The 283,022-nt window shown below is 50.4% G+C and overlaps 7 protein-coding genes across 17 annotated transcripts in view; 2 read left to right on the plus strand and 5 right to left on the minus strand.

Annotated features, from left to right (window-relative positions):
* Positions 1-10,426: 10,426 nt before the first annotated feature.
* On the plus strand, positions 10,427-20,779 carry NFE2L1 (nuclear factor, erythroid 2 like 1). 6 transcript variants are annotated; one of them, XM_037410930.1, is made up of 7 exons: positions 10,427-10,477; positions 11,204-11,428; positions 11,875-12,386; positions 16,437-16,652; positions 17,275-17,364; positions 17,748-17,909; positions 18,267-20,779. In XM_037410930.1, exons 3-7 carry the CDS (start codon positions 11,877-11,879, stop codon positions 19,596-19,598), a joined length of 2,310 nt encoding a protein of 769 aa, XP_037266827.1. In that variant the 5' UTR covers positions 10,427-10,477; positions 11,204-11,428; positions 11,875-11,876; the 3' UTR covers positions 19,599-20,779. The 6 variants fall into 6 exon arrangements, with proteins under 6 accessions (XP_037266827.1, XP_037266830.1, XP_037266826.1 ...); XM_037410929.1 differs by lacking the exon at positions 10,427-10,477 and adding an exon at positions 11,642-11,777 and having other exon boundaries at positions 10,712-11,428; XM_037410931.1 differs by lacking the exon at positions 10,427-10,477 and adding an exon at positions 10,713-11,011.
* A 691-nt stretch (positions 20,780-21,470) lies between these two features.
* Positions 21,471-37,482, minus strand: CBX1 (chromobox 1). 3 transcript variants are annotated; one of them, XR_005107950.1, is made up of 7 exons: positions 37,324-37,482; positions 29,065-29,240; positions 28,358-28,535; positions 27,521-27,615; positions 25,280-26,845; positions 24,720-25,085; positions 21,471-21,643 (listed from the first exon to the last, which is right to left on the minus strand). XR_005107950.1 is itself a non-coding variant. In XM_037410940.1 (5 exons), the coding sequence occupies exons 2-5, from the start codon at positions 29,202-29,204 to the stop codon at positions 26,701-26,703; spliced, it is 558 nt and encodes a 185-aa protein (XP_037266837.1). In that variant the 5' UTR covers positions 29,205-29,237; positions 37,324-37,482; the 3' UTR covers positions 25,119-26,700. The 3 variants fall into 3 exon arrangements, 2 of the variants coding, with proteins under 2 accessions (XP_037266837.1, XP_037266836.1); XM_037410940.1 differs by lacking the exons at positions 21,471-21,643; positions 24,720-25,085 and having other exon boundaries at positions 25,119-26,845; positions 29,065-29,237; XM_037410939.1 differs by lacking the exons at positions 21,471-21,643; positions 24,720-25,085 and having other exon boundaries at positions 25,119-26,845.
* A 274-nt stretch (positions 37,483-37,756) lies between these two features.
* Positions 37,757-45,756, plus strand: SNX11 (sorting nexin 11). Of its 3 annotated transcripts, XM_037410937.1 has the most exons (8): positions 37,769-37,864; positions 39,591-40,114; positions 41,664-41,712; positions 42,009-42,095; positions 42,450-42,550; positions 42,801-42,899; positions 43,080-43,292; positions 44,676-45,756. In XM_037410937.1, exons 3-8 carry the CDS (start codon positions 41,692-41,694, stop codon positions 44,824-44,826), a joined length of 672 nt encoding a protein of 223 aa, XP_037266834.1. In that variant the 5' UTR covers positions 37,769-37,864; positions 39,591-40,114; positions 41,664-41,691; the 3' UTR covers positions 44,827-45,756. The 3 variants fall into 3 exon arrangements, with proteins under 3 accessions (XP_037266833.1, XP_037266835.1, XP_037266834.1); XM_037410936.1 differs by lacking the exon at positions 39,591-40,114 and having other exon boundaries at positions 37,757-37,864; XM_037410938.1 differs by lacking the exons at positions 39,591-40,114; positions 42,009-42,095 and having other exon boundaries at positions 37,757-37,864.
* A 2,534-nt stretch (positions 45,757-48,290) lies between these two features.
* Positions 48,291-204,113, minus strand: SKAP1 (src kinase associated phosphoprotein 1). Its single transcript, XM_037410935.1, has 13 exons — positions 204,027-204,113; positions 197,828-197,933; positions 186,956-186,981; positions 172,804-172,920; positions 77,736-77,816; positions 76,771-76,854; positions 75,142-75,266; positions 74,343-74,406; positions 73,404-73,568; positions 67,968-68,030; positions 62,064-62,176; positions 49,139-49,256; positions 48,291-48,500 (listed from the first exon to the last, which is right to left on the minus strand). The coding sequence occupies exons 1-12, from the start codon at positions 204,058-204,060 to the stop codon at positions 49,158-49,160; spliced, it is 1,077 nt and encodes a 358-aa protein (XP_037266832.1). The 5' UTR covers positions 204,061-204,113; the 3' UTR covers positions 48,291-48,500; positions 49,139-49,157.
* Positions 204,114-257,524: 53,411 nt separating this feature from the next.
* On the minus strand, positions 257,525-259,169 carry HOXB1 (homeobox B1). The gene is made up of 2 exons (XM_037411273.1): positions 258,563-259,169; positions 257,525-257,850 (listed from the first exon to the last, which is right to left on the minus strand). The coding sequence occupies exons 1-2, from the start codon at positions 259,167-259,169 to the stop codon at positions 257,525-257,527; spliced, it is 933 nt and encodes a 310-aa protein (XP_037267170.1).
* Positions 259,170-267,949: 8,780 nt separating this feature from the next.
* Positions 267,950-270,878, minus strand: HOXB2 (homeobox B2). Its single transcript, XM_037411597.1, has 2 exons — positions 270,304-270,878; positions 267,950-269,115 (listed from the first exon to the last, which is right to left on the minus strand). Exons 1-2 carry the CDS (start codon positions 270,695-270,697, stop codon positions 268,496-268,498), a joined length of 1,014 nt encoding a protein of 337 aa, XP_037267494.1. The 5' UTR covers positions 270,698-270,878; the 3' UTR covers positions 267,950-268,495.
* A 3,361-nt stretch (positions 270,879-274,239) lies between these two features.
* Positions 274,240-283,022, minus strand: part of HOXB3 (homeobox B3) — a 12,438-nt gene continuing 3,655 nt past the window's right edge. Inside the window, exons 2-3 of one of the 2 annotated variants that reach the window (XM_037411408.1) lie at positions 277,660-278,213; positions 274,240-276,611 (exon numbers count right to left, since the gene is read on the minus strand). In XM_037411408.1, the coding sequence (XP_037267305.1) occupies positions 275,848-276,611; positions 277,660-278,095 (1,200 nt within the window). In that variant the 5' untranslated portion in view covers positions 278,096-278,213 and the 3' untranslated portion in view covers positions 274,240-275,847. Of the gene's footprint in view, positions 276,615-277,659; positions 278,214-283,022 lie in introns of both variants that reach the window. The other variant, XM_037411407.1, reaches the window with a different exon arrangement.

Genomic DNA, 283,022 nt, shown 5'->3' on the forward strand with positions numbered 1-283,022 from the left:
GGGGGGATCCCATTCCCCATGGGACCAGGATCCTGGACCAGCCAGCGCCTGAGCGAGGCGTGGGGCTGTGCGGGATCCTGTCCCCATCCCCATCGTCCCCATCCCTGTCATCCCCATCCCCGTCATCCCCGTCCCCCCCGGCCATGGGGCCCTGGGCTGTTGGGGGGCAGACCCCCCAAGCTGCGTGGTGGGGATGTCCCAGCCCGGCTCCAGCTCTTGCCCCGCCAGCCCCCTGGCACAGCGTGCGGCCGCTGCTGTGCCACCGCCGCGGTGGTGACGCGGGTGAAGGTCGCTGAGAGCCAGCCTGGCTTCGGGGAGCCCCTCATTACCCCGCTAACAGTGATTAACGGGCAAATTAAACGGTGTCTGTAACTCCTTAATGCCTGGGAACGGAGCCAGCAACCATGGATGGGCCCCCCCAAGGCTGGCGGGTGCTGGGGGGCCAGGGTGGTCCCCATCCTGCTAGGGCAGAGGGAGCTCAGCACCAGGTCTGGGGAGGGGGGAACCAGTGCAGCCATGGGGTCACCATTGCCATCGTCTCCATAGCGAGCGGTGGCGAAAGCATCTGGCACACGGGGGTCTCGGCCATAAAGCCCCCTTTATCTGCCCGCCCCACTGGAACTAACGCCCCCCCGCCGCGGGTCCCCAGCCCCTGACCCCTCCAGCCCCCTGGCCCTGCGGGTCACGGTGGCCTGGCTGGGGGCACTGCCCCTGCCGGGGGTCATGGCTGGCGGGGGGGCAATGGCACCGTGGGGGCTTTAATGAGGAATTAAATGAGTCGGCAGCAGGGGGGAGGCCAGCGGTGCCCCCACCCCCACCCCTCTGCCGGGGTGCACCCACGGCCCCCCATGTGAGGGGCTTCGTTAGGGCAGCGGTGCAGGGTCTTAATTAATATGGCTGTCTTGGGGCCCTGTCCCCCCCCATCCCATCGTGCATGAAATATTGGCCAGCGCCGCCGATCGCTGTTCCCATTATCCCTGACATTACTGGGAGATAATGACGGAAAGATAAAACACCCCCTCCCAGCTGGCGGGGGGCAGCGCTGGGGGTGGGGGGACCAGCAGCAGCAGGCACTCAGGGGGGGTTCCAGCCCCCCCCATCCCTGCCTGCATCCCGCTGCCCGCAGGGTCTGCGTCCTGTGGGGATGGGGGGCCTGGGGGACATGCGGATGGCAGGGACCAGGGTAGGAGCCCCCCCAGAATACTGGGGTCCCCTGTGGGTCCCTGCCTGGCGCCCCCCCGAAGACTGGGTGACTGTCACCGGCTGGTGGGCTGCAGGAGGGGGGACCCCGGCCCGGGGGGGCGCGGGGCTGGGTGTGCTTCCGCAACCAGCAGACAAAGGGACGAGGCGGGGATGGGGACAGGGACCCCCAGCCCCGTGGCTGTGTCACCCCCCTCCTTGGCTCTGGTGGGGATGGGGACCGGCTCTGCCTCCCCCGCGGTGGCTGGGGGGGGGGCCGGGCTGCTGCTCCATCTCACCTGCCAGGGAGGAATTTAATTACCAATTAAGGGGCCTTCCATCTGTTTGAGGCCTGCCTGAGCACTCGCGCTCCCCTTTAATTACATCGCTGACAGCCATTTCACTCAATTAGCTGCGAAGCCAGCAGAGAGCTGTGCAGGGGCACCAGCTGGGGGGCCAGCCTGCGCCCCCCTCCCCGGCCCCAGCCATCCCAGTGGCTGTCCCCGTGCCATCCGGACCCCGTGCCCCTGCCTGTCCCGTGCATCCATCCTTCTGGCTCTCCATCTATCCCTGCATCCTTTCCTGCATCCATCCCTCCATCTCTGCAACCCTCCGTCCCTCCCTGCATCCTTTCCTGCATCCCTCCCTGCATCCCTCTGTCCCTCCATCTATCCTTGCGTCCTTTCATGCATCCCTCCATCCCTGCATCCATCCCTCTGTCCCTCCCTCCACCCCTGCATCCTTTCCTGCATCCCTTTGTGCCTCCATCTCTCCCTGCATCCTTCTCCCCCCACCCCACCCCATGCAGGATGCTCTGCCCCCCCCTCCTCACCCCCTCCATCCCCTCCCAGCCAGTTTTTAGGGAGAAGACACCCACCCCAGGGTCTCGGGGTGGGGGGAGGCAGAGGGGCTGAGGCTGGCATCTACCCCCGCCCCCCTCCGAGCCCCCCTGCCTGTGCTCTCCTACAGGCAGACACTGCAGCTGCTTAACGGGCTCTAAATTTCCTCGTTAAAACAATCCCTAACGGGGCGACAGATGCCCCAGCGCAGCGGGGACGGATGGATCACCCGGGGGCTGGGGGCGACAGCTTCGTGCGGGGGGGGGGGAGGGCAGCGCTGGCCTGTAGCCCACCCGGAGCTGGTGGGGGGGTCCTGGGTGTATGGGGGCTCCTCCAGAGCCTTGGCAGGGGCTGGAAATGGAGAGAAGGGAAGAGCTGAGGTGCCGGAGAGGGGAAAATCCTCGTGGTTTCTTTTTGGGAAGCAATCTGGGCTGGGGGGGGGGCGTCCAAGTACAGCCACCCCACTGTCCAGCAGCACCTGCGATGAGCTGGGGGGGCTCAGCCAGGGGGTTTGGGGGATTCATCGTGCAGCCGAGCCCCCTAGCATGGCTTAGGGTGGGGGAGCTGCCCCCCCTGCCAGGGTCTGCAGCCCCCGGCCAGTCTCTGGGGGCTGCTTGGGCCCCCCAGCCCCAGAGAAGGGGGGTTCCCAGCCCCGCAGCTCCCTCGGTGAGGATGCTGTGGTGAGGCGGGTGCCCCTGGCCAGGTCATCCATCACCGCGACAGCCGGGGGAAAGGCGAGGAGGGGCCCCCTCCCTCAGCACCCCAACGCCTGCTGCCCCCCCGCCCCGGGGGCTGTTTTCCCTCCTCTTTCCTTTTCTCTTCCCTTCCTCCCCCCCGGCCGGGAGACAAAACCCGGCTGACAAGATGGAGGCCAGGCCATCAATCAAGGCGGCCGCTGGAACCACCTCTCCCCCCGTTAATGAATCCCCTTCCCGGCCGCCACCGCCGCAGCACCCCAGCACCCCAGCACGGTCACCCCGGCATGGTCACCCCCCCCCCACAGTCACCCTGGCACGGTCACCCCAGCATGGTCACCCCCCACCATGGTCCCCCTGGCATGGTCACCCCCCAGAACGGTCACCCTGGCATGGTCACCCCAGCACGGTCACCCCGGCATGGTCACCCCCCACCACGGTCCCCCTGGCATGGTTACCCCCCGCCATGGTCACCCCAGCACAGCCACCCCCCAGAACGGTCACCCTGGCATGGTCACCCCGGCATGGTCACCCCCCAGCACGGTCACCCCAGCACCGTGACCCCCGGCACAGCCACCCCCCAGCCCCTGCACCCCCAGACGTCACCATCATCTCCCCCATGGACGCAGGGTCCCCACTGGGGCAGGGATGGGACAATGGGGACAGAGTGACCCAAGTACAGGGTGACAGGGGCTGGGGGTGATGAGAGTTTGGGGGTCCCTGGGTTTGGGGGTTGCTGGGCTGGGGGGGTCACCGATGTTTGGGGGTCCCTGGGTTTGGGAGTTGCTGGGTTGGGGGGTGGCAGGGGTTTTGGGGTCCCTGAGTTTGAGGGTCACTGGGGTGGGGGTGGCAGTGGTTTGGGGGTCCCTGTGTTTGGGGGTCACTGGGTCAGGGGGTGCTGTGGGTCCAGGCTGGCAGGGACTGGGGGTGCAGCGTGGGGCTGGGGGGCTCTCAGCGGGGGTGGGGTGCGCAAGGTACTGTGGGCCAGGCCAGTGGGGTTGCGGGGCCGCAGCCCCCAGCCCCCCCCCCCCCCCCCCAAGAAACCCCCGGTCCGCTCAGCCCCCTGCACGGAGTGGCGGCCGGACCCCCCCGCCCCGCAGCCCCCGGGGGTGCAGCCCCTTTGTCCCCCGGCCTGCAGCCCCGCGGCGCCTTTGTCCCCGTGTCACCTGGGGGGCACCAGCTGTCAGGGACCGGGGCTGGGGGCCTTCGCGTCCCCCTCCCCCCCCCCCCCTCCCCCCTCCTCCTCCCCCCCTCCCCTTTGTTCTCTGCTCCTGCGCTGGGGGCTGCCGGGACGGGGAGGGAGGGGGCACTGGGGGTCTCCCCCCCTCCAAGGGGCAGCTGGGGGCACACAGCCTCCCATGATGGGCAGCCCCCCATGATGGGGCACCTCCCCCAGCACCCCGCAGGGTGGGCTTTGTCCTCCACCCCACGGTCCCTGCCCGGGGTCCCCGGGCTGGGGGTGCCTCTGGTTTTGAAAGGGGGTGTCCCCTGGGGCTGGGGGGTTCCCAGGGTGGGGGAAGCCTCCCCCTGCTCAGCCCCTGTGCTCCCCCGACACCCCCTTCCCCATCAAAGGCAGTTTTTTGGGGAGGGTCCCACTGGCCTTTGCTGCCTATTGTGGGGGGCAGATCTGGGGGTGGGGGCTGAGAGCTACTTGGGGGGGGGGGGGGGGCTTGGGTGTCCCTTGGGGGGGCTTGGGATGTAAGAGGTGCTCGCAGCCCAGGGGAGTGGAGGGGCTTTGGGGACCGGGGGGGAGTGGCACAGAAAGGTGCTGGGGGGGTCCCAGCTGCGGGGACATCTGTCTGGGCCCCCCCGGGGGTCGCAGGCAGCTCTGCCAGCTGCTCTCCCTGCCCGGCCCTCCGGGGGGGACCATGCCGAGGGGAGCCCATCCATCAACGTCTGCCCGGGGGGGCCGCCCCCCCCCCTCAGCCCCGGGCCTGGGGGAGTCCCTGCAGCTGGGCTGGGTATGGAGGGGTCGTGGGGTAGGGGGGGGTTGGGATGCCACTCGAGTTTTGGGGGGACACACACATTTGGGGTCCACCGGGTTGCAAGGTGTGGAGTAACCTCGGGGTGAGGGGGTCTGGGGCAGGTGGGAGCAAGTTTTTTTTTTGGGGGGGGGGGGTGTCAGCTGAGAGGGGTGTGGGGAAAAGGGTGCACTGGGGGGGCGATCAGGCCAGGTTGGGCTGCCCTGCGGGGGACTCAGGTTTGGGGGGGGAACCAACGGGGGTCTGTGTGTGTCACAAGGTTGAGGGGGTGTCGCACTGCAGGGGCGTCTCAGGGATGAGGGTCCCTGGGGGGGGGCGCTAGAACTGTGGGGGGTCCCAAAAGAGAAGATCCCCAGGATTTGGGGGACCCAAGGCGGGGGCGCCTATGACGGGGAGTGCCCGGGGGTGCCCGGACTGGGGAGGTCCCGGGGAGGAGGGGGCGTCCGGGGCGGTCCTCAGGGGGGTCTCACACGCTCCCCCCACCCCCCCGTGGCCGCCGGCAGGTGGCGCTGCAGGATCGCGAATGCGCAGTCCGGGCGTGGGCGGGGCGCGGGGCGAGGCAAAGGCGACTGGGGGCGGGGATTACGCCATATAAGGGACGCGAATGGTGCGGGGTGGGGCTATGCAAAAGAGGCCGCGGTCTCGCCAGGGAGCGGCGTGCAAGAGCCGCGCTGCGGCCGCGGCGTTAGGGAGCGTCGCGCAAGAGGCGGTGCAAGTCCTACGGTGGGTGGGTGGACGGTCCCCTAGGCTGGGTGTCCCAGTATGGGAGGGTCTGTAGGGTGGGAGGTTCCCAGGAAGGGGGCGATCCCAAGGTGGAAGGGTCCCCCAGCTGGCGCAGTGCGACCGTGGCAGAGCAGACCATGCCTACCTGTGGGTGCAAGCACCACAGCTGCCCCACGCATGGGTGGGCTGCGTTTGGGTGCCCAGCTGCACGCGCCCATCTCCCACCCTGGGCATGGCCAGGGAGAGGGTGGGGGGTCCTCTCGTCTCTATGAAGACCCACACTGCAACTGCAGGATGCCACAGCCTCTGCCAGCCCCAGGCCACCCTGTGCCAGACCCTGATCTGCACTGGCTTGAAATTATGAACCCATAGAGACTGGGATTTCACAGAAAAACCCATAAATGTTGTTTTTGCCTCCAAAGGAAATGCACTGAATAGTGAAAGACCCTCCGGGGCCTGGCCTCAATGGGTGACATACCCATGGGGACCCACCACCCAACATGGCTGATAGAAAGAGGACACCCAACTGGGGAGGAAAATTTTATTTGTGGCCGGTTCCAGGTGGGAGTGGGAACCGTGGATCAATTCTCCTTCGTTAGTGCTTAATTTCCCCCTCGATATTATTAATGCCGGGGGCAGATAGGAGACCTGGCAAGGGGCTTCTGGAGGCAGCCTGGGGATCCTGGGGCTGCAGCAGGGTGATGCCGGGAGGGTCTGTGTGTCCTGCTGCCCGGCATCCCTCGGCACTGGGGTCCCGCCTTTCCAACCAGCCCCTCCAAGGGGAGACCCTGGAGTCATCACGTTGGCAGAGATGGCTTGGTGTGCTCCTTGGTGGGCTGCAGGACCTGGTATGAGACCCCAGGGCTGAGCCTGGGCCCAGCTTGACCTTGGTGTGCCCTTCCCAGCCGGATGCTGGTTTACCCTTTGCTGGAGAGGGGGGGCACACCTTGTGCTGAGCTATTAGGGGTCTGTGGAAGCCCGTGCTGGGGTGACAACATGAGTGGGACCCAGGGTGTACGTCTTTCTGCTGGGTAAAGCTGGGCAAGCCACCTCCTCGTTAGTGAGGCTAACGAGGGGCTTACTGGGACACGCTCTGCTTGGACGGAGGGTTGCCATCAACCTGGGGGGGCGAAGGGGACCCACTGGGGGCCCCAATGTGGGGAGCATCCTCCTTGCACCCATCCTGCTCAGTGCCCTCACCCACAAGGCTGCCGCCGTTGGGAGCTTTCTGGCAGCGGCCAGACCCCCAACCCCAATTCCTACCTATCCCCCCTGGCCCCGGGAAGGGTTTGCATCTTGTCACTGCTGCCTACTGGCAGTGGCCGGTGTCCCCTGCGTCCCTCCGCTCCAAGCTGCCCGCCAGGTAGTCAAAGGCTGCAGGGCCTGGGGGCATGAGAGGGTGAAGACGGTGGGAGATGCAGAGGAAGGTGGAGGAAGGCCATTGCATGGGATGGCGATGCTCACCTGCAGGCTCAGCCGCTGGATCACTTGCTGAGGGTTGCTCTCTGGGATCACCCCGCAGAGCAGCACTGTTATCCCACCAGGATCCCCCTGGCATGGCTCTGAGCCAATCCCAGCTGCGCCCCGCTGGGCACCACTGCCCTGTGCCTCAGTTTCCCTCCCTGTGCAGAGCCCTGGGCTGCCCTGACGAAGGATGGGGGTGCCCAGCTCCCCCCGACACCCTGAGACAGGCCCAGCTCCCTCCCAGCCCCCCAGGGGACCAGTGGAGATGGGTGGGGGGTCCAGCAGCGGGTGCAAGCACAGCCCTGGTGCAGGATGTGGCCTCTGCTGGAGGGTCCGTACCCCCTCCATGTGCCATCACAGGTGACCCCAGCCATGGGGTGCAGCCCCCCAGTGCCCCTGCTCCCAGCCCTGACCTCTCCCTGCGGCGTTTGCTGGTGACTCACTGGTTGCACCAAAACCACCCTCGTTTGCTTTAACCTCCTGGGGGGCTGCACCCATGGGGGGGCCTGGGCCACGGCCTCATAGTGAGGGGCAGCAGGACATGCCATGCCCACAGCAACTCCCCACTGTATCTGGCTGCTGGCCCCAGACTGTCCCTAACTGTCCCCACCGGCCACCAAAGTGGCAACTTCCCCGTGGGAGCCTTGGGGAAGGGGCTCCGTGCCCCCCACCTCGCCAGCACGAGGCACTGAAAGGCTTTTGCCTGCCCAAGCTGGAGGGCTGGGAGCTGGGAAGGGTGCAGGGACGGGGCCGCCTGCCAACCCTCCAAATAGTCCTTGGAGAGGGGGGGGACACACTAAAAATAACCCCAGGAGGGGCAGCCCGGCTCGGGTTGCTGGCGGGAGGCTGACCGCAGCCCTGGGGACAGGCGACAGGAGGGTTTCAGGGTGTTCCCCTACACCCGTTTTCCCTATGGGGTGCAGGGGGGGGACAGGGAGACGGTGCCTGACTGAAGCTCACCAGTGGGGCAGCCCTACTGCAAACCCTCGGTGGCCGTTGGGGTGGGCAGCCCCCCCCCCCCCGCCCCGATTTCCCACCTGGTGTGCCACGTGCTGAGCGGTGGCTCATGGTATCGAGGGGGAACCGCTCTGGCAATGGGGCCGTGCCGGTCTGCCCGCCGGGGCTGCTGCCGTTGCCTCAGCAAATTGCCGGTTGTGGCATGATGTGGGCCGCGGCCGCACCCCAGCTTTCGTGGGTGTTTCGTGGCTTGTTTTCCAGGAGGAGATCAGCGAGATAGAGCAGCTGGGGCAGAGCAAGCCCATGACCCAAAACCGCTTGGATCCCGGTGCTTCCAGGCTCTCACCAACTGCCCCTGGCTGCTCCAGTTGCTTTCCCTGCAGTGCCTGCCCCCCTGGGTGCTCCATAGCATCCCTGCTCTTAGCCTTGGGGCTATACAGGTTTGGGGCGGTGCACAGCGTGTCCCCCATCTCTCAGCCGTTCTGGCAATCTTGGTCTTTGCTGTTAAGAAGGGGTCTCTGCTCGCACCACTGCCCTGGGAAGATACCCCCAGCTGGGAAACCTCAGCCCGCTGCAAGGCGTTGGAGCTCACGCTCATTTTCCACGTTTTTTTTGGATGAACTATTGTCTCTGGCATCCTGTTTGTCCCAGTGAGTTTCTGGGGCAGGGAAGAGGGTGTCTGGTTTTGGCAGCTGTGGCTGCTATGGGCAGCTGTAGCGTTGCAGGAATAGCAGGCAGGGGTGGTGCTGCCCGGCTGCCCTTCCCTTCTACCTGCCTGCCTCTGCTGCCAGGTCTGGCAGCAGCTGCCCATTGCTCTGTGGGCACCAGCATTGATTTGGGCAGGAAGCCCGCGCCGATCAATGCGGGAAGGTATAAATAACCTGCGCAGAGCTCACTGGTTTTAACACTGACCCCGCTCTGTGCTTATTTATTTAAGTAGTTTATGGAGTTCCCGTCGGTGATCTGGTGGTTGGTCACCCTGGGGAGGAGAGGACGGGATGGGGGCCTGATGCTGGCCCTGCTCTCGTGGCCATTCACAGCACCTTTCCGCCTCCACTCCTGCAGCTTTGCTGGGAGATCTTGACACGTTTTGTCAGGTAGCTTCAGAGCCACCAGCTGCATGGCACAGGTCCTCAGGCACTGGTGAGGTGTCTGGGATGAGTTGCAGCCTTTCCATCACCTCTGCTGGGGTAGTTACTGTCTCAAAAGGCATCAAATGTTGAGACCTCTGTTGCTTGGTCAAGCTCAGACTGGCTGGTGGGTACCCCCATGATTAGCTGTGGCGCTTGCGGGATGACCCACAGACAGCGTGGCTGCTTCAGGCTGACAAGCGACAGCCAGCCACAGGGCCCGTCCACAGCACGCCAGCTGCAGGCGGCTGCGAGCAGCTCAAGGGTGGCAGCTCTGTATCATGGGGAGCCCCATCCTGCTCCGAGCACCAGCACCCCAGGGGCACGGAGCCCCCGCTCTGGGCTCTCCCCCTCCCCATGGCTCTCGGCCGGCTGAGGTCGGGGGTGGGGGTTACCTCTCTCTGACACAGCCATTTGCACCTCCAGCAGCTCCCACTGCCATGGGCGAGGTGCAGCTGACCAGGAAAGCTTGCTGTTTTCAACCCGAAAACAGACCTGGGCGTAATGAGCAGGGCTATGCCAACTGGGCCGCTGCCGGAGCGTGAAATTAAAGACTTTTAATTAGCGAAGGGCTGGAGCAATGAAGAAAGTAAAGCATGGGGTTAGCAGGCGATGCCCTGGCTGCGCTCCCAGCCCTGCCACTGACTCACTGCAGGGCCTGAGGCGAAGCTCTGGGTTCGGCGTTGGCTCGGGCCTGTCTGCAAGGGGCTCTGGCGGCTTCATGGGGCCGGGGGCCTGCGCGGGGCAGGGTCTGGCTCAGCGTGATCATCCCGCGGGACAGAGGCCACGCAGGGCAGGCCCCGGGCAAGCAGGGCGAGGAGCCATGGCGCCGCTGCAGGCCCTGCTGCGCTGTGGCACCGGGGGGAGGCCCGAGGCCCTCGCTGCCCCTGGGTGGTGACACTCTGGGGACACGCGGGGCAGTGGCGGGGCCTGTGGGGCAATGGAGGCTCTGCCATGGCGGCCCAGGCCTCGCCCTGCGCTGGGGGCCCGGGGCGCCCGCTGCCATGGCAACAGCTGCAGGGCGAAGGGGCGGTACTTCTGCTTGGCGGGGATTGGTGTGCGCCGCTGCCAGTTAAGCACCCCGGACGGGCGGCTGGTCTCTGCGCGTTGTCTTATTGGCAGCTGCCGCTGTCGCTCGAAAGAGGTTCGGCGTTCCATTGGGTGGGCGCCTTGTCACTCAATCGCTGAGAGGGGCGGGTCGCGTTCCCCGGCTTCTCCTCTCCCATTGGCGTAGCGCGCGGCCGCTGGGCCAAGCACGGGGGCCAGCCGCGCTGTCTTCGCGCCGATTGGCCGGTCGGCCTGCCTATCCAGACGGCAACATAGGCGGGAGTAACGCCTTGCCGCCGCCTTCCATTGGGCCGCAGCTTTATCCCGCCTCCCCTTTCCCGGTGCTGATTGGCGGCGACGCCGCGCGAGGCGGGAGGGGGGGGGTGGTTGGCCAGGGCGGGGAGCGGGAGCGGGGCCGGCGGCGGCGGCGGGGCCGGCAGCGAGCGGCGGCGGCCGAGCGGGTAGCGGCGGGCGGGGGGGCCGGGACCGGGACCGCAACCGCGACCCGGGGTCTGGGGGGTGGGCAGGGGCCAGGCCGCGGGGCGGGGGGGGCCGGGCCGAGGGCCGCGGGGTGGGCGGCGCTGAGGGGCCGGCGCTGAGGGGCCGGCGAGGCCGCGCGGGGGGGCGGGTCACGAGGCGCGGGGGGGTCTTAAAGCGCCCGGGGTGGGGGCGGGAGGGGAGCACATGGCTGCGAGGGGACCCCCACGGAGGGGGGCGCGGGCAGCGCCGGGGCCTGGAGGCTCCTCCCGGGAGCCGCCCCGTTGGGCTGGGGCCGGTGCCCCGGGAAGGCCGGGGCGGGTGTGATCCGGGGAGCGCCCGACTGGGGGCTGTTCTGCTGCCGGTGGGGAAGCCCCTGCGGGATTTTGTAGAGCCGCTGGAGCCGGGCTGAGGAGGAGAGGGAGTCGGAGCTGGATTCCTTCAGAGAGAGGGGAAGTTGACGCACCAGCCTAAGAATAGCTCAGGGAGGGGAAGTACGGACAATATTGTCCCCAAAGGTAACCCCCACCGGGGGGGTGCTGTGCCCCCCATGTGTCAGGAACTTTGGAGCAACACCCACTCGGCTCCCCGCGCCCGGGGAAACCGCCGTGTCCCGGGGTAGCAGGTCCCGGGGTACAGGGCCATGTGCAATCCTTAGGGTGGTGCCTCGGCGGCGTGTTATCGCGTTTGCTCTCTTGCTTATATTTCAGCTGCTGATGAAATTAGAGCCAGAAGCGGAGGAGTCTTTGGACCTTCCCATGATTGGGACCTTTGACTCGTAAAAGCCGCCTTCAAGAAGCTTCACAGACCAGGAGAGGGGAAGAAGCAGCAGCCGGCTGTTGGAGGGAGCAGACCCCGTCCCAGAGCGTGGGGAACTGAAGGGGGGGGGGGGGGGGGCTGCGAGAGGAAGCCGCTGTATGTGGAGTTTGTGGACAGTAAGTCCCACGGATTTTTATGTAGCTGCATGGTCTGTGTTATAAAACTACTCTGAAGAAAAGGAAAGGGCAGGAGAGGGTGGAGGCTGTCTTCTGGGGAGAGAGTTTGTTGCTTCTCAAGATGTAAATCTTTAGTTACACTCTGCTGTTCGACCACTGAGCTCCAGAATTTTAAAAGGAGAACAAAGTAATCCTGAGGCCTGACTCTTGCAGGTTCTTTAAACTTTCATCCTGCTGTTTGGTGATAACCTGAACGTCGAAGTTGTTGCTTTATTTTGTTTGTTTGAAAGTGGGGCAGAGGAAAGACAAACCCAACCAACCTGTTGTGTGGAGAATTCACCTGACGCTGGTGTGTGGTGGTTTGTGGTTGTGTGTTTTTGTTGTGTTTTTTTTTTTTTTTTTTAGATTCCCAAACCCTCCACCTGTTTTCTTTTCTCCTCTGCCAGAAATGCTTTCTCTGAAGAAATACTTCACCGAAGGCCTCATCCAGTTCACCATTCTGCTCAGCTTGATCGGCGTTCGAGTGGACGTGGACACCTACCTGAACTCGCAGCTCCCCCCTCTCCGGGAGATCATTCTTGGCCAGAGCTCCGCTTACACACAGACCCAGTTTCATAACCTGCGTAACACCTTGGATGGATATGGCATCCACCCAAAAAGTGTAGACCTGGACTATTACTTCACTGCTCGTAGGCTGCTCAACCAGGTGAGGGCCCTGGACAGGTTTCAGGTGCCCACCACCGAAGTCAATGCCTGGTTGGTGCACAGAGACCCTGAAGGCTCCGTGTCCAGTAGCCAGCCCAGCACCGGCATCGCCCTAGAGAACGGCAGCGGTCTGCAGGATGGCAGCAGTCCTGACAATGGGGTGAGAGAGAGCGGAGCTGAGCAGGGTTTTGGGGAAGAACTGGAAGATTTGGGAGCGGTGGCTGCCCCGGTGAATGGAGACCTGACCAAAGAGGTAGGCAGGATTTTTCTTTTGCCTGTGGTGGGGGGGAAAGGGAGCCCTTGGGGAGGCCTCCCGCCCTCTGGTACCCATCCGAGTGAGCGGTACACTGTGTGTTGTGTGTGTTTAGCACTTGGGGAAAAGTGGATCCCTACTTGGGAATGGTGTAACATTGAGTTATGGTTCAGTTAGAGGGCTCCCATCATTATGTGCGGGTTTTTTTTTCCCCTTGTTTGTTTTATTCTTGGTCTGAAAGTAATAGCGAAAGGAGGGGGAAAGGGTTGAGGGGCAGCATTTCATCTCGTGCTTACAGCTTTGTGTTGTGAAACCGATAAAACGAGGCTGGGAAATAAACAGGGGCATTGGGTAACAGCCTCATCCCAGGTGTCGAGCGGGTGGTTGGGTTACTTGGCCCTGGAGTCCATCCAGTGGCAATGTTTATTGCTGGGTTTTCATCACAGGCGGGTGGGGAGAGGTGAACTGGAAAGTGGTTTATTTTTTTTTCTGTTTGAGCACAACCTTTCGGAGGCTGTGATGCAATGCCAGTCCCCGGGAGCTGCTGCTCTCTTTCCTTTTTGGCACCGCTGGCTTTGTCACGGCACGTTCAGCATCTCCCTGGCCAAGGTGCTGGGGGTTGTTGGTGCTGATTTGTGGTGTCGGGTCCTTCCAGCCTTGTTCTCGTGTCTCTTAAATTGTGTCTCGGGCGAGCTGCTGGGGCGTCTGGGCACGAGGAGAGCTGGGTTCGGCTTCTGACACCCCTGTCCCCTGTGGCGAGGGGTGGGCAGCTTTGCAGGCAGCTGTCGCGGATGCCTGGGGCTTTTGTCATGTGGCTTCGGCGCAGCAGCAGGCAGGGAATCGAGTGAGGAAAGGCGGTTGAGGAAAGGCGGTGTGAATGCGTGCACGCTGGAGAGACAAAGGTGACGATTGTTTTGGGTCTAGTACTGATGGATGAGCAGCAGGATGCTGCCGTAGGAAGCGTGGATGGTGCTGTGGCTGTGCCTGTGGGCAGCTTTTCCCTGTCCGTGGGGATCTCCTGGCTCCAGAGGCATTGGGGCTACGGGACTGAGGGTGAAAACCTTGTTTTGAGTTTGGAGCCGGCGACCTTGGAGGTGTCAACGAGCAGAACACAAGGTGGAATGTTCACACATGTAGTTTCCTCCCTGATAACTGAGAGAGGTAATTCCCCGTCTTGGGAACGGGGAAGAATTTGATGAAATGCCTCGTACAAGGTCACGCGCAGCCCAGGGAAGGCTTTGCTGTCCTTCCCCAAGCCTGATGCCCTTGGCTGAGGGTGTTGGGTCTGGGGAGCCTTTGGAGTGCAGTGTGGAGAAAGTGGGATCCCATTTTAGGGAGGAGTGCTGCAGGTTCGGGTGGCAAGAGGCCGGTAACACTGCTGTTACCCGGAGGCCTATTTTATTTCTGTCTTTAAAATACAGTCCTGCGTTAGATGCCACTGCTGTGAGCCGCCCCTGTGCAGCTGCAAACGCGTCCGGCTGGGATGGATCTCCCGGCCAGCCTGGGCGATGCCGGCTGGGAAGCATGCCGCTCCACGCTGCGGCTTCACTCCGGTCGCTCCTTCAGGGAAGGGTGGGGAGGTCTGGGTCTGCACCTTCCCTCATCCCGGGTGTTGAGGCATCCATGCACTTCCTCAGGTCTCCATTTTCCATCTTTTTTTTTTTTTTTTTTTTTTTTTTTTGGAAGGGAGGGGAGGGTGCTGGTGCACCTGCAAGGTGCACCGCGCTGCCGGGGGCATGGCACCCGGGCACCCAACGCCAGGAAATCCCGTCTGCCTCGCTGCCTCGCACACCCACATCACGTCACATCACATCGTCACATCACCTCTTCCCCCAGGGCCAGCAGGACTGCGCTTGCTGCTGGCCTGACGCTTCAAAGCACCGAGTTCTGTTTCAAAGCATTACCCCAGTGGGGTGGTTTTTGGTGGGGTTTTTTTTGGGGGGGACACACGCGGGTGTTGGTGTCTTTGTCTGGAACCTTGACTCCCTGGTAAGTGCTGAGCAGCCGCCCAGCCTTCCCAACTGGAATATGGGGTGAGCTCTGCAGCTCCCAGCAGCTGCTACCTCTGGAAGGCACCTGCAGGGCTCCATCCCCACCCCCCCACCCCCCTTCCCTTCGTTAGGTGGACGATGATGATATGCAGATGGCTATTGGGCTGGCGTTTAAAATTTTTCCATGATTTTTTTTTTTTTTTTTTCCCCCCCCTGGCACTTAAAATATTGCGACTCCCTGCGGGAGACCTTGTTTGGGCTGTTCATAATAATTTTAGGAGCTGGAGCTTGGGTGCGGCGCGGGGCTCTCGGGCTTTGCAGTGCCGGGGGGGGTTGGGGATCAGCCAAAAGGGGAAACTAAATTTTTTTTTTTTTAATTGTCATTATTTTAAAAAATATTTTAGAAAAGAGATTTGGTTTTTTTTGTATGGTGGGGGTGCCAACTCCTGGTTAGCCTGGAGCCAAAGCGGGTTTAACGTCCCTCTGCAGCATTGGGGGTGGGGAGGGCGGGAGGCACCGCTGCCCTGGGCCGTTTCCACAACAGGGGGATAAAAATACGCGGCCGTGGGACATGTGATGAGCTGCTGGTGCTCAGCGCCGGCCCCGCCTGGCCGAGCCCCCCCCGCCCCAGCCCCCCCGCAGCCGGGCGGGGATCTCCTTGCACTTGGCCTCGCCTCTCCAGCGGCCGCCGTTACCGTTGGGCCCCGGGGGGGCCGGGCCCCGTTGTGCGGGGGTGAGGAGCTGGGGAGGGGGTCTTTGCCTCCCCGGGTTGAGCCGCGGTGTGTGTGTGTGTGTGTGTGTCGCAGCTGCGGGCTGGGGTCTCCCGGGGCAGGGAGCCAAGGTGACCGGGGTGCCGCCGCCCGGTCAGCCCCCCCGCCTCCCCCTCACGGCGCAGGCGGCCGCCCCCCCGCCCCGGTGCGGACCCCGCGCGGTGCAGGGCGAGGCCGGGCCCGTGGTGGGTGGGGGTGGGGGGGGTGGGGAGGTGGCTCCCCTGCGCCAGGGCGGGGGAGCCCCGTGGCCGCTCATTGGTTCAACCCGCGGCCCCCGGTAGCAGCGATTGGTCAGGGCGGCGGCCCCCCAGTGGTGTGGATTGGTGTCGTCCGCCGCGCGGGGGCGGGAGCGAGGCAGCCGATTGGCGGCGGGCGGAGGCGGGCGTGGCCTGGCGGCGCCGCAGCCGGGAGGGGCGGGGCTTGGCGGCCGCCGCAGCCACGGTAACGGCGGGGGAGGGGCGGGCGGGGCGCGCCGCAGCCCGGCCCGGGCAGGGCGGCGGGAGCCGAGCCCAGGCGAGCCCGGCCCAGCCGCCCGGGGGGGGGGGGAACCGCAGCCGCCGCACGGGGGGGCGGGGGCGGCTCCTGGCCGCCGCAGCGGGGCCGCGGGCACCTGTGGCCGGTGGGGCGGAGCGGAGCGCGGCTCCCCCAGCCGCCCCGGCCGGCGATGCGTGCGCGGCGCCGCGCCCCGGCCAGCCCCCCCCCACGCCGCCACCGCCGCTCCTGCTGCTGCCGCCGCCGCCTCCCCCCCCAGCTGCCCCGGGGACCATGATCGGCGTGCGCCGCGGCCCGGGAGGCAGCTGGGGACATGAGAAAGGTACCGGGGCCGCTCCGGTGGCGGGAACGCTGCGGGCTGAGGGGGTACCGGGGGCGAGGGAGGGCTGCGGGAGCCCGGTAACGGCGGGGCCGGCGGCTCAAGTTGCATCAGGTGGGTGGAAATGCGGGGATTTTCCTGCCGGCGCACCCCACCCCTTATGCAAATGGCCGGGATGGCACCACGGGCTGATGCAAGGCGGCCGCGGCGCAGCCACCGCCGCGACGGGGGCCCGGGCGGCCCCAGCCGCCTCTCCCGGCGGCGGCCGGGCGGCCATGGGCGGCGGGGGGCGCAGGACCGGCCTCGCCCGCCATGCAGAGCGCGCAGGACCGCCGCCGGGGGCCCCGGGGGGCAGGATGGCCCCCGGGGGAGCGGACCGCGCAGAGGGGTGCCCAGCGGGTGGGCTGCGGGGGCCTTGGGAGGGGCCGGTGGGTGGGGACCCAGCCCGGGGCTGAAGGAAATCTGGTCTGTCTTTCAGGACATCGATTTGATTGACATCCTGTGGAGACAGGATATTGATCTCGGCGCTGGGCGAGAGATTTTTGACTACAGCCACCGTCAGAAAGAGAGCGAAGTGGACAAAGAGCTGAGCGATGGGAGGGAGCGCGGGGACAGCTGGAGGAGCGGAGGGAATGAGGTCTTGGATAGAAACCTACTAGTTGATGGAGAGACCGGGGAGAGTTTCCCTGCGCAGGTAACACCCCTGGGCCGACCGGGCTGGGGTCTGTGCCTGCAGTGATGCAGCGTGCCAGGGGGTCTGCGCTCCTGCCCAGGCGGAGGGGAGGTGAGGGGCCCTTGGGCTGGCCCGGTGGGGCGAGCGGCATCACGTGTGACTTTCAGCGGGCATCGGCTGAGCCGCAGGATAAGGCTTTGCCCAGGTGGACGAGAGGATTTGAGGCTGGGAAAAGCGCAGGCTGCCTGCCGGGCCGGGGAGCTGCAGCGAGGCGGGCAGGGTGATGGCCGTGTCACCGTCGGCAGGGCGCTAGGACGAGGGCGGCTGGTTCTTGCTGTGCCTTTAGGTTGTCTGGCAGAGGTGGTGGCGCGGGTAGGCGCAGAGTCCCCTCCAGCCTGTAGCCGAGTCCTTGCGCTGGCAGTAGGTGAGGCTCGCCAGGAGCAGAGGCAGCACGTTTTCTTTCCTCACTGCGCTTGGGGGCCGCTCTGATGCTCTCCGGAGCAGGAGGATGGAGTCTGCGAAGCACTGGGTGGGGCCTCTGGCTCTTTTTGGATGCGCTGTAATGAAGCCCTGCTGTAAGGAGCTTGTTTCTCATCACCACCTCCCTAATCCTGGGGCTACGATTGCTTGTGTTTTACATCAGGTGCCTGGTGCGGAGGATCAGACAGCCCTGTCCCTGGAGGAGTGCCTTAGGCTGCTGGAGGCCACCTTCCCTTTCGGGGAGAATTCGGAGGTGAGCAGAGAGGGCGAAGGTTTCTGCCTCTGGGTGGATCCAGAGGCGGCGGCTCTCCTTAGCTCGCTCGCTGGGGTTTCGGTCCCTCTTGTACCCCTAACCCAGACTGCAGAACCAGCAGTAAATTGGGTTAGCCTGCTTAAGGAGGCTCCAGGCATCGTGCCTGTGAAACTAGGAAGGGGGGTGGGGTGGTCACAATTAATTAAAGACTTCTGGCTTTGCTTCTGATTAGTTCATAGTGAACTGTGGAGGAATAACTGCAACCAGTTCGCTTTGAACAAAGGAGAGGCGATTGCCCAGGCGGAGGTGGAAGGGCATTCGGGATTGCTGCCTCCCTGGCCGCGGCTGATCAGCCGGGGACTGACTCTGCCTCACGTGGTTAGTTTCCAGCTGCGGATGTCTCCACCCTGAGCGAAGCCGTGCCCGGTGAGAGCAGGTCTGCGGGCATCCAGACCAGCCTGCTGTCTCCTCTCCTCACCGAGACCGAGTCGCCCTTCGATCTGGAGCAGCAGTGGCAGGACCTCATGTCTATCATGGAAATGCAGGTCAGCTTGAGGGGGGGTTGCGGCAAGGCGTTGGCCCCTCCAGGCGCGCGGTGCCACTCTGTTGAATTGAGGTTCCATGACTGTCCCAGGCACCCAGTTCCTGGGCGACCGTGGGTTGGGGTTGGTGGCAGCTGCTTTGGTTTTGTCCCAGCCTGCGCGGTGGCACCGTGCCGCCTCCGTGGCAGTCGCTGCTGCTGTCTTAACCCTCCCGCAGCCGGCGGGTGATGCCGGGCTGCCAGAGAGAGCTTCTTCCGTGGGATCTGGAAGCATTGCTCCGTCTCCTTTTGGCACACACCAGGAGTGAAGGCAAGGGCTCGAGCGCGGCTCGTTTACCGGGCTGTTTCGCGTCTCTTCCAGGCTATGGAAGTGAACAACACAACCGCTGAAACCCTCTATAACGGCACAAGCGGAGACCTGCTGACTTCTAACTACAGCCTCGCTCCGAACACTCCCATCAATCAGAATGTCAGCCTGCATCAGGCCTCTCTGGGTAGCTGCTCACAGGACTTCTCCCTCTTCAGCTCTGAAATTGAAAGCCCCTCCATGGCCGGCAGCTCAGCCCTGCTCCAGCTGGCGCCGGACAACTCCACCGGCCTCAACACCACCTTCGGCTCCACCAACCTGAGCGGCATCTTCTTCCCTCCGCAGCTGAACAGCACCGTCAACGAGACGGCTGGCCCCGAGCTGCCGGACCCGCTGGGAGGTCTGCTGGACGAAGCCATGCTCGATGAGATCAGCCTGATGGACTTGGCGATTGAAGAAGGTTTCAACCCAGTGCAGGCCTCGCAGCTGGAAGAGGAGTTTGATTCAGACTCGGGTCTTTCTCTGGATTCTGGCCACAGTCCGGCTTCTCTGAGCAGCTCAGAAGCCTCGTCCTCCTCCTCCTCCTCTTCTTCCTCCTCGTCGTCCTCCTCCTCCTCGTTTTCTGAGGAAGGAGCTGTCGGCTACAGCTCCGACTCCGAAAACGTGGACTTTGAAGAAGCGGAAGGGGCGGTTGGATACCAGCCAGAGTACAGCAAGTTCTGCCGCATGAGCTACCAGGACCCGTCGCAGCTCCATTACTTGCCTTACCTGGAGCACGTTGGCCACAACCACACCTACAACATGGCACCGGGGGCCCTGGATCCCGAGGAACCCAAACTGCCCAGCGCGGGGAAGAAGAGCAGCAAGGAGAAGCCCTCCGAGTTCCTGGATAAGCAGATGAGCAGGGACGAGCATCGAGCCAGAGCCATGAAGATCCCCTTCACCAACGACAAGATCATCAACCTGCCTGTGGAGGAGTTCAACGAGCTCCTGTCCAAGTACCAGCTCAGCGAGGCGCAGCTGAGCCTGATCCGCGACATCAGGAGGCGAGGCAAGAACAAGATGGCTGCCCAGAACTGCCGCAAGAGGAAGCTGGACACCATCCTCAACTTGGAACGGGACGTCGAGGACTTGCAACGGGACAAGTCCAAACTGCTCAGGGAGAAGGTGGAATTCCTCAAATCCATCCGCCAGATGAAGCAAAAGGTGCAGAACCTCTACCAGGAAGTGTTCGGCCGCCTGCGGGACGAGAACGGGCAGCCCTACTCCCCCAGCCAGTACGCCCTGCAGTACGCCAGCGACGGCAGCGTCATTTTGATACCTCGCGCTGTGGCTGACCAGCAGGCCCGGCGGCAGGAGCGCAAACAGAAGGACCGGAGGAAGTGACGGGACGGCGACGCGGGAGGAGTGGGACACTCGCTCAAGTGAGAACTGGAGAAGGGCTGAGCCTGGAAGTACTTAGAGGAACTTTCATGCCTTCTTATCCGATATATCTTCTCAAAAAAACGTGACTGCTGCCGGTCAGTGTGCGGGAGAGACTGCAGGACCTGCAGGCTGTGTTGAGGGCTCCCTGCGGGGAGGGACGGACCCGGCACTGGCGAGCCCGGCGCCTTCCACAACCTGGAATCCTTTTGAGCGCAGGAAACGAGCTGGCATCACTGGTGGTGAGATTGGCAGAGGTGGAAAAACTACTGTTAGGAACTGGCTTTAAATAAGAAAAGAGATTTAAGCAAACGAACTTAAAACAAGTTATAGGAGAGACATTTTTCTGAACTTCCAAAGTTCTGTGATTTCAGGTAGTTGGTTTTTTTTTCTTTTTTGTTTTTTTTTTTTTTTCTTTTTTGTTTGTTTTTTTTTCCCCCCACATCGGTGTGTGTGATTCAATCTGACTTAATTCCAGATTAACCAACATCCCTTCCTAGATCAGACCAGTGCACACATGGAAACACAAGTGGTGTGACTTCCATTAACCCTTTCCAGTCTGAGGAAGCTCAGAAGGGGCTCACGGGAGAACCGTTACTGTCCGTGTGGAGCTGTGACGCCTCGGTGGAGGGGCACGTGGAGCTTTAGGATTTTGGGGAGGGGGTGGGTGGGTGGAACTGGAGAGGGTTAACAGAACCAGTGCGATATGCGGCCCCCGCCACACTCAAGAGCATGTCACTGCCGCCGAGCCAGCGCCGTGCTGGGCCGCTGAGCCGGCACACGCAGCAGCCTGCATGCAAACGCTGTCTTCTCCCACTGACTGGCTGGGGAACTGCTTGGGGGAGGAAGGCGGGGAGGGTCGCTGGGGCCCCCCCCCGGTCAGCGCACAGCACAAGGGGAGCAGAGGGTTCCCACCCCAGGCCATGGGCTTGTCACTTATAGAAATTAGACAGCTGTTAGGATTCCTGTTTCTTAACCGCGCTTTGATTTTTAGGGCTTCAGCCCTGTTTTTCCCTATAGGGTCTAGAGTGCTTGTGTTGAGTAAAAGGGAGAAGCCCAAATGTTCAAAGCTGCTAAATGTTCTCTTTGCCATAAAGATTCAGTGTAACCGTGTGATCACATTATAGGATTCTCTTCTGTCCCTAGGTGTTGGTCTGACTTCCTTTGTTTTCAGGAGGGGGGTGGGGGTAGTGCCTTGATCACTGTCGGTCTCCGCCACGGAGACGATCCTAGAAGCTGTATTTACAATATAGCACAGCTGGGAGTGTACTGACTTTACCAGCAACTGAAAAAGCTTAAAAATGGCTTTTCCTAGCCAGTCCTGTGCATGTGATACGGGGTGAGGGTGGTGCGGTGGGAGGGAAGACTCGGGGTGGTAACTCGAGGGAAGGAAACCTGGTGATGCAAGAGGGAGGCCTAGAGCGGCGCTGCCCGGAGGGAAGGTGTTTGGCTGCGGGCGCGTTTTCCAGGTGATGGGGAAAGTGGTTGGATCTTGGAGCACGTGGCGGGGTGTTCGGTGCGTTCGCTGTGGCCCCAGACGGTGTGAGATGGACTCACCGAGACCCTGGCAGGCTCGCCCATCCCGGACTCCTGAGATTCAACGGCTTTACTTACGCATGAGACGAAGCACAAGTGGTGGAGATGTGGGTGTGGGGAGGTTGGAAGGGAGCCCTGCGTGTATGTTTTAAATTATTTTCCTCTTAGAAACTTTATTTTAATGATCTGTGACCTGTCAGGGAAAGAAGAGAGATTGTGTGAGCACAGGACAAAAATAAAACGGCTTATTCACTGTACGAGCATTTGTTCCATGGATTTTTTTTTTTTATTATTATTTTAATTTTTAAAAGATGAAGCAGGGCGGGGAAATGAAACGGCCTCCTCTTGTGGGTCCTTCTCGCCCACAGTAGCTCCTGGCTCTGCTGCAGTGGTGAGCTTGGAGCAGCTCTGGTTTGCCTCCAGCAGTGGTCTGGGGACGGAGTCGCCGTCATCCCAGCTCGCAGGTACCGGCCCTGGAGGGGAGGAAAATGAAAAGGCTCCTCAGTTGTGGGAAACAGGCAGCTCTGGCTCGGCTGCTTTTTTCCTTACTTCACAACAGCATCTTACAAAAAAAAAAAAAAAAAAAAGCTGAGGAAAAGTGTGTTTCTGGTTAAATCCGCAGCTGTGTGGAACAAGTCACGGGTCCCTGGGCCAAAGCCACCAAAGCTGCTGCAGTTCAAAGGCCGGGGGCTGGCTGGGCGCAGCATGTGGCTGCCGCTCGGAGCTGCCTTGGCACAGCCCGATCCTGCTCCTGGAGCTGGTGCTGAGCGTCCTGCTTCCCTGTGGGGCGAGCAAACGGCGTCGGCACAGCTCGAACCCTCCCCTCCCTCGCGCAGCTCCAGCCGGCGCCGCTGCCATGACACACGCCCCACCTTCCCCGCAGGTTTCGGCCGTGGCGCTGGTGACGGAGCCAAAGTTTATTCAATCGCTGTGTATTTATATGGGGCTCTGCAGGCCGGCTCCTGCCCCATCCCCCTCCCTGCGGGACCGGGACCGGGCCCAGGCAGGAGCGAGGAGACCCAGGCCTTCATCCCTCTGCCGGGATGGATCAGCACTGGAGCACCTCGGGCCTGCGGCAGAGCCACCGGGGGGCACAGCTCGTGCCACGGCCATCCCCACCTCGCCGCCCGCTTCGGTGCCGGTGGGAAGCTCTGGCCGGGAGCCGGTGGGCAGCTGCCAGGCTGGTGCTGGCTCCAGCCGCTGCTCTGCAGCCCCGTTCCCCGGGCAGGGCTCAGCAGAGCGGGATTCGCATCCAGCTGCGCTCAAGGGCAGGCCCTGACTTTGCTGGGGCTGCGGGGAGGGGGACGCGCTGCTGCCGAGAGCCCCCGCCTCGGGCCGGACAGGAACACAGGCCGTGCAGAAAACACCACGCGTGGCTGGGATGAACCAGCCAGGGATGGAAAACCGCTCCTGGGAACGGGACGGAACAAGTGACCGGGCTGGTGCTGAATTGCTGCACTTAAAAGCAGCATTGTGGGTGCCTGCCCCGTGGCTCAGCACCCTACCACCGCTGCGCACCTCGCTTACGGACGCCGCTCTCGAAGGCTTCAACACCCCCTGCCCTAGGGCACTGCTGCTGAAGCCGGGCACCTGGGCCACATGCTTCTCTGGGGCCACCAAAGCCTCGTGTCCACCAGCCCTGGCCCCCTCCCTCGGCAAGACGCAAGCAGACGAGCCAGCAGAAAGCGTGCTGGCCCTGCTCCCCTCCCGGGGGTCGGCCACCGAGGTCCCCACAGGGTGAACGTCCTTTTCCTGGGGATGAAACCTCTCCTTACGCGAGTGGCAGGGCTCGTCTGCTCCTGCTGCCGGAGCTGAGCCCAGGCCAGCTCCACGCATGGCAACAGCTCAGCCAAGGGGAACACGAAGCATTAAAATACACACGCCGAGGTGCTTCCCTCGCTCTTCCTGGGCTCCGGGGTATTTATTTCAGATATTCCTTCGGGGGCTGTTTTAGAATCGAATGCTGGCTTGCAAAAAGCACCGCAAGGATATCCCCTGTCCCGGTGATGCCGGGGGAAGGTTAGAGCCCCCCCGCTGGGGTCACTGCCCCCTCCCTGACTGGAGAAGGGAAGCGGGATGCGGAGTGCGCAGCCATGGGACGGGAGGACACACCGCTCCGCTCGGGCTCCAGTTTCCCTTTGCTGCTTCCCCAGCGCCGCAGAACGGGACCTTTTACTCCGTGTCTCCGCTCCTACGCTCATCCGTGTCCTTGCTCGTGCACAAACCCACCAGCGAAGCCCCATCTCTGCCGGGAGGCTCCAGGTGAGCAAAGCGCAGCCCCCAGCCCCGGTCCGGCCGAGAGCCAGCCTGGCACAACCCGTGCCGGTCACAGCCCTGGCGGGCCAGGCAGCAGCTGAGGGGGGCAGGCGGGATTGGGAGCTCCTCACCTCCGCTGCTGTCACTGGCATGTCACGCCGTGCTGTCAGAGGCGCAGGCTGCCTGCCAGCCCATAATCAGGTGAAGTGCAGCCCTTTCATTTTCCGAGGCAGGAAGCACTCGGCCACCAGCGAGGCCTCGCGCCTCTGATCTCGGCCGGAGCCAGGGCTCAGCGGCAATTCCAGACGGTGTCCGGCTGCCGCCCGAGCCCTCAGCGCAGCCTCCCGCCGCTGTGCTCCCTGCCTGGGACGGTCCCTGGTTTCTGGGGGGACAGAGGAGCTGCCTCTGCCCTTCCCTGCCCCACTTCCAGCAGTCCAGGTCCAGCCTGGAGCACTAAACCAAAGGAAGCCCCCCACACTGTCGCCCACAGACCTCCGAGCGCATCATGAGGGTTGTGAGACTATTTCCCTGTGCCTCAGTTTCTCCAGGGGACGCATCCTGCCGACACAGTGTCACAGCCAGAGGCTGGTGCCTGCCTGCAGCTCAGCCAGGAGCCCCACGGACCCGGCGCAGCCACAGTCCCAGCCCCGGGATGCAGCAACGTGCATCTTCCAGCTCCCTGCTGCGATCGATCGCCCCAGAGCCTCCCCAGGGACCCGCAGCCTTCTTACGTTCAATTAAGTGGACGTTACCCCTTCCATCTCTAGTGATTAATAAAGGTTTAATTGCTGCTTCTGCTGGCTGCTGGGGCAGGGCAGACATTTCCCCGGCCCGCCGGGTACAGGCTGGGCTGTTGTGAATAACCTGCATTTCAACCGGCTGCACAGTTCTTCAGCTCCGAGCGCCAGTGAGGGGCTGGTGGAGCCCCTGCTCAGCCCTGAGCACCACCCAGATCCTCCCTGCCTCTCCCTGCTCCATCCTGCACCCTCCCAACACCAGAAACCAGAGCCTGGAACCACAAGCCTCCTCTCCCAGGAACGCTTCAGCCCACTGTGCTGCCTGTACCACTGCGTGGAGCGTCAGCAGGGCTGAGCAGAGGACGAGTCTACTCTTCTCCATGCACAGGAGCTTACGGCCTTCAGCAAGCCCATACTAAGAATAACGGGAGGCCATCTCCATCCTCGGCCAAACGCCCGGCAGAACCATTGCTGGAGCTCTAGAAACCCATCCACCACCACAAAGTGAAAAAGTCTGCTCGACATTCAGGTGAGAATTGAAGTAAAGGTCACTTACCCCACCGCTGGTGCTCGGTCCTGGCTGGGAACACATGCAGCGCACGCTCCCGGCTCAAGCAGCATCTTGCTACACCCAACGAGGTCCCAAATCACAGCTAGTCCTCTTGTCTCCACGGGCGAGACTCAACTTAGGCCTCTAGACACTAACCTCTACGACACTTCTCTTCTCCAGATGGAAGCCAACATAAATCAGAACCTGCCGTCAGCTGCTCCAAAGCTCCTGCCGCTGTCGACACCCAGAGCGGAGCCACCGGCCAACCTGGGCTGCACCAGAGCTACCCGTGCTCAGAGAGGGCCGCGAGCGCAGGCTAACTTCCCTCCGGGACCTGCTCTACACCTCGTCACTCATCCCATGCACAAAGAGCTGGAGGAAGGAGCAAGGTAGAGAAGAAAAAAATCAGGATTATAAATCTAAAATTTTATTGAGACAAAAAACTGACAGAGCTTGGTATGAAGTTAAAATCCAAACACGTACTTTACATTTAAACAACGTTTTCACAGAAACCTAAACACATGCTTTTAAAAAAAGGTTTGTACAATGCAAGTCTAGATACATACCACCCTACAAGGAGGTGCCAGGAGTCTGGTGGGGCTCATGACTCCAGACATTAAATAGTTCAGTATTTGTAATAAATCTGATTAAAAAAAAAACAACCACCAAACAACCAAAACCTCAGAAGATTCAGGGTGACACATCCGGCTCCAGCACCAACGTCTGGGCTCCTACAAATAATCACTTGTTATGGGAGAATCTGGAATTGATTTTATGTTTTCTTGTGCTGCTGTTGATTTCCTCCCCCTCCCACAACTAAAGGGTTCCCAATGCCGCTGGCTGGACAGTCAAATTAAGGTGAGAAAAGGAACGAGTAGTCAGAAGTCTCTCTCCCCCCCTGCCCCCAATTTTGAGAAATAGCACCTTGTAACGGAAAGAAGGGTAGAAAGGCTTTTAAAGGGTTAAACTCCATGCCCGCCCCACACCCCACCCTCCCACATACAATGCATGTGTCAGTAACTGGCAGTTCTGCTTCAGGACAATACGAATCACAAGTTTGCATTTTCACAAGTCTCCCCTCACCCCCCCTTACCCCCCCTGCCCGGTAAAAACTGCTCGCAGGGTTTTGAGGATCTTGGCTCCAGAGATTTGGACATTCACAGTTTCAGTCTCATGTCAGTGTCCCTGTCTCTCTAGTTCTGTCATCAATACTGGGCTCTTTCCCCACCCGCCTTTTTTTTTTTTTTTTTTTTTTTCTTCTTTTTTTTTCTTTTTTTTTTAACTTTTTTTTCCCTTTTCTGAATTCAGGTTCTAAAAAAGATCTGGAAATGATCTGGAACATTGTCACCAGACCTCATCTCCCTCCCTCCCCAATTAAACAAGAGACCAATTTCCCCACATCCCTCCCCCCAGATCCCCAAACCAATACACCAGTAAATAGCAAAAGAAAAAGAAAAAGGAAAAAAAAAAAACCAACAAAAAAACAACAACAAAAAACCTACACACATGCTACGCCATAAAAATGCAGAGTTAACACTATTGGGAAGAAGGCTGTGGGTTGCTGAGATGGTCTTTGAAGAATAAGCAGTATCCATCTGCACTCCCTTTCCCCAGCCCACCCATCACCAGTGATAGTCCTTCATGGAAGGGGCTTTGCTTCCTCTCCCACAAGCTGCAAAATCGACAGCCTTGAAACAAATATCCCCATTCCCTCCTCCCACCCCTCGCCGGTATCCCCCTGCCCTTCCCTCCACCCCCCCACCCCCTCCCCAAACTGAGCCGGGCTGGTTTGAATCTGTACACAGCATGAAGCTGCATAAAGCAGTTGAGCAGCTGCAGGGCACAGAAACCATACTGGTCTCTTCAAAGGGCATCTTCTCCAGCCATCTCTACGCTCCCAACCGAGCAGAGCTGCGTTCTCTCCCCTCTTGCTCAAACCCACAGTTCAGATCTTTATACAAAGGCTGGCCCGAGCGGGTGCCAGGGGTTAGTTCTTGTCCTCTTTCTTGTCATCGTCCTCTGAGGGGTAGGAATGCCATGTCAACCTCTCCTCATAGAACGAGATGACCACCTGCGGGCACTTGATGTTGGCTTCCTTGGCGGGGACCAGGTCGGCCTCGTCAGAGTTCTTCCTAGAGGCCAGAGCAGAGGTGCAAGTTAGGGTGCTGCGGAGGGGAGGCAGAAGAAGCGGAGACCGGAGAAAAAAACAAGGTGGCAGGTCAACGGAGTCCCTGAGGAGCTCAGGGGATCCAAGCGACCCCTTCCCGAGTGGCTCTGGAGCAGGGAGAAGCAGCACGGGAGCTCGGGAAGGGTTCAGGCGTGAGTTCAGCTCTGTGTTGTCGGGGACGGGGAGAGAAGCCGAACCACAGCTGCGGCCCTGTCCCCAGCCACTCCGCACTTCTGAGACGGTGCAAAAGCAAGTGGCTCCCACACCTGCGCCTGCCTGGTTTGGCTCCCACCTGTGCCAGCGACAAGCCCTGTGTCACTACAGCCGACGGGGACGCGGTCATCATCACGGCTCTCCTCTGGGCGCAGCCTTCCAGAACTGCAGCCCGTGCCGTGACACCGTGCCCCTCTCTCTCCCCAAGCTCGCGCCTGCTGTGGGGGGACATCTTAAGAGCCACACAATCCCGAGGGCCCTACCTGCTCGTTTCACATCCACGTTAGCCTCAGCGCAGAGGGTCACCTCAGGCAGCAGCGCCATCGCCAGAGATTTCATGCCAGGTAGCAGGGACTCCCCAGGTGCAGGTCCTTCCCTCTCTGGCACAGAATAAGTGAAGAAGTGACAGACACAAAGACACACTCACCACTTCATCAGGAACATGAGCTCCCCGCTGGAATCTGTGGCACCAATGATTCGCTCTGGCTCAAATCCTCGGGCAAAGCCTCGTGGTTTCTCCGACTGAAAAGAGACAAGTTTCCACTTGCAGCATCACCAGGGTAACAGCCACAGCTGTTTCTGGTCACCAGGACACGCTGGTGGCTGTTCAGAAAGGCTCTGCATACCAGATGCTCGGACTATAACGACTAAGGCCAGCGGGGAACTGAGAAGACTACTCAGGTGTGAACCCACCACACAGGTGACCTCCTGCCAGGCCCCAGGCAGTGTGGCCCAGCGTGCTGCTGCTGCTGTTGCAAACAGAGGATTTGATTTCCAAGGCCCTGCTGGTCAAACTCTTGTGCCGGCCAAGATTCAGCAGCTCCGGGGATGAAAAGAGCCTGCAGAGCCTTTTACTGTTCCTTTTCCCCAGCAGCTATGCACAGCCTGAGCAGGAGGCTCTCTGCTTCACCCTGTTCCCCTCTCCAAGGGGCAACAGGCAGCTCCTGCCGCCTGTTTCACCCCTTCTGCGGCTCTTCAGGAGAAGTTTGGGCTCTGCACCCTTCTGGTTCAAGAACTGGCCTTTCAGTTTAGTGCTAGGACTGGCTCCGGATTCAGAGGCCCAGCTCAGCCAACAGCTCATGCCTCCTTCCGAAAGCTACAGCTTTCCAAAAGCACTGCAGCTGCGTCTTGTAAGTTCAATAGTTTCCCCTCCGTGCAGGAGAACAGTTTGACTGAGGTTTTGCAGAGCAGCTGCTCTAGCTACGAGACACTGTGCCCAACGCAGGGGTAAGGAGGTGAGCACAGAACCCCCACTCTGCCTCACCTCCTCCTTCTTCTTCTTTGGTTTGCTCTCTTCCCCTTTATCCTCCGTGTCAGACTCCGCCTTGCGCTTGCTTCCCTCAGATTTCTCACTCTCATGTGCAGTTTTCTGGGACTGAAGGAACTCTGCAATGAGGTCTGGGCAGTCGAGGTTCTCCTCTGGCTCCCATGTGTTATCTTCACTGCAATCAAAGACAACAGCTTAGTTTTACAACGGGGCAGCTGGCTGCAGCTTTCCCTGCCAAGGAAAGAACTGGACACCAGGTCATGCGGAGATGCTGAGAGAAGCAGCAGCCTGGATGTGGGTGTCCTTGCCCCACAAGGCGGGACCCTGCCCCGATCCGGGCAGGGATGCAGTTACTTCCTTTCTCAGGGAGAAACACAATTCATTTTATCCAACTGCCTTTCCCACTAGGTTTAAGGCAGGGAAGCCCCACCAGGGCGCTACACAGCCTGTCCGTGAGACAGAAATGGGACTTTCTCACCCAGGCTGTGCTCTCCTCACCCTGACTACAGCTCAAGGCATTTAGCACTGCTGTTTTTATCATTATGGCTGCCCTTGGCCTGTTGGCTCCGTTTTACAGATAGGAGAGGAGCAGGGAGGCTGAGCCACCTGCCTGGAGGCTTCGGGAGCCAAAGGAAAAAGAGATGCTCGCGCCGGAGCGGCCCAGCACCCACCCTGTAGCAGCAGGCAGGGAGGGAGGCACTTACTCCGAGAAGCCTTTCCACTTCAGCAGGTACTCCACTTTGCCCTTTACCACTCGCCGATCCAGGACCTTCTCCACCACATACTCCTCCTCCTCTTCCTCTAAGACCTCTTCCACTTTCTTCTTGTTCTGTTTTTTTCCCATTGTGCTGGCCAGTTTTTCAGCTTACGGGCGACGCTGCTAAAAGAGGAGCGAGAACCACACGTTTGTGTCAAGGTCAGGTTTGCCTTTGCCAGGAAGCAAACACGCTGGATATACAGAGGCAAAGCAGCGCAGGAATGACGCTTTGGAGAAAACAGGCGCATACGAAGTAGGTAACACCAACAGATGGGCCAGGATGGTCCTCCCTGCCGAAAAGACAAACAGGAATCTCCAGCAGGAGCTGCTGCATTTACATGATGCCTTTTTGACACACAGCTTTGGCCTTTTTGTTTCCCCAGCACCTTCCTTTACCAATTCCATCAAGACCCTGCCCGATTCCACCCACACTTTGTTCCTGTTTTCAGCACGCCATGTTGTGACCCCGCTGCTCTTCTGTTGCTCACTGGCCTCCAGAAGCGAAGCAGCATCCTCCATCAGCGGCTCCACACCTTCTCCTTCCTCTGCCGAGTCCCATGTGTCCCCCCCAGCCTGTTCTCTCCCCTTTCCTCACCTTGCTCACCTGCCCTTCAACTCAGTTCAACCCTGCCCTGAGCTGCAGAAAGCATTTGCAGAGCTGTGCAGCAGCGTGAGGGAGACAGCGCACTGTCGATATTAACTACAAGTTAATAAATAGTTAATCCAAGTTAAATACAAGTCACAGTCCCAGACACCAAGCTCCCCACGTTCATTTCTTTGCCGGTTCACGGATGTGCACTCTGGGATATTTACCTAACTGACCAACCCAGACAAAGCTTTTTTTTCTCTCCTTATTTTCCAGAGATGTTTAAAGAGTCAAAAATTCCTACACACATACCCAGTGCTCGCTGGGAAGCAGCGCAGAGCTAGGGGAACTCTGTGGCCCGGCACAGCCCAAGGCTACCTGCCGCAGATGCCACAGCACACAGGTAGTGCGTGACCGGGTGGCCCTCGGCGCAGCTCTGTTTTCCACTCGCATGGAGGTGACTGCAGAGGAGGAGCAGCCCTGCCAACATGCCGGGCGCTTCCCCCAGGCTGAAACGAAACACCTCAGAGAGCCAAAAACCACAGAGAGGCCCCACTTCCCTGCCGAAACCCAGCTCGGACCAGTAAGAGCACCGCAGCTGGGCAGATCCTGGGTCACAGCCTCTCCCTGCTGCTGCCGGCACGGCTGTCCATCTTGCCCCTGCCCTGCGCCTCTGCGGTGGGGCAGGTGGCTCTGCTAAAAACGCCCCCTGTCCTTCCAAATGCCCTCCAGCCACTTCTTGGCTGGTACCAGTTACACCAACAGGTCCCAGCCCCGCAGCCCAGATCCCGAGCCATCACACGGCCCCGCGAGTGGAAGAGCCAAAGCATCTGCTTGTGCAAGAAGGAGGCGCAGGAAGGGTTTTTTCTTCAGGTTCAAGAAAAATACAGAGCCCTCCAGCACCCTGACTTCATCGCCAGCCTCTGCTCCGAAGAAGTCCGTGCAGCCAGCCGAGCATGCCGAACGAGTTGCGCTGATTTAGATCAACCGAAGGGTCAGGAGGTTCCGAGTCTCCTCATCCATTATCTCCGATAAGCAGCTGTGCCACCACAGAGCGCCATGGCAAAGCTGGCAGGGGGACCCACACCGCCTGACACCAACTCTGCACCTCGGCCTCCCAGCACCCCACCCTGCTGAACCGCTGCCCAGGGAGCTGTCACAGCCTCAGAGCTGAGCAACATGACTTCTTTTTCATTCCAGTAAAAAATACTTTCTTCTTCTTTTTTTTTTTTTTTTTTTTTTAAATTCCAGTAAAATACGTATTTTCTGCCAAGCAAAATGATTAGTGAGCAGGTCAAACATCACCTGCTCAGAAACCTTCATTTTGCCACTCAGCTTATCACGAATATTCCAAAACAAATTTCAGCTGGCAAAAATCCATGCAAATCGGGACGGGTTTACATGGCAAACCAAAAATCCTGCCGATTTACGCCGGCTGAAGGAGATGTCAGAGCTCAGCGACAGCCTCAGTTCTTGGGGTACAGCTGGATGAGCTCCCTTGTGCAGCTGCCGTAAGCATAGGCTTCAAAGGAGAAGGCTTAAAACCAGGTTCTGCAGAGCTCAAAAGGCCACCAGTTCAGACCAGCGGGAGCCACAGCAGAGGACAGGAGGGAGCTGGCACGCTCCAGACCACCCCACCTCTGCTGTTGTCTCAGACAGGGCTCGAGGGCAGCCGACGAGCTTGGAAGAGCGCAGAGGGAGAAAGCAGAGCTTCTCGGCTTGGCAGGTGCTGGACCAACGTGTTTATACTTTGGACCCTGCTGCTGCTTTCAGCCTGACCTTGGCGTACAAGCTGTGCCAGCACCCGGGCTCTGGCGACGCGACGCGACCAGCCCCTGGCCACACTTGGGCTGTAGAGACATCTTCCCTTTATCCCCCAAGCCCTGCACGCACCAGCTGCGAGGGGACCACAGCCTCTCCCCCCCCCAGCAATGTCAGGGTGGAAGGGGCAGCGAACACCTCACCCCTGCCACGGCACCCAGAGCTGGGGCTGCTCGGAGCCAGGCCAGAGAGGCTGCCAGCACCTCGGGGTGCTCGGTGGTCACGGAGCAAGCTGGGAGGGCCCAGGGCCCCACATCACAAGCCCTTTCCTTCTGCTCATGTTTAGCACTAGATCTCTCCATCTTTCTTTTGACTGGTGGTCTCAGAAGAGAAGTTGGCACCTGAAGAGGCTGCAGAGCAGGCAGGGAGAGGGGAAGAGCTTGTTCTGCTACTGCACGGGCTGCGCTGTGCTTCAGCGTCCACCAAAGGTGCAAACTCAATCCCCTCGAAGCATCAAATGAAGTGAGAAGTTCCCTGCCCTGTACAGACCAGCAGCTGGGGTGGTGGCAGGGATATTCCACAGACAGGCACTGCTTCCCTCATCAGTCCTTTATTCAATGCCAGAGGACACCCAGCCCCCCCCCCAGGGATAAAGTTTCATTGCCCTGTTCAATGTGGAGGTGGAACCAACCACCTGGAAACAGCCCACTAAAACGAAGCCACGCAAGATGCATCAGAGAGGCTTTTCCCTCCTGAACTCCTGGGCTGAAATACACTGACAGCATCTTTAATCAGCTGCCAGACGGAGGCCAACCCGAAGCAGCAAGGCTCCCGGTCGCCCGCAGGCTCCCGAGGCGGCGGCCAGGCTGCCTGGCACCACCTCAGCTGGTGTGCAACACAACAGTGCGAAGCCTCCGACCCACCGCCAGCATCTAATCCCCGAGCAGGAGCCAGCGCTGCAGCAGGAAGCCCAGAGATCGTGTTTCTTGGAATTCTTCAGACAGTTCCTTCCTCCCCTCCATCCTCCTCCTCTGGCACCATGTGGCTGCTGGAGAAGGGGGCCAGAGCCCAGCGCTGGCAGAGGAGATGCCCAAGAAGGTGCTGTTGCAGCTCTGGCTACTACCAGCAAATAAACCCCGAGACAGCCTGGAGGGGCAAGGTCTCGGGCTTCCCCTCTCTCAGCAGGGATTTCTGTTCAGCTGCAGCCAGAAGGACTTCACTCAAAAGCACTGTGGTTATTGCTTGGAGATGGACTTATTTTTAAGGCACCTAAGGATGCTCAGCTGGATCACGCAGCTGCTTGAGCGGCTTCCTAAGGAGGCAATTGGATCAAGAAGTCTAACGGTAAAGTCTGGCCAAGATGAGCTCGGAGAGGAGTCGCTAGAACCAGAGGTGGTGCGTAGGACGGGCAGGTGTGGAAAGGGGAACGGAGAGAGGCAATAGAGCAATGCAACACTGCAGATCCATGGCTTTATTGTGGTAAGCGCTGGGCCAAGACGACGCAAATCCAAGGCCAGGAGCACTTTGAGAAAAAGCTTGCCAAGGGAAGGATAAATATTATGCCCACTTATTATGCCACTGCAGTGCAAAGGGTTGCAGTGACCGTACCTTAAGCGTACGACAGGCAGCGACCCCTCCAAGGTCCCCAGACACTCGGGGCTTGTTCCTTGCAGCAGATGTTTCCCCCTTTCTGCTAGAGGCGTTGACACTGCAGAGTCCCAGTGTCACCCCCTGGCACGGACCTGCTCTGCCTCCGTGGGTTCGCAAGATGCCTGCGGCCACGCAGGCACGGGGCTGGCACCCAGCTGCCTGCTGACGAGCTGGCCCCTCGGCACCCACCACAGCTGGTTTCGCCTCCAGAGCCTGCATGCCGGGAAGGTGCTCTGGGCAGGTAAGGCCAAGCTGTAGTTCGCAGCATCTGCTGCTCGGCATGGTACAGTTTCTAGCGTTCAAGCCAGCAGCACAGAGACAAGCTGCTGCACAGGCCTCTCGCTGCACTGCAGTCAGAAACGCAGCCGAGTGCGAGAAAGGGACTCCAGCCCCCCCGGGGGTACAAAGTCAGTGCGTGGCTTTATCTGCGGAACATCTGACTGCTCCCCACACCCTCTTCCTTCGCGTCAGGAATGCCTCTGTGCAACAGAGCGCTCAACAAAGATTTCAGCCTTCTGTGACATCCAAACCCTCCAATTTTAGGTATTAAAAACAAACCACAGCCACCCAAAGCACTGGCTGGTTTCTAGTCTCTGGAGGAAAGGGGAGAGGTTGAACCATCCCCCTCTGTTTGGAAAGGCAGCGCAGGGAAGCCTTACCCCGCGCTCCGCTCCCGCAGCCTCCAGAGCTTTCAGATAAACCCATTTCACACACAGAGCTCCTACATGCAGAGGTGCAGAACGAAGCCATTTCATTTTGGGAAGGACAGACAACTCCTGTTACATTTGCACGAGCAGTCTCATGTCTACAGAATTTGGGCCTAGATGACTCCTGCCTGAGAGAGATCTAACCAGAAGCATGTTTCCTAAACTTCTGCTTCAATTTTCTGTACTTAATGCACGAAAAAGTCAGCATATACCAAAAAACACAATTTCAAGACAAATTCAGGATGGGCCTATGCCCAATCTTTCAATTTTCATTTGCTGCTTCTTACCCAACACTAAAGGCAAAGCTGAAACCCTTTGTGAGGAGGAAAGCAGAACAGAGCAGAACAGCTTCTTGGGTCAGCAGCTAAGAGGAAAGGACCCAGGGCACACCTAAGCCACTAGAAAAAGAATTCAAACTCCGGTAAAAGGCTGTGAAGGAGGAGGCCCAGCACGAAAGGAAAGTGTGTAGGAAAGACTGCGTTACTGGGGCAAGAGGAGCAGGCAGAGGAGCAAGAGCCAGCGCTAGCAGTGCATCGTCGCAGCAGATCAGAGCGAAGCACGTGCTGGTATCGAGAGATCTCCTGGAGAACAGCATCCAGGTGGGGAAACCAGAGAAATACCCACAACACCCAGCCCCGCTGGCTGGGACGCTTTCTTTGGAAGATCGTGAAGCTCTACCTCGTACCCTTCCGTGATGCCTGGCGCTAATCTTTCCAGTAGAAAGTTTAACAAAGAAAAGGAAGAAAAACGTGGAGACCCAGAGGTTTAATTTAAGTACAAACTAGTTCCATCAGCTGCATCTTAAAGGATTAACAGTTCAGCTCAGCTTTATTGAGTTTTAAACTTAAAACATTTCCTCCTTCTGCCTTTCTCAAACTTGGCTAGGATCACTCATCTCTTTAAAGACTTATGAGCATGCCAAGTTTATTCCACACGCGCCAGGGAAAGGCAGCAGGCATCTTTCTTTTGAAGTGGGAACAAGCATGTTAAGTCTTCCACTCTCCAGAACCTGAAAACAGCAGAAAACATTTCTGGAAAGTTTGAGTGAAAGCTCAAGCCTGTGAGCAGGGACCAAACTAAAGAAGAGCCACAACCTTCAAGCTCAGCCACATCATTTCCAGTTAAATTCACAATCCATGAGAGAATGCACCTCTGGATTTAAGAGACACACACATGCAACAGTAGGAATGTTACCTCCTTGCTGGAAAAAAAGAGAACCTGAGGTAAGAAATCCCGTCACGCAGACAGGAATTTCGTTATGTGGCAGCAGACACAACTTCTGAACTCCTCTAGATCAGAAAAACACTGACGGCATTAGAGCAGGGATTTACGTTCTTCTTCTCCTTTTTTGTATAAAGACGATAAAACATCGCCCCAGGTGCTGCAGGGTTCCCAGCTTCCCAGTGCCCCTGCCACTGCACCACCTCCCTCTCCACACGCAACCCCAGGCCCCTACAGCACCGTCCCCTGCCAGCCCTCATCCCTAGGGACACGGGGACCGCCCGTGGGGGCACTTCCCCAGCAGCCCCGTGCCCAGGAGCTGCCTGCCAGCGCTCACAGGCCCTTCACCTGCTTATTTCTGCGTTTCAGTGGCGCTGGGCAGTGGGGATAGAGCAACTACAGCTGTTCTCATCATTTTCACTACTAAGATCACGAGCACCGATAGGAAACCGCGCCTGGGTCACAAACCCAACAGGGACTGTTGACTACAAACATGCCCATTGCAAACACCTTCTCTCTCAAATGCACGAGGGATTTCTGAGTTTTATTTATATTTTTTTTAAGTTAATCAAATCTTTTACAGATAAAGCCTGTAATTATTCAGCCAGAAAGCCCTTTTATAGTTTGATCTCTGTTTTGTAGGGACAACGTAAATGCTCGCTGCTTCCAAACTGATCAACCCCAAAGCCAAGAGCACTGCCCCATCCCTGGGATCCTCACACTCAGCCCTCCATCCCTGATACTCCCCACTCAAACTCAGGCCACTTTTTGGTCCCTGCCACCTCCTCCATGTCACAAGGGAGCGAGTCAGCTTCACAGCACAGCCCCAAGCCAAACCCCGCTGCCGTCCACTCGCTGCCATCCACTTGGCAGCCCCGCATCTGCAAAGGTTCGCCACCTCCTTGTCCGGAGATACAAATCCCATATTGCCTCCATCATCTTCCCTTTCCAGAATTCCTCCTCTTCCCCCAAATGCTTCTTAATTGCCCTTCCGAGTGTGGCTTGACTCCCCCAACTCTCAAACCTCCTCCGCCGGCAAAGGGGCTGGAGAAAGCCAGTCCTGCCAGGGAGCTGCCCTGACACCCACCCCACGCTGCGGGTGAGCAGGGACTCGACCCAAACCCAGCTCCTGCTGCATCTCCCCCCTCATCTTCCCCAACACATTCCTGCTTCCAGCCCACCAGCCTCAACCTCCCTTTTCCACCTCCCGCCAGCCCCACGCCGAGGTCCCCACAGGAGAGCTCTCCCCCAGCCCCAAGGCCCCACATCCCCCCCAGCTCACTCCCCAGCAGCTCTCCTCCCCCTGCTCCCTGCCTTCCCGCAGCCTGTTGAGCGCCTTCCCGCTCATTCTCCCCGCCAAAAACTGACACTCGTCCCCTCCCCGCTCTCAGAGTGGCCAGAACCTGAATCCCCCTTTCCTCAGCCCCTCTTTCCCCCGAATCTCGCCCCCCCCCCCCCCCGCCCCCTGGCAGCATCGCCCTCCCCTTCTCCCCATCCCAGAGGCTTCATCAGTGCTTTTTTAAAGCACCGCATGTGAGTGCCCCTTCCCCCCCAGAGCAGGGGCTCTGCCCCAGCCTCTCCGCTCCCAAAGGGCATTTCCACCCCCCAGGCCAGCCCCCCTCATTCTCCCAGCCCCCTGCAGCAGCCCCTTATTCTCTCCTCATGCCCCAGCCCCCCAACACCCCCCTTTCCCCTCTGCCCAAAGGCACCCCCACACCTCTCCCCCCACCCCCAGCTCATCTCCTGCCCCAAGGCCCAGCTTCGCCCCCCGGCCAGCCCCTCCTCACCCGGCTCCCCGCCCCCCGCGGCCCCTGTGAGGCACGGCCCTACCAGCACATCCCTCTCTCCCAGCCCCCCCAACTCACCCCCCAATGCTTCTCCCAGTGCCCCAACCCCCCCCTTTCCACTAATCCCCCAGAAACTCAAACACTCCCTTTCCACTACCCGCCCCAGCATCCCCAGCCTCCTCCCTCTCCCAAAACACCCCTCCCAGCACCCCCACCCCACACTAACGCTTCTCTCAGCGCCCCAACCCCTCCTTTCCACTGACCCCCCCAGCCCCCAACCCCCTCCTCATTACCCCTCCCCAGCACCCCAAATACCCTTCCACTAACCGCCCCCCCATGCCCCCCAGCATCTCCCCCCATCCCCGAACGGCCATCTCGCCACCCCGAACACCACCTCCCGCAGCACGGACGCCCCCCCACCCCACCCCACCCCGGCCCCCCCCAGTAACGCCCAGTCCCTCCCAGCATCGCCCCCGCCCACGGCCCTCGCTCACCTTGCACAGCCCCGCCAACGGTTGCCGAGGGGAAGGGGCCTGCGGGGGCGGGCGGGCGGGGCGGGTCGGGTGGCGCCGCGGGCCTGGCCGCTCTCCGTCCGCCTCCCTCGAACAAAAGAGCCCGGCCAGCCCCAGTACCCGCCGCCCGCGCCGCGCCTGCGCCGCGACCTGCGCCCGCCGCCCGCCGCGGGGCACGCCGGGAGCCGTAGTGCGCCCCCGCGAGGCACGCCGGGAGCCGTAGTGCACCGCCGCGGGGCACGCCGGGAGTTGTAGTTCCTCCCCCCCGTGCCGGCTCCGCCGCAGCGCAGCTCCCCGCCCGCCTCGGCGGGGCCTTCCCGGTTAGGCCCAGGACATCCGCCCTGATGGGCGTCGCTCCGCGGCGTGGCGCGGCCGCCGGTGCCTGGAGGGCCCCGGCCTGTCCCTTTGCCTGAGGCGAACTACGGCTCCCAGCAGGCACCGCGCCGGAAGAGGAAGCACAGCCCTCGCTATAAGGCCGCCGCGCCGCTGAGCTGCTTAAAGGGGCCTCGGCCTGCGTGAGGAGGTGAGGGGGCTCTGGGGGGGCAGGCAGGCTGGTCGGCTCGGCGCCTCGTGGGGTCCCCTGGGCCCCACGGCAGGCAGCGGCCAGCCCACCATGGCGGGGGTCTTGGCCTGTGGCTGGCTGGAGCGGTGGGGCTGGGCCTGGGCCTGGCCCCCTGCTGCGGCCTCTCCCGGCGGGGCCGGGCCGCGGTGCCTGAAGCAGCCGCCCGGCAGCGGTGCCAAGCGCCGGGAGCGGGGTGCTGGACGCTGCGGAGTCGGCGCGGCTGGCCGGGGCGGGTTGGGGTCGGTGTGGCCGGGGGTCCGGCCCTGGTGCTGATGTGCTGTGGCGCTGGGGTGCCCGGGACGTCCCCTCCCGTGGGCAGCGGTGGACCGAGGGGGTCCTAATGCGGGGCGCCTGGCTGCATGGGGGGCCTGCGCCTTCCCGGGTGGGAAATCAGCCCCAGCAGATCCTCCCTGGTATCGGCTGCAGTCAGCTCTGTCCAGGGGTGACAAGCAGAAATAAACGGGACTTGTTCCCTTTTTTCCTGGCGTGGAGCATCTCTGTGAGGCTTTCCTCGAAACTCAGGGGCTCTCGTGTGGCTGGAAGTCACCTGGAGTCGGGCTGTGTCAGCGCTGAGGGACACAAAACCCCGGCTGCCCTGGGGCTGGGTACGGACTGGAGCTGTGGGAGGGAGCCCCGAGCTGGGCTAAACTGCCGCCGGGATGTGCTGGTTAGGAAAGCGTGTTCAGTGTGGGTCCTGCTGTTGCAGAGGGGTAGAGACAGCTGCTAAGGGTGTGCCCAAATCAGCAAGGAAGGTAAAAGATAGAAAGTAAGAGATTAAAAACTAACGCTTGCTCTGTCAGCAGTGTGAGTGCTGGGCTGGGAGAGGTCCAACTGGAGCAGGCACTCGTTAAACGCCTGGATTGCCCGATATCCGGCTGGGTGAAAGTCGTGAGGCTCCAGGAGCGCGGATGTGGGGTGTTCCTGTGTGGCTTCTACCTCTTGCGTCCTCCTGGCTAGAAGAGATGGAAAGTGTGAGCCCTTGAAACACTCGCATGCAAATTGGAGGACGATTAAACCAAACCCAAACCGTGTATCCCAGGGCCCCTTAAACTAAGGCATTAAGCAAAAGCCCTGAAAGAGGATTTGGTGTAACTGTTTAAAGCTAACTCAGAGCAGCCTTCTCCAGTGGGTTTAAGTTGATTTATCAAGTTAAGACCAATTAACTCTAAATAAAGCATAAATGAGATTATGCATTTCTCTGTACAACTCTGGATGGAAGCATAGGTAAAAAGATGTGAGTGCTCGGACTCGCCGGTCCGCCTCCTTGCTGACTGGAGAGCCATCTCCCTGCCCTGGGTCTCTGTTCTTTGCAGCACCCTTTCAGTAGCTGGGAAATTAAAATCCTCTTCCTGGCAGGCCTCTGCTGTTCCATTAGGCAATTTCTGAGTCTCTCTCTTCTCTCTCCTGCATTTTTAATCTAGGCAGGGCTGTTATGCAGAGCAAGTTGCTCTAAAAGCAATGGGATGGCGGCAGCATCCCCTGGGGAGGCTGGGGAACATAATGGTCAAGTTCTGCTGTTGAGCTGGTTCTAGCTGGGAGCCCCCAGCATGGGGGAGGATCAGAGCTTCCCCCATTACCGTGCTGAGAAAAGTGACTCATGTCACATTTGGCTCCTTGGCTCCCTTCCTTCCCCAGTGGAAGAATCATGTGTGCTGGAACGTGGGTTTTGGTTTTTTTTTTTTGGTAGGTTCCCCTCGCCCTCCCCCTTACAGCTCAAATTGGAGACAGCAGCAGCCTGACCCAACTCCAGCGAGAGTTCAATTACTTGGAGACATCCTGGAGTGAGCCTGGGTCTCTTGCTGTCTATCCCAAAACTCTTCTCTGCTGTTCTTAACACTTTCTGTGCTCTCCGAGTGGAATCGGATGGCTGAAGTCTTGCAGAAGCTACCTGCAAACCGGTGGAGCCAGATATTTTTTTTTTTAAAAGTGTGGCTTAACCCCTCCCCTTGTCCCAGCTAAAATTAGCTCCGTCCTCAGAAGAGCTTTGTTTCACATCTGAGCATATAAATAAGGGCTGGGTTTCCAGTGCTGCCTGACACTTGGCAGCTCTTGTGGCCTAAAAGGCAAGACTCCAGGAATGGGGAACAGGTGAAGGGCTGCTTTGCCTCTGCGGTCAGGCAGCCATGTCCCTCGGGAGCCTGGGCCGTGACAGGCAAAGTCCTGCGCTGCTGGTTCATCCCAGGGGCTCTTGCAAACAATCCTGCAGAGAAGGTAAAAACCAGGGCATGGGATGTGCTTGGTCTTCCAGCTCCCCCTGATGAGTATTCCTGGTCTGTGTGCACACAGTGATTCTGGGGGTGGGGTGGTGGGACGGGCTCTGGCTCTGAAGGGGTTTTGCTGGCTGGCCTACGCATTTACTGGGGGGGTGCGGGGGATATGTCACTCCCCTCCCCGCCTTCCTCCAAGCCCTGGCACTGTGTTCATGGTGGTGTTGCAGAACAGGAATTACTGCAGGATCGCGTAATGGTGGAGCAAATTAGCTGACACGGTCCAGCAGGATCTGGGAGTGCCGGAGGGATGTGGCAGGGGAAGCGGCTGGTGTGATGGGAGCGTGCGAGCAGCTCGCGGCGCAGCTGAGCCGGGAGAGCTGGGCAGCACGGAGGGTACCAGGCATCTATGCGGCTCCCCAAAAGGCTTCACCAATGCTCGTGGGGGCCCCGGTTCCCGCTGGGAAAAGGGGAAGGGGTGGGGGGTGGTTAGGGAGGGGTGTGAAGGGGAGCGGGTGCAATGCCTAGCCAGCTGCGGAAATCTGGTACTGACTTTGCTGCTCGTTCAGGTGGCTTGTGAAAGAGGAGGAGGGAAACGGCATCTCTGTGTCTGGTGCTGACGGGAGGCTTGCTGGGGAGGGGAAGGGGGCTGATCCAAGCAGGAGAGAAGCAGGTTTCCTCTGGTGAGGGGAGTGGGGCTCCTGGTGTGGGCTGGCTGCTTCCCCTGCTCACACCGCCCAGCTGAGCTTGTCTTGGGCAGGCAGTGAGGAGGGAACTCTGAAAATCAGCGTTTTCTCCTCCCCAGCCAAACCGGCTCCGCTGGCACTTCAGTGCAAACTTACCCATGTGGGGAGTGGGCTGGGCTCTTCCACGCCATCTCCCTCCTGCACTGCCAGTCCTGGCTCTGCAGGAGCGAACTGGGGACCTGGGGTCTTGGTGCAATGGAGGGGGCTGTTCCTGGCTAATGGGAGTTCCAGTGGGGGACAAGCTCTCCTGAGACTGTGTCTGGCTCTCCCAGAGACCCTGTTATCGGCCCAGGAGCAGGGACATGCTGTAGGAGAGGAGGGCAGGCAGCTCAGGAGGAGCAGACTGCTACCCCATCCCGTTCTTGGGTGGTTACAGCTCATCTGAGCAGGGAGCCCTGCTTGCCTCTCGTTGGCGATCTGGGGATTTTTGAGTGCTGTTCCAAAAGGCTGTGGGATCCCAGTCTCCCTTGGTGGGCAGACCTGAAGATGAGCCGTGGAGGAAAGAGGTGCTGCAGGCTCTGGCTCTGGTCACGGCACACGCTCCAGCACACCCCAGCAGGCCATGTTGCCTCCGGAGCACGTGAGAGATCAGTGCTGGATGCTCTCTCCCTTTGGGCTGCTGGATTTGGATGTATCTTTATTTTGTGGTGACTAAGGGGAGAGGACCAGGGAGGGCAGCTGAGGGGGGGCTGGAAGGATGCTGGGTGGCTGGGACAGAGGTGTGAGGTGCCTGAGGGGGGTGTAGAGTACATGGGAGACCCTCACGTATGGATCTTGTCTTACTAAATCCTTCTTTAATCTCTACAGATGTTTCCCGCTGGGCTCTGGCTCTAGGATGTTGGAGAACCGAGAGGAGGTAAGACCCTGTCTGACGTGGGTTTTGTCTGTTCCTCGCTGGGGTTTGGCAGTGCTGGAGTGGGTGGTCTTGGCTGAGGGGTGAGAGGTGCTGAATGCTGGGCTGGGTCTGTGGGGCAGAGCTGAGGGGCAGCTGGTGACAGGGATGGGGGAAGGCTGTAGGTGTCTGTGCTGCTCTGGAGCAGGATGGCCGGGCAAGCCAGTGTGGTCGTGGGTACCTGGGACCCCCCTGGGGGTGGTGCTGGCACGGGGCGGTGAGCACTGCCTCCCCGCGCTCAGGCAGCGTTTGTGCCGTAGGAGCTGACCACGGTGCGCGTTCAGGACCCCCGGGTGCAGAACGAAGGCTCCTGGAACTCCTATGTGGATTATAAAATCTTCCTCCATGTGAGTTGCAGCTGAGGGTTGAGCTGCAAGAGCTCGGTCGTGCTGTACGTGAGGCTCATGAGCAGCTGTCGGGCTGTGCTGAGCAGGGATGGAAGAAGCCACGAAGGGGGAACCCTCAGCAGCCCACCCCTCCTCCTGCGCTGTCTCTGTGGGTCTGAGACCCAGCTTCTCCCCTGGAGCCTGCTTAGGTTTTCTAGGCACTTTCAGCTCCCCCAGTGCTCCCTAAAGCCCAGTGCTTTGAGGGGATCCCTTAGTCACTGAGCTCAGGGGTCTGCGCAGGTGAGATCCTGCCCTCCTCTGCCTTGCTGCCCCTCAATTATGTGGATTATTTCCGTGGTGGTTTTTTTTTTTCAGACCAACAGCAAGGCCTTTACTGCCAAGACCTCATGCGTGCGGCGCCGGTACCGTGAATTTGTGTGGCTGAGGCGGCAGCTCCAGAAGAATGCTGGCTTGGTGTAAGCATGCCTTGTTCTGCCTCCTTTCCCCCTCCTGTGTTCCCGGTGCTTTGGGAGACCCATGTGAACTCAGAACAGATGTGGACAGAAACCCCAGACCTGAACACGGGATACCTGAGCTCCTGGGATCCAGCCCTGCACAAAGCAGGGTCCTGGCTGCTGCTGCTGTGCTGCCTCTGTTGCTCTGTCTCGTTGCTCTGGCACTGGGGTGATCTGACCCTGCACCGCTCTCTCTGCTCTGTGCCTGCAGGCCTGTCCCAGAGCTGCCTGGGAAATCCACCTTCTTCGTGGGCAGCACGGATGAGTTCATCGAGAAGCGGAGACAGGGGCTGCAGCAGTTCCTAGAGAAGTGAGTAGAGCATTTGTGAGGGCTGGAGGGAGGGAGAGGACGTGCTGCTGCTCCTGTCTTGCTTGGAAGATGCTGGCTGTGAGGTGGCAGTAGAGCTGCTGATGGTCACCGTGGTGGTGTGGGGCGGGCCCAGCATGCTCCGTGCTCCTGCCTCGCTCACCCTCCTCTCTCTGTGCACAGGGTTGTGCAGAACGTGGTCCTCCTCTCCGACAGCCGGCTGCACCTCTTCCTGCAGAGCCAGCTCTCGGTACCCGAGATTGAGGCGTGCGTGCAAGGCCAGGGCGCGCAGACGGTGACAGAAGCCATCCTGCACTATGCCATGTCCAACTGCGGCTGGGTGCAGGAGGAAGAGAGCCGCCCTGCGCTGCTGCCGGGAGGGGACCTGCGGGGCAGGTAACGCGGCAGGGAAGGACCAGCAGGAGGGTGCTGCTGGGGGGGCACCCCCGGCTCCCCTGCTGCGCCTGGAGCTGCTCGGTGGAGCAGGGCTGGTGCTGGCAGCAGCTGCGGGTCTGGCTGCAGCCTGATTTGAAATGGTTGGTGCCTGTGCAAGGGACTTCCACCAGCAGCGAACAGCCTCTGCTGTGAAATAGGAGCTGCTGGGCTTTAGAGAACCCGGAATGTTTTTGAATTTCCCTGTCCTGTCCTTGCTGCTGTCATATGAGGGAATGAAGCTGAGCATGTGTTCCCCAGCCCTGCACCCCGAATGGGTGGGAGGATTCCTGGGAGTCCTGTGATTAAGCTGGGACAGTCTTGGGCTGTCACCAGCAGTCCCTGTACCGCCCTCCAGGGCAGTGACCTGTCTTGGCCGAGGCTTAGCAGAAAAGAGCTTGAATCTCTCAGAAGAACTTAAGCTGAGGTTTACAAAGGTCTTCGTCTGCTTTCCTCCCTTCATCCCTAGGGAGTGAGGAGCCTTTGGAGGCTTTCAAACCTCAGGCTCTGTTTATCTTGCCTTCACCCTCACAGTGTGAGTGGGTTCTCTGCAATTCCTCGTGCCCATCGGAGCTTCAGAGTGCTTGCTGCATGCTGCAGAATTAATCAGGCATCTCCCTGTGGGGTGGCTGCCCCCCCCTGCAGCCAGCTGAGGGTTTTCAGCACCTGGGGGGAGCAGCTGAGCTGGTGGGAGAGGAGGGCATCATCAGTCTGCCACTGCTGCAGCTCCCTGCAAAAGCTGAACAAGCACAGATGACACCTCTGCGTGCTTAGAGCCCTGCGGCAGGCACGGGGTCCCTGGCTGCGCTGGCTGGTGGCCTGATGTGCCTGGCAGAGCTGCTCTGTGTCCCCTCGCCCCACAGATGAAGGAATTTACCTGCTAAAGCAGGAGGCTGCGTCTGGCCGCCTGCACCACCCAGTGCCCCTGTTTCTTCATCTTGGTTTTCAAATAGCAGGAAGAAAGAGGTGTCTGGACCCCAGCGAGAGACTGTGTTTTAGATAGAGCCCTTCTGGTTTGAGGAGGGGGTTCTGAGTGAGTGCAGCAGCCCAGGCTGATGGGTAGGTAGTGGCCAGTGGTCCCTCCCGACTGCCAGTACTGGCTGCCTCTGGCTGGTGGGAGTCTCCCCCCTTTGCTGCTCCGAGCTTGTGCGCGTGGGTGAGCGGCTGCCTCCGGCTGAGCTGGCTGGAAGCTTCGGGCTGTGCTGGGGCTCTGTGGGGCGGCAGCAGCCGCTGCTGTGCAGAAGGTTGTGCCGAGGTGGCAGCAGCTGACTTGAGGACAGGCGAGCACCTCAGGCCCCGCACCTTCCCCGGGTCTCTTCTCAGCCCTGACCTGTTCTCTCTTTCCAGCTGCACCGGCCTGGGAAGCCTGCAGGGTCCGAGCTGCCTAGAGACCTGCCCGTACTGGAGCGACTTTGGCATGGATGACACCCACTCGGACAGTCCGGATGAGCCAGCTGAGCCCTTGGGCGACGGCGTGAGATGCAGTAAACGGCTCTAGCGAGCTCGCCTGCCTTCCCTGCGACCTGCAGCCCTCGCAGGAAGAGGGACTGCTGCTGAGCCAGAGCCGTGTCCGGGTTGGCGGGACTGGGGCGTCCTGGGAGCATGGCCTTGTCCCGAGATCTGCGGTGTCCGGGGCTCACGTGCTCTCTTTCTGCTGACTCTCGGCTGTCCTTGACGTCCCAGGCAGCGTGTTCGTATCACTCTCCTCTTTGGAGGAGAGATCTAGTGGTTAGTGAAACCTCTGTGTGTTGTTCCCATGGCCCTTGCGCTCGGACTGGAGCGGTAGCAGGGCTTAGTTAGGTGGCAGTGCCAGCGAGGCTCCGTGTTCTTGGCGTGGGGTTTGCTGGCTGACGTGCAGCACGATGGAGGAAGGTTTTCCTCGGTGGAGCCGTGGGCTGGGAGCAGGGGCTGGCCACTTCCCAGCGAGTCTCTTCAGTTTAGTCCCCTGTGTTCCCCCTCGGTGCCGGGGGGGGTCTGCGTTTCCCCGTAATAGCTGCGCTGGGCAGCTCCTGGGGAGGGTGATCTCGGCTGTGTGGGGCCGGAGCCCACCTGCCACAGCTCGCCCTGCAGGTTGCCCGCAGCTGGGATGAGCAGAGATGAGCTTCCCTGTGGGAGCGTGGGGCTGGGGAATGCGTGAGTGGAGAGCGGGATAAAGCAGTTTGCCTCCCCAGCCCTCTGGAGGGGATGCTCCTTCCTCAGGCATGGATTGCCATGCACAGCAGGGAACGGGGAGCCTCACAGCCGGGATCTAGTTTGCTGGAAAGAAGGAGCAGGTAGCTGCCCCAGAGCCGGCGTCCGGCAGCGCTTGGGCTCAGGATACTCTTGATGCCTCTCCCTGTGGTCTCCTGCACCTTTTCCTCCCACCCTCAGCACTGGCGAAGGTGGCACCGACGTGCTGTGACTTGAAATAAAAATGAAGTAGAAGAGACTTGCCGGCAGTACCTGTCCTGGCTGCGTGGGCGGCGGGAGCCCGGGCCCAGCTCACTGCGGATTGGCTTTGGGGAAAAGGGGGGGCTATTGCCCCCCTCGCCACGGGGCTGGAGCTGCCGAGACCCGTGGGGCTGACCCTGCCCCGGGCAGCAGAGAGGTTGCTGAGGCCACCCCAGAGTGGTGGCAGGGGACAGGCAGGGCCGAGGGGTCCCACCTTAGCCCCACAGGGAGGTTGGGGGGGGGGTCTCGGCCCCCCACAGGGGCTGGGATGTGCTGGGGAGGAGGAGGAAGGGTGGAAACCCGCCGAGGCACATCTGAAATGTCAGGAGAAGTTCAGTGCAAGGCTGGCAGCTGCTGGCGCGCCGGAGTGCTGCTGCCATTGGCTGCCCCCCCTCATGCATATTCATGCGTATTCATGAGTGTGTGGCTCCAAATGGCGCAGCTGTGAGGCCAGCTGTGCCCACAGCCCCGCTCCCTCGCCCACGCGTGGCCTTCGCCTGTGCGCAGCCTCACGCAGGGAACTCTCCCTGGGCTGGGGCCCTATCCTGCCCCTGGCTCCCTCTGGTCCCCAGCGCGGTTTGCTCCGTGAGCTGGGCCTGGCGCTGCTGTGCCCTTCGCTTGACGCCTTCCCGGGAGCCCGCTGGCCCCGGGGCTTCGCTCCGAGGGCGGATTTGGAACGGGCAGCCCATGGGGCTGCGGGAGCAAGGGCCCCCCCAGTGCCCATCCTTCCCCCTCAGGGCTGCAGCCGCGCGTCAGAGCCGGGCAGAAATTATTTTTAGTGGTGTTGATCAGCTTTGCAAAGCTGTTGGCAAAACAGTGACTCAGAGGCAGACCTGGCCGTGGCGGCAGTGGGAAGCAGCCGTGCCCCCGGGAGCCGAGCAGCGGTGCCCTGGGGTGGGGGTCCCACCTGGGTGGCACCAGGCAGGGCTGGTGGGCTGGGGGCAATAGCCCCGGGGACACACACCGTCCCCTCTGCCACGCGCGGGGCTGGGTCAGCCCCTCGCTGACCTGATGTCTGCAGGCAGCTGCCTTGGGGGGGTTACGGCAGGCGGTGAGTCAGCTCTGGGCATGGAGCTGCCACCCTGTCACCTGCGTGGGGTTGGGGACATGGTGGGCGCACAGAGCTGCTGAGGGTTACCTGCCCCCGCCCCCGCCCTCCGGAGCAGGCGAGGGTGGCTTGGCCCCCTCCCCGTGCCCTCGCAGCCTGGCACATCTCCCTCCTCCCTGCCGCCTGCCAGAAAAACAGCCTCGCTGCTTGGAAGCAGGCCAGGCTCTCCAGACAGCGCATCCTCCGCGCCCCCAGCGAGGCTGTCTCTCAAGTCTGTGCAAACAAACCGTGGGGCCTGCCCCCCCTCCCCGCCCCCCCCATGCAGCCCACAGTGCCGAGGGGTCCTGCTGTGACCTGGGGCTGCAGCAGCCTGCGCTGGGTCAGAGCATCCTGCTCCCAGCCCCTCCTCGAGCAGAGCACGAAGGTCTCTGCTCCAGGCTCCTGGGTGAGTCAGTGCACCTGGGGCAGGATCAGGCCTCCTGATGCCTGAGCATGGGGAGCGGGGTGCAAAGGGGCATTTCCTCCACGCCGGGCTGGGGCAGATGCAGCCGGTCAGGCCCAAGCCCTGGTCCTTTTTGCACCAGAGCATCCTGGGCAAGAGCATTGGTTCGTCCCTGCCAGGATCCCAAAGGGAATGATGCTGGAGGGATGGGTACTGGCCCTGCAGCTGCCCCCCAAAAGGAACTGCTCCTTGCAAGATGCTCATCGACGGGGAAACGGAGACGGGAGGGCTGAGCATCACGCCGAGGGGCAGAGTGGAGGGAGTGTTTCCCCACAGCTCCCCGCTGCCCTGGCACAGGCTCCCGTGGCTGCTCAGGGTCACCCACGCTGTGGAGATCCAGGGCTGGAAGAGCAGCTTGGCAGCACCGGAGGGATTTGAGCTGAGCTGGCGCCCTGCCAAGCTGAGCTCTGGGCATCCCAAACCCATCCTCCACAACAAAGACAAGCCCAGCAGGGAGGTGCCTTTGCCGGTGCGAGCGAGGCCACGTGTGGAACCCTGGCACCAGGACGGGTTCGGCCCCTGCAGCTCCCCCCCCCCCCCCCCATACCTCTGGTGTCCCCCCCCAGTTGTACCTGGCTTCCAAACATCTGCACAGCTGTGCTTCAGAGCGGTCATTCGGCCCGTGCCCAGGCTCACCCCACTGGCGATGCTCCTGCTTCTGCACCGACGTGCTCCAGCTGCTCCTGGCCAAGGGCTGGCAGGTGCCGGGGGGCTGCTCCGGCGCAGCCCAGGGGGTTTGGGCACCCTCCCCGGGAAGGCTGCAGTCAGCAGGTACTTACCACCATCTAGTGGCCCTTCAGCCAAGTGCGGGAGGAAGAAGAGGAGGAGGAGGGTGCGCTGTTTAATCCTCAGTTGTGACATAAAATGGGCTTGGACCAGAGGGCTCTGAGGGTGCTCAGAGCTGGGGCTGCAGGTGAGGAGCCGCTGCCTGCACCCAGCTCTGGCTCCAGACCCTCGATGAAGTCTGGAGCAGCCAAATACAGACATGAAAGTGGCTTTATTGTGGGCTGCCAGCCCCCCGCGCCGCACCCCCCCCCCCGGCATCACAGCAGGTACCACAGGGCAGAGCAGGGCTGCAGGGCGCCGTGTGCGGCTGGGTGACGGGACGTGGGTCTCTGTGCAGTGGGTGCCCATCGCAGGGGGAGGCTGGTGGGTCATTGGTAACTCAGTGTGGCCAAGGAGAGAGAGGCACCTGGATTTGGGGAGGGGGAGAGACACGGGTGATGGTGGGGAAGGGGACACCAAGATGCAGGCTGGGACCGACACAGCCTCGTGTGTTGATGGCTCACGGGCACAGAGGGGGATAGCAAGGGTGGGAGATCTCCAGCGGAGTGTGGGGGTCTTGCTGCCCCAGGCAGGTGTCAGGACTCTGCCTCTAGCTCAGCTGCAGACCCCCTCCATTTTCCCAGCCCTGACCCGTGCCTCAGTTTCCCCATCTGCCAAATGCCTCCATAACGGGGTTGGTTTGGGATGAAAACACGACACATGCAGCGCTGGGTGCCAGCGTTGGCGTTGGGGCTGGTGGCACACAGCTCTCCCTGTCCGATGGAGGTGGCTGCCATGGTTTTACCGTGTTTCTCCCATGGGGCTTGAAGGACTTGAAGTCCAGGGAGGGACAGAGGGCAGGGTGGCATTGTCCCTCAGCTGCAGCTGTAGCTCCTGGTCTCGCCTGCTCCCGTGTAAAACAGAGACCAGGAGATGGAGCTAAAGCCAGTCCTCAAGGCTCAGCACCCTGGAGATGCTGGGGCACCCCAGGAACCGAGCTGTCTCCCCAGCACCCACCTCCACACCCCATCCCCAGCAGCTGCACCCCAGAGTGCCACCTCTCACCTGGGGTGCTGTGTCCTCATCACTCCTCCAGGTCATAGGCAGCCACCAGGTAATCCCTGGGGACGATCCCGACCGCGTCGTTGAGCTCCCCGACCCACCAGCCGTACGTGTTGTACTCCTGGGGGGACACAGCCGGAGGGATGCGGGTTTAGTGCCGGGGCAGGGGACGTGGCCCAGGTCCCTTCCTTTGGCACCTGGATCTACAGAAAGCAGCCCCCAGACCCCCACCAGAAAATACCCCAGCCCCACTCTCCCCAGGGTAAATCCTTCCCACACTCCATCCTGCTCCGCTCTCCCTCTTCGCCCTGGGTCCTGCGGGCCATGGCTCGGGGCGCGCTTGGAAACGCAGCGTGCAGTTCACACCCTGACATTTTGGGGTGTTCTGTTTTCAGATGTTTGTCCTCAGGATGTCCCAGAGCCCAGCCTGGAGCTCTGTGAAGCCCCTCCAGCTGGATCGTGCCTGGGTAACACGGCCCCTTCCCAGATTTACATGTGATTTTCCTCTGGCAGCAGATACAGGAGGCAAATAATAACCGAGAAAACTTCCCCCCTGGTGCGTGCCAGAGGAGGAGTTAGCACGCACAGGCTTAGGAAGTTTGCCATCAAAAGAGGAGAATATTTTTTTTAAAAAGGAGGTGTTAAAAGTGATGTGCACAGCAGCACAGCCGTCCCGTGTCCCACGCGAGTTCTGACCCCCCGCCCCCCCGCTGACCTGGCTGGGGCATTTAACAGGTCCCCGAGCTCATCCCTGCTTCCCGACGGGGAAAGGGATTTGCTCAGGAGCGGGGCTGAGTCACCAGGGACAGATGCTGCTCCCCACACCTCCAGCTCTGCAGATGGTGCTGCCCTCGCTGGAGCTGGGAGGGGGTCCCAGGAGCCCTGACACCCCCCGGGCTGGGATCCTGATGCTCCCCAGGGACCCCAGCAACCAGCGCTGAGTCAAGCCCCTGTGATGCTGCTGGAAAAGGAGCGGAGAGGGATGGGGGCTACGTCCCCCTGCCCCACCGTCCTCATCAGCCACGGGGGAAAAATCCTGCTGCAAAACCAGAGGGTCCGAGAGGGACCCCAGGCGTGATGGGGAGCCCCCAGCCTCTGCTCGCCCACCCCCAGCTCTGCCATAGCCTGAATGCTATGAGGTATTTTAAAATAATTTCTGCTTTGATGAATTGCTGGGTAGTCCGCAATTGCTCATAATCCAAGGGAGGAAAATGCAAATGAGAGCCAGCCGAGAACTCGCGGCACCGAGCGTTTATTTCACTGCGCAGTGCCAAAAAGAATTAAAACAACATTAAACTCCCAGCAATAATGTTTAAGTCCTCGTTTCCAAGTGCCAAATTGCACCACTCTGGATCATACAGATGTTCGTTAATTATGCTAATTTTTATTAAACTATTAAAACGAGGAGTGCACTGGCACAGCAAGGCAGAGCCCAGTGCAGGGTGAACTCTGCTCTCGTCTGGAGGTGCTAATTTACATCTTGCTAACGTGCTGCTGCCTGGTACCGGGTTTTGGAGGGGGGGTGAGGAGAAGGAGGGAGTCTGAGGATGGTTTTGCAGGAATCTACCTAATTACACACTAATGGGGCCTCTGCGCTTGGTACCTGCCTGGACTGGGTTGGTGGGGGGGGGAAGCAATTTAGCTGAGACTTTACAGAAGGGACTGAAAACCCACTAATCGGGAAGATAATTGCTCCAGTGAGGTTGGTGGGCCCCAGGCGTGCTGGTACAGCGGCATCAGGAGAGGGGAGTGGGATGCTCTGCCCCCTCCGCCTGCTAAACCTCCATCGGGTGCTGCGTGGCAGGGGCTCGGCAGGGTGCTGGAGGCAGCACCCATGGGTGCTGATGCCATGCCAGGAGCCCCTGGGGGACCGTAGCATGCAGCACCAGGCACAAGGCAGGAGGCAGAGCAAAGCCATCACTCTGCTTCAGCACCAGAAATGCAGCAGGGCCAAGCAAACCAGAAATCCAGTGCCCTTTCCAGGCTGGCATGTAATACGGAGATGTGTTTGGGGGTCACCCCAACACCCCCGCAGCCATCCTCCCGGCCCAGCCATCCTCTGCACGGCCGCGGTGGCCTTGCTCTGCTCCCAAAATGCAGTGATTTTCTCCCAGAAGGAAGAAACCCCCTCACAGCACTTCTCCACGTTTCATTCCTGAGATCCCTGGTGCCAAGCGAACCCAAAGCAGACGCTCATTCAGATAATCGTCCGCAATCAGGGCTTTTATGGCGGGTTGGTGCACGGGGCCATAAAAAGCTTTATGCTGCTAATCTCTATCGAAAAGGGAGAAGGAAAAGGGGGGAAAAGAAACAACAAGACGACAACCACAACCTGGTTTCTCTCCCTGCCTTGCACCATGGCTCCTCCAGCATCACCCAGGAGAGACGATGCTCGTCCGAGGAAAGTGGGAGCCCCTGAATGACCCAGCCACAGATCCCCCCATCAAAGGGGACATCCCACAGCTCAAGCCCACAGTCACAAAGGTGGTGATGGGAATGTGGCCAAAGTGTCCCCTGCACGACCTCAGATGGCTGGTGAGACCCTAAACGCGCAGCTGCACCTCTCCAGCAGTGCTTCCCCTGCTCCACCAAACTCAAATTGTCCCGTCTAACATCCCTCCTGCCCCTCTCCAAGAAGCACAGGCTCCCTTCCTCTGCTGAGGGGATGATATTTACTCCCCGCTGGTGCTCCCGAGCCCTCCTTGCTACCGTGCTTCTTCACCAGCCCTCGTAAACAACCCCGTCGGGCTTGGGGAACGCCATTAATCAGCCCCCTTCACACAGAAGATCAATGACGCTTTGATGGATGCCAAAGGAAAAGCCAATCAGTCAGGGACTTATCGGTTTATGATTGCTTGGCCCCATTATTAGTGCTTGTGTGTCATACATTATTGTTAGGAAAATGGAGGAATCTAATTCATAGATGAGGTATGGCGGGCGTGCGAGGGGTCGGCTGACACCAGGGAGTTTTATACCAGGTCAGCTATACATCTATTTACCTTGGAACCAGCTTGGAGCTGCAGCAGGCTCTGAAATCCAGGGGCTACCTGTCCTCGGGGGATCTGGAGCCGGCAGCTGCTGAGGGATGCAGCTGGGGATGCCATTTCCTTGGCGCATCACCCAGCCTGGTACACAGAGGAGTTCATTTGGGTGATGCTCACCCTTTGCTTCATATCGTGGCCTGCCATTACGTGCCCCCTCACCACGCTGCTCTTTTGTGGGGTAAATTGCTACAAAAATAAATGATTCCCACTTCCTTCCAACGATTCAATTCCCAGCTGCTGTGAGGAGCTGAGGACACACAGCTGGGGCTTGTCCCACCTGCAGTGCCTGCTCCGGCACTGCCCAGGGTGGCTGCAGCATCCCACCCCACCGGGGTCCGCATGTCCCACCCACCCAGGTGCTCCATGTCCCAGCCCAGGGGGAAGAAGCTAACAGACAGAAGGGGCTCAGAGCAAGCAGTAGCAGCAGGGACGGAGGGAGAGGAAGGTGATGGTTCCCAGCTGGGGAAGGCCAGGCAGAAATGGCCACCTGGGCAGCTTTGTCAAGCACAACAGCACAGCTCCTCCCTGAGAGGGAGCTTTCTGTGGGGATACTGGCCTGATCGACAGTGATCAGGATTTAGCCCATTAGCCATTTCCCACTAAAAACAAGCAAGCAACCAACCAGGTGAGCAAGGCAGTGCCACGGACCAAGGTGGCCGAGGACAAACCCACCCTGACTGCACCACGGCAGCGGCATGACCTGGTTTCGGGATGCCGACGCAACTGGGGCGAGAGGGCTGCGCATCCCTTTGGGCACCCTGGGGCTGCTGGCTCCCCACCAGGGTGCCATAGCCAGGGGGTGGCACGGGGGGGGCACACACGGCCGGGCCCCCGTGCAGCACGGGAGCGGGCAGAAGGTGCAGCTGGAGCCCTGCCAGCCGCCGGGGCCGAGCTGGGAGACAATAGCAGCGGCGGCAGCATCCGATCCGCGGCACTGATGGGATTGGGAGCCCATGTGAAACTGCCGTATTAATATTTATTCCATAAAGCGCGCGGCTCCCAGCTTTGCGCGGCTCTGCCGCGCTCTGACCGCAGTACCAACCCTCAGGCACCGCAAACACAATTTGAAAACAATGTGACGGAAATGTTTAATCTGCTCAGCCCATCTGTGCTGCGTATTTCTCCAGATCTCCCTGAGAGAGGCGCCTTCGAATCTCCACATTGCCTTTAATATTCTCCTAAATCACCTCCCCACTGCACTTCAAGGGCCATTGCTACAATATCACAGGTTCATCGAGAGTGCACGGGAGAAGGGGGGTGCAGGGAGGGGAGGGTGAGGGATGGGGGTGTTGGCTGGGATATTTTTTATTTTAAAATATTTCCCAGGGATGGTGTTCCTGTGCCCCTCGGACAGGCGAGAGAGAGGAGAAAAAAAAAAGGGGGGGTGGGGGTTGGAAATCAGAGTGAAGTTATTGTGCTGTTGCTGGGAGGCGATTAGCGAGGCTGTTTAGAAGCAAACAGGCTGGAATGGAGCAAAAGTCATTTCCAAAGAATCGCTTTTATTAATCTCCTTCCTCGGCCGCTTGCTTTCACGTGTGGCTGCTGCTATTCCTCTCTCTGGAGGGCCCCATCCTGCTCTGAGCTTCAATGCAAAACAGGCGCGGATGCTCGGGTGAGGGGGGGGTGCCCCAAAGCAGCGGCAGCCCAGGGTGGGGGTGGCTGGGCCTGGCACTCCTGGGTTCCCCCACCCCAGCACAGCCGTAACCTAGAGCCAAGATGCTCCAGCTCAGGTGCATCCCCACTCCCTGCCCCAGTTTCCCCATCACACCAAGGCTGATACCCCCCATGCAGCTTTTTAATACTTAAAGGCAGCTTCACAGAAAGGTGGGGACAGACTTTTTAGTAGGGCCTGTAGCCATAGGACAAGGGGAGATGGTTTTAAACTAGAAGAGGGAAGGTTCAGACTAGGTGTAAGGAAGAAATTCTTTACGCTGAGGGTGGTGAGACCCTGGCACAGTTGCCCGGGGAGGTGGTTCATGCCCCATCCCTGGGCACAATCAAGGTCAGGTTCAACGGAGCTCTGAGCAACCTGGTCTGGCTGGAGATGTCCCTGCTCATGGCAGGGGGGCTGGACCAGATGGCCCTTAAATGCCTCTTCCCACTCAAACTATTCTATGATGATACCTCCACTGGGAAGGCCCCTGCTCCCTCCCCAGGTTGCTGGGTGCTGCCATCCCCAGATCACTCCACAGCTGTTTGTGGGGTCCAGTGGATGTGCGGGATGCATGGTGTCCAGGGGGGATGTGCAGGGTGCAGGGAATGTGCAGGGTTGGGGGGTGCATAGGGTCTGGGATGCTTGTGTGGGGTTCAAGGGGGATGGATGGTGTACAGGGAATGCATAGAATCTGGGGGCGCAGAGGGGATGCACGGGTTCTGGGGGTGTGCAAGGTGCAGGACGGGTGTGTGGGGTGCAGGAGATTCACGGGGTGCACTGGATGCCTAGGGTGCAGGGGGATGCGTGGGATGCTGGGGATGCTCGGGGTGCCAGGGGTGCGCAGGTCCAGGGGTGTGCTGGTCTGGGGGTGCGCAGGGGGGACGCTCGGGGTGCCGGGGGTGCGGAGGAGGGATGCTCGGGGTGCCGGGGGTGCGCAGGGGGGATGCTCGGGGTGCCGGGGGTGCGGAGGAGGGATGCTCGGGGTGCCGGGGGTGCGGAGGAGGGATGCTCGGGGTGCCGGGGGTGCGCGGGCCCAGGGGTGCGCGGTGGCAGCGGGCGGGCCGGTGGAGCATCCCCCGGCGTTGCCATGGCAGCCGCTCCCGGCTTCGCTTCCTGCATCCCCGGGGGCCGGCGCAGCCGGATCCACCTGCTCCTTCCCCGACCCTCCGCGGGGTCATAGTCAGGTCGGCAGAATAAATGAACGTGAGCACTAATGATGTGTTCGCTGGCTGTTTATGCTCTCTGTGTGTCAGGGGCACTCACATTTAGAGAGCTCATTATGGCTGCAATTAGACTGCACCATTGCTAGATATTTAACTCCTTTTTCTTTTAAATTAGCATTTTAATAACGTGCTTTGAGCAGGGGAAACAAAATGACCATTTTTCACGGACAAACTTCCTAGCTGTAGGTGCAACTTTAATGGCAAAGTTGCAAGGGAGGTAAAATAAGATCAGGCCGGTTCCCTTCCCACCTCTCCCTGCCCTCTCCCCCTCCTCCCCGCCACCGGGAAAGGGAAGGGGGGGGGAAAAACCAGGAGAGATTTGTATTTGCTTTATCGCACACTCCATTTCCTAAATTTGTTCTGCAGCCAATTATTTTCGCCTTTAAAGTCCTGAACGCTCACGCCTGATGAAAATTAGCAGCCATCTGAGTTAAACTCTGCCTGTGACCTGTGAAGAGGGCTCGGAATAATTGCGTACATGTGTGTGTGCACAAGCGTGTGTGCGAGGAGCCATCCATCCCTGCCTCCCCGAGCTGCGAGAGGGGAGCGGGGGGGTGCGGGGGGGAGCACCGAGTGCCGATTACGTGATGGGTATTATCAAAATATCTTTATACAGTAACCCCCAGGGCTGCGTCCCTCCAAAGGTCACTGCAATTATTTCCCCTTCATTCATAACTCTTTGGCTGGGCTTATAGGACCGGGGGAGGTGGGGGGGGGACATGAGGGGGGCAGCTGAGGGGCTGGTGGTGGCCACTGTGCCAGGAGGAGGGATGGGGACCGGTAGAGGGGACACTGGCAAAGCCAATGGCCCTGTGACTTTACTGGGAAGTTGCAATTCTCTGCACCCACTCCCCAAGCACAAAGCCCACCCTCAGCCAGCCCCAAAATCATGGCTTCACTCCTCCATTAGGATTTATGCTCCTAATTAATTGATGACCCTAAACCACCCATCTTTCCCTCCAGGATTGCTGTGGGGCCACGGGGAGGGGGTGAGGGACCCCAGGGGTGGGTGCACCTTCTGCTGCCGGGCTGGGAGAGGCACCTGTGCCAGGACGGGGGGGTCACTGGGAGCGGTGCCCCCCTCTCCCTGGACACCAGTCCCAGCCCCGGCCGGCTCCAGCCCCTTTCTGTAACGACCAGCAGCCCCCAGACAGCCCAGGTCAGGGCCAGGAGCCAGAGCAGGGACCCCCAGACCCCTCCCTGCAGACGAAATCGGGCTGAGGGTCCCGAATCGGTGGGGAACCACAGCAGGGAAGGGCGGGAGAGGAGGGAGAGAGACGCAGCCTTCGCGAGAATGATGCTTTAAACATTTCCTCTTTCGCATCCGCTCAGCTGTACCTTAGACGCCGCCGTTTCATAAATACAATCCGGGTAGCGCAGACTATAATTCGGTGATAGCTACCCCAGGACATATCTAGATACACTTCTGTTATTTTAATTAAATACTGCATTATGGTTTGTGACAACTTCATCGCTATAGCGTAAATGAATTTGGAATTAAAGTCTTACTTAGGCATTCCACTACTTCCCCCCCCTTCCCCTCCACCCCTCCGTGTTACAAAGCAAAAGGCTATAAAATCAAGATGTTTGTTCATTTACAGATGGAGCAGCTTGGAAAAGGGGGAAAAAAAAATAAAAGGAAAAAAGGCAAGAGTGCAGAAGCGAGTGCAAAACACCGGTGGCTTGCGAGCATCTTTGGGTGGAGGAGAGCACAAACGGGGATGCTGAGCCTTCATGGTGTGCGTTACCGTTCTCCGAACCCGGCTCCTCTGAGCACCCTTTCCCCCGGCCGAGGGGTTTCTGTGCTGTCCCTGACTGTCATTTTTAACTCTTGATTTGTGACTGCCGCAGAGAGGATGAAGCACTGGAAGTTTTAGACCTTTTGGGATTTGGTCCATGGGAAGGGCACAGCAGCAGCCGGAGAGACTGAGTTATGGCAAAGGGAAACTTTTTATTTTATGCCCAGGCCTGGGAGTTTCAATTCCATCCATCTATTAACTCGTCTCTAATGAAACTAGACCGTACGTGACATTTTGCAATATAACTGCTTTAAATGTTACCACATCAATTGGTTTAAATGTTACCCGCGCCTCATGAACCGGGAGATGGTTTTATAATTATCTCCGTCTCTCTCTAATGAACAAAGATTTCTACTGTCTGCTGGTATTTTACATTAGCAAAGGAAACAAGGATGCCTGCTTGAAGCACGGGTGCTCAACAGGCTCAGACAAATAAACCCCACAGCTCGTGAGGGTGGCAGAGGTGTTGCCTGTCACCTCTTGGTGAATCGGTGCCAGATTTAAACCCTTCCTGACCGGTGTTGCCGACGTGCGCTTGGGGTCTCATCCTCAGGTCTCCTCTTGTTCCCTCTATAGCTGACGAACCACCCCCCCCAATAAAAACAACTCGCATCCATCTACCCGCACGCGCACACATATATATGTATATAATATGTAGATCCATAAAACGACGGCAGCCTGGGAAAGTTATGGCCGGGGAGGGATGGGTTTAACGACGACGCTTCGCTTTAATATTTCCCCTCGTAGCAACCCCAAGTGAAATTTCCACTTCCATTTATGAAATAAGCTGGGAAATCGTCGGGCATTTGTTATGCTGGAAACAAAAACCTTTTTTTTTTTTTTTTTTTTTACCTTTTTTTTTTTTTTTTTCCACCCATTTTAAACAGGGCATTGCAGCAAATGTCACCCCCACCTCCCCGGCATATTAGCGAGGGGCTCGTTACTAAATCTCTGTCTAATAAAGGCAGAGTTGACTCTGGAGGAGATGCTGGTTATAACGCTGGCTTTGGAAAATGGAAGGATTGTCACACTTAAAGACACAAATTTCCTCTGTAATATATTCGAATGGAAACCTCTGAATCCAATACTACATGGGCATATCTAATAAATTCACAATATTTCAGCCTCAACAGCCTACGACGGTTAGTTTTAAAGATTTATGTGGTAAAAAATTACTCGGTGATGAATATAGTTTATTCTGTGCAGTATTGGAGGGTATAAGGAATTAAACTACTGTCTTTAACAGTGAATTTATTATTACCTCTGTCAAAGCCAAAGTCTTTAACAGCATTTATTATAAATTTCAGTGCAAAATAAATGGTCAGAGTACGCCTTAAACCCCCCCAGCAGAACCACGTGCCACCCCAGGAGAGGTTCACGGACCGGGGGATAGCAGCTCAGCAGCCCCCCGTGACCTCCAGGACTGGCGCTGGGGTACCACGGCTGCAGGGAAGGGGACACCACATGTCCCTGCCACGGCCACCACTGCCCCGTGGGGACCAGGGTCCCCCTGAGGAGGGCAGGCTGGCACGCTTGGAGCCGGCATGGTGGTCGGTGTGGGGTGAGAGCAGCGGGGTTGGGGCAAAATTTGGGATGGAGCATTGGGGAGCCCCCACAGATGGGGCAAAATCTGGGATGCGGCTTCGGGGATGCGCAGGCTCTGGGCATCATCAGCGCTGCCTCCCTGGCGCTCGGCCACCCTTTTGTCCTCGCCTGCAATGGGTGTCCCCTCATTTATAAAAATTACCTGGGAGGAATGAGGCTGCCAGGGGCTTGTTCTGGACGATTGGTTCCCGCCGGGGGGGCGAGGGGGCTGGCGGGGGAAGGATGGCCCTCGCTTGAATTTGACCGGTGGGTGACCGTTGCCTTCCAGCTGACCCCGCCGTCCCATCCCCATCCCTCCCAACTCAGGAGCCTCCCAGAGGGGTTGTTAACGGGAACCGAACGCTGCTGAGCCTCGGGGGCCCATCCCTGCAGCCCACCCCACCGGAGGCTGAGCCCACCGCCCCGGGATGCAGCTGCGCTGAGCCCCGACCTGGCTCATCACACGTTGGCTCCATCACCCTGAGGTTCAGCGTATCCTCGGGGGCCCGTGGCCACCCCCCGGCCTCTCCCCACCAGCGAGATGGTCCCAAACCCAGGCAAAATGCCACTAGATGTCACCACACACCTTTCGCTCGGGGTCCGGGGTACGGGAATATGCCCCCCCCCCCCCTTCCCCCCCTGCTTTCATTGAAAGCAATTGAGAGAATTAACTTATCCGGTTTTATGGCCTGCTTGTCACATCCAACTAAGCCCACTTAAAATAGGAAGTCTCGCTGCATTCAAATAATTATCATAACATACAAATCACTCAGCCAGGGGACAAGGGACTGGTGCCGGGGAAAGGGATGCGACGCTGGCGTTTTGCTGGGATTGCTGCTCTCCCCTCCCCAAATTCATTCCCACGTGTATCAGCCCAGCTGGGCTGCACTGAGCGGCATGGTAGCGTTTTGGGGTCCCTGTAAAGCAGAGGGATGAGACGGGGTACGGGCTTTGCTGCTTGGCCAGCTCTGGCTGTGACCCACCCTGTCCCCGTTATCGCGGCAGCACTGGGGCCCAACGAAGCACTGGTGGCACTGGGGTACAACAAGGAGCCTCCTGCCCGGGTCTGCAGGGGTGCTGAGCAAAGCCCTTGACAGTGGCACTCCCTTGACTCCCAGTCAAAGGCTCCCAGTGCTGGCACAGGTGCCCAGGTCGGGGGTCGGGGACATGGGGACACAGCACTGAAGGGACCGCTCCGAGGAGGGCTGTGGTGGGTGACGATGCTGCAGGCAGGACCGTGCATCCCATCTGCTGCAGCATCCCCCACCCTCCCCGCACTCGCAGCCCTGGGGCTGCCGGCTCCCCCCAGCTACTGATGTCCACTAACCCCCAAATCACTTTTTCCCGCTGCTGATGCTCGAAATGTCAGACAGGACCCAAGCAGCAGCCGGCGTGTGTTTCAAACACACCAGATGGATTTTTATATTAGCTACTATTTCATGTTCAGACAGAGCGACCGCACCGCTAAAACGGCAGCCTCGATGCTGCCGAGTTTGCTTCTGTGAGATTAATTCTGCGAAATTAATTGGGACAAGATTGAAAAGGAAATTAAAATGCAGCTGAGTGAACAGGCTTTTCAAACACCTTTCCCCCCCCTCCTCGCTGCCCCCCTCCTTTCCCCCCCTCCGGCCCCACGCCGCCTCCGTTCTGCGGCGGCCGCGAGCATCCGTTGCACAAAGTAATTTACGGGGGAAAAGCTCTCAGGACCGATCGGTTACGTGTGAGGAAGCCAGCACAAGAGTCACAATCTGGAGCCACTGAAGAGAGCGAAAACCCTGCCGTGACTCCAAGCTGTGTCCCCGAGCTGGCACGGGGGGGGGACACCTGACCCGCTTGGCCGTCGGTGGGATGGACCAAGGTGCTGACAGTGCACGAGCACCCTGGGCTGCGGGTGTCACCCCCCAGGGACAGCCGTGGGCTGCTCCTCGTGTCACCCCCTGGATAAATGAGGTGATGAGCCAGCGCTGTGGGTTCAGTGCCCGGAGCACATCAGCACCGTCCCGGGGGAAGCAAGTCGCTAAATGCTGCCATAAAGTGCTTTGAGATCCACAGATGGGGAATTCTCAACCTTCCAGAAAGGGGCGGCGAAGCCCAGACTTGAAGCTGCTCTCTGCTGCTGCCAGGGATGCAGCTGCCTCTGCGGGGATGCACAGGAGCTGGCCTCAAAAGCACCAGCTAAAAATGCCCGTGCCACACCAGCTGCGAGCTGGCGGGGAGGCGGGTGGGCAGCCCACACCGGTCTCAGGGGTGCCCAGTGCCAGCAGCGCCTGGCTCCGAGCCTGTGGGAGTGAAGGGCACCCGTGCTGGGGTCCAGCCTCAAGGGCTTGGATGGATGGACAGACCTCCAGGGAGAAGCCTGATGCTGCTGATGTTGCCGTCCTGTCCATCACTGTGGCATCCGATCACCTGTGTCCACCCTGGGGACATCCTGTGGCTGCCAAATGAACTCTGGACCTTTTTCTCAGCTCTAAATGTGGTTTTAAGAAGCCTGAGACTTGGAGGTGCTCTTCAAAGGACTGTACCTGCCACAGTTGAGCCATCGCTGCACCCACTGCCCTTAACCACTATGGTTGGGCTCGACCTTCCCTGGGTGGGTGCCCACCGAGGGCAAACGCAAAACCAGCAAAAACCAGTGTGCTGGCCATGCCCGGTGGCCTGGGGGATGCTGCTCAGAGCATGGGCAACGCTGTGCCCTGAGATGTGGCTGCTGAACCTCCCCAGAAAGGGGGATTGAGCCAGAGATGTGGTGTTGGCAGCCAAGGAACCGGCCGTCCCAGCACCTCGGCCAGGAGGATGCTGTGCACAGGGGGGATGGTGCTGTCCCCCCTCCTCACTGCCAGAGCTGCACCGAGCACCAAGTCAGGTTGCATCATACATTGCAAAACACCACCAGCAAAATGCAACCCCCTCCAAGCCACCGTCCCCATGCTGTATCAGGGTGCAAAAGCGCGTTGCAGAGCATCGCCCCCACCACGCAACACCCCCAGGTTCATCGCTGTCTCTTGGGGTACCAAGCACATTGCAAAATACCACCAGCAACGCGCAGCCCCCCAGGCTCATCGCTGATCCCCTGCCAGATCAGGGTGCAAAGTGCATCACAAAACATCACCCATGAAATGCAACCGCCCCAGTTCATTGCTGCCAGTCGAGGCCACCGTGGTCCAGCAGGGACCGGCTGGGAGCCAGGACAGAGCCCTGGGGGGACAGGCAGGGTAGGAGGGGGTCACACTGGTGGCTCTGCTCTTGCCCCTGCAGACCTGCTAAGGCAAACACTTAATTTATTCACCTGCGTGTGCTTGCCGAAGGGAGCCCTGGTCACACCCGGCTGAGCAACTCAATTACCCCTGTAATACCTGAGCAACAGCACGTACAGACTCCATTACCATGAAAAAAAAAAAATAAAATCTGGCTTTGGGGCATTAGAAATGTCACGTGTGAAGACAGGGGGTACTCACAGGAGTGGCATTGATGGGGCAGTCACGGAGGGGGAAAGCGGGATGCCGGGTCCGGTTGCTATTTAACTCTGCTCTGGAACTTGATTTTTAGCAATTTCATCAGCTCTTGACCTTGCAATTGAGCCCCAGCCCCGTGCTGATGAACGTGGGGCTGCCGGCGATGCTCTACCTTGCTTAGGATGTAGATGAGGTCCCCGCGGCGGAAGGAGAGCTCGTCGGGATGCTCGCTGATGCAGTCCCACATGCCTTGGTAGTAATTAGCGTAATCTCGCTGGGGACCTCCTGGGGAAAAACAGAGAGGTCAGGGTGACAGGGAATTATATGGGGAAACATTGGGGTGGTGGGGAGTGGGGGTGGGGGGGGAGAGGGGCTGGTATTCGTTGGGGAAAGGAAGGAAATGTTGGTGTTATTAATTTTACGCTTCAATTAACAGGCAGAGGCCGAAGAGGTACTGCAGGAAAAAGAGGCTGGTCAATAAATACACGCAGTATCTATCAGTAAATACACATAAACCTGCTGATAAATGTTTCCATTTTGGAAGACCCTGAATTAACGCTATTTACCACAAACCACAAAGGGACCCGAGGTTGCCTTCCCTCTTTCCCAAGCCCTTCATCTCCTCCTCAGGCTCAAATCAAGCTGTCCCTGGGGTGGTCATCCATAACCTGGTCAAGACGGGACACGTGGCACCAGTGCCAGCTCTGCTGAGCAGTGTCCCCACCACAGTGACAGCCATGCCAGGGGCCATGGACGAGCACTACGGTTACTTAACATGGGTATTTGCACGGGGCTTCTGGGAGGATGCTGCTGGGGGAAGGTGATAGTCGAGTTTATTTATTAATTAAAGCAGCTAAGCAGGGGATTGCAGGGCCCGCTCAGCAAGCAAACCGCACCGACTGCTTGACTGGGAGCGCCCAGAGCAGGAATGGCGATGGGAGGAGGGCAGGGAGCAACCACCTGCCTTCACCCCCTATTGCCAAGAGGTCAGAGAAGGTCCCAAACCTTCCATGCCATGATACAGCCCGATAGCTCAGATCTCCATCTTCCCACCGAGCTGTGAGTTTGGGAAGGCAGAGCCTCCGCTCGATGCCTGTGAGCACGGCCTGCTGCAGAAAGGGGAGAGAACGTCAGCCAGCAGACTCTTTTTTCCCTATTTTTTTGAGAAGCAAATGATCCGTTTGCTGAAAGCCGTGGGTTTGGGCTGATGAGGCTGTTGGCAAGCGGTGCCAAGGCTGGGGACCGCCCTGGGCTAAATGTGTGTGTGGGTTTTCTGGAAAACTTCACAGCAGCGTTTCCAGAATGAAACATTTCCATCTTTGCCAGCTCAGAACGGCATTTCCCACCCCAAAAACTGGCTTAGAGACCCCAGCCACCATGCAAGGTGGGTCGCTGCCATGGGGGCAGAAAGCATCCCACCCTGTGATGGAACCAGATGAGCCTGATGCCAAGCTCTTGCAGAGCCCCACGACCAAAGGAGATGCTGCTGTGCCCAGTTTGCAGGCTGGGGAAGCGACCTCTCCCAGCACATCTAAAAGATCCTTCACAGCATCAAAAAAACACTCCCAAAACCCGCAGAGTCCCAGTTTTCCAGCACACAAGACAGCCATTCAAACATGCTTCTGGACCAAAAACTTCAGGCAGGAGACTGCTCTGATGGCATGGCACCAAAGTGGGGGTGAATCCAGATGTCACGACATGGACATCTCCATGATGTGACCCTCATGGATAATTAAAGCCAGTAAAACCACGTTCTGCAGGGGTGTGGGGATTGAGCACTGGGGCTGTACCAGCGGTCTGTGCTGCTCTGCCACGCGGCTGAGCCAAGCCCAGAAAGCATAAATAGAAAATATTGAGCACATGTTGGAGGAAATGTTTCTAATATGGTATAAGGGACCGAGTGATAAGGGTGCATCTGGAGTGCTGTGCCCAGATTTGATCACCTAAATATGAAAAAGGACATTACAGAGATGGATAATGGCACAGCAGGGAGCAACTGGAATGACTCAGGGACTTGGGGAACTTAAATAGAAAGGCTGGGAAAAAAAAAAAGTAGGTCTGCATCCTTTGGAAAGTATTAAAGGGGGAGCACACAGTGGTGAGGAGAAGATTGTGGAGGGAATAGCAGGAGTAGGAGCTACTGAGTTATTTAAGCTTGTGCTAAGTGCAGGAACCAGAGGTTATGAACTGGAGGCAGAGGAAATATCAGGGCGTGCGGGCACCGAGCAGGAGGATGAGGCAAGCAGCAGCTTTGGTAGAGGCCAGCAAACTGTGTAATTAACAGAAAAGGTCGTTATGGGAGGAGGGTGTGAGGACAACATCGCAATGCAGGGAATAACCTGGTACGGGGAGAAGGTGCTTGGCACCAACCTGCTGGTGTGCAAGGGTGGGGAAAGGCTGCACCAGTGGCATAAAAAATACCGGTAATTCTGTGGAGCATCATCATTAACTTGCTGCTAAAGTGATTTAAATGTAGCGATGCCCCGCACCAGCCTCTGCTCCTCTTCAGAGTTCTGCTCTGTGTCACTGAGGTATCGGGAGAGGAAGAGGGTTTGGATTGAAACAGAAAATACATCTCCCTACAAGTCGTTTCCAGAGCCAAAAGCGCCCATTCCTGCCTGGAGCTCCCCCGGGACAGGGAGCCGTGGGGCTGCTCGCCCACACCGAAGATGCTGCCGGGAAGCTGGAGTCAGCCTTGTCCCAGTTGTCCCTCATTTAGCAGGAACACCTGGGAGATGCCTCCCTATCCCACATCTGCACTTTCCTGCTTATCAAAGGAACAAGAAGACCTTGGAGGCATCTTGCCATCGCATCAAAGAGCAGAGAAAGGAGAAGCTGCTGTGAGACAGAGGCTTCGCAGAAGCCCTGCGCAGGAGCCTGGACATGATACTCCGCAAATATCAAGGGAGGAACATTTCCAGCCCACAGGAATGTTCGTGCTCCCAGAAGTTTGTGTGTTTTTTCCAACTATGTCAGCTGGTCGGATGGAAGGTCTCACCCCTGCCTCCAACCCTGCCTTCAAAAGGTCAGAATTAATTGCATCGGATGAGGAAGATGCCTCACGATGAAAGCACGGCCGGGCTCTGCGCTTAATCCCCAGCCGCAGCTTCAAAAGCAACGGAGAAGTTTGTGCCAGCTGCTAAGAATATCTTCTGAAAATTAAGACTGTTTGCAGCAAAGGGATCCCGTCTCCCGTTTTAGCACTTCAGGACAAGGCCAGGCGTGGGAGGATTTCTCTCTGCAGCCTCCACAGGGGACAGTGGGTGTCCACGATCCTCCGAGGCTGGGTGGGACGTGGGTCAGGCCCAGACAACCCATCCCAGGGCTCCTGCCTTACCCTGCACGAATCCCTCTCACTTTTACAGCGAAGAGGTTATGTTTAAAAAGCCCCGGTGCCCCGTCTAGACATTTAAATCTGTGTTCAGGCAGAGCCGTGATTTCAGTGTGACTGATTTACACTGATGTAAGTGGGACGAGAGCCTGCTCCCGTGTTTATGGGCCTTGGGGTCATTAAGAAAACCAGCCAAATGTGACAACCGCATCATTTTCTTCTGCAGCCTGAGCAGCCCCCAGAAGAGGCTGTGGGAGAGGCACGAGCCGCCCCAGCCCCTTTGCTCCGGGCGTGTTGCTTCACAAGCTTGTTGATGCTGAAACCTAATGACAACCATCCCCAGCTCAGGGCTTTTCACGGCTGTGCTCATGCTAGGTGAAACCTCCCGCCGCGCTAGGCGCTGGGGACTGCGGTGCGAAGCAGGCTGCGAGGCTTTGTTGTTTTCCAAGTAGAGGAATTTTGCTCTGTTTGTATTCGGCTGGTAAGCTCGCACTGCAGCGGCAGCCCCGAAGCTCAGCTGGTGCAGAAGGCAAGGGATTAAGCAGCCTTGAGAGGAGCAAATGGGTGTCTTGGCAGGAGCAGCCTGAAGCCCTCAGCTGGATCTGCTGGGCTGCTCCAGCATTGTGGCATCCTTGTGGTTCTTAGAAATTAGAAACAATAGTATTCCATTAGCCAAATGCTCATCTGGCACTTTGGCCGTGTGACATAATTAAGAAATAGCCCCTTCCCTCCCTCCCTGCAGCCCAGCCCTCTGCTCAAGGGCTCCCATCATCTCTTTCTCACCGTTGGGCCAGTTGGCCAGAAGCACAAATTACCAAGGCAAAAGGCACCAGGGCTGGGGTTCCCGGCGCTGCCATAACCTTTCCCCTTGAAATGCAGCCCAGCTTTTCCGAGGCAAGAGTCTAATATATTATTTAGTGTAAAAACAGACACAGGACTTAAAGCAATCATGACAATGCTAATAACTAAACCAGTTATAACGATTAACAACAATTACAACTGCCAGGCAGATGCTAATGAGTATGAGCAGGGTGTTTAAATGGCTGGCAGGGCTGTGACAGGCGAGTGCCAAAATCCTTGGGGTGGCCTTGGGGTGCAGGTTTGTTACCACCCCCGGCACCGGCCTGCCATGAAGCCGTGCTCTGCTCCCCAGTGACCCTCACCCCGAGCTGCAAAACCCACGGGGGAGCTGCTTTCCCAAGCCTGCACCTTTGGATGTGTAAATGCTGGGGCAGTTGTGAAAGGCAAAGACCAACGTGCGTGCGCACACGTGTCCCATCACCTTCTGCTTCATACCCCGCGCCGAGGTGTCTCCACGGACAGATGTACAGCCCAGCTTTAGGACCACAGTTATAAAGATCGGGATGTTGTTTTTTCCGAGCTTTGGGTGCTGATACCAGCTGCAGCTGCCACATGCTCCAGTGGCCAAATAAGTCATCATGGGGGGGAGGCTGGGAAACAAGCTCTGCAAAACCATGTGGGGTGGAGAAAGGCTGGCTTGCTTTGGTCTCTGCAAGCAGCGGGGACTTGACCCTGCCTGTGCTACCAAGATTTCAGTAGCAACAGGTCTGAGCACTCTCCTGGGCTGGGGACAACTACCCAAGAAACATCCAAGGGGGTTTGATGTTGGCTGAAGGGAACTGTTGGGTCAGGTGTTCCAGAAACACCGGCAATGGAGGCTCTCGGGGTGCTGGGAAGGGTAAACCAGCCGGGCAGTGCCTGAGGTTCTCGCGCGTTCAAGGGAGCACGAGCGTGTGTGAAGCCGGTAAGCCACCCCCCACCCACAGCATCCAACACCGAACCTCCAGCCTCCAGCACCTGGCAAGTGGGATGCCTGCAGTCAGACCGTCCCCTCCAGACTCTGGAGCGGGAGGATGGTGCAGGAAGCTCTCCCGAGCGGGGCTTTGCCAGGAGGATGTGTTTTCCCGTCCGGCGAGGAGCGACAGGACGGCAGGAAGCCCCCAGCCAGTCCAGCCCCGGCTGCTCGGACACAAGCGCTGCTTTCCTGTGCCGGCGTGGAAGCGGCGATGGAAAGTGAAGCAGGTGGGACTGGGGAGGAAACAGATCTTCCGCTCCCATCCCATGGTGTGGGTCCTTAAGGAAAAAGCAGGGGTGGGGGCCCTAGTGACCATGGCAGGCTCTCAGGCTACTGGTTCCTGGGGTGGCGATGCACGTCCTTCCAGCGCCAAGATCCCTCCCTGCGGCAGCTTCCTCTGGACCATGACTCGCTTCCTGCTCTCTCTCCAGGGTCTTTCTGCCTCTCCCCAGCCCTTTGGGATGCAGCGGGAGGGCTGGCTCCCTCTCTGTGGTCCGGGATGGGATAAAGGACAGGGATGGGGGTGCCTCCATGGGAGATCCTTCAGCGCACAGATCTCACCAGGCAGGAGGGGGGATGGATGCTGGGGCTCCTCCATCGAAAGCTCACTAAAGCCACCCCTCATGGACTGTCTGGCCAAAAAGGAGGCGCGTCCCCCATGCCCACAGCATGGAGAAGACTGGTTTAGCCACTCCCCATCCACAGCATCCAACACCGAACCTCCAGCCTCCATCCTCCAATTCCCCAAGCCCAAATTATCTGAACTTCGCCAGCTGCAGAGTCTCCTCTGTCACCCATCAGTCTGCTCTGGGGCCTCCCCGTTCTCCGCACACCCTCCACCACCAGGATGCTTGAAGGTGGCTGGACTCGGACCCCTCAGCCATGACCTGCAGGTCTTGTGGGCTCGCCAGAGCAGCGTGGGCTCTTACCGCTTCTCTGTCTGCTCCTGGCATCCTCACTGTCCTCTGGGAATGGGGGCTCCGGCTCCTCATCTGGGGGGGGAACAGAGCAGAGAAGTCAAGGGAAGGGCTGTGAGCATTACTGCTACACCAAACCCCCAGGCAGGCAGAGGGCTGCGAGAGCATCTGACTGTCAGAATAATAAATTCCCGGCTTAATTGTGAAGAGTGGAAGGGAGGAAGTCACAGATAATATTTTAAAACGTGTTGCAGAAAAATATGAATTGTTGTTAGCACTGGTAAAAACAAATCACTTATTATAGCCTCATAAATTTAGGCAGCACTTTGCTGAGTGCCCTATAGGAAGAGAAGCTTCCCGTGCCGGACTCGCCACGCAGAGAAAACAAGACGCGGAGGAGAAATGCCAGGACGGCAAGCAAGGATGGCTGGGGGCAGGAGCAGGAGTGACGGAGGAGAAAGAGGACCTTGGGCAGCAGAGGAGAAGGCAGGCAGGCTGGCTGCGGAGGGTGGGGAGAGAGGATGCAAGAAAATAATGAGAAATGATACTGTGGAAAAGGTTATGGACAGGGGGGCTGGAAGTCGTGGGGAAGCCCTGCGGGATGGCTGGAGACTGACAGGAGCAAGGATCTACACGTAAGTAAGTTTAAATAAGATTGTTTAACACTGGGTGCTGGTGCAAGTCGGGTGCACAGCACCCACGTTGGCTGCCATCACAGCCCAGGCTTCCTTCTGCAACCATAAATACCAGAAGTGACCTAATAAAATAATACTAAAAAAAAAATGCAAATCTGAAGCCGTTCAGAAAGCCGACACAGGCAGGTGGCTCATCCGCACCTCGCACCGGGCAGCTGGGCAGCGTGGGGCGGGGGATGTCCCTGCTGCATCCCAGGGGACATGGCTTTGCTGTCACTTTTGGCAGACCCAGCAGAAACCAAGCCTGGGTCTCCTGATCCCACCCGAGCGTGAGGCAAGGGGAGCAGCCCCAGCCCCAGCGGCTCTCCCACCCCAGCTGATCGATGCAAACCAGGTCAGAGCCCCGCTGCCAATTACAAATTGCATCCCAAGTTGGGGGGTCACAGCAACGGCTCCCCCATTAGATGGGAAGCAGCACCAAAAATCTTTCCTAAATAAATCAGACTTTATTGTAAAACTCTGCCACTGACGAGACAGAATCTCATTAGCATTGATTTTAAAATAAATTATTGAAAGTGGCTTTTGCCTGCTCTTTGCATTTGTAAAAGAGAACGTAAATGTATCTGTAACAGCGCTCAGCCCCCATCATACCCACACACGCTCCAAACCCTCACATCTGGATTCCTTTATACTTTAACCAATGGCACTGACTTCTCCAGCCCCATTTTAGCATGAGATGGAGGAACCAGCTCCTGCGCACCATAAGAACACCAGTGCGGGCCAGTATCATTCCCCTACTGCTGTGGGTGACACCTGCACCCAGGGTCTCCCCAGGCCATCCCCTCCTCCCACCCATGCTGTGCACATCCCTCCACCTTGCATCTGTGCCTGCATCCTGCAGGCACCGCTTCCATCCCAGAGCCAGGTTGTCCTCAGGAAACCTCTTCCCAGAGCCCTTCTCACTCCCCCCGGCAAGCACACGCGCTCCTTGGGAAGCGTCAGCCCATGCTGGTGCAGGAAAACACGTGCCACGGAGGAAATGCTGCCACTGGATTTCCACGATGAGCAAAGCTGCGTGAATCCTGCACACGGGGGAAGGGGCTGGCGCTGCCAATGGTGCTGGGCAGCTGTGGGAGCCTCCGTGATCCTGGGGAGATGGATCTGTCCTGCTTCCTCCCCACTTTCTCGGGACCCTCCCCCCGCCCAGGTTGCAGAGCTGGTCCCCCTTGCTGGCACAGCTAATGGGGAGTCACAATTACAGCCCCTAACGAGCTCAGGCAGCTCTGTGGGTCCCCTCGCCCCACATAGAGCTGCTGCTCCTCCACGTCTCAGGCTCCAGGCAAGGCTGCCAGGCAGGGGCTGGGGAGGCTTCGCAGAGCAGCCCCCTCTCCCTCTCCTACCTTGGGCCATGCTCTAACCAGAAATCAAAGCCAGGGACCTCACCCCTGTTGGTGTCGCCCACCTGAGACGTCAGCTGGGCAGCTGACTGCTCCATGGCTTGGACAAGGTGGTCTGCTCTGTTTTGCTCCTCTGTGCCTCAGTTTCCCTTTCTTTTCAAATCCTCTGCCCTGCTGACTGCTCACTCTGGGCCTTTTGCAAAAGGTGCTGGGAGAAAAACCCCGGGCGCTGGCCGGTCCCCGCTCTGCCCGGGATGCTCGGCTGGCCATCCCGCGCGAGGTCTGCCAGGGGTGCGAGAGACGGAGCCTTGGCAGAAGGAAGGGAGGAAACTCACGTGGGATTCTTGTCAGGAAAACGTGGCCAGCTGGCTGGCGTGGCTTCCCCTTGGCTGACAGTAGCCAGCTCTGCTCGCCCCCCTGCAGCCCCCCTTCCCTGCAAGGCTGGAGCGGGACCAGCCGCAGCCCGTCTCTGCCTGCAGTGCGGGTGTCCTGGGGTGTCCTGGCGAAGGCACGAACCCTGGGGTGCTGCCAGCCCTGCCTGCACCGTGGCTCGTGCTGCAGCACACTGGCCCTGGGCACAGACACATTGACAAAAATTGTATATTTTGAGCTGTGAAATTAATGAATGCGGCTGTCAGGGGTGAGACAAGCTCCCCGCCACACCACAGACCTGCAGCCTGTTGCAACCAGGTGTTTTTCTGAGTTGCCTGGAAGCGATGCTCCATCTTCCCGGGTGTTTGGTCTCAACCAATATCTGGATTTTATAGTGATGAATCTGAGGGAAATACTGAAAAACTGCATCTCCTAGGGGCTGTGCTGCTTCTCCCTATGCCACCTCCCTGTGCACAGCATCACAACCCCAGCCACACCAGCCTCAGGAAAATGCCTTTACATCCCCGTGGGCAGCTCGGGTACCCACAGCCAGGGTCCAGAGCCCCACAGCAGCCCCCAGCCCCAGGCACGCCTGGGGAGCCGGCGGGCCATGCACCCCACCGCTGCGACGGAGCAGCCTGGGCATTGGGCAGATTCTCAGAGGAGCTGTGTTTTAATGTAGCAATTTGATTCAATTTTCCACTCTATAAAATTACCCATCACTGCTCGTTGCTTCCTAACAGACACCTTCACTCTTAATTTAACAATCCTATCGAATTCTGCCAGGGAAATTGGAAAAATTTATCACCTGTGAAATTTTATTTTTCCTTGGTTGTATCTGTTTTTGTAAAACTTCATTAACGACGATGACTTGCTGAGGAAATTATCTCTTCATCTCCCCACCCGCCCCTTCTTTTTTTCCCTCTCCCTCTTTCTCTCTGTTTTCACTTGGGACACAAGGGAGGCAGCCAGGCCCAGAGGAGACCCCAGTTTGGATGGGGACCTTCCCTGCACTTGCTGGGGGGGGTCACAGGGGTGCAAAGGGGCAGGGGGGATGAGCCTGGGGCAGAGCAGACCTCTCCTACCTGCCCCTGAGCCCTGCAGCTGGTTTCTCACCACTTGCACACCCCAGTGCTCTGCCTCTACAGCAACGTGCCACCACCAGCTCTTCCAGCTGGCAGGGAACTGGTGTCTGCGGGGGTCGAGGAACTGCCAGACGGGAGAGCTGTGGCTTTGCCTGAGGCTCCCTGCGTGTGGGTGCGATTCCAGCCACGTGGGCAGGACGCTGGCTGGGGGGCAGGGGCGATGCCCGCGCCCCAGCTCGGCACAGCCGTGATGCTTGGCTGAACCCCGGGACGGCAGCCCCTGCACGGCAGCAGCCCCCCCCAGGTGCCCGTGCACCGGGACTGAGGGGTACTGCAAACGCACTGCTAGAGCGAGGGGCTTCATCCCTGCCGCTGCGGGGCGTGGGCTGGCGAGCAGCCCGAGACACGACCCTCTGGGCAGCATTAGGAACCCCTCAGCAAGCTTTGAAGAAACTGGGATGGGCAGGACGGGGAGCCCAGTAAAAGTTCCTAATTAAAGGAAGGGTTTGGCTGGGATCTTCCCTCTTCCACCACGATGCTCCACAGCCCCAGCATCAGGGCATCGATCGGTGCATGGGGGCAACATCCATGAGGACCGAGGGTGAACCAGGCTGGCAGGGTCAGCTCCAGCTCTTTCGAGGCACTCAGTGTGCCGGAGCGGCGGCAGCGGTGGGCTCTGTCCTTAACTCGACACTCTGCCAGCTCCTAGCGGGGTCACCATGAGCCACGTGTGGAACAAGCCTCACATCTCCTGTCTGCTCTGTAGTCAGTGCTGGCAGCCCCAGGGCAGCGAGCGCTGGGCACAGCTGCCGAAGCAGCCGGGGATGCTGAAACCCTGACAGACCATCAGCACCTCACACCCACACCAGCCTGGGCACCACCGCGCCGGGGCTCCTGCTAGAGCTCAGGGATGGCTGTAGGTACACCCCGAGGAAGAAAAAGCTGCTGCCCAAAGAGCTGAGGATGTAAACAGAGGAAGGGAAGGTCAGGAAGGAAAGATGAGAGATGGAGAGAGGCTGAGGCTTCGCCCCGGGTTGTGCAGGCAGCCCCGCAGCCCCGCTCCGCTCCCGGCAGCTGTCTGGATGCCACTTGCAAACCGCTGAGCAGAGATTTCCTTTGGCAGCAATAACAAGACAAAGATCTCGGGCACCATAAAACTTTCTGGTGCATTTAATTATTATTTTTTCTTTTTTTAATCACTACAAATATAAAGTTCTGAAATAAATAAGAAGAAACAAGGACCTATTTTTCATCTCCGAAGGCAGACACCGAGGAACCCTGCTCTTAGGGATGGGGTGCAGAGCGCTGGGTGATCCCAACCTCAGTGCAGAGGCAGCCCACGGGTTTCAAAAAGGCTCAGGTGACCTGTTCACCAAGCCCTGGGGCATGTCACACCGTGATTTCTGCTGTAATGGTAAGAAACGTTGCAGACTCTGTCACCCTCACAGGCTATTTGGTTCTGTGCCAGGAAGATTGCTCCTGGCTCCTTTCACCGGTAGCCGCTGCCTTCCCACCTCCAGACCTCGTGCACTGTTAGTGAGCAAGTGCTAGCCTTTAATGCAGTTATTTTATCATCTCTTGGAAGGCCAGTAATTGTGTTACAGCCCTGACTGCATGCCCAGAAGGAACATTTTCATCATCTAAATTCTGATTTTCCAGGTAACACAGCCCAGAGATTCCACTCTTACCAAACTTAATATTACTTGAGTTGAATGGAGGACAACTTCTAAAAGCTGCCTCACCTGAATTGACAAACCTCCTGCCTCACCAGAACAGAAAGGGTCTGGTCCTGCAGTCCATCAACCAGTCTGAACAGAGAAATGGGGCCAAGCCTTGGAGTTATGGGTCCACCAAACTCAGAAGAGCCTGAGATGTTCATTCTCATCAACGGGTTTTGTGGCCAAGGTCTCCTCCCACGTTTGCAGTGCTAAGGCTAGGGGATGGCTCATGGTTGCTTACCTGGCAAAACCTCGTAGATGTCATCCTCTTCCATCTCAACATTCGGCTCATCCTGATTCAGGGTAGTATTGTGGGATGCTGTGTTCACAGAGTCAGAACTGTCCACGTCATTGTAGGTCTCCTCTTCATCCTCCTCATCATACGGGATAGTGAGGGAGCTCAGGTCTGGCAGGAGAGAGCAAAACCACGGTCAAAAAGAGCAAATCAAAGAACCAGCTGGATGCCGGTACTTTCAGTGAGCTGGAATCCAGTAGCAAAGCCTGTGCCGTGGCACTTTGTGCTCACGATGGACCTTGCAAGGAGCGAGCTGTCCCCGTGAGCACCTGGTGCACAGAAAATGGGATGGAAGCTGAGAATAGGCTAAACCAAAGGAAAAGCCCAAGAAAGGATGGAAAATGCCAGAGAACAAAGGCAAATTCAACAAGAGACTCAAGGAACTGAGCATGGGCAGCTGCCTATGGTTTTCAGCAGGTTTCCACAGGCAGGGCTGGAGTCTTGTCTCAGTATTTCTGGTCTCAAACTGGAGCAACTCCGGTGGATCCAGACCCCATCCTTCATCATCCAAGGACAGAACTGCTGATCTGCAGCCCCAGCAGTGAGGAGCGATTCCCATCCTCTTCTTGTCCTACTTGATGACACTTGCAGCCTTTGAGAGGACACACAACTCCATCCTCTAAAAGCAGCCAAAAGCTCTCGAGTTGGAAACCAGGTGCCTGGGGGTTCCAACCCACCACCTCTTTCTAACCACCAGCTTGAAAAAGCAAAGCCCCAGAACCTCTCTTTTGCTAAGAGGGGATGCTGGGACCCCAGCAAGGTCCTGGCCACAAGCACAAGCCCACAGGTTGCTGGAGGGAGCATCCCAAGCCAGGCGGGAAGATGCTGTCAGGAGCTGCCCAAGCAAACAGGGCACGCTGGCTCAGGGCAAGCTGCTGAACTCACCCTTCAGGAGGAACTGGATCTGATCCACCCAGTCTTCAGCCTCGGCTGGGCTTGGGGCTGTGAACTGGAGAGAGGTTCACCAGTTATTGGGCTGGTTCTCATATGTAGGAAGAGGGAAAAATTTGCAGCTAGAACAGGATGGAGATCCTGGATCTGCCATTCTCTACCCTGTGACTTCAGGAAAGCCATTTCACTTCTTTATCTCTATTCCAAACAGGGAAACAGAAGCGGAAAAAAGCTAGACTATCCCAGAGGAAGGCTGTCAAGCCTAATTCATTAAAAGAATTCAGATGAAAACCACAATCCCCACTGAATATACCATACCGACTCTGAACCAAGACTCTACATCCAAAGTCCCCCTGAAGCTCAGGAAGACTCTCGTGCACACTTTATGGATCAGGCCAGGTTCTCCATTACAGCAGCTTTTAGGCTGTCCCCTGCGTGCTCAGCAAATCGAAGGTTGAAGTTTAACCTGGCTCTGAATGGCTTATTTGAAAATGGGTTTTCCAAACCCAGTCCCCTGCTGCTTCTGCCCCATGTTCTCACTTAACCCTTGTGCCCCACAAGTGCAAAGAGAGCCCATGGTCACTCGCGTGCCAAGGGAAGGTCTGTGCTGAGATGACCTGCCAAGAAGGAGAAGCAACAGCACCTTCTGCAGCGCTCCTTGGTTTGTCTTACCAGGGGGTTTGGAGATTCCCAGCCTCCCTGACCCTGCAGCTCCAGCCTGCACCTCTGTCCCCAGAGCTGGGACCTCGTGGCCAGCCAGCACAGAGGGTCCCTTTCTTCCCCCAGTTCTTACCTCGTACACCCGTTTGCCAGGGCAGATTATCTCAAAACAGCATTTTTTTCGAGAGTCTTTGCGGAGATGGGGAGCCAGCTGGGCACTGTAGTGCTCCATGGAGAAGGTGCCTTTAGGTTGCTTGCCTGGAAGAAGAGAAATATGCTCAGTCTGGAGTTTGCATCTTTTTATCAAACTCGCAGTGATGCTGGGTGGTGCAGATGTCTTTGCCCACACAGGGAAACCGAGGTACACAGTGTGTTGGTGAGAAATGGCCACAACCCCCCGCTCCCCCCCCTCAGTCTGAGCATGTCCATCCCCTGGAAATCCAAAGGGAATATTACAAAATCTTCATAAAGACACAGTAAAGAGGATGCCCTTTTCAGCCTCGAGAGATTACGAACAGCCAGCAAAAGGTTGCCAGGGTCAGAAGGTTGCATGAGATGAGCTGGTTGTAATGAAGCAGAGACAAGGGTGTACTTGGGGAAATACGAGGCCGATGATTATTCTGCTGCTGAGGCATTAAGGGGCTGGCGTAGGGGAAGAAATATTTAGTGGGCCTTTGAGAACTGGCCTGCAGATCGTGCCGATGCACGGGTGAGGCTGGTGTCAGGCAGGGTGGGGAGAGGGAACTTCACTGCAGTCACCTGAGGCATCGTTATTTACCCTGGCTCGTTATTCCCTTATGAATGTCCTTGAGGAAATGTGGGAGTATGATTCAGGCAGTGGCTCCAAACCTTTTTTTTTTTGTTGTTTGTTTTTGGATATGCACATCACTAAAACAAAAACTTCCAGGGGTGAGGTCAAGCCCAATATGAGGATTTCAGCCCATTGAGAACAGGTTTGCTTTACTCTGTTGTCTTCTGGAGACCATTTGGGAGATGACAACCGCTTGTCCCCCTCCAGAAACAACCAAATATCAACCCCTCGCGCTTCCCCATCTACCTCTGCTAGCAGCTCCTACCCCTGCACATGCCCTGCCAGGATGAGAGGAGATGGGAAGCTCATTTGGAAACAAAAACCACTCGAGATTCTCAGGCAAAGGACATGGCAGAGGGACAAAGACCAGCTTCATCCCCACGACCCACTGGAGTTTAACCCTGTCCTAGCTGCAGCCTTGTCACTGTAAACCAAGGATGTACGTAGGTGTTCTGTAAGCCATCTTCACGCCGCGTGTCTGGATGGGTAGAACAGAGGAAGGCCGTATATCTAATCATGCCAAACTCTGCTGGAGATATTAGCTGTCTGTTTATATGTATCTGATGGAGCATGACTGCAAAATATTTATATACACTGACACATGAATTATATACAGTCACTTAGGGGGCTGAAGCCCAGCTGATGGCTAATGGAAAACTTGGTACATCGTTTTATTTACACCCAGCTCTGTTCCTGTGTCTCTCTTCTCTTGTTCCATACCTATAAAGGTGTTTGGGGGGGGGGAAACCCCAACAAGCAAACTGAGATCTAGCTTTCAAGAAGCTGCATGTTAAGGCTTGATGGGGAATTACAGCCTTCCCATGGTATATGCGTTTCTCCTGCCTGTCCTTCAGCAAGGGCTCTCCTCTTCTCTTCTCTTCTCCAGCCCTGTCTGTGCCCTCAGCCACCACCCACAGTCTGGGGACCGGAGGCAGATATCTCACCACTTACTTTTCTCATTGGCATAGTAATAAAAGGCTCTTCTGCTGAGGACGCACCACCGCTTCTGCCACTCCGACCCAAAAAAGCTGTGCTCTAGAAAGAAAAGGACAGCAGAAGGTATTGCATTATATGCTTCAGGTGTATATTTAGGGGAAAGAAGATTTTTTTCCAAACAAACCCCTGAAGATTTCTGGCACAAAATTCAGGTAAGCACATTTAGGTACAAAACCTCAACGACGCAAAGGAAAGCCAGCCTGCCCAGCCAGGCTGGAGCCCCTGCAAGCCGTCCCCAGCTTCCCAGGCAGGATGGGCTGGGCTGCTGTAACCCTGGGTCCTGCTAACTGGGAGGGAACACAGCTTTGGGTTAAACCTCCCTAATTGAGATTTAAGCAAATGTCTTTTACTCTGTAATTGGAGCAAGCTAAAACATGCACAGGGCCAGTTATACAGCTCAGCTGATGGCCATGAGGAAAAAGGGCTGTTCTTGCCTCATACCACCTGTCATACAGTAAATAAATCAAGATAAAATCTGAGTGATGAGGAAATAATTTGTAGCTTTCACAAGAGTCAGTAAAATCAAGATAAACCCCAGGCTGACTCACAGTCCTTATCTCAACTTGCTAATGTGTGTGATGCTACGAACTACCTTGTCTTCACCGGGATTTTATCCTCATTAGGTATTGCTCATTAGAAGGGCACATCTTGCCTTAGAGGACTGGGCTGTGGCTTAATTCAATTTCTGGGTTTTAATCTTTGTGCAGTTTGATGATCTGCAAAAGAGAACAAATAAAAGCTGTGCCCTCCCTGCGTGTAGGATGCCTAAGAAAAGCCTGAAAGATTCTGCAGGCGCCTACAGACAAATCTGCAGAGAAGATGTATTTTCCTGGTTGTTTTTCAACTGAAAACTTGCATTCTTGGTAGTTCTGAGGTGAGATGCCCAAACCTTATCTTATAATGTACTTGTCAGCCCTTACCTCGGGACCTCTTCTCCAGGTATCCTTGCTTCAGAATGGTCCCACTATCTTGAACAGGCTTCAGTGTTGTCTCCTCCAGTCCTACAGAGAGCAGAGCAAAGCCAAGCCTTGAGATTCCCTGTTCCCACACACCCCTCAGCACGTTTTTAACCCCTTTCCCTGCAGAAGCAGCCTGGGAAGGCAGAGCAGTGACTGGAGGTGAAAATCACTGTCTATCATGATCTCACCAGCTATTCCCAAGCCTGGCTGCAGACTCCCAGAAGTCCTCAAGGAAACCAGGACCGTGCTTCACACGGCTACACAGAGCCATCCTCCGTGGGCTGAGGCTGGTGCTGCTCTGGGGGTGGATGCTCAGCCCTTTGCCCCTCAGCCAAGGCTCGCTGGGTCCCTGGGAGCCTTTGGCAGCAGGCAAGATCTGGTCAGGTTTATGGACTTGGAAAACATGATCCCCCTGTCCCATGTCTGGTCTGAGACCACAGCACCTCGCCCCGGGCTGGGGGATGGACACTGGGCCGTGGGGGGACTCTGGCACTTGCTGCATGAGGTGATGGCTACGTCTCATCCCCAAAACCATCAGGGCAAGGATATTCCCAGGGCATGGCTTACTGCTGAGAAGGTCTCCCCCTCCTCTCCTACTCAGCTCCTGTCATCATAACTTGTGCTAAAACACAATAAAAAATGACTAAATGCCACTAATCACCTCCCCAGTGCCCGGCCTTGGCAGCCTTTTCGGTATGAATAACTTCCCAGAATCCCAGGTCCCAAGAGCTTCTCTTGTTTTCTTAGCGTGTCTCACTCACATCCAGCTCTCAGCCCAATCCACCCCCCCGGCACCCCCCTTGTTCACGGGCTATTTTCATCTTTGTGTTTTATAGTTTGCCAACTCCGGGCTCGCTATCAGTCCTCTGCAAATGGGTCTGGGGGCGAGCGGCAGGCACAGACACACAGAGGTTGGGTGGCTGGGAAGGCTCCCCTACGTCTGTCTCCTCTGTTGGCTGGAAACTGGATCCTTCAAAGACCAGATCCTTGGCTTGCACAAAGCTGTCCGAGGTGATCCAGGGTAGAGGAAGCCCGGGGTGCTGTGGGGTTGCCCCCCTGCAATGCCTGGAGGACATTGCCCCTTCCCACACGGGGAAATCACGTTTCTCTGCTGTACGAGTCAGGTTGAGCTCGTTTCTGACTCTGCTCTTGAGAAATGCAACAGGGCAGCTCCGGCGGGATGGAAAGGAGCAGGGTTTCACCTTCCCTGTGTGCAACTCAGTGCTCGAGTGGTCGAGGAGCTGAGAGGAAATCGAGACCTTCCTACAAATCGCACTGGATATCAGGGTGATTATCTTTCTTACAATGAAAATAAATGAAGATGCTGAAAAGGACCAGAATTCCCCTTCAGGGCTGAGGCTGACCAGTACCAGGAGATTTTTCCTGATGGGGGAAGGCGCTGACTAATGTCTGGAGGAGCTCCTGCACCCTCCTCAGATGCAGGTGGCCCTGGGCACCCTCAGAGGTGGGACCCTGCGCTGCCACTTCCCAGGGCACCAGCCTGGCATCCCTCCTCTGTGCACAGGTGAAAGGCACCTGCCTGGCACAAACGTGCTCAGGCTTTTCTCTACTGACACCGAGCATCTGCTTTGTAAAAAGACACATTGTCTCCTCAAATCCAAGCCCCAACCCCTCTTGCTAATGCAAATCTAAATGTCATTTTATGGGACATTTATAATTATGAAAATGGGACAGTGCTGCCGGATGCACAGAGAGACCCTGCAAGTATGAATATTACATTAATGTGCCCAACACCAGCTCACTGATCCCGCTGGCAGGAGCATAAAAAATGCTTGAGTGAAACTTTTATTTAGACGTTAAGAATCCAGGCCCCAGCGGGGTGACAGAGGCAGCCCCGGCGAGATCCCATCAGCGCGAGCGCTCGAATTGAATTACCCAGGGGGGAAGGCAGGAGCTGCGAGTGCTGCTTCGCTTATTTAATTTCATTTACTTTCAGTACATTATCAGCATGGGGCTTCCCTCTGCCCCTGTTCCCCCAAGAAAACCGGCTGCAGAAATCGCCAGCGTGCAAGATGCTGCTGTCGCTTGAGCCAAGGCAGGGATGTGGTCCAGCCAGCCTGGTCCTCCTCTGGATGTGCTTTCTGCTTGTCCCTCGGTTGTCAGGAGAGATTTAGGGAAGTGCAAGGACCTGTCAGACACTACAAAGAGCAACTGGAGCAGGGAAGCAGGACAGATGCGATGGGAGCCAGCAACAACCTCTTCCAGCCCCACATCTTCTCGCTTCGCCCATCATTTCTCAGCGCTCGCCTGTAAGCAGGCAGGACCCCTGGGACAGCTGCTGCCTTTTCAGTTGTGCTTTGCCCTCTTTGAGATCAATCTTCCACCTAAGTAGAGCCCATGGTTCAGGTTATTTGTGACCCTGAGTCCCAGGATCTGCTGGGCTGGCAGCCTTCTGGGGCCGGGGCACCTCTGCGGCATCACCTCTGAAACACCGTCAGGAGCCCAAATCTCTCCTGCTCTGCAAGAGACACCGTGCCTCACTTTCCCAGCAGGAAAATCAGAATGAAAGGAGACTCCCTTCTTCTTAAATACTCAGTGACTGCTCAGACAAACTAATGCAATTAAGGAGGGGTTGCAAGGGCTTGATTCAATTGCACGGGGCTCTGGAAATTTTAAGTTTTACAGAATGTGACACGAAGATGACAGCTGTAACCTGCGTGTTGCACGCAGCCTCTCTAATGCAGCCCTGCTGGCGCAGAGCTGAGAAGATTAAATCTGTGCAGGTGGGTGAGTGGGGGGGACGCGGCGCTCGGGGCTCTGCCTGCAGATGGGGCTGGGGCTACGTGGGGTGTCCCTGCCCCTCCCCACACCCCAGCCTGCTCCTAACAACAACCCAGATGGCTTTTGCCAGCAGCAAATAGCTAAATCTACCTACAAAGACAGTCCCTGGGTTTTTTTATTTCTTTAAACCATCCTAATGGACAGCCAGAAGACCCAGAGAGGCCAGGTGGGAGCCCAGCCCCAGAAAGCTCCTGGGTTTCCAAGGGCAGAGGGTTTATTTACCCAGGCAGCCTCTGCCAGACGCTTCTGCCCCAGGACCACACAGCTGGCAGGTAAACCACGGCTCACCACATCTTCTAGGACTCCAAGTGATGGAAAAGCCAGCCTGCCGCCTGATCGTCTGTTCCAACACTAACAGCCATTCACCATTTATAAAATAGAGAAAGAAAAAGCCTTAAATTCATCTGAGACACGCACATCTGTGCTCTCCCAGACACATGGTCTCCCTCTGGTCATTCCTGGCATGGCATGGCAGGGCTGTGGCTGTGTTTGGATGGTCTCAGTGGTCCCCTCCACCCCGGCATCTCTCCCAGCCCACCCTTTGCCCAGCAGGTGGCTGGTACTGGCAACGCTGCCCTGTGCTCTGTGGCTGAGCCTGACGAGCCCCTCACCCTCCCCAGACACCTCCCAGTGCCACCAGCACCTCAAAGCCCTCGTGGCCTCTCCTCCATCCTCTCAAGCCTGGCTCCTGAGGGAGCTGCTCACTCCCAGTTGAATTTCCCAATTCATGATCCACGCCGCTCCATCTGGAGCCTCCCGCAGAAGGGCCGCACGTTGGCGGCACCGGGAATAGCTCCGCGCTGTAATCCTGGAGACCACTTTTCTGCAGGGGATACAAAGCTGCAGCATTTCAGGAGCGGGAGAAAATGAGCCAGAGACCCACACCCAGGGATGCAGGAGCAGGCACCAGCTCTTTCCTTTCCCCTCTTTCTTGCACCCCAACTTTTACTGTGATGTGCATCCCTCAGGTGCTGCCGAAGGATGCTCTCAGCCTCAAAGGCTTCGCTCCTGCGTCAGCCTGAGCCCAGGTGACCATTGGAGCCACTGGTTTTGCTGACCAAAGCACATCCTTTGGGCAAAGACCCTAGGAGTTTGGCTGCCAAGCACCATGACTGTTCCACCCGGTCCCCACCATGTCCTCAAGGGCCTCTGGATTTCAGCTCTCACCCCTTTGCTTTCTGAGTCATGCACACCAGCTGCACAAAATGTCACAGTATCTGCAGCCAAACATGCCCGGGGGCCGCGTCGGTGCCCACGCTGTCACATCAACCGACTGTTCAAAGGGATGGAGCACGGAGGCACGACGGTTACAGCTAATTCCCCATCCTCCAGCTTATTCACCAAGCTCAAATGTGCCAAGAGCAGATTCTGCTCCCGGGGACTTCACAGGGAACACCCAAATATATTTCAAACCAGAGCACAATTGTGATTTCCCAAAGCCCTCCGTGGTGGCTGTGCTCTTTTTCCATTGAAGCTAATGAGGGAAAAAACAATCAGAAAGAGACAAACAACCCCTCCTGCTGCCTTCAAAGCGAGATGGGCTCGGGAAGGCTTTTGGAAATCCCACCCACCACCAAGGGCTGCCGTGGCAAACGGGTCCGGGCCGTGGCTGCTGGGGCTGGTGGCACTAAAGCTGCTGCCGAGCGGCGTTTTTGGGTTTATTCCAACACAAGTTTCATACATGCAGGAACAAGGAGCGGCTTGGGAGCCAGGCTGCTCTCGGGCTCTGATGGGAGGATAACGCTTCCTGTGTTTCAGCTGTTACCTTTCTCCAGCATCAAGGGGATCTTGAAAACATCTCTGCTTTCTCACACCGGCCAGATCTACCCCAAGGGCCAGTTCCCCGTGCGAGGACAGGAGTGAGCTCAGCCCTTGGCTCCAGGCTCCGGCTGATGGAGGTTGGACACATCGGGCACAGCTGGGCAGGGTCTTTTCGGTGCCATGCAGATGTTGCAGCCCAGCAAAGCAGCCAACAACGGGCATGGCCTGATGTCCTGACCAAATGGAGCAGGAGGAGAAAGGCCATCATGGGAAGCGAGCCACCGTCCTTCAGCGTGGTGCCCCTGGTCTCTGCCTCCTCATTCCCCAGCTCCAGGTCACAGAGCATCTCCTCGGTGGCTCCCAGGCCCTTGGTGCCCCCCGAGCACGCTTGCCTCCATGCCTCGGGAATGTCACTAAACCTTTCAGCGCCCTGGAAATGGCTGGGGATTATTTATAACGACGGGAACAAAATGAGCAACGGTTTCAAAGAAAATGGGGAACTGAACAATTGTCAACATGGATCAGATGAAATACATCTTGTGCCAGACTAATTCCAGTGCATTTTTTAGAGGAGGAAAATAAGAAAGTAGATGAAGAAAAGGCAAGGCACGGCAGAGAAGATTTATTTGGGCTTCAGCTTGACTTTTCAGAAGAGGCTAGTAAGCAAAATTCAGAGTGTAGGCATCCACCCCAGGATCACTACCTAGACTGAAAGCTAGTCAGCAGGCAGGAGGCAGTGAAAAATCAATGGCAGCAAATCATGGAGAGGAAATTATCAAGTGAAATATCCGTGTTCAGCTTGGGGATCGGTTGTCCTCAGGCTCAGGAGCACTTGGATGCTACACGGCACCCCGATCCAAAGAGGCCATCCAAAACCTGCAGCTAAACCCAGAGCTTCCCTCGGGACAGACGGGGAACTGCTAAATGCTCCCTTGTAGCAGCCAGTACAGACCAGTGCTGAGAGCGGGAGCCAAGATTAACTGGTCCCAGGCAATGGCGAAGGCTTTGACAAGTGCTGACTTGTCAGGAGTGAACACAAAATCCATGGAAGTCGCTGAAGAAAACCACAATTCTCACCTGGGGTTGAACGGCGCCTAATTAACTGTGTTGCCCCTAATGTCCTCGTTGGGCTGCAATTAATGACCGAACACAAACAAATAGGGGCTGTACAAATGGACTTTTGTTAGGTGCCGAGTTGGTGCTGGATTCAGGGATGTTTTGTCAGAGGAGCCCATGACTGTGGTTTTGATGATAAGCAAACAAGAGAAGAGACAGTCGATGGCAAAGAGCTGACTGTAGGCTGGGCTTGGATTTAGCCCAAGAGGGTGGAAAAAAGCCTCCAACTTTTATTGCTGGTTTTTTTTATTTATTCTGTCTGGAAAATTTAACAGCAAGTTTGAAGTTCAACCAACTTTGCCAAAGGAAAAAAAAAGAAAAAGGAAAGAAAACTCAAAGAGGAGGCAGAGCCTTTGGCCCAAAAGTTTCCTTCCAAATCACTAAGTCTATAATTGCAAAATAAAACCCACTAAATCTCAATATCTATTTGCACAGCTCATTAGCCAAGGGTTCACACTCAGCAAAGAGGGAGGGGAAAAAAACCCCTTCATCACCAAGTGGATTTGGGGAGTTGCTATGGAAACGGGCCCCTGGCAGCAGCATCTCGCAAATCCCTGCTCAGATGGGTCTGTCGGTCCATCCGTCCACCCATCCACCCGTTTCCCGAGGATGCAATTTTTTAAAGTCCTTGAAAAAAAAAAAAAAAAAGGCATAACGTATGAAATATATAAATATATAATCTGCGTAACTCATTCCCCTGTTATTTCTCTCCCCCAAACATAACATTATGTCAGACATTCGACCTGCTGTGCTACCGGGACAACATGATTTACAATGTGAAAAGGGAAAACCTAAATCATCACGTAATGAAAACATTAAAGTTAATGCATCACAAGTGAGGAATTTATTACCATTAACTCCAATAAACAGTTATAAACCACCCGTCCTTTCCTGTCCACGCGCAGGGACACAGGCGCGGGGACTTCATTAAGCTCAACTTTCTTTTCTTCTTCACTAGACCGCTCATGTGTGCTCCCACCGGCCACCATTTATTGTTAACTGGACTGGCTCATTTTCCGGGGACTGGCGGAGGTTTGAAGGCCTCATCCATTTCCTTCCACGGGTGGCTCGGCGCAGACAGATGGGACAGGAAAGTTCACGAGACATGCAGCTCGATGAGTTTATTTAAACGCCGCTGAAATATATGCTTTGACAAAAGCCAACCCTCGCCCTGGCCCTGTACGTCGTTACTCAAGGAGGCTGATGGATAAGTAGTAACATATGGGCACGCGGGGCGGTTACACCGGACACTGGCTTACCTCAGGGTGCACTTGGCCAAATATTTGCTTCTCACTGATGTTACACCACCACCTTGGAAACCCCAGCCTGACATGTGAAGCCTTATCGAAATGGCCCCAGCGCAGGGGAGGGCAGCCAGGCTGGCTGGTTCCTGCATGGGAGCATCTTTCCTCATCCCCCTTCGACCCATAGCAGGTCTCAGGAGAGGTCCCGGGTGGGCTTGTGGGGCTGGGAGCCGTGGGGATGCGATAACAGGCACCACCATCCAGTTATTAACTACTGCCTCAATCCTGAGATCTTTGCATGAAAATACCACTGGCTTCAGCAGGGGCTGCAGACCTGATCCGTTAATTGCACTGATGGGTTCATTATTGCAGGGCTGCTGACGAAGACTTTGACAAGAAGGTGCTTTTCCCACAGCACCCAAAGGAGACCCACTGCCCCGTGCCCCAGTACCTGCACCCAGGGCCGGGAGCCAGGACCCCACCGCATCTGCATGAGCAAAGAGATGGTCCCTATGACCGGTGCCACATGTGTCCCCTCACTGCACCTTCAGGGGGGCTTTAGAGACCCTTCTCCTCTCCTCGGCGGTGAGCTAAAAGCAAAGGGGTGGGAGAGCGGGGATGGGATGTGGCGCTGGGGGGACCCTGGCGGTGGCAGGGGACGCAGCCCTGCTGCTGTGTGCGCAGGCTGCAACCTTCTCCTCCCTGCTGCTCCCCAGGTGAAGGCACCATGGTTATCGATGCAGGGTGCAGCTGAGCAGCGCTTGCTCCTTCTGCCAGAAGGAAGGTGGCTCAGCCATCCTCCGCCTTCATTACACACTCACTTGTGAAGCTAACAGGAGCGAACACCGAGATCCAAGGGATTTGCAATATCCATTTCTCCTAATTCCCAACAGAAGCAAATTTCCTACCAAGGAGTTTCCCTGTAGAAACATTTCACCATCTTGAATTTTCTCGGGAGTTTTGGACCGTTGTCACGCCCACGCTGCACTGTGGTAGGATGTCAGTCCAGACACGAGCACAGCAGTTTGGGTCCGATCTCAGAAATCCCTCTTGGCCTTTCTCCCCAAACAGACACCTGAAAGGGCTCAGCTGCTCTGCGGAGCTGTCACAAAGTTGTGGTGTCCCCAGAAGACACCAAGTACGGCACATCTGGGCCCTCCCACATCCTCCATGACCAGGGTCCTTCCACATCTTTCACCCATGACCTTCCCTGCTGGGAACAAATGATGAGGACGAAGGGAACACCAGGAACAGCCAGAGATAGGAACCCCAGGCAGAAGGGACCCAAGCAGCAAACGCAAACTCTCGGTGCCCACAGCAGCATCTCAGGTTGCTGGGACATCTGCTGGGGCTCCGAGGGGGATGTTGGCTTTGAGGGGCCAAACCGCATCATGTTTCGGCATCCCGCGGTACGTCCCCGCCACGCTCTGCCATCCGGTATCGTGACACCATGCCCGAGAGCTGCTTGACCCCAGCCCCTCGCTGCAGCCACAAATCAGCACAGGAAAACTCCCAACGGGCAGATGTGATTTTAATTTACAGGGTCTCGGTGAGGCTGCGAAAAGACCAGGCACCTGTTGGCTAAAGCCCATCTCACGGCTTAGGCCTTTTATTCCTATAAAAATTCTGTACCACATAATCATCAGCCTTGACACAAACGATTCCTATAGATCACCGTGGAAAATCGAGAGGATTTAAAGAGAGAGGAGGGTTAGGAAAAAGTAAAACAAACGATGTGCAATTTTTCAAGTGGAAACAATGGCAATATGAAGATATATAGGTGTCAGCCATTCTGTAGGAGGCAGGAGGCTGTGCTCTTTTACCTCTTACAGTGTCGCTCTCATGACCTCTACCATTTGAAATGCTTTGATTCCACCTTGCCCAAGGGATCTCGGAGCGCCAGGGAAGAGATGAGGAATGCCCGCGCCTGACCTCACCTCCACATTGTCTAACGACTGACGGCATAAATCAGTTTTTCCCCTCCACAGACCCAAGTGTCAAGAACCCATGTGAGAAGGCTGGAAATATTAAATGATTTCCCTGAGGGTTTTCGTTGTTACTTGGTTTCTCTCCTGTAACTGTAGAGCTGTGTTTCACATGAAGAACAACTTTCCCCTGAGACCTCAATTTGTGTATAAAATGAACAGGGCCGGCGGGGGTGGGGAGAGGGATGCTGGCAGCCGGCATCCACCTGGGAGGGGAGCAGGAGGGGCACGACGAAATCCACAGCCCAAACGTGCTGTGCTCATCCCTCCTGGTCTCACGCAAACCAAAACCAGTGCGAGTCCAGTACAAAGGTATAGAGAAGGGGTCAGTGCAAGGCCGCTCGTGCAAGGGGTAAGGCAGACAGAAGCCATCCTGTCGCGGGGGACAGGGCGAGGGAGCAAATCCCAGAGAAAGAATAAAACCAGCCAAGGGTCTCAGCACACCTGGGCCTGTTCCCACCCTTGGGAAGGTGCCTGGCTCACGGGATAAAGAGACATCACAGACCTCAGGGCGGGCACTGGAAGCTGCAGCCTCCCCTGTGCTGGGGATGCATCTGCACATGGAGAAGCGCAGCCGACGTGGGTACAGCGAGCGCACAAGTGCGCTGCTTCCCCCTGCGCCGTCCCCTACGGGTATTTTTCCATCTCGCTAAGCCTGACAGTAACATGCCACCACATTCTCCCTAGTCATTGAATACCAGCTCAGGCAGAGCCATTTTGCTGTCTCCTCCTGAATTCACAGTATTCAGTGTTTAATGTGGTCATCCCAAGAAAACCGGCAGGAGCTGTTCCCCAATTACAAACACATTTATTCCTCCTGGATACCATCCCTGCGAGACGCCCCTCCTGTGGCCAGTCACTCCATGCCAAGCATGGAAATGGCAGAGAGAGATTTAGAGACCTGGAGTAGGGGCGGTGCACGCAACAGGCTCTGGAGGCAGGAGCAGGCAGCCGACACCTACTGGCAGATGGTTGGTGACAAGTTCTGAGTCACAGGTTTGGGTCTGCACACCCAGACCGGGCAGTGGAACAGCCTAAACCCTGTCCTGAGCCTGCCTGCATGGGCACTCCTGCCCGATCCTGCCCGGCTGGGATGGACTGGGGGCAGCTGGCTGTGCCAGCAAGGGTACCCTGGTGAGCTGAGCCACGTTAGCCAGCTTTAGTCTGGCTTTCCTGTCTGCAGCAAGCTAAGAAGCTAACGAGAAGTCTTGAGGAATCAAATTAGTTTATTTTAGGTATATTTAACCCAAACTCTTGGCAGCATTTCTCTAGAAAGCAGGCAGTCCACCTTTACCTGGCTGCGGATGCCAACAGCATCATTAGCTGCTATTTGCGCAGTGTTCCCAAGCCTGAAACCCCACTGAAGCACTAAGTGGGATCATTATTCCATCATTCAAACCCAGCGTCACTCTTCAAAAACGAATTTTGCAGGTAATTAGTCCAAACTGCTATTTACAAATCATCCACTAGTTTGTCTCATCTCAAAAGCAAGTTGAGGCACCACGGCGGGTCCGTTCCTCGGCAAAAGCTGCCCAGCACCGCAGCCCTTGCACCTCTGCGCCACGCTGCTGGGGTGTGCTGGTGACACCCCTCAGTGTCGGGGAGCACCACGGTGAGCCCATGGCACGGAGCCCCCTGCAAATGTCTTTTGCTACTGGGTGCGATGGCTGTGGGTTAGGACCGCATCCCATTAAACCAAAGGCAAACCAAATTCCTGAGCTCTACAGTTACAGGAGAGAAACCCAGTAACAGCTTTAAACATGGTTTAAAGGTCCAGGTTTGACTCTGGAAATTGCTGTGATGATGCTGTGCCACTCCTGCAACGATAAGAAAGGTCTTTACCAGGGCTGGAGGCAGCGAGTGGGAGGAAGCCGCCCTTCCCATACTTATTAAACTCTTACATTTCAAACAAGTAGCCTGGTTCTCCTACTTCCCTTTCATCTAGGCTCAAGCCTATTTTTTCCTTGCTTCCTACTTCTGAGTAATTGTTAGAAAAGTAAAATCAACAGGTCGTAAAATGATAAAAGCATGTTCTTTGGTAAATCCTCCCCTTGGGCTCACTTCTCCTCTCGTTTTACACTGATAAAATGCCCCTGCCTTCCCTGGAGCCCTCTTGATTTACATCACATACCTTGGATTACGAAAGAAACGTTGATTTTCTGATATCAACACAACATGAATCTAGACACACCCAGCCTAGCTCTGCTAGTCAAATAAATCAGGAGCAGAGCCAGGAATAGCTTATATACGAGTAATAGAGCTTCAACTACACCATACTGATACGGTGAGAGCAATCCAACCTCCTTAATGTAGATAGTTATATCCAAATAAAGGTGCTTTATGTCAGTATAAATTATTCTCTTCCCATTTAGGGATGCCTTTCTACAAAATGAATGTGCTAGAGCAACTGCCAATCTGGATACAGATATATTGTTTAGAAAAAAACAAAACCACCAGCAAAGCCTCATGGAAACACAAGCTGGCATTTGACGGCTCCTTCTCCTGGACCGACACCTCAGGGTCCCCCCGGCCCCTCGGGACATGGTGCTGTCGCACTCCGGCTCCCTTCCATGCAGATCCAGTGAGGATCTGCAGAAGGCAGCAGGTTTAGTGTTGTTTTTTTTTCCCCCCTAAACGTGCTGCCTTTTCTAATGCATCACCCCCAGTCTGAGCGGGCCAGGACCCCCCTTGCAAGGAGGTACCGACTGTTTTGCAGGACAGGAGGGCAGCTGTGAGGAGATGGGGACAGGGATGCTCTGGGAGCCACCACCAGACAGGAGAGATGATCTCCAGTGCCGTCAAAGGAATTTCAGACTGTGCTCAACCTCAGGATTCTTTCTGAGCAGACTTGACTCAGGCAAGGCGATGGATACAGAAGCCTTTGTCCCACATGCTGTTGCTTGGTCCTAAGTGCCTCACACTGGGTTTTAGTACCTTGTCAGTCCGCAGCCACAATTCAACACGTGTATTTGAGGAGATGGACCAGGAAGAGGGGCCTGATGCAGACACAAGATAGGTGGAGCGGGAGCCCAGTACAACCACATTGTCCCCACAGCATTCCAGGACCTAGGGCTGGGACCACCAGGACTGAGGAACCCTTCCCTGAGAAAGAGCTTTTGACTAGATGCTCTGGGTTTTTGTCTGAGTTTTTTTTTGGTGGTTTTTTTTTTTTTTTATATAAGATGCAAACTCTGCAAAATTAAAAAAGCTTGAGAAATTTCTGAGCGCCTCCTCATCTCAGCCAGAGAGCGGGGCTTTGGGAGCTGGGCTGCTTTCCCACCCCTAAGCCAGCCACCGCCGTTAGCAGCCCAGCCTGGCATCCATCTGCAGACCTTGTGGCTAATTCCCTCAGCTCTCTGCTGCAATTGGGGCCAGAAATAGGCACTTTCTCCCCATGGAGTACAAAGGGTGCCTGGGGTGCACAGCCGGAGGCAGGTGATGGGGATAATTCTTTCCCCCCAAGTCCCCCTTGCCATTCCCAAGACTTAACTCAACTTCATTGCTCCCGGTGCAACTCCGCGAGGAGACACGGCGAGGGCATGGGGAGCGTCTGGAGCTCATTAGAGGATCCTGCTTTGCGCTGGTCCAGGACAAAGATGTTTCCTTTTAAAGCCTCGGGCTCCCGCGGGCAGGAGCCCAAGTGATGAAAGAAGCTTTCTGGGTGGCGCGGTCCCAGCAGAGATGCAGGAACCAGAGCCCTGGGTGGGTTGATTTAACTCAAAGTGATTTAAATCGTCAATTTTCGTGATGATTTAAATCATCGAGCAAGACGTCTTGATTGAAATCATCCATTTTAATGTTGTTTTGCATTTGTACTTTTTATTCACTTTCTTAAGGAAAGCTGGTAACCATTAAAACATGTTGATAAAGTTCGCTTTTATGGTAAATTTAACATTTCTCTTAGCTAACCAGCAGAGCACACTATTTCTATGCAAAAATATTTCGGTCATTATGTAGCTTAACAAACATTTATTTGGGTACTTAAATTTTGTATTATGTTACAAAATGGTGAATGATGCAGTTTTAGGAAGTGATTATTAACTTTTATTCACAGCTAATGTTAACACTATATGGCCTGAGACTGAAAATCAAATAAAGATATACAAAAAGAACTTCAAATTTTATTGGTAAAATAAATTTACTTTTAACTTGATGGATATACGAGGAGAAAAAAATCAAATCCTATTAAATTTAAAGCTGATTTATTTAACAAAGGGAGTATTATCAGTAGGGATGGGATGGGGTTTGTGGTTCCCAGTTATCACATCCTTCTAGTTGCCAGATCTCATCCTCCCAAACCTTGTCTCCTCTTCTAAACTTTGAACGAAACCAGCGGTTGCCTTTCTCAACCTTCCAGATTTTGGCTCTGCGTGAGAATGTGAACTAAGTTGCTGCCATATATCAAATTAAAAAAAGTATTCTCCCTGAGCCTCTGTGTTGTCAAGCCTGGTTTAGGACCTTTCAGAAATCCTGGGACTAATGGGACTCTCCAGTGCCTTGCTTAAGACTTTTGGCAAGCAACAAGTTTCAGGGTTGTGTATTTTTTATTTTTGAGTCTTAACAATTCTCTTAAAACTTCATTTTTAAAGGCAATATCTGGATTTTTTTAAACACATCCATCTGAACTCCTCAATGGCCTTGCGACAAACCCTGCAGCATCCGGTGAGGCGTGGGGTGGCTCAGCACCCGGGGCTGGGCAGGGCTGGCTTCCCGGGGGGGAGCATCCTGCATCCATAGCCCCTTGGCACCGCTTGTGCTGGATCCAGCCTCGGCACGGCCACCGGCTGAGCCAGAGACCCCCAAAACCCACGATGGGCTGCATCACTTTCCTGCACCCTCCCCACGCTGAGGACCAAAGAGACAGGGCTTATTGCAGCAGGCATGACCCGGGATTTCACACCTCATTTTTCCCAACCCAGCGCTGTTATTCCAGCAACTTCCACCTCCCGACCACTGTGGTTTAACCCCCCCCTTTGTGTTTCCCACTCCCCAACCCTTTCCGGGGTCTGGCACCCCGAGGCGAGGCTGACACAAGTAAATCTGGTGTCTGTGAGTCCTCCCAGGTTCCCAGCTCCTGCAGTCCCGGCTTGGCTGGGCATGGAGCCATGCAGGAATTGGGAAACGGGGAAGCATCCCCGCGAGCCGGCGGCTTGCTCCGGCGGAGGAAGAGCTGCGCTGCCGTGGGAGGAGGATGCTCGAGGCTCCGGTGTTGGGTGATACGGGGCAATTAGATTAACGTATCTTCCATTAGTGAGGAGTGAGAGTTTGCTAAGTGTGGTATCTGTTAGCCCAGAGTCATAACAAACGCACAGATAAATGAAGTGCCAGTTATCTCCTTCAAAACGAGGGAAAAAAAACAGGGAAAAAAAGGAAGCTGCTTCCTCTTGGAAAGGTTCTGGGCTCCGGAGTCCCCTGCCTAAAATTCCAGTATCAGCATGGTTCATCCCTGTGAACCGATTCTAGAAAGCCAGTGTATTTAATAAAAAATCAAGAATGTGCATTAAAGCAAGACACCTGGAAGATTACAAAGGTGGGACGCATTTTTAGGAAGCATTGAATTGCGATGGCAATGGATCGCACGCAAGAAGGGCAGGGGTGTTTGCTGCTCCAGGATCTGGGCATCGCCCTGCACAGCCTCCACCCCAGTTCAGACAACTGTACTGGACAAGAGGGGAGTCACTGGGAGGACGAAGCTGTCACATGCAAAGTTCGTCACACCGTGCCGCCTCTCAGCTGCCAACTAATCTGAGTGAAATTTCCACTTTGCTTGTACTGGTCCAGCTCAGCAATGGTGTGAATCACTTTGCCACTGTCGTGAGCCTGTCACCCTCCAGCCTGCACTGGTGGCAACCCTAGTCCCGCACTGGTGGCAGTCCCAGTCCCACACTGGGGGCAGCTCCAGCCCCAACACAGGGGACAGTCCCAGTCGCACACTGGGGGCAGCCCCAGTCTCACCATTCCCACGCACTCAGGGGACCTGAGGAACTCCTGACACAGCACCTGGGCAGAGGCATGAGGGCTGGGAGCAGTGGGAACGTCAGCGCTTCACAACCTTCCCCTTACAAGATGGTGCCAAGGGCAGGAGCTGGGGCCAGCCTTGGATTTCACGGATTTTCCCATTTTGGGCACTTCCGAAGGCAAAGCTGTCCCCGAGGCCGACCCGCCGTGGGGATGTGGCAAGCGCTGCCTGGCACAGCGAGGTGCCAGCCACGCCGCCAGGTGATGGGGATGCTGGAGGCAACAAAACCCGCAATGGGGCAAAACAGGGAGGGAATTTGGCGGTCCTTGCCCCTTACATCAGTGACGGCGCACGGAGCCGGGGAGCAGAGCGAGGGCCCCGCACCAAGCCGGTTACACGCTCTCCTTAAATTTACTCCATCCACCCCAGCACGGCGGGCAGAGCTGAGCGCGGCCGCATCACCCCGCTGCCCCCAGCATCCGGGCGGGAAGCGGAGATGAAACTTGGCCACTGCTTTTCCTTGTTCCAGATAAGAAAATCATTTGTCACCGTGGGGCGGGGTGGGTGTCGGGGCAGCAGGGGGAGGGGGTGGGGGGCTTTTATCGGGAAACTGTCAGTCTGTCCACACGACCTGGAGAACAAATGTGTGTTTTATCATCCGCCCAACAAAACCCGCCGAACACCTGCAGCAGGCGTGTGCCCCGGCCGCTCTCGCCCCGCCGCCACGGAGGGAGAAAGTCACAGTGATGGATTTGCCCATCTTAATTAATGTAAACAAACAAAAGAGGAACATCAAATAATGCCCTTGACAGCCTGAAAACGGAGCCGGGAGAGCAGAGAGCGCTTTATAAAAGAAGGCCTTTTGATGTGCAGGCCACAGGATCAAGGTTTGTAAATAGCAGCAGCTCCGTATCACGGCTTATCCAAATATTTTCATTTCCCATCACAAGCTGAGAGCCAGGGGTTGATGGTTTTGTACTCTTCAACTTTCAGCTTTCACCCTGCAGCCCTGGAGCGAGCAAGCGGAGTAGGGCGGCGGGGGGTCACCCACTCCCCATCCCTCCTGGCTGCGCTGTGCTCCCTAATCTCCCCATGGAAAAGAGCACCTGGGAGAGCCAGCCCAGAGCCACCAGGGTAGCTCTCCCCTGCACGACCATCTGCCTGGGGGTGCTGAGCCCCGCCGGCAGACCCTGGCTGCCGCCCTCACCGATCCCGTCCTCTTCTTCCTCCAGCCACGAGCGGAGGGATGGATCTGAGGGCTGGGGCGGTTCATGAGCTGAACATGAATCAAGGGTGTCACACCGGGAGGATGAAGCATCACCCGGCGATGTATAAACAGGATTAGCATTGCTTGAGACATGTGAAGAAATCCTTCCCCTCCACCCGGCTCTGGGCAGGACCCCGGACTGCAGACCCCAGCGGGGCTCCTCCTGCCCAGCCACCCCTTCTCCTTGTCCCCACTGGGCACTTCACTGGGGTCTCTGCAGGGAAGGGGACATGTGCCAGCCCCGAGGGCTGTGGCAGGAGTAGGGCAGTCCAGGGCAATACCCCCCATTTTGGGGAGCAGAGAGGGGGGTTGTCGCAGGGGGTGTCAGGCAGAGGGGGAAGCCCACATTTAATCCTGAGCAGCAAGAACACTAAAATTAGGGAGAAAAGGAAGGGAGAAAAAAAAGCCTTACACCATAAATATTCTGTGAATTCCCGTCTTGACATCAGGGTTACATTTCAGGTCTTTAAAAACACATATGACTAAAATCAAGAGCTTCCATCAGCTTCTTTGGCATATTTACGGTCTCCGGGAAGGGCTCCCAGACAGAAATCCCACTTTGACTTATAAAGGACCCAGCAAAGGTCAGCGCGGGGATGGACAGGGGTGAAGCACTTCTCTCCTGTGGCTGCAGGGGCGGGGGGACCCCAACCTGGAGGCAGGGGCTGCAGCCCCCCTCCACCTGGACCTGGTACCCAGGAGATACTTGAGGCGGGGGGTGTCCCGGGGGCTGGGGCCGCCGTGCCCGGGCAGGGCTGGGGGAGGAGGGGGCTGCGGGCCGGGGGGGGCGGGGAAGGACCGTGTCGTTCCTGGGATTCGCCACAAGGAAGCAGCAGAAGCCCAGGATTGAAGCCGGGAGCCGAGAGCATCGTGGTCCAGCCCCGGCCCTGGGAGAGCAGCAGCAGCAGGGCTGAGCCCCGCTGGGGGCCAGGTGGGACCCCCCGGCCCAGTGTGCCCTCCCCCCGGGGGGGTTATGCTGAACCCACCCACCCCCCGCCCCCCGAGGTCACCCGAGCACCCCCAGGCAGCCCCAGTCCTGGGGGAGCCCCTTGGCTGCGGGCGATGCCCAGGAGCACAAAGTGGGCTGGAAGATGGGGGGGTGGCTACAGCCCCCAGAAAAATAATTTTCAGAGACCTTGTCCTAACCCCGAAGCTTTTTACCCTAAAAAGCCTGGAAAGGAGCGGGTTGGCGAGGAAATACATTTGGGCAAAGTCAAAGAGGCACTAAAACAAGACCTGGAGGTAAAACTGGGCTCTCTCAGCTCCCAGTCTGACGTCCTACAGGTCATACTGGCCGAGTCCACCCTTCCCAGCTCCCCAGTCCCATTTCCCTCAGCCCACCCCACGGCTGGCAGGGGTGGCAGCCCGCTTCCAGCCCCTTCCTGGATGGACTCTGGGGGTCCGGTGACCCCCGGCCATCAGGGACAGCACACTTTGGCACAGCTTTCGGGGCAGCTGTACCTTCGTGCCCCCAGTTTGGCTCGGGATGGGGATGCTCAGCAGGCGAACAGCCCGGCACGCTCCTGCCCTTCCCCACTCCTGGCTTCATCGCTTTTCCTCTGCAGACTTTTCTAAAAAGTGCTGAACGCGGCACTGCTTCACTGTAATTATTTATCCAAAGGTGGGGGATGAGAGAAACACACTATGATTAAAAAAATTATTGGTAAAAGGAGATAAAATAAAGTATTGATCGTGTTGGCTGTATCCCACCTCTGGAAATACGAGAAAGTGACAGGGCTGTATAAAGAATGCCGGGTCCAAAAAAGAAGCTGCTTCTTATTACATCTCGGATACCCACTAAGTGATAAATCCAGGACGCTATAGATCAGGAGTTTATTATAAAAAGCACCAAATGTGGTTAATCAGATGTGTCCTTGGCTACAAATCCAGGCTAGCTCGGGGGCTCAGGACCCAGGGGTGACATTCAGACCTTAACCCAACCCCCAGCACCCCACTGGGTAAAGGTTCCCATTAGGGATTTGGCATTAGCCACGTGCAACCTGCTCTACAAAAATGGGGAGAAAAGGGCAACTTTCAGTGCCAGTTCTGCACCCCTTGAATATTAATACTGACAATTCCTGCCTGGCAGAGGGGCAGCTGAGGAATGGCAGGGCTGGGCTCTGCAATCCCAATTCCCGGCACAGAGACGGGGCTGAAATGTTTAGGCAAAGGTGAGAGAGACACTGAGACTCTTGAAACGTCTCTCATCAAATCAAAACACTGAGCTTAATGGCTCTGGCTACCTCAGAGACCAATAAAAGCCCCAAAACCAGTTATGAGCCTGTGATCTGAGGTTAGAGGAAACCTGGCAGAGTGCTGACTGATTGGAGAGTTATTGGAAATAAATAAAAAGGTTGCATTAAACCTAACGGAAGGTCACAGCGCGAGCGTATCTCATGGAAGGTGACTGCCCTCATTACCCATACCGGGGTACCCCCCTGCACCTTGGGGACAGTGCTGGTGGTTTCAAGTCTCTTTGTGGAAAAGAGATTTATATAAAACTGATTATTGTTATTTTTGCAGTGGAGGAACAGCACATTCATCAGGCTGCTCTGCCTTCCCCCACTTTCGGTTACTTCACTTGAGGCACCTGCAAGCCACCCCCTTTTCCAGCCCTGAATTTCTTCAGGGGTTTAAAGTAAAAAAAGGCAAATAACAGCCTTCAAGGAGGGATGTATCGGCGCTGGTCAGTCCCTCTGCACCCAGACCTGCCTCCAGCCACCCCTTACCCTGCCTGACCTGGCTGGGCAGCTTTGCTCCCTCTTCTCTCCATCTCGGGGGCGTGCAGAGTCTTTAGCGTAGGCGTTTCTGCTGACCCTAAAAAGCAAGAGGACTTGGGCTGCATCCTCCTGAAACCTATCTGAGGTAAGATGCAAAGGGTTTGTCTCCACAGGAGATACCTTATCTCTTATGACGTGAGCACTCCCTTTTTTAACCTCCTTTGAAAATCCCGGCTTTCTAAATCAAGGAGGAAACCCAGACAGGGCGGACAATCAAGGCATTAAACAAACTGAACCCTAAAAATATGAGCACGGAGCAAAAAGGGCTCACATAACCTTGTATGCCACCATGTTATTCATGCAACTTCAGATACCAGCACCCTGCATTTCTCCCTCAACACTCCTGTAAATTTTGAGTTTTTCTTTAGACCTTTGCCCAAAAGGTACCAAGTTCTCATAGGAAAAAGATAAAAAAAAAAATCCTGCCCAGCAGAGTCAAACTGGAAGCTTCTGACAGCTCAACTCCAAACAACCAGGGGCTGTGACAAGTTTGCTGATTTGCCCCAGAATCTATAAATCTGAAAACTACAAAGATATATTAACTCAGTAACCTCAGTCCTTCTAACTCCAAGAGAGCTCTCCCACGGGAATGAAGCATCTTTCCATCTTTACGGCACGTAACTGAGCTGGGATGGGTTCACCGCAAACTTTCTCCTCCAGGAAGGGAGACGGTGTGTGTTCCTCCATCCCTGAGGACCCTCTTGGTGTTGAGGGGAGGGAGAGGAACATCATGAAGAATTTGTAACCGTGCATGTAGAGATGACATTTATAGGGCTCTCAAATTGGAAACTGTACATTTTATTGCACTCTCTGTCAAAAAATGCAGTTCCATCAGAGGCGAGAACGACAAGGGAAACAACCAATCAATATCTGGGCCTCTAATATCTGGACTGAAAAAAATCATTATCCTGTTACTTTTATTATGGCGTTATGCTTGAAATATGATAGTTTAAGGTTGTTTCCATTACCTCGACAATTTTTAAGGGGTGTTTCCCTCCCCTCCGCCTCTGGCTCAGCTCCCTTTGGGCTGAAAATCACAAGTCACTCGAGAGGGGGATACATAGGTCCTGGCTCCCCCCAGCCCTGGGGTGGGAATGTTGGGGACCCCATAGATCTCAACTGCCTCCAGAGACACCGAGAGGGCAGAGGGAGCCCGTGCCCAAGCACACGTGCTCAAGCCAGGTCAGGTAGATTTGTGTGCTGCTGCTGAAACGCCAAACCAAATAATTGGGCACTTGCTTCACCAACACCCCCGTGCGAGCCCGTAGCCCTGCAGCCTGCCCCAGCTGCCAGCCCCGGTGGCTCTCCGCTGGCCCTCAGCAGCGTGCTGTTGCCACCAGCACACCCAAAACTTCAGCAGCAGTCAGGAGCAAGGAAGGACCATCTCATCCATCACCCCCAGCGCACAGTCCTTGCCCCAAAGAGTTAATTTGCCCATACACACGAAGTGCTGTTAAGGACACAGCTGGGCAAACTCACCCTCCCCAAGCACAACAGCTCACAAGGAGATGCTCTGTCTTAACCTTGCAAGTTTTTCTTTCTTTGGGGGTAGTTTGGGGAGCGCTAGGGTTGTATTTAAGTTCTGGGTTTGCGTTTGGAAGATTATTGATGAAGTTTTGCATTACCCAGGCTAAAAGCCCTGGGCTGCTTCTCTCTTCCAGACTGTCTCACTTCAGTCCCACAGAGCACTAAGTGGGCCCTTAATGAACAAGAGAAAGGTTATCAGGACCCGCATGGGGCTCAACCGTCTGCTCCAGCGAAAATCCGGAGACGCCACAGATAAGAGTTCAAAGCGATGCAAAGAGACAGGCTGTGCTGGCTGGCGTGCCCAGGGAGACGGTTCCCAGCACCGAGCCAGCACAGCAGGTAAACAGCATCTTCCTTCCGTGCATCCCCACGCTCCGGCACTGCGGAGTGCAGTCCTGGAGAACTGGATGGGGGAGATGCACTGGTGAGGGGGCTCCCGGACTTTGCTCCACAGTACCTCTGAGCCCCACTGCGCATCCTGCAGGATGCTGGTACCCAGCGCCTCCCAGACAGCCTGCAGCCAAAAGTGCTCCCAGCTAAGGGGTGCCACAGCTTATAAAACATGTAAGGTTTGCCACAGGACTGCCACAAGAGCAGGGATGTAGCCCCGGGAGCAACACTGTCTACTGGGGGTGCGGGATGGAGGGACATAGGTTCCACCAGCCTTGATTGCTGGAGGCTGCGTGATGCATTCGAGCACCACCTGCAGCATTTCGGTCAGGTTTTAGCAACTGGGGCAGTGTCAGAGAGCTCGCCAGAGCACTTGCACCAGGGAAAAACTCAGTGAATGAGTAAAGCAGGCATTGGAAGCTGTCTGCTACAGGATGGCCCTGGAAAGCCCAGCTGGAACAAAGCCCATGGATGTATAACAGAGTTCAACAAAAAGCAAGGCCAAAAGCTCGTAGAATGCAGTCAAAAATGCCCATCAGCATCTCTGACTCCTCCAGTACAAGCAGTTCCTCTTTTAGAGGACAGTCCAAAATCCGCTGTGGGACTCATCCATCAGAGAGACATTTAAGAGACTCTGCCCAGCTCTATTTACACTGCTGACAGGGTCACAGGGGTAGTGTCTTCGAGACAACACAGCAAACTGCATTAGGCAGCAAATCCTGGCAAGTCCCTGGGAGGGAGGGTTCGCATGCTGCTGGGGGATGCTGGCTGCACAGCTCCTCACCGGGACCTGGACCACAAACCCATGAGGAGATGTCATGGGGAGATGCAGGACGGTAACCACAGGTGCACCATTGTCAGGCCCACCACTGCAGCATCCTGACATGAACAGATATCTAGCAATTACCAAATGCTGCAAGGGATAATTACTGCAAAGCAGAGGAGGGGAAAGGTTCCCAGAAAGCATTTTATGCTTTAGCCTCCCCGGGCTGCAATGTGCACCAGGGTTAGTTGAGACGTGCTCATCTCTTGCCCCTTTCTGAAGCAGTCATGCAACATGGATCACCGAGATGGCAGTGCTGTGACGGAGCTGTCCCCCCTGGTTGTCACCTCTCCCCATGGCCAGCTCAGAGCTACCTGCCCTTCTGTGCCATCCCACCGCAGTCTTTCTCTCCAAGAAACTATATCACAGCGTACAGACTCCTCAGTGCCATGTTTTAGACGCTGGAGTTGTTTAAGTGGGACACCCTGCAAGGTGCTAACCTTTAAAGGATTTGTGGTTGAAGAGCAGAGAGAGTTGGGAGAAACAGGGCAAGGAGTGAACGTGAAGAAAAGACAGATCAATCCCAACGATTCATCATGCCAAGAGCTGTCCAAATAATCAAAGGCATCAGCCAGGTTGATGTATAGCTGATGTCACCGAGAGAGACCCTTAACAAGGCAGCCAGTACAACAGCTGCTGGTCAGGGAGTGTCTCAGCACATGCCGGGCTGGGGCACGGGAACACAGCCCATCCATCACTGACCCACCTTAATGGCCAACCTTATTAGTAAGCATTCGCCCGAGCTGACAGCCCACGGCAGCCACCCTCGCCCTCCCCAAAACGGGCTGTCCCACCTGGCAGGAGAGGGTGCTGGGAATGGGATGCACAGCAGCCGGGCTCGGTGGGCTCAGCCCCATGCAAGGGTGGGCATCAGTGGGGAACTGCGGGTGGTCACTGGCTATGGGGGCTGGCTTCAGCGTGGCTGAGAGTCCTGGGCACATCCATAAAGCCCCATCAGTGGTGGCAGGACAGTGCTGCTGCAGCTCTGGAGGCAAGGCAAGGGCTGCGGGTCTCCAAGGCACCCCCCATCTCTTTGCACACTGAATATCCACCAGCAATGCAGGGCAAGAGCCAGCCGCTCTCCCAGCCCCGCTCTGCCACCCTGACATTACAGGGCAGGGCACAGGCCCTCAGGGAGCCAGTTTTTAACATTACAGATGATTCTATAGGGCCAAACTGGTGCAGAGGATCCCAGACAATCCTGAAACCAGGGGCTCTCCCTCTGCTTTTGCTTCTGACTCCACCACGTTGTTTACCTGAGCAGGGCTCACATGTCTCAGCTCATTTTTTCACGCTGCAGGTGAGAGCCAACAGCTACAGCCCAGATGCTGCATCAAGAAATGGGATTTCCCCCAGCCTCTGCCCTCCTGCAGGTCCATTCAAGGACCAAGGCCATGCACAAGGCTAAGCAGTGACATTCACCTGCTCAGGTCCCCAAATTCCTGCTACAAACCCTTTGCTGTGCTCCTGGCAGGGCCGTGGAGGTGACCTGAACGTGGGGACCCAACAGCGCCAGGGACTGACAGGCATCGCCCAGCTGGGATATGTTCTCCTCCCTGACAGCCAGCAAGAGTAGAAGGGACGGTAAAAGTTTTTGCTCCATTTCTTCCTCTATTTCTATGTTCCTGAGGAGCTTCTGCCCCCTGAGTCCTACCCACAGAGTCAGCAAACCCACCCAAGCTGCAGCCAGGATACTGGGGGGATGCATCAGGGATGGGAGCGGACCCTCACGCCACACACCAGCCCAGAGAAAAACACCAGCTCCACTCACCGGTGGGAAATCCCTGTGTGAAACCACAGTGGATTTCTCAGCAGATGGCATTGTCCCTGCCCACGGCCACCCGTGTGTCCCCCAGCACCACGGCATGCAGGAAGGGGAAAAGCATCTTCCTGTGTCTCAACCTCCCACCAGAAACAGCCCCCGCCATGTGCGTGCCCACACACATATTTTCACGTGTGTGCATGTAGTGGGATTCTTTGCATGTAAAAAATCATGCCAAAATCCCCTATTTTTCCTCATCTGGGGCAAAGAGATGTGCTAATGCCTGTAATTAATTAATAACATTAATACAGGTGAAATACATGGTTCTACAATGTCTTAAACCCTCCTGCCACCAGGCAGGATGCGGTTCCTGCTCCTATATACGTCGGTGTCTACAGGAAGGCTCAGCATCGCTGCCAGGCAGGCGCAGCTCAGACCAGGCTCAAGCTTTCCTAAAATACCCCCTTTCTGCCAGGCCCCAGGACAGGATCCCATTGGATTAACTGGAGTCCAGTTGATTGCTGCAGTTTCAATAGCTTGTTCAGACATCGATTGCCGTCATGTCACTGGGAGAAAAGGATTAATAATCGGGTGCTCAGGTTGGCTCAATACTGCTGATAGTGCCTGACAAAATACCGTTAGGAGCACTCCCACCGGAACACTATCTATGTAGGAAAGCTGCAAGAAACATCATTCAGGGTTTTGCAGAATAATGATTAACTCCAGATCTTCAGCCTAGAAAATCCAACAAATAGTTTCTATTATTTCCAGATAAATTCTCTCTCTTCTTCAGTTCATTGCTGTTGCACACACAAACCTTTTCACTGAAACCCACCAGGGGAGATGCATCTTCTCCTGTCTCTCCCTCCTCCTTCTCCCTCCCCTCAACTCTTTTATAATCCATCCCAGAGGAAGTACACTTCTTTGTAACCCTCACATTTCTTCTGACCCTCAGCTAAAAAACCTACAACCCCTTGCAAGTCCCCAGTGCCACAAGCAACGAGCAGAGTCCCACCAGGTTTTCACGTGGGAAATACCACCGATGTCCTGCTTGGCCTTGGGCATGTCACTCCTGCCTGCCACCGCCTCCCTGCCACCACTGGTGCCTGTCTGAGTGGCAAGGGACAGCCTGCACACACGGCTCCCGGGGACCCATGGAGCAGGGGTGCAGGCAGGGAGCTGCCCCCTGACACCCCCCTTCGTTTCCAACCTCACTGTCATTACTGGCAACCAGGACTGAGCGTGCAACAGCAGAGGTGGTTCCTCAGCCCTGGAAGGGCAGGATCCAACCCGCCATCCCATCTTCCAGGCTCCGTGAGCCGGTGCTGGGTGCAGATCCGGTGACCTCCCTCCGAATAAAAGGAGGATGGGATTGGGGCAGTAAATCCCATCCCGGTGCACATCAGCCTGGCAGTAAATCGGAATCCTCTCTGTGCCCTCTTTATTATCACATTCACAGCATGAAGTTATGAGCTTCTTCACAGCTCCTGCTATAAAAATGTGATGGATGGCAGGGGAACCTCAGGGAGTTAATCTATTCTCCCATTAAATTTTACTTTAATTGGTCTTTGAGTCAATCAGAAACTCACTAGACAGTGAATTAAGAAAAGAAAAGGAAAAAAAAAAAGAATGAAACAGGGTGGGGGGAGTAAAAGGAGGTGCCTGTTTGCTGTTACTATATTATAATACTGGATTAGCCTTCTAGAGAAAGGCAGGAGGCTGGCAGGCCATGCAGAGAGGTTTCTGCATGGCTTGAGGTATCACTACGGAGGGGGAGAGAGAGTCAAGTAATGCAGGGGGAAAAAAAATCCTCAGAAAACACAGGGGCATCAATGAAACCCGGTCATCAGCCACAGTAAAGCAGCGGTGAGTCGGCCCCGCGCTGGTGACAGGGATGTGCGCGGGAGGATGGAAACGGCATCACTAAATAACCGACATCAATAACATTAACATGGAGGTTGGGGAATGGGGCAGCGTTCCTGATTTCTGGCAACCAGTGGTGTTTTATACGTCGGCAAAGCCCGGCCTGATGGCAGGTGGCACCGGGGCCACATCCCGGCATCGTCCCTGGTTTGCACTGCCCCAGCCAGGACAGGGCGTGCGGAGCGGGAAGGCAGATTTGGCAGTTGTGTTGCCTGTGTGGAATTAAAGCCTGTAAAGGGCTCCCGATAAAGGTGTTCGGGGTCCATTAACCGTTTCCCAGGATCTCCTGCCTTACTAGAAGAATAAGAAGTGTATCAGCCGGCAGATCAAACACCCTCACAAAAATAAGAACTGCAGCGGCAAGAATAAAACCAGAGGAAAATGGAAGGCAAAACCAGGCTGCCTGCGCTCAGGAGCAGCGTGCTGGGGCTGACGTCTGAAGTTTATGCCCTGGAATATATGATAATAAGGTTTTATGGGAGTGAGCCCTAGGGACAGGCATTGTCTCTGCAAACAACGGACTTCAGGGAAAAGCTGAGGTTTGAGTAATGTGCTCAACCTTCACTTATGATAATATATATATGCATACATGCATATGCGTATATATATGCGCATACACACTTATGTAAGCACATAGGGCAGCAAGTGCAGGAAATTATCGCCCTGCTCTGCCCGTGGGACCCCTCGCTGCCTGCACCCGGCGAGAGGAAAACGACCGGCAGTGGGAGTGGGAAACACCTTGTCCTGGGCTGGTTTGAGGTACCGAAACCAGTAACTCAGGCAGGGGGGAACCAGTCCCAGACGTGGCCCTGAGCAGGTGGGTCAGGCACCTGCGGGCTCTCTGGGGCAGAGCCGCACCCACAGAGCCGGTCAGTGTTTGTGCTGGAGTCAAGTGCTTCAGCCTACGCGAGCCCGGTGGACCTGCGAGGGGTGCAGCACCCCCAGACCCCAGCCTCGGAGGGTAAAACCTCTTCCTGGGGGAGGGTCTGACTCTGCAAGCTCCCCACCTGACCAGCCTTGGTGGCAGCCAGCAAGCAGTGGGCTGGAGGGGGACGTCACCGATCCCGCCGCGTGAACGATCGCTTGCCAGTTGTGCGATCTCATCCTGACGACTACAAATGTTTCCTTTAAAGCCCTGTGCTCCTGGAGTCCCGTGAATACATGACGATTCATTTTTCTCGTAGAGGAAAGAAAAGCTTTAGAACTCAAGGCGAAAGACAGAAACTGAAGCCAGACCCCACATTTCTGACACTGCAGAGCTCAGCACCGTCTCAGCCTGGAGGGCAGCGAGGGGTGTGCTGGTGAGGAGTACCAGGGTGCACATCCCAGACAGCACATGCTCTGAAAGCCAAAAAGTCATGATTTCTCATTTTGGGGGAGGAAGAGGAGGAAGGGGAATAGTGAGGAAGGCTGCCTTGGGCTTTTGCAGTGCTCAGAGCTCACAGTTTTGTGTTAGGCTCCTGGCACGGGGAAGGAACAGCCCATCCAGGCTGTATTTGTGCATTCCCATGCCTCCTCCCTCCAAAAGGAGGACTGAGTGATGTCGCTGGCCCTGGCTCCCACAAAACACACCTGCACCAGCCCGAGAGGCCAAAGAGCACCCCAGGCTCCTGCGCAGGATCCGTGCCTGACCCCGGGATGAACTCCGTAGCCTCTCAGCGCAGAGGCACCGATGAGTCCCCCAGGACCGTGCCCTTCGGCATGGCTCTTGCATGCGGATGGGTGGCAGCAGAGGGAGAGGGATGGAGGGAGGCAGGAGTGGTCCTGGTCTAATTATGAAAATTAGATCTTTTAAGCACCAAATTTTAGGCTCAATTTGGACTGACAGCTCATGAAGAGATCATCTGATGCCCTTAATGGGTGAACACGGGTTCAGCGGCTGCGTGCAATTAAATCATGCATGCTGGTGTTGTGGCTGACATGGGGAGGGGGGATGAGCCCAGATGTGCTGGAGGGGGTTTTAGGGACCACTGCGCATCCAACCGCTGGCTCTGCTCCACAGGAAAATGGGGTAATGGCATCACACACACTCCTTCCACTGCCTCCTGCCCTCCTCTGCGCCTGCAAGTACTCAGTGCCCAGCTCTCAGCTGGCTCAGACTGTTTCTCCTGGGGTAAACCCCAGGCTGATGTGCCAGTGGCCATGAGAATTTGGCCCCACACAGGCAATTATTTCTTCTAACAACCCACCACCTATTCATCACCTTCAGTTTGTACTTTATGGAGCTTACAATAAATCAGCAGGCAAAGCCAAGACCAGAACTCGGAAGCGCTTGGGTCCCTGTTCCAGGTTTTCTGGGAAGTCTCAGCAAAGGCACAATTCACCATCAAGACAATTCCTAGTGCAAGAGGTCCATTGCCAGAGACCTGGTAGGAAAAAGACCTGAGGGCCATGAGGATGTGACTCACTCTGGTGGCAGGTTTGGCTGCCCCGCTGCTGCCTGCGACCCTCCATGGCCAGGCAGGGGCATCCCAGGGGACTGCGCTTGTGCCTGGACCACCCTTACGTGCAGTGAACACCCCTGCCCCACGCTGAGCGTGCCGTGCAGTGAACACCCCTGCCCCACGCTGAGCGTGCCGACACCCCCAAAGCGCTTGTGTAGCCCCCGCGCAGAGCTGTGAGGGTTAACACACACGGAGCCCGTCCTGAGTCCTGAGCAAGAGCAGGATCTGCCCTGCCCGGAGCGATCCTCCACTTTCCCCATCTCTTATGGAAGCGAGAGGCTGAGGCGGAGCAGAATAAAACCTCTCCCCTGCCCAGTGCCCACCTTCCCCATCCCCTGCCACCCCCCAGGCTCGGCCAAATGGCTGCAGCGAGGCGATGGGCACCGTCCGCCAGCGCCCGAGCGGGAGCGTTTGGAGGGGTGTAATTCTGCCCGAGGAGAATGGACTTCCCGAGCACATGGACCTAAACTGCAGGGAAACAGAGCCCTAAATCTCTGGCTGCAGATTTACAGCCTCCATTCTCTTTCTTTACTGCAAATACAATCCGGCAGTAATGGTCTAACACAGGAACACCATCACCAACTGGCTGATGGCTCACATAAAAGCAATGTCAACCAAAAACTATGAGTTTATAAAAGGGAACAAACCCTCAACAGTGACAAGAACATGAAACCCATTAACAATTTAAACACTCTCCATTTTTTATTCCCCACCTTGAAGCTATTACGGCTGATAGAAGGCTTCACAGCTGAGTTAACCACTTCAAGGGAAGGCTGCTCACACGCATAAAGAGTTTGCCGAGGCCGCGAGGTGGGAGGTTACGTGGTTTAAAACCAGCCAGGGCTCTGCTCCTGCAAGATGCTCAACCACCCTCCCCTCCGCAGACCTGCTCAGCACCCGGCAGGATTCAGCTGCTTGCAATTTCCAGTGCTTTCACAAGCTGCCTAGTAACCCCAAGATACCAAAAGATTATTGCTATGGTTACTGGAGGAAAAAAAAAATCGCAGGTGTGTTATAATTGTTTTTCCCGGAGATTTTCTTGCTGCTCTGGGTCTCTTTTGGCACCTTGTCATATTATGGAGCAAATATTTGTGGAAGCTGTTGTGGAGTCCCAGAGCTGAGCACAGAGCCAGCGCAGAGGAGAGGGGAGAGACCACCTGCTTGGAGAAACTCGTACGACTTCTTCGCGGCAAGCTTTTGGAGAAAATACAGACAAACCCCAAATATTTGGGGTGCCGTTTGAAATCAGAGCCAATTCGGCACCTAAGTGGTAAATGCCCCTGCGCGAGAGCTCAGCGCCTGGTGCTGGCTCCCAGCGAAGTGCAGCAAACCTGCTGGGACAGCGCTCCCGGCTCTCCACTGACCCTCAGAACACCGTTTTACCTCTCTAACTATCAATTTTCTCCAGCTGCAAAACAGGGATAACACCAGTTAACCTCTACTGTAAAGTGCTTGATAATCTTCGATGTAAGGTGCTCTGTCCTAACAGGAACATGACCGTAATTTTTCCCTATTATTAGAGAAACTAAGATGGGGCTGATCCTCGTCCAGCCTGATTTAGATTCTCTTGCATGAGCTGCTCCAGGAGCAGGGACAGCTTTGACTCCTCCAGGTCTGAAAAAGCAGCAGCAGCTCCATGCAAGGTGCAATGGTGTTTGCACAGGGGGTGTCAATGATCACTGAGGGTACCATTATCATTGATAAAATCACCAGCTGGGGAAGTGAGAGCAGTGGAGAGGCTCACTGGGCAGGCAGTCGTGTCGCTCCCTGGCTCCCACACAAACCCCCCAGATCCCACTTTTCTGGGCTGGCTCCGTAATCCTGTCCACTGCGCATCATCAACTCAAGGCTGTGGGCATGACCTGTGCCCATGGACCCCACCGAGCCCCTGTGGCATCGCCATCCCCTCCCTTCCTTCCTTCCTGCCCCAGCCCCGGGGCAAACAGCGGGGCAAGCAGCAGGGCTGCCGGGAACAGCTTGAAATCAGCTCTTCATCCCCAAATGGAAGGAAGTGGCACTGGAGGCTCCTGCCATAAAGCTGGTCCCATCCTATTGAAACGCCGGCAGATGGGGCCATAAACGTTTCCTCCTCCCCTCGCTAACAACCATCGAGGCTTCAGATTCATCTTTATCTTTATCTTGCTGTCAGGTTGTAAATGCCTCTCGCTCCGTCTCTTGCAGCTGGGACGCACCAGGCCAGTTCCCTTCCTCTTGAGGTTCGTTTTAACCGACAACAGAGGGGAAAGGAGAGGGTAAGGGTGGAAAAAAAAAATGGAATCTACAAGCAAAAAGGAAGGAAACCCACACCTGCCTCATACATGGGTTTATGAAGTCCACCATGAGATGTCCATGGGATGGAAGCAGGACCAAGAGGACCTGGCAGCAAGTCTGATGGGGCCAAAATCAAAATGACCCCAAGATCCAGGCCCCCCCCCCCCCCCTCAGTATATCTAAATCCGAGGCGATGCGGCCAGGATTAATGTACCCTCTTGTTTACCTGCACCGATATGGGTTAGATATTTACACAAATAGCACGAACATCTGCAGCTTCATTAGGCAAGATAAAAGTTAAGGACTATAAACCTTTATGCTTCAAGTCGTAAAGCAGTAAGGGTCAGAAGGGAATTTCTAAATATAGGTAAGTTATTCCATCACTGTCCATTACGGGGTTTTCTTGTGACTCTCCAAAGCAGCTGGTAATGGTCACTTCTAGGCATCGGCTACTGGACAAGGTGGGCCACGAGTCCAATGTGAGCTGGCCCATCCACATTTCCATGGTGTTTGTTTTATATTGCATCCCACACTTCTACAGTCTTCGTTTTATACTGCAATGCCACACGAGGACCTCACCTAAGATGTGGGTTTGCTGGTTTATTGGGCATGGAACAGAGCCCAGAGGTTTGAAGACCTGATATTCCACAGCTTTATACTGGAAAAGCCACACTGAGGCTCCGTAATTGATGTTCTCTTGAGCAGAATGGGGAAAACTGTCACCTTTTCAATTTTCTACTTGTTTGAGGATTTGGGCCGGCAACTTGTATTGCACCAGGTACTTTCTGGCTCGCAATGTTCAACTCTGGACCCGAAGACACACGGGCATTCCTGCAGAAGGAGCAGCTTACCCAGAAACCGCGGATGCTCTCCATCCTGGGCTCACACGCAGTTGTCCCTGGGGCTGATGCTTTCCCACTCTTAGTAAAGGCTTGGGCCACAAAACCTTGAGTCTGAATTCCACAGTCTAATTCCCTACTTTTTAAATCACAAGCATTAATTTTCCATCCTAACCTGCTGTCATATCCATCTTCTTAGGACAGACATGCCATAAAACCAAAAAACCCATATGGCCATCCCTCCGCAGGCTTGTGGAGTAACCAGGCCGAGACTCCTCCAGGGTCGTACATCAAACTGCAGTGAGTCAGGATGGGGGGCCAGCGGCCCCTGCCCCAGACTCTGCATTTCCACAGCCAGCAACAAACTAAACAGCAAAGGAAGCCTGAGCAGCATACAGATACGTTCAGCCTCCACCATCCCACGAGCAGAAGTCTGACAAGACGACGGCGCTTTTGACCCCTGCAATATGCGTAGCGAGGAGGCGATCCTCTGCAAGAAAGCTGCAATCAGGTGGGAGATGCCTTACTTCAAAGAACAAATTCTGGGTGAAGCAGTTAAAACCCCCTCACTAATAATAATAGTGACAGGCTGACATTAATTAGAACAAGCGGACTTTTGTTGAGCCAGTTTACTAAACTAAACTTGTTGCTTTGTCCTGCCCAGGGAATGGATGCTGTGAACTGTTCTATTACACTGGACCTCGACCTTTGGTTTTATGAACAATGTATTTTGGAGGTATCCTGGCTAAAAGGGTGAAAGTTTTGTAGGAGGACACCAGCTGGACACACTCCTGCGCTGAAGCCCTGATGCAGGACGCTTGCAGCTCAGCCCAGCACCTCGGCTCCTGCCCAGGTGCCTGCACGGCCACAGCGAAGCCAAAGCTCCGCGAGCCCTGGTGGGAGCAAAGCTGCCACCTCAGGCACATCAGCCACCGTTGCAAGGGTAAAATGAGTTTTAAGGACCTAAGGACTGGCTGTGGCTCCCAAGAGGACACCAGCATTTTAAGGTCCCTTACACCTGGCATCCGATGTGCCTCAGCCCCCCTTGGGCTCAGGGAGCTGCTGGAGCTGCTCCAGGATCTCCTGCCAGGCAGCCCACAACATCTCCCTTGGTCCATCGATGCATCAAGGGGTTTTATGCTGAAGTTTCCCATACTGACTCCCTTTCACATCAAGTATGCCTCAAAAATGACAGATTTTTTTACATCCAGCCATTTCCCCCTACTATTTTACACTAAATAGTAAAGCCTGGGTACACTTCTGCCACAGGGGTGCCTGGACCCATCACGTGTGGGGTCAGCCTGCACCAAACCAGCTCAGATGAGATGGGGGTCACTAAATAAATACCTTTATCAGAAGACTGAGGAGCTCTGACCAGTTTTTCCTACCACAAGCTGGAAACACGACAAACACAAAACTCTCTTTGCCTCAGAAGGTTTGAGGACCTGTCCACTTGAATGTTTAATAAAGATGTTTTTTAAAGAAAAAGTGTAAACATGGAGGAATTTATTTTTATCATTTTAATTGTGTGAGCCTGCTCTATGCTGGTGTTTTCCAGGATTAACAGCCAGAGCTGGAGCTCTCCGTTTTCTAAGTCTTCTAATTCTACTAAACATCCGCTACCCTGAAAGGACTCCACAGAATCCCATAAAACATTATTTATCTGTGTGCGTTAGCTGCACGATACTGTAATTTCCAGAATAAATGCTGGGTGTAAATTGTTGTTTATGTTGGAGTCTGACTGTCTTTACGAGAAACAAAGTGAAAACTGAATCTTCACAGCTTTATTTCTTCCGCTGAAACCTCTTCTGCAGAAGGAGAAATGCCTGGTGGAGCGCCTTAATGGATGGCTGTAAAGATTGTTGGGTTAAAACAAAGTACAGGGAATCACCTTCATCCCCCCCTTTTACTGCCAAATCCTCAGCTGGTGTAAATTGGTGTAGCTCCAGTGACTCTGGTTCATCTGGCCCACGAGTGTCATTTAAATCAAGCTAAATTAAAGTGAAAGCAGTGCCATTCACATGGTTCTAATTAAAGGCCCATCAACGTTTCCATCACAAACCCTGGCTGGTTAAAACCACTTATTTCCACACCAGTGTCCAGCTGCAAGCCTCAGGCAGGGCTACCCGAGCATCTCCTCCCGGGTATCTGCACTCCATCCTTGCCTGGGCTGTGAGGATGCTCTGGGGTATCTCACTCCTAATTGGGTACCACCACCGATTCCCTTTGCCAATAAGCATCTTTGGAAGAGTATGATCAGACTCCGGGAAGGACTTTGGTGCAGGACCTGCCCTCGCTGCTCATCACACAGCTGCTGCGGAGGGCCAGTCCTGTGCTGTCTAAAGTCTGGGCCTGTCTCATTTAACTTTTGAAATCCACAGGAGATGTCTCTGCAAGTAAAAAAACCGCCTCCTCCCCTTGCCAGATGCAATCCTCTCCCTGGAGGTGCCTTGCTCTGCCCCAGGGTCTCAGGGTCTCTGCCCAGGCTCCTGTCTGACACGCCAAAGGGAGGGGGGATGAACCTGAGCCATCGATCAACTACAGGAGTGGAGAAGCTTGAGCTTCATCTTGACTTTCCTCTCTGGTTGATGCTTTATTTCAGCCCCATCTGGTGAAAAGCGCTTGCCAGATACAACGGTGCAAACTCCGGGAGGACCCAGGTTGGGACGGGAGCCTGGGAGACCTGGCTTTGTGCGTGTCACACAATTGATGGTGGCACTGCGGGGACTTCACCGCTCTCTCCCATCTGCACTTGCCTTGTGTGCCCAGACTGGGAGCATTTCTGGGCCAGGTCTGCCTTGAACTTGCTGTGGCAAAGGGGATGCGCCACCAGCCGCGCTCCCCTGGGCAGGGCAAACCACCTCCCACCACACAAACACCAAGCGGCGCAGAGCTTGTCCTGCTCCAAGCTCCCAAAAACTCTGTCCTTCAGGGGCGTCAAGGAAAAGAGGCTGTTAATGATGTGCAGGGATGGGAGAAAGGGACAGAGGTGCTGCCCTGAGCTCCTCGCACCATCCTTGGGCTGGGTGACCCCCTAGAGCTCCTGGGCTGCCCCTCAGGAGAAGGTAAAGCCCAACATCTTCCACCCCACAGGACTAACCTGGACCCTGGTAAGTCCCTTCCATGAGGACATCAGTCCTCTGTTCATCCCTTCTCTCCTTTTGGAAGGGGCCCCAAGAGGGACACGAGCCCCCCACCATCCTGGTCCCCAGGGTGCTGCCGAAACAGCTGCCACTGCTCCGCCGCGCGTGGCAGGAGATCAAAGTTCAGGGAAACTTTTGATGAAGTGCTCTGGCAGGCCCATCATCGGGAAGCGGGAAAGGTCAGAGAGTGGAAAAAATAATAAGAAAATATAACTGCTTTCTTATGAGGAAAATATTATGAGTTCTTCCCCTTTTTCAGCTTTTATGGAAGGAGATTCTGCCAGTTCCCTCAGAAAAAAAGAAGAAAAAGTAGTTTTAAAATGAGATTATGCACCTTCAGGGTGCCATTAGGAAGTTTTACTGTACTGAGATGACATGAAAGCTCTGGAATTAATATCCCTGAGATGCTTCAAACCTGCAATAGCAATTATTGTACTACGTGTCCCTGGATAAATAATAGGGCCATTCAGCTAATTAGCTTCAATGATTTCAGCTCCCTGTAAATTCTCTCTCACTCGACTATAAAAATAACACTAGGCAAACTTTTGGTAACAGAAACTTCTTTCAGGGAAAAAAAAAAATAAGGGGGTTCCCCCAGCTCCTAATTCATAACTGCTGTCGTGGTAGTGGTGCGATTGCAAGGACTGGAAATATTAATAGGCTATAATAGAAAATATAAAAGGAGAACCATTATTAATTGCCATTTACTGGTAATAAACCTATCGCACCAATTTCTGCCCGCGCACATGTGCAACCCCATTAATTTCAATGGGGCTGCACGTGTTAATTGAGAGCAGAATTTAGTCCACTGGTTGTAATTAATTAATCAAGTTTTCAGTATGGTTTGCATACTTTAAATCTTTTTTTTTTTTTTTTTTTTAAATTATTTTATGTCTTCACATTTCTCTAGGTTTGACTTATGCAACAGGGGCTCCGTTCTCCACCACATCGTGATTTACTCTGGGAAAGAGCAGGGATTTATCCTGCCATCGCTCATTTTGCATGGAGTATATTCCCCGCCATGGATCAGACCAGACCATCACACGTACACCTGCCCCAAACGCTCCTCTGAATTCTCTGGGCCATGTTCTGATCTACACCAGCACTCTTTGGTCCTGAGCACCCACTATCCCCCGGCTCCCCACCGCACCAGCACCCACCAGTTTCTGGCGGTTTGGGGGGGTTGGGGCAGTACGGTAACGCTTCGTACAAGAGGCAGCACTGCCTGCACCTACTTTCAAGCCCTGCTGCACCGAGAAATTTAAAGTACTGACAAATTCCCATCTAATTTCATGCACAGAGTTAGCTACGTAATTATTTCCTTTAGAGCCCAGACGGTTCTGCCTGTAAAAAGGAATGCCATGGTAGTGATGTGGTTTGGGGGGGTTTAAGGCTGAAATATGAAACCAGCTTTAAAGGCCAAGTCTTAATCTGGATTATTGGGCCCCCCTGCCCAGTCACAGGGGACCCCGTGGGGACGGGGCCATTGCCTTTTTCCAAAGACCTCGGTATCTACAATAGGATGAAAATATTTGTGTTTCTGGTTTAAAGTAAACCTGATTTCCAACACGGCGACTAACTAAGCAAAACAAAGCAGAGTCACAGAGAATTCTAGGGAGTCAGGAAAAAACAAAGAAAATAAGAAAATAAGAAAGCATCCCAACCAGCTTCCCAGACCAGATTTTTTGTCTGTGTGATTCAAAACACCCAATGCCCAATATTATTATTTTTTTTTCAAATGAGCACATGCTCAAACCCCTCATAACGGGACCCTCTAAAAGTCCTGACTACTGATGGAGCTGAGTGCTTCCCGGGATTAGAAAAGACCCAGGACAGCCAGTTGCTGGGCATTCCCAGCAGGACACAGCCCGCAAGGCTTGGCTGCCCCGTGCCGGAGCTGCGAAAGCCCCAAAGGCTCCTGCAAAAGCCCAGGGGAGGGCAAGAAGCCCTGAAGCTGGTGGCTGCATGTTGGGGCAGCTCCTGGGGCAGCAGAAGCCCCCATGTCCCCTCATCCCGGGGCAGCACCAGTCACTCGTGCCCTGCACACAGAACTGGGCTGAGAGAAGGATATAAACCCAAAGCGATTCCTCTAAATGGAAATTTATCTCAGGCATCCCCCTGCGTCAGCGCGGCGGCACTTTCCATCTCAGCACTCAACATTATGGCCCTTGGTGGTAATATTAATAATCATGCTATGATCAGACACCACACGATCCTTAAAGAACTGACCCAATGTTATTTTAACGCTCTCAAATCCCTTTCTCCTTGCTCCCCGTTAGCCGCGTGGCTGCTGCGCTGCCTGCAAATACATTTCACTTTCGGCAGGATCTACACGCTCAGCTGATGAGAAATCCAGGCACCTCGCTCGCCAAGGATGGAAAGTCATAACATTTGTTTTGGAAATTTATTTTAGCCAATATTTCTCAATAAAATAAATTGTATAAATGAAATCAGACTGACATAGCAATATTTCCTAACTAGCTGGCGTCTCCCTGCAGCACTCAGGGACTGTCAGAAATTTTTCCCTGAGGTTTTCCCCGTTTATTTTATTTATTTTTGTAAAGCAGGGGAACGTGTGAAGGTTTTGGCATGGTATATTTTTCATATCATTGCAAACCTCATTACATAATAAGCAGGTTTTGCATGTTTCACTGTGACACATGCCTCCTATTTGAGGCATGATTGCTATATATTCTGATACCATTTCGACTAATATGACAGGTTAAAAAAATTAAAAGCCAATCCTGAAAATAATTAATTTGTTGCCCTCAACACCTTTAGAAGTCTGTGGAATTTGAAATTCCCTTGTAAGATTCAAGCCCAGGTTTGGACGGGTAAAATTGCCTTTTATTTTAAACCCTGATATTGAGTTCTGGTCACTGCAATGAAAACCAGGCAAGATTTTTACATGGGTGACACTCTCTGCTATATGCATTGCAAAAAATCTGCTTAAGAAAGAAAGAAAACTGAGCGTGGTGAAGACAAATTTAAAAATCTGCATGATCAACATCAGCAACAGGGATTTAAACCAGCCAAACCCTGGGACCAGACACCAGCAGAGTGCTTGAGTTGGAGATCCACTAAACCCCAGATTTAATCAATCACGGCAGGAACAGACACCTTGGTTCAGCACATGTTCATCAGCACATTGAAGTCAAGAAGACTTCAGTGTATTTTTGCTCAGGTGAGACCCACCTGCAGCCCAGGGCTGCTACAGGAACAAGCTGTTGGGTAAAGCATGAGACAGAAGGAGGGATGCATGATCTCCTTTGCTCTGTGGAGAAGCCAACAAAAGCCCAGCGAGGCTGAGGTCAGGGACACCAGGTCTACACCGAGCTTTGGCGGCACAAGACCCTGGGCTGCTCTACCACCGCTCGGTGTCCTCAGGGGAGAAGGTCTGGGTGGGAGGGCAGCGCAGCTGATCCGCTTTCCTCCACACCTAGGTGAGCATCCAGAAAAGGGAACATCCAGACGGCGTTATCGCTCGCTACGAGGTCTCTCCTCCTCACTCGAGGACCGGCCCATGCCCACCATCCCTGTGACTCCAGCCACAGCCACGTGAACTCAAGGCGTAAACCTGGAGGAAAACCTGGAGGAAAACTGCAGCGCGGCAGCTGTGTACCCGGAGCAGGCGGAGCGCTCAGCAGCGTGAGAAATGAGCAGGCTGGGCATTGAAAAGCAAGCGCTGGAAAAACGTGACAAATTTAGCCCTAATTCCTCAAGGGTTTAAATTTGTCACTATTGGGGTTAAATTGCTTTCAAGGGGTTGCATTATGTGGATACAGCTTTTAAAAAGCAGGACAGGCTGAAATGCCTCATGTTGACCCATTCATGTACCCATGGCCTTAATCTAAACTTTCCTGGATCTCATTCTATGAATAATTATACACACAGGAGGGCAGCTCATCAGCTGGCGTAAACTGGCTTAACTCCACCGAAGTAATTGGAGAACAGGCCAGGATACCGTTTCCAGACATGGTACGATGCCACTGGGGTTGCGCAGGCAGTCATGAGGGCTGCAGGCAGGAGCCCGGGGTTTTATCACCACTTTGGGATCAGCTCTGGTCCAACGGATTATGAGCCAGGATGCCTGCATGCTTTGCCAGCTCCGTGTGTGTCTTTTGAGCTTGCTTAATTCAGTTCGCTTTAACTTTACCCTCCCTTTTTTTTTTTTTTTTTAATACAAAATAATAGCACTGTCATCTTGAAAAAGCAGATGGAACTGTGTGGATTAAAAAAAAAACAAACAAAAAACCCAACTCTCCGAGCATCGCTGCATACACTGTTTATTCCCTATTTTAAGACATCGCTGTGTGGCCAGTTCTGCTCGCAGGCACCCCCCCTTTAGCCTCCCCCAATCCACTTTCAGCCTCAGTTTCTCAGTTTCTTGCACACACGCTCACACTGTCCCAACCCACCAGACCCAGGGGCACACCCCAAATAACCCCGCTCCCAACTCCAGGTCCCAAACAGCATCTCCCCAGGACCCAGAACAAGTTCCTGGTGCACTTTGCAAGAGCTTCACCCATGTGAAACCTTGGTGTAGGTCCTGCACGGGGCAGCTGGCACATGTCATATGGACGTGAGCGGTGTATACATGTGTGTTGGGGATGCTCGCGGGGGGCCGGGGTTGGGCTGTGTCTCCATCCCTCCTCTGCTCTACCTGGATGGAGAGATTTAGTCCCACAGCCAGAATCGGAGAGTATCGCAGACTGCTCATCTCACCAATCAATTTTTATGGCTGGAGAGGATAATAATGGTAATATCGGTATAAAAAAAACCCCGCAATGACCCATAACAGTAACATATTACAGCTCCTTTTAAATAACTGTGCTAGCTGCAGTTTCTTTGTTTCTCTGGCAGCAGACAAGCCGAGGAGCTGGGACTGTCTCTGCATCTCTGGGATGTGCAAGCGTTTCCAAACTGGGGAGGATGCATCGGGACGGGGATGGATGCGCGGGGCCAAGTGACCCAGCGGCTGTGGGAGATGGGCTGGGAGGGGAGGGAGCACCCCCACACACACCTCCCCAAGGCAACACCATCTCAACCTGGCAAAATTTAGGCTGAGATTTAATCCTGTCCCTGCTCCCATGGCCCAGCAGAGCCGTCCCCTGCGGCGGGTCCTTTTGGTACCGCAGGCACAGCATGCCCAGCCACAGCTGTAAACCAACCGAGCAGAATGCGCCGATTAATTTCCGACACCCCCCAACCATATGCTGTATCAGGAAAACCTGAAGATAGAGCATTTTACTGAAACACTGGGCACCAAAAGAGAGCGCGTTCCCCAGGGTTAACAGAATTTACGGTGGTTTATTGGTACTGTAGGAAGCAAAGTTCTCACTTGCCATATGCAAGACAAAAAGTTAAAACACAAAACTGCCCCCCCCCCTCCGCTCCTGGAAGCCCATGGGGGAGGACAGGGCTTATTTTACGGTGGGATGTTACATACCCCACTGAAGGGAGCAACGAGGAAAGACTGAGCCGTTTTTCATTTCAGACATTTGATGACAGGAGGAAGAGCTACAGAGGATTTAGGTTCATTATGATGGGGGGGGGGGGAGAAAATTAAAGCCACTGCTACTTTCTTTACATGACTTTTCTTCGTAGTAATTAGCTTAGCTGTTCAGATCTCCACAAAAAGCTCCTTAAAACAGTGGACTTGATTTCCAAGTACAATAAAATACCTTTATGCTTTCATGTAAAAGGACCTTATGGCTGCCCTCAATCTTAAGCACGTCATTAGCCCCAGAGTACCTGGTACCTAATGCTCCTGTATCTCCCGTGCAGCATCATAGCCCTGTCCAAAGGGCTGTTTTCTTCCAGTCACTATTTCACACAAATACAAAAAAAATTAAAAAAAAAAATTATTTTTTTTTTTTTTGTTTAGAGGGTTGAAGCCCTTCTTTTGTGTTTTGGGCTTTTTTTATCATTTAAAAACAGGACCAGATCCAGACTACTGCTATTTACTTCACCGGCATTGCTTCAGATTTAGGCTTGTGTAACAACAACAGCAGAGCTGAGTCCAAACTGTGCAAAAAAGATTTAAAAACAAACGGGTAAGATGAGAATGTGGCAAGACACACACAAACACACAGAAAACCACACACACACACAAACACAACGTGCCCGGAGCTGCTGCGCTCCCTGGTCCTAGCTCCAAACTCTCACTTGTCCTCATGAACCCTCCTAATACACTAATTTATCATGGATATTATTTTAAATGATGCTTCTAAGTGACCCTCAAATCTGCACACACAATAAAACCTAATCTGCATCTGCAGACTGTGAAATGGTGTGGGGATGCCAGGGCGTTTGCTTCATGCAATCCTCTGTACATATGCACACCGTTTTTAGAGAGCAAACCTGGAGCCTGTTTTAGACAGATAATACCCGTCCCCTTCTTCCCACAAGCACCCCAAAACCCAGAGGCCAAACCAGGCTGAGAGAGCTGCTCCGACAGTGGCAATAAGGCTGAACAGGAGAGAAGAAAATGTAGGGGAAGGGATCTTAAAACAACCCTAAAGTGTGCTGCTTTAGATGGACTCCTCTTCTGCAAGTGCTATTTTGAATCCTGCACCTCATTCCTGTGTTTTCTGTACACCAGCCCCTAGATTGCTAACTCTCTCTCTCATAATATTTGCTTAATTTCAGAATATTTCCCCAGCCTAGTTCTGGCAGAGTACAGCTCCCACATAATCACAAAGAAATGCTGCAAACAGGGGACGTAGACTTCTGTCAAATTCCCCTACGCATCCCCAGCCCCAAGCCGGAGCTGTTCCCAGCCTGGTCTCGGGATCCGACCCCCTTTTGCTATGCCAGGGTCACCCCTCCATCCATCGGGACAAGGAAACGGGGTACAGACCCCCGGGCTCCCCTTGCTCCAGGTGGATTCCTGGTATTGTTTTTAGTACCTAATTCCTAACAAATAACGAAGCCGGAGCAGGAGGATTTTGTTAGCGGGGAGGAGTGGGTGCCGCTTCGTTTCGTCACCTCCACCGAGTTCACCGACTCCCCATAAAACAGTAAATGCTGCTGGGGACACATTATGCAGGCATTTAAATGAAAAAATAAACGGGGTGCCTTTGCCGCAAAGGCAGGTATTAAATACATAAGCAGACGCTTTAAACCCATCTACCACTGCTACCTGCGAGTACACCCAGAAGCTGAAGCACAGGTACCTTCCAGCTTCGTGAAAAACACCTCTGTTTTGCACAGGAAGATGTTACTCCAAAATTCCCTTATGCAAAGATTTTGAAGTAGGAAGAAAGTTCCTTTTATGTATTTATTCTCAAACGAGCGTATGTGTGAGAGAGAGGGAAAAAAGTGTTTATTTTAATCAAACCCAGAATATTTAAGCAGCCAAAATGGGTTTATATTTCATGTTAAAAAGGACATTTTGAAAACACCCCGTGAAACAAAAAAAAATCAACCCAAAATGCCTTGATCACAAAATAAATTATTTAGCTCTTATATAAACCCCGGCATGAAACGACAAACATTTTTGTCACTTTTGCACAGCCCTGATTACCGTGCATTATGCTTTCTAACAGCTTTTCCTAGCATCATCACTAATGGATTTTATAACATGCTTTATAACAGGTTATTAAGGAATATGGCTATAGCTGGTAATCGCTGTATAATATGAATAAAGCATTTAAGAAACGGCCCCTTCATTTAAACTGTTAACTGGGAAAACTGTCGCATTATAAATAACAGAAGTGAGAGGCATTTCTGGGGAGGGCTTCCATCTCCAGCCCTGCAAAAATGTGTATTTGCACATTCCTTCCTTTCTGTCTTTTTTTTTTTTTTTAAGAGTAAAACCCGTTCATTCATCATTATTCTTAAAACCTACTATTGCTGCGATGCCCACAAGAAGCGAATCCCTTGAGACTATTTTCTTTTATATGATGAGTCATTTATTTCATACAATGGTGTCATAAATTTTAAAAAAGTTCAAGCGCACTGTGCATGGGCCATTGCCAAGTAACCGTGTCATCTCACGGCTGTGTTTACGGTCTCTCCTTCCCCACACCTCACTGTTTTGTCATCCCATCACTGAATCATTTCGGGCTTGATCCTGCTCCCATTTAAGTCAATGGCAAAATTCCCATTGACGTCAATACGAGCAAGAAACGAGCTATCTGGGAGCGAGATGATATACGAATGTGGATGTATATATCAAACCACGGCCCGATGTTGAGTATCCAACTAATAATAAAAAATTACAGTCTGCTGTGATAGTAGGGGAATAGTAGGTGGGCTTGGGGAAGCGAGGAATAAAATTAACATTATAATTGGGCAGGTATTTATAAATCTGCATCCTGGAGGAGTTTTTAAATGTCCGTTAAACATAAAAAATATCGACTTCCCCCAGCTAAGAGACAGGCTGTGGGTTTCTGTGGAGCACCCGCCTCGGCCCCGCAGGTGCTCCAGCATCCTGCATCCCACGCCGCATCCCACCCCCCGCATCCTGCATCCCACCCCGCACCCCGCACAGCCCCGGTGGGTGCATGTCAGTCCTGGCTCCGCAAGCAGGTGGCAGTGGCGACATTTCCCGACGAGGCTTCTCAGCTGGAAATGTCCAAAGCAAGGAGAGGAGGGGGGAGAATAACCCTCACCCAGGAACAAACACACAAAAATAAATAACATCTCGAAACGTTAACTTCTTTCCCTCTATCAGATCATTGTTAACAGCTAATAAAATATCAGTCTGCAGGGACACGAGATATAACCAATACCCTAATAAAGAGAGTCAAAGAAAGGAAATTAGATCTGCTGGGTTTTTATACCATTCGAATAAAGTGATGGATCTGAAGATTTGGACAATCGTTGCCTAAAAAATTAAACGTGAAGCCTGCGCGTGCCGGCAGGTTGCCGAGGCATGGAAAGCCGGGATGCGGCTCTGCCGCAGATCAGATTTCCTCCTGTTATAACTATTGGTTAATGTTTTTAAAAAGGGGCCATTAGCAAATGCCACATGTAAAATGATTCATTGGTGGAAACCCATATGAAAAAGTATTACAGTCTCTGCTCCTATATTGCAATGTAATTAATATCAATTGAATTAATCATAGTGAGTTAAGTGAAATGTTATTAAACAATGCACACGCGCAAACATCATGGCATCCCCCTTCAGACAAAATGTAACGTTTTCAATATTTGCCTGCAGCTGACAACAATAAATCCTCTTAAATTTGCCTTCCAAGGTCAGCGAGTGCGGGAGATGCATGTATATGATTTTCTAGTTTACCTGCTAAGGAGAGAGAGGGGTCAGTAAATTATACTCCCAATCCAGCCTAATTGAATAGACTAGTGGACGTCAGACTCGAAACTGGAGGGAGCATGAGGACATCCTTGACAACACATATCTGTCACCAACGACAAGAAGAGACAGGTAAATGGACTGACAGAGGGGAAAGATATACCACACGTATAATAACCACCATGTGATGAGAAGAACAAGTGTTAAAGGAAGAATAACAGAGCCACCTCCACTATCTGCAAAGCAACTCCGCTCATTTTTTTAATTAGTGGAACCTGCGGCTGACAAGGGAGGGCAAGATTGAAGAGTCACTGGAAGCTCATTACATATTCTCATCCCGAAATGGGTGGCAAGAGGCAATGTTTTTAAGCAAACCCAGTTGTGTTTCTCTGGAGCAGGACAACTTCCAGGATTTGCCAAATGGGCAAAGAATGACAGGTTGATGTTTTCGAGAAAAATGGATTCCCACTGCAAATCTGTTAGAGCAGCCAAAGCAGCAACCCAGGGATTACACAGTGTTTGCTCTTGTATGGGGCTTTTATGCATAGGTTTCGAGGTTCTTTATATGAGAAGGCTTAATGGCATTAATCCCGTTTCACAGATAGAGAAAGCGAGGCAAAGTCATTTGCTCAAAATTACTCAGTTGAGACCAAGAACCAATTGCTCTGACGACTGCTCCCGAGCCTGAACCGAAGGGAAGAGCAGAGAAGAGCAGCAAGCAGGCGAAGTACAGCGAGACGCAGACTGACACGTGAGGAGGGGAGAGGAGGTATCCATGGGAGAACCCTGCGTTAGGTCTGACCCAACAATATCAAACCCGCTGTGCTAGACCTTGGAAAAGTAATAGGACAGCAGTGGTGCAGGGACTGAGGAGAAGGAGGAAAACTAGGAACCGCAGAACTAAATATCCCATCGTATCAACGCAGCAGTGCAGAAATATAACAAATGTGCTTCTCCTTTTAGAAGAGAGGCCAGGAAAAGTTGGGTTAGTCTTCAGAGACAAGCTGGTTTTCCACAGCAGAGGCTCTTTAGTCAGGAATTTTTCCTTCCATTTAGCAGCTCCTGACAGAGCACATCAAAACACAGCAGAAATGTTAACAAGTTACTCCTGGGAAAAGGGAGGGTAGGAAGAGGAACGTTGAATGTTGTCATCCAATTTAATCAATGAGCAAACCAAGGCAAAACATGTTCCACTCTTGTCTCAAACTCACCAGCAGAGTTCAAACAGAAACCAGCAATCTTAACTATTAATCTCGTTTTAAGCCACAAGAAACTGTATCTGCTTGCAGTACTACACAGCTCGCTGTGATGGAGCCCGTAAGCTTCTTATCTTTCACTGTGTCGTTCATGGTAGGGTCTAAATGAGTGTTTTTAACAATGTTTTGATGACCAGCTGATTAAGCATCTTCTTAGTTGCCTGACATTCCTATGCCCTTCCCAAAATAGCATGGTCCCAATAAAAGCTGGAGACTCTTGAAGACAAAGCATGACCTGAACGGGCAGCAATGGTTACCTTGGACAGTCAACATGACTTTAAATATCAAGCCTAGAAGATCAGAAAACTGGTGATGGGGTAACAGGACATTCTGGTACTTGCAGGTGACAGGGATGGCAGAATGCAGTCTGAAATCAAGCTGCAAAGTATTCTTAAATCCAAATACCACAGGAAAGGTCTCCCTGGCTAGCTATGGATCAAGTTAAAACGGTGGCTCCCCATCATCCTGCCACCTGCTTTGGTCACTCTTTGTGACCAAAATGCTGCGCTGTTGAAGAAAGCTCCACCTCAACCTCTGGTGCTGGTGAAGAGTCTTGTCCGCAAAACATGGCAATTCTTCCACCTGGCTGAGAGCAAGATCTGGGACTGGCCCGTTCCTCCCGACCTGCACAACAGGGACAGCGTCAGAGGAGCTGTTTGGATCGGTGTCTCACACCTTTCCCGAGAGGTTCCCCAGGCACCTGGAGATGATGAGCAGCACCAGCAGCTCAGCACATCTGGCTCTTGCTACCTTCAGAGTCCCAGCTCCCGAAGTTATAAGACTGCCTGAGGATCTTGGCCATCATTTAAGCAAAGGTCTGGCAGCGAGGACTGAAAAAGAGAGTTGGGAACCAACACTTCTCAGCTCCACAGAGGACCAAAAGCCTGAGTATTAGGACGGCCTGGCCTTTTTAGTCCACGTTCACTACCTGTCTTGTGGCACCATGAGATGAGAAAGGACTGATATGAAAAATGCAAGGGGAGGCACAACCATTGCAGCTCACTTACAATGTGGAGCAGGAAGCAGGGAATGTCTTATGGTTAAAATTTCCCAACTAGGAGAAGGGCAGGCAACCGTGGCCACCCCGGTGGATGTGAGTCTGATGCTCAAGCTCTTCATAACCCCAAGCAGATCCGGGACCTCCTTCTGGCTTTGGACTCTGCACGTGACATAGAAAATGGGGACACAGGAATTACCAAATTCACAGAATTTTATGGACAATTTCTATTTAGTGCTTTGGAAGGACATTTTGGAGTCCATAAGGTACCATGGGAATACACAGAAGGCACTAGAGGAGACCAAGCATTACTAGTACCACTCTGGGACTTTCGTCTGCGTAATTCCAGTGTAGTCAGTCATTCAATTTTAATCATAACTAATGCAATGCCTTTTACAAGAAGAGGTTGTGCTATATTCTAATCCATTTTGTAATTAAGCATAAATTTTAAAGAATCAATTGAACATAGCAATGAACTCAGTTTACCCAATGCTTCTGCTGCCAAAGGGTGTCCCTGTGCAATTAGGAGACTTAAAAAGACCTGGCTAAAGGACGCAAAATGCTCCCAACCTCTGGCACGCAGTCTTATCTGGGAAGCAATGTAAGGAATAAAGCAACAATGCCATAAAGATAAGGTGGAGAGGCAGGAGGGTTTTTTAAGGAAATATTTAAGAACAGAGAAAAAGAACGATCTGATTCAAGAATCTGAGCACGAAGGGGAGGTTGTGACCCCTAAGAGGAAAATCTTGAGAGGTGCCAGGAAGAGACATGTTCAGAACTTGAGCATTATCTTTGGCTTTCATACTGGGCATCTTCCAGTTCCTCCAGTTAACACCATTTGCACTGGCCAGAGTTCAGATGGACCCGATACTGCACATACTGGTGGGAATGGTCCTTTCCATCATCCAGTTTAAAGTACTGGGACTGTCCAGGCAGAGCCATGGTGGGAGGTATCGGCAGGGTCTGGGCAGCCATGTGCTTCCTCTGATTTTGATGAAGTAGCGAAAGAAGCATAATGAGCCCCTCAGGTCCGACTCTCTTCCCTGTCCAGGGGAAAATAATTTAGCCTGAGAACTTGAAATTGAAGTCAGGAGAAGATGAGATGTCTCTCTCTGCAGTTTTGTTAATTTAAACTGGACTTTATTAGGGATAATTTAAAAATATAAACATTTTTAACCAGAGCCAGGATTTTAAATGTACTAAACAGCCTGGCTGCAGGAGTTTGGACTGCTGCAGAAAATGCTGCCATTTGCAAAATCTGGATGCAGACACCGGGCTGATTCCAAGCCTCTCCATCCCCCAGGATGAGCCCTGCATCCTGGCTGCAGACCGGCTCCAGCTCCACCACCTGCATCCATGGCGGCCCCTCCGCCACTGTCGGCAGAGGGCAATGAAGCCCACGCAGAAACCCCCACGCCAGCACCACCCAGAAGACAGAAAGCAGAATTTTTTCCATCCCAAGTACAAGGCGAGCAGCCCCCAAATCCATCTCCTTTCCCAAATCCAGGATCACATTTCTTCCCCATCTGACAACAGAGCGTTTTCGCTCGTGTTTACACAGGGCAGAGCAGAGCAGCCTCTCTTCCCACACAAACACTTTCCTTGCACAAACGCTCCCTCCGCGCACACAAGTGCGACCCTTCCCAAACTCCCCCTGCGTTTGTGCTGGCCCCAAGGTCAGAATCCATCCCGCTGCCTATTCATCAGCGTGGAGTCCGGGGAGATTTAATTTTCTTTCTTTCTTTCTAAAGCAAAGATGAACACTGCGTGTGCTTCAAGACCCTTGCAGCCTCAACGGCAAGACTCTATGCAAATACAGTTGCTAAGGAGAAAACATCGCTCTCCCCACGTCCTCCTAAAAATACTAATTAAAACCAACCCCTCTCGCTCTCGCAGGGTACCAAAGCGATGCGAGGCAGTGAACTCCATGCGGCCAGCCGTCAGCATCAGGAACAGGCTGGAATGATTTGGTTTTGACCGCCAGATGACCTCGAGGGCTGCCTGGCCTGATGGACAGTCGGACCATTAGTCCTTTTAACACACATTCTTTTCCCAAAACGCAGACATCACTCCGCTGGTTCGCAGAGAGAGAGCGAGCACCATCTAAACCAGCCATGACCCTGCCCGCTGGGTTATGGGCCCTAAGGCGAGGGGGAATTCATTCGGGGAAGGAAGGCGACAGCTCGCCTTTCACAAAGAGCCCCGAAACCCCAAGCATTCTCCCCCAAGCCTGAGAAAGCCATGACACGCCACGGCAGCCCCGGGAAAGGAGGGTACAGAGCTCTGCATTCCCATCCCCGCACCCCGCAACAAAAGGGAAAAGGCAAATCTCTCGTCTCTTTGTGTTTCCCAGTGCTGGGTTGTTGTGTTGGTTTTTTATGTGTTGTTTTTGTTTTTTTTTTTTTTTTCTCTAACTCAAATAAACACTAAACATCCCTCATGGTACCATTTGGGAGCAGCCGTGCTGCTCCGTGCTCTTTTATCAGAGGACGTGAAATCCCGGCTCCTTTTATTTGCCCCCCTCTCGTCTGCCGAGGCATAATTTTTTGGTCTTATTATTCCAAGCAAAATGAGGCAAGAGCGAGCAAGCCCTGCTGCTAATAGACCAGAACAACCTATTAATCCAGAGCAAAATTAAGCAGCACAAAGGTTAGGGAAATGAGAGTCTTGCTGTTTTTTAACCTCATAACTGAGGCCTGAGCCTAAAGCCTACAGATGATGAGATTTTTTTCTGCCGACTTTAATGAGATTTGGGCCAGGAGGTTTAGGTGCAATCAAGGGTCTGTGGATACCCAAAGGCGTTTTGCCTCAACAGAGCCAGAATTTCAGCAATATCTTCATTTTTTTGTCACCTTGCTGCAAGACTGAGAACAAACTGCTAGTGCCCACAGCTGCCTCAGTTTCCCCAACTGAAAAAGATGGATAATAATTAATCCTCCTCCATCAGGCTTATCACAAAGAACATCTATTAAGTGCTCCAAGACTACCAGATGGAAGAGAATAAATACCACAAACTGCTACAAATACACTGTTGTTATACACATTGACTCTGCCTGAACCAGTAGCTAAAAAAAACACTGAATTCTGCTGGCAAAATTAATACAAAACAACAAAACAAAGTATGCTTTGAGGTGGAAGGGGCAGTGTGGAGAGGGAGTGGGATTTTCTGCCCCCTGCCCCAAAGAGATGATTAATACCATCTAAAAATAAAATGAGTAAATAAATACAGATGCCAAGCCCACAACACGGGGGCAAAAAAAAAAAAAAAAAAGGCAAAAAGAAAAGCTTTTCATCTCCCTTTTCAGTGGCTGCAGCAGACAGAGCCTTGCCTGTCCCAGGCCCATTTTAATTTCCCTCTTGGGATGACAGACAAGCTTTGCTGAGCTAAATGAGGAAACATCTGTTTGACTTTCTGCGAGCTGGCACTGGGTGCCGGAGCCTGGGTCCTGAATGCCACTTTCACAAAATGCAGCCTCTCGTGCTGGGAACCAGCCAGTTGGGGCAGGGGCAGCAACGCCGGGGTCGAAGCCTCCAGACTTGCTCGTTCCTCAAGATCTAAGCCCAGAAAGGAGGCTGCATCTTGAAACGTCAGCGCTCAGCCTGCTTTCCCCGTGCTAGGAGAGAAACCGAATCGCAAAGGCAAGCTGAGCCCCCTTCCCCATCTAACTTTCCCACCTAACTTTCCCCACTGCAGCTTGTTTCGTGACGACCAAGAACACAGGGAGCGTTATAATTCCGCTTAACAGGAGGCAGAGAGAAACTTCGGGTCTCTCCAGCCTGCTCTATGTCCAGGAAAACCTTACAGGGGCCTTTAATTATTTTTTTTAAGTTGCTTCCCACAGTCCCTGACATTTTGCAGGCTGCTGGCTGTTTGTTTTCCCTAGCACGGTGGCTGTACAGTAGAGTGTGCCTGACCCCTGCACTCTGGCGAGAAGTGTGTCTAATGCTCCTACAAGGTAACCTTTTCACTGGAGTTTTCTTGGGTGACCCCAGAGTCCCATCTGTCCAAAGACTAACTCCTACGGCATGTGGAAAATGCAGCTGGCCTGGCTCCAGAATGCCTCCTGCAAGACCGACCCATCTGCATCTTTTCTGCTTTATCCAAGTTTGCAGTATGGCATATTTCCCCCTTCTCCCTCTGTACAAGCTCAAAAATTAACTCCTTCTGCCCAGGCAGAGGATTTTGTTTAAGCAAAATGAACCAGGCATTAGAAGCAAGTTTAGACTGACTTGAACCCGCCTGAATCCATAGTGAATTTACCTAAATTATACTCTGAATTTAGTTTGCAGTGGTTAAGAAAATAATCCAGCCCTTTATTCCCTCCCTTCCCCCAGAAGGGTTTATCTGTCTCATCTTGTCCCCAGTCCCTGTTCGGCAGTTTGCAGAGCCGGCGCTGCTATGGGGACGATAAGATGCTGCTGGTATTGCTTAAGGGACAAGCTAAGAACAGAGAGTCACCCGATTGCAGCGATTACTGGTAAACTAGAGCCGTGAGGGATTTTAGGCAAATGATCAGCTGGGTGGGGGCTGTACTGTGGAAGAGTGCATTTCCACTTCAATGAAAACAACAGCATGCCTTGATTCTTTGGGGAATCTTCTTAATCGTGAATTAGTGGCTGAAGATCTCCAGAGCCGGACCAGAGGGATGCTCAAGCCCAGGAGCGTGCAGATTTTCAGCATCAGCCTCTGTTTGGGTTTATACATGTTCTAGAAAATAGCCAAATATTTGCGGTGGCACTAAACTGCAGAGACATCCTCCAGCTCAAGTTGCGAGTCGATGGGCACAAAACTGTGGCATTCAACCACGGCCTGGCATTTAAAACTGGCTTAAAATAAAAGAGAAAAAAAGGCAAAATGAAGCCGCGTTTGCTTCAACAGTCCTTTGCCACCCCATCCTGCAGTCTGGGCATCGCCCTCTTGCCTCCTCAGGAAACAGCCTGGATAGCCCAAGGAACAAGGATTGACATTCAGATATGTTTGGCCACACTCATGAAATTCCTGGGTTTCTGCTTCATTTAGATGAGTAGCATTTCAAAACAAACGCCGGCACCAATTGCCAGCACCCACAAAGCTGTCCTTGCACTGTGGGAGGCGGGGGGGGCGGGGGGGTGTTTGCTCCTCTGCAGGCTGAGCACACCTGAGAGGGTCAGAAAACCTCCCCTTTATTTATTTTAACGTCGTAGAGTTGCACTTTACGACGAAGGTGCAGAATCCAACTCCAAATTACCTGAGAGTGAGGATCCGACACCCACAGGCACCTCAGAGAAATCCCAACTTTCATTAACAAATTACAACTGAGCTTTGGTTCCCGCAGGCTAAAACACATAATAACCCGAGAATTAACTTCAGTGTATTCACAGCATTAACGTTGTACCAAGGGCTGATAATTAAAAGAATCCTGATAAAGACTCTGCCAAAAAATTAATTAATAAAAAGAGAAATAGCATTGCAACGTTAGATCTGTGGCTTTGATACTCCAGCTCATACAGTTAAACAAATCCCTTCCGCCCGCTGAAAACCTGGCACTGAAACTTCAGGCAGGGCAGTCGGCGCGGCTGGGTCCCGAAAGCCGAACTTTTCTATCCCGATCAGGCTCTGACACTTGAAATCCAGGGCAGCTGCTCCGCTGAGCTCGACCTCACTCCTTCCCCCCTTTCCCAACAGCCCATCGCTCCCTCCCCTTTCCTTATTTTTAAACTTCAAGTTTTTGCAATCAGGGGGGAAAAAAATGGCAGCCATTAGAAACACTAGTTAGGGGCTTAGTCTAAAATCAATTTTAATTAAAACCACACCGCTTTAATGTTGAACATGGTCATTTTTAGCATCGCTGTTGGCTAGATGATCTGTGCAGTCTGGCCACCACCGATAGGCGAGGAAGGACTTTCCACCAGCAACAACCCTTGTTATTAATGGGGGGGGGGGGGCTGGCTGGAAAGCCCTGGGGGTCAGGGGAACCCTCTAATGGCTATCAGCCCTCTCCGAACAACGTCAGGGTCACAGCACCAAACGACTGGGTGTATTTCATTTTGGGAGGGGGGATACGTGGGTGAGAAGAGGCCGGCAAGGCGGGTGTGGGGGTAAATAAACTGTAAAGAGCAGCGCCGTGGTTTTATGAGAGCTGCTGTGACCCAGAGTCAGTTGGTCACATGCAGCCGGTGCCCATTACCAAATCAATAAGCATTAAATCAACCTCATTTTCTACTATTTAAATTAACTATAACTGTTTTAATTGCAGATTCATAGCCTGCAAACTGCTTATTACGCTTTACATTATAGCTGAGATTTGCTTGCACGTTACAGACCATTGAGAGCACTCTGCAAACCCAGCCCTGCTGAAACCTTCCCCCCCCCCACCCACCCCCAGCCTTCAGCATACAGGAGGAGACCCATTAAAACCAGGGGAAGCAGGGAAGGGGAAGGGGAGGGAGGGCTGGGAACGCACAGCGTGGGAGCTCGGCACAGGGTAATGGTCACCGCAGACTGTAGCAGGAGGCAAGAAATTAAGGGCTTGTTCTTTTCTTGCTCTCACAGAAGATGCTTCTGTGCCTGGGCAGCGACTGGGATCCCAGTCTGGGGGGGCTGCAGGTGGAGGGGGGCTGTTAGGGGGGAGCCCTGTGGTGTGGGGTGCACCTCCAGGGGCTGGAAAGCGGGGTCCCCTAGCACTGGGATGTGGTTAGGGGGTTATAAATCCTAAAGAAGAGCCTGCATGCAAAACGGCAGCGACCTTCAGCAGCGCTGGGCAGGGTGGAGAGAGGGGATGAGACATCCCAAAGGGCAAAATTAGGCCAAGGACGTGGGCGAGCCTGGGCTGTCCTCAAGGTGGGGCTTCCCACTAAGGCTAAACTCTCGCAGGTAGGAACCAAGTCCCAGGGAAAGCAGCATCAGGGCCAGATCCTGCAAACGGCTGCGTGGCACCCAGCAGGATGGAGCCCACCTGCCTGTGCAGACAGCAGCACCACCAGGTTTGGGGCTCCACTGCACCAAGGTGCTCTTGCTCACATCTTCATTTCATTGCTCCCTGATTTCCAGGGCACTCTCCAGCAATGCACAGACATGTCTGATTTAAAATCAAATAGGATAAAAATCCTATCCCATCAGTAAGGCAGAGGTGCTTTAAACAACCTTTGACCGTTTTCATCTTTCCTGGGGAGTGCACACCCTGGTGTTGGCCCTGGACATCATTCTGGCATTTTGCCCCTGTTGGTCTCATCTTCTTCCATCCTGCCTCTGATACAAGGAACAGTCTGTAGGTAAACGGGAGTTTGTTAATTTTTTATGGATGTCAGTCTCTTGACATTAGTGCTAGATAGACTAGTCCTTGGGTCAGCGGCAATGACCCCAGCAGCACTAAAACATGCACAGAGTAAACACTCAGGGGTGGGCAGCGAGGGGGTTATTCTACGGCGGGTTTGCTCGCTGCTGGCTGCAGCCCTCCCCTCGCACAGCAAGGGTCTGGGGGCGCACGGGGCAGCCCTGCTCCCCGGTCAGCCCCTCTGGCACGCCACTGCAGCCACGGTCAGCTTTTTGGAGACCCCGAGTAACTTTTTGGAGTTTTAAGAGCCACGAGCTCTACTTGACAGGCTTGTCATGGCTGACAAGAAGCCACCTCCCCAGCAGCAGAGGTTTACATGTGCCTTTCTTCCCCAGCTCTCCAAGGGACAATTTTGTCCCCATAATTTCTCACCTGCTTGTTTTTACGTCTCAGCCATGCACCAAGGCAAAGGGACCATACATTTCAAGCTAAGAGCGATCTCTGCTCAAGCCCCTGGTTCCTGCACGATCAGCCAGTGACACCAGTGACAAAGCTGCGGTCAAGACCAGACATAAGGAAGGAATTCTTTACTGTGAGGGTGGTCGGACACCAGCACAGGCTGCCCAGGGAGGTGGGAGATGCCCCGTCCCTGGAAACATTCAAGATCACGTTCGAGGGGCTCTGAGAAACCTGATGTAGTTGGAGGTGTCTCTGTCCCCAAGGGGTGTTGGACTAGATGGCCTTTAAAGGTCCCTTCCAACCCAAAATATTCTACGATTCTATAAACACTTCCACCTAATGTCATGGGTAATCTTGAATCAAGCAGCCTCAAGTATTTCCACAAGCATCATCCAACCTCCCACCGTCAAAGGAAGAGCTATCGCGTTAGGGCATGGGCAGCACAAGACAAAACGCATCTGTCGATGCCGTGGAGAGAGATCAAGGAGCAGAGGGCACTTCTCCCCTCCCACAACGGCCAGGGCTGGGTGCACGTAGGAGCCCACAGGGCTCCAGGATCTTCAGTTCACCACCTCCTGACGCGCCTTCTCTGCCCTCCTGCTCCTTGCAGCAGCAGAGTCGCAGACCATGAAACTCCTGGCTCAGCAACCGGACTGAACCCCCAGCTCTCTAACAAGGTTTTCTCAGCATCACCAGATCTGTTTTCTGGGTTTTTTTGCCAGGCCAGAGCACCCAGGGAAAGATCAAACGCTTAATACTGGCATGCAGGCTGCCCTTCATGGAGAAGGCTGTTTACAGGATCTTGCTCCAATCTCTTGGGTCTGAACAAGAAATTTAATTCTGGGCTCCCAGATTTTCTATCTGCACAGCTGGCTCCGTAACAGGAATTCTGCATGCATGCTGGGTATAAGCCGGGACTACTTTAACATCTAATTTCAGCACAGCAAGAATTAGCTCATCCATAAATGACAGCAGGCCTGCAGCTCCTCTGTCCTCTCAAATGCCCAAAGCACAGATTAGCGATAAAAATATCTGATTTTCTAGATGCTATACTTGATAATAAGCTAGTGAATTCCCCTGGATGGATTTCTTAAACAGTTCCTTTTACTCAACAACCTGCCCTCCCCGAGAACTGTAGTTTCCAAGGCTACGCTAGTGGACAGCCCCCCCATCTGTCCCCCCTAGACCCCAAGGTACGGCTCCACTGGGACAGTTAATAGCCAGGATTAGTGAGCTAACCAATATCATGACTCTCTCCCGTGTGTTTCCCTGGTCTCCATTACTGCCCAGAGCACTGCCGGAGCCGGCTGAGCACTTTGCAGCCATTAGCGTCCCCCAGAGCGCCAGGGGCTGTTATCCCCATCCCACACGCAGCCGTGCTGTGACTCAGTTTCCCCAGAATCCGTGAAGAATATTCAAGGGAGAGACCTGCCTGCTGGGCAGGGCAGCCCATCACCCTTGGACTCCCTCCCCAGCCTCCTCTTCCTCAGGAGTGGGAGAAAAGAAGATGTTAAAAGGAACGTGCAAATAAGTAAATAATTATAACCACATTTGGAAGCCAAGGGGACACCAAAATGTGCCAATATTGTTCCACAGAACAGGTTCCTATTCCATCCCACGGGCTCTCAAGGTGAAGAGCATGGAGAAGACTCTGTAAGCAGCCACCTACAAAAATCCCTCTTCTCCTACCACCCAACTTTGCTCGAACCCCGTCCTCAGGGTCGGGCCCAAGAGGAAGGCATCCAGCACGCTGGGCTGCGTCCCAGGCTCGGGGGGAAACCTGCTTCCAGAAGGGGCCGTGCAGCCCGGTCAGGCAAGCGGGGAGCCCAGCTCCTGGGCAGGCAGGTAAATGCTCGACTCATCGCGCTCCCAGCCTGAGCAATGGTGAATAACGCACAGGACCCCGGAGCAAGCAGAGAAAAATGAGGGGATGCCCAGGGCTCTAATAGGGAGGCAAAGGTCCCCACCCAGGTAGGAGAAAATGTGCAATAAAATTGGCCGATTTGGCTTAACAGGTAATTACAGAGTTAATAAAACCAGGCTCCTTGACACAATAGGTCCAAACGATACAGCCTGTGTCATGGGCACTAAGTGACTTTTTACTTTGCTGATCATTGATCCAGCAGACAGTAACAGCTCCGAATTGGATCGATGCAGCTGTCGCAGGCTGGCAGCGAGGCCGCGCGCCGCAGACCGCAGGACACCTCACATGAAGAAGTTTACTGCTCTTGCACTGTGACCTGTTTGGAAATGAAACATCTGGCCATTTACCTCTCCTGCTTTTAATACAAAGATTAATCCATGCTAGGAACTATTTGCCAGAAAGATCCATTTTCTTTTTTTAAAAAAGTAGCAGCGAGTTTTATTGGAAAGGGAAGTGGCAGCTTTTCATGTTTGTAAAGTTTTATTTTAATTTAAAAGTTCTGGAGTTTAAAAAAAACTACACCAATGCTCATACAACAAGCAAGCCTGGGTCAAGGACTACAATCTGAGGTAATCTCCGCCTTGCCAATTCCCCAATCAAAATGACTTAGTTTTCCATTTGAAAACAAAACCTGATTTTTTTTGCTAGAGGGGCTATTTCTGTGGCGAAAGGTGTTTACTGCAGAGACCTCCCCAGCACCTCGAGCACACACGACACACAAGCCCCGAGTGCTTGAAAGCAGGTTGGCTGAGCAGCCCTGGGTGGAGGGATGTCCACATGGGGACCACAGCCCAGAGCTGTCCCCAGGGTGGGGGCACACGGGGTCTGGATGTCCCGGGGTCCTGCAAGACCCAAGTCTGATGGCCACGGGCCCTGTGGCAAGTCAAGACATTTACTCATTGCCTCCTCTCTGTCAGACACAGCATTTCAATAGAAATCATAAAGAGATGAAATCCTTTAAAATTTCTTCTGTTCAGTTTGGCTGAAACAGGCCAACAGGTTGAAAAAGTAAGAGCGACAGCGGTGGCACCCAGGCAGGTGGGGTGGGCGACTGACTTCACCCCCCTCAGGAAACCCAGATAAAAACTAAAATTAAAGCAGCAAGTTTCCGGCAGGAAGCAAAAGGTGCAGTAAACATTTCTCCTGGCTTGGTCTCCCCAGGTATAAATACCTGCAGGGCAACGAGCACAAGGAAAACTGGGATGGGGGTGGTGCAGGCCCCCCTGACACGGCCGCGGTGTCACCACAGCTCAGCGCCCCATTTGTCACCTGCCTCAGCGCAGCACACCTGTGGCTCGCAGCCCTTGCAGTTGGTATCAACTGCCGAAACAAAGAAATACAGCTGGATTAATATTTAACAGTGCCACCTGGGCATCTTTAAACATTACACAAAATATATTTACAGCTTGCTTTAGAGTTGCTCCAGCTCTAGAAAGTTTCCACAAAACCAGTCACCCGTGCTCTGCCTAAGTGTGGGGTTTGTGTTGCTGGGATGAAAGCGATTCATCAGGAGCTGGAATTCAGCGTGGCCTCGCATGAGCAGCTCAAACCTGGTGGATAGGAAGCACGGTCTGCTGGGGCCAGCACCAGACTGGAACTGGGGTGACTGGGCTCACACATCTGCTCTGCCACCGAGTCGTCCCCAGCAGCCCTGGGCACATTGCTGAGCCTCCAGCGCGCCTCTGCTCCCCGGCTGTCATGCAGGGCATGGCTAGCGTGAAAAGAAAGATATTAAAATAAAAAGAGAGGGGCTCATAAGGTCCCCGTAACCACGTAGTTCATTGGGGAAAAGAGTAGGGGGACAGCCACCCCAGCCGTTGCAGGGTGGGTGGATGGGAAAGAGGTCTCCATCTCTGGCTGACTCATCTATCACTCCGATCACCTATCAGTCACACCCCTTTAATTGTGCCAAGCTGGCGCAGTCTCACGAAACATCTTTGGGAAAAAAACAGGCTCCAGTTTAAGGAAAGAGCTGCCCTTGCTCTTAACAGGGCGCCTGTACCAGCCCTTGTGCAAGGCGAAGTCCCATCACCCCGTCACTACTGCAGCTTTTAAGACATCCAGGCACACGTTTCCTCTGCTGGGGTTGCACTGGCTTGGGGAACTGGGATTTTATTTTTTTATTTTGCAAATTTAGGTCTCCCAAGCATATCGTAGTAGCCATCCTGAAAGATGGGACCAGCACCAAGTTATCTTTGGGGACCCAGAACCAGCAGTGTTGCACCGAGGCCAAAACACAAAATACTTCAGTGCAAAGCTGCGGTCTGTAACTTATTTCTAAGTGGAAGAGAGGAAAAAAGCAAAGTATTTCAGCATCCTTTGCAGAATAAGCACATGAAGCTAAACATATGCTCGATAAACACATCTCCCTGGACCAGACACATCTGTCTGGCTCCTGAATTAACAATTTCTGAGCCTGGTTGGGATAGGTGACTGACTCTTAGCCATTACATCAACTCTTTCCCTACCAGAAGACAAGCTTGTCAAATTTTTACAGCCTCATATGTACAGAACAGACCCACACACACACACAGCGGGACAAGAGAAACGAAAAACATCCAGTTGCTTCTTTACAAGCATTCCCTCTTTAACTAAATATTTGCAATATGTTTATACAGACCGAGCTGCATGACCTTTTATAGAGCGAGCTGAACGAGCATTAGCTCCGCAGCCCTCGATATAAGACAGTCACCTACCGAGCCCTAGAAACCACGTCAAAAAGGCAGTAATCATCCTCCCCCCACCCTCATTTTATCGACGAAGGAAAGGCAATGGCTGCTCCTTCAAAAACAGTGCTGAAGATTCATCGAAGTTGTGACTTTTTTTCCTAACAGATTTCTGAGAGGCGCAATAAAGTGCCATGCAAATGCCAAAAAGCTTTCAAATACAAATTATTAACCATGAGCATTACACAGGGCACCAGAGACCCCAGCCAGGCACAGGCACGATATCAGATGCAGTTAACTGGGACAGGGAACCTCACGTGGAAACCGCGATCTGATACCAAACTGGTTTAAAACCAACCAAGTGTGTCTCGTCCCCTCCCCGTAGTTTTGGCTTTTGGGTACAACAGCACCCAGCCAAGTCAGTGTTTCGTCCTGATTTAAGAGCACCCCCAACGGGGACTGCAACCGCTGAGATGAAGGCACTTCGAAATTGGATTCAGACACTGGCTCTGTGGCTGGGTGCTCGCTTAATTAGCAAGTGCTAGTTTGGGGGATCAGTTGTGCGACGCGGTCTTTTGCTTGCACCCTCTTGGTTAAAATTGTCTTGGAGAATTTATTCTGTTTCCCCTGCAGGGCTGTCCCTTTTGGAGCCAAGGAGCAGCCCTGGAAGGTTTGCCTTGCTGCTGACATGGCCCTTGCTTGCTGAGAACTAAGGGACTGTCAACGTGCCGCATGACAGAAAACGCAATATCGGGTATCGCACAAAAGGATGGTTAATCTCTAGAGTCCTTCAAATGTCTTATAAAAACTCCCATATATAAATAATATCAGTATGGAAGTAGAGGTCCCTGCAGAGATCAGGGCCCTATCATGCAGGGTGTTTTATGTACACGTTGGAAAAGGCTGTCTATATTCAGAGGAGATTATATTTTAAACAGAAGATAATGAACCTCATTTTGCAGGTGGGGACAGAGACATAAAGATAATTTGCACACGCAGAATCCGTTGCTAAGCCAGACGCTGCGCTCAGATCCTCTTATAGGTCCTGTCCACTGCCACAGCCACCAAAGCATCCTTTTCCCCCCTCGCTCAATACTGCCGTGTGACATTGCCAAGTTTCTCCGGAAAATAACCCATGCTGTTACGTAGCTAAAGTGCTATTCGGGGGCAAATTCTCTGCTCAGTGGTACTGGTGCAACCCTGCTCACTTCAGTCTGGCTGCAGTGCAAAGCCGGGCTAAATTTGGCCCTTGGGCACCTCCAAAAATAATTGGAGGTGAGAAAAACACAATAGCAACACAGAGCTTTTAAAAGTATACATAAAATATTAAAAAAAAATAGATAAATTATATATGTGTATACAATGCCCAGAGATGCCTCGATTTATACGATACGGTTTCCTGAGAGCAGTACAGCTCCAGGCAACAGAAATGAGAAGTCAAGCTGAACAGCAATGCTGTATCCCAGAGATTGTGACATCTTATAACAGGGAACAGAGGTGCCCCTGGGGCACCCCGTAAAAATTATTACTGAGCAGCAAAACAACAATGTAAGTTAATTTCATTGAAATTAACGGTAGTTTCCTCCCCTTGAGCACACGGAGAGGTACAATCAGAGTGAAAAGGGGGGAGGCATGTGTAAAGAGTCAAGCAGTTTGGAGCGGCTGCGTCGCACAAATGCTTTGGAGAGACTTAAAACCAAACAAAACTATTTCAGGATTTTGGACCGATGGTTTAAAAAAAAAAAAAAAAAAAGGCCGTTTAAATGATTGCTCTATCTTGCCTTTGGAAGCTTTAAAAAAGAAAGCCAGCTTCTTCTTTAACTACATTTTCCTCCGTCAAGCCCCAATGTGACAGTAGGGCTGCTTGCTGCTGATGGAGCAGCTTGGTTTTCCTTTCAGTAAGGAGATAGCAGCGTCTTTGCAGTATTTCTAACAGACACAGGATTTCACACGCATCTCATCTATCAGTGAACCCTGTCCCGGAAAAAACTGTGGTCCAGAAATGGATTTTTGCGCGCTGTAACCCCTGCTGTGATTTATTTGAAAGGGATTACAATAATTATATTAGTACATACTTCTGAAGTGAGTATAGTTAGACCAGAACGGATCTGGTTTATGTTGGTACAACTTGTTTACTTCCTCGGGAAGTATTCTGGTACCAGCGCCTCCACGTGAACGGGTCGTATGTCTTAACGCATCGTTAAAACAGTCCGGGAGCATGCAGACATGCCTTTAATAGATGGAGGCTCTGACTCTTTAAAAAGACAATCCCCATTCAAAAAGTACTTACACACATGGTTAAGCCCCGCTGACTTAATTTGTTAAGCAAAGGCTGTTGTAAGCATATGCTTAAATATTTTGCTGCAATTGAGGCCACAGAACTTGGAGTTGCTGTGCCGAGGAGGACCAGCCGCGTTGCAAGGACTGCGCGTAGACGAGCTGCATGAACTGGGCTCTGTGCTAGAGGAGCAATGGCTTATTAACCACTTGGAGCATGCAATTAAAAAAACCAACCCAGACAATCCTTTTAAGAAGGGGAAAGTTACTGAGGAGGTAATACTACAACTTTTAGAGCAAGTAAATCAGGGAACAGTTTGCTTTGGCTCTACATCCTTGGTCTGGCTGGGGGCTGGCTGCTCCGTGCCTCAGTTTCCTCCCACTCCAAGGCGGTGGGAATGACAACCCCATTGTCTTCCTCTAACTGTCATCCTAAAAATCATTTTACTACAAACTCCTCTCCTTTTAAACACAAGGATAAGAGACAAAACGTCCTCTAGTGATCATGGAACAAAAGGGAAAACACTTGGAAATTCAAAATGAAGACCGAAAGCCTTTCGTCATGTCCTCCTGCTGAAGTTCAGTAATATATGAGGCAAATAGGGTAACATATCACAGGCATCCAGGACATTTGTAATGCCAGGGTCAAAGTGCCATGCACAGAATTGTGCCTTTTCCCTCCGGGCAAAACTCTCCCAGGCAGATTTTCAGCTGGTGTAAATTGCCCGAACCCCGTAATGAAGTTACGACAATTTACAACAGCTGAGGATCTGTTCATCTAATGAAGAGAAATACTGGGAGGAGGGATTGAATTAGTTTTAAGCAAAAGCTCGTTGCAGAGCACACATGACCATCTTTAAGAGATCCCTAAGAATCATTCCCATATCTAAAGGAAGGAGAAAGAACAACAACGTTCCTTCCCGAGCAAAGGGATTTTTCTTCTCCCCTTCAGCTGAAGGATGGGATTCAATAAAAGCTTCTCAGACATGCAGGGAAAAGATGATCTACAAGTAAGCAAAAGATGTAAATAGTATTAAAAAAGGGGCTTCACTTTTCTTCTGGGCTGTGGGTTGTTTTTTTTCCTGTTTCCCTCAAACAGGAAAGCCAGCCACGCTGCCCATATTTCATTCCTGACAGTCCCTTCCATCACTGGAACAATAGCCCTGCGCGGCTGACCAGGGTCACAACCACGCCGGCGCTTTCCCAACGCCGCCGTATCGACAGAAAACATCAGTCTCTATCTCCGATTCCCTTCCTGTGATTCTCTCCACAGAGCCCTCTCTCCAAGCCCTGCTTATTTCATGGAATATCTACAAAATCCAGGCAAAAAGGGATCTGAACAAAGAGCGCAGATGTAAACCCTTTCATCCGGAGACGGTCTGGGCAGCACAAGTTTGCTGCATTACTGTCGAGATCCTATATTGATCTATAGATAAAACTATCAGGGGAAGTGGCTCCTTCCTTACAACCCACCCCTCTATAAAACTAAAATACACCAGCTCCGTGTATGGAGCACATATGTCCTTTCCACATGGGAGACCCCATTCCCTGCCACAGGTGTCCCAAGGACAGTTGCAATAAATGCAAGTATTTCAGCTGCAGAAGGAACAGCAGAGAGCTGCAGAAGAACTCAGCAACTGAATTTAAATTAATTATGCCTGTAGTAGACTATGCGCAAGTATGAAATACTTGGGCAGCAATGGACGAGCAATATTTCAGCCACCCAAGATGGGAAAGAGCAGATCTGAGCTGGTGTTTCCAGACACCAGAACAAAATCTTTTGGGGCACAGAAAAAAAGCCAGAATAAGGGCAAGTAGGAGGCAGAGGATAAAAAGAAATAACTCCTTCACGATCCCTGTCTGTAAAGCACAGCATGTTTTAAAAGCCCAGAAGAAAAAAAGCGATGTTAAAATATATTAAAATAAAAGCCATGTGATGCAAAATCTGACCTGGCTAGTTTAAATTCAGTGTTACTGAATTAACTGACAATTTCATGTCTTGATTTCTCACCGTTCAACTTTTTCAAGCAATCTAAGTTTTTGAACATTCATTTCTTGTATTTTTGTAAAGGGAGAGAGGAAAGAAAAAAGTCCAAAGCTCTTCAGCTGAAAGGACTTTTAAAACATCTGTCATCATAAATGTGTAAAAAAAACCCAGGCAGCAGTGAATTCTCAGTCTTTATTCGCCGTGCTACCTGGCAGAGGCAAAATTCATGCTCTGCAAGTTTTTCTAGGAAGCATTTGTAGCGGAGATTTTTTTTTTTAATTAAAAAAATTGTTTCAATTAAAACAAAAAAAAAAGAGGGAGAGGGACTAAGCTAAAGATAAGTCTGAAAAATGTGTCTACTTAGCAGACTTCAAGCATTTTTTCCAAACAGAAATGCAGATTGTGGTGATGAGATGAGTGAAGGGGATGCAGAGAACACCTGAAAGATCCACTGACAGCACTTGTGTCGGAGGTGCTCGATGGCTGTTTACACCAAGTGCCATCTGGCTGTATAGATATAATAACAATTATTCCATTGAGGTATGCAGCTCTCTAAATCATATTAATATACAATGATTCCACTAGTCTTATAGTACTTGCTGTTTCTGTGTGCTCCCATTTAACCTGGGTAATGCGCTAAAACAAGCCTGCCTCATCATTAAGAATTGATTTTTTATTTATGTGAGTGTCGCTTGCAATCCCATGATATCCCTTTGTAATTCAGGAGAACGGGGGCTGCATCCCTGTGTTAATCTCATTTTATGGCATATCTTTAAAAATTTGCAGCATCTTGCTGCATTTGGATATTTATGTTGAGATTTGTGTCCTCACACAAGGCTGCTGTTTTGCTTCAGAGATCTATTTCACATGGCACTGGCGCAAAGTATCTAGTATACTTCATTAGCTATATTACATCAGATAAGGGTTTTATTTCTTTAAATTATTTAACCTTGGTAGAGCCCACTGGGACCACATAAATTACAGCCCCACTAATGAAAATCATTAGTTAGGCTATTCAAAAAGACAACAGGAAAAGAATTAAATATATTTTAAAATCAACTCTTTTTTGTATTTGAAATCCAAGATATCTGATAATTCAGCAAAATCATCTGTTTTCCCACGTCATGTTGATTAGAGCTTGATACCAAAACATCTGAGACAGCTATATAACATTTTTGCGGAGTATACTTTTTTTTTTCCCTTCCGATTTCTGGAATCTTTTGAAAAGCTCCTCTGCTGCCTTCCGAAGGAGAGCAGACTATTAAACACCTTTTTATCATCATCAGTAGAGGCAGAATTTAGTTCCTAATTACAGAAATAAATGCCAAACACTTTGTGTGTCTTTCCTTAAAGCTGGAACACGTGATCCAGCCAGGGCAATCTGAGCTGGTGGAGCTCAGCCCCCAAGGCTGGACCATACCTGCTCCTCCTGGAGAAGACCCCTGTGCTGGAAACTCAACCACGGTCTGCTCAGGGCAGAGAAAAAAGAGGGGGAGGAAGCAAAATTAAGTATGCTTGCTTCAAGTTGTTATCTGAGCATTAAGTAATAAAACGAGCACATTTAATTTAGACTCTCCCCCACTAAGTATCTCATGGGGGACATCTTTAATAACACCTTCCACCATCCATATCACTATTATGGTAAATGTTGCCGCATTAATTCAAGTTATTCATTTTTCGTCCGTCTTTTGTAAAGCAGGGTTGTGCAACTCGCTGTTTGGGGTGGCAGGTTTGGTTAAGCTTCACACACGCTGAGCATCACGATGTTTTGGGAGGATATGAGGCGAGACATCAGGATTTTGGATGGAGTCTCTAAAATAAAGGCCACAGAAGCATCACCTCCCCTCTTTTTGTCTTTCTTTTTTCAAAGCAGTTGAGAAGAGTCAAACAAACGCCACAGCTCCCCAGACAGACCCTGATGGGCGCTCTGGAGCACAAAGACTTGGGCACAGAGGTCCTGAGTTATACGGTGGTACCTCCAAGGGCTCTCATGCACATCTAGCCCCATCCTTAGAAGAAACCAGCAGAGAAAAGAGAGCAGGAACCACAGCCATCCTCCTTCTCACTCCCAGCAATCAAACCAGCTTCAGAAAGCCACAACAAGAGCAATAAGAATAAAGAGGGATGATCTGGAGGTGAAAAATATCCTGTGCTTCCAGTGCCCTGGAAGTGGAACCACCTCCCCAAGGGATAAGCTGGATTTATGAAGCTACAGAAGTTTCTTATAATCTACAGGGCAGAGCAGCTCTGTAAGACCACACAGCCCTTGGTCCTCTTGGGCCACTGGTGACCACTTCCAGCCCTCGTCGGCACCAGACTGGGCATCCCTGACGCAACCCAAGAAATCCCCAGCTTTTCAAAAGCGTCAGCAGTCAGATAAATAAATATATTTTAGAAGCGTTAAGGGTTTGGTGTGCTCTCCTGGGCTTTGCTCAAATCCAGGGCAGCTTCACAGGAATAAAGCCAGAGGCAAAGGAAGACTTCGCCCATCAGCTCAGGGATGAAATCAGAGGCAGCTGGACCCTCATCTCTAACCAGGCTTGGGATCACACTCACACTGTATGTCGGATCATGCACCACTGTGACCCCTATAAAACCCCAGGTTTAAAATGGTGATTTAAGAATGGCAGTTCAATTTCCCAGCTCTTACAAATTTAAACTTAGAACCTAGTAGAAGCCAAATGTATTTTCCCCGCTTTAATTACTGCACCTTAGTTTGTTTCAGAGGGCTTTCATTTTATTTTTTTTTTTTAACCTGTAAAATACGCCTGGCGTGGAGTTAATTTTAACGTTCAGCTGATAAACCATGAAAAACATGGGGTTTGCAATGAAAGTGCTGACAGCAACAGTAAAGACAGAGCACTGCCATTGGGTGTTGCTGCAATTTGCCTTGCAGGGCTGTCTTTGAAACAAAAAAGCTCCACATGCAGCATGCAAAGAAGTTACAAGTGTGTTGGGGGCTTGGGGAGGGGGGAAAGCACATGTAAGACGAGAAGGGCGGGTGGCGATGGGAGTGGGGGAAACTGCAGATCAATCATTTATAATTAACAAAAATCCGATTGGTGCTTTAAATAGAGATCAATGTGTTGCAGGCTGAGTGGATTGCGAGGATGTATTCACCTTCTCGTAACTCTCCTCGCAAGCTGTCACACCTACAGAATCCCCATTTGTTTTGTTAACAAAGCTTCAGGGGGCGCCAGGCTCTCATTGAAATTTCATTAATCTAATGGAGTAAAGTCCTATAGAAAAAAATCAAATTCTCGTTGGGCGAGATGGTACCTGGGAAAGATAACCTCTGGTTGAACTCCCCGACTCTGATCGCTCTGCTATTAGTCTGAGGAAATAGACAGCAACTAGGATGATTACAGCCACCGGCCTCAACATTTTTTTTCCCCCTCCTTCTCCCACCACCCCCTTTCCTCGCCAGCCATCGCTAGCACCACGGGCTTGGCAGCGGAGAGAGGGTGGTCCCCACAAGCCGGAGTGGGAAGGGAGGGGGGCAGAAAGGGGGGGGGGGGGGGCAGGGGCGGGGGGCTCTGGCTGCATCCCTCCCAGGTGCACAGGACAGCAGCCGTGGCACGGGGATGTCTTGGAGGAAGATCTCTGCGGGGGGAGCAGCAGAGCGGGCGTGTGGCTGGCGGTGCTGCGTCAGGTCCTGGGTGTATTCTGGAGGTGCACTGGGTGTCCTCGTGGCTGGTGCCCGCCATATTCAAGCCGTGTAGTGTCACCATTCCTACCTCTAATTGAACAAAAAAAACCCAAACTTATTTCTCTTCCCCATGCCAGCCCACTCCTCAACTTCTCATTCTTCAGATCCTTAAAGATTTCGCTAGAGGTTTCCAAGGGAAAACCACCACATCCCTTCCGCTGCTGGATGCGTGACCTTTACAAGACAGGATGAGCAGCTCTTGCTAATTTTTTTTAATATATTTGGAATATTCCAAGAATCCCAACAACTGGAGTAATACAATCGCAGGAGAATCTCAACTTTCAGTTCACACTCCTCCCAAATTCCTTGTCCCCTTGTTTGTGGGAAAGAGCAGGAAACTTGAATCCAAGGGAGGAAAGACCATTAAAAAAAAAAATAAAAATCTCACGGTTTTCTGAATGCTTGGGATTGCAGTCCGTGCATGATTTTCAGAGGAACTCAGCACCAGTTTCAATGGGATTTCAAGTGAACAGTTATAAAGATGCTACTGAGCACAGACATATGTAGAGCTGAATTCTGCTACCCAGGTGGCAATTACTTTACAAATTCTTTTAAATTTATTGGAAAAATGAAATAGCCTGTTCCTCCACTCTCAAATCACTGATCCAGGTGGCTTATAAAATCCAGCTGCAATTTTTATTTTGGAGGACTTGTATAATCCAAGACAACACTATACTTGCCATCTGTGGTGTGTGATTCCAAGTCCTTGGCCAACTGTCAGCATGAAAATAACAAACCAAAAATCATGCCATTATTTCAGATTAAAGGACCCCCACAATAGATAGAACTTTAAACAGATCAGATGTGGAAATCAAAACCTGAAAAATCCCATCTGACTGAGCGTGAATTTAACTGCATCGGGTAAAGCATTTGTGCCACTTCACCCACATCACTGGGTATAGCTATTAAAAAAAAAAAAAGTGTATTTGCTTTCTGTTTACAATCTAAGTATGTGGTGCACTTTCTAGTGCCTTCATCCGACAGGTCTTTACGGTAAGCTGATCAAGCCTCACTCTTCTGGGAAGGGCACGCAGTCCCTTGCAGATGGAGGAGGTGAGGCACCCTGGCTGTGCTGGGAGGTCCATGACTGATCTCCTCTGGGGAGCCGAAGGGTGCATGCACGGGGCTCTGACAGAGACGGGCAATGGGTCCCACTTCGCCCCTCCACCACGACCCAGAGATGCTGAGGGCCTGGTTCCCCCTTCTGACACCGGCTGTTGACCCCCTGTGTAATCTTTTGGCTTTTTCCCTCCCAGCCTTCACGTTCTCCAAGGTCTTTGCAGCAATAACCTCCCTCAGAGCTGAGCTCACCTCCCCGGCTCTACCTGCCTCGGGGCTGGTAACTAACCCAGCTCTGCGTGCGGTCAGTGGAGAGGGACAGGTACTCCTTGTCCTGAGAAAAAGGGGATTGATCGGTGGTACCACAGGAGTACCCACCTCCTACCACCAGCTGCACAGAGCCCACCCCACGGGCATTTGGGTGGCTGCATCTCACCGGGGGACTTTAGGCTTCATCTTAAGCAGCCCAACGCCTGCTCTTCGCAAGTAAGACCAAGTTTCTCAGCTGGCCACGCTACATCGCTGCAAGGGGACAAGACGAAAAAGCCAGAGGGGAAAAAATGTCAAACCGAGGTAGGGAGAAGTGAGAGGGCAGCAGGTCTGGCCAGCACAGGGTGCGCAGCCAGCCCAGGAGGGGACAGCAAGGTGAGCTGAGCCAGCAGAACCCCAGCCTACACGGAGACTGTGGTGTGCCAGGGCTGAAGGCTGAACAGAAGGAGCCTGATGGAGACAGGAAGGCAGGCAGGGATTCAAGGAGAGGGCAACATTGAAAGGAGACAAGAGGGGATTATGGTTTTGGCAACACGCACGTTGTTCTCCTCTCTGTCCTTACCTGGCACAGCTCTACTCACTGACGGATATTTTCCCCATGCATGCCTTGCACACCCAAACCCCTCTCCTTTCACTGGGCCTTGTTTGTTTGCTTCTTGTTCTCGCGCACGCACAGGCGCTTCCTACCGTGGACCCACCTGTGGAATCAGCTTCCCGTCCTCCGTCCCTTACCCCTGTTTATTCACTTACACTGGTTTAAGCTATGTGCTGGAAGCGTCTTTACCTTCCTGAGCCAAAAGGGATAAAGGACAAGCAGGGGTGGGAGGAAGGGCGCTACCAAGTTAGGATTCTTCCAGGGGGGAAAAAAAAAAAAAAAGTAACCTTTGTTTAAAGTACAGCACCTTTCTGGGCATCTGTCTCTTAGCAGAGAGCGAGCAAGTCTGGGAGTGAGAGATGTGCGCACACACACCCAATTGCAAACACACACACACAGATGAGCCTTCAGGGAATTGTATGAACTTTTGAACCAGAGATGCAGAGACAGAGCCTAGCCTGTTCCCACTTTAATAAACAATTTTTTTTTCTTCAATTAATTAAGGTTTGGAAAGAAAAAAAATTGCAGAAGAGAAGTAATTTAGCATGCAGTGCGTACTTTACAGATGGATCCTACCTTTGGATGCTTATTAAATCTATGCATGATTGCGCTAGAGAAAATTAATCGCATTGTTTTTCACTATTCAGAGGGGTTTGCAAACAGCACAGAAAATGATGCAGAGCTCCGATTCCCTACCCCCACCCAGCTCCCCCCATTCCCACACTAACAATAAGGACAGAAACCTAATTCACATCCTACCCACACCCGCACTGTGCCAGAAAGAGCATGTTTTGACCGAGACCCGCCACACAACCCACTGCAGATATTTATTTTCAAGACTCAGAAAGCCCCACTACCCAAATTTCTCACTCTGTGGCCTTGGCACTATCCAGTTAAAGACACGTGAGGGTGTTTACTCAGAGCCTGTGGGAAGAAAGAGCTGACCGACTGTTGGGGGTGTGCTCTGGAGTGAAGCTGCTGTATTTCAGCTTGCTCAGCAAACCCCAAACCTCCAGTCCTTTGGCAGTGGAGTATCTGGCTGAAAATAGGCAAGGGACTGCAAGAAATGCCCAAGGAGCCATGAGAGCTCTGCAAACCATCAGCCTTAATAAAAGACTGTTGTGCTCTAGAGATGGAGCCCACCTCCAGCATCCTTCTCCCACTGCAACCTCACCCAGGCTGCCCCAAAATGAGCCCACAGGGACCACGCTCTTCTAAAGCAACTGAGAAGAATCACTGGGTTTTCCTCAAACCACCTTGAGGTTCCTTCTAAACCAGACCCTCCCAACACAGCCCCGCTTGGCTGGGTTTTTGACAGGAACTCCTCCCCATCAGAGGCAACACCACCACATTTGATTGAAAACCCCAGGATATGTTTGAACCTAGATCTCAATAGGTCAAAAAGATCATAGCCCCTTCCTTCTCTCCTCGTTTCTTGCTTCCTTCTTACCCCCCATCCCAGCTAAGAATATACAAGAGTCCATATCTTTGAATCCCATGGGTTGGGAATTGGCAAGTTTTATAAACAACTCAGAGTTTTAATGGCATCTGAAAGGAAAGGGGAAGAGGAAGGGGTTGGCCCAAAGAGAAGCAGTAATGTCAGGAATGTGATAGAGGAAACGATGCTGAGGTGGGTGTTCTGAGCAAATACTCTTCCTTCCTAGAGATAAGTCCTATGAGGTAGCAGGACCTTGGAGGATGCCCACAAAACCCACTTAGCTGCATGTTGGTACTAATGTGCAAAAACTTACAGATGTTCTGCTAAATGCCAGCTAAAGAAGAGAGGCTTGTACCAGCATTTCATCTGAGCTACAACTGAGGAAAATTCTGGAAACTAATTAGGTCAGGTCAAAATTTGACGTTAGGAGCAACCATAAAAGAAGGGCTCCTTAACCAATGCAGCAAAGGAGCACATTGAAATAACAGCACGGGGCGAGACTTCTCTCTCACCTGAATTTTGACATACCTATTGACCATCCGCAATTTCATGCTCCATTTACAAAAAAAGAAACCACTAGCCATGAGCTACTCGCATTTCACTTGTTCAAATGGCCACTACAGAGCAAAGGGATAGAAGCAAAGATTCACAGCACAACAGCACATTTTCAGCAAATGCTGAAAGACAAATGTCAGAAAATCTGGTATGCAGGAAATTATGCACAGGACTGGGCTGTAATTAGGTCTAACTGGTATGCGCAGGAAAAATGCACACACAAAATCAAGGGCAGGTGAGATAGCTCACTGGCCTTGGTCCACAACATGTTAGGCACTACAAGGTGTTTAAGGATTTAATATAACAACAACTTAAATTTCTCTGATTCAGTTCCTAGTCCCCCATCTCCACACACACTGCCGAATGGAGATAACTCCTACGCAACCCACCAGCAACACCATGACAGTGAAGGCAGCAATGTTTGGCACACTTAGCATTGGCTCCTGCATGTCCATAGCCAAAAAAACCCATCCATCTCGGGCACAGATGGCAGAATACCAACAACCAGTGTACGTGAGCAAAAATGTGCAATTCCCCACTTGCACCAGCCGTCCAGTGAAGAGGTCAGCAACGTGAAAGCCAGCCTGGCTCACGAAGCGATGCTTGCTCTGTGTGGGTACAGAGCCTCGTTACATCGCCATAAACCTCGACACAAGTCAGAAAGTCAGAGATTTTGTGCCACGTGTTTGCCTACATCTGGAGCAGCTTCAGAAAAGCCTCATGCTCCAGCATTGCTCAAACAATTAACCCTCCCACTCAAACTAAGGTTACGATGTAGAAAAACAGCCACTGCGGAAGAAAAAGGCGACCAAAAGGATGGAAAAATCACATCAGGTTTTCATAGGGCTTTAATAAAATGAGTGATAGCTGGGGAATGAAGGCAACTACAGAGAATGAACTCCAGGAGCCGGACAGAGAGATGGAGTCCTGACTCCAGGTGTTCCTCTAAATTTTGCTGTTAAATCTCTTTCATCTTAGGCAACTTATTTTCCCCTCTCAGCTTCTTGTTTAATAAACCAGTGGCAGTGGTATTACGCTTCTGCACAGGAGAAAGAGTATAAAGTGGTCTGATACCTGTCAGAAGAGCATCACGTAAGATCTTGCCCATCCCCAGCAGCTCCCCCCATTGCTAAGAGCACATTTCAGACATGGGTCCAGTGGAGATGAAAGCAGAAACAGCTTTTCTTGGTATGAGGTATCTACAAAAGGAGTTTTCACAAAACGGTGCTGGCACTTTACAATCCACATCCCAGTCTGCTTTACAATGGCTTCCTGGCATAGTTATGTCCTTATTATGACATTTCAGTGCATTAAAAATATATTGGGCAAAGCAAATAACTTTAAAAACCAAATTTTATCAATGTGGAGCTATAACATTAATTGCTGAGCTGGTTATATGTCTGCTGCTTTCCTCTCAGCTACTGCTAGGGCATCTCCAGCCGTAAAGGTAGAGGGCAAAACAAATATCCAGGGGTTCTGGCTTCCCTCCTGGTGACAAGCTCATGCAGCTGAAAGCACCACACACAGAAAATGATGCTACCAGTTTTCTTGCCTCCCGCTTTTCCTACAAAAACCTTCAAGTCCTTCGAATACAAACAGACTGTGCCTCACGAGTGCGTTTGTGGTTTGCATGCCAATGGGAAAGATTTTTGTTTATAACGGAGACAAGAGGAAAGAATATTGCAGAGTTGTTAGGGTTCATTTTATTCAAAGTTTCTTATGTATTCTACTTCTGCAGAGATCCAAGCACCGACTCCACCAGCCCCATGCAGCGCCAGACATCGGCAAAGGACCCGCAGTCCCTTACTGTGCTCCTTGCATAAAAAAGGTCTCAGTCACACAGATTGCAGTTGATTTGCAAAAGTTGTTTTACATTATGGTTACAGCCTTATATCTATTAACTTATAATAATAGGGTTATAACAACAATTTTTAAAAATAAGACAATGAAATCATACTGATAAAATAGGCCATAAACAGGGATCTATAGCCTGCTTATTGCTTTGTAATGATGAAATACGACTTACTCTCAGTTAGCTGGAAGAAGGAATATTTTTTTTTAATACCACATCTATTAAATAAATTATCTGTAAGTTCTGTTGTCTGGAAGACACCACACATCACTGGAACTTCACAATAAGGCCCAGGTGGGGAGCCCTGCACCACTATGGCACTTTCCACCCAAGGTTCCCAGAGTGATTCTGACACTGGAGCTTTAAAACTTTGCGGCACAGATGGACAAATGGGACACAGAGGGAAGGCGCAAACTGGTCCTCTTTCAGGTCAAGCACAATAGCGTCAAAGGTAAAAATAGACACTCTCATCCTTAGTTCCTAGTTTGGTCCCTGCAGAACCTCTCGGTCTTGTTTCCTTTACCCCAAGAGATGTGCAGGGATACAGGTCCCATTCCCCAGGACCTCCCTGGGCTTGCAGCAGGGTGGAGGACTAATCCGTGTCCTCAAAGGCACCACCGCAACCACAAAAGTGCAGCTCTCGTGAGCCCAGCTCTCCCGAGGCAACTGCTCTGCTGGGATGAGGATCACACCACCCCCAAGGCATTTGGAGAGTAGGTAATGGCAGTAGTATTTGTATTTGCATTGTTCAGAGCAAGTGAGTATTTTCACAGCTGTTCCGAGGTCTTTGGAAGTTGCAGTCAGGCCCTTTAGACACCTAAACTCAGGAAAGCAATTAAGCATATGCTTACGTGTGATACTGATGACAAATCATTTTCTCTTCTGGAGCTTAGAGAGGGAGAGGCTGCATAATTATTTTCAAAATAACTTCAACAGCAAATGCTGGCTTTTCCCAAGTTCAGCTAAGCTGGGTCAAGACCTCTTCTGGGACACACAGAGACTGGGAGTTCACCAGAAAGGTAAAGGGAAACACTTGAACGTGGACAGACTCTCCTTCCAGATAACATTCATTTTGTCAGCAACACAAAACCAGCATTATTCCTTGGACTTCCATACCAAAACCAGTAGCAGCTCCAGCTGAGAGGCAGTTATGGAGCAGGGATGACAGAAAGCCCATTCCTGCTGCCTGACTCCAGTGAACTGACCTCCCCAAACCACCCCCACCTGCACGAGACCTCTTTACAGTTTGGAGAACTACTGGTACTACTGAGGCAGATGTTATTCACCCAGATTTGGCCTCGTAGTGCTGGGCATCACTCAGAGTTACAGAAAGTTTTCTCCTTTCCTATGAAGGGCACAGAAAAGATCAAGCACAGAAGTGAATTGTCCAAACGGTCATCCAAAGAGGATGAGCCACAAAAGAAAACAGCGACCATTTAATGCATATGTAATGCAATAAATACATCTAAATAACAAACCGCATAGGGTGCAAGTGCACAACTCCAGCCTGAGTATACAATTGGTGTGGAAATTGCTTGTGCATGCACACCACATGTGCACGCACACAAATACTCCACCGAGCGGTTGCATGAGCTGCTGCCATTGCCCCTTTCAAAGGGACTTTGTGCTTGTGCTCTGCTGGGCTGGAGGCAGAAGCAGCCACCATCAGGACTGGCAAACACTAACCGCCTTCCCCAAAGCAGCCTGGTGCTGTGTCAGCTTTTAGCGCAAAAGCTCAGGAAGGGAAATGCATCCCCTCTGCAGCCCAAAAACCCGCAGTTGGATGCTGGTCTCCAAAATCCACCATGATCCTGAGCTACCAGCCAACAAACCTGCCACGTTCCAGCCCCTCAGCCCCTCCAGTGGCAGCAGCCAGGGTCAGCCCGGAGCCAAGAAATCAGGTCTCAGCTGCATCCCCATCAAACTTTTAAGGAATCTGTACTTTCATGTGGGCCAGGGGCAGCAGCAATAACGACCAACACTTTATATGCAGATGCATAACAAATAAGTACCTAATGTTCATCACCTGGGAAGCTCAAAGCTTTGAAAAAATAACAAAAATGCCCCAAAATATTATTGCAATGAGACTCATGGGGAAACTGAGGCATGATGGAGAGGAGGGAAGTGACTCTGCAGCAGTCCCCACCGAAGCCAGCAGCAGAGACAAGACCGGGGACCGATACTGCCCACCCGCACCACGGTACCCAGCACCCATCCCCTTTCTTGTGGTCCTCACACAAGCCGCTGACGCGGAAAAGCTTTTCGGCAGTGGGCTGCGAGGAGGGGGAACAAACCCAACTTTTTGCATCTTTGTGCAAAGGTGCAGAGATGAACTGCCCAAGATATAACCAATTTGTTGGGGGGGTTTAAGGGCTGGGGGAAGGGGAGGATGGAGGAGGTTTGGACTCTCTGTGGGGGTTGCCATGGCTGCAAGGTCATCCTTCCAGACTGGGCTCTACCAGCAAGAGTTCAGACGGGTCAGCGTGTGACCGGCTCAGACCCTGAGGTTAAAAGTTCAAGCAGCGAAGGAAAAACCAATATGTCCACGCAGAGTATGCTGTACAATTTATTTCAATTTACATCAAGCCATGCATATAAAATTTAGATAAATTCTATTCAGATCTGATGTTGCCTGACACACAATGTATGCAAACAGATGTCTTTGGGGCTTTCACTCAGCTTTGGGGAGGAGACAGGGTGCTAAGTTAATATATATTAATAATATATATAAATGGGGTAGGGGGTGGGGGGGTGTCCTTTTATTGTTTTACAGAAAAGCAGGATGGAGATTTTAGGTTTAAAAACGCTGGATTCCCTTCTGCCGGGTTTAATTTTTTTCCCCTCTTTGTAATTTCCCGAGCTCTCCCAATCCACACGCTGTCATATTAAGAAAGATAATGAGTATTTACAACTGCAGCCCTGCTTGTCACTGCAGTTATAGCCTCTATTTATATCCTGTGCCACTTTCGCTGGATTCCCAGTGACTGATGGGTTTGATTTATATTTGCACGTGGTTCCCCCCTTTCTCGCCCTCCTTGAGGTCCCACCTTCCGAGGGAAGCGGGGTGGCTGCGGCTCGGTGCCATGGCCACGAGATGGCTCCTGGACCCCTTCTCCGGCCACCGCCAGGGTCTGCACAGGGTCCAGAAATGCGCCAGGACCCCAAGGGCCAGTGGGACAGCAACGGGCAGGGTCAGCCCTGACTTCGTCTGAGCACAGGCGCTACCGAAATCTACGCACAAAACTGCCCTGTAACTGCTTTTTGCTGCTTTTATGAAATAGAAGAAAAAAGATGTAATGCTATTTAAAATTTTTAAAAAAGCAGGGGCACCCAAAATGCCGGAGGAAAAAGGTTTCCCACGGCTGCGTGGCAGAAAACAGTCAGATCATTTGATTTTATTGTATTAGCTCACCTGGTAGGGTTTGGAGCGGGGGGAGGCTGGCAGGAAAGAAAAAGGTTAGATACATGGGGGGGAAGTGGGGGAGAGCTAGAGGATGCCAGCGGGTGCCCCTTTCCCCAGGGGGGCTGGATCAGACCTCCCCAGATGGGCAGATACTGAAAGGTGGTGCCACCAAGCCCCTCCAGCGAGGTGCTGGAGCTTCACCCTAGCCAGGACCGACAGGATGAGGCTGAAATAATAAAATTTGAGCGTTCTAGAAACACGCTGCAGCCTTTTAGGGAAAATTAGCCAGATTGTTTCTATAACTCGTTTAATGAGAAACAGTCACACTTTAAGGGGCGCTGGAGTCGTCGGCAGTAATGAGAAGCTGCTGCACTTTGGACGAACACCACAGTTATTTTCCAAAGGGCACTCATCTGTAATAAGTACATATGCACTCCTGCATCTAGCAGCATCTTCCACCTTCTCAAGATTTTATATTTTTTAAAACAGAATCACCTCACTTATAAAAAGCTCCTTTAGCCTAGCAAATAACCAGCAAGCTGTTAAATGCATTTTTGTAAGGTAGCAATTAATAAAATCAACTTGCTTGAAATAAAGTTGGATTTTTTTCTTTTTTTTTTCCTTTTAAACCAGTATCTTTTAATCAGCTTTCAGTTGTAAAAATTATGCTTTCAGGTGACCAATAATTTTCTAATAGTCACCCTTGGCTTTTCTTCCTCCAGAAAATAATGAAAAAAATTATTTACAAATTCTTTAGTTAGTCCCATAAATTTGAACAAACCTACAGTCAGTTTTCTGTTGAAGTAAGGCGACCAGAATTTCATACATCAGAATATAAATCCAATTCTCTTTACCTGCCAGAATTTCCTCGGAGAGCAATTTCAAGGTCACAAAGAACGGGCCAAATCCTGAAGTCTTTACTCAGTTTTATTTAGTAATTATTCTGACTTGGCTGAGAGTTTTGCCCGTGACTCACAGTCCATACAAGTAATGCCTAAGTAATGGTTTAATAAAGACCTTGGCGTGTTAAGGTAAGAATATTAGGTCAAATGGCAATCACCCGTCCGAGAGCACGAGTGTATGTTTGTGTTACAAATGTACGTACGAAGCCTTCCACATGTTCAAAGCAGTTCCTTATTCTAGGACAGGAAATTAATGATCTACCCACTTTTCAATGACTAAAAACGAGGGAATAAAACCATTTCAGAAGCCCTCAATTTCTCGATATGTACAAAGTGCCTTATTTTCATCATCCCTGTCAGTTATGACAAGTGCCGACTGGACAAATACCAGCTTGAATTCTGGCCATTCATTTCTATTCATGATGATTTGAGCAGAGGCTCAACTGCCTAAAAATATATATGAGTTCCGGTTTTGGTTTTTGGTTGGTTTTTGCTTTGGGTTTTTTTTTTTTTCCTACGGAAGGAACAATAAAGTATAAAAACAAGACAGGAAGATTTCAAGACGCTTTGCAATGGTTACAGCTACTGCATTTCAGGCTCTGGTTCTGCAAAATGGACTTTACCACCATTAAATAAAAAAATAAAAAAAAATAAAAAACATTTGCCCTCTCAGCCCCCCCTCCTCTCCCAAGACGAGCCGGTCACTTGCTGGAAGCCAAGTTGCAAGAAATAAGATTTACTGCAGCAAGAAGCTTTTACTATATTTGTAGTGAGGGTTTCTTTTATATCAGTTCCAGACTCCAGCTCACAGCATCCCTTGAAGAACAGATGTCCTGGGGATGTGTAACCATTCATCCTAACCACAGTTTGGGGGGTCAGTCCCGTAGGAGCCAACAGCCAAGAGGGCTCTACAATTGGCATGAGAAATCTACTTTTCTGATGAGCCGGAGAATAATATAAAAACGGAGCATTGCTGTGAGCAAAAGACGCTAATTTTCTACACTACTGGATGTGGCTGGGGAGAGGCGGCAGGGGGGAGAGGAGCGGGGGGGGGGGGGAAGAGAGGCTGGGTGGAATAAAATTCCACCCAGTTACAGAATCACTGCTCGAACCTGCTCCCAGTTCTTCATCAGCATGAAAAATTACAACTGTAACGAGATTTTTCTCTGTCACCAGCGTAAATGTGCGATTACAGCTGTTCATATTTTCACTCTAATGAAGGGTTGCACATTTAAATGGTAAGATTTATTATATATTGTATACCGCCTATGTACATGCAAAACTGTTAACCAACGCCTAAAATGCTGCTTGTTTATTCTGGCATCAATTATCATTTTTCTCAATTTTTAAATAATAAAAAAGCCCATTTCGGCACAGACGGGTTTCTGTTTCTTCTGAAGAAATAAACAGAATGTCAAAATACAAAGCAGAGGGAAGGAAAATGTAACGAGACAGACCGCGGGATCAAATAAAAGAGAAAGAAACCCCAGCAGAGAGCAGGACCCCTCCTCATCCCGGCAGAAACCAGGAGCCGATCGCCCGCGCTCGTTGGCTTTTTTGCAGAGAAACTGGTACGAGGTTGGGTTCATAAACAGGTGAAATGATGGAGTTTATTGCAACCAACATCAACACTGAAACTAAATAACTGTGTTGCCATCTCGGTCCCGCTGAAAGACGGATGGTAAACTTGACCTGCCGCTGGTACTATCCGAGTGCCATTTTTTATCGCCCTTGGCCGCCCCCTCGGCTGAGCGCGCCGGGTAAATGCCTGTGCGTGGTCAGGTCAGGCGCGGGCGCGGGTGAAACTCCGTTCACATTTGCATACAGGCGGGCTTTCACAATGAAGACCCATCTGTTCCCGTCACCGAGTACAAATCGAGTGTCACCCAACTCGCTGCAAACGACAGCCGCACGGCCATTAGATGGAGGAACACTTAGCTCAGGTTACGGATATGGAACTGCTGATTTGGGTTTAAATACCTGATAACTGAAGACTTTTTATTACATACAAACAAAGAGTGAACCTTGAACTGATCACAAGAGCACCCTGCTCCCCCATGGACCCTCCACCCCGACAGCCACCCTTCACCCTCTATTATCTACACAAAACCACTGTATATTTTTCCCGGAGAAAAAAAAAAAAAAAAAACAAAAAACAAAAAAAAAAAAACAACCAACCCAAAACCTAACAAACTAAACCAGACTGAAATGTCACAAAACAGATCTTAACAGCAAGCAATGACACCAAATTTATATGGAAGATAGGACGGGTGCAATAGGAAAGGGAGAAATGGATCAGGGGTGTAAACAGAAGGCGAACTCTGAACTTTGCATGCCCTTTGAGGTCATTAATATTGTTGCAATGTTGTTCCTTGAACTTCTGCTAAATTTTGCCAGGATGGAAATATTTGCAGCTCGGGTTCAGCAGAGGTGAGGCTCTGCCCTCCTGGCCCCTCCAGCCACCCTTCCCCAACCCCGGCTGTGGTCACCAGCCCACGGTGCTGCTCATGCTGAGCAGGGGTGGGTCAGGACCCATGTCACCATGTCCTCCTCTGTGGTGTGTCCCCCCAGCCAGGCACCAGCGCTGCGTGAACACCAAGGCCAGCAGGATCGCTGACCAAGTCCACAGCAAGCTTTACTGACCACGCCGAGATGTTTGGGGGCTTCCTCTTGTCTCTATCCAGTTTAGAGGGTTCCTGGGGAGCTGCTTTGGTACTTCTCCCCTTCAAGCGAGGGAGGCATTAAACTTCCATGGTTTGCTTTCAAGATGGTCAAACAACTTATTTTGTGCTCAGAAGGAGCCTCCTGTCCCAGGATTAAACCATGAGGAGAAAAAGCAGTCAGGCTTTACACCCACACGAGAAAAACAGCACAGTCACCACCACGGTGAACACCTCCTTGCTTCCACAGAGAAAACAGGACAACGAACACAGCCAAATCCGCCCACAGAGCCACCTCCAGCAGAGCCACCTCCCACACCCACCACAGGCTCTTTGGGCCCAAACGTCGGCGCTGCACGTTCACAGCCCGGAACAGGCAGGGCAAGCAGAGGGGCTCCAGCCACCCAGAACCGATGCCCTGACGCTTTACAAGTCACTTTTGGTGCCTCGGTCAAAACTGTTCCCAAGATCCCATAATGACGTTGAGAGGAAAAAGCCGGAGAACCTGACTTGTAACTATTATCCCACCTTTCTACACCTACACACGCGATTAAAACCCAACGATTTGCAAAGGCAGCCGTGACTACTTTTTCTTATGCCCTTTTCTCCCCGGCCCAAGAGCACCGGAGTGCTGCCCAGCTGGGCTACAGGGAAATCCACTCCTGCCCTCCATCCACCCAGAACACCCACTAGCATCAATTGAAGCCGCATATTTACCAGGAGAAAAACAGACCATTTCAGAAGCCTGAATAGGAACGCATTTTTGTCCCACCAAAAACATTTATGGGAAGTTGAAATGCTATTAAATCCCCCAAGATGGGCAGTTTTCCCCACCGTTCATGGCCCAGCTGCCTTCCCCTCTCTTCAAAAGCTCCTGTAAACAAAGTGGGCATTTGCATATCACAGGCAAGGCCCTTCTCAGGATGTCACCGATTTGCATGCAAGGTGGCTGCATGTGACAAGCGCGCTCCGAAGGGAAGAATAAACCAACTAGGAAAAAAACCCATTACACAAGGTTTACCCTTCTGTTGGCTCCTAGAGAAAGAAAGCCCCATTAAAGAGCTGTCACTGTTTTAATTCCAGTTTTCCTACAGGGATATGATCCCATTCCCTTCCCCAAAAGATAAAGCAACTCGTCTGATAGAAATATTGGCTGCTCGGCGTGCGTGGGTGTTGTTGTGTGGTGGGGTTTTTTCCTTAGGAGTGAACAGAAACTGAACCTTGAACTTCATTTACCCTTTGAACTCGTTACCTTTAAACAAAATTCCCCATGCTTTCCCTCTTCAAACAAATTTCATCACAATTACAGTCCCTTCCACTTCGCTTTAAGATATATAATCATTGACTTGACCTAATTACCTGGTGCAGGCCTTTCTCTACAAGGTGAAAGCCATATTGGTGTGAACAGAAGCTGACCCCTGTATTCTTGATACCCCAATTTTATTCTAATTATTGTATAGGAGGTTTTCCATCTTCCTCTGTCCTCCTATTCCCTCCCCCCAGTTGCTATTTGGTTGCTGGCGCGTTCGGTGATGCCCTTTGGGTTGCTAGCTGCCTGGAGACAAGCTGCAGAATGGATCTCGTGTTGAAAAGCACAGGGTTGGTTGGGTTTTTTTTCAAGCTCCCCCATTCAATAGGAACCAGGAGATTCAGCTCTGCAAAGGGCTGCCAAGAACTGTCTCCCGTGGACACAGACACACAGCGTGCACCCGTCACCTACCGCGAGCACATGGGTTCAGGGAGCAGCATTGGACCCCACACAGAGACAACCCCCCATCGCAGCCCCCCTCCAGAGAAGCCTGGGCTGTTTGCTTCTGTGGATTAAAAGCTTTATGCTACCAGGGAACGGGAATTCTGATAGGGAGACTGAAGCCAATGTTTCCTCTAACTCCAGAGCAAGGCGATGGCACTGAGAATTTAAGCACAAAGAATTGGGGTCTGGATGACCCCGCAGTCCCCTCTGCCTCCAAATCCAAGCAAAGAGCATCTCACCTGCAAGCTGAGGTCACCCAGCTGCCAAGAATCAACGTTTCCAGCTAAATGACATTTTCAGCCTCAATAGAGCCAGTATGGCGAACCCAGGACTCACGTGCACATCACACTGCCGATTCCTCATCCCCTAATTCACCCTCCCAAGCTATAAGGGAAAGTTTGAGGGTGCTGGGTTGATCCTAGTCAGACACTACCTCTAACAGCCGGGGTGTTGGAGTCAAATCACTTAACCCTCCTCTAACATCACCCCCCTTGTCATCCTTCACCTTGTCTGTTTGCCTGTTCAAACTGCAGGCTCCACAGAACTGTAACTTGGTGCAAAATGGGTTTGGTACTGGGGTAGCACCACAAAATATCTGTAATCAGAGTAAAAGTATCTTCCAGAAGACTAGGACAAGACTGTCGTACCTCCTTGTATAAGACCGAGGTTTGCTGTGGATCCCCACCTTACTGAAGGACGGTTTCCCCCTTAAAAATAAAATTAAATTGCAACGAGAGGATGGAACTCCCCACCAATGTCATTAGCTTGCTAATTTCTGATGGCATTCAGAGACAGAGAAAGGCGTAAATTACCTCCACAATTCAAGATACATCCCTCTTATTCCTTAAAACCAACAAGAAAAAAATTAACAAAACCAGCTCCAACATTAATAAAGAGTCCCAGGGATTGACAGGCAGGGTCACTGAGAAATGGCACCTCCCTAACCTCCTCATTTGTCTTGGGCAATTGAAAAATAATTAGCAATTGCGAAAGGGTTCAATACCTAAGAGTAAACAAAGGGAAAAGGATCACTCTGAGTCACGGTCCCATGGCCTGGGGCAGAGCCTTTTCTCATCCGCAAGGTGAGCATCTCCCCCCGTGAAAAATGAGCCGAGGACTGGCCACGAAGCGAAGGGAGGGCAGGTGTGGACGGTCAACGGAGCTGCTCTTGGCATTCAGATCCTTCCTCTTAGTTTTCTAAGCCCCGCAACAAAAGAAGAAGCAGAGACAGAAAGAGCCAGCACCACACGGCGCAGATAGGTGGTGCGCAAAGCCCGGTCTGTGTCAGAGGTGGGGCAGCCATTTGTTATGGTCTCTGGGCGAGAAAGGCCATGCTCAGATGCCCTGGAGCTCCACTGTAATAAATAGACACTGAAGATTAAAGGAGCAAATCCTACCACCTGCCCCAAGCCTGAACCCACAGACTTAGCATACTGGGGTACCCAAGAGGGATGGGGGCTTTGTAGACAGCAGAGCTATAGCCGTTTTATGGCAATTTCTGCAACCTCAGGGCTTGTGCCTGTGCCCCTGCTCAGACAGCTCAGCTCCCCTGCTGATCCGTGAATTCAGGGGTTGAACGGGAAGACCAAAGGGGAGGGGAGGAAAGTGGCGCTTGTCCCCGTCCCCAAGCCTACCCCAGCCATCATGGGATCAAGCTCAGGAACCAAAACCCAAAGTCACCATGATCCGCACTATTGTCCTCCTCCTCCCAGAGTTCTTTGATCAGCAGCAAGTTTGCATATCAAAGAAAAGAAGGAAAAGAGAATATTCAAATACCGATATTGTCTGGCCTTACTTTCTGTTGGTAGGGCTGCTTAGTTTTCCATCGTAAAAGTTTGTGTGTTTTTCAGTCATCTTGCTTTGCTTTTCTGTCGGCTGGGGCTTTTTTCTTAAGCAAATTAAGAGTGGCTTTGCAAGACCTTAAATCTAAAATTGAAGCATTTCTGATCAACTTATTCCAGTTCCATTTGAAAAGAAAAACTTACGTTTGGGTGTTTTTCCAACTAGGTTTCTCCGAGACTGGGATGGGGGGAAATACAATCTTTTTCCTTGGTTCAAACTAAGATACATTTTTTTTCCCCAACAAAATAATGGAAGCTGATGGATCTGGTCCAGCAGAACTAGCAGATCCAGGAGATACTCAAAGCAGACATGGAATTTCCACTTACAGATGAAAATAAAGCAACTTTAAATTAACCTTGGCAGAAAGCAAACTGGAAACCCATCTTAAGAGCAGTGTCACCACCCTGATGGACATTAGATGACAAACATAGCTAGAAGTTGGCAGTGAAGATTTCTCACCTACTTGGGAGATGCCATTACAACTCAAGGGAGCCGAAGTCATGCTCTGCTCCATGATGGCTATAGAGATTACTCAGTTAGCCATGGATTTCCTAGACTAGAGCTATGACAGAGGTGTGACCATGGAAAGGGGTAGAAAAATGCACCCACTTATTGTTCTGTGCCTCTAAGGTTGTGCTTTCCTTCCCAGCAATCTCCATTTGCATAAAGTCTTACAAGAATTACAGTAACAAAGTTCCCAACCTTACCAAACCACTGGCTTTTCCTTCTAATCATAGCAGAGAACTAAGAAATATGGAGTGGGCAATAATCAAAGGTAGCACCAAAGTTTAAAAATACAATACCAAGGTCAAGCTGAAAAATGCTCTGGCAAATCTAATGTCACACTCATAAAATAACGGAACAGATTTAAAAAAAAAAAAAAAAAAAAAAAAGGACTAAATTACTTTATGAGCACCTAGGCAATAATTGCCTTCTTAGCAACAAGCAACCTTTGGGTTTGTAAAGAGCAAATGACCTTAGGCACATACGGTCAGCCTTTCTGATCAAGCTACAAAATTAGCAGACGAAGGGTAATGTGGAAGATGCAATATATCTAGAGACTTTACTGAGCGTTTGATGTGGTGCCACAGCAAATCTCACTGAAAAAATTAATTTACCTCAGCTTGGATAGAAGCAATCGTCACAGACTGAAAATTGGCCCAAGGGCCACAGACAAAAGCTGGTGATAAATGGCTCTCTGTCACGTGGAGGAGAAGCGTCTGTGTTGGGGTATTGCAGGGTATTAGTCCCCGTTTTATCTAAAGCAAGTAAACAGTCCATTAATTCAATGAGCAGGAAGATACTAAATTAGGTGGTAATGCAAATATCAAGTGAAAGCAGAGGAAATAATAGTAGGGGACACAGAGAGGTTAAGAACATGGATAGAATAATAAAATGAGATTCATCCTACTAAAGAATAAACCAGGGTAACAAAAAAAAAGTGATCTACAGCACATCCAGCACCAGGGAATCTTATCGAGTAAAAGGGGAGAAAATAAGAATTTGCAAGGTAACTGAGGATCTCAAAACCAAACTGGTTGCACAGTGCACAGGGGTGAGGGACCCCTGTGCTGGGAGGGGGGTCAGGGCAACAGCAGGCGTCTTCCTGCAGCGATGCAACATCAACACAGGCTGATCCCCAACACTGCAGCTGGCCTGAAATGTTGGCAGCTCACACCTAATACACCAACCACGTGACGGGTGTGCACAGGAACAGGATGGAAACCATTTCCCTCCAAGGTCAGAGGCAGGGGATCTCTGAACTCCTCCCGCAGTCAGCAGCTCCCTGGAATAATCAGATCTGCTTCGAAGCAGAAGGATATGAATGAAGTTTAAGGAAGAGAAATCAGGGCAGACTTGAAAGCTCCACTGAGCCAAAGACGTCTCCTGGAGATACCTATGGCCTTTGGGGGACAGCAGAGTTCTGTCTTTCTAGGTAACTACAAGTGGGTAAAGCAAAGATGCAAGTTATGGGGGGTGGAGAGTGCCACCCTTATACGTATTTTCAAAGACTGACACCAACCACCTGCCTGCTCCAAATCTGCAAGGGAAGTTCAACCCTATCATGCATGTCCTCTCCGCACACCTCATGCATCAGGTGTTTATCAGGGAAGGCAGAGTGCTTCCAGGATTTGGAAGGAGTTCAGAGAGTGCAGGGAGCTTCACCCCACTAAATTTTGTCCTCCCTTGGGTTCTGTGACTTCTTCGTCCACCGCTAGCACAGCCCCTCCTAGGCATCTCTTTCTGGCAGGCTCTCATTGCCCTCAACATAAGACTGTCTCAGCACTGAGTGCCTTTGCCCCAGGTACCATTAGTTTAAAGCTAAAATAAACTTCCGATTTCTTCCCCCAAATTCCACCATTTTTGTTAATGCTTTGATCCTTTTGTTAATGCCAGACCATTTTCATTTACCGCAGATGGCCAAGGCTCATCACTAAACGCAAAATAGTTCTTTGGCCAGAGAACCTGAGCAAGGTGTTTGGGGTCCAAGGCTTTACGATGCCATTGCCAGCTACACCATGGGCTCCTCATGGGACCTGGGTCAAGCTGCTTGCACTCCACATCGGCCCCAGCTCGGCAAGAATTATTTCCTCCACTCCAACGGATGAATCTTACTGTAAAACTAGACTAATGCTGTCTCCCAGCTACTCTCTTTAATTTGCCTAGTAAGCTCATTGGGATTGTCCAGGCAAAGCTTCCTTCTCCAAAAGCTACCCAAGTGCCAGCAGCATCTTTGCACTGCTCCGCTGCTGGGAAGGTGCCACTGCAAGGGCAACTTGGTTTAAAACGGCAGCTGCAGAGACACAGCCCTGGGTGACGGGATGTTTCAAGGAATTGATCTATCTGCCAGAGCGTTTGCTCAAGCATGGGGTGAGGGTGGATAGAGGAACAGCAGCAATTCAGCAGTTTCAAACAGCAGCTCCCACTTTAACCTATGAGTGCAGGGAAAAAAATAGGAGTGAAGCTTTGTAACCAAATAAAGAGAGCTGTGAGCTCAATAACAGTCATTATCCTATGGCAAAGATTTTGTTATTGTTGAGTACTGATTCCTTTATCTCTCGGAGACAATCAACCTTCAGCCAGAGGAGTCTAACCTTAAAACCCCATAACTCAATTTTACATAGTGTTAAAGTTTGGGGGGATATTTGTCAGTGCTGGAGCTGATACAATCAGTCTGGAGGACCCTAGAACAAAGAGCAGTGGGTGAAGAGCGTGTCACCTCCGCACACATTCGTTTCCTTGATGAACAAGGAGCTATTAGTTGGCGAGAAAGCATTATCAGGGTGAAGGATGATGCCGATTGTTTCGGCTGCTCTTCCTGTGACACTGGATTAGAAGAAGCCCCGGTGCCTGCTTAATGCCCCACCAGCTCTGCCCCTCTGCACACAGGTACACAGCGCACGCTCCCGGCCACCCTTCAATGCAGACCAAAAATCAATCTGGACACCCAATCTTTTTCAACTGCCACATCTCTCCGAGGGTTGAACAATAAAAGTTTAACTTGTTTTAAGAAGTAGTTCATCACCGTAAGCCTTAAACAAAGCTACTCTTTAAAATACACATGTGCACAGACACAAAATGCCTTCGTGCAAAATGACAATTACGGAACATCCAACATAGCCGCTTTGCTTGAGTAAATCCCTAGCAGATACAACAGCTCTAGGGAGACGCTTGCCGAATAAAGTTATTCTTCACTCCTTACATTAAAAGGAGAAATGAAAGAAGTGAAAAAAAGTGGGGGGAAAAAAAAAAAAAAGAGGAGACTTTTCTTCCCTCTAAAGTTGTCCTTCAACACATTTCATTTTAGAATTTATTATAACCAGACATGAAATTAATTCTTCAGGACAGTGGCTTTATTTTTGCACATAGTGATTTTCACAATTACATAACCTGAGTAATAATTTAATATATTCCCTGTGGCTCATACTTAATCACACTTTTTTTAAGCACATGCTTAAGTCAGAACAAAGTCAGTAGTAGTTCAGCATGTGTTAACATATGCGTGTATATATATATATATATATATCAGGGACTTTTATTGCTGTCCAGACCATTTCTCTCAGCTGGGAATTTTGTATTTCAGGACTTGTTAGTGTTTTGAGATTGATCCTGCAAGACAGGGGTACAGTCATTGTTATTCCCACAAGCAGTTCCACCCAGGTGAGCAGACACACTCCAAACGCATCCGTGGGATGAGGCTCTTTGGAACGTTCTTGCTTCTCCCCCAAAGGGAAGGGCCCCAAGGCTCTGTGCACTCACTACCAGGAACTCGGGGAAAGCACATATTTTGTTTGCCTTTTTGTCCTTTAGTTGCCCTACAAACATGTCCCACAGAGGAATGAAAAGAAGTTTGCCCTGGTTGCAGACAAGTCATTCAAGCAGAGGAAGCGCCTCCTCCACCTCCTCTGCCAGTGACCTCGGTATGCTCAGAATTCTAATATGAAAAAACCCAACAAGCCAGATCTTTGCTATAACCCCAAAATATTTCAAGTGCGTAACCTAGAGCACCTCTTACTCTGGTTCCCGTTGAAGTAACCACACAGAATCCACCACATATCTTACTATTGGTGTATTTGGTGAAAGAATGTCAATCCCAGAGCTGCTGTACCAGTAACCCCACCACTACCGGTGCCAAGCACGCTCAACCCCTGGCACTTCTGCAAGGGTGAAACCCCATTTCCCAAGTCCACGTGAGGTCCTTGGTGCCAGCCAGGGGCTCTGGGCATCCCAAGGCTGTTTCTGCGGGGCCACAGGGTCACAGATAAGCTGGTCTGAAACTGGCATCACCTCTGCCATGCCGCCCAGCTGCTGCATCCCAGCATCCTGCCCTCCGAGCATCCCTCCTACGGAGGAAACCTGTGCAGGTCAGTAACGGGAGGCTCCAGAGCCTGTTGGTTTAGGACACTGGAAGCACTTCCTTTTGAAAAAGGGCAGAAAAGAAGCCATAATGAAGTTCCACCCCAACACTTTGTTAACTTACATTTCCTGCATATTGATCCCTCTGCTGGGGAGAATATAGAGACACAAAGCATTTATGCGTTGGATTTACATACTCATGAATAGAAAGGCCTTTAGGAGGCGGGTGTGTAAGTTTTCCCAGCCCCCCACACAACAGTAACTTGTGCATTGATAATTCACACGTGTTTGACATGGGGAACATGCAATTCACCATGAGAGGAAGCTCCATCCCGGCTCCTGACAGCCGCCACAGCACCCGGGACCACGCACCTGATAGTGTCGGCTCAAAGACGTCCGTGCTCTGAGCCCCCCGAGCCTGCTGAAATAATCTACGTGCTGAGGGCATCCTCCACTGCAATTAATTTTAAGCTGCAACCATAAGCCAACACTCCCTGTTTCACGCAAGCTTGCTGTTGTTAACCCGCTTAGTAAAAAATCCAAATAACACCTTGTCATTAAAGACTGTCCTCTAGGTATGGAAAATAAATCTATTCATCTGATCTTGCACTTACAAAGCAATACAAAGAAACTTTAATTATGCTTTTTCCCTGTCGGCAAACAGCAAAAGTGGCAGGATTTTTGCTTTAGAAAAGCTGCCTTAATAAGTTATCGGCATTTCACTGACTTCTAAGTGATTTCAATTATAACTCCTGTCTGGGGCCCCACAGACCCACCAAACTGCTGAGATTTTACACCACATGTTTCATAACATTTCTGTTTTTCTTAAGAGCTCTTGCGATCAAGGAATTACTTGAGAATCTCAGCTTAAAAACCAAACAAATATCCCAGTGGTTGGGCAGAAACCCCTTTCCAAACCACAAACCGAGGTATGCGACACCCAAAGACCAAATCACAAACACTGTATTTGTGTGAAAGCAACTCATGCTATTAAAGCGAGCGCCTGATTCCTGAGGTTGCCTATCCTCAGTGTCAAATAACCACCATGAAATCGCATCCCATTTAGATGTGTGAGCTTAAGGCATGGGCTGGACCAACACATTTTGGGGCCCGAGCTGATTTGTGCTAGGATTACGTTCCCAAAAAGCTCTAAGGAATTACGAGACAGGATGCTCCTAAGAGATCCAGGCTGCCAGCTCCACACAGGGCTGAGCATCAGCAGGGACTCGCCCTCCGGTCCTCCCGTCAGTCCGTGCCAACGTGTTACGTTTCAACACTTTATAAAGAAGAACTGCTTTTACAGGGTGCAGGGGAAGATAAAGGGGGAGATTGGACAAGTCAAAAGGCACTTGCAATCACCCGCTTTTCCACAGACACCCTTGGCACAAGAGCAGCCTCTCAGACCAACTTCCAAACGTCTCCAGCTTGAGGAAAAACGACTTTGAGTTCAGAATGGGCACCCACAAAACTGCAGGCTCAGGGGGCTGCCCTCAGGACCAGCATCCACAGCTCGACATGCCCAGCTGATGGGAGCTGTGGCCACAAGTCAGACAGGATTTCTGCAGCAGTTACTGGCGCTACAATTTGCTGCAGCTGTAAAATCCCAAATGAGGACGTGAAGCCACTTTGGGTTGTGGGTTTTTTTTGGTTTTGCTTGGTTTAAATGATAGCTGAAAATCTTGGTAGCAATACTCTTGCCGCTGCTTGTTCTCTACAAAGGTCTGAGCTCTCCTATATAATTTATGCATCTATTTCTGGCAGCCTGCAAGCAACCCACCCTCCTTGCCACCCCGAACAAATAATCCTTAATATAGAGGTGAACCAAGTTGCTCTGTATAAAATACAGCCAAACCTTTCGACCAGCCAGAGCACCATTCCAGGAACTTATTTGCACAGTGCCAGAGACATTATCACATTGGGCTTGAAAGTGCTAATGTTACGGTGCATTTCCATTCAGAAAACTATACATCAAAGAACGTTGGCTCTGTAGCTTTAAGGGAGTCTGATATCGTTCCAAAATGTCACGCAATAAAGTAGATATTTTTTAGAAAACATGTTGTTTCCTTATACAGTGGATTCATGCCTGTTCTCCTCCCCTTGGCAAAACTCAGGCTGAACTGGTCAAACCTGCTGGAAGCCCTGGTGAGGAATTGGGAGAAATAACTGCTCCCTGGTTTAACCTCTCCCTCCCTGGGCTCATTGGATGATGTCTGCGATCAGGCCAGGAAAAACATGCAACGGCAATTGCACTTGTCACAAACCCCTTCCCCAAATGTTTCCTACTCTGTTTCCTACGGCTTAAAAGTACATCAACAGCAAGTTTATAATAACCCAGTCAAAAGCAACAGAAGACGTTTCTGGACATCAGGGAGGCAGAGATAATTGCTTCTAATGGTATTTGAAAAGAAAAATGTAAAGCTTTCAACTCCAGCGTAAGAGGCATTTCCACTCATCTGAGGGCATTCAAGGTTTGATCTATACAGCCTATCGGACTTGCAGATGCTCAGCATTTCTGAAACAGCTTCTTAGTCTGCATTTTATTCCACACACTTTGTTATTACACCAGAAATTCAGCAGCATTTGGGCACGTGGCTCCTCTGAACCATCGCATGTGCTCAGACCCCCAGGCCACACTGCCCTCCCCTGCAGCGGTCACCCAGTGCCGCACCACCGCTGCACACCCTACTGCAGCGGGAAGCAGCCCGTCATTGGGGAAGAAAACCACAATTTTTGGTTTGGAAAAGCAGAACTCTGCTGTTACTCCACCCACACAAGGGCTTAATTCAAGCCCACACCGAGCTGTCAAAGCGGTGGGAAGAAGGAAATCACAGAAATGCCTGTTTGGGAGGTTGGGATTTGTCCTTTTGGCTTTTTATTGGTTTTCTTGGGGGGGCGGGGGAGTTGCTCGTTGGTTGTGTTTTTTAAACAAAAGTGACCAGGAAGCCGAAGGCGCCCACACGGTTTTCCAGCAGCGCAGCCCGCGGGAGCGGCGCCGCTCTGCGCCACACGGGGGCGCTGCAGAACTCCGCTGCCGCGCTGCGCTGCGAGCGCCCACCGGCACCGAGCGCCCACCGGCACCCCCCGCACCCCGGCACCCCCCGCACCCCCCAGAACCCCCGCACACCCCAGCACCCCCCCACCGGCACCCCCCGGCACCCCCCAGAACCCCTCCACCGGCACCCCCCGCCCCCCGGCACCCCCGCAACCCCCCAGAAACCCCCCGCACCCCCCCAGCACCCCCCCACCGGCCACCCCCCCGTACCCTCGGCACCCCCAGAACCCCTCCACCGGCACCCCCCGCCCCCCCCGCCCCCCCCCCCCCCCCCCACCGGCACCCCCCGGCACCCCCCACCGGACCCCCCCGCCCACCAGCACCCCCCTAGAATCCCCCCACCGGCACCCCCCGGACACCGGCACCCCCCCAGCAACCACCTACCGGCACCCCCCTCTTGGCCCCCCCCTAGCAGCCATCCACTGGCACCCTCCCACCAGCACTCCGGCACCCACCTACTGGCACCCCTGCACCTACCTGCATTCCTAGCACTCCCCAGCACCCACTGGCACTCCCAGCACTCACCCACTAGCACCCACCCATGACACCACAGCACCCACTGGCATCTCCCAGCACCCACCCACCGCCCCCCCCCAGCACAGCGCTGGCACATCCAGAGTGCACCCCCACACACACATCATTACAGGCTGGCCACCCACCCTGCGCGCCCACCTGCACAGCACAGCCAGCACCCTGCCTGCCCACTCACACCCACACCATGCAGCACACCTACCCACACACTTGATGCACACCCACCCACACATCCAAAACATTCCTGCAGGCTTGGTTTTTAAAGCAATTAATTCCATATTTCAGAAGTGATTCATCAGATTTTAGAAGCGTGTAAGAAGTACAGGCCAAAACAAAGCAGCAGCTGTAGTTGTAGACGCAAGGGCTACCTAAAAGCAGGGGAGCACACGTCGTTCAGCACACCACACACTTCAGGGAGAAAGGGTTTGGTTCTCCAGACCACCACCGAGAGAGAGCACAATACTCCTTGAAAGAGAGGAACGCGTTCAGTCTCATGCCGAGGTGGGCTAGAGGCTGCCATGGACCAGGCAAGAAACTCCCAGAAGAAGTTTACAGGCTTCTCCCCAGATCTGCCAGGGCGCTCACCAGCATCTTGTTTCTGCAGAGTTACCTACAAAACTCACTTTGCTATTTTCCCTACCCATTTCTATATACTAGAAGGCCGAACGAGCAAAATGGGGCCTTCTCCAGGACATAAATGGGTTCAAGAAGCACCTGGAGATGGATTACAGACAAGCCACCTTGTAACAGTTTCTAATTCTCCCCAAAAACGTTCTAATATCGTGTTGCATTTGTATCTGCCCCCTCCCATCCCCAAGCCACTGGGGCTGAGCGAAACACCCGCTCATCTACCACCCTCCACACCTTTTACGATATAAACCATTTTTAGCACATTTGTATAAAGCAAAGGGAATTTTTGCTAAATGATTTTATTTCAACTGAATGAGCTGTAAGTACGTTTGGCCAAAGTCCTCTGCTGACATGATGGAAAAACCTTAGAAGTCAGAGGCAAGGTTTCTTACCCCAGTGCCTAACAGAACCTGTCAAGTACATTCCTGTCACTCTGAGTTATGCGTCTTTCCACGTGCTAGGGGATGCCTGCGTAATATAAAAGAAAATATCTTGTCACTTCTGTTGTCACGCCACGGCAGTACAGCTGAGAGCCAGGTGCAGGGGCAGACGCCACAGTGGCCCTCACCCCCTCCGCTCCGTGTGATCTTGCCATGACATCGAGTGAATCATTTGAATCCCGGCTCAGCATTCCTCCAGCAAGGGATCCAGAAGTGCCACTTTGGGGAAACCCAAACTGATAAAGCAACATCTAGAAGTTCTAAATATGAAGATGCACAGCTCCTACCCTCAGGACGCTGTCGTATCTACCTTATGCTTCAGGAAAACTAAATGAACAAACACTGGCAAATTAAATGATCTATCAGTTTAAGACAAAACATTTTTGAAAAGTCTCCAAGTGGTCTGAGCAGAGCACATTACATGGGAAGTGTCTCCTAAGAAATACTTATCATTATCACAGTACTTAGTACTTCCACAGTGCTTCCCAGCCTCCCAGCACTGTACAAACATTAGCTTCTTAATCACTCATTAGGGATGATCCTATAGAGCTGGGCCATGCCTCATTGAGTAAAGTCATCCCCAACTCGCTCAGTCCCTCTTGCTCCCTCCAGAGACAACTTTGAAGGTTCTCTGATTCCCACGAGAAGTTCAGAGCAAGCAAGGAAAAGTCTGCTCAGAGTGAGCAGTGGTGGCATCCCCTGCTTCAAACCCCTCTGTTTTTTGTAGCAAGGAGAGGCAGAAGTGAGCATCATCCCAGTCAGAGACCTGCTTCCATTAAAACCTTGAATTAATAAAGTTGGGAAATTCAGGAAATATCAGCCTTTAACAGAGCTGTGGGCTTGCACCTCAGGACGTAACCTCTTGTTGTTGCAAAACAGGGCTAAGAAGCGACGGAAAAAAGCCGCAGGAATGAGAAGCATGTTCCTACAGCCGGCCAATTTATTCTCCTGGCCATAGTGAGACGGATTATCCCCATGCGTCAGCCACCTGTGCTGCCTGAAAGGAGCAGTTCTCGGTCACTTATCCGTGTGACAGCAGCACCCCGAGGGTCCATCGCGGCCCCAGCTCTGTATGAGCACACAGGAGCCGGGTCCCTGTGCCAGGTAAGTGGAGAAGTGAGTGCTGCAGCAAAAAGGGCACAGTCAAAGCGAAGGTTTGCACATGCAGAGAAGCCAAGGCAAACTTTGATCATGATGAAAATCAGCTCACACAATCTTAAAACTTTCTGCTTTTCCCATAAGCATGATCTAATTCAGAAATCAAGACTGCCTGACACACACTTTAGCTTAATCGCTTTTCTGAAGTAAGGATTTAAACTCTCAGGTGAGCGACTTCATATTAATAAAAAAAAAAATAATTGTGCCTTCACTTTCTATAATGAAAAAAAGTAAGCAAAGAAAACAATCAAGCAAAACAAAAATCCCCCAAGTAAACAAAAACATCTGATAGTAAGTCATCACAGAAATTCAAAAACCCAGAGGAAATCACAACCCGATCCATATCCTTCCCGCTGGCGGACATCTAGAAAAATTCATTCTGACGATGCCCCTACAAACCATGGCAGGGCAAAGAAAAGGTTCCCAAATCATGTGTTCAGCCTATTTTCCCTTTCATATCACCCTTTCAGATACCAACAGCCTGCATCCAGCCCGCCCAAACTGCTCTGCTTCCTCCAGAACGAACACACACACAGTCAAGCCCGTGATTTGCTGTTACTCAGCACTCGAACCAGTTTCCAAGCACTAACACCTCATTTTAATGTAACTGATCTCGATGCCAGCTTTCTTCCCTCCTTTTTGTAGTATGTCATTTTTTTATGTTATCAATCTCCTTGCCATTCACCCATTTGGGCACCCTTCCATCGAGCCTGGCATTTCATCTGTGTCTGAAAACTTCCCGTGGTGCCAAGTGTTTGCATACCTTGCAAGTGTTATGTCAAACTCTGCCCCTTAGGGCTGCCAAAAACCACCACTCAAAGTTAGCAAAGCAAATACCTCCTTAGACAAGCTTAATAAACACGCCAGGAGAAATCCTAGACTTCATAAAGGCATCACTCGCCCGACGAGGCCAAGCTCGAGGTCTTCAGCACCCTTTCATGTCCCATTTAGGCCAACATCCATTATCCTTGTCACACGTTCTCCATGCGTAAGTGCATCATATCTGAGCACACAGGTTATTTAAAAGAACCAGTCCCACACTCCACACCTCTCTCCAAGCTGCAATTACTAGCTGACTATCAGGCCAACCTTGCCTCTAATCAGTCTAAACAAAGATGTTTATTTTATGGCATAAATCAACACACACAGCAGATATGCCTGGTCGTTTGCACTGTGCGAAGAAGCTGACTTTGGTGCCCATCAGCTCTTACGACCTCATCCCAAATAAATCCTCATTTCTTGACTGATGATTACTGATTCCTAACAGGAGTGGGAGTAGACATGAAAAAGTGTGTTGAGCACAGAGAAGGGGAGAAGAGGAGGGACAGAAGCACAGAAAATGGAAGAGGAAGGACAAGGCAGGGAGGCAAGAAAGCATGGGGGGGAAGTGCAAGGGAAGTGAAAGAGGGGGAGGAAACAAGATCTGTGGGAAGTAAGAGACTGAGAATCTGAGACCAAAGCAATCAAGTCTTCACTAGAGCCCAAAAGATAACCCCTGAGAAGATCAGAACAATCTCAGCTCTGTAGACTTCATTTTCAATAGCACAGTGCAAATCCATCTCTCCTCAGCCGCCGCTCCCAAGCAGACGGGACCATCCCAGTAACTCTGCCCAGAAAACCCCCGTCTGCCATTTAGTGCTTTGGAAGGTGCCCTTGAGCTCAGACGCCAGCTCCCATCCACCGCTTTGCTATGAGCACTTCTACACTCACAGGAAAAAGAAGCCCCACGTTCCCAAGCACTAGAAGGTCCCAAAAAAGTCTCTCCAAAGCAAACCACCTTAAAGAGGTCTAATTTTCAAAGGGTGGGGGGAGGCAAGGTTTGGGAAGACGTAGCTCCTTCGAAGTGCGAGGCAGAGCACCCAAGAAGAAACACACTTGAGTGTGGCACGTTAATTTTGGGAAACGCTAGCTACCAGGTCAAATTCTGCTCTTTTTTGTCACTGTTGTCAATCCAAACCAGCACTACCAACTCCAGCTTGCACCGAGATGATCAAGAAATACATTTAACTCCGGCAGCAGTAAATTAAATTCAGGATGGCCATAACATTTTATGGTCATTGACAAAACAGGTACCAGTCAACAAAAAAACCCAAAAAACACCTCCTGTGTTATGAGATGGATATAAGACAACAAGGAAGTCATACTAGATTACACTTGCATTTCTACCTTCTTCACTCAAGGACTTCAAAAAGCATCAGTGACTTACCGTCATCCTGGAAGTCTGACAGAAGCGAAGCATCAGATGTCATGGAAGGGGCCAAACCCCAGCTCTGATTTTCATCAGAACTGTCCTGTCCAAAACAAGCATCATGATAATCCTCTCCTAGAAAGAGAAGAGCAGTCTGATTTTATTGAAAAGGACACATTTCTAAACCCAGATCTTACTGCCTGCACCCTGAGACATGTTTCCTCCTGTTTCCCACCTCCCACTGAAGTTCTCTACAAAACTCAGAACCACTTTCGTGTGGGTTTAAGACCAGATTCATCATTCAGGGCCAAGGTGGCATATTGCTCACACCTGGAGGGCATACAAGGAGGAGGCTGGAAACACCAGTCTTGGGACCAAACTACCAGAGCTATGTCCAGTTTTTTGTTCTTGCCCCCAGTACATGACCTCTGCATAAATCACCCATCTGTAAAATGGAGGACTAGGCTACCTGCTTCACCAGAATGAAGAACCTTCCTATTTTGTAGGGAAAAGCTTTGAGATCCTCAACTGAATAGCGGTAGGGGGAAAAAAGATTGACTCCCTGTGACAGGCAGTCACATATAAATTAACAAAACAATGTGCCTGTGTGTGGAGGCAGGAGCTATTACCTCCCCATACTTGATGTTGCATTGAATTTTTGCTAGGGAATTTGCTACTGATATTGGATTTTATGCAGAAGGCACTTAGATACTACAGTGACAGATGTTAATATCAAATTTTAATATAAATGGAGTGCAGCTAGCCTACCTGTAGAAGAAAACACTACTCACCCTAAACAAAGCGAAAAAGTGGCCTTTCAAGCTTTTACCTTACATTTCCTGAATACACACAACCCAGACTGCTGATAACAGAGGTAAAGACAGCTGCTTACTCATTCAACACACAACAAACAGCAAGAAAGGTGAGTTTTCAGCTGATGTTAATTGTATTCAAACACTAAAAACAAGTTTTATCTCAGCAAACAGAGGAACTGTGCTCCACAGTTTAAATCAAGCACTGATGAAAGGGTACCAGGGCCTGGAATGGAGGGTTACAACGCTCTTCCTCCCACCAAGAAACACAGTGGAGATGCCATTAAGTCTCCAGCTGCAGAAAGACGTGACACAATATTTTGGATGTGGTATATTTTCAGCATCCCAGGTTGCAACCTTCCCTTGTCTACTCTGAGTGTGAAGTTCCCACAGACCCCAGGCTCCCACATTCAAGGGCATGTTTTCAAGAAAATGTCTTTCTGGTTTCCACCAGAAGGAACAATCTGGCTGTGAAGAACATAGGGCACATGAGATAATCCTCCCACAGATCAGTTCCTTAAAAAACAAATCACAGTGAGTGCCAGGCATCATCATAGCCTTGCTGATAATACAGGCTCAAAGGTCTTGAAAAACTGATTGAAAATTTGACTTTGAGATTTACCAAAGGCGTATAGGGGTCAATGACTGAACAGAAGGGTCCCTGGCAGCCCACCTTTTAAGCCACTAAAATTCTAATAGGGGAAGAGCCCAAGAAGTAATGAAATCTTTTTCCAGCTCTGTGCTCGCTTGCTTCCAGCAGCCATCCCAGCACGCAGTGCGGAACATCAGATTCCGGAGAAAAAGGAAATTCAGAACATAACTTTTCTCCTTTTGGGAGGTGCATCGTTCAGCATCTGCACTGCTAATCTCCCATGCCAAGAAGAAAGCTGCAGGTCCCTGGCCCAAAAGGGCAGGCTTTGATCTCTCCTGCAGGATCAGAGATCAGCAGAGGTGGTACTGCAGTAGTCTCCCATCCACGGGCTGCTTCTCAGTCATGAAGAGTAAGCAAAGCACGTTCTTCTATGCTACAACAAACTGAAATTCATGCATGCACCTCCATGAGGGGGAAAAAAAAAAAAACACAAAAACCCCCCAAAAAAAAAACGGTTAGGGGTTAAAAAGCAGAGAGTGAAATCCCCCGCTCCACTGGCGAGACTCGGGAAGCAGAGTACATCCATGAGCGCACCACTGCCCGCCTGACCTTGGAGAAGTCATTTCAGCCTTTGCTCAGTTGTGTGTGACAAGGGTATGTTTCTTCCCTGTTTTACTGTAGCACTTGGAGATCCTCAAATAAAAAGGCTTTAAAAAGCCTATATGAAAAGCTGCTACCAAACGGCAACTCGGTGCCGTAGGAAAACACAACGTTCATTCTAATGAGGAGCCTTCCCCCACGCCGTGCTGCAGCGTTGCGGGCTCGACTATCTGCAGCGATGTGAAGATGCCAGCATTATAAGACAGTTTCCATAAGCCCCTTAAAAAGAACATTTTCTTTCAACCAGGCTGCACTGTATCAAACCAAGCTTTTCAAACACACACCGAGGTAACAGGTGGTCCCCTATAACGAGATACAGGTGCAGGATTATTGCGATAACGAGCAAACTGCTCCTGGTTTCCGACTAGCAGGAGGCAGCGTGGCGCGGTGCAGCCACCACGCTGGGGAGGCACGGCTCACGCACCGGCGCGTGGCTGCACTGAACCATTTGGAACAAGAACAAGGGCCCGATCGCCAAAGTGACTTGCAAGAATAAGTCACTGGCTTTAACAACAGGAGAAGCTGTTACAGGCATCAGCCACGGGGAAGAATCAAGCCACAGGTCTCTGTTTTGGCAGAATAATCCCTGGGCAGGAAAAATCATATGGGGGGGGGGCTGTCCCCACACAGGAGTGGGAACTGAGATGTCATGTCTTCAGGCAAGCTACCGTAACGCGCTCCAACAGACCAGGCTGCAGCTTGTACATACGTGTATCATGCCAAGCACAGTGGGACTCCGAATTGCGTCAGCTGCCGCAACACAAATCGATACAAACAAAGGCATTTCGTTTGGTTTAGCATTAGGAGTATTTTCAACCACCACCTATAGCCTCAGTAACAAAACCAAAGTGAACAAAACCACTGCAGAAATAGCTACTTAAAACAAATCCTGTTGCCTTTCCATTTAGATTTGCATTATGAGAACTTCTTGTGCTTTAATCCACTTCTCCATAAAGTTTATGGAGCAGCAACAGCTAGTTGAGTCCAAGCAGAAAAAATAACCAACAACTTGTCAGGGGCCAAGCTATTGTTCTGAATGAAGAAAAAACTCATTAGCTTTTAATGAAAACACAGGGAATAAAAACCAAATAGCACAGAACCCCAGCAAATAATTACTCTGCACCTGACGCAAAGCTGCTCTATCTTCCTACTCAAATCCTCAGCAAAATTCCCTAACTCATCGCTCTTTGAAGCATGAACAAAAGCAAGATTGACTCTAAGGGAAAGAGCAAGAGGTTTCTTGAGCTTGCACCTCATCCAGGGGCTCCCCTGACACTTTTTGGCTACCCCCAAGTGTGCTAAATTCCCAGCTTTTGTGCTTTGTGATAGTTGTGGCACAGGAGAAAAAAAAAAAAAGAAATTATGCCATCTTTTAGTCATCTGACATTTTCTGCAGAAACAGTTTCTCGTACAGCAGCAGAAAGAGGGGCTTGAGGCATTCTGTGTAATTAACACAGATATCGTGCTTTATATGTATCAACTCTCAGCAAACTGCAGAGGGGACAGATCGTGTCTCTGGTGACGGGGGTGTCCCCAGCAGAAGAGGGGGTGGCAATTTAGAGTCCAGTGGCTTTGGACAGCAGCATCAGGCAGGTCACATCAGTCACACCAGGTCCATGCAGGACCCACGGACATCACACAGACCTGGCATCAGGCAGAGACGCAGCCTCTGGCAGACCCCCTGTATTAGAGGAGGGGAAAAAAATACCAAGAGGAGAATGAAAAGAACTTAATTAAGCATTAACAGGGCTCCAAGTAAGCAGCACAAGCAGGACCTACAGGAGAAAGAGTCACCACGACCAGGGAACACACTGTTGCTTCCTTCTCCACAGCTTCAAGAGCACAAACGCTCTCTGCAAGGAAGGGAATAACTTGAACATAACTTTCCCTCATTGCTTTGGGGCTTGCGATGCTGGACAGTAAAAATAAAAGTCATGCCTCTGCTCTGACATAGTTCCAGAGACAGGTCTTAGGACAAAAGCTAGAAAAACCTTGGTTCAGATTCTGGTTTTGCTACAAGTCTGTTGTGCAGTGTCAGAACATGCCTCCGTGCCCGTCCCCCCTTCTGCAGAAGTGCGAGAGGGACAGTTACTCTCTTTTAAGACTAAAACTTCTATTGAGACCTCAAAAACCAACCTCTCCAAGGCCAAAAGTTTTTCTACACACAAACTGGCGAGTAAGTTTTCTTTTCTTTAAGCTGCAGTTTGCCTCTTGGGGAGGGGGGGGAAGAAAAAGAAACAAAAAGCTGAATTAATGCATCCTGGCACACACAGGAAGAGAAACAATCTAAATAGGTGAAAGGGCTTTGTAGTAGAAAAAAAATTCATCTCCAGTAGCTTGTTAAGGGAACTGCAATTAAGCTTACTTTGCATTCAGTGAAGGTCTTTATCTAGGTACCTAGAGTTTCATTAAGCATCTTTTTAGAGCATAAGAAAAATCAATACCGAGCGAGTTCCATTTACGCTTTTATGATAAGCTTGTTCATGCCAAAGCGGAAGTAAAATCCCCAACTCGAGTTAATATTCAAGGAAACGAAGTTCCTGCTTTAAAGTAATGACTCCTTAGTATCATACTACAAATAAAGGTCTCTGATCCAAATCCCATCTGCCTTCATGCTCGACAGTGTTAATATCTCTAGATTTTCAGGGACTAATTTAGCAGTAATGCATTTCCCAAAGCAGAGCTGTAAAAGTATTATCAATACTATGGTTTAATATCCCTCACTACAATCACTTGCTGAAATTATGGAGAATCACATGGAAACACATCAACAGAGACGCACCCACACAGTAAGTACTGCTCACATGTAAATATATTATAGTTTAGCTTTTGTAACGTAGTTAAAGCTCTGTCAACATTGCTATTATAAATTATATACCTTTTTAAACACATTTATGTGCTAGAGAATGTATGATGTTTCTTTTTTGAATGCCTTAAAGGCTTCATCAGCTCCTAAGCACCCATTTGGATCTGTGTGGTTAGCCCCTGTGATTAATATGTGAATAGCTGAGGTCTGGGTGGATGCAGACTTTCTGCACCTTCTTCACACAGACTATTGGCTTCCCGATGGTGCCAGTGCCCAGGTCATGTTACATTTGCCTGAAAATCCCAGGTTTTCTATTGCACATCACCGTCATACGCGTACGTGTCCATCCTCCCCTCCCTGGGCTCTACCACCAACAGTGGTATTATTAACAAACCACAAGAGAAATTCCTTTATCTACAGATCTCAAAGCATTTACCCTGCTTAATAAACATTTTCTTGGATGTGGAGATCACACACAGAAGAAAAATAACTTTGTCCCTGGCTCACGAGGCAAACAAGGCCACGGCGAGAGCAGGGCCCGTCTCTGCTTACGCTGTGTTTTATCAGCAGGACAGGTCTACCTCATGGCAGTAGGGTCAAACGCAAAGTGAGGGACCTCCTCGCACACAGGAGGAGCCGATTTATCATTGTTTTAGAAACGTCGACCCAAACAGGTCTTGGCTGGCTGACAAGTGAATCCAGTCCAAGCCTAATTTTGTTCACTCAGTACCCAGTTTTTTTGCTAATTACATGTAGTAAAGCAAATTAATGGTCCACTAAAAATGCCACTTATGTTAAAAACCAGCTAGAAAGTGGAAAGCTCTTTTGCAGAAGCTTGGTTTGCTGCAGTGATGCCGTGTGCCCAGCAGGTCGGGCTGCAGCGCGCAGCATCAGCCGGGGATGCAGCCACCTCCGGACAGGCAGGACCCCAGCACCACTGCCAGCCTCAGCCCACCGATGGGCAGGGCAAGGCAAGGCACAAACTTCCTGGGATTAATGAAATCCAGCAGGCAGGAGCCGGGCAAGGCAACAGCAGACTTCCTAAAGCATGGTGAGAAAAAAAAAAAAAAAAAAAAGGCAGCTTTCTGGGGTGCAAAACCCACTCTTGTTGTTGGGGGTGGAGGTGGGAAGAAAAGAAAAAACAAAGCCCTAAGCCCTACAGCGGGTCCAAGTATTTTATTACACAAAAGGAATTCAAGTTTGCAACTCTCAGCTTCAAGAGAATAAATCCAATGGAGGCCAAGAAGCTCCGAGCAGGCTGGGGTTAAATTATTTTCTCTCCCTGTCACATGGAATAGAAACTTCATGATTACACAAAACAGTAAATAACCTGGAAATTATACATTTGTAGACCTTTAATCCAATATACAGATATCCAAACCAAAGTCTTCCCACAACTGATTATGGGTTTACCTCTGAAAAGCAAAAAGCAAGCAACAGCAATAGAAAACCCAAGTCCTACTCACACACCAAAAAGGCCACCCCACAAATGACATTCAAGAAGTTTGTGACTTGCAAGCCTTGGCTGAAAGAAGCCTTTGGCAGGGCTGCTTTGACAGAAAAGCTCATTCTCATGAATCCAAGTAGCTGATGAGGCTGGGGGCCTAGATATGCCCCCAAACCCATGAAGACAAGAAGAAGCTGCTGAGCTCATGCTGCATCTACTCCCGTTGCTCCATATTTTCTAATCCCCTGCGAGCCCCTTGTGTCATTCCCCAGCTGAGCTCTCCTCTCCAGTTTTCTCTTCCTCTCCTCACTGTGTCTTTGCTCTCTCCCTCCCCTCCCCTCTAACTTCCTCCCTCCAGCTCCTCACTTGCAATCCCTGGCACCCTTTCAGCAAAGGCACTGCACATTCTGCCTCTCAAGTGGGCAGCAGCTACACAAAACAGCTGCCTGACAGGGGAAGCACAGCACATTTCAGTCTTGCTAGGAACAAGCCTGAAACCCAGCGCAGCAGAAGATTCCCACGGGATGTAAACAAGTAAACAAGATTTATTCTTTCTTTTATGACCCAGTAACACATCAGTGAAATACAAAGCCCATCCAATGAGAGCAAAACCAGCCTAAAGCTACCAACACTTTTTATATCTGTCTGCTAATAAATTATTCCTTGTGAGCCTCTTTGAAGAGAAGTCTTCATTTAAAGGAGGGGGATACTGAGGCAGAGGAACGTCACAAATCTGCACTTTGGTTCATCTTCTGAGGTACCAGCCCTGTTCGGAACACAGCAAAACAGTGTCTGTGAAGCCAGACTCCACGCTTGTGCAGTGCAGTAATTAACAAGCAGTTCTGCAAACATGGTCTGGGAATCTAAAAAAAAACCCAAAATTGTCAACATCATCAGTACCAAAGAGGAGGCTACAGGCCAAATAGCTTTGAGTAATGTCCATTGCAGCGTCAGTCGGTTCAATGTATTTTCTTAGCTGAAACCCTTCCAAGTGAACAAGGAATAAACAGAACTAAGCCACGAGGGAGCTGGAGTTTAGCGAGCATATTCCAATGACAAGACACAAGGAGGCTGTCTTGCCCGTATCTACAGCAATTTTCACTGTTAAGAAAAAATAAGCACAGACAGTGAATGCAGAGACAGGAGCGTATAGCAGAGCAATAGGCACTCTGGGGACCGGAGGAGATGCCCATTAGGCATTTATGATAATGCAAAGGATGACTTTACAGTTGTGTTTTAAGATGGAGGCTGACTAAAGGGCAGAATTACTACTATGTAGATTATTTGGATGGGGTTACTGCTCTACAAACCAAAGCAATGCAGGAGTCGTCGTGGGGAGAGAGACCCAAAACTCCAGATCTGAACCAGCCAAAGGTTTGGAAGACCCGGGAGTTGGGACCCAGAGTCACGCTCCCAGCCCTGCTCCTGCTGAGCCAGGGCTGTGGGTGCCAAAGGCACCGATTCCCCCGCTCCCCAGTGAGGCTCAAAGGTAGCAAGTGGGCATTCCCATTTTTAAGGTCTCCAAAAACTCTTAATGGCCAAACCAGAGAATTTAATCCTTTTCCCCATTTTTGTGGAGCAGGAGGGTCTATTGCCTGCTGCGAGAAAGGTCAGGGGATGGGATATGCGAACGCCCCACACTCGGTCCCCGGTGGGGCAATTTCGTGATCGTTCTTCTGTTCTGTGTGAACACAGAGCAACGCTGGGGCTGCACGTTCATCTCAACACATTACAATAACCCCCGAGATTTCTTTATAAAAAGAAAGCTGCAGCACATTCCTATTACACAAACAAGTTCAGAAAGCACTAAGGGTTCATTTGAGAAGGTTCTCTATCTCCAAAGCTGCACATCAGGCAATTTAGACAATCTAATAATTAGAGTATTTTATTAACTGACCAAAGTGAGAGCAATAGAACTTGTTAATATTTAACTTACTGGGGCTCCCCAAACTGCTGTATATTTAGCATCTTTACTGATGGTTTTATACCTCCTTCTTTATGGTGCATTGCTTTATTCTTAAGATTCTGGCATGCTCCGAACTTCCCTGGGGAGGGAAGCATGGGACGCTGCTAGATGTGACCAGAGAGGGCAAGCTCTGCCCCAAGGTGTTACAATTCGGATGGGTTTCAAAGGACTATGGGTGACTCAGTAACTTGAACACTTTGATTAATGAAGTAGAGATCTCCAAGAAGCACCTAGTAATCCAAACCAGGAAACTTTCCTCAAGTTTGTAAGAAGTTTTAAATCAATGGGCTGGTTTAAAAAGAGTTCAAAAAGCCCTCCTCATTAACCTAATTCTTCGCAGTAAAGGTCATAAAAGTTTTGACATTAACTGCAGAATAACCTTGCCGAACTGCTAGTTCCTGTTACCTGGTCTTTCAATCCTATTATAAATTCTGCAAGTTCTTCATTTGCTGGCTCCAAGCAAAGATTGATAACAGCAAAGCTGGTTTGTTGTTTTTTGTTTGTTTTTTTTTAATCAAATGACATGTTTATTCTTGGAGGCTTGTCTCCCTTCTCTTCTTGTTTCATGCAATGGGAACACACACGCACACATTTTCAAGAAATACAGAAAAAGTCTTTTGTATTCCCTTGTGCTACAGCAATATTAATTTTAATCAAAGGTAAACAATTCCCCCTTAATTGTGTGCTCACAACCAGCGAAACCTATTTCTGACCACTACAGAACTGCATTCAAGGGCACTCATTGGAGTGGTCTGGGTTGAGTGACTTGGTCCCAGCCCCAGCTGGGGACAAGGCAGGGTGTGGGCGCACTCGTGCTCCCCCAGGTTTTCTTGTCTCCAGCTGACGGGTGCTGCATGGTCCATTGCAGCCCTTGGCCTGGACCCCAGGTTTGTAAAAGATTTCAAAGCTTCTTGATAAGGAGGGGGCTCGACTCCTGGTTCGAATGCTTGAAATGCAATATCAACAGTTTCAAAGTTACACCTACCTCTTGATTTTTTTATGGATATATGCAAATAAAAATGCAAATACATCTCCATACAGCCCTTCCCAGAGCACAGACGCTTGCCTCCTACCTATGACATTTTTCCAAGCGAAGCATTCTGTTTTCTCCTATAATCGTTACTTGCCTCCAAAATTTGTGCACAATACCTTAGGTAGCGGAATAATTTATAAGCCCATGTAAAAGCAAAGCTGTGCAGCTGCTCAGAGTTTGCAAAACTATGAAACGGGAGGGATTTCAATGCAAAAAAATACTGTCTCTACACAGATTAGTTTGCCGAGAATATAATACATACACAGAGGCAAAGAACTGCATGCCCAGAGCTGCAGGAAGCAAAGCTTCAGTCCTGATAAAGGGAGCTGTCAAAAGTGTTGATACTAAAGCTTTTCTTTTTTAAGTTAAAGAACATACGCCTCTGTGTATATTTTATTTTTCATTAATTAACTCTGTTCCACACACCACCCAAACACATCTTGGACTTTAGAAGGCATTCTAACAAAAGTTTTTTTGTTTTCTTTTTGTCTCTGCATGTTATGACATTTCAAGGGTTGTAGCTGGCACTCATGTTTATAAAGCTGGGGAATTCCACGCATGGCGATAGAATAGATATTTTAACAATACGTTACAAATATTGTCAATTTGATATTTTTTCCCTTGCGTTTTCAAACACATCATAAATCTAGACCAGGTTTCTGTGTATGAACCCTGCTTACCACTGAGCTGGAGACTCTTGGCATGAACGCAAAGAGGGTTTTTTATAAATAAAACTTAGTAAAATCACTATGCACTCCATTAATTCAGGAACACTCTGCCCCAGCTTCAAAGGGGATCTTTACAGTAAAGATGGTGTTTTTGCTGCTTTAATGATTTGCTACTTGTACTTGTCATAACTACATGAACCAAATATGCAATACCAGGGAGCAGCGGTTTAGGGAAATGCACAGTTCCGTCTCCCATCCAGCTCCGCTTCAGTTCAATTCAATAGATTTGAGGCTTTACATAGAAAAGCTACCTCATAAATCTAACACTTGAGGCCTTTGTCTAATGCCAGCTAATGAAAGAAAACTACACGCATGCCTCGGGTATACGCATACCTCATGCACTGCTACGAAGTCCAACCCCAAGAATAACCGGCGACCCATGAAGCACTCTGCATCTGAGCCAGAGCAGGGCCAGCAGAGGTAAAATGATACGCATTTCATCTAAATAGTATATACTACGAGATAAGTGGCCTACTAAGACTTTCCACACTGTTACTTAAGCCTTTAACAGAACACGAAGGCTCCCAGTTTTTAAGCCGTGTTTTATCCTGGCTTGTCCCTTACCCCACCTCCTGGCACACATTTATATTTATTGCTGCCAACTTCAGGAAAGCAACATTTTTGGGGGTTAAGGCACAGAGCTGGGAGAAGCAGCAGATCTGGACCCAATTCCTGGACACACCTGCAGATGCTCTGGTACTTTAAGCACATTTCTTGAGCCTCAGTTTTCCTAAATTTCATAAATGGGAACAACCATGCCCACTCTCCCGCATGTTTGACTACTTATGAATATTTGAGGGAGCACTACTATCCAGCAAATATGCAGCACTTCAGAGAAAACCATTTGGGATGAATTTTTGATGGAAAAACATAAGTGTTATCACAAGCTCAATGAAAATAAATCTGGCTTTATTCATCTATTTGGGGTTGTTTCCTTCAAAATAAAGTAAAAATTAACTGCCTACGACTGCATCCACTGTATGGTGGGGTTTTTTTAGCATGAACAAGCAGATGGAAGTTATGAGTTGTCTGTGTGACACCGTGCTAAGGGGACACCCCCCCAGCAGGAAGGCCCAGGTACCCCACAGGAGGATTTGGAGGGACAAGTCTTTGCCATCCCCAGGCTGGAGCCCTCGGCTAGGAGGGCAAAGCCACCTTCTCTCCATCTCTGGAGGTCTGTGTCTTCAAGCAGAGTGTTACAGAGCTACTTGTGCTTCTGAGTATCTCAAAATATTGGATAGACATCAATGATCTAATCTAGCTCACTTCCACCAGTGGCCACATTAGTTTTTTTACACTAGCCCAGCTTTTGCATGTTTTTGGGGCTTGGGAATGGAGAAGCTGAAATGCACCAGTGACTATAATTCAGTGTAAAGTCCCATTCCAGCAAAGCCAAACTTACAGCCCTGACCCACAGCTCTTACTTAGCTGCACAGGTACTTTTTTTCTTCTTTAATCCTTCCTTTTGCATTGCTCCCTGCCCCCTCATTCTCTTCCCAACTGCTCAACTCTCCCCTCCAGTTTCCCTCTCCTGTTCAGTGCTGGATTCCCTTGCAGTACCCCAGAACCGCCTGCCGCCGCTCCCTCAGACCACGCGTTTCTTCTAAATCAAAGCTGTTGCAGAACATTTCCCCTGCACTGAATTGTGAGAAGAGATGGAAACGGCAGCAAGAAGCTTGGGGGAGGGCTACAACTGACCCAGGTCCTGTCCAGATTTTCTTTGCCAACTTTCCTTAGCTCTCTTTCCACAGAGGGGAGGTTGCTGCAAGACAGCAAGGGTATGCATGCATGAAATATATTAAGTGTATAAAATGCTTCACATAGGCAGTCAGCTCTCTTCCAAAAGGAAATATGAGTCACCCTGGGGCTCTGTTCAAAAAGCACCTAAGGAACAAGGGAAAAATAATTTGCAGCTACACACTACAGTCAATAGCATCGCTTGGTACATATGAATTGGGAACAGCAACTCATCCTGCAGCCTTACGCTCTGTTCAATTATGTCTTTCTGAAACCGCACTCGTCTGCTCAACTCACCCTCAAGACCTGTACTCCTGTTTCATATAAATATCTGCTTGCTGGGAGATATCAAGATGGATTCTATTAATTTCAGTCAATACTAGAAACCAACAGGTTGGGATAGCTGGAATCACTGAGGTTTTGGTCTTCAGAGGGATTTCAGCATGTCTCCAAGTTCAAGGAGCTCAACTGCCTTTACCAGATGTGGTCGCAAGTTGTGCTTATCCCCTTTAGAACAGCTGTTCATTAGCTATTACAAAGAAAATCCTTCTTAGAAGAAGCCTTTTCCTTTGCCACATCAGCCTGTTATTTAAATGCACTGGCAGTGCAGCTGGGCAGTTAACTTACACCTGGTTGTTGCCATCCTCTTATCAAGATGTCCAGGTACATGAGATTATTTTTTTTCTTCAAAACCAAGCCCCCCATAGTAGTTCTCTGTCTCTTTTCCATTCAGCATGCACCAAGTTCTCATTACAACCTCTCCTTCTCCCAGCAAGGTATCATAAACTGGAGGTGAGGCTTTCAAGGTGACATCCAGGCCCATGCCTTCCCTCTCAGGTTGTCCTGTTTCCTTAGTACATTATTTTCCAAATAGCATCAGTTCCCAAGATGACATAGGGACACACTTAGAGAAACCTACATATCTGAAGACCCAAACACTTACACAGTCATTCCTAGCAGGCATTTAAGTGAACCAGGCACTTCATTTACAAATCTATATGCAGTTCTACAAACCAATCTTCCTAATATTACTTAGGCTTCCAACCCTATAAAAGAATAACAACTATTTCAAAAGAACAAAAGCCTCCCTCCTCCACCCTTTAAATTGTATGAACTTTCAAAATTTAGAAGAAAAAAAAAATCTAATTTTGAGCCCTTTTATGTGTTCTAATCCTATCTTTTTTTTTTTTAATTTTGAACACAGCTGTCTGTTGTACTTTCTCAAATGATGCCAGATGCTGGGTTCATCAACCAAACGCATGAAAACAATGGTTTGAAAGCAATTAGAAGCACCGAGGCTGCACTGAGGCTCATATTAAAATGTGATAACACTGTTCTAGTGGGAATTGCAACGCTGCTGCATTTCTGACATTTCTGTGCTGCCAGACAGACAGGATGTGCTGGAAGTGGGCCCTGATCGAGGAGGTAACATTCTGGAATTTATTCCTGGAGTAAATGAAGGATTAGCTGAGTTGGAACACTCACAAGGATTTTTATTACAGCCCCAGCTCCCATCTTGTTTGAACACTGGCAAATCATCCTGTCTGTGCTCACGTATGACAACCGTCATCGAAGGAAAAAGGATGAAGCCACGGAACTGTGTGCCTTGGCTGCAGCTTGGTTGTACCCAATACTCCAGATCAGGAGTCAGAGCTGAGCTCCACCGATCCAATACAGAGTCAGAGGAGCTCCAGGTCAGCTCTGAGCAAATACATATCCATCAATTGCCCTGAATATGCAGTACCACCACTGACACGACTTGTGACCTGCAGGCACCCTGGGAAGTTTAAGTCATCACCCCCATTATGGCAGAAATGAAGATCAAAGTCACAATCAGAATCTCCCAGCTTGTTAACAGACATAACAAGAGATGGTCACGGTACTGAAAAATGTACAGCCTGACCATTTATCTACACCTGGAGGTTGATTCAGTTTCAAGTTCGGGGTAACACAAAGCAACGAGACTGGAGGAAACTTGCTGAAGGTTACCCCACAGGCTTTACCCAAGCCTATGGCCCACGGGAATACAGTGACCTTTCTGAACTTTGGGACTTTTCTGGAGACAGAAGTTTTGCAACAAAATTTCCTGAGCTTGTCCAAGACAACATGTTTATGTCAGCACCACACAGTTTTGTATTATTTGCTCTCAAGGCACAAGGAGAAATGGACTTCTGCTGCTCAGGACGAACGCTAACCCCGGCTCCTGCTATAGCCCTTACACAGCTTTGCCCCTTTCCACCCCTACAAACTGCCACACACAGCTATAAATTCAATTTAAACTCTTCCTCTTGCTGACTTTCCTAGAAAACACCACACATGCCCAGCCCTTCCCTACTCCCCAAGCTCATAACCACGAGAACTCACCAACCTTCCCTTGGCTTGTACTCACCTAGGGGCGGAAATTCCAAGTGGTACCTAAAAGACAAAAAAAAAAAAGACACACATCAGCATACATTATTTTTTTATTATTTTTTTTTAATTATTTATTCCAGCCTGATGAGTAAGTGACAGATGGGAAAATTATGCTGCCAGGACCTCAGCAAGTGGTCAACGCATATTTTGTGGAAGAAGCTTCAAGAGGAATTGCAAGTCCTGCAGATGCTAGCTGGCCCCTGGAGCAGCCTCTGCCACCCAAGGTAACTCCTTTACATCTCTTCCTCTTCAAAAGCTCCCAACTTCCTTCCATTAGCACAGGTATCTCTCCAAACAGAAGAGCTTACAAAACCTTCTGCGGTGCAGCCTTAATTAAAGGCCTTTAAAGATCCCTTCCATCCAACCCAAACTATTCTATGATTCTAGTCTATGACTTTTCTTAACCCCATCTCACGCCTTCCCTTGAAGCAGCAGCATCGCAGACAGCAGTATGCACGCTGCCCACTTCAGGCCATGCCAAAAAAAATCCTCCACAATTTCTTCATCTCTCACACTTTAAGCACATCTTGGGTTGACATCTGAGTCATTTTAATATGGGAACAGCACTGGCGAGTTTTGGAAATAGATCAAGGATTGGGGATAAACCACAAAGTGACACCATTCAGGCAAGATGTGTAACAAAGGGTTGGTCTATAGGCATTAGTGGCAAGAATCCAGTACGTAAAAATCCAATCAATTTGTTTCCTCATTAAAAGCTTTCATGAAGAAAATGATTTAACACAAACATTCAAGCTACTGACACAGATTAATTAGAAAACAACAACAGAATTCTGATTAAGAGCATAATATTTGACTTGTTTGCTTTGGACAAAAAAAAAAAATAAAAATGCGCACAGACAGAAGAAACTTTCCTGGGAGAATGGGCTCAGTGATAAATAACAGCTGTATCACACTGGAAAGAGCCATACCGCTGTGCTTTGTCGCAATAAAGGGCTGCAAATTTCTCTGGACCTTTGGATGCTCCTGGCAGTGGTTCCCCCCCCCCCTCCTTTTTTTTTTTTTATGAGCTCTTTCCTATCCATCCTATGGCAGCTACATCTTATCTCCCAAGCCCAGGGAAGTGTCACCACCTGCCCAAGGTCAGGGGAACCCTAACAGCAGCTCCATCCTTTTGTTTCCAATCAGTGTTAACTGTTACTCAGTGTTTGCTTTGATAATTCAAACATTGATAATTGAACATTTGATTTGAGAAAGCTCCCCTCCATGGGCTCAGCTTCTGCTCAGTGAGAGGTACTGCACTCCCCAGACGCCCCCCCATGTCCAGCATCCCTGAGAGTTGAAATACTTTTGTCTCCTGAGCAGACAATGACTGCGAGACAAGGACAGCAAAATCACCTCTTGTTTTGTGAACTTTTGTCTCTTGTGCTTGAGAGACTGTCCTAATCTCCCCTGAACATGTTTTAGTGATAACATTTACTGCACTAGGACCAAAATGATTTTCTGTCACTTGTAATTCCAGTTCAATAAAAGTATAAGAGCTTTGTTTCTAACCTCTGTCATTTTTAATACAGTAAAATGGTTTAAAAAAATGTAAAATTGAGTTCCATTTCCTACTGGACCAGCAAGCCCGTGTTAGCTTCACTCTGATCAAATTTAAGGCGGGGGGGCAGAGGGGGAAATACCAAAAAGATGTTTTGCGCTTTTTTCTTTTTTAGCATAAGGAAACAGTCAAAAATTCTAATCTCATCAGATCAGGATGTGTCTTTAATCTCATGCTTTGATCATTTTCACTCTGGAAAGGCTTAAGCAGAGAATGAAAGTTAGTTTAAAATTTAATCGGGAGCAGGGGAAAGATGGTCTTGTTCTTATGGACGATGGAAGAGTAATGATCTAATTCCTTCATCTGCCACTGACTGCACGAAAATCTTGAATAAATTACTTATCTTGAGAGCTTAAAAGGCACCCACATACGATGCCACAGCATTGTCAGTATGTTCACTTACAGGATTTCTTTCTTTCCCCCTGATGCTTTGTATGTGTCTAAGAGAGAGCAGGGGGAAGGATGACTTTCAGCATCTGTGTTTCCCCCACCCCTTCCTGCAGAGAACTTCAGCCTTAGTTAATCAGCAAGTGATATTTTCATAGTTTTCAGAAGTGGCCAGAATATTCTTTATTTTGTTCCCACATTACCCAAGAAATACAATTATTTGGGCAAAATGCCCATTTTTGCTGCAACAACCTTAGTAGCAAAGAGGGCTAGTTCAAATATATCTACAGCTCCAAGTCGTGTGCATGCTTATAGATTCAGAATAAAGCCTGTTCCTGCACAGCAGAGGAGGAGAAACTCAGCTAGCAGAAGGTCAGTCATCTTGGGCTGTTCTCCAAAGTACAGCTCGAGGTCAATTCTGATTTTTGTTCCCAATTAAGATAGTACAACTGGCACACATGTTACACCTTTAACAAGCCTGATCTGTGGGTAACAGTTACTCAACATTTTGTTCTTTACCTTTACAGGAGGTTTATCCTGAAAGTTATAGCCCAATAATTTCTTACAGCAAATAATTTTTAAAAAATTGTAATTGCTCCATACGCATCCCCCCCTTGAGCCAGCCAGTATAAGTTAGAAACCAGAGGCCTAATCTTTAGCCAACTGCATCTTGATTTTGAAAGTTATTCGCCTTGGAATCAGTTTGACATTTTCATCCTTAATAAACAATTTTTAGATCTCACAAACACCAAGAGTAAAAGCTTTTCATTCATTTTTCTTAACCAGAAAGTTTGGGAGCAGGCAATATATCTGGTCATGTCTTAAGTGGTCCTTGATTAAAACACTTGGTTAAAAAAGTCCTATCCACCAGCTGTGGGTGGAATCCCCCAGAAAAGAACCAGTTAAGGCAAAGCATAGCAAGGGGTTTTCAGCCAGATAGGAAGGTCCACTTTCCATCAGACCTTAAGAAAGTGGAGGGAGATGGGAAAAACTCTTCTCAAATGATTAACTAGCTTCAGCAAAATGAGCTGACAAAGGAATCTACTGAGATTTTTGATGCAATATGTAAACTGAGGAACTAACCCCAGAATATCTGATTTCCATTACAAAGCTAAAGAAAAAGCACCGCACTGCCAATACTGCAACAAAAGACATCCTATAAGTATTTCCCCTGCAACGAACCACCCACCTCTCTCACCTCATCGGCGCATATTTGGGGCCAGACAGGAAGAAGCCACAGACTTGTTCTGTTCAAAACACAAATTGTTTCTCATGATCGTATAGTCTTTGAGGTTACACACTCGACAATCCAATATCAGAGGGGCTCGCTTTTCTGGGACTGTTTAGGTTCTTTGCTCCTGAAAAACGTACAGATCCCAGTTCTGATTTGTCAGCCTCCTAATAGCAGCGTCTCCAGACTGACCCAATCAAAATTGCAACTCAACTGTGTAAGCAGACCTCAAAGGCTGGGTTACCATGAGAAAGAACAGAAGAAAATGCTGTTGTCACATTGGAAAGGGAAATGGAGTCGCAGAGCGGGCAGGTTTGCCAGAAAACCTTGTTCCCAACAGAAACCCACTGTCCTTAGAGTCTTGAGCCAGAACTCATGTTGGTCTGTAAGGACCAGAGCCTTCTGCTGCTTCCCACAGAACCAGGAATTGGTCCTCAGAAGTGAAAGATGCTTCCAGGACCTGCATCCCAGATCTTACCCTTGCATTGGTTTTACAACCGAATCAAGATTGGAAGCAACCCCAAGAGCATCAGTTGTACACTTGTGAGGTTTAAAAACAAGCTCTCCAAATCCTACCCTTCCTAGCTGTACCGTATCATGATTCACTTCAGGAGAGTAGAGTTTGCTTTTCATAGCTGCTACTCAAAAGCAGTTACCTGAAGACAGCGATGCTTCCAGGTCTGACCAAGCAGGACTACCAGCAAAGAAGTTACTTCAACACTCCTATCTCCTCAACAGCAGTGTTTAAACCAGGGAAACCCAGAAATATCCCTTCTTGTTCCAAAATGAAGGGCAGATTAAGCCCTGGAATATGCAAGAATGAAATCCCCCCCTAAGACAACATTATTCTGCCCACACTAGGTCTAGATCTGCCCTTCGGCATGAGTGCAGGACTCACGTATTTTCGGAGCACCAAGGCAATTCGATTTTATTCCTGTATTTCCAACCTTCACACAAAACTCAAGCAGCAGATTTACCCCAGGCCTCTAGTCCTCTGTTACATGGGGGGCGGGCGTGTGTGTCACAAATCCCATCAATGTCCAGAAATCCAGTAAAAAACATGATTAACACACACACACCCCTCCTCCCACCCACAACTTGAGCCTGCTGCCCAGCATCCCCTGCTTGCAGCAAACCCCAGAGCCGAAGGAGACAAACCAGACCCATTTGGGGCTAGAAGCAAAAATTGCTGTCTGAGATCTTACGGTCTGTATTACGCAGGGGGTCAAACTTGATGGTTATAATGGTCTCTCTGCAGCTCTAAAGTCTATAAAAGTCTAAACCCCACTTTCCTCTCAGACTCAATTTCAGCAGGAACCATAAAATAAAGTCAGGTTTCAATCAAATTTCCTGTATTTTCCTGTCCAATTAAGAACACTAATATCACCACAGATGTTATTAAATTAGATATTTCAAGACAGTCTAATTTGTTTGGTGCACAGTATTCTTTGGTTTTTAATGTTTGCAAAAAAAATTTTAAAAATCAATGCTGTACAAGATTTCAAGTAGAAAAAAAGAAGATTAAAATGGGATTGGGGAGCTCACCATTAGCAAAGTCTGTTACAAACCACTTCAAATGCATTTCTCGGTTAAATGTTACAGAAGCAGCACCAGCAGCTATGCAAAGACTCTGGTTACACAGTTTCAATCATTTACAGTCCTCAGGTTTCAGATTAACCATGCATTCACAAGGAAATGGATGGGGAAACGGGTAATTTTATCAGCTGGAATGGAAAATGATGCAAATTACTGAAAGGAGCCTAACCCAGAAGGCACCAAACTGCATTACTGGCAGAGTGAATGGCCACATTCACCCCAGGTATAAAAGCAGGTAGAATATGATAACAGCTGAATTGAATTTGTGCCCCTGCCAGGCTGTATATTAACAGAGGAGAATTCCTTCCTCAGCACTCCCCAAAAGGAGGTATGGGGGGTGTAAAAAAAAAAAAATCCCCTACCAAGATTACAGAATAAATTAGGAACATCCTAACAGAAACTTTACCAGACTTTAAAAAGAAATAATCACCACGGTCAGTATTAAACTTGACTGTTGAAAACTAAAGGAATGCCTGTGCTCACACACACCCAGGCACAGATGTACTGGTGCAGGGTGGTGAGAGGCTTTAGATCTCCATTAACACCAGCTGGTGCAGTGCACGCTTACGCATCCCCAGGCCAGTGCTGAGCAGGGACAGGTCTCCCCCGCACAAAGGAGAAAAAAAAAAAAACCCAACAAAAAAACCCCACACAACTAGAGGAGCTTATTTTTAGGATAGAAAAATGCAAATTCCAAACCTGCTAGGTACTTTTGAAGTGACAGGGATTTGCTTTTATTTTTTTTGCAGAACAAATCTGTATTTAATGGCCAAAGTAAGTGTGAATGAAATCATGCTCAGCAAGATCATTTCCTTGCTGAGCAAATAAATTTCAGCTCTCTGAAGAACATGAAGGAGGAGAACAGCACTTTGCCTAATTAAGGACAATGTGGTGGGGCTATAGTCCAGCCCTGGCGTTAATGTGCTGAGCTCAATTATCTGCCCATCAGGTCACATTCTTAAATTCCTTTTTATCTTGGTATCACACATTATTCAGCATAATGAGTTTAATATCGGTAGGAATTACAGGCAGTGCATTTAGACTAATGAAGCAAAATTACCCTGAAATTGCATTTTCTTTAATTTCAATCTTAAAACTTTAAAATAAGGTTGAAAATTGAAGTAATAAATGTAGTTAATATGGTTAGAAATTTATTAAAACAGGCAAAACACTGCTTTAGACAAAATTTTGGATCTATTTCCGTTAGTGAATCTTTACAATCCTACTGTAATACCTTGCCACAGGAAGGATCAAGTTCAACCCCAGATAATTAAGCAAAGTTCCCCTGGTGTTGAAGTGTCTACAGTTCAGCTACACCTGTAAACCAATAAAACCAGTAGCTTATTGGTTTGTGACAGCATGCATGAACTACAGGCTACAAGAGAATTGTGCACAACCCCGAGGATGCCCAAACCAGAGGCAGTCATGCGGTGTTGACTTTACCCCTGCACTTCCATTTGGGGTAAAACCACCCTGTTTCAGCCCAGGCAGCAAGAGCAGGATTTCTTTTGACAGTTACACTGTCGGGGCCAGATGTGGCCAACCACCCAGCAGGAGCTAGGTGATGGTATTACTGAAGCTTACTCCTCAAAACCAAGTGTTTGTGCAGCTCAGACTGAAACAGAGTATAGGAACATGTACCCCAGCACCAGGAGCATCTCAGCTCCCCTCTGTACTCTGCATCTCTGTGCCAAGGGTGAGCAATTTCTAAGCTCGGAGGCTGTATTTATTTTTCTGAACCTCAGTGTTAGGAACAAGGCTCACGGCAGCACAGCCTCTGGTTGAAGGTGCAGGACAGCAATGTCGTTTCACTATGCAATTAGACATTTAAACCTCATCCCAGACTTAATATTAGGAACCTAAATCACTCAACTAGGCAAGGAGCACACATCTGCTGACCAGGCTGGGAATACAAACAAGCTGCCAGCCACAGCACTCTTGCCTTTGTGACACAGCACACAGATACCAGTGTGGCAGTACAGCAATGGTGGAGGTCTGGGAAAGACCTGCAGGCTCTCCTTCGCAGGCCAGGGCATCATCACCTGGACACGTCTGGTACACAAGAAGTTTCACTGCAGAGTTAAAAGACCAAGGGCAGACTTTTCCTCGCTGATAGCACAGTATTAGCATTGGGAATATTGCCACAAACTTTAAGGAGGGATTGACAATGAGGCAGTAAAACAAAGTTTGAAGCTTGTTATCCAGAGGTGAATAACCTGGTCTACACTGGAACGCCTGCTGCTGGTAGGAATGTCAGGAAACGGTCCTGTGTATTAGTTATGAGTAGCAGGATTGGACCTCAGGTTCATGCCATTGTTTTCATCACAACAGAGCACATTAAAGGTAGAGTTCCAGTGTCTATTTTGGATATCCTAGTGGGTGTATGCAAGAAACCCAACATTAATTAAACCCCTTTCTCTTCATTGCTGCTTTGATATACAACAAGTCTGCCTTGCTCTCCTTTTAGCACTATTACATTTCACCTCAGGGGAAAAAAAAAAAAAACCTAAGAATTTGTTTCCATCAATGCACCCTTGCTTTCCAACAGGGAGTTTAAATGAGTAGCTGACTCCAAGGAGATGGAGGAACTATTTATCTCCATATTTTTTTAAATAAATCCCGTTCTCCCCATCTCACCCCCTGCCATTGTAACTGCACTAGAAATGTCGAAATGCTGAGGTGAGGTCATTTAACAGCAAGAAGACTTTTTTTTTTGTTACTGCTTTTGCCAAAGGACAAGAATGGGCTTGTGTTCCTGAGTGGAGTCATGTATCTGATGCATCCCAGGTGTCGGACATCTGCTGCTAGCTCTGCAGTCAGCTTTGTTAGGACACAAGAAGCAGCAGCAATGTTCCCAAGGAACAACTTGAAACAAACCCTCAGCACCAGAAGCAACTGACAACTTTTGGGGTTTCTGGGAAACAAGCAAAAACTCTGCCCCAGCACCGCATCCTCCTGCTACCCCCTCCCAAACCAAAGGTGCTTTTTAAGCAAGTTTTATTCATTACAAAGACTTTGTTTTTTCTGATCAGGACTAGAGCAGGGTCTTTGGACTAAGGTCAGGACACAGGTGACTACTGTAGGTGCTACTGTGCTGCAAGAGCCTCATCCCTCCCACAGGTAACTCCTGGGGACCAAGCCTCCTGTCGTGTTCTGTGGCTTGTTTTCCTGGATGGCAGGGAAAGCAATTAAAAGAGATTGTCAATGAAACCAGAGATATGATTAGGAAAAAAATTGCCAGGCCAGGATTTACATGTAAGATATTAGAAAGTGGAATAGGATCTGAGTCAGTAGGGAGGAGAAAAATAAAAAAAAAAGAAAGAACACAGAACTGTTTCAACACAACAGTGCACTTTAAATAACCAAATGTATTCTGAAAGTAAAACGGTATGAGGAGGCATAACTCAGCCATACAGTGACAGCCTCCCCACAGCCACCGCCTGCAACACCTCCGACACGGCTCCTCAAACAGAAATAACCCAGCCTGCCTCGGAAAAAATTATAACCTGCAAACACAATCCACTCCCTACCTACCACACTTCTTGCAGTGAGATGGAAACAATATATCCTCACAGGTAGCACAAGGAGCCATAAACCCCAACCACTTGTACACTTTATAGTCATCAGTGAACCTCCCGGTGGGGGAACGTTACGAGGCCATGGGGAGAGCAGTGATACAAAGACCTGACGGCCAACTTACAGGAACAGTTATTGTGACTGGCTCAGGAGAATCATACTAGATGAAGCTCGTCCTTCCCAGAGACGCATGCGTCTCTCCCCAGTAGCTGAGCAGTTTACTTATGTCCATTATGAACCCAAATAATGAAACCCTACACACTGTGTTGTGTTTCACCCTGCAGAGGGGAAACACAGAGAGCAGGGCTGCTGGGGGGAGGCAGGCGCTTCCTGAAGACGATGGCTGATGATTTCCTGAACACCCGCCACAAAAGCCACAGGAAGCTCCCCAAAGAGACAAACCTACGCCTCATCCCCAAGAGCAAGACCTGCTTAGATCCTTTCAAATAAAAAGGATACAGTCATCATTACAGTAATCTCCCACCACAAATCATTGTATTAATGGCTCAGGTCAGAACAAGGACATTTGTATACTCTGTTCTTCTCACCCTTTCCAAATGCCACTGAGCAATAAAACATAAGCAGGAAATCAGCAGCGCCCTGTAGTCTTTGCTCAAGGGTCTTGCTTTCCGCTCCAGAAGTACCTGCAATTTATTTCAATAAGCAACAGGACTGAGGCCCACATCTTAACCTGAGCATCCAGGAAGAACCTGCATATCACCTCTCCTCCTGATGCAAAGGCTGCTTCACACTAAATCTGGGGTTTCTTGAGATTATTTTGTTCTAGAAGCTTTATCACAAATTGTATTCTTAGGCTGAGAGCAAAGGTCGAGTTCTGCATCACAGCATCAGTGTTTGTCCCAGGACCCTAAAAGGCTGCTCCTTCTTGAGCAAGTCACCAAAACCACACATAACCTCTGGGAAGGCAGAGGTCTATGGCATGAAGGCCAGAGCAGCATCTTTCCCCACCGCTCAAGCACCATTCACAGCTAACAGCTCATGAAGACAGACCACCCACTTTGGGAAGCAAGAACAATCCAGTATTTCCAAGCGTGCCAGCTGCCTCACACATTTATCAAGTTCCAAGCTGTTAATATAGTCTATTAAAAACAGGCCTAGAGTGGCACTACATGAAGATAAAAAATTGTCACTTTTAAAGTTGCATGATCTCAGGACATTTGGGGGGAGTGTGTGTGTAGAAAAAAAAAGCTTGATTTGACATCTGAATACTTCAGGTTCAGAATTCTCCTTACTTAATTCTTTCTATCCAAAATCAATACTTGCCAATGAGTGGGAATTTTTCAGAGAAATCACATAAACATGCAATCAAGCCCTTTCTTCTGCGATCTTACAGGATACTGCTACACACACACCCCCCATTCTTCCACTAGATACGCTACGGCCCCATTTTCCAAAGGCTTCCATCTTCTGCATTCAGCTTGTTTCAATTATTCAGGGCAACCCAGGCTGATAATTACACAGTCCCGAGTTGCTGAGTAAAACTGATGCTTAATTAGCCAGCAGGAAAGATCGATTAAGATACAGCAGGGCATCTTGCAAAGTTCTTCAGTGGGACTGCAGGGAATAGAGTCTGGCTGTGCCCTTCCGAAGGATAAAATTCTCTGCTTCTCAGGGACTCGACAGCAGTTTTATTTAAACTGGATGCTTACATCAGTCAGCCACCCTGAGTTTTATTGTCAGGCCTTAACGTCAAGTGACACAACTCATATCTTATAACTAGAGCATTAACAGCAAGCTCTGGATCACATTTCTAGCCGAAAATACAATGCAGCTGATGCTGGAAGTTTTATTTAAGCCTTCAGCATCCTGTTCTCTGTTTATGTTCCTCGATTTTCCCCTAGCACAATAGAACAAGCTTTGTTTGCTTCACTCGCTTATCCAAATGAGGCAGTTCACGTTCTCATGCAGGACTTGAGCAGTCCTGAGGACATGAGATTTTGGAACCCAGGTCAGACCCCAGTTTTAATTCAAGAAGTTCTTTTCATTCCTTTTTACCATATCAAAGTCCAGGCAATACATATTTGAATTCAGGAGCCACTTGTAAAATAGATACTTTCAGCAGGAAGCCCGCAACAAAAGTCTTTACTTAATGTATTGATTTACCCACGAGCCTAAGTGATGGATTCTTTTTTTCCAGAAAATCCTCTCTAGCACAAGGGAGAAGGAAGAACAGGACAGGATCAGACCCCCATATGCAAAGAGCTGGGCAGACACAGCCCAAGGCATAATTTTTTACTTTGAAACACAAGAATTCCAAACAAATGACAACAAATTTGTAGACAACCATAAAACTGGTTAAATAGGAGAGTTTACAAACCAGTGTGCAGTGCACTTTCACATTATACCAAGCCCTGAATGTCCATTACCTTTCAAATCATGGGCTAATTGTCCAGCTAGTTGAATACAGCATGGGGTACCCCAAGGCAGGACACTGTTTTGAAGCACTTTCATTAGAACGCAACGCAGACAATACAAACCTAGCTTTGACTTGCTGGAAGCCAAAGAGAATTGCATCCCTCTGCTCCCTTGCTTTAGCACTCAAGTTTTCATTCTGCAGTGCATCTGCCAGGTAGCCTTCAACATCTGGAAAAGAGAATTACAGGTTAAAACTCACATACCTGGTCTTGGCTAAGAAACCTGGACCTGGCTGCACCCCGGGAAGCCCTTGAGGCACCGTACTGAGCAGTTTGATCCAGAAACACAAGTCAGTCTGAAGACTTCACTTGGAGAAGACATTGCAGTGACTGTAGATAGAAGAGGATCTAAATATTGCATGTGATTACAGAGCTTCTCTGTAGCAGTAAGGCAAATAAGCAAAGAAACCACCAAGCAGAAGAAAGGAAGAAGGTGAAGTGAAACATGGATAAGCCTATCAGACCAAGTGCAATTCCACCTGCTTCTTTTCTGCCCCAAACCCTACAAATCTGCTGCTGTGAAAGGCTTTTGGCATTAAATAAGGACATAGCAGGAGTGGTTATTCCATCCAGAGGAGGATCCAAAGCATTTCCTAAAACGCCAGAGCAAGAAATCCACTGACACTTCAAGGAAACCCTAACCTGTGGTTTTCACAAGGATGATCTTCATGAAGGACAAGCACTGAAAGACAGGTTGGGTGTGCACTAGCTTACATGCAGTTGTATCACAACATGGTTTCTGCAAGGTTGCCGCTGAAATACTACACCCTGTGCTTGCTCAACAGAGACAGCCAGACAAAAGTAAATATGGTATTCTCTCACCTGGAAACTACATCTGTATGCAGAAATTTAATCTGAACTAGAAGATAAAAGGTTTGAGTGTCTTCTATTTGCATAAATATTTATGCTCTTTACAGAAAACTGGGGAAAAAAATCTCATAGAAAACAAACCAGTTCCATTCACACCTGCTCTGTGTAGAAGAATATCATCATTGTACTTCAGCAGCATTACTGCTAGTTTCCCCTAGCAGAGAAAAGATTGGTTTCAAAGCTATGGTGTTGCACATCCACGGGCCTCTCCAACCTTTAACTCACACCCCATACTGTGACACTAATGTCAGTTTAATATCCTGCTTGCAGGACTTTCAGCTCCTTATGCTTCAGCTGCCAGTACAACAGCCAGCACTGTTTAGCACACCCCAGGAATCTGCACAGCTCCTTAAAAACAGCTCCTCTACCTGCAAGCACATCTCAAGATCAAAATGCCACAAGAGAAATTAATAATTTTTTCTGCTAAAATCGTGAGCTCTCATTTCTTTTTGTTGCCTGCTCATGACACACTCAAAGGCTTAGAGCTAGGGAGGGGGGAGCACAAAAAAAGGGAATTCTAAAGCTAAGGGCATAAGGAAGAACATGGAGGGAAACAAGGCTGATGCTTGGGCATCTCTCAGGAGCAAAGCCCTCTTCCCACCGCCTCTGAAGAGTGGGAGATGAGCAGGACCAGGGAGACTCAGCTCTCCCCTCAGCAGCCTGGGAAGGGGAAGCAAATCCAGATAATAACACTGTCTCCATAACAATCCAGTTCTCCTTTCTGGATTTATTTAGCTAAAAGCACCAGTTTCCATGGGAGTGCTCGCTAACAAGCATACTTCAGCCAAACATAAACTCCTCCAGGTCCTCACTACTTTGTCTCCCTGCCTTCCCTCCTACTAGGAGGGCTCCTGACCCACTGGAACCAGGTCTGAGCCTGCTGTGCCCCATTACCTGCAGTCACCGCTTTGCCTGAAGACTGGATACAGCACTGAGATTGTGAAACATCTTAGCACAACCCCCCGACGTGGGGATGCACAGTTGCCACATCTCAGCAGATGGGCAGTAACGCTAATTCACAGTATTGCTCTCAAACCCACACCTATATCCAGCAGCGGTTTTGGGAGCCCCAGGAGCACAGAGGTGTCAGGCCAAAATGCCTGTTAATATCAAGTTCACTACTGGTAATTTAGCCCTAGGTGGCCCGCCTGGGATAAGACAAAGGCTTTGCCAGAGAGCTGAGTGAAGCTGTTTAAATCCCAGGCCAATGTGTAATCCTTAGGCTAAGTTTCATTTTCAGTACATCTCTACGCAGTTTTAATTGTACATCCAAGATACAGTACCAGCGTATGACAGGCCTAACAATGCTGAGGCTTACATCGCTTACAAATTACATAGAAAGCACCCAAGTACATATATCTAAGCACAAAAGGATGTATCTTGCTCCAAGGAGCTTACTGCTTAAGAACAGATGAGGCTATAGGGACAATTTATTATATACAAACCAGCATAAAAACCGCACAGTAGAAATGGGTCAGCAAGAGAAACTACATGAAGGCTGCATTTCCACAGTGAAAAATCAAGCAAGAAAAACAAGCTCTCCCAGAATTTGTGCAAATACCAGTTGCATCCCTCTGTCACTTTTAAGCACAGATTAGCTCCACGAGTACGCAATTAGCTCTAATATGGTATTTACTTACTGGGATGTCAGCACAGATCAGCTGCTGGATAAGTTATAGTAGAACTAGGGTCACTTCTGCAAACCAGGCAAAGCCCCTTTCAGAGCCAGCCACTATGTTTATAGCACCAGGAAATGAAAAAGAAAGCCCAACCATAAACTCTCAAAGTGGATCAGGAAGAGCAATATGTAAGCAGCTCTAGAGTAAATCACCCTAATGTTAGTTTTACTGCTTGTCGGTAACATTATATTCCTGATGTTTATAGATTGCTCTCTGCGATCCACTCTGAAAGTTTACAGGACTCTCCTTTTCATTTCCTGCAGCTAAAAAGGTAAGAGGAGAAAAAAAAAAAAGTTGAAATTTCATCAAGTGTTTCAGGGGAGTTTCTAGAGGCAATTGCAGTTATCCACTTTAATCCTGCAGGAGATGCACAGCATCATAAGAATTATGTCACAACCACTGAAGTCCAGGTAGTAAATAACCTTTTAATGGCAGCACTAAATTCTAGGAGTTAATCAGCACTCAATAACAGAGCTGAAAGGTATTAAGATGCCATGTGTATTCTCTCCACGCACGTACACACATTCACTATTTTTTGCTCTTTCTACTCTGCCATCAGAAAACTGCTAACAGAAATCCTACACTCCCTCTGCAGGGGGACTAGTCCCACAGAATCACAATGGTTTTGCTGTGCAAGGTAAGGCTGAGCCAACCAGTCTGCTCCAACACTTATTTGATGCTTCACACAATCCCTCCTGCAGTTTATCACCCCAGCTGGCTAGAAAAAAAAAAAAAAATCGGTTTAAAAAAGTTTAGGACACCTATCAACACAGAGAGTACAGATACCTTGAGATTCCCTGAGACTGCATTAATATTTCCAGGATGTGTCCCAAGGAGGTTTGGGATTTAGAAGGCTAGTTGTATCACCCCATCCCACTTGTCAAAATAAATAAAAGCCATGAACCATTGCACAGTGTTTCTTGACTTTTCTGTAAGCTCAAGAAAGGATGGTTTCATGGTGAAACAACATCTTTCAGATGAGCCATCCTGCTTTTGTGGGGCTGAGTCAGAGAAAACCTTGAGAACTGAAGCAACCTTCATCCATCCTCCTGCAGTGAGCTGAATGGGACATTCTCTCCTATGCAACAGACAATGGGGGAACTGAGAACCGTTTCCAAATCTCAACCCCAGACTCCCTGATATTTAAATTCCAGAGCTACTCATGATGCTATCTGACTGCAGCTTATTAGCCCACACAAACAGAGCATTTGTTTATTTTTAAAACAGCAATGAGGCTGCTCGCCTTACAATTAGCAGCTACCAGCTTTGTTAGGCTGTGCAGGTGCAGTCACAGCCTCCCAGTGCAGCACCTGCTCTGTCCTTCCTGGTGCCCAAACCCCAGCAAGAAAATGGCTTTCCAGCCCTACCATCTGAAATGAAGAGGATCAGGCAAGGCAGGCAAAGGGAAGATGATCAGGCTGCCAGCCTGGCTTTGCTTCTACAGACAAAAAAAGCAGCCCTGGGTTTGTCAAAGATATATCACATTTTTTAGAACCACTGTTCCAGCCTTCAGAAGAAATTTGTACTAAACAAGTATGAAATAACCTTAAACAAAAGTAGTTTTAAAAGGGACTCAACTGACCCAGAAGTGAAACTCTGTGTAACGAACTGACTTGTTTGCAGTTGGTGCAACCACACCTACGTATAAACAGAAAAGAACAAGCATTCGTAAGTGTTGCAGGATCGCAGTGGAGGGACAATAGCCATATTGTGTTGGCATTCAACCACTGCAACCTCAGAGATGTCTTACGTGATAATAACACAACTGCTGCTAGCACACCATTGACTACCTGCTTCTGCACATCATGCGAGCAGCCCTGCACCACTGACCAAACTTTAACATAAGGAATCAGAAACTTTAGCATAAGGATGCAAATGTTATTACCTGTATATCGGTATGTTTCCTCCTTTATTTGTGATTTTTATTTTAAATACAAGAATTCTCATGGTAACGCAGTTTGCAAACAATGTCATAGCTCGAGCTCCTTCATTTCCAGCCTGCATAGCTAGAAACTGCCTCAGCCACTGGAAGGCCTCAACACCGTATAGATTGTTAAGACACAGCAAGTTTGATACAGAGGTATGTGACATGCAATTAATCTCCATTCATAGCCTGCTATACCTGTCAGCAAACAAAGGCTGTGCTTTAGAAGGAGATCTGAAGCCTTCAATTAAAAACAGTCAGCTAACAAGAAAATAATCTAAGTTAAAGGAAGGTGGCAGGTGCAGAAATGAGTTGTTTACAAAAGTGTCAGCACTGAACAATAAAGTGCTGCACATCAGAAATGTGAAAGGGTGAACTTCACTGAAGCCCCCATGATTAAAAAACAGAGGAGAGAATTTACACCTACATCTGGGGGAAGACACAAAGCATTTGGAAGGCAGCTTTGACGGGCTTGGAGGCTGTACACTCTCTCTCAGACTGACAGATCCCAGGACTGGAAGTTCTCCCGCTCTCGGAGGGGAAGGGGCAAGTGCTCCGTGCTGCCGGCAGCCATCGTGACAGGAAACAACAGGTCACAAAGCCTTGCAGCAACCGGGCCAGCCCCAAACACAACTGTTCTCAGCAGCAAGATGCTAGCGACTCCTTCCCCACCGCCCACCCACACCTGCGGCAGCGGGATGTGCCAGTAACGTGCACCTGTGTGTTCGGCAAGGGCTAACCACTGCACCTGCAAAGCGCTGCTGAAGCTCCGTTCAGGGACAGGCTATAACATTGTCACCTCTGCGCGGCACTTCTGTCACCCAGCCTTCACTTACTGCACCATGGGGTCAGCAATAGCTGGAGAAGTCTGTACAGAACTTGTTTATGTTTGTGAAGCACATTTTAAGAGAAGCATTTTACATGGTTTCTGCCTGGCTGGCCCACCAATTCAATGAGTGGAGGTGTTGCGGGTCAAGTTGATGAAGAAATCCATGAAAAACAACTTCAGAAGCCTCACACCCGCCATCTTACACACAGAAGTAAATGCTGTCGGCTCTCAGCACAGCTCATTTGCTCAGATGATGAGACCTCAGGAGGCAGCATTCAAATTACCAAGTAGAAGTAGGGCCCTCTCAGCTGTACCCCCGTTTTCAATAGGGTTGAAGCTTTCCTGAGGATGCACCCCCAGCAAGCGAGCTTGCTCACTGCCATCTCCAGCACAACATGCAACACTTGCACAATATCTAAAGCCCGGAGACTCAGCTATCACATCTACAACAAAAGCCTGCTGAGAGGGCTCACTGCAGCACACAATCTTTTTTTACCCTTTGTACCCACCCCCTTGTCTCACCTCACACTGCTCACCAGCACAGCCTCAATACCTTCATGGAAAACACCCAGTGGGGGCACCTTTTGACCACGCCAGGAGAAACCCCCCAATCTTGCATACACCCCCTTCACCCTAGGACCACCAGAGAGCTTCTTCACCCCTAACGCAGGCATGGAGGCACCTACCAACTTCTGAGCTACAGGAGGACAGCCCCAAAATCACCAGAACAGGCAGCCGCATCCCCCACACTCTCAACTGGGGTTAGAAACAGGTCAGGCATACATAACCCAAGGACCCCAAAACCATCAGCCTTAGAGAAGGAGTAGCTTCTACAGTCCCTCCACATTGCTCTCTGGCTCAGCACAGCGAGGTATAAAGAGCTTTTCAGCTTCTCCCCCTGCAACCACAGCAGATTTCCCCCATTAAGCAGAAGGGGAGCAAGGAGGAATTCATGGTTACCTTCCAGGAGTCTCTGAATCTCCTCTGGGATCATGGTACCTTGCCACCTTCCTTTCTACAGGAGCCAAACCTGTTGCTACAGCTCCCTGAAGGGCAAGGACAGAGCAAAAGGAAGCAGGGAGGGCGGGGACACCCAAAATAAGGTAAAGAAACCACCGCGCTCTGCTCAGATACCACTACCTCCTCCTCCTCGAGCCCCAGCCAGTTCAGCCCACCTCCTCACAGGCCAGGTGCCCAGACACTGAACACCCCTGAGAGCCAAAGCTCTGGCCAATGAGCCACAAAAGTGCCCGACCCCAGCAACAGCACAGCTGAACCTGCACTCCCCAATTAGCTCAATGAGCATCAGGTGCATCTCCTTCATTATCACAATTCAGTGTAGCTGCTGGCACAGCAGACGCAGCTCTGTGAGGCTGTGCGGCCATCGATTTAACCTCCTGTGCGGGTTCCTTGCACAAAAGGAGTTGGGGATTGGATTTATTCCAGGCAAAGGCAGGCTCTCTCCTCTAATGCGTGCGGGAAGAGAATGGTGCTTGGCTGCTGTGCAATAAAGCTTCCCCTCTTCCTGTATCCTGCATAGGAAGGGGGCTGGATTGTAATAGCCGTTCATATTTCTAAGTCTTGCCCAGAGAAATAACAGGGTTGTGCACCTTAACTTGCTTTATGACAGGCAATAAATGCAAACTGTGCTCTACAAAACAAAAATGGCATTGCATTAGATTAACCCACAGCCCTGCATCTGCCTCTCTCCTGTATAAATGAATTAGCACAAGCTGACTATGGGGATACAACTATTATTTTTCTTTCTTGCATTCCAAATTTTAGGCTCATTATTGACAAATCTAAAGGCTGTCATCTTTATCTGAAGCTCATCAATGATTCCAAAGACCAGTTTAAGATTTTTCCATCAGTTAGGTGTAGGGGGTCCAGTCCTTACTCTGCAATATCCTGGTATCAAACAAATATTTATTGTTACAGCACATAGAAAAGGTTATGCTGAACAGGCTTGCCAATTTCATTTTTCTGGTGTTTTATGCCTGGGTATGTAATCTTTACTTATATTTTTCCAACATAGCAAATGTCGGAAATGGCAAAAAAGGATGCAGTCCGGCTCCGTTGGCCACAAAACAGAACCATACAGCTTCACATGCTTGCTGCTTTCAGTAGGGGCATAACAGCTCCAGAGAGCAAAGAGCCAGGGCTGTGTACTAAGGTGTATCAGGCCACTCTGAACTCTGTAAGGAGCCCCCCTAAAACTGCTTCTCTAGCTGCTTTGCTCTCCTCCTGCTCTGGGCAAGCCAGCCTGCCACAGAATTGTCACAAGCTGGCAAAACAAAATCTGTAGGGGAAAAGAAAACAAGAAAGAAAAAAAAGCACACAGGCTCCCAGCCTGCGGAGGCTGCGATACAAACACTTCAGTACAGTCCCACTGGCTTCAGTGGGACAAAGCCATGCTGTGAGGCTGAGCATGTTCCCATATAATTGCAGAATCAGATTCTTACAGTTCTCAGGATGCATCACCTGGATGGAATAAAGGTTTAGGTGCTGGATATCAGGCCTAGGATAAAGGAAACTTGGAGCAGATTCCAGATTTGCCCCGAGCTTCTCGCTTGGTTCAATCAAGGCAATCTCTGTGTCTCACGTGATGTAAGAGCTATACTGGCAAAAGCTCAGACATGGAAGAGGTAGAAATATATGAGAGATGTTCCTTCACATGCTATCAGCTGCTAACGCTTTGTGACCTACTTTCTGAGGCAAGTGAGTGAAACAAGGGAACAGACTCTGTTAGGCTTTTAGTTACTGGTACAAATCAGATAAAGAACACACAGAAGATAAAGCAGAGTGCTTTGGGTTTGTTTGTTTGTTTTGGGTGTGTGCCTGCAATTCTAGTACATTGACTCCACTGTAGGCAGTGAAGTGAAAGGGAAAACCCCCAAAGCAGCAGCAAAGTTCTTTTGGGACTTACTGGTTAAAAGTGCACTTTTATGCATGGGGACAACACTTCAATAACTCACATATAAATAACACTTGTCAAGAAGGGATGGCTTTAAAGAAGTGAAGATACTGTGACCATGAACATGTTTAGTGCATGCAACTGGTTTGCCAGGAAAGTAATGTCACACTGTTCTCTGTGTATTGAGTCTCTGCATGGTAATGCTGAAGTGGCAGCTGCCATTTGGGGTTTAGTCTCAAAGAAGAGAAGACAGTGTGTTTGCTCTCCTGCTTTGGGAGGCTCAATTGCTTTCCGAATCTGAGAAAAGAAACACACCACCACTTCTTATTTGTCACTTGGCTGTGCTCTGCACGCACATGTAATTTCAGAACAATCTGAAGACAGACTTCACATCTGACATTACCAATCCAGACCTTACAGGTTTCCTACTGTGAGTAAGTTCACTCAGTTTCTATCCTTCCCCTTTACCTTGTGCTCTGCCGTGTGGGCTCACCCGCATGGACAACACCGCTGCAGCATATTCTGATTTTAGAACAGGTACAAGAAATTGCTTTTCAGCAGATGCAGAGGTCTTAAAACACAGAAAATGTCACTGCAGTTCAGAGGGCCTCACATGGGAGATTGCCTTGCTAGAAAGCATATACATTGCAGTAGCCTTGCCCATTACATCTCCTAGTCAGCTAGGGTTTCATGAGTCAGGATTTAGAAAATTGAGAATTTCCTGTGGGAGCATAATGTGAATCTCTGTAAGCTGCCTGAGGCTCCCGACACATTTGAGTGGCTGTGACTGTATGCCAGAAATGGTAGTGCGTGTAGGTGGATGTGTACAGTAGATGGATCTGTATACATGTTCTCTCCTAGAGGTGTTTAAGGATAAATATTTAAACACATCTGTGTAGAAATCCTCAGCAAGCATGTAATAAACGGACTACAAATAAAAGTAGTTGCTTGCTGAGAGTGACTAACTTTAAAAATGAGTTTATAAAGGAATGAACTAGGTCCCTTAGACAGAAGAAACTGCCTTCAGATATGCCAGAAAGATCAATAAAACCTGATCAATGCAGATCTCGGAGGAAGAAATGTTCATGCAACTGCAAAGAAAAAGGTCATCTCACATGTTCTCTGCATTTCTATAGCTCACACAATAATCTGAAAGTATAGTATTGTTAAGAGTGAACTAGAAGATACTTGGTCAGTGAGTCTTGCCCAAGTTAAACTGAATTATGATATTTAGGGTCTGGAAGAAATTTTTCCTCATGTCAAGCTGGCAGGTGGCAGGCAAGTTTCACAGGTGGTGTGTGGGAGTTTGCCCTCCTTTCCTGCTTTGGGTGTCATCAGTGCTTGAGAGTATATGGGGATTTCACCCAACAAATTTCCTGCTGTTGCAGTCTTTACGGCATCAGTAAAGCTCTAGATCTTTTCTGCTCAACTTCTGAGATGTATTGCAGTTGTGATTTTTGGTCTTTTGCTACAGATCTTAAGATTATCCCAAAGCATTGAAAATAGCATTGTGTGTGGAAGCTGGCACTGTTGCACCCCAGATGCTCCTGAACCACACATCCATCCCATGATCCTGGGAGCCGGAGACAGGACCCAGCACTCAGAATGTTCCTCTCAGGCCCTACAGGAAGATTTTGTTAAGACCAGGTTGACTGTGTGGCAGCTGTTGTTATTAAATCCGTTTTACTGAGGAATACTGCGGACAGAGCCTCAACTGACATGCAGACATAGGTGTTATTACCTGAAGCCTCAGCACCAAGCCAAGCCTTACGCAGCTGCAGATAGAGCCAGGCAGACAGATTCCCAGGTGAATTGCCTTTTTTTTTTTTCCTCTTTCCTTTTTTCTTGCTAGTTTCATTTCTGAATGTGTGAATAGTTTACAAATTTACTTCTGTGGTCAGCTGGGAAAGGGATGGGGGAGTCTAGCACTGACTGGCAACTTCCACAGCATCATTGTGGTGTAGCATCGAGCTTTATGGGCTCTAGATGTAAAGCTGCCTCCCTACATGATAAAAGCCCCACCTTAATCATTTTAGGTCCCAAGTTCAGCAGACAGGCTCTCTCCTAATGATATTCTGTTAAATGGACAAATTCCTTTGAAGGCTTGTCTTGCTTTGAAATCCAATTTCACAGGAAGCCAGATGCGATTGGGTGTAGCTATGGAAACAAAGCAGGGCAGCGTTAGAGGAGCTGAGCGATGCAAGGTAAAATGTGAGAGTCACAGTCCTTTACTGCGCTGTCGGAAATATCAAAGGATCTGGAGAGGTTGGCAGGAGATGTGTCCCTGTTATGGGCTGTTCTGTGTGGCTGGGTACCAGTGCCTGTCAGTGGAGGTAAGCAGCCAGCTGTCCTGTCATGCAGCCTGAAGTGGAGCTGAATGCACAAATCCGGGGGGGTGCAGAGTCGCCAGTCCCCATCTGCGCCCTCCCTGCTCCTCCTGCACATCAGGATCTCAGCCTTCCTCTCACTGCCATTCAGAAAGGTTAACAACAAAGGGGTAACAAGGTTAAACCACAAAGCCCTGGCTGATAACAGCCCTTTCAAGCAGCTGCACTAAAATTAATCTGAAACTTCTAGTAATTAGATAAGATAAGGATGTGTGCATGCTCGTGCAGGCACACGCTGACCCTGGGACACCCATTCCACAAAGGAGGTGGAAGATCACAGGCTTCATTAAAGTGGATCAGGTTATTTGTTCACCTAGTCTGGTGCTGCAGCACTGAAAGTACATTTCCAGTCCCTTTATTCATCTTGCTCGATATCCCTGGATAGTGCACTGACTTGCCCTTTTGTCCTCTCTTCCTGGTACTGTAGCTCCTGCCAATTCAGAGCAGACTCTAATTCTTGCTTTTTCAGAGCAGATGCTAGCCCATCCATTTCTGTATCACAGCTCCTGCCATTCCAGGGCAAATTGTTGGGCCACTGGGTGTCATTTGCTGCCTCTGACAGTGACCAACAACTCAGAAAAAAGGCAACTTTCCAATCTGGTAATGCACCTGACTGCTTGAATAATGTCTCCTGGTTTACTAATCAGCTATGCCATGCTAATGCTCTGCTGTAATCCCAGAGTTTACATGCTTATGTCATTTTCATTGTCCAACAGCTCGTGCATCTTTTTGTGTGACTAAATCATTCACTTAAAGGTTGGTTAAAATCCTCATAAAGCCTCTTTCATTTTTTAAAGCTAAGTGGTCTTTGGTTGTCTTCATAATTCGATTCTGCACCTCTGCTTCGCGAGGGCTTGCAGGTTACTGTTCATCAGTTTCTGAGGCCAAAGAGAAACAAAAATATGTCAGCTGCTCTGAGTTATGGTAAACAGATCTGGTCCCAAAGCAAAACTAAATGACTGGACCTTGCTCCTGGCTTAGACTGCCAGACTCTGGGTTCATTTACCTTCCAGACATCTCTGCTGTGAAAGCTTCTCGGAAGCAAGCAGGTGTGTTGAGATGTATTTATTAGAGGGTCTGTGAACATACAGTAACTGGTTTTCATCACACCAACATATTAGTTACAGTAAGACCCCACTGAAATATTCCACTAGCACACATCAACCCCTGAAAGAGTTTATAGTCTGACTGGACAAGGTGATGGATAGAAGAGAAGCACATCTCAAGAGAAGACCCTGGGAAAATTAGCAAGAGTGTTGGTGCCTGGGCTGGTATTCAGGTTATCCATGCCCGCATTGCCATTATCAAAAGCAGTGCTTTGTGCTCAGCACCCCAGAAATGGAAAGGCAGCATGATTCCCCTGCTTCATTCTTCCTGCAACATTTGACTGTATGTCAAGCTCAAGTTCAAGTCCAGGCCTCAGTCTGGAGTTCAGATTCATCTGTGCTCACCACATGGCCCCTCACTGTAACCCTATGGACATGAGCCAGGGGACACTGGGCACACATTTCTTTTTCATATGGCACAAACTTCCTTTCACCTTCAGGGTGAATGGACTCCACTGGTCCATCCACTCCTACGTCTCCCTTGTGGAGGTGGCATCTTGGCAGGGAGGTCTGTCTTTGGGAATACCTGTGATCAGTGGGGTGGAGGTGGTCTGTGAGGTGACAACGTGGAGGAGGCATCTCCCAACAGCATGTTCTCAGAAAATGTGAGATCTGGAAGCTAGATGTGGGGAATGAATAACACCACTGGAATCCTAAGCAGGACGCGGCTCTAAGACAGCATTTCTACAGCCTCTGGCAAAAGCTGGCCAACATCAAGAAAGGGAGGACATTGTAAAGAGAAGGATTAGAAAGATAGGAAGCCAGAAATGAGCAGTGAGCTGAGCTCCTGTGGAGGCTGCTGTTCCTCAGGCTGACGGATGGGCTTCAGTTTAATGCAAAGGTGATATTGATCCCTTGCTGTTCTGTTACAATGTGTGATGGAGCTGCCCTCTGCCCTGTAGATGTGTTGTAGCACCTCTTCCCTTTCTCCCAATCCTCATCAAACTACTTTAATGACTCTTTTATTGACAACACTGAGTCTTAATGAGGAGGACTGCCACACACTTCATTAAGGCTGCAGAGGGGACACTTCCTATAAACAGCTAGGACCAAGGGCTGCCATCAAGGCTGAGGGAGAAGGATGGAGCTGAGGGAGGATCCATAGTTCTCTGGAGAAGGGAGAGCTCTGTGTCTGCTCCTGAGAGAGAACAAAGGTTTAGGAAAAAAGTCCAAATGATCTAAGAAGTAGTGGATTGAGGAAGGAGAGATCAGTCCTGGAGAAGAGTGTTGGTGGACACAAAGGATGTTACATAAGAGTTCTTCGAATATTTCAGTTTGGGATGAAGATGAGAGACAAAGAAATGTTGGGTGGCTAATGGCTAAAATTAACCTTGATTTTATTATTCAGTATAATAATAACACAGTATGTCTACACTGCTGCGGAAGGTGGTGATGGCAGTATGTGTCAGACACCTGTGAACAGGAACACAGACAGAAATGTGGCGCCAGCTTCGGTACAGTCTGCCAAACGAGTGTTACATGGTTGGCTCACCTGTACAGAGATCCAGGCTGCCACAGCTCAGTGTAAAGCCATTTCAGAGACATCTGTGTAAACACCATCATTACACTCGATGGTCTTGAGATCTCATGGACAGTTCAGTGACATTTCAGATTAAAACTGGACCAAGTACTCCCATGGGAGGGGTTTTCCATTCTGGAAAAGAATCTCCTACCTAAAACCAGCACAACAGACAGATTTGGGCTCGAGGGTCTGGATTCAGAAAAGACTCAGTTATGATGTTCTAATGTAGCCCTGCTTCTGCATTAACATCCATAAATCTCCATCCATCACACAGTTCTATTTCAATTATTGAGCCAATTTCCAGACACTTTTATGATGTATTGTTTGATTTTATTAACTGGAGTGAAGGTTTAAACTCACTGAATTCCCATAGTAATCTTGCCCTGTAACCCTACCCACCTTATCAAATCTTGCTTAATGAAATACAGGCATCTGTCTTAATGGCTTTCAAACTATGCTATGTAGACTGACCCAGATGTTAGTTCATAAATAGGAATATTTGGAGGTGTTAAACAGGGTGGCTGGAGACAGAAGTAGGTCCCTGAAGTGATCTTTTCTCTTATGAAGAAATCAGTGATATGGGAGAAATTACTATAAATCTTCATGAAGAAAAATGAGAGCCAGAGGCCTGGGGAATGGAAGCTCAGCACTGCAAGCAGCACAGCAGTAGATCTGGTCAAAAATAATGTCCTGAAGAAACTGATTATTTTGGTCAAAATGTAAAATCAAACAAGTTTGACTTAAGACCAAAATACTCATCTGATGAATTCTGCCTGGGGATTATGGTTGTTCTGCTGCACGGAGGTAGGAATTTGGGTGTTTCAGACTGTATGAACAGGATCCTTAGTCAGGCTGCCTTCCCTGTGGTGCTCAACCTGTCTTGGCAAAGAGACTATGTCCTCAGGGCCCACGACACATCCTGGAGAAACAGCCCAGGGGTGGAAAGGGGAGTGCGAGGCCCATGTAAATGATTACACAGAGTACTGGAATTATGTCCAATATAATGTGCTATGTAATAATATTTGCAAGTTGAAACACAGTCCATTCCAGGTAATTGGGGGTATTTCGTTGTTGAAAAAACAAATCTTTAGAAAGCAAATATTTTTGTTGGAAAAAGACCCACTTCATTCTTTTTTGCATTTAAAAAACAGCAAAAAGAAATCCAGACAGTCTTGGAAGCAGCCCTGCAATGTGATGGACACAACACCAGGGGCTGGCTGCAAGTGTTTACTGCCTCACTGTTCCTTCAAAGCTGTGATGGTGAATAAGCCATGATTTTTGTCCCTCAAGGGTTTTTTACTGCCACACTGCATCATCTCAGCTCTTCAGCTTCTCCTTCCCCACAGCTGCTCTTGTTTCATACTCATGAGAAAGAAAGAATGAAAAACTGACAAGGCTGCATGACAATCTGGTATTTAGTGTGACAGTTAAACTTAATGATATGGGAGGCGTGTTATGCTGTATTACAAGCCCATTATCTGCGAGCTTGGATACTGGATACATTACATTATTAATTAAACACAAAAATGACTACCGTTAGTCGGCGATCTTATCTGCTAAAAGAACTGGAAGGCAGAAGTATTCCCTAAATTCAAGAGCTTATTGTTTCATTCCTGTCATTTTGTAAAACAGTTACCCTTCCCTTTCATGCTTGTCGAGCAATCAATGAATGTTTGTAAATGGCTTTGAGATCTTCCAGTGAATGATGCTACAGTTTATAAATGCAAAGTGTTACTAAAGTTCATTCATTATGAAATTAAAGGATAAAACTTGCAGATGCAAAAGAATTCAGCTTGAAAAATACCCCAAACATTTGTGCACAGCTGTTATTATGTTGCCCCCTTCTGCCAGATGCTTTAAACACTGCCATGTAAGGGACGAATTCAAACATCTCAGAGCTGCTCTCAAGGTGAAACCCTGGAGACATGTTTGAACTAACGGCACTAGGGCCTGGCTTTTACACGCTTCACACACAGATTTCAGAACGTTTCTAGTGCAAAAATGAAATCTCCATTTCAGGAAAAGGGAAACCAAGGCTGAAGAAAAGGAAGTGTCTTGCCTAAACAACACCTCAAGGCAGTGAAAGAGCAAGGAGCAGGGCCCACCGTCCTCTTGGGTTTCAACCTAGTGCCCTTCCCACTAGCTCAATTTGTTTGAAGTTTAAAACTGGAGTCCTCTTCCAGCAACTCCTACTGCAATGAGTATCCTCCAAGGGTGCAATTCTACAAAGTACTGGGCACTCTGGCCTTCTTCCAGTGAAGCACTTAAGTATGTGATTAACTCCAAGCTTATGAATTGTCTAACTGAAAACAGCGGAAATGGTACTTTAGAAAGAAAATAGCAGTTTCCCTAATTAGTGCTTCCCACCTCAGGAAAAGGCAGACAACAAAAGCATATGTGCTAGAAGCCATGTCACACTGGGGTCTGTCCCTTGGCAGTGGGGAAACAGAGGGTGACACTTCCATAGCCTCACTCCACCCATAATCTCAACTATCCTCCAGAGCTGCTCAGTTCTTCCACTGGCTGTAGAGGCCGTCCATGCTTGACTGAGTATGGAAAGAGCAAGCACAGCCTCCCTGGATGGTGTGCAGGCAATGCACAAGCGCTTTTGGGGTAAGTATTGGACTGGGCTTCTCAGTCAATGGCCCAGATCTAGAACTGGATCACCAGCAAACTGTGCTCAGAGCTCGCTGCTGTCTCACATGTGGATGATCTCTTGTGTTGCTAGATAAGGAGCACATTTCTGGCATTCTTACCCACAGCTTTTTCCATTCCCTGCTTGGATAAACACCCATGCTGAGCTATGGTTCCAGCCATGAAGAAGCACCTGGAAGTCCTGCAGATCTGACCTGCTTCCTGCTGAATGTTTGTGGGTGAAATTACACAGCAGATCTCAGTAAAGTTAACCGAGTTCCCCAAAGCAGAGTATAGTACCCAAACCAGAGAAGCATCAGCTTCCACTGCAGTAGGACAACCTAGATAAACTTTACAACTCATTGTCTGGATCCAGCCTACTCCAGCGATTTGGTCAAAGTCTGTAGAACAGCTTGCAATCAAACTTGGGTCTCCTAAATACAGCTTCAGTGCATCACTCCTACAGCAGGACTTCCACTTTTTCATTCCTTAGCACTTCCAAACAGATCCAGGCAGGTAGTAACAGTGCCTCTCTGCTGCCTCTGTTCAGTTTACAAAGGGGTGGTGGTAATGTGTGAAAAGTTTGGCCTTTCTTTTGGAGTGGATAAGTGCCCTACTATGCAACTAAGTCTGAAAATCTTTTTTCTTTCTCTACCTTTTTCTCCTTTGATGTAATTATCTGCTACTTTGTATCACACTTCTCTAAACTTCTGCAATCCCCTACTTCTAACCTCCACTCTTTCTCTGTTTCTGCCCCAGAGCAAATGGAGATTATTCAAGGTGAAAGAGAGGGCAATGGAGAGGTACCCTTCATCGGTAAGGATGTCTGTGGTGCCGCTGTTGCCCCATTCTCTCCACTCTGCATTTGCATGGCTTTGAGGGATGCACATATTAAAGGCTATGGAGCTGTAATCCACCAGGATTACAAGGGTTTACACTTTCAAATCAAAGCATTACAAAGGTCAGATATCCAACCCAGAGCAAGCTGATCTGGGAGTCCAGCTGATGCCTTTTCTTTCTCACCTCCTCCTGAACCAACTGATCTCTTAGTCATGGCTCTGCATCCTCTGTCTACAGCACCCAGTAATCACTCTTGTGGTGCCTAAACAATGGATCTCTTACACTGAGCTGGGCTCCAGGGGCTCCTGAGCTGGTATGCAAACTCTTATTCTTTGTTGAATCCTTTCATGGTGCAGTTTTCTGCTGGGATAGGCAAGCGAGGCTAAGAGATGCCCCAGAGGGCTTACAGTTGATGCATAAGGCAGGAGACAAGAGAGGGAAACAAAGACATAGGACCTTAAGACGTTCAGGAATGAGAGTCTCATGGAAAATTCAGCTAGATGCACTGGTCCCCAGCCTGTCCAGCTCCCCACAAGCATCCCTGACTCCTCACACCACAAACATAACTCTCTTTCTTGCTGCTAGCTCCTGAGTCGTTCCCTTGTTTCAACTCTCTTTGCCACAATCTGCATTTCGCCACATGCTTCTGGCTAGATAAATCCGTGACACTCCCTCGTGATGGTTCTTTTCTTTGTACCATACCCGTTACAACGTGTATTTCCAGTTCTCGCTCCCTGCTGTCTGTGGAGGGAGCCTGGATAACTATATGCAATCTGAACTTACAGAAACTAACATTCAGGAAGAGAAAGCTCACTTTAACTGACGCACCTGAGATCACACAGGGAATCATGGAAGAATCTGGAACAGAACCAAGCTTATCTCAGTTCCCAACAAATGCTTTAGCTACAAACTTCCCATTCTGTGGGGCACTGCTCTGGTTCCCAGCCAGCTGCCCTTATCATCACAAGTGCCTTTCTCCTGCAGTTTATCTCCTTTCATCCTGCCTCCACCAGCTAGTCCCCAGCTCCCAGCTCTCCTCTGTCTTCCACCAAACGATCAGAGAATCACATCTGCGAGAAGAGCAGAGAGGGAGCAGTGCCTGGGTCCTGTGTCAGTTTTATTTACCTTCATTGCACTGCCTTCCATTGCTTAACAGAATAGTTTTATACCAGAGAAAATTGGAAGCTAAGTAGTTGCCTGTCAGGTAGTGTCTGTCGCCTGCGTGAGAAGCTGACATCGTAGTCAGCTACACTGTCAGCCATCTCTGTGCTGAGCATCAGTCCTGGCTTCAGAGCCCTCCTGCTCGCACTGTTTCGCTATGCTGGTATCTGTAACAGTGCCACTTGTACAGCAGCATGCTGCAGTTTCCATTGACACCCATGTGCACTGCACACACGGGAAGTTAGCTGACAAGATGAAACTGCTGAGATAGAAAGCCCAGTGCTAGAGGAAGTCTATAGTTTCTCAAACAGCCAGGGACTAATGATCCCACGTATCTCCAGAGCAATATTTTTGATTTCAGGCAATATCACAGGATTATACCAAGGGCACATTCAGTTCCAAATACATAAAAGAGATGCAGAAGAAAATTAAAACATCATTTCACATCAAGGCAGACTACAACTATTTTTGGCACGGGAGAGGCATGGGTTGGATGCAAAGCCTGTTTTGGAAGTGGGGAGTGGAAGGCGAAGGCTATTTTGGTTGATCAGTAAAATTGCTGTGTTTCGTAATGAGTTTAATACACAAATTCCCTTCCCTATCCAGGAGAATTGCTTGATAAAGATGAGTGAATTGTCTTTCTTCCCCCCTCTTTCCCCTTCTTTGTTTCTTCTTCTTTTCTCCTCTTCTTTCTCTACCACCTGCTGAGCATCTCCTGGAATTACCAGTTGAGATTACAAGGTGTCACAGGGAGTGAAATGAATTTTGCCACTCGGCTGCTCGTAAACTTGGTGCCCTGGCTTTCAATATCACAGTGCCATAGCCTCTACCTTTAAATATCAGCCACCCACAGAAACAACCTGACTGTACATCGGCAGCAGGAGAGGTTTCCATGGTGACAGGATGCAGGTCACAACCTCTGTAAATGTAATCAGAGCACTGGGACTGGTGTGTGGAGACAGGTTTAATTTCTCCGTTAGTGGGAGCTCTGTGGTCCAACATGTACATAAGCTCCTCACAATGACAGACAACCTGTTATCTTCAGGATGGCATTGCCTTTTGCCAGTTCTCTCGCGCACCTGCCATCTCACCTTAATTTTTAAGCACCAATGGAGCAATTCCACCTGGGATCCAGCATCACCCAAATTTCACTGCTCGGGGCTTTGCAAAAGCCTGTTCATATCATTCCAGCTGCCCATCGCCTTTTCTTGTTTCTGTTCCTTATCCCACACTGGCTGCCTGTGCAGGTGGAAGGTTGGAGGCATAGCTTAGTCCGCTCCACATCTATCAGGTCTCTCATTCCTTCTCCGTCTGGATACACAGGTATTGCATTGTAATGTGCCTGTCTCCACAGTGCCTACACGCCAAGTGCAATACAGCAGAACAGTGTACCTCGCTGCTGTCTGAGTCAGACAACTCTTCAGTAGGGCAGGAGCATTTCTTATGAAACGTGTTGCAGAGGAGCTTTGTGGGAACGTACCCAGGGCTTTAAACTGAGTATACTGAAGATTTACAAGAAGGGCACGTGCTGAGTTTTTATAGGGTGAGATTATACTCTATGAAACACAGAATTTCTGGCTATTTATGACATATGCAGAAGCTGGATATCTACTGACTATCTCATATGTTGAGTATTTCCAATAGTTCTCAGCTTTATGCTTTTCCTCATCCTTTTTTTTTTTCTGGCTACATATCTGTCCTGCATTGCAAGCCTCAGTTTGCCTGCTTCTAAGACGCATAAGAACTGAATAGTTCTCATCTTCAAAGGTAAAAGCAGCTGCATGTGCCAAACTGTTTTAGTGCTTCACAGTGTTTAATAAGCTTTAATTACTGGCTTCTCCTCTCTTATTAAGTTAAACCAAGAATATTTTAAGCCCAGCTTGTAATAGTACTGGAGAGCTCCATTTTCTGAGTCAACAGTTTGCATAGATGACTTTGGAAGTCAAATAGCAATTACTGGTTTCTCTCTTGTGTATTTGTGCATTTGCAGAGAAGAGAAGTTAAAAGCTTCTCCCTAGTAGGAGCCGCATGCATTCAGGGTCGGTCCCTGAATGCCATCAGATCAACAGCAGCACAACAGCAGCAAGTATGATAGATACTGGAAAAGAAGAGTTAAAGGACTTGTTCATTCAGACTTCATCCAAAATTGCCGTTCCACTGTAGCTTTACAGCCTTTAATTTCAGATTAACTTTCACATGTAGTCAAACCAGTATTTGACTGGGCAGCTAATGTGGCATGCATAGATTCATTGAAACCATGCCTTTGAATCTTTGGCTGAGAGAATGCTTTGAAAGCTCTCAAGATTTTTTCAGCATGTGAGCAAGTGTCCTAACCACCAGTTCATGCTTGCCTTACACTGGCAGCAGTACCGGCCAATATGTCAGTCCTTTACTCTCACTATGCCATGCCATGCCAGTCTTTCCCAAGTGCCATCACCGTGCTCGGGAGGGAATTTGCTGAGTACATACATGCAAGTGCTCTTTGAGAGGAACTAATCGATTGCTGAAGACAAAGCTCAGGAGCAGAAAGAAATCTCTCTGCCTGTCATCTCTATTACCTTTTTTGCTTCGTCTGCCTCCACACTGTGCATGGACAGAGAATAGAAACTCTGCCAGGATCCTGTGCATCTCAGAGAACCGTCACCTGGAATATTATCCTGTCTAGCTGTGCGCAGCATATTTAGCATTTCATAGCAGCGGGCCTGAGTTGCCGGTCTGTCATGTGGATTGCACTGTGCACACTTAGGTGTTGATGGTAAGAGGCATACATGCTTGGGACAAATAATCCAAAAAAGTGAGGTGAAACCAATGAGAGGAATAGAGCTTTCCTGGGCTATTGGTATTTGGCTTGCAAAAGCCTTTTGAAAGTAAGGAGGGAGAAATAGAAGTGGATAGGGCTGGGCTAGAGGAGGTTTTTTCCACCTTTGATCCTCGAATTGTCCTGTTCAGCTGAGTGGAATACAAAGCAAGGGTGTCTCAGAGCTCACACTTCACCTCAGCAGTGCAATCGACGGGAGAAGCAGTGAGCGAGACCGACAGACTGTCACTGGCAAAATGAACTGTCACCTCCCATTTTTCAGAGGCACGGTGGGATGAATTGCGGCTTTGAACCATGTGGCCCGTTGCTGATTGAGTTCCGCTGTCTTAGAACCCCACTGAACAAGGCAAGTTCATTTCAGGCTGACGTACCACTGCTTATCAATTTTGGAGCCAGTAAAATTAACCGCTTCAGAGCTGATTTCCCCTTTTCGTCCCCTCCTGCTGCCACCTTCCTGGTTTTGTACCTGGAAGGGTCAGTGAATAAATCTCACAAAGCATCAATGTGGCCTAGAGAGCACTTAGCAGAGGTCCTGTTCTTAAACAGTGCTGGCTCTGAAAGACAGCTATTCCGGTCCCCAGTCTCTAGCAGACATCTTTCAACATCATAAAAAACAAAGCAGAACTTGCCACACAGTTCAGTACAATTCAGTGTGCTTGGCAGCCTCCAAGGAGTCAGGGGCAACCCAAGTCCTGCAATGACAGCTGTGTTGGAAATCAGGGTTGAGATGAATTGGAATAGCTGTGGGAGAAGGCTGGTAATGGAAAGGCAGCGACATTCAGGGTCAGAAACAGATCCCTTGCAGAGCTGTGTGAGACCAACAGTACTGAAATACCAAAGCTACTTCAAGCCAAGACTGGAGCTATGCAGAGGAAGGAGGGGGTGTGCCACCTGTTTGATCCAAACAGTATTCTCAGCATCTTGCCAGCCTGTGATGTGCATTCCAGCCCTGTCGATACCAGTTAGCTGTCTCTGACGTTGCCTTTTCTGTCTCTTCATTCCCTCAAGAATCAGCCATAGGTGCTTGGCCTTTCTTCTCACCCAGAATTTACATAAACCTGCCCTTCCTTTGCTTTTGCAACATCCTTATTTTCTGATATCTCTTCTCTCCTTTCAGACCTTTCTCCCTCTATAAATACAGATCTGCTTCCAAGCCAACACTTTTGCCCTACAGAGCCAACATTACCCGTGTTCCGCCTCCCTCTTGAAGTCTGTTTTCCCTGTTTCCTTAAAAGCTGGGCCTCATCAACTGTTTGTCTATGTATTTTTGCTGCTATCCAGTTATCTCACATCTTATAGTAACTCAGGGCAAAGTTGTCCGGTCTATAATTGTTTGTATACAGCTGAAACTTGGTTTAGGATGAAGGAACCCCTGAGGAATCAGCTCTTTCAGGGCAAGATTTTGGAGGACAATAATTACTCGCTGCCTTTGTGTTTTCAGGAAAGGTGGACACACATAGCATTCAATAGTGTAGGTCTTTTGCTCATGTAAATCAGGATCACTCCACACTAAGCAAGCCAGCTGATGGCCAGATGCAATACATTTTGAATAAATTAATGTCTGCTGCAATTCTTTTGGTATCTGTAAAAAAATCTGTTTTGTCAAGCATCATCCACTGCCATCTTCCTACCTGCTAAACAACTCTAACACAACATTTCATCAGAGACTTCCTAAGCTGCTCTCAGCCTGATATTAGCCCTAGAAACACTATTTTTCCTCTGAATACTTTGTATTCTGTGTCCCAGACGTTTTGGTAAGTGTGCAGAGCTGCAATGAGAGATGGATGGGCCACTGACAAAAGGGGCAGGAGAATTAGTTCCAATGGAAATAATTTAAGAAAAGCTTTATTCAAGATGTCCATGAGTAGGAAGCTCTGGGCCTGTGTCTCACCTTCCTACATACTGAACAATCAGATGAAATATTAGCACTTTCCGCATGTTAACACTACAGGATATCATCCATCTTCCTCACCGGTGGGAAGTGTTAGCTAGCACGGGCCTTTATGAAGCTGATTTCTATATTCCCATATGCCAATCACAGCTTAGAAACTGTCTGAGTTTGCACTTTAGGAAAAGGGACTGTGAATCTGGGGAGGCAGCCCTCAGGCTAATGGCTACCTCCCAGGCTCTTTTTAAAACACACAGCTGTGCAACCCAACTAGCTTGAGAAATAGCAGCACAATATTCCCTCAATCTTCAGTGAACAAGCCGCAGTAGCAGAGCGGCTGAGAAAACTTGCTGTGGTGAGTCTGCGCTTTTTTTTTTTTTTTTTTTTTTTTTTTTTTTTTTTTTTTTTTAAGGAGACTTAAAGCTACGGCAGCTGAGCACATGTAGCGTATCATTTGGGCTGGGGAGTTGAAGTTTGCTGATTAGGAAGGTAGTCATCATGCTCCCTCGGGGGAATGTTGGCTGCAGAAGCTGGTCCACTTCAGTCTGTGTGAGTAGGCTTGGAGAGAAGTGATGATGGTGACCACTTGACAGTGATATCTAGTCATGCAAGTCTTGTGTTATTAGAAGGGGAAAACTTCTGTCAGAAATCTTGCCTTCCAACAGGAGTCAGAGATTTGTTTATACCAGCAGAGAGAGAGAATCTTTCCACCAGCACTCAGAATTTGAGACTTGGTAAAAACCTATTACACAGCACTCTGACTTCAGCAAAAGGTTTTTCCATGTTGCAGGATCTGACAATACATGTAAACCTGTCCATTATACAGGGCTAAGGTGGAAGGGCTGATATAAAAGATGTTCCAGCACTCACTGGAAACCAGGCAATCCAGCAGTGTCAGCCTTAACAGCTTCCTATGCACTGTGGGAACCTTACCCAGCAATTCCTGGGTCACACTGCAAGGCATCTTACTCAGGAGCAGCACTTAAAAGTGCTGAAAAGCTGTGTGTAGCTTTAGAGCTACAGAGTGGCCATCCTTGCCCTCATGCAACTTTTGCTGGAGAAAAGAGCTTGCTCCTCTGGTTTTTCAGTACCTTTTCTGATTCCTGCAGTGAAAGCACACACACAGAGCAAGATCTAACTGATAGTTTCAGAAGGGCAGAAGCATATGGGGGCCCTCCATTCGGAGGAATAGCCACATCCCTCTTTCTTGTATTGCAGCAGTAACAGAACTGCAGTCAGTAAACTGAGTCAGAACACAAACTAGCCACCTGAGCACCAGCTCTACCACATTGTAGCTGGCTGGCCATTTAAAATATGCAGACTCCTTCCATTCATCTTTCCTCAAGTACAGGTCCGCAGGTTTCTGCTGAAGCTGTCTGCTCATGAGGGACAGTTTGACTAATACAGCAATGGATAAAAGGTTTTTCCATGGTTTAAGTATTTATCCCTAATGCTACCAGAAAGTGCTTTTTTAAAGGCCAGCCCTGGGAGGCAAGATGTTTTAATATGAATCTTCTCTCCTCTATCCAAGAAGAGCCTGCAGGATCAATGCTTGTAACACTCCTTCACAGAAATTAATGCCACTGTGTTAAGGGCTTGTCTACACATGAGTTATCCCAGTGAGGCATTCTGCTTTAAATTTGCACCTTACTTTATTGCAGAATAAGTTTCAGATATAGAAGAAAGAGTCATCATGTCATTAGGAGACCAATTACCTAAACTTTAAAAGCTCTTGGGTATTTTCTGACCATGTTCCACTGTGCGCAGGAGTCTACAGAAGGACTACACTGACTTTAATGGTCATTGGTCCAAGCTGTAAGAAAGTAAAACTGATAAGCAAGGACAGAATAAAGCAGAAAAGAAATTTCTCATATTAAAATTAGAGCTCAATCCATGTTGTGAACTTTAGGCTGTAAATAGTACCAGGTCTAAATGTTCCCACAGGCAGCAGTGTGTGTGTGTGTATGCATGTGTGTAATACAGCAATGGAGAGCTAAACAGAGGGTAAACCAAGGCATTTTTGGCATTTCAGCTTCCTGAGAATTTACCATTTCAGTAGAACAGATAAACATGCAGCAAAGAGAACAGAAAGACTGTCATCCTTCACTGAAGCGTGAAGAAAATCTATGTCTGAGGCTTCCTCAAAGCTTAGTGTGTAACAGAATGAACTTGACTGTTGTTTTAATTAAGCTCACATCAAGGCCTGATCCATATAGAGATTACAGAACATGTGACTAAGAAGACTGCCATTTCACTGATGGAAATTACCCTGAAACAATGATCAGTGTGAAGGCAGTAGTGAAATAAAATCCTAACCTGGCTATGAACTTCCCCAAAATGCAGGTGTTAGTTCATTTATAATTTAGTAAATAAAATGGCCCAAATTCAGTATTGGAGTTTGGGAGGAATATTATTGAACCCTGAATCAGGTCAAATTTAGGCATGTGAGCTGTGGCAACAGTCACAAGGTGTGCAGTGGGTGTGATGTCATCAATCTGTGTGGCAGATGTCACAGGCAGGCGCATCATTAGTCTCTGCAGGGCTGGGTGATGCATGGTGACACCATGGCTGAGAGGGGCGTGATTGATACTTGGTGCATGGAGCCATACGAAGAATCTAGTGTGCAAATAACAGTTTTATAAATGCCTTTCTCATTCTATATGCAGACAGGCCCCTGGAAGGAATCTAGGAGATTGAATTAAGCTTTTAACCCTCTAGGCTCTCCTGTCGTTTATTGTTAGGGAATTAATAGGAACGCAGGAATGCAGATGGCCTGCCTGTCAATTCCAAGAGGTGATTTTTCTGATCTTCACGGACGTTTCCAGCATCTTTCATTAAACACTCATGTACCAATTTGTCATTTTAACTGGGCAGGAAAGAAACTCCCGTTGAACTCCTTAGCTCAGGTGCTGTAAGTTAAATTCAGAAGCAGAAAGCCTTGCTCTGTTACATCTGCCAGACAAGCTTAGGGCTGATGAACAGCCTTCAATGTCTGTTTAGGTGGGTAGAGGGATTTGTGTAGGATGCTCTAGACCTATTCTTTCTGCAATCAGAATAAAAACAGATTATTCAACAGAAATGAGAGAAGCCTTACATAGATCCATTGAGATCCCAGAGCAAGTGACAACTTAGAAACTGTTTTCAAAGGGAGACAGAGGAAAACATAAGGAGACATGGTCTAATTCAGACCTTACTACTTTAGTATTCTTGTAAGTGGAGATTTTCAGTGGGTGTTCATCATTAAATGAGTAGAATTGGGACTCTGTCTTTCCCGAGGCAGAACTAGTCTTTGGAAATGGGCCTTTAACAAACCAAATCCAGAGTTTTGTAGAATGGATTTGTAAATATCTACAGCATCCAGGTGCACAGCAGTGGGACCAAAGAGCAGAGCAATGTGCCTTGTGGGTTTGTGAGCTTAGGTTAGTTTGAATGTACCTTGGTATCTCAGCCCTGCTATAGAGGTATCAAGAGACACCTAAAATGGTCACCTCAAGTCCTCACCACTGCAGAGGACCCTAAGCTGGAAAGCAGCACTTTCTGAGAGCACAGAAACAGGCAGATTTGGACAGATATCTGTTCTGCCTGTCGCTAATGTCAGAAGAAGCTGTAGGAGCAAACAAAGCCTGGCAGCAGGACCCCCACAAAACAGGCAGGTACTTAGAACAGCAGTAAACTGGCCTGTAAAGGATGCCCATGCCCTTGCCAGCTGCTTTGCCTATGAGGGAGAAGACAACAAGTCCTTGTCTGCCTGTGCTACAAGAATAGGGGATCTCTCTGCTTGTTGCTTACCAAGTTACAACCACTTCTGCTGTTGTGGCTGCTGAGGGTCTTGAGGGCAGAAGCTATTGCAGACTGAGTCTGCCAGCAGCTTTTACCACTCCTGCCATCAGGGCAGCAGCAAAAGACAAAACTCATCTTCCCAGGACTCTCATCCAGAGAGTTATTTCTTTTCATTTTCAAGTTTCTTTTAATTTTACTTAATAAAAGGGTAAAAATTATCTACACCGAAATAAAGTCTGAAGTTGCAGTTTGAACCGTATGTAGTGGGTTGTTTGTGCTTGTAGCAAATAATTTGACAACTTCTCAATCTGCCAAGGCATTTTTAAAGAGTTTTAAGCCCAATCAGAACAGATTTAGTGCCCACTATTTTAATCCTAAACCACCAAGATCAGGGTGAACTTTTCCACTGACTCCAACAGGCACAGATCGGGCTGTCTGAGCAGGTGATGTGTTGAACAAATGGGATCAAATTCAAACTCCAAGCAAAACCTGGGTGAACACTTCCCAAAAGAAGAAGAGTGAAGGCTCCTGGCCTGGTGGTGCCACCAAGCTTTCCTGAGCCTCCCAGCAGCAGCGAGGCCATGGTGCTGCGGGACAGACCTTCCCCCAAGGCCTCTCAGGTCCCAAATGGAGGCCGCTGGAGGAGAGCAAGTTATTCCTACACCTGAAAATGCCATCACTGTGCGGAGGCTGTGAGTCTGTTTCCAAGTGTATTTACAAGGCAAAAAGCAAGCTGTCATGTCCCTGGTGCTGTGGTGCTTGGGTTTGCCATCAGAGGTGGAGCTGCCATGGTGCAGGGCACGGGGCATAGAGCTGAGGGGAAGCTGGAAGGTGCAGTCTGGGAGGTGACAAGGTTGCGAGCTGACACAGGCTGTTAGATGACAGGCGCTGAGGTAACCTGGGCTGTGAGGTGACTCAAGCTGTGAGGTGACAGGTGCTGAGGTAACCTGGGCTGTGAGGTGACTCAGGCTGTGAGGCAGCCTGGGCTCCAAGACAACTTGGGCTGTCAGGTGATTCAGGCTGTGAGGTGACAGGTGCTGAGGTAACCTGGGCTGTGAGGTGACTCAGGCTGTGAGGTGACAGGTGCTGAGGTAACCTGGGCTGTGAGGTGACTCAGGCTGTGAGGTGACAGGTACTGAGGTAACCTGGGCTGTGAGGCGAGCCAGGCTGTGAGGTGACAGGTGCTGAGGTAACCTGGGCTGTGAGGTGACTCAGGCTGTGAGGTGACAGGCGCTGAGGTAACCTGGGCTGTGAGGCGAGCCAGGCTGTGAGGTGACAGGCGCTGAGGTAACCTGGGCTGTGAGGTGACTCAGGCTGTGAGGTGACAGGCGCTGAAGTAACCTGGGCTGTGAGGCGAGCCAGGCTGTGAGGTGATGCAGGCTGTGAGGCAACTTGAGCTCTGAGGTGATGAAAGTTCCAAGGTGATGCCAGCAGTGAGGTGACACCAGCTGTGAGGCAATGCCAGCAGTGTGGTGACGCAGACTGTGAGGCAGCTCCAGCGGCCTGTCTGTGAGGTGACTCAGACTGAGGCACGATGCTGTGTCTGGAGAGCAAGTCCTAGGCCACCATCTTGTGGCATCTGCCCTGGCCAGGCCTCAGGCTCTGCAAGGCTCCCCGCAGGCTGCAGCCTGAGGGGAGAAGAGACATGGCCAGCTCGCCTGGAAACCTTCCCATGCTGATTTCGCTCTGAGTGCATGCCTGGAGGAGACTATGAGGGACTTTGCAGTTCAGACAGCACAAGATGCAGGAACAGGGAGCAGTGCTGCTTGGTAAGTGCTATCACCAGCTCGGCCTGCACTTTCTGGGGTGTATCATTAGCCCAAAGGTAATGCGTGTGGCTACACCATGGTTCCACTTTTTATGAGACTGATCCAAAAGCAGGTTTACATGGGCCTGGGAGGCTGCCTGTGGAAAAGTGTGAGAGCCTTGTGTTCCCAAGATTCCCATTTATGGCTTTTTGCCCCCATCAACTCATCCACAGCCTGACATGCTTCTGGCACCAAGAGCTGGTAAAGCAAAGAGAAGTCTGCCCGGTGGAAATGATCAGCAGAGCTGAAAAAAATGAAGCAGGTTGACTTCATTATGTGCTCATTAAGAAATCTGTAGCTGTAGTTTGTTCCTGTGTGTGTGAGCTCTGGCTGTCATAAACCCTGACAGATGGACAGACAGACTGAATTATAGTCATAGAGTATAGACTGGGCAGGATCCCCCATTAACGCTTATTGGAAATTGTCATCACTTCAAGCTGAATGGGCTCCAGATGTTGAAACCCTTGTAGGGAAATCTTGAAGGTGAAGGTTAGAAGCTTGTGATTTTGCCTGTGTTGTATGAGCTGCAGCCGTTCCCTTTGATTTATTATTGTTTAAGTCAACAAGATTTGGTAGTAGGGGAAAAACTGAAGAGAGCAACACATGGATGAGAGTGCCTGATTCTGAGCTGCTGAAGGAATTGCTCTGCTTTTATTACCTGGGTGCGAGAGAAACATTAAGCAAATGACTGTTGAAAGCTTCACTGGAAAATTCAGTGCCTCGATATTGTCTGCTTTTACAACAGGTAGAGTTTATGTTTCTTTGTTTGTACTTATGTGCATTTTCATTTATGTATTTCAAGGGCACTTGGAAACCACAGTTGTAGAAACACAGTAGATAGAGCTGTATCAGCCAATCTCTCCTTCAAAAGTGGGAACAGTTACTTCAGTCAAGTATTTAACTTTTCTTATATTTAAAAATATCTGATGATGGGGGTCCCACAGCCCCTCGGGTAGTACAAGCTGGTGCTGCACCGTCCTCACTGTCAGAAAGTTTTCCCTAATGTCCAATCTAAACCTCCCCTGGCGCAGTTTAAACTCATTACCCCTTGTCAAATACTCAGTGAACATAGAGCAATGGTTTATTACCCTCCTTTTTGTGGCAGCTTTTAACATGCTTGAAGGTTGATAAATCTCCCCTCAGTCTTCTCCCTGCACTCACTGCTTTTGGTCTCTTCATGTAGGTCATGTTTTCTAGATATGAAATTCTGTTATTTTCCCTCTAGACTCTTCTCTTGTGGTATCCAAAGCTAGGCCAGCTGAGGCCCTTGTTAGGACTGAGGAGAGTGAGGATGTTTCTTTGTGTATCTTAAATCTGGCACCCTTTTTATGTAGGCCAGCATAATTCTGTTCATGCCTCTTCAGTTTTGGTTCAATGATTGTCCCAGATCTTTTCCTGAAAAACTTTTTTCTTGGCACCTGTTTCCTAGCTCACATTTGTGTAGCTGATTATTCCTTCACAAGTTTGGAATTTAGCATTCATCTTTATTATCTTACTGCTTTCTGAATTCAAGCCCTACACTCAGAAGGGCTTGCAGCTCTGTCCCTCTTCCCCATCTTGAAATCATCTGCACAGATGCTCTGTTCCATTGCCTGAGTTATTAATAAAAATATTTAATAGTGTTGAATTCAGGAGCAGGGTTCAGACAAAAACTGAGGACTAGTAGCACTTTGCAGGACAAAACCTTCTGTTTTGATCACATAAGTATTCAAAGATACTAGAACTTTGCATCACTGAACATGTACTTTGCTCTTGAAGGTCATGTCTCCGGCTTGTTGCGCATGATGCACATTTGCCTTCCTCCAGTAAAGCCCCTGGGAATGGCTTCTGCCTGCACTACAACCAGGCTTTGCACTTTTTTTTTTTTTTTTTCAGCTTATCAGAGTTCGTGAACTGTTCCCTGGGCTGGACCCACAATGCGGCCTTAGCCAGAGGAAGAGGCTGGAGCAGAGACCTTAAGAATGGCCCTTACTCATCCATAACTGCTCCCTGACAGGGCTAAAGGATACACAAAGTGGCTTGTCTGTTGTGCTGTCACTCCAGTGGGGGAACAATCCACAGCGGGGCCCTTGCTCACTGGATTTTGCTGTGCAAAGCACCACAGAAATTTTTTATTGCCTTTTGAAGGTTTAAACTCCTATATTTCTCAGGGGTTGTGTCTTTGGGGAGCAGGGCATTGCTAGTCACCTTTTGGATTTTATGAGGGTTTTATCACTGGACCATGAGGGCATTGGCAGGCTCAGTTATGCTGTGGCCTCAAAGCAGGTACAGCCTTCAGATAAAGGACTGAAGCTCTGTTTAAGTCGGTGAAGCAATGCTGATATACACCAGCTGATGAGCTGGCCACCAGAGATTCTGACCACCAGTTTTATTCAGAGCTCTGCAGGATGGGTAGACGGGAGATGGCAAATTCCCTCCTGCAGTTCACATCCAAACATGCCCTTTCTTCTTTTAAGCAATTCTTCTTTCCTCCCTGACTTCATGTGGTATAAATGAGGGGTAATTTGACTGAAAACTCTGTAGTGAAGTAAGAGTTGGGGGAGAGAGGGATAGACACACGATTTTCTTCTTTATTGTGGAGTTTTTAAATTGTTATTGAAAAAGTCAGTTAACTTGGGAAACATCATAAGCTTCAATGTCCAATTCAATACAATGACTGGGACAGAAGGAAGCTTCAGCGTCTGCTCTGTGGGAGAGTTTACTTGGCAGTAACTTCAAAGCTATGCTTCGATGAGGTTGTTACTGTTTCTAAATCCCAGATCTTCTATAACTTCAAAAACTAAATCAAAACTAACACAAGTAAGATCAGGATAAAGGTGAGAAAACCAGGTCTGATTCCTGAAAAGTAAAATTTATATTATTCTGTATGAATGTACACAGAGTTAAATCTTAAAATTCGAATTCAGATCTTACTCCAGGCAAAACTTCATGTCAATCAATAATGTATCCTGTAGTCAGCCAACAGTGTACCTGATACCCTAAGGTTTGATTCTTTTATTTTACTAATGTAGTTCTATAGACTGTAAAGAGTTGTTCAATATTTCCCCAAGCATGAGAGGAATCAGGCTATAATGTTTACAGGCTGTTTTTCTTCAAGTGCACGTGTATGTGTTAAAAGAAAAAAGAAGCTTAGCCATTGGAACGTATCACAGTAGTACCTAAGAACTCCCATTAGAAAGTGGTCTCTCTTACAACAGGCATTGGGAAATAAGCCATCTTTATCCATGGAGTGTACAGTGTGGACAGATTCTGTCCTTGTTAAATTAAAAGCCTTTTGCCACAGACTACAAGAAGAGCAGGTTCAGCCTTAAGAAACTTTAATAAATGGAGGGAAAGAATCAATTAAAAAATGGGAACTGATATCTGTATTTATATGACATTAAATCATGCAAAAAAATGTTGTCTCAAATATCACGCTGGCAGGGCATGGATTTTTTATCCTGAGCTTTGCTAATTTCCATTGATTTATTTTTCCTTGGAAGCATTTATTTTCTGCAGCAAGGATGACTGCTTCAGCTAAGGATTAGATGTTTATTCTTTGGTGTGGGCAGGGAGCCTAAGTGGACGGGAGAGATTTTGCAGCTGAAAAGGATATTCTGCTTTTTTAGTGTTTCCTGTGTTTCAGGAATATGTAATTCCAAGAGAAAAGTGGAGAACAAGCAAGCAAGCTCCAAAGGGAGCACAATCCTTTAAATCTGAAGACTTCTTCATTTTAAAAGTGAAGAGTTTTCAGTATTTCTCTTCATAGACTTGCTCATAACATTTTGTGGGTAGGTGAAATAATTGCTAAGACTGTATTCCTCTCTCAAACTCTTCTCCAAGGCAGACAGAGGATGACAAAATCCCTTTGGTGGCTCATCCCTTGGGGCTGGATCTCTGGAGTCTGTAGTCTGTTGGTGAGCACAGGGAGTGGCTTTCAGAGCCTGTAAGTCATGTCTACTGGGGCCTTATTCCTCTGCCATAATGACACATGGGCAAGGTCTTTGCCTGCCAGGATTAATACAGAGAGGTTAAAGGTCCTTGGAACCAGTAGTGTTTAAAACCTGTCTGTAAAATAGACTTCCTTTCTTGGGTGTTTCTTACCAGTAAAGGCTTGTGCTGTTTCTATGGAAGGATTTTTTTTATTATTTTCTTTTTTAATATATCCTATGAAACAGTAAGTGCAGTTTGATGTGGGGCTTAAGACAAGCAGTGTTTTGGAACAGGAATCAAGCCAACCTGTGTCTTCTCAAAGGGAAGGATCCAGAGAAGCTGTGTTTCTTGTAACCCCTTCACCTCTGAATTATTTGCTGACACATGGACACCACATCGTGTCTGTAACTCCTAAGGGCTGAGGGGTTAAGTATCTTGTCACTCCAGTATAGACACCTCACTTGCAAATCCCAGACTTTTTACGAACCTTCCTCAGCAGGAGTGGGGGATCCCTGCTGTCAAGCCAGAGTGAAAGGTGAGGGCTCTCCCAGCACCCCAGAATAGTCTCTGAATGCCAGGCAGTGTAGTCTAAGGGGAAAGGGGGGTGGGAGAGCACTGAGCAGGGGGTCCAAAGAGTCAGGCTCTACTCTAGCTTCTGTCTCTGACCTACTGGATGATAGTGGGCAAATCAGTCACTTCCTTTCCCTGTGCCTCTGTTTCTCCATTTGTTAAAAGAATGGGAGTGATGCTGACCTCCTTTATGAAGCATTTTATGGCCAGTGATCAAAAGCAGTCTGTAAGAGCTTGGCATTGCAGTATTTATTTCAGCAAAATGGGTAGAAAAGCTGCAGATTTGAGATTCTGTTGCAACTTTCCCTCCACAGAGCTGTTCCTCCCGCCCCATGTTCAGTTGCCCTGACCATGCATGCATGCTGCACACACACCTAGAAGTGACAGGTAACAGCTAAGTTGCAAAGCTGTGTGATAAATTGTTTGCCTTGTGCACTTTTGACCATCTCACCTGTGCATTCTGCATGCTCATTTGCCAAAGTCTAGGCAACAAGTGCATGGACACTGTGGCCTTACCCTGCTGACCAACATTGTCTCATCATTTTCTTAGGTTCTCCCATCCATCTGTATCCACCTGCTTTCTTATCATTTGATTGTAAGCGCTTTGGGGTAGGGACTCTCTCTGTATGCTTGTAATCGTGAATGAGTATGAGCATTAGCAACTCATAACAAACTACAGGCTGGGTTTGAAATACATCAACAGTGAAAATAATGGCACATGATTCATGGAACATTGATTGCCCTAAACTTTTGAGTACTTTCAAGCTGACCACGTGACATGTACCAAAAACATATTCCTTCAGTGAGGAGCCTTACTCCTAGAAACTGAAAAATTGCAGGTGGTTTGTAGAAAGACTTGGATAAGCAGCCGTGAGGGTGGCTTGGAGCTCTTCATTTCTAGTTCGACTTTGCCTCACAGCCACCACTGACATCAGGATCTCAGTGCTGGGAACACCCTTCCCATTCTTTTCTGCACTTTGTCACCTCCAGGACATGCAATCTGGACTGAACCTTTGACCCACTCAAATCAGTGGTAGATTTGCTGAGTCGAATGCAAGCAGAGTTCAGACCTCTCATCTTCTGTTCCTTCATCTCTGCTTTCTCATAGCCAGCAGCTTGCTTTTTATTATCTTCACCCAAGACTACCTGCAATCATGCTTATTATCAATCTAAACCAAATTGCACCAAAATCAATGGGAAGATGCTCATTAGCACTGATGGGTTTGGATCAGCCCCTAAAATAAAGGCTTTCTATTGCCCTCATGCTGTGCTAACGTTAACTGCTTCATTTCCACAAAGCTTGCAGGCAGATGAGCTGAGAGGCAGGGGAGACCCTCAGCCCTTGCCCAGGAGAATGTGGTGGTGAAGAGAAGGGGAGCTTGTTTTCAGATCCATCATTCCTTCCTTCATCCCCTTTTCCTCCTGCCCCAGACACAGCCTTGGCTGCTTTGCAGTTGTTCATAAACACCATCTACATCTGTCCTGAGCCGTGAGATGTATTAATCAATTTGATGAGGATGTTAAAGCTTTCTCTTTGCACCTAATTATGGGCTGATTTATAGTACTGGCCTTGTGTTTGATGGAGCTCTCCCCTTGGCAGTGATTTACATGGCATTGGCACCAACCTCTCCATCTCTTCAATACTCTGTCATTCTCTCTGCCCCTCTTTCTTTCTCTCTCCCCTCGCCATATCCCCCCTCCTCCCCACACCCCTCTGCTCTATGTTCCCTCATGAGAACCTAATGACATGTTGACAGACTAGTGAAACATTGCTCCCTCTTCACTGCATCTGTCTCTGGCTCGGTGGCTCCCCAGTGCTCTCTGACACATCCAGATGGAAGGCCTGGCAGGCAAGGCAGAGGCTCTGGCCACTGCTCCAGTGCAAGCCCTGCAGCTCCACAGATTTCCTTCTGGAAGTAGTTGATGCAGAGCTCGAGATTCCCTAGGGGACCTTTCCAAGCTGGCAGGGATATGGGAACCCCCATCCTGGTTCTCTGGACTCCACTGAAATTCTCTAGTGAATTAATTAAATAGCAGTGATTCAGACTTCCACAGTGTGACTCATCTGAGGATCTCCAGAATTTTGGGGGCATGGGACAAGTTTTATTTCCTTTTAGTACCAGAGAGGAAACTGAATCACAAAGGCATTAGGGGGTTGCATTTCTGAAAGATGCAACTGATAAAGTCATCCCACTCTATTTATTACCAAGAGGTTCCTCTCTTGAAGCTAATAGTGGAAGTGGGAGGAGAATGAGGCAATTAGACCAGTTTCACTCATCCCTGTGAGATTAATTCTGCCCCAGAGCAGAACCTGTTCCATATGTTTGTCTTACCCTTCTTTTTTTCTTTTTTGTTTTCTTTTTCTGGTTTTCCCTTTCTCTTTCTTTTTTAAATCAAAATTAAATTAAATTAAATCAAATCAAAGAAGTCTCAGGGTATTTGGAGACATACCAAAAGAAAGATAGTTTTCACATAGGTCATATATTATACCAGATCAACCATTCAAAGCTACCAGTACTAATGCAACTCCAACCTCATCCCTCACCTTCTTTTGTGTCTGGAAAGAGCAAAATTCACTCTTCTAGGAGAAATACTGTTACCTTCCCTGTGTGAGCACAGATAACAGGCTGAGGGTGAAGGGCATTCAGGAAAGTTTTTTTGTTTGCTAACTCTGAATTTCCTGACTTTGGCTGCTTTCAATTAGGATTAGTCTAAGGTGTGGGGAAATGACAACAGAGATGTGTGCCTGAGCTAAGGAGATGTGCTTAACATCTCCAGAAAATGGTGTGATATTAGATGGCACATACTGACCCTGAATCCATCCTCTGGTTTACATGTGCACTTGCTCCTCTTTGAGTTGTACATCCCCATTCCCTATGTGCAGCTGCCGCTTTGCACAGCAGGTGTTTGGTTCTCCAGCTGCCAGATGTGCCCATGAGACCAGATGTTTTGTGTGTTCAAAATCAGCTGCATATCCACAATATATAGATTAATTCAGTGGTGTGTGTTGAAATGAGCACAACAGTATAGGAGGTGACATCTTCTATCATTGCATTACTAATACTCTAATGATAATAGAACTTCTAGTCTGTCCCTTCTTGCGAGAAAAGTTTCTGCCAGGAAATTATAGGTAAAACACTTTTTGCTTCTCCATGACAAAACTGAAGCCTGTTTCCACTTTCTGGGGTTGAGCCATCAAAATTCGACTCACAACCAGACTAATGACTTTAAAAATCTGAACTTTGGAGCAACACCAAAGATAAATTTGGCCAGTTGTACAAATACCAGAAAAAGTCAAGAGTCTGAATATGGATATTAAGATATATTCATATGTATACCATATTCATGTGTCACTGTGGTTCATGAATCCATGTCCATCTTGTGACAAGCAAGATCTTGGCTTGACAAGATGCCCTTTGCAGGCAGGTGTGCATATGTGCAAAACTATGTGGACTCTTTAGCCTGCAGATTGCACATGTGTTCCATTGCACTCCATAAAATGCATATTAATGGTGCTGAAGCTGGAGTCCTGTCCAGAGAAGCAGATGCTCATCAATGGTGAAGCTGGCTGCGCTGAACAGATGAAAAGACATCTCTGCTGCTGAGTGAATTCCATCAGACCAGGAGCAGCTGCTCTAAAGCTTCTGAAAGCAAAAATCCTCATGAATAAATATTAGGAGGGAAAAAATGAGGCTTCTAGAGAACAAAAGGAAGCAGAGGAAGTTACTGAGAGATGCTGAGACCTTTCATCTCAGTAAAATATGCAATTAACACAACACACACATCTCCCCCAGAAAGGCCTTGCATTTGTTCAGGGTGACTATAGGATCAGAGATAAGGTTTCTTTTGGTGAACAAGGAAGACCATAAACTGCTATTCCTCTGCCTGTCAACACAGGAGAGCTTGGCATTAGCGATTTCACAAAGTTACTGAGTCAGCCTCCTGGAAATGCTCAGCAATCATTTGATCTAAAGAGAAGCTGCTGCGGTTTCAGGTTCAGAAATGCTTGGTATTCCCTTGAAAAAAAAAGCATCCATTTTCAAGGATGGCCATACCTTGGTGCAGTGTTGCAATCCTTTATGTATCATTGCTTCCAGGTACCAAAGCAAAGCTGTAGGACCTGATTTCTAGTAGCCCAGTTTACACCTGCAGGATGCAGATGTAAAGTGCTGTCAGATCAGCGTGCTCTACAAAGAATTGTGGCAATGTGAGGTGTAATGCACCTCACATTTGTGCATTACAAGGAGTACTTTGTACAAGGAGTACTTGCAGCCTCAGCATTCTCCATCTTTACAAGGTATCTGGTGATAAGGTGAGACAGAAGTGGCTTCATCTCTTCTGGGAAATGAAGGATGAGCTTGAGAGCAGATGTGACTCACATGCTTTCTGTCCACATGGCCATCTGTTAGGCCAGCTTTCACTCAGACTCAGAGATCTGCAGTGTACTTAGAAAGAGCTGACTTTAGACTATCTGCTGGTGGACTGGACCCTGGGACAGTTGGCTTCATCTGAAGTATCTGATTCTTTTGCACTGTGTGAAAGAACCTGGTTGCATGCTAAGCTGGGGCTTTCCCTTTCCCACAAGCTTTAGAGCTCAGGTTCAGGCAGCCTTACAGCATGACCCTGAGGACTTACACTACAGCTAGCAGGCATGGCCAGCCTTGAGAAATGCTCAGAGCTGTGCTGGACTGCCAGTACAACAGGCCTAGTGGAACATGAAATCTACCCTGTAGCTAAAAGCTGATGTATCATTTTGCCCAATTACTTTCAAATCCATTGCTTGGTTATTAATTCTTATGTTCACACTGGTGCAAATTCTTTGTTTCCACTAGCTCTGCTTGTTAGTGGCAACAGCCAAGAGACAGGCCACCAGGGCTGCATGAGAACACTGGCAGACCAAGGTGACTAGGCTGAATTTGATCCCATTTGTTTCAGAAGCCAAAAGCAGATTGCCTAGAGGAGTATGTAAAACCTTCCAGTAGGCAAGCATTTCTCCTACACCCTCGTCTTCACACCCTGCATGTACACACATTCACTGGAATCTGTTGGCTCCAGACTTGCAGAAACTGCTTTCAAATGTATTTCTTTTCCTGTCCCCATCCCCATAGCTCATATTGCTACCAGGAGATGACATGTCACTGCCTCGTTGCCATATGACTTGTTACAATGGCTGAGAGGAGTAGCCAGCTTCCTCCTTTCTCATTTGATCCATTTGAACCACTTCTTGATGGCAACCTGGAAATCTGTTTCTCTGCCTTGCAGTGTGCTCACCCCTTGGAGCTATCAATTTATTACAGATTAAAAAAAAAAAATAGGGATAACTGCAGATGGCTCGCAGCTGGAGGAAAAAACAGACACAAATTTCTGCTGGCTGCAGTTTCAATTGAGCCCAGGATAATTCCCTCCTTCTGTTTCTTCTGGGTGAAGTGATGCAGTTCTTTCTCTTCCTGTAAACAGTAATAGGTAGGCTGAATTGGGGCAAAAACAGTTACAGGCTGGAGTAATCAAAAAAGTCCAGAGCAACTTTGCAGAATAGAATAACTCTTTTGCCTTCCTTTTAGTCTCTCTTTCTTTTTCTTATCCCACTCCTTTCCTTTCCTTTCCTTTTTTTCCCTTTTCCTTTCCCCCTTTCCTTTCCTTTCCTTTCCATCTTTCTTTCATATTTTTGCGCCCACAATGAGCAGGTGCAATTCAGTACTTACAGAACTCCACATATCCTGAAGCAAGTTGTGCAATAAATCCCCCTTCAGAAGAGTGACAACTTCAGTTTATCCTGTCTCCATGAAATACCTCCCATTCCTCATTCTCATGTCTGTCTCTCTTCTCCCCTTTATTTTTCCATCAGATATGCAGTTGTGGCTTCTGGTCGACAATAATCTGATCGAGGATGCTGTGTTTAAAAAACAACAATTAACAAGTCCCAAAACACTGGTATCTTCCACTAGACAAGGATCCAGATTTCATGCATGTGTAATGCCTAACGTTATCTCCCATGCTTCCTTGGTGAGTCTGGTGCATCTGGACTCACTCACTTATCTGTTAGATATAAGGAATTATCTGATTTACAAATTCTGGAGAAGGTACAAAGAGCTATAAATTGATCAAAGGTATGGAAAGTCTTAGCAATACTGATAGACCAAAGTGTTTAATCTCATGCAATTTCGAGAAACTGAGATTACAAAGTGGGATGTTGGGTGTAGAGAAAGGTATGGGGGAGAAAAGACTGCTTCTACTCTCCTGAGAGATGTGGATAAGAATGTGTTCAAACTGAGCAGGAACAGAGAAATATACAGCTGCCGTAAGAGCTTAAAGTGATGCTGTCAAGTATTTTTGCTCAGAATGTAGGCTTGCTAATGCATTGTTTTCTGCCCTTGAGGAAGATGGAAGGTAACGCTAATTATCCAGTGTGTCAGAGGGAATCCCAGGTCTGTTTGTATTGTACAGACAGTAGTAGGTACTATAAGCATTACAGTCTAGTGATTTTGATTCTTTATCCCTCACCCAATGCTATGAAAGTGGTACTGCAGCTGATCCCTTCCACCAGTAAGAACGATCTTTCAGCCTTAAAAAAAGATCTAATTTAATAGTGCATTTAGTTCTCCTGGAGGAAGATCTGATTGTCTACACTCCCTCCTGGTAGTGCCAGAAGAACTACTGGTTGACAGTGACCCTAATACAAGAGGAAACGTCTCTTCCAGCACTTGTTCCTAGGAGTTGGATCTCTCTCTGAGCATCCTTGTGGTTGTGTCTAAGTGCCTGAAACTGTTTGTCCTTATCCAGGAAGAAAATAGAATAACTATGACCCCTTCTATTCTTGGCCTCTCTGCTGTGAATATCTCCAATGTTGGCTTCTACCAGCATACTTAGGGGACCATTCCTGACAAGGGACGAGTGGGAATATTGGCACAGAGGTGATTCAGACAGTTGGGAATTAGAACCAGCCTGCCATTAATTTGAATTAGACTGTTCTTGATAAGAAGAGTTTCTGAACAGCTTCATATGCCTCTCCATTATTGCTCTTCTGGGCAGTTGTTCTGATGATGCAAAATTCTTCTAATCACCCATAATTTCTGGCCTTATTCCTTTCATGCTAATTCTCTAAGCGCAGTCAGCTGTATTCAACTGGTGTTCAAGTTTTCTGTTACCTTAGTTATCCAAATTGAAAGGGTTTGCCCAAGCTGTTCAGGGAGAGGTGTTTTCTTACAAAAATGATCTATTTTTTTATTTTCAAGTGGTTTTAATATTTGTTATATTAATACTTCAGCAGGAAATTTGTGTTGACAGTGCAGCCCAGTGGATAGAGCACTGGGCTGGGGCTCAGAGGATCTGAATTTTGTTCCCAGGTCACCTTGCTGGATGGTTATGAGCAACTCAATTTGCCTGGCCCTACATTCCCAATTATAAAATCATGAAAATGCTGATATCATTTCTGAAATCTGCCATAGAAAACCAGGACTAGTCTTTAGCTTATCTTCTGATAACGCTTTATCTTTGTATTATGTGGTATTTGCTGATTAAGGTAGTTAAGTAAAATTATGTATGACCAGTGTCATGTTAGAAAGTTAGTGGTGTGGCAGGGATTATAAGCAAAATTACAGTAGGGAAGGTAGGGGGTTAAAGAGCATGGACACAGTAGAGGGTTTTTACCACACTATTTTTACAATGGTATATTTCTGTCTTGGCACGTCTTCGGCTGGTACAGCTAGGGCAATTTTGTTTCCTTCAGTGGAATTCTAATTATTTGCAATAGCCAAGAAGAGAATCCAGTTCCTGCAGTGAACTCTTGCTACTACAACAAGAGCAAGAAGAAAGCCAGGTCCCGAAAGGAATTCCGAGTGGTTTCTGCTCTATGCATCTCCGTAGATTGATGCTGAGGCCCATACAGCTGGAGTTTTTCTGCCACTGAGTCATCAGCTGCCATGGTGCTTCCATATCCTATTTATTCTTAGACAGTAGGTAGAGCTCCTTCTAGTGTGGATTTTCACTCCATCTATGTAGACTTCAGTGCAACATAAACTAAAAACCCAAACCCAATAAGACAACCAGCAATTACAGAAAAGTTATTATCCTTTCTTAGCTTAAACAGGAGGATAAGATCCCTTAGGCTGGTGAATGCAGCAAAACACAGGAAAAATGCAGCATCAGTCAACATTAAAAACAAAGTCATGGGGAGCACTTTTGCTGTTTTGAGTGGGATCTAATGTTAGTGATGGAGCGAGTTTTCTTTGCCAGCATGCTGTGGATCTGCAGTTCCTCAGCAGGACTGAGATGGCTCTGTTGCTTTTGATTTGGTTTCCCTGTTGCTTTTGATCTGATTTCCCTTTCAGAAGGTGAGGGAGAGAAGGGCCAGGTTCTCTGGACCCAGGAAGGGCTGGAAGCGTTGATCCACTAGAGTGCATCTGTGGGCTGGATGTCTGAAGGGTGCTGTTTTCAGATGCCAGCTATTAGGCTTTGGAGTTGTTTCTACTGTAACTATAATTAGGAAGGGGGGCTCTTTGTTTATTTAGGCTGAGAGCTTTAAGATAAATGACAGCTCCGAAGATGCTTTTCAGCACTTCATAAATCAACTGCCAGCTGGCCAGTTTCACCTCTGAAATGTCTCCTGGTTTTTTTCTTTGCTTTTTTTTTTTTCCCCCTCCAAACTTTGGAAAGATGATATATCCAAAAGGAAAAAATCTTCCAGAGAAATAACTGTGATGAGGCATATGTGTATGTGGGGAGAGGGGAGGGGAAATTATTTCATCCTTGAAAGACTTAAGGTGTTCAAAATCCTAGCCCATTGCCTCATTGCAATTTCTGAATTTAAAGCCATTAGAAGGCATCTTTGCTGAGATTTTGCAAAGGGCAGAGACACCCAGCAGACTGACTGACACATCCTCAGCTGCCATGACAGACATTTTTCTGATTTCATGTAATACCTCTTTTTGCTCTCTCACTCAACACTTCCAGAGATTTACCGGTGTTCTTTTTCATTAACTGAGTTCCTTTGATTCCTGCACAGCTCGTGGGATTGTTTGTGCCAAGGACCCAGCATCCCCTTTCTCCAGAGTGAGGCAAGATTCCTGCCGAGGGGTTGTTGACAGCCATGCAGTTTCTGTGGGCAGAAAGGAATAGCATTTGAACTCAAACACCATGTACACTTAGAAAGGCTCTGGACTGTTCTCCCACCTCTTGCCAAGCCTGGAATAATATTTTGTCTGTGTGCAAGGGTTGCGTATGGTGTAAGACGTGACTGAGGCCTTTGGATTGTCAGAACTGTACTGACAAAATCTGCAGTGGTGGAATTTTAGGATCCCAGATTACAGGTCTCTGCAATCTGAAGAGACAGAGTTGTTCTTTCATTTTTGAACTGAATTACTGACTGAACACTATTTTTACAGCAAAGGAAAGCAACACTGTCAGTCTAATCCTGCTTTACATAAGCATCTGAGGACAATTAACTGAAACATGAATTCTGCCCCAGCGGGTGATACAGATACCCAGACAATCCGAGGGACACAACAGAAGGGGCACTTGCCTTGGCTATTGGAACAGGGAAGACGACAATTTTGCCCACAATGGTCACTAAAACCCAGCCTGAATGTAATCCTGCCTTAGATACCTCCTTCCAAGACTCCCTTCCCATTGTCACCGTGGTTTCACACAGTGGGATGGCACATGGGCAGGTGTAAGTAAATATCAAAAATAATACAGCAGTCAAGATTTGCCAGCTCTCCAGTTAAACCAGGGTCTCCAGATTGGCCTGGGGAGTTGGGGTAGGAGAGCATATATGGATATATGCTATGTGATCAAGGAATGGCATTCTCTTGGAAGCAGCATTACCAGTATAAGCCTGCCCTCCAATCTCAAAACACTTGCTGGGGCAGAATGGCAAAGAACTGTGGATAGGGGCCTAGATTAGTCCAACAGGCATTTGGATGGAGGCAAGAAAAGGGAATAAGCAATCTGCCTGTGAAAGATCCTGCTAAAATAGGCCCTAGATTTCTTTCTAGATGGGTGGTAAACCTACTATGGCTGTGGGGCATGTTCTTCCTCTTTCAAGTGTGTTTTTCTGGGCATCTAAACTTAGCCATGAATGGAGCAGCCAGGAGCTCTGGCTGCAGACCAACATAAATGCAACAGAGACAAAAGGAAGAAACAGAATGAGTAGGAAATCATGTAAAGAGGAGACAAAGGACTAACAAAGGTACATATAGCTTTCAGACAGACCTTCAGAGGCTATAAAACTGCGTGAAGCTCAGGTGCATGTCACAACATTGCTGAGAAAACTGCACTTAAATTAACTAGATTCTGAACTTGTGTGAATTGGCCCAGCTCCACCAACCTCTTGTAAACCACAGAGAATAATGGGGAAAAGTTTCTTTTCAAGTAAGAAAGGGGAAGACTGAGATGTTTAACAAAGGGGCCTAGAAAGGCTCCAAGCACTGGACAGTCTCCACCTGGTTGCATTAAACCAGTCTTTACATTTTTCAAAATCCACCCATGCTTTAATCTCTGCTCCATTTCACATTTCCTTGTGATGTTGTCCAAAGAAACGCACTCATTGGCAATAAGCTTAACAGTCACCACAAAGCTTAACAGGACCTTGATGTGGCTTTTAAAAAACCCCAGACCCTTAACTGCTGAGGCTCACGAATATTTTCTCCTCAGCAGATGTTATAGGGGGACTGAAGCTTGGCAAACATTTGCAGACATGGATAATGTTCATACTGATGGCCTGATTCTCATTTACATGAAACTGCCTTTACAATCCTCTGCCTTGCAAAAAAGTGCCTCTAAAATATGTGTGAAAACAATTCATGTAAAGGGACCTTAGCAGGAATGAAAATCAGGCTGCCAGTCTCCCCAGGCAGATGAGGATTATGAATATAGTTAGTTTTCTTGATTGTAGTCCAAAACCCCTGATATTAATTTATCTGTATCAGGCTATTATAAATGTCAAGTCCTTTCACCAATAGCCCTTGTGACAGCCACAGACTCTGTCTCCAGATTCCTGATTGTCCTGACAGCTAATGTGTGCTGTGATAGCATCTACAAGCCATTTTCCTGAGTCAGGACCTTATGTTCAAGCGCAGAAGGGCAAGGAGATGTTTAATCCAGAATGTTTCCTGGTTTGCAGGGCAGTACAACATTGTCACCCAAAGACCATATTGAGATTTTCTTCTTCCCCTTTCATCTATGGCAAACCAGCAGCTGTGACAGTAGCAGCTTCATGCTCCAAGACTTATGAAGCAGAAGGCAGTGTAGGACGCATGATGTTTTCAACCCCATCTTGTCTTTTCTTGTGTGGAGGCAGTGATTCAAGTACATTTTTACATATACTGCTTTAAAGCTTCTGTGGGTTGATTTGAAAATGTTCAACTCACTTGAGGCATAACAGTTCTCTTTGTAGATGCTTGTGATAGCAAATTTCCAACATAACACCCTTGTGCATACAGTCTGGTGTCCAGGAGCCCCACAGAGTAGTAAACCATGAACTGTAAACCTCTTGGTTGATCTTAGAGCCAACGTACATTTCCAGAAACTGGAATAATTTAGAACCTTGTGCATCTTAATCATACATGGGTTGATTAGGTGGAAGCAACCTCATCTCTACTTTGTTCAAAAAACATCATAGAGAATTACTTCCATGGTGTCTTAACTTTGGGAGAGGAGAGTAAGAGGAGCATGTGTTTTTACAAGCTTTGAGGCATTTCCTCCCCTGGTGATACTGAAGCTGGGCACGACGTAAGTGGTGACAGTTTATCTGGAGATGCTGCTGTGTTCATTAAGAGGAGCTGTTGCTGTTTATCTGTGTCTTGTCTGCAAAATCAGGTGTTCAGAAAACAAATTCTCAATGTTGTCAGCATGCTGTGGTGTTAGTGTGGATAGGGGCAGATTTTCAGAGGCGCTCACCCAGGGTCTGAAGCTGCCCATTTCTGGGAGATGCTGATCCTCCTTACAAAAGCTTTGGTGGTGTAAGGGAAACCATCCCAAGTTGAAAAGAAAATCTACCTTTTCAACCCAAAACTCCATCCAGGAAACATCAGAAAATACTTAAAGCCTTATAACAACTTTTAAAATGTTGCTTCAGGCGGACTGGTACATCCATACAGGGAGCGATATGAATAGTATTACACATGAGTCATCATGGATGTGGTAGATGTCTGCCTCTGAGCTGGTGGTTTATGCTTTCTTTATAATAACTCAAGGGAAACAGGCACTTTTAAGGTGCGGCTCATCTCCTCCCGAGCCAGAGACTAACTGAACTGTGCAGGCAGAGTGCCAGTTGCTCTCCACCAGCTATAAAAGGAGTCTGGATGGCTGGATTGGATAAAAACATACACATTGTAAGCATCTAAAGTTTGCAGAGATGAGTCCCTCTGGTGAAATCTGCTGGTCAATTTGCTGTTGCTGCTTGTTCTTATGTAAAAGACATTCAGCTATTACTATGATAGGCAGCAATTTAAAATCTTAAACCAATACGTGATTGCCCTGTTGCTTTTCCCTCTTTACGTATGCCACAGAAGAAATAAGCAGACACTAAAGACAGAGTAGCAGGTGGACCAAAGAGCCCCATGGCTAATTGATGGGGTTTTAATCTCTTAAATTATGTTTTTGACTTGGAGAAATGAGTTTACACTAAAAATAGGAATGAGAGGATTTAAGTTCCACAAAACTCCACCTCTAGCTGTCAGAACACTTGGTCCTTTGCCTGTAGGCATGTAAGAACACTGTACAGCCCTTCAGTTGTGACTGCTGCTCCGATGGCTCTCAGGTTTTCTCTGCAGTTGCCAGGGTGGCTGCAGCTGAACCTGCAGCAATCCCAGCCACTCCAGTCGTCTCATAACCCCAGATCTAACAATGGCAATGACCTTTTTCTGCACAACTCTGCTTTCCCCACCTGTGTCTACAGCCAAGTCTACCAGCTACCAGCAGTCCTTCCTCACACCAGTAACTCTTCTCTGATCCAGCTCTTCTTTCCAGCTCTCTTAACCCAAGTAAATCCTGCTCTGCCCCTTCACACAACTGAAGCCTGACTGTTCAGTACTTTGTGAAGTGACCCAACAGCTGGTCAAAACAATAACATTCATATTTGTGAACAAGATGAGCTTGCATTTTTGGGATAGAAAGATGACCATGTTTGTCACCCTACTGACACAACCTCTTTTTTTCAATCTAAACGGAGTCTGAGCTTTTTTTCCTGATTTGCCATTTTTCTCTCTATGAAATGCTGCAAACTGACACAATATATTAGTTAGTCAGAGATTTCAAAGCCTCAGCCAGCTTCTCAGCAGCCAAGAATAGTCGTCAAGAAAAGGGAAATCAATATGATGAGAGAAGCAGGCATGTGTGATTTAAAATAGACGATTTTAAAGCCATTGAGCCCAGTTCTTTGTTGCCTTGTCCTTTCCCTGTGACCTGCATATTCTATGATTTCACAATGGTGAATGAGAGTTGCACAGGTGAAAATGCTGCCAGAGAGGAAAAGACAGCAGAGGGCTCAGTCCTAAGGTGTATGTGAGTGGGTTTTATTGCTAAAAAGATGTGATCACACCCTCTCCACCCCATTCCAACCCATGTATTCGATATGGATAATGGTCCCTTGTACATAGTGGTGCTGTCCCTGCCCCATAACAAACAGTGAACTCCCAGCAATTTAAAATAGTTGTATCTGAGGCCAGCACCCTACTGTGTGGCTACAAATTCATGCAATACCCTGGACAATATCCCACAGAACAAATCCCCAGTTTAAATTGAGCTCTTCCATCACCATCCGTTCACTGGTTTGTTTACAACAGAGCATAGAAAAGAGCAAACATCTTAACTGATGTACAGGATTTACAGTGTCACAAAACTGGAACTGGATCAGACCATTGTTTCTTCTGGTTTGAGACTCTCTCCAGGAGACACAGCATCAGCTGCTGTACTGGAAAGTACAAGAAACCTCTGTAAATGCAATTAACAAACCACCTACCCATAAGGAAACTTCATCCCTGACACCCATTAGTTAAAAACCAGTTTATACCCGTCAGCACAAAGGTTTGTAAGCTTTTCCTTTCTCTCTCCCTTCTTGTCTATATTATCAGATATGGATGTTTTTTCTTACTTGGACTGCTCTAACAGCAGTCACTTTAAACATCCATACTAAAAAGTTGACTCATATGCTTATCCGTTTGCTTTTTGAAACCCTAAGACCCTGAAAAAGCAAAGGACACCTTCTATTGGGGTTATGCCAGAGTTAAATCAGCCTCAAGACATGAACAATTTCCCATCATTCTCTCTAGCCATTTTCCTAGGATGGGTGGGGAAAAAAGAAAAAGAAAAGAAAATCCCCCCTATTTAGTATCTATTCGTCCCTTGAACACAAGAACCACTTGACCCTTTTGCATAAACTCCTGTTAGCCCCTGCCAGCTGGATCCCATGTCCTGCAGCACTCTGTACACCGGGGGGTATCAAGCAAAGCACAGATCATCTGCTGACTGCTGGGCGGCTACTCACCCACCGGCGAGCAGAGCGTGCTTATCAGGATGCTGCACCTCCAGACACCAACAGCACAATGACAGCAGGACCTGCCTGTGAAATGAGGCCAAGATAAATGATGTATTGCCCTCATCCCTAACAGTGTGGCCCAGACAGAAACCAGGTGGAGGGGAGGGAGCCAGCACCTTCTGTAAACAATCCCCTGTCTCAGCTGAAACAGCTTTAGGCTGAGATGCTGGATTAAGAAAGTGATTCTTGCCCTGGACAGAAAGTTAAAGGGCAGGGGTGATAATGCACTGATGGCCAAAGGTGGTTGGGGGAACTTAGCCATTACTCAGCAGTGGCTCATTTGACCTGGCAGGAGAACATCTGATATCTAAACAGTCCCACTCATCCTGAAGCACTCAGAAACTTCTACACTAAATATTTGATGCCCTTGTTTGATAATGTTTATTTTGCTTTCTCCCCACCTGTGTGAGGCTAATATGCTGTGAGTGGGGAAAACATGGGGTAGCACATACCAGAGATAAAACACTAACGTGTGATCTTTTTTTAAACAGAGATTTATGAGACATACTATGAAGCTGACTAGGCAAAAAAAGTAGGGAATTTGCTGTAGGGACCAGTTCTGCATCGACCTAAATGCCATCAGCAGCATGTGATCTCGCAGATCTTCCCTTTGTAAGAAACTTGTGCAAATCATGACACACACAGTTGACCCATTATTTAGTACCAGAATTTCAATCGGCCTTGCCTGGGTATCAGTTTTTCCACCTCTGCATAGATGGAAGGGGAGGGAGAAAAGGTGAATTTAAGTCAGTCTCACTTCCCTGAATCTGAGACAGCTCTATACCACTGCACTGTAAGTCAAAATGGTTGCAATACAGTCATGGTGTCTGGGTTGTCCACTGAAGACTCTGCTCTCTCCTTGTGTGAGTTTGTAGTTGAATGGGTGATGCAAGCTTATACCAAGAATCAGGGCACCCCAGGTTCCAAGGGGGAACCAACCACTGCCTAGGTTGTAGCCATCCTAATCTAAGCTGGTTGCCCACAAACCCTTTACAGTCAGCAGAGATCTGGTCAATACAGACAGCAAAATCTAGAAGGTGATTCACCTGACCAGACGTGACCTTCTCTAGAAAGAGATGGATGGTGGCCTGGACTCACTCTCTCTACACGCTACAGTTCCAGGGGTTAGAAAGGGAAGACAGCCCAGACAGAGGTGATGTTGTCACAAACACCCACATTTAATAAAGTGAGTCCTGCCCTTGCTGTCTGAGGCTGCTGGAGACAACAGCTCAAAGATAGGTTTGCCACTGGGGTTGTAAGGTGACTAGTTCTTAATTCAAGAAGCCTTTATGGACCAGTTGCCAAAGGCCATTTCTCCCTACCAGCTCTAAGACCGGTTTGAACAGTGAGGCCTCCAGTCTCCTAAAGTACTCCAAAATCCTGCAAGGCCTACCCAGCATTTAATGAGAAGTACAGCTTTCTCCTTTGTTTTCCTTTACAAACTAAGCCCTTCCTCATTTGAAAATATCCTTTGGCCTTATTAGCTGTCATTTACCTATTTGGACAGGAAGTCTTGGCCTCTGGGCTGATGTGTCTCCTTTCCAGAAAGAAAGAACTATGGTCTTCTAAGAACTGACATTTTCTAGTGGTTACTTCTGAGAAGCAGAACTCCTGGGTTTTCTTTCTGATCTTGCCTCTGTGCAGGAAAAAGACAGCTACATTCTCGTCTTTTGCCTCAATTTCCTTCTTTGTCAGCAATACCATAAAACCCCTGATACACAGGTTGCCCAGTTACCAGTGGCCCAGTAGTTTCATGTTCTCAGATTCACGTCTAAAAATTCTCTATTAAAAGAAAGAGCTGGCTATCACTTTCTAACAAAAAGTAAATAACAGAGGTGGTCATGGTGCTGATTCTATTGCTCTTGATCTGAGATAAACCCAATTTTATCTGCTGGGTTATTAGAAGCACACCTTTACTTGTGAAAGTTCAGGTGAAATTGGGATAAAAGTTGGAAAGGATGAGGGCTATAAGTATGTTTAAAATGTTATCTGTTCTTTCTCAAACATGTCTTTCTAGCTCAGGTATTTACATGCTGATAACCTTTTGGTCCCAATGGTGCTAGAGACTCCGTGCCTTGTATTTCAAAACTGATAAGAAATTGAAAGATGTGGAGCCTCCAAGAAATATTTATGAAAAACAATCCTACTCCTTTTCCCCAACTTCCTTGGGTTATTGTGTGGCTTGAAACACTGAATTTCTGGAAATTATTTACTGTAGGAAATCTTTTGTCCCAAAGAACATAGGAAGGAGATATAACTTTGAGGACTGATGGAGAAGAGGAGACATAACTGCTTTTGTTATTCAAAGGTTTGGCCTTTGTTCTCCCTTTGATCTGCCACTCTCATAGATTCCTTCCTATCAGCAGATCAAGGAGAATTTTTATCTTTCTGAGAGCGTTTTGCATGTGGGCTGTTATTTTTTATTAAAATGCTTTTGCAGTAATATCAGAAGTTTTGCAACCATCTCTGTTTTGTTTTGTAGGAACTGAAAAGACAAAAAAACTGCATGATTTTAATGTTTTAAATAAACTAGTGAGTAAATGTCTTTGGAATGCCTCTCTCCACCACCCTTTTTATGCAGTAATGTGGCCACACCACAGAAGATTTAGCAAAAAAAAGTAGAACTTTAGCAGTGTTGGACATATCTGAGAGCGGGAAGTCAGGGGAAGCTCCTGCTACTGCTTGGCTTTCACTGAGCTGGTAGATATTGAGAATAAACTTTCTCTGATGATATACAAAATTAATTCAGCAGATCTAAAGACAAGCAGAAGTGTAGGTTTGCTATAAAAAAATAAACAAACAAATAAGCAAAACCCATTGCAAGTGATACTGTCTAGCACAGACTAGAGATCAAGTGAATTACTGGTGCTGGATTCCTATTCCTCAAGATCAGGAAGGGAAAGAACCTTGGCAGGGTGAAACTTCCCCTTGCCATTCCCACCTTATGAATAAACACAAGGGTTCATTCTCCCAGGCCTTCTCACGGGCACCTTCCACAAGCGCTCCATTTAGTGGACAAGAACAAGGAAACTAGGGGATACGCAGCTCTGAATTTACTGGCAGAAAGACCAGCAGTTTCAACTTGATGCTGTTGACCTCTGAACACTGTGTTAAGTTTTTATGTTCAAGTAGGTGGTACAAGGCCAATTTTATGAATTGAGTTTTAAACTTGTACAACGGTCTTCAGAAGAAACAAAATTTAGACTGTCAAGCTGTTGAAATGATGCAGATACTGACCTGAAGTACTCTGATCTTGCAGACACAGAGCCCAAAAAGCACTCAGATACTTTGCGCGCATCGAATGCATTTAGTGACATGTATCCTCTTCTTGTACTTCCATGAATATTTCTTCTCACTGAGAGATGTTGACCACCAAAGACAGTTAATACAATGTGCTTCATCTGGAATACAGTCCAGCACAGCAGGGTACTGAGGCCTTGGCACAGAGACAGTTAAGCAAGCCAGATGAGGTTCCAGTCATACCTTTCATAGCCAAGACTGTGCAATTGATTTATGTCCAGTGCTGATGATGACAGAAAAGTGCAGGCTAGTTAAAACAGAGCTCTGGGTGTATTTCATGTATGACTGGACAAAGCTTAAGACAGCAGGTCAAAGACATTGCAAAAATTCAGGTCTTTATTAAATACCCACATCTGCCTCTCACTGGAAGGCTGCAGAGGGTGTCATCCTCACAAGCTTGGCACTGCCTGCAACCTGCAGATTCCTGCCCTTGGGCTCTGTCCGTTCTGTACAGCACCAGCCAGCTGACCTCAGGCTGCCTTCGTCGGCTGCTCAGACGGACCTTGCTCCAACTGGCCTCAGGGAGTGCTCAGAGCACCCTTCCTGCATGCTTGCTTCCAGCACCAGTGTGACCACAGGCAGCTGGGAATCGGTCACCTCTGCTGCATTCTCAGGAACAGTTGAACGGGCTTGGGCCAACATACCTGAGGATTGTCATTCCTCTCCCAGCTGCAGGAGTTACAGCAAAGGGCAGAAGCCACTTAAGACAGCCCAGCCAGTGCAGTGCCTCTGATGTCTTTGACCGCAAGGTGCACAAAGCAGAAAGTGTCTCCCCTTCACAGCACTGAGCAGAGAGAGAGCCTCACTCTCCTGGGAAATAGCGTGTACAGTACAAAACCTTATCCCAGTCTTCCCCTGCCTTCCTTCTCTTATTATCTTGAGAGAAAAGAAAGATCTTGTGTTTGGATCGTATTATTTCTGGGCTTTTTTTGATAGACCAGCAGAAACAATATTAAATGCACAAAGAATGCCTGCTGATTTTGATGGCACTATCAATTTCCTCTCCAGCATGGAGGAGAGGCAGGGTATGGGTCAAGGGAAAAAAGATTTACTTTTTCTTGATACACAGCCTTGGCAACACAGTTGTGAATGTACCGAATTTGTAATAAGCTGTTCAAAAAAGCTCCCCTAGAAGACTTTATAACTTTGTAGGAAACCAGCCTCCATAATCAAGTCTTACAACATAGCTTGCTACTTCATAAATTTGAAATAAATCATAAAAAGGGCATATTAAAATAATTTGTATCAGTAGGGACTGATTTAAAGCCCAGCTCCTCATCCATCAATGAGATGCTTTCATTTGCTAGCATATTCCTCCAAACTGCAGGAAAACCTTCGCCAAATCCATTAATAATAAAGAGAAGAGAGCCTTCACAGAGCAAATGGACAAAGGGAAAGTGGGGAATGATTCTTATAAACTTATTTTTCTTTACAAGATCCCCTTCAAAAATAATTATGGGAAATAAATGCTGCCACGACTTTTGATCTTCGATTGAAGAGTAATTTAGGATAATTTTTAATGTATGAAAATAACTTTTTTCTTTTTTTTGCCATTCAGCTCAGAGGGGGTAAAACATTAAAGGGGAGAGTAGCTGGGGGGGGGGGGGGGGGAGGGGCCGGGGGGTGTGCAGTAACCCCGTCTGTTTCACTGGGGGAAGTCTAGCGAGGAAATGATTTATGCTTCGGGAACTGCTAAAGACGTGGCTACGGGTGATGCACAAGGAAGGAGTCCCACTTTCTCCCCCGCTTCTCTCATCCTTTGGGCTGAGGCGCGGTGGATCCCTGCGGCTGCCCGGGGCAGAGCCCCGTCCCGGCGGGGCGGGCGGGGCGGGGGCCGGGCGGGCCGGGGCCGCCGGAGCGGCGTGTCCCGGTGCCGAGGGAACCCCGGCTTCCCGGGACTCCTCCGCGGGGTCTCCTGCAGGCTGCAGCAACGCTGCCAGGAGCTTAAGCCGTCCCTCCGATGAGCGCCGTGCTCAGGAGCATCGCTCCGAAAAACATTTTCCTCGCACACGCTGGAGCGTTTTATCAGGAAGCCTCAGCATCGCCTTTGAAATATGAGAGCCTTAAAAAATCTCCTGTATTTTCTTCACTCTGTCAATCGGCATTTAAATGTGAACTATCTCGAACCCTTCCGTAGGAAACACAATTAAAGTGTCATTAAGAAAGCATTTTTCTCGTATCCTTTTCTATAATAAAATAGTTAGCCTGCGTGTTTCCGCACTGTATAGCATGCTGAAACCCAGAGTCAATCCGTGGCCATTTGACACCCTAATTGATGCAAAAGGAATTCAAATCGGGAACTGGATTTCAAGTACTGCTCCTTGTCATGCCAGCAATGCCGATATTTTCAGGTGTGTCACGTTCAGAGTAACTTACAGGGAAAAAATACTTTGTAGTAGTGACTAAACAAAATAAACCAACCTTCCTTTCTCCCTGACACATTAATAATATAACCGAGGTAAAAAGCCACTTTTTTATTTGAGGGAAAATGTTCTCACCTAAATTACGGAAATTCTTTGGGAAAGGCTTTTTTATTGGTGGTTTTGATCTTTTAGCTTGGTGAGAACAAGGGATTCTTTGAACTCTTAGCAAAAGTTAGGGAGGCTTTGTTTTTGGACAAGAAACAGTTTGCTTTACCGTCTTTTTGCAGTGCCAGCTTCTCTATTTGAAATAAGCGGCATTTTGGTTTCTCTCCGGTAACGCTGTTTTCTTGCTGTTTGCCCCTGTGTAGCTCCGTGCCTTGCTGTCTCAAGCAAAAAGATCGTGAACAAAAAACTCGGGGGACTCCAAGGACCCACTGCTGAGCTGGGAGAGGGAAATGCAAAGAAAATTATTCGGGCAGAGCTGATGAATGAAGGAAGAAATTAAACAGAGGTAAGATTTCCAAGAGGTAATATTTCCCTGAACTCCCGCGGGAAGGACCAGGAGAATCGTATGATAGACCCCACCCTCCCCTTTTTTTTTCTTTCCTGCACCAAAACGCTTGTGTTTTGACACCTCACAGGTTGTTTAATCAACAAGGACTGTGATAACCTCCAGAATTTTATAGCCATTAACAAATCCGTTAAACCTTATCGGATTAGCTTTATGGCCATTAAAATGGACTTCACCTTCCTCGTGTCTGATTTTAAGAGATACCTCACTCATGGTTGTTTAGCAATCCTGTGTGAAAAGGCTGTAGACTCACAACATAGACCTCACATTCCCCTTGTTCTGAGACGCTCTGTCAAGGTATTACAAGGGTGCAAATATTCTGTAAGGCTGTAGATCCTCAAACAGAAATTCTTGCCACGGGCTTTGGGGACAAACCGAGCCCTCCCCGGGACCCTTTAGCTCTCAGGTAGGAGTTCCTACCTCAGGCTCTGACCCCAGACCCTCTGGAAAATCGCACAGGCTTTTTGCCAAGCCCCAGGGCAGACAGCAGCTGCCAAAATGTAGTCTCCCCTCCTTTACTAGAGACCCAGCGCCCTGGAAAGGAGCAGATTCGGTTCCCACCATATCCCTGAGACATCTCAGGTCTCCAGGACCGTCCCCCGCCAACCCTTGTTCCCTCAATCACCTCACAGGGTCGGCCACGGAGCTGCCCTAGGTGTCGACCCAGTTGCTACCTCCTTCAGAGCCGCTTTGGATTTACTTGTGGTCTGGCTTCTTTCTTTGTAATGGAAGCATGTACGGTTATGCAATAAGCCCCACTGCAATATTTTTGGGTTGCATGGAATTTTGATTTGCTCCTCTGATGAAAGCCTTTCAGAAAAGTCTTTTATTATTGTTGCTGAAGCAGATTTCAGTTTGCTGTTACCTAATGCCATCTCCCTTGTCATGGTTTCAGTTAGAAAAAACATCGGCCTTAACTTCACTCATTTTAGGTTTTAATCCCTTGTTCTTAGATATACTTTTACGTATAAAAATATAGGTGTACATAATAGAGAATATGCAATATATATGTATTCACTTTCTACTTTATATATAAGAATTCTATACTTTATATAAATGCATTTTAGAAATACATTTTATATATATGAAGAACTTCTCCCCTGCTGCAGTTGTTATGGTTGTACTGAGTCTGCAGGATTGTACCTTGTCACACAGGCCCCCTGGGCAGAGTAAACGTCCATGAACTATCCACCCTCCCGGAAGGGCTGACCTGTGCTCTCTGCACTGAAAAGCAGCTCCCCTTTCTTGGTGTGTCCGACCTGGCCCAGTGCTTTTTCTTTTTTAACCCCAAATAATTTTTCAAAGCAGTCTCCTGACTGGGAGTGCTGAGTGCTGGCCTTCGTGAGGGCTGGCTAGGATGCAGAGACCCAGGCTTGACCCCAGCTCTGGTCCTCAGGCCAAGCTGGGCCCATCTTTGGGTGAATTCATTTCAGGCTGAACTTTGTGTGAACCTGGGCCTGAGGGGAAGGGAACCCGACAGAGCAAGGCTGACAGAGGCAAGTTCTGAGCAAACCCATCAGCCTGAGTAAATATTGAACAAGTCCATGTGAAGGCTGGGGTTGAAATGGAGCTGTCAAACCAGTGTAAACTGAAAGGATAGGTGAGGCCTCTGAAGAGCAAGGAAACATTTTGTACGCTTACTTCTGCAATTGTTCCTTCCACCCGAGCCCTTTGCCCCAGACCTCATTTCACCTGCCTGAGAGGCTAAAGCAACCCTGAAACTGAACAGTGCTGAAATATCTGTGTTGGTGGAAGCAAAAGGCTGAGGGGCAGAGGGGTGAGAAAGGGGACGGCACAGTGGGGTGGCCCCTTCAGTCTAATGATCCAAGAGTGTTACAGCTGGGCTAGGACATGAGATAGTAGATTGGAGGTCCTTGACTTAAATCCAAGTGACCTATGCAGCATCAACCCTGAAAAATAAATATACTATATATTTGATATACCTTGAAATACATTGTCTATAAATACATATGATCCATATAGACACATATATGCCCAGCTCCCAGGATCTAGCCCAACTGTGCTGCTGGGGCTGTGGGGCAGGGGAAGTCCCCAGGGGTGGAGAAAGGCTGTTGGGTGTGCAAGCTCTGCTGCCCAGCTGGCATCTGAGAGCAGCTGCACTCACCCAAGGCTTCACACAGCCACAGGTCTTTTGGCTGGTTCTCCAGGGATTTTAGTGACACCTAAAAAAATATGCACGTCAAAATGTTGAGAAAACTTAGCAGGCATGACAATCCCTCCTGGTTTGCCTGATCCAGGGTGTATCAAAACCCTTGGCAATGTTAGCGGGTAAGCAGGTGCATGGGCACCTTGCTGTCTTGGTGCCACTCGCAGAAGATGGATCAAACTCTGTTTCCATTCTGGCTTGCTCCCTGTGTGATGAAAACGTTGCACCCTTGTCCTGCTCTGGTTTTGCCGAGAGCTGGGGACAGGGTTGCCCCTGCCTAATTTTTCTGTGTGAAACAAGTTTGGAGAAACCCAGAAGGCTTCCTCCCCTCTTCTCCTCCACTTCAAGACATCAAAGGCTTTTAGGCGCCAGCAATAGCCCAACCCCACCACAGTGCGGTCACTGAGGGGGAGGTTTTGCCCCAGCCAGAGCCCCAGAAATGCTTCACACCTTCAGTGCAAAAAGACTCCAGGAGCAGAGCTAATAGCAGCCAGCAAAGTGGAGTTGAAAGTAAGGAAGTCTTCAGGGTATTATTATTATTTTTTTAAAATAGAATGTCCTCTTCCGAGATCAAAAGGGCCTCACATTGTGAGAACAAATGCTTTAGGGAGAGGAGAAACATTTCACACCAAGGGGTAAGGAACAGATGGCCCTGGAGTAGCTGCCACGCCAGGCCAGAGCACTGGGCGTGCTCCTCAGGTCCCTGCTCTGGGAGCAGAGCCAGAGCAGAGGGACTCTCAGCATCCCTTCCCCATCCCCTCCTCCTGCTCCAACACGGGAACTGCCATTAATAATTTACACAGTTACATTTCTTTAACTGGGAATTTCCCCTTCCTTTGGGATATTAAAAGAATAAATCTCCGTTAAGACGTGGCTTTGTGTGTGAGTGTACAGGGGGACTTGGCCAATTTTCCTGCTCATGAAAAATGCAATACCAGGGACCCACGGACAGGCACACATGGAGATATGGGAATATACCGGGTTATAAATAGCCACATCGTTGTGTATCATTTATATAAAACAAAGGAATGTGTGTAGACCTCATATTTGTGGTAAAGCCCAACTATGGCTTAAGTCTTGATAAGGAGTTACGCACGCAGGTCTGTGGAGACTCATGTGTGCCTCTTTCTGTGTAGTCTATGCCGATGTGCTGCGGTAAGGAGCGTGCATTAGTGTACCATATGGATACATATAGGTACCTTTGTGGGTACTGAAGTACCGGTGCCCACTCTTTATTTCCGGCTCTGGGTGTGGGGCGGACACGAGTGTCCCTCCCTGCCTTGCAGGAGCATCTGTCACCAGCCGAGGGACCCCCAGCCGCGGGTGTCCTGGCATGGCCTTTCCAGCCGGCTTCTGCTTCACAGCAGTGGGTTTCGGGCTCTTGAGACAAAAGGTAGCGTGAGAAACTTGGAGGGAGAGCAGGGGAAAAAAGAGATTAGCTGTGTGCGGTGATCGTTGTTAGAGAAACCCGGCCTGGCAGCGAGGGGGGCAAAGGGAATGGGGTGAGGGGGATCCCAGGGGGTGTTACATATGTAAGGACGCATCAGCACCGGCTCTTCGGACTCTTCCGGAGAGTCCCTTTGAGTTTCAAATGGGAGCTGGGGGCCTTTGTTGTGCCCGACACACTGACACATCCGTACCCTCTTTTTTGTCCCGGCCTTCCCGCTCCCCCCGGCCCTGGAGGGCCCTGCCGGCCGGGTGCTGCCCGCCTCACCTGGGGTGAGCGGGGCGCAGGGCCCGCAGGAGACCCAGCGGAAAAAAACCCTGTTTCGATGAGAGCTTAAATCGCACAGGTTCCACAAAACCTTGAATCGCATGGATTCAACCAATAGGTTAAACCGAACTCACTCACACTCCACAGGTTATAAAGTCAATCTGGCTGCTTGTGCTTTTTTTCCCCCCTCCTCTCCTGATGTTTTGCAAACAGCTGGTGTAAGAAAATCCTCTTTTCACCTTTTCCCCCCTCTTTTTTTTTTTCTTTTTTTTGCCCTTATCTCTGAGCTAATTGGACACTCAAAAATCTTCTCTTTCGAGCAAGAGAGGTGTATTAGATGGGGGAAGATCGTATCGCCAGGGCAGAGGGATGCTTTGTCGCCCAGGGACCCCGGAGGAGCCGGGCCGGGGTCGGGCAGCGCTGCGGGCGGGGGGGCCGGGCTCGGCGGCAGCTGCAGCAGGTACTTTGCTCATTCCTCGCCCCACTCCCGCCCCCACCGAAAAAGGTTTGCAAATTTGACGAAGCCAGAACAATAGTTTCTCCTGGCAGCTCCTCTGTTTACTTGTTTAGAAATCCCAGAGGCGTTTCGAGGTAAAAAGGTCAGAGCTGTACCCGGGATCGCTGCCACCCCCCGCCCCGCCCGGCCCCGGGGCGGCTCTGCCCCGCCGCGCTGCGCTGCCGGTACCCGCGCCGGCCCGCGGGCCCCGGCCCGCTGCCCGCTGGTCTCGTGTGCGACTTGTGCTGTGGAAAACACCCTTTCAGGGCTTCCCTTCGGAAGCTGGAGGGAGGAAACCAAACTGACACTTCGTTTTGGTTTTGAGTTGGATCAATCTCACGGTACTAACTGTTCCGTATAAACGAGAAATTCTCTTTGCCCCCACTCCGCCCCCCAAGCCCGTTCCAGTTGATGTTGTTGCTTCAGTAATGCAGATCTGCTTCCGTGCCGGGATGCTAACCCTGAGGATAATGATGATTTTCTGTTCTCATCAAGCCTTGTTACACTGTGAAATAACCCCACGTGGGGAGCGCCGCGTTCCTATCCCGTCCCGTCCGGGCGACTCGATGTGAACGCCCCCGGAGCGGAGCCGAGCGCCGTGCCCGATCCTGCTGGTGCCGGGGAGGGGGGTGGGGGGGGGTGGGGATCGTAGGGCACCCGCAGGAAGCAGGACCGGCCGGTGTGTTTGGGAGCTTTGGCAGCAGCCGGAGACCTTTCCTTCCTCTCCTCTTCCTCTCTCCGAGCCCGGGGTCCCCCCGCCCCGTGTCGCGCGTTTCCCTGGACAGGAGAGATTTCCATTTCGCTTAAAGTCTAGAGGACTTGCATGTGGAAAAAGTAAACTTTATTAGACTGAGGTAGTTTCATTTCGAGATACAGAGCACGAGGAAGGGAGTGGAAGGGAAATGGGAGATTCCGATTAAGAAACCGCTAGTTTTTCTCGATGACGTTTTTCCTTTTTAGAACAATCGTTAACAAAAGTTGCCTTGGTTTTCAGTTCATCCTACCCTAAAGTTTCTCGTGGGGAAGGGAAACAATTTAGCCATGGTTTACTAATGTTTTTATCGGACTCCGATAAGCCTAAGAGGGTGGGGGTACAAGGAACCGTGCTACTTCTCTCCAAGACTTCAGGCTATCGAGGAGACGTACAATAAATAGCAGCCAGTGCATCAGTGCCGGGGGGAGCCAAGCCCCGCGGCCCCCCCGCAGCCTTGTTCCCGTCCACCTTCACACTTCCTACGACAGTGACCGTTGCCCAAAATACCCCGGGGTCAGCCTTTGCCTCATCTCGTTTCCTCTGATAGCACAACCCTCCCTCCCCCAGAAGCAGTAACAGCCGTGGTCGCGGAGCGTGTGGAAAACCCTGTAAAGCAGTAATAGTGCAAAATGGTAGCAGAGGAGTTGCATTGTTTGCTTGGTGTCTGGGTCTCTGCGGAGGCCCTTAGCATCTTGGGCGCCTCAGATCTCATTCCAAGATATACATACAGTAAATAAAAAAGGAAACAAAAAAATACCCAAAACTTTTTTACAACCTCGCGGGGAGGAAAAATACTTTAAACGTAGGATTCTTGCAGGCAAAAGTCGTTGTGCACATTTTTTAAACGGGAGAGAACTAAATTCGTTTTAAAGTTTCTGTAGTTGAAAGTGCAGTTCCTATAGGGGAGGGAGAGGGGAGAGGGAGACACGTCCCTGAGACAAATGCCTATTGCTAAGGATATACGAGGACACGGCTGCTCCTTTGGAGTCCAGTGTTTTACAGAGGGTCTATAAATTAAGAGAGAAATGCAAGCGGGAGAATTGGTATCACACTGTGGAGACAGCCAGAGCAAGGGGGACTGCTTGGAGGCAAGCGTGGCCTTGCTTCCACGCGTGTGTGTGGATGGGGCTGTGCGTGGGAGGTGCGTGTGTGTCTGTCGGGGTCTGCAGGGAGCAGCTGCCCCCCAAGGGGCTCATCTCTGTGCCCTGCGCGGATGTGTTTCAGGAAGACACCGAGCTGGGAGAGGCCTCAGGTGAGGTGCAGTTGGACTGATCCGAGGCTTCACTAGCTTCCTTCGCAGATCTGGAGGCAGAAGCTGGGGCAAGACCTTCCTTTTCCCTCTTCTTCTGCTTCATCCGCCTGTTCTGGAACCAGATCTTGACCTGGGTTTCGTTGAGCTCTAGGGTAGCGGCGATCTCCACCCTCCGGGCCCGGGTGAGGTACTTGTTAAAGTGGAACTCCTTCTCCAGCTCTGTCAGCTGCTTGGTGGTGAAGTTGGTGCGGATGGTGTTGGGCTGGCCCACCAGTCCGTACTCCGACACTTTAGCTGTTAACGAGCAAACACCAACAGGCCAGGAGCAGCCAAAACAACTCCCTCGCTGGGACTGGGGAGCTGTGGGTGCGGGCTCACCCCTACTCCCCTCCTCTCCTGAGCGCTTGGTCCCTCCATCGCCCAGAGCTTCGGGCTCCCTCCTGTACCCTCAGCTACCCTTGGCTGCCCAGCCCAGGGATACAACCCGGAGGGACACACCAGCCCAGGCTCTGCAGGGCTGCCCCCTCTTCCCTTGCAACCATTTCCTCCAGTTCCCTGCAAACTGCCATGAGACCCGACCGTAGGTGGGAAGAAGTGGAAAGGAAGGGTGATGATGGAGCGGGGGGGGGGGGGAGGGAAGATTGTGATTTAAGGAAGGTTGTAGAGAAGGAAGTTGAACAATAGGGGAGATGGAAGCCACGACTGTGGAAGAAGCAGGAAGCCCGGAGCGTTTCCTATTCCAAACGCATTGGGCCTGTGGGAAGCTGAGCTCAGGGACCCTCCATCAGACGTGTCTGGACAATCTCTAGCTGGTTTTTCCGCAGAGCTGAGCCAAAAACCCAAAGCAAACCACATCCCTGTTCCCCTGGAAGATGAGCCCAGCTACCTTGGGTACAAACCCCGGGGAAGGCAAACCTTTCCTGGCAGGGCTGGGGAACTGCCCTCCACCTCCCTCCTCCCCCTGATGGGGACCGTCCTCGCCAAGCTCTGCTCCCCCCAAACTCACCTGTCTTGGGCGGGTTCCTCTTCACTTTCATCCAGTCGAAGGTCTGCGTAGCGCTGGGGCACGGCTCGGAGGGGCACGCAGAGTCTTTGTCCTCGTTTAAAGAAGGCGAGAGGTTGCTGTAAACGCCGGGCAAGTAGCTGGGCTGCTCCTGCCCGTAAAGGTGCTGCTGCTGGTACTGCCCAGCGGCCGCCACTGCCCCGCAGTAACTCTCTGCTAAGGGGCTGAGGCTGGATCCCGCGCTGGCGGAGTACCCGGCCGCCTGGAAGTACACCCCATCCGCGTCTTGCTGGCCGAGGTAGAGCTGGTGGTGCCCGTAGCTGGGGCTGCAGGCTTGGGCTGGGTACCCGGCGGCCGGGGCAGCGCCCGGGAAGGGGCTGGGGCGCCCGGAGGAGGGAGGGTGGTAGCCGGGGCTCTGCTGGGGGAGGTGGGCGGCCGTGGCCGCGCTCCCTCCCACACCAAAGCGCCCGTCCCCGTTCAAAGTGTCACTGGCGGGGCTACCTGAGCACGAGGGGAAGGAAGGGGAGCTCTGCTCTAAGTGGTGGTAGGCGCCCGTCCCACGGTTACAAATTGCATACTCTAAGAAGGAGTTCATCCTAGTATTGTCCATCTGCCACTGATGGAGGAGGGTCAGCCTGTTTTGGGGGGGATTCCGCCTGCCCTACAACCTTTAGATAGTATGTCAAAGCTGTAAAACTTCCTTCCATGCATCGCTGGCCCTCGAACCCCGCAGCCTGCGGCGGGGCCGGGGTGGGGGCCGGGGGAGGCGGCCACGTGGTCTACCCCAGCCCAATGAGCGAGGGGCTCCTGAAGTTTGTCACATCTCTGAGCTCATCCATCAAGGCCCTGACATTTGCATGACAAAGGGGTTTCAATCAAACCCTGCCCATCAATCTGATAACAACACGAATACGTCAAAATCTTTCCTCAAAGACTTTAAAAGAGTGGAGGGAGGTGGGGTGCGGGGAGGTGGAGGGGAAGAATTAGAATTATCCACAACTGTTTTAAGTGCTAAAAAGGCCCCCAAGTTATGCGACTAGCCAATTCCAGCAGAACTTCTCCTTGCCCCAACTTAAAAAGGTTTTCCCCAGCCCTAGTTCCATGTGAGAAAAAGAAAGGCAGAGGGAAAAGAGATAGGGAGGTCTGACTGCTCCCCCAAGCACAAAAGGATGCTCTTGTCTTCATTTCGAAACTTTTCCCTTGAAAGTGGCTTGAACGTATCTGGCATTTTCTGGGCTGAGGAGTCTAATAAAAGCTCCTAAGAAAAATACGCTCTATGTGTTTTAATTTTGCCACACCGGCTTTGTGTCTAGAGCCAGTGTGGGTAAAAGCAATGTAATTAAATCAATATTCTAATGAGGCGATGAAATAAAGTTAGGAAGACAGAATGTCTTTTGTTGGAGAAATACCATGCCCAGCTTAGCAATTAGAGGAATGGAATCAGAAATGATCCATGTATCTATCTGCATATCTTCCTATCCATCCACGCACCTGTGCACCTACACATTTGCTACTGAAAACAGGGAATGTTTTAAGGGCTTTAACCAATTCTGGGGCATTAAGCTCTGCTTTTCCATGGCAAACCTGGTTTGATCTTTGCTCAAATCTGGTGTCAGATGGAGCTTTCTCCTAGCAGAGTCCAGCTGATGAGTAGGTGGAAAGACACTGACTTCAGGTCAGCCACTCCACTGCTGGAGAATGGAAACATAGGTAGGCAACATTTATTTACTTGTTAGCAGAAGGGAGACAAGAGCACCCAACAATATGACGCCCACAGTCATTTGTTACTTGTCAGGATATTTACTGGTTATTCAGCTTTTAAGAAGAACCAGGAGGGCTCTTTTTTTTCTTTTTTTTTTTTTTTCCCCTAGGCCAAAAGTTCACTTTGAAAGGCATAAACACATCCTTTAGTTGGTAGGTTTGGCTGATGCAACACGTTGGGGTAACATTTGTTAAGAAAGTGCAACACAGGCAGCCATGACATCAACCTTCCTCCCTCCTTTAAATCCCCCCCGAGAGAAAACGTGAGTTTTAGCCAATTACATCTCTCGTCCTTTAGTAAAAAGAATAAGGAGAAAACTACTTCCAGAGCAGTGTGCCTATTTATTCATTTATTCTGCCGACTTTGCTGATGCTGAGGTATTCAAAAAGGAAATATTTTAGGTTACGAATGTTCTATGAAACTCTCTACCTCCTTTTCTGCATAAAACAACCGAAAGTGATTATAAAGATTCAAAGCAACTCTCATGTCATTCCCCTCGCAAGAGAAAGCGGTTTCTAATTTGATTCCAGGAGTGCTTTTTATATTATGTTGCACTCGCGTTTAAATGAATGTATTATATTTAAACGATGCTTACAATAGATGATTTATGGGTGCAAAATGAAAAAAGAAAAGGATAGATGTTTATTTCATCCTTGAATCAATTGTTCCGTATTGTCTGATAATTTTCCACCGTGATCTCACTCCACTGTTACATTAAGGGGATGCTTTACGTCATTAAAATACAGCTGTCTTCTGGAGTTTCAGAATTAGCTCCGAGAGAGCTCACTGCTGTGGAGTTATGGAGGGAAAAGTTTTGCTGTGCATCTCCTTTCAGGGAAGGCTAAACCAAGCTTGGACCCGAGGCAGTTCTGAGATGAAAACAGTACCTCCTATAAATGGAAAAATCGGATGGGACGGGGTGCTAACTGTAGCCGTGAAATGCAGCCAGGATGCTGCCCCGAGCAGGGGACGGAATGCGGGCCCCGGGCTCCCGGGAGTCCCCCCACCCCCGGCCTTGGGGGAGAAGGGAGCTGCCGGTGGGGTTCGGGGCGGAACGCGGAGATGGAGCCGGGGAGGAGATGCGCGGAGCTGAACTCACTTTGGCAAAGGCTGGTTTTTGTCCCTCTGTGGAGGCAACTGTCAGATCGCGAAAGACGGGGTGTTGGAGCCGGTTTCCTCCCAGAGGGAGGCCGCTGCCGTCCCGCTCCTCCCGGACTCCGGGTGCTGCGGGCCGCTCGCCATCTGCTCCTCTCGGAGCCTGCTCGGGCCCCTCACTCCTTACCTGCTGCGGGAGCCCGGACACCAAAACCCGGGCAGCTCTTGGGGGACGGAAGGTGCCGGCTGCCCGCTCCCTGCCCGGGGCCGGCAGCCCCGGGGCTCCCCCGGTCCCCCCTTCCCGGAGCTGCCGGCCGGACAACCCCGGGCGGGGCGAGAGCGGGAGCTGCTCTTCGGGCCACGCCGCCCCCAGCCCCGGCTCCGGCTTACTTCCCCAAAGTGGCACGACCTTCCCCAAAATGCATGGCTTGTGGCGACTGCGCGGTATTTTCGAAAGCCGCAGCGCTAACGCGCACGCAGACAAACTGGGAATGGCTTTTCCAAACTTCCTCCTTAGGCCCTTGCTCTGAGTCAGAGATCAGATCACCGCTGTTATTTTTTCTGGGTTTAATTCCCCGTGTGGAGAAGGTGTGAGACCTAATTTCAGTACAGAACTTCATAACACGCAGGAGAAAGAAATACGAGATTATCGTTAACAACCAATCGCCGGGTGAGCCCAGTTCGATAACTGACACATATATTTCTTTAAAATCTCCTTTATGGGGAGCTGAGAGAGGGAAAGCGGTCAAAGAAAAGGTGTAAGTGGAGATCCTCAAATTATTAGAGCTGTGTCCTAACCCATCCCCACTCCCAACAGTTACTTAGCCTTTCATTATATTTATTATTTGATTTTCACTTATATATTGAGGGAGACAGTAGTTATTCCTTATACCACAGACGGCACCGTTTTGGGGCGGCTGCTGTCTGTCACTCAACAGGATTGAAATTAAATATCTGGAGACGGATGAGGATAGAGGGTGAGCGGGGCATGTTTAGCTCTTTGATCCCTGGAAAAAGAAGCCGCGTTGCCCGGAGAGGGCCGGTTAGCCCTGGGAGGCAGCGGGCATCCCTTCCCCGCCTGCCGCGGGTGGCTCGCACGGCACCGAGGGCGCAGCGCCCCGCGCCGCTCTGCCCCCGCTCCCCGGCAGCAATGCGGGCCTGAAGCACATCAGAAGCTGCCGCCCCTAAACCTCAGGCTTCGCTTGATGGGCAGATAAGAAATTAGGAGGTCAGCAGCAACATAACATCGTTTTTTCGCGGAGCTGTTGGTGGCAGAGGACTTCTGATGCCCACCAAGGGCATCCCCTGTCCTTGGCCCCTACACCCACCCCGAGGCAGAGGGACTCGGCGTGACAAAACGCTCGCTGTCCCGGCGTGGAAACACCCCCACACCCCCTCCCCACTAAATAAGCAATATGGGGCTTTTGGCCCCCTGGGGAAAACCACGCCTTTTGTTCCAACCCGATGGAGACATCTTATTAAAATAAACCTTCGCCTGAGAGCAGTTTCTCCCTCTTCGTGGCATAAACCGGCTCTGCGGGGCTGGAGACGGGGTGGGGGGGGTGGGGGGGAGATTTCTCCCTTCCCCAAAAGACGATTTCTTTGCTTTCAAACAACTCCTGACACGGGGGATAGGGCCCTTCTCGAGGCAGTTTGTGGGTGCACCTCCTGTAAAAAATCTTCACCCCAGGCAGACCGAGGAGTTTTCCATGCAGGCGATACAGAAGGAATGAAGCATTTCCGAAGGCTCCGGAGTGCTCGGAGTCTTCAGATGCTTCGTTTTGGAGTTAAATATAACTCTCTGCGGAGAAAGTTTGTGTCGTGCGTAAGAAATGTCACTTCTGGCTCCTGGCGGGGTGATTTATAAGAAGCACTGCTGGCGCTGGGGGTGCGTGTTTGGCTGCAGACCTCGCTATCACCAAAAAGGACTTGTCCCTAGAAATTGTCAGAGAAATTTATAGCCCCGGCATGTGTCTTGGTTAGATCATCACCTGCTAAGCTATATTTGGGGCTAAAAACTGAAGAGGGAAAATCAAATAGTACATGGAAAAAATCTGCAGAGTTTGAGAGTCTAAAGAAATGCAGAAGGAATCCTTTTAACGAGTTACAAGAGCGGGCTATCTCCGCGCTGCAGAATAAATGCGCGACAATTAAGATAAGATACAATAATCCTTATCTGCCGCTCTCGGGAGCTGGGCGTGCGGAGCGGCGGGGACCGGCCGGGCTGGGGACCGGCACTGGCGCGATGTCGTGAGGGTCTCTGGGCGGGGACGGCCCACAGGTGGTCAGCATCCCCCGGAGAGGATGGGAGCCTTCTTAGCCAGGGAGAGGGACATGTTTGGTTTATGTTCTCGGGTTCCTGAACAACACTTTGAGTGGAAGATTTGGGTGAGAAGTGCCTCTTTAGATTTTTTTTTCCCTTTTCAGGGTGGCACAAACCCCTCAAAACCCACCTCCTCTTGCGCCAAAAGATCCAATTCCTCCTGCGATGGTTCTGAGGAGCTATAGCCGTGCGCCTTCTCATAGCGGGCAGACCCTACGGGACCCTCACCCCGGCTGAGCCCCGTCTAGGCGGCCCTCGCCTTCCCCCAGGACAGCTTGGCCACGCCGAGGGACCCCTGCCCGGGCCCGGGTGGCGTGGGCAGCTCTGGGGGGATGTCCAGGGCCGGGGCTGAGCCCGGGGGGGCCTAAAACCGCCCTCGAGTTTCATTCAGATCCAGCTCCTGGCAGGCCCGACGGGGGCTAGCTCCACCTAAACCCGCCCTTTAATAAGTGCATGAATTTATTAACAGCTTCATCAGTGTTGCTAATATTAGTAGGTCAGCATTATTCATGTCAACCGGTGTTAGTTTAAAGAGCATCCCACTGGGGTTGAGGGCTAGATTCACCCTGCCTGACTGCAGCGATTCTTAAGGTAGTTTCTCCAGACCCGGCATTCTGTATTTTCCCCCTTCTATGTATATAAAGAGAAAAAAATCAACCAGCAAAGCCGGGATAAATGCGGGAGGTGCCAGCATGGCGAGCAGAAAAACGTCCCCTCTGCCAGCTCCTCCTTTGGTGGTGGTGGAGCATGTACTAAGCATATTAGCAGCATTCTTCAAGCTCTGGCCGTCGAGGACAGGGGTGCGGCGAAGCGCTGGAAAGGGATGCTACAACTCGGCTGAGAAAACGGTCATTGAAGGAACACTCCCGGCACCTCCCTGCCACCGGCGGCTCCGGAGGAAGGTCGGAGTGATTCCCCAGGAGGACTTAACTCTTCCCACCTCACACCTCAGAGGCTCGACCCCTGCCTCGCCGCCCGCCTTGCCTTCACAGAAGGTTTTCCGTCTTGAGCCTTCCCGGGGGCTCTAATGGGTTGGTTCAGCATCTTCAGGGCTTCGAGTAGCTCTTAGCAAACACATCCCCAGACTAGATCAGCACAAGATAAATATTACTTTAGCATCCCTACCGCACGTGCGAGCCTATCTCATTTGCATATTCCTAGGTTAATAATCGCGAGGCAATTGCAGTGTTTTGACAACGATCAAGAGCTGAATACGCTTAATATGCTTAATATATGCCCTCCAGTTGCACAGAACAGAAGGGCAGGGTTGCAAATACGCGTTCCCCATTTGTTTGACATTTTGAAGAAGGTAAAGAATGGCTGAACTAATGGTGAAATCTTACAGTCATTCAATAATTTAGATTTTATTGAATATTCCCCTTCTTTCCTCCGACATTTCAGTCTTGCTAATTAGGACAAATAAGAAGGGGCCTGCTGTTAGCAAGGATAATAACTGGCGAGGTTCCATTTATTAAGTCACTTTCCGTGGGTGTAGAATTGATCTGTGGCTGTGACTGGCATGCTTTCTAGACCTGCAGCAACTTTGAGAAGTCATTATGATCTGCAGAAGAGCCCTTGTTAGAGATCTGTATTGATAAGGTGTCAGGGTTTACGTTGGGGGGCTCGTGGAAACCCCTTCCCCGCCCCCATCCCACCTCGGTGCTGCAGGAGGAGGCCGCCCGCTCCCAGCCCCCAGCAAGGGGGGACCCTGCAGAGGACCCTGTCCCTCTTGTCCCCTCCCCTCCGCCTCTCCCTTCCCCTCCTCCCTTCCCCACGGAAAGGGCGTGTGTGTTTGTGGAAATCCGCTGCGAGATCAATTTGTGCAGAGATCCATCTATGCGCACCTATTTTAAAGTTGAGTGAGGGAGCTGCCCTCTCTGGAGGAGCCACGGGGATCCGTGCAGATCCGTGATCCCGACCCAGAACGGGCAGCGGGCCGGGCCTACGGCCCCCGCCCCGCCAGCCCCGCGCTGCCGCCGCGGCCCGGGGCGCTCGGCGTGGGCCAGCCCCGACCATCTGATCCCCGCTCCCGCCGCCCCCGACGAGCCTGTATTCAGGCTGGCGAGGGGGAGGAGGCAAGAGGGGAAATATGTAAAGCACTGGAACAAATGGCGCTTTGATAGACAACGTCTGGCAGTGCCAACGCTGCCTCTGAGTATGTTCCAGAAGCTGGAGATATTAAATAAACTTAAAGATAATGAATAGCCTTCTGTGGTCCTTGGGCTGTGCCGGGACTTGCTTCCCCCCTGCATGGCTCTGGGGTTTCCAGAGCGGACAGGGATCGGCGAGAGAGGGCAGCTAGATGGGGGGGGATGTGGCCCCCAGGCCGGGATGCGGACCGGCTCGTCCGCAGGCAGTGCGGGCTGGGCGCTAGCCTCTTCCTTTTATTTATGGGAAGGTGTTAAGTAATGTTCACTGGCGTATTTTAATTGCAATCTACTTCGATTTTCAATATAAACCTACTCCTTCCTGGAGTGAGATTGCAGGAGGTTTGAAACCTCTGCTTGTTTCGTAGGGAAAGAGGCTGGTGACATTATTAAGAATGAAAAGGTAGCCGTAAAATCAACCCCCCTTTGTTTCAGCGGGAAGAGATAATCCAGATCTGCGAACAGCAATTTCGAAAACATCTGTCGAGGGCTTGCTTTATTCCATTTTATTTCTCTTTACAGCCCGAAGTAGAAAGCCATCCCAGCTTGGATGCTCTTAATCCGAAATGAAATACCGGGCGGCCATGCGGAAGTTTCCCGGACTCGGCGCTTTCCCCGGGGGGGCTCCGGCAGACGATGACACCCCCCAGACACCCTCCAGGCACCAGGCAAGGCCGGCCCGGGGCTCCGCGGGAGGGGGCGGCAGCCTCCAGGAGTCCCCCCCAAGGCCGGTGCCCCTCCGGGCGCAGCTGGCTCCCCGCGGCGGCCCGCGGGCCGGGGGAGCCGGGAGGGTGGCCCGGCCTGCGCCTTCCCCTGCCCTGAACGCAAAGAAAAGCAAGGCGGCTTGTCATGGCTGCTCCGCTCCTCTCCGCGGCTCCCTGCTCCATTTCAAGGCCGCCTCCGCGGGTGTCCCCCCCTCCCCTTCCCTGGCCGCTCTCCCCCTGCCCCTCGCCGTCCCTCCGGGCTCGCCTTTCCGCGTTACTTTCGCACAAACCCCGCTTGAACGCCTACCAAATTTCTGCCGTGTCTGAGGAAACACCAATGACTTAGCAAAGACGTAATATGATTTATTTTGGGTGTCACCGCGACTGATTCCTGCGCTGACCCCTTTTCATTCATAAGCCTCCCCACCCCCACTCCCGCCTCACCCTCCCTGATATATGAGTTTTGTATTTAAAATTACATGTTGCGAGAAAGCTTTCGTAAAGGGATCCGCCAGCCGGGACAGAGCAGCACAAACTGCCGTGGAAGGAGATCACAGATTTGCAAGGCCGAGGGGGTTCTGGTTTGCACTGCTAAAAAAGAAGAGAGGAAAAAAGAAAGGCCTCTTCCAGGCTAAGCTCTTACCCCTCTTTTCCTCTGTAACATTTATTTTTTGGCTAAAATGCCGGCACGCACCACCCTTCCAAGGTGGATTTTTTGCACTTACTCAAAATCCTGCCTTTCTGCCCGTTTTTTGTTTGTAGTCCGGGACGCTTAAAACACCACTAATTTCAATGTGGTACGTCTGTATTTTCTGCCGCAAAGAGGAGAAGGAGAGGGCTGAAGGCAAGAAACAGGCTGCGGGAGAAGGGGGAGTCCCCGCGGGGGGCTGTGCGGCCCCGCCGCCCCCACCGTGGGCCGTGGAATGTGCGGGGGCTCCGCGGAGCCCCTCCGAGCGCTGCCTTTGTGTTGCTTTCCATCCCTTTATCCGGCGACTTCCTTAAGGGAGGGTTTTTCAGTTACAAAAAATATAACGGCCAATGTTAAAATTAGAAACAAATGTCCTGCTTTCATTTAGGAAAAAATAAAATAAATAAAGAGCACGCTCACGGAAAATGCGAACAGAACTGAACGCAGCAAATATTTCTGACTCCCGAAGCCTCCTGAAATGTTAGTTGGAAGCAATTTCTTTTGTCTCCTCTCAGTGCACACGAGGAGATTATTAGGACATCATTACTGCAAAGCAGGAAAGAGGAAGGCGAATGGTTCAGGCAAAAAATTAGCACGTTTTCGAATGAAATGTGTAGCGACACACGTCTCTTGGTTTTATAAAGACATTTATTTACTCTATGAAAATAATGTACAATAAATAATTTGCCATTTACTATTAAAGGATTTGAATAAATAGTCTACATCTAAAACTTAAAAAGAGGAAGGAAAAATCCTCTGTTTTTTTAAATTTAATTTTATTTTATTAAGAAATCTAAAAAGTCTCGTTCTGATTCCTGAGAAAGTCGCTCGAAGGATTTACAAATAATTTCTTTCGGGGGGCTGACATCTCTGATGCGCGTGAGAACTATCGGGTGCTTTCTTTAAAATAAATACGGGAAAAAATATAACTATAATTAAATACCTGCATTTAGCAAAACTCGGGCTGTTCTTTCATGTGAGCCTTCTAGAATAAATATTGGGAGGGTGATTCGGGTCCCACAGTGTGAGGAGCTTTAGAAGAGGGTGTTGGAGGGGGAAGGATGGGGCGATCGAATGGGAGATGGCTTGGGTTTATTTTTGGGGGTGCCCCCCCCCCACCTTTTACAGACGACTGGGGGGAGCTGGCAGTGGCTCGGGACAGGGCTGGTGCGCCTGGAAGGGGCAGAAACGGCGAGGCGAGCGGGGAGCGGGGGTCGCTATTGGAAATTCAAGTGTTGCAAATCTATAGTACAAAGTGCGCTCGTAAAGAAGTCCAGGTCCTCCTCGGAGAAGTGGACGGGGCTCTCCAGGGAGCCTTGGAGGCCGGGAGAAAGCCCCTCCGAGAGCTGCAGGCAGGGCTCTGCCGAGAAGATGCTCAGCTCTGGCAACAAAGGCGAGTCCTGGCTCTCGGGGTAGGCACGGTCCGAGGGGCCCGAGCCGGCCGCCGCCCCGGCCGCTGCGAACAGCGGGCTCCCGGGCTCCCCGCCACCCGCCTCGGCGCTCCGGTAGGGCCCGCGGGGCTCCGGGGCCGGCCCGAGCGCGGGGCTCCCCTCGGCCTCCTCCGCCGGGTCGCTGCCCTCGTCCAGGCTGGGGTAGGCGAGGTCCCCGTCGGGGGGCTCTTTGTACTGGGTCTGCCTCTTGTGCTTCATCCGACGGTTCTGGAACCAGACCTTGACTTGCCGCTCGGTGAGGTCGAGCAGAGCCGCGATCTCCACTCGCCGGGGCCTGCAGAGGTATTTGTTGAAGTGAAATTCCTTCTCCAGCTCCAGCAGCTGCGTGTTGGTGTACGCGGTCCGGAGCCTCCTGGAGCCGCTGCTGTCTGCCAGCCCCTGGATGTCTTAAACACACAGAAAACCGCACGTTGCAAAGCGAGGGATGGGGGCAAGCGGAGGGTCCGGGTCCGTCCCCTCCCTGTTGCGGGCAGGGCAGAGCCGTGCCCCGCACTAACGAGCAGGGGGGGCTTGGGGGGGGGCGCTACGGGAGAAAATAAATGTTTAATTAAACTCTTCCCACTGTGGAAGAGGATTGGAAACCACTCTCCGGTCCCCGTGCCCCAAGGAGGAAGAACGGACTTTACTCCCTGGCCTCTCCCTTTAGAGACTTTCCTTTTCTGCCTCCTTCGTCGATAAAGGGGAATTTCGACCCATTCCTTCCTTTTCGGTTTGGTTTGGTGGTTTGTTTTTTCCCTTCTCCTTGTGCCAGTAGTTTGGGGACGGACGCTGCGGGGCTTTGATTTCATTATTCCCGTATTACCTGGCCAATGAGCTCGGTTGTCCGCCCCTCTCCTGCCCGAGCATCTACCTGAACGGTGCCATCAAAATCCTGAAACAGTGCATTGTGCCTTGAACTCTTTGTCCCAGGGGAAGGAGGGTCCCTGGCCAGGGCTTCTGAGCTTCCCGGCCAAGGGGCTCCTGGAAGAGAAGCTATTGCTTTGTTGGGGGGCTGGGGGAGGATTTGGGAGGGGGGTGTATATTTTTTGTTTTGCAGTGGGGAGCGCCCACTCAGAAAATCCCGCCGTGCTGGATGCTGAGAGTCCAGCTCTGCCCCCGCGTTACCCACCCGTCTTTCTTCCCCCCCTCCACTCTTCTTTCGGGTTTTGTTGGTTTGGATATTATTTTTTTCCTCTTTTGTAGGCTGTTAAAAATTTCAGGGCTGGGAGAGAAAATCAAGCAAATGGAGCTGCGTTTTAGCTGCCAGTTCCCCCGCTGGAGCTGATGAAGAGCCCTGCTGCCCCGGACCCCTCTCCCTCTTCGCTTTCGCAGAAGTTGCAGCAATTTGCTTTTTTATTTGCGGGTGGAGGAGGCAGGAGAAATCCCCCCCCACCCCCCACCCCCCCGCCCCGGCTGTGTACATTGCTGCGGTGTATTTTATTGCGTGACACAGTTTCGGGGGAGGTGCGGGGCAAAGTCTGTTTGGGGAGGGGGCGCTGGGGTAGGGCTGTTCTGGCGCGGGGGGCCGGAATTATTTATTATTCGGATCCTCTCCGATTTCAGCAAACACCCCCTCATCCCCTCATTATACGAACCTGCAGGAGATCCTGCGGCAGGGACCGGCACCGAGGAAGATGATGGGGGGGAAGAAGAGGAAGAAGAGGATGGAGCCTGGGTAGCTTTCTTGGACGATTTCTTCTCCTTCATCCAGGGGAATTCCGCTGCCAAGGGGCCGGGCTGTGCTGGAGGCTGGGGCTGGAGCTGGAGCAGGCCATGAGATGCTCTTTTTTGGCTCCTCGGTCTTGCCTGGCTGCTGGAACAAGGATTCAGGCTGAGGATGGTTTGCTCAAAAGGAGGAGGAATTAATGTCGAGTCCTTGATTGATGAAGTTTGAAATGTCTCCAGGACAGCGGGAAGAGACGTCAGGCACTCTGCGAGCGAAGGCTGGCTATTTATAAACCCGATCTCCCTCTCAAATTCAAAATTCATGGCTTTTCCAGGGCCCAGGGTTTAAAAAGCGGGAGGGGGGAGAGGGAGTAGGAGGGGGAGAGGGAAAGAAATCTGAGGGCCTCAGTTTTTATGGCAGTGATGATGATGGTTCTCGGGCTTTTTATAATTGTTATATTGCTGATAATACAGGCGTATGGGGACCTTGCTCTATTAAACTCGAGACTGGGGCGAAATTGCAGCCAATTCCTGGTCACGTGGGCAGCCCTGGCCAATAGCAGGCGGGGCCTGGTGCCAAACAGAAAGCATTATTTTCTTTAATTGATAAAAAAAAAAAAAAAGCGAGAGAAGATCCCCAGAAAAGCCCCCCCCGCCCCGTCCGCGCCCCGCCGCCGCCGCCGCCATCCCTCCTCGGCCGGCCGCGGGCTGCCGGGCGGCTCTGCCTGAGCTGCCTGCGCTGCCTACCCTGCCCACCCTGCCTGCTCTTCCTGCCCTGCCTGCCCTGCCTGCGCCGGGCAGCTCCCGACACCCTGGTTGAGAGTTTGTACCCCCGGGGCGGGGGAACCGGGCGTGGCAAAAGGGGCTTTGCCCCCCCGAGGTGCCCGTCGGCAGCCGGGGAAAGGCAGATCTGGATCCCGGGGCTGGCTGTGGGGGCCGGCGCTGCCCGGGTTTGTTTCCCTATCACGTACATAGATACATCTCTCTGTATCTTGTAGGACTCGGAAAGCTGAAGCCAGCAGCAGTGTTTGGGCCGGAGGTTTGTGTCTGAGCCTGGTATGAGCACTTAGGAAATCAAGTGAGCTTTCAAGTCAAGTCTAGTTAGACCGGCCTGATTTACCAAGTTAAATTATTTTTAAAGAAACCGAGTAGTCCTTCTGCTTCTACAGCCAGATGTAATGGACCCTTTGCACTTTCCTTAAAGGCCGAACATGTTTTAAAGTCATGGATATCTCTGAAATCACATTTCTTCCTTCCCATCTTTTTTTCCCACCACCAATAAACAATGCCACTTCCAGAGTTTACAAAATAAATAAATAAAATTAAAAGTCATTTCTCAGGAAGATTCACCACCACCATCCCCTTTTAAAGTGCCCGAGTCCACACAAACCTAAAAGAGAGAGAAACAATCAATCTTTTTCTCGAAAGACTTTTGACAGCTTGGCCTAACTCACTCAGCAAAGCAATCCGGGTTTTGCTAAAGTTACTTAAACCAAGGAAGATTTTTAAAAGTTGAATCAAGGGCCTGAATTCGGGAAGTCTAGAAAGTAAAAATTTAGGGGGAAAGCAAGAATAAGGTGCCTGCTGCAGAATGGCAATGTGGCTGGTTTGTAGCTTGTTTGTTCAAGCTCCATTTCTCCCATTTTGCAGCAGAGAGGGACTGGCAGGCTGCATTCACGCGGGCAGAAGCCTAGAAACTTTTGTCAGTTCAAGCATCTGTGTGGGTGGCAAGGGGTTCTGAGAAACACATAATAAATCTACAGCTTGAAGCCGAAGTGCAGTTTAGCAAAGAGGTGAAGAAAATAAAAAAGTGTTAAAAAACACAGATCATTTCAAGGGTGAATTTCCCTAAATATTTCGTATCTGTGAATGTGCTTATCGAAACCAGCATAAATCTACTGACTCAGCAGATCAGGGTGGATGGAAAAATTAATAGTTGGGTTTATTATCGATTTTTGCTGGTTTGAATTAAAGTGGCATTTTGGGGGCCTCAGGCTTTGTCATGAAGCTGCCAGTTCCTCCTTCCTGAGGGACGGTGCGGGTCACTAGGGAGCTGGGATGCAGCAGCAGAGTTTGGGATGCAAAAAGAAACTCTTCCCAGACGCTCCCAACTGTTCTTGCTGCTTTTGCTAACACCAAAGTTGCAAGGGGGAGAAAAAAAAAAGAAAAAAGAAGAAAGAAAAAAGAAAAGAGAACCTCTTGGGGAAAGAGGGATTTTTCCCACGCACCACACAGAGGCACAAGGGGGAAAAAAATCTCCTTACTCAAGGGGAAAGGCATCGCCTTATACGAATAAATTCACAGGGTTAGTGAACGATAGAGAAATGCAATAATTATACGACAAACCAGGGCCTGCTGCTTTAATGCAGTGGCACAAATTAAGATGTGGAGGTGAAGAGTTGTAGGAGAGGGAGCGCATCGAGAAACTGAGAGGTCTCATGTTCTGAGCCTCGGAATTGGCTTCTTTTTCCCGATTTTAACTAGTTCCTGGGAATCCCTGACACAAACCCCAGCAACATGGCGACCAGGATGCGAGACAGAAAAATATGAGTGGGGGGGAAGCCAACAACAGACCCAAGCCCGACCCAAGCCCTTGTTCTTTGAGCCGATCCCAATCAGACCCTGCACGCTTTTATGCTTTTAAATTATAGTATCCCTGAATGGTAAATTGCTCTCTGCATGGACGGGCATCACCCAACCCTGATCCTGGGGAGAAAAACAAGCCCTGTCTCTCTGTTATACCGTTATTTATTATTGCGCGAAGGTTATAATTATTAACCTGGAACTTCATTTATTAAGAGACATCAGAGATAGAAAGGAGCACGAGATCATTTCTCATGTAAAGCTTTCTCCACTAGACCTTTTTATATGTGTGGATTTATCCAGGCACCTATGGATGTCCCTGGCTGTGCACACAGGTGTATAAAATACAGACACACACACACACACACACACACATACTCCCTGTTTCTACAGCCCAACCCTTTTTTCAGTACCTTTTACAGCCTTTTCACTCTTTTCTCCTGGCAGCAATCAAAATCCCCCTCTCCTTTCCTCTGGAGGGACCTTCCCCTCTTCACCAGCCACAGAAATGGAGCATTTCGAGCCTGACAAGCAGTTCACCCCCTTTCCAGAACCATAAAACTTTTATTGGCCCTCACTGCTTTAATATAAGTTTTCTTAGGGCTTTAGAGCATAAAAGGCAAATTATTCACGGTATTATCCCATCTGCTTTTGCTGCTGGCAAAGGGTTATTCCCCCTTTTGCTTGCACCGGGGATGTAACATTTGGTGGCGTCTTCTTCCCCCTTTTAAAAACAATTTTAGATGCGTCTGTTGGTCTGAGAGAGTGCAGAGGGGTTCGTGTGTTTGTGTGCATGTGTGTGCACATGCATGTCTGTACATGTGTGCACGTGTGTGCATGTGCGTGTATTTTGATAATAATTCATTATAACAAGAAATTTAATTTCTCTTTACTTCTAAGGTCCCCACAATGGAAACTCCGGGCCTTTTTTCTTTTTCTTTTCTTTTCTTTTTTTTTTTTTCCCTGTGATTAATCTTTTTCCTTTGTTTTCATTTGCGGCCCAATGGCAGCCCGGCCCCGGCGCCACGTGACCCCCCTTTGTGACCGCGGGCGCGGGCCGGGCCGCGCAGGGACTGCGCAGGGGCCGCGCAGGGACCGCGCAGGGGCCGGCCCAGCCACTCGTGTCTCCAGCCCGCGGGGTTCCACCCCAGAAGGGGGGGCAGGAGTGAATCCCGCCATCTGGACTCCACGGCGTTTCCAGTGGCCCCTTTCCTGCCTTCTCATCTCTATTTTTCCATACATGTCCTTCGTTTTTTCCTTTAAATCCGATGGATAGGACAAGATAAAATTGATAACAGAAAGTTTATTCAAGAATTGTTCAACAGACAACCCTTAAGCAAGGAAATAAAATAACTACTATAAGAACAAAGAAAGATCTCCAAAGAGGAGGGGTGAGGTGGGAGGGAGGGATTCGCTATAGTTCTCCTAATTCAGGACTATACAATTACAGTCTGGTTCTGCTCTCATGCCTCCAGTAGAACTAATTACATTATTCATAAGTACGAAGGTAACATAAAACTACTGGTCTTTCTAAATTACAATAACTAAAATAAGCTTGTTGTACAATGACAAGGAAACACAATGTCCTTTATAACAAGTAAATACTAAAAAAGTACAATTTGATTCTTTTTTCCTCATATAAATACATAATATTGGGGATAAATAATACAAAAAAAGGAAAATATTTTAAACTGGCTATAACCAATAAATATATATGAATGTTCACCAGAACACACACCCATTGAAGGACGTCTCGACTGTCTTGGACGAAAGCCCTTCAAAGTTGTTTTTATACCCATTATATGTAAACTCTAAGTGCAACAAAGATGTCCAGACAAGAAAGCATTAGCAAATACTAGAGATCCATTCACTTCTGCTTCGATTGGAGGACATTCCATTTGTTCAAATATACCCTGTTTTCACATAAGGTCAAGAGAAGAGGAGGAAAGAAGCATAGGACTTCTAAGTCTTAAGATTGCTTTTCTGTTAATGAACCCTAAGAAAAATACCCCCAAACCCCGCAAAAAAAGCTCCAGCGCTGTCGAGTGGAGACTTCATGTCATCAGAGGCAAAGGTGGGAAAATATTCAGACCTGTCAACTATTTCTTCCTCTCTTTGGACTGCTGTTATTGTTGATGGGGGCATTCAGGCATTTCAAAACCTTTTTTCCCAAACCTTTTGCAATTCTTAGACCTCTTGTATTCTAATTTTTAAAATTATTATTACTTTTGAGAGGGGAGGCAGGGATCGGAGGGGAAGAGTGTGAATCCCACGTGTTGGCAGGTATGTATATTTGCAGTTTATGTGGGGACTGGCGTGAAGTAACTCAGCGAAAAAGGGTGCCCTTCCTTGGAAGGCTGGAAAGGAAAGCGAAGGTTCCTCTTGAGAAGGAGTTGGAGAGGGGGGTAGTTTTCTTGCGAATCTCTTTTGATTGCATATGTATACACCTGTGCATGTTTACGTAGACACAGAGACACCAACTGTAAAGACTTGGCTGGCTGACTATTCTCCTTTCCAGTGTCTGAGAACTATCAGTGATGGACTGTACTTAGTTTGGAAATTAAGGATGTCGCTGCTTAAAATCTGCTAAATTCCCACAAAACTACCCCACACCCATTTCAGAAGCATTTGTGTTGAAACACAGGAGGTATATCTCTTTGGAGAGAGAGAGCTGCTTTTGGCAGTAAATACTGAAATGGTTGGAAATTGTGCTTAATAAACCCCAGAAATAATAATAACAAGCACAACAACCTGGTAGAAATTGCCTTGTCAAAGAAAGAAAGAAAAGAGGTCAACACAAATGTTCCTGAAGCCAATCCTGCCCTCTTCCCCTCTCCCATGCCCCATGGCGGGATCCCATCTGCTTTGCCTGAGCCTGTCCCTGCTCCCTATCACAGGTGGGTCAGCTTGGGCGCCTCTTGGATTCTGCCCTGAGAAGAAGCGTGGTGCGTGGAAAGGTCTGTGTAGGTGGGGTGGGTCTCGCATGGTCCGTGGTGCTGGCTCGGGGGCATCTGTGGAGGCCCATTGTAGTCCATGTTGGCAGCCTGGTGATGCGGCAGGTGATTGAGGCCATAAAGGGACGGGCCAGAGGTGGGCATAGAATCCACATAGTTACCTCCAACATAGACAGGGCTTCCCTGCATACTGGGAGTCCCGTAGGCCACCCCATTCCCTTGTAAGACGTGGGGGTCGTACTCAGGGGCCGTGTTGGCGTATTTCTGTTGGGAGGGGCAGCCTTTGATGGGGTTTTGGTAGTTAGTTGACATGGCATAGGCATTTTGGTGGGGTTTATTGAAGGAAGGCGGTGAGGGGGCATCATAGTTACTGCTCATGGTGTGCAAGGCGTTCATAAATCCGGCGGAGGATTGCATGGGCTGGGGTGGGCTGCCAGTGGGGGAAGGCCCTCCAGAGGAAGACCCCATGCCTTTCGACTTCTGATCTTTCTTATACTTCATCCTCCTGTTCTGGAACCAGATCTTGATCTGCCTCTCGCTGAGGTTCAGCAGGTTGGCCATCTCCACGCGCCGGGGCCTGCACAGGTAGCGGTTGAAGTGGAATTCCTTCTCCAGCTCCACCAGCTGAGCACTGGTGTAGGCTGTGCGGGCTCTCTTGGAGGCCGAGGAGCCTGGAGGGCTTTTCTCGCCGCTGCAGGTTTCTGCTGGCCGCAAAATGAAATAAAAGATAATTACTTACATGTAGAAATTGAATGCATCGTTTCTTAATAAATCCTGGAACAGGCACAAGAGTTCAACCCCCCCTTTCTCTCACCCCTTTGCATTAGCCTGCACTCCATAATCATGTCATTTATTAAGAGTTCTGTTCTCCAAAGCTGCCCCTGGTTTATGAAAATTTGATCATGTCATGTAGAAAAGGATTCCAGGAGCATTTATTTAGGAGTCGATTATTTCCAACAGATAATGTTGAGAAAATAATATTTGGCAGGGGGGCAGTCACTGCAAAGTCAATTAATACCAACACAGGTCAGTGTTAGGAGGCATGAATGCACACACACACACATCTTGTATGTGTCTTGTATTTGTGTAGCACAAATATTTGCATGTACATTGTTAAACACCAAATCGCATTTGCCACCTTTTTGTGATATAAACATGTCTATAACAGATAAATTACATTAATGTAGTGAAGCGTGTGCCACAAAATTTATATGGTATATTTGTTAAAACAGTGATATTTCCATACTGGTTTTTTCTCTTGAGTGTGCTAGAGATGTGCGTGTACACATGCAAGAATATGCATGTGTTTATGCATATGCTCTCTATATGCAGACATGGACTCAGAGCACCACGTTTACTGCTATGTCTGGAGGCAGGGAGGTGAGGAAAGAACAAGCACTCTGCTTTAGCATCGCTAGGTTCAGCAGTGGGTGTACATTTTCATGTATCTGCACAGTCGGACATCGGCTGTGTACAACCACCTGGTTGTATTTCCCTGTGGTGCTTTGGATATATTTAAAATAAACCAAGTGTGCACAGCCAGTGCTGCAGGATGGGCCAAGGCTCGCTCAGCCTGGCTGGGGCATGCGGCTGGCAGGCTTGGGTTCGTGTCTGGCACCAGGATCCTCACTAGATCCTTGCTGGATCCTCTCCCGCTCTCCCCTCCCTCCAAACAAGACCACTCTGGCTGGTGGCTTCATTACCTTGCTGTTTAGGAAAGTGGAGGGTTACAAAAGCAGAGCAGTGTACCTGTGCTAGGGGAGCTGTTTTTCTGTTTGGAGTTTTGCCTTGATTCTTTCATCCAGGGGAAAATCTGCTTGGTGAGACTGGCGTTTGCACTGAGGTTGGCTTTGCTGGGGGCCGTTTTACTGCTCCCCGACTGGTTATTGCTGTTGCTACTGGTGCTGTTGGTGGCAGGGTTTGGGGGCGGCGAGACGGGGGGAGGCGGGTGGTGCTCCTGGGGCAAACTTGGACGCATGCAGCTCCCATTCAGGTCTTTACTTTTTGCGTGCGGGGTTGTGTTGCCAAGAGACTGGAGGGAGCAGGCGGACCTCTGGTAGTCGTTCTCCATGTGAGAGGCCGGCTGGAAGGACTGCTGGGGTCCCTCGTAGCCGAACCCATTGGCACTCCCATAGGAGTAACCCCCAAAGAGCGTGGAGCTGTCGTAGTACGTTGTCTTCTGCATCTCTGGGACTCCCCAAAATGATTTTTCCGGCTACCAGGGTCTTGACACCCCTATGGCAGAACATTGGCACCCCAAGGCCACGTGACAGGCCGTTTCCAGCTGTCTATTGGAAGCTGACCTGAAAGGTTAGGAGAAAACACACAATAATAGTACCCGGCCTATGAATCCATCTTGGGGCCTGAAAGGCCCATGACATGAATAGGGTCCCGCGGAACAGGGCAAACAGATGCTTTGAGCAGATTTTGTCCTGTGTGCAGCCCAAGGAGGCTCAACAAATATTACAGTGCAAAAGCATTGAGCTGATTTTGGGAGATAGTTTTCCTGGTTGGTTGCTGGTTTGCACCCTTTTTTTTCCCTTAGTGGGTAGTGCCCAGGATGTATAACTACACACATGCTCTATATGTACATGTGGTTTCATCTGTATACATCTATTTACTTCTAGATTTATCTATATAGGTATATACACACACCCATGCATATACATATACTCCCATATAAATGTGTGTGTATGCATGTAGATGTGTGTCATGTGCACATACACACATCCATGTCCAGACAGCACACACATTAATGTAAATATAAGAATACAGAGTGGGCAATTGCTAGCTACAAGCACGAAAGGAATGAAAGTCTCGCTTTCTTACCCCTGACCTATTCAAATCAGCCATTCACAGACGTAAACCCAGCAAGATGCTATACCATCAGAAATTAAAAGTCTTGTTAAGTTTATTGTACGGCCTCTGTCCGCTATATTTGTTTTTAAACTGGAAATAGCAAATGATCAATATGTTTTATCCAGGTAACAGTGTCTAGACACAGTTGGCTTAATTTGCTGTTTACACAGGGACTCACAATCTCTTTGGAATTCCGTGCAAATGTTTTAAGCAGATTTAAGTAGGGGCATGAATTCAAGAATGTGCTTCCTCTGGCCTGTTTGTTGGTCTCTCTCCCTCTGATAGTACAGGTTGTATTTAGAAAACATACCCCTTCACTGCCTGCACGGCTTTGTACTCATCGGTCCTGAATCTGGAACTACCATTGGCAAGATGTGATTCCAAAACCAGTTTAACTGCTGTTGTTTTTTTCCTTGGAAAACAAACACGTCACCAGGCCATTTGCTCTTAACTTTCTACCCCTTTCATTTTTGATTGTTCCTGCCTCCTTGATCCAAGCTCAAAAAGTCTAAAAATCCAGTCCAAAGCCTCAAATTACAAAATGAAACCTTCCTCTTTTCTTTCTCTCTCTGAGCTTTTTATTTTTCTTTCTCTCTTTTTTCCTTTTCTCAAATCATAAACTTTCTCTACCACAGAGTAGAAACACCCTGAGAAATATGAAAACTATCATGACCTGAAAATAATCTGATGTGTGAGGATCAATCAAGCAGCATACGTATTTTAAAAAGGCAGAGACTTCTCTCTGCAGCTCAGAGTTTGCAAAGAGCCACTGTGCATTTTGTTTTGAAATTGATATCCATTGCATATGTTGTATCTCTTGTATATTCAATTTTATCTAGGCTCTTTCATTCTCTAAAATAAAATAAAATAAACTCTGTGGAGATAAAGTCTAATGCGATATTTCTAAGTACCAGGCTTTAACAGAAGCCACAGCTCGACAATAAATAACATCCTTTTTTCCCTTCCCTGACTGCTGTGTTCTTATGTCATGTCATATGAAGCCTCTGTATACTCCTAACACAGCCTCAGACAACGTGTCCACGAAGGGACTGCTTCGCTTTTTTACACTGATTAAATCCTTTATGCATTCCCAAATCTGTATTGTATCTTCCACGGAGATGTATTATTGTCTACAGAGAGGATGATATCCTTGCTGGGAGTTACTCTCATTTGGTTTCCTCGCCATGATAAATATGTCTTATTAAAAAGTAGACTCCACTACCCGAGCTGAGAAGCTGTGAATTAATTAACAAACAGCAGCGCCTTTATTATGAATAGGTTTGCTGAAAATATCTACGAGGGCAGAGGTGGGAATTTCTCCAAGGCCTTCCTGTCTGGCATAGGTTTCTTTAAAAAAAAACAAACCAAAAACAAACCAAAAAACAAAAAAACAAAAAAACAAACCAACAAAAAACCCAAACCAGAACCGAGTGGAGAGGCTGAGCTAAAGCAGCTAAAAATAACAGCGATGATTTTTTTTTTTAATGTCCATAAAATAAATTTACAATCCCCTTCGCCCAAAAGCTTGCTCGCTTGTGGCTTCCACAGAAGATTTGCTTTGTACCTCATCTCTCAGCGCCTCACAAATGCTGCTCATTTATCTTCGCCAAGGACGGCCACAATCCTAATTATTTACTCCAAGGAATTGCTTAAAAAAAAAAAAAAATCTCAGGCAGAATAATAAATATTCGATTATCTCCTGTTCCAATTAAACCCGGGCAGGATCCGCGGTGGCTGTTTCATCATGCTGCAAGTTTCACTTTGCGAGCAGTAACATTTAACCACAAACTCTTTGCCTGCAACTTTTGAGTGCAAGGATTTAGGGAGATTTTGGAAAAAAGATATTAAAAAAATAAAAATCGGGGGAAGGTGCGAGAGGAAAAGGAGGATGCTGGGGGAGGGAAAATCAGGCACTCGAAGGAAAAAGATAAAAGAAAGGTAAGGGAGAGGTATTCTGCTGTAAAGCCATCCCCTCCATGTTGGAAATCCTAAATTCACAACCTGACTGTGTTTATGAAGAAGAGCAGCGCCTTTCCCCTCCCCCCGCCCCCTCCGAAGGTATATTTCCCAGAGCCAGAGAAACCAGGCATAGCCCCGCTTTTAATTTAAATTATTATTAATAATAAATATTCTAAACATGCCCTTAACAATAGGTCGGCTGCTCAGAAAGCTCAAATCCCAGCGACTGCCTTGCGGTGGATATGCCTGCAAAATAGAGACACATTCCTAAAATTTCCCTTTTCCCTCCCCCACAACCGAGCTTCACCCCAACCAGAACTCCCCAGTTGTAAAGCAGGGGGGAAAAAAGGGCCCTGGATGAGGGCTGCAAAAGAGCCTCTGCGTGGAAGGAAGCTTAAAGCTTGTGAACTCTTCTTGAACCGAGATTGGAGTCATATGGTCATAAATCATTGGGACATATACTCCGCCATTCACAAAGTGATAGCCTATTTGAGTCCGGCTTACCTTAGTCTCTGACGAGCAAAGCACAGGCAGACATAATATATTTTCACATCCAGCATCCACGCAATCAATAAGCAAGGAATGACCCCCTTCCTTTAAAAACGTTAAAGGAACATACGAGAGAGAGGCAAAAAATCCAGCATATGCATGTATATATGTATAAAAAAAAAGCCAAAACAGAGGGGGAGGGGGCTCAGCCAATGGAGCTTTCGGTTACGGCAGCTCAAATTGTCTCTCTGTCTCCGTTTGGGAAGAGAAAAGGAGGAAAAAAAAAAAAATCAAGATGCTTTCCAGCTTCCAAGATGTGCAGAAAAGCTGAGGGCTTTGAATGGACAAACCCTGAGATTCTAGTTGCCCTATAGACTGGTACGCGCTGCTCACTGATAACAATGGCCTCTGCTTTACCACAGCAAAGGGGAAGAAGGGAAAGGAGAAGGGAAAAAAAAAAGAAAGAAAGAAAAGCTGAACACAACACACACACACACACCACCACCACCCCCTTTTAACTATGCAATGCTTGGCTGGGATTAAAATAATAACGAAAAGAATCCAGGCTACGGGAGGGAGGGTGGGCGAGGGGGGGAATAAAGCAAAGGGGGTATTTAAAAACAAAGATTTGGTTTGGATTGCCGGGCAAAGCCAACGAGCCTCCCAAACAGCGTCACTAGTGAAAAATTATGCTAATTGCAGACGTGGTGGACAGAGGCCTAGGCAGAAAGATAGCAAAGCTTGCCTTTGATTCACGTGTTTAACAATTAGGTGTCAATTTATGCTAATAAACCGTTTCAACATAGTCATAGTCTCCCCCCCTCCCCTCCGCGGCGGCGATCGCGGCTCTTTCAATAGCCGCTGCTCTTCCTCCCCCGGCCCTTGGGCTGCCTGTGGCTCCTCGCGGAGCCCCCTCCCCATATGAAACCCACTTTTCGGGGAAAGAGGGGGACACTGGGGCTTGGAAGCCTGCGGCCCCGGTGTTTGCAGGGGGGAGGAATCGCCTGTGTGGATGCAACTCCGCAGCCCCTCGTAACTTCGGCGTTAAGTTTGTGCGTCCCAATGTCTGGGGGTTCCGCTCGCCCCTCGGGGCGGGGGGCGGGGGGGGGCGTTCAAGGCGCAAATCACCCCGGGGGGAGACCAAGGCAGCGAGGTGTTGAACAATAAAGATTATTATTATTGCTATTATTAATAATGTCGTTATGGCTATGCAAGACGCTGCTGCTGTCGCCACGGGAGATTTATGCCTTTCCCCGCTCCCACACGGCTGCCGAAAGCAGAAACTGGCCAGGATGCGTTTTGGGAAAAGTCCTTGCGAGGAGGGGCTGGCGAGTGGGAGGAAGGCAGGGCAAGGAATTTAGGTGTCTGCACTTTTTTTTTTTTTTTTTTAAGTGCTACTTTTGTTTCACATCGCAATTATCTTCTCTCCTTTAATTCTGGCGCTCACTCCTTTGGGTTAAGTGCTGACGGGGAGAATTAACGTTTAGCAAAGCAAGAAAAAGAGGAACCACAAAGGCTCTTTGGACTTCGCTGGGAAGGTATGACCCGTCGCGGGGGGTTGCATCGCTCCTTTTTTTGGGGTTTTTTTTGGTTGTTTTTTTTTTTTTTTTTTGGTGTGTGTGCACCTTTAGGCTGATAACTCTGGAAAGAAAAGAAAGGTGTCTGAGTAAACATCGGACTCTTGAGAGGACTTACTCTGGGTTGGACAGCCAAGGTTTTCTAGGTGATGGATAAAGTCTTACCCCAAGGACTACGGTGTTTCCAGCTATTGTTCTGGCCGCAGCATTCAGATCCCAGATGTGAGA

The sequence above is a fragment of the Falco rusticolus genome, chromosome 18 (assembly GCF_015220075.1).
Source record: "Falco rusticolus isolate bFalRus1 chromosome 18, bFalRus1.pri, whole genome shotgun sequence".
NCBI classification, from domain to species: domain Eukaryota; kingdom Metazoa; phylum Chordata; class Aves; order Falconiformes; family Falconidae; genus Falco; species Falco rusticolus.

What these genes read in the sequence shown, in the direction of transcription:
- SNX11 (XM_037410936.1), top strand. Translation starts at nt 41,692, where the DNA reads ATGTTGGAGAACCGAGAGGAG. An exon ending in ATTATAAAATCTTCCTCCAT is followed by an intron (nt 42,096 to 42,449) that starts GTGAGTTGCAGC and finishes TTTTTTTTTCAG; the next exon opens with ACCAACAGCAAGGCCTTTAC. An exon ending in GGAGGGGACCTGCGGGGCAG is followed by an intron (nt 43,293 to 44,675) that starts GTAACGCGGCAG and finishes CTCTCTTTCCAG; the next exon opens with CTGCACCGGCCTGGGAAGCC.
- CBX1 (XM_037410940.1), bottom strand. Translation starts at nt 29,204, where the DNA reads ATGGGAAAAAAACAGAACAAGAAGAAAGTGGAAGAGGTCTTAGAGGAA. An exon ending in CAAAGAAGAAGAAGGAGGAG is followed by an intron (nt 27,616 to 28,357) that starts GTGAGGCAGAGT and finishes GTCTCTTTTCAG; the next exon opens with TCGGAGAAACCACGAGGCTT. An exon ending in CTCATGTTCCTGATGAAGTG is followed by an intron (nt 26,846 to 27,520) that starts GTGAGTGTGTCT and finishes TCTGGCCTCTAG; the next exon opens with GAAGAACTCTGACGAGGCCG.
- HOXB2 (XM_037411597.1), bottom strand. Translation starts at nt 270,697, where the DNA reads ATGAATTTTGAATTTGAGAGGGAGATCGGGTTTATAAATAGCCAGCCT. An exon ending in TGCCGCAGGATCTCCTGCAG is followed by an intron (nt 269,116 to 270,303) that starts GTTCGTATAATG and finishes TGTGTGTTTAAG; the next exon opens with ACATCCAGGGGCTGGCAGAC.
- HOXB1 (XM_037411273.1), bottom strand. Translation starts at nt 259,169, where the DNA reads ATGGACAATACTAGGATGAACTCCTTCTTAGAGTATGCAATTTGTAAC. An exon ending in GAGGAACCCGCCCAAGACAG is followed by an intron (nt 257,851 to 258,562) that starts GTGAGTTTGGGG and finishes GCTCGTTAACAG; the next exon opens with CTAAAGTGTCGGAGTACGGA.
- NFE2L1 (XM_037410930.1), top strand. Translation starts at nt 11,877, where the DNA reads ATGCTTTCTCTGAAGAAATACTTCACCGAAGGCCTCATCCAGTTCACC. An exon ending in ATGGAGACCTGACCAAAGAG is followed by an intron (nt 12,387 to 16,436) that starts GTAGGCAGGATT and finishes TCTGTCTTTCAG; the next exon opens with GACATCGATTTGATTGACAT. An exon ending in GGGAGAGTTTCCCTGCGCAG is followed by an intron (nt 16,653 to 17,274) that starts GTAACACCCCTG and finishes GTTTTACATCAG; the next exon opens with GTGCCTGGTGCGGAGGATCA.
- SKAP1 (XM_037410935.1), bottom strand. Translation starts at nt 204,060, where the DNA reads ATGATCCCAGAGGAGATTCAGAGACTCCTGGAAG. An exon ending in GATCCAGTTCCTCCTGAAGG is followed by an intron (nt 73,569 to 74,342) that starts GTGAGTTCAGCA and finishes CTCTCCTGCCAG; the next exon opens with ACCTGAGCTCCCTCACTATC. An exon ending in TCATCTACATCCTAAGCAAG is followed by an intron (nt 49,257 to 62,063) that starts GTAGAGCATCGC and finishes GTGTCCCCCCAG; the next exon opens with GAGTACAACACGTACGGCTG.